This window comes from Bos javanicus, chromosome 1 (genome assembly GCF_032452875.1).
Source record: "Bos javanicus breed banteng chromosome 1, ARS-OSU_banteng_1.0, whole genome shotgun sequence".
NCBI classification, from domain to species: domain Eukaryota; kingdom Metazoa; phylum Chordata; class Mammalia; order Artiodactyla; family Bovidae; genus Bos; species Bos javanicus.
Genome location: NC_083868.1, coordinates 118,998,429 through 119,256,088, shown reverse-complemented (window position 1 = coordinate 119,256,088; position 257,660 = coordinate 118,998,429). Strand labels below are relative to the sequence as shown.

Sequence of the window (257,660 nt, the reverse complement as noted above, 5' to 3'; positions counted from 1 at the left end):
GGCAGAAGAATGAAACAGACATTTCTCCAAAGTGGAAATGCAGACAGCCAAGAGAAACATGAAAAGATGCTCAACATCGCTAATCATCAGGGAAATGCAAATGAAAACAATGAGATACACCTCACGCATATCAGAATGGCTAACATCAGAAAGAACACAAATAACAAATGCTGGCCAGAATGTGGAGACTAGGGAACACTCCTACACTGCTGGTGGGAAAGTACACTGGTGCAGACACTGTGGAAAACAGTATGGAGGTTTCTCAAAAAACTGAAAATTGAACTACCATGTGACCCAGCAATTCCATCCCTGGATATATATCCAAACAAATATAAATGTGAAATGATACATGCTACCTCCGTGTTCACAGCAATACAATTTACACTTGCCAATATACTGTAGCGACCTAAGTGTCCACCAACAGATGGAAAAATAAAGAAGATGTGGTACATATACACAATGGAATAGAGCTCATTCATAAACATTAATGAAATTTTGCCATTTGCACCAACATGGTAGATATTGAGGGCATTATGCTAAGTGAAATAAGTCAGACAGAGAAAGACAAATACTGTCCAATATCACTTATATAAAAAATAAATGAAAAAATACAACAAACTAGTGCATAAAACAAAAAACTCATGAATAAAATAATAAAAAATACAACAAACTAGTGAATAAAACAAAAAATAAATGAAAAAATACAACAAGCTAGTGAATAAAACAAAAAACTCACAACAGACTCACAATAGAGAACAAACCAGTGGTTACTAGTGGGGAGAGGGGAGCAGGGAGGGGTAATATAAATGTAGGAGGAAAAGGCGGTTATTACGGGATGATATGAAATCATGTGTGTGAAACTTCTGAAACCTGTAAAACAGTATAGAACTTAAAGAATTTTTCATTCAATTAATAAAGAGCAATAAGTGACTATCCTGGTGGCCCAGTGGTTGAATCCATGCTTCCAATGCAGGTACATGGGTTCAATCCCTGGTTGGAGCACTAAGAACCCACATGTCACAGAGCATGGCCAAAAATTAAAATATAAATAAAAATTTTAAGAGAACAATGAGCAGCCACTGAAGATGTTAAATTGTAAATGACATGATCAGAGTTTTGGGTTTAAAAAAAAAAAAAACACCAATCAGGCTACAGTGTGGAAAGTAAATTGGAAGTGAAATAAGAAGGTGCCAGGGACCCTGACTGAACCATTTGGGCCTAAAATAAAAGAGGCAAAAATAATTCTTTGACTTGTACAACAAATATGACTTGAAATTTTCCAGGATTAAAACTGAACATGCTAATAATGGAGAGTATTGTTGTCGTTCTTCAGTCACTCAGTCGTGTCTGACTATTTGCAACCCCATGGACTGCAGCACACCAGGCTTCCCTGTCCTTCACTATATCTCAGAGTTTGCCCAAACTCACGTCCATTGAGTCGGTGATGCTATTCAACCATCTCATACTCTGCTGCCCGCTTCTCTTGCCCTCAATCTTTCCTAGCAGCAAAATCTTTTCCAGTGAATCAGCTCTTCTCATCAGGTGACCAAAATATTGGAGCTTCAGCATCAGTCCTTCCAATGAATATTCAGAGTTTATTTCTTTTAAGATTAACTGGTTTGACCTCCTTGCTGCCCAACAGACTCTCAAGAGTTTTCTCCAACACCACAGTTCAAAAGTATCAATCCTTCATCACTCAGCCTTCTTTATAGTCTAATTCTCACATCCATACATGACTACTGGAAAAACCATAACTTGGACTATATGGACTTTTGTCAGCAAAGTGATATCTCTACTTTTTAATACTCTGTCTAGGTTTTTCATAGGTTTTCGTCCAAGGAGCAAGCATACTGTGCAAAGTTCAAATTTTAAAATATAATAATATGTATTTAGATTTTAATGGGGGAGGGGGGCATTGGTTACTTTAAAATCATAAAGCAAAACATGACCTCATTGTTTTCCATGTGGAGTCAAGGAAAACAGGATTCCATATCTAGCATAATACATTAAAGTAGCTGTGGCAGTGTTCTATTCAAAAACAAAATCCACTAGTCACTTGTTCGAAAGTTGTCAAGCCAAAGAATGATTAATTGCATTAATTGTCCACTAGATGGTAGCAGTCAGCTGCTATAATTTGTGAGGCAATCCTCTTCAAAATAATTTAGTAATGTCAATATATCATTCATTTTTTTTTAAATAAATCATTTAAGTAGGCATAGCAAAGGAGAGACTCTTAAGTGCAAAAATAGAAGTTCCCACAAAGTTTTAAGCAGTATTGATGCTAACTTTAAAAATAGATGTAATTTAGCTAAATTATCTTTCCCCCATTCTATTTAAGTTCCATCCATGTGAACTGCAAGGATAACTCAACCACAGTTACTGGAGTGAAGTTACCTTGATGGAGGTGTATCATTCAATTCATAGACAGCTCCACAGAACACTCCCTCACCCTACCTATAGCAGATAGCATCTACCTCTAAGGGATGCTGTGGCTCAAAGTTCAGTGCTTTAAAGCAGAAATTAGGAATCTATATGGGCTTTTCTAAAATTCCAAGGAGTTTTTAAGAAGAATAAAGCATAGGAAAGCAAATAAAATCCATGCATCTGAAATTTCCTGCACTTGAGACACTTTGGCTCTGTCTCTTGCAACTGAAAGTTAACAGCTGGCAGGTTAGCAGTTTCATTTGCCTGAGCCTTGTAAAGAATAGTAAAGACTGAGAGAAAAAGAGAAAGAGAAGTTTCTGCATTAAGCCTTCCCAGTGCAATGGTGCTGTATACCCTCCTGCCTGGCTGACCACAGGCTACTGCTTTGGCAGACCTGATGCTGCCCAGCCTTGCCTACACAGGAGCCCCTGACTGTGACTTACTCCCATCTGTGACTTACTCCCACCTCGGGACCTAGGACAGGCTCCAAGCTCTTTCTTCAGTCCCCAGCTCTTACCTCTCCAAAGCAGCAATTAATCAACAGCATAGGAACAGCTCCCTGGCTCTTTCCTATCTCCGATGGTGTTGCCACAAGACTAGCAAGACTGGTTTTCCAGCCTGTAGAATGGGAGTTCTGCTAGAATCACATCTCATGTATTCATCTGCTTTGCCAGATAACCTATATGGATTGATCAAAGAGAGAATTTCAGGTGTAGAAGGAAGACAGGAGGAACCGTGACAATTAATAAGGTTACTTAGGTCATCTCATTTGAGCAGGTAGTTACCCCCGTCTAGCCCGATCTGCCACTGCCTGAATCTCACATCCATGTATCTGTCCAGAAACACCGCCTTTTGTGCAACTGGTAAAGACATGTTTCTCTGCAGCACTCTACAGGGCAGTTTCAGTTCCATGTTAAATATACAATATCCATAACTAAAGGTAGCAATTTGTCCTTTCTGACATTTCCTTTATGAGATATTTAAAGGTATTCCATCAGTTTACTATATTTGATTTACAGACAGAAAATTATTTGAAGAATTCTAGTAAATCACATGAGAATGTTCACTTCCATTTTCTAGGACATTTCCTTTATGGTGATAATGTTTGAAAAATATGAAGAAAAGCATACTTTAAGAAATAAAGTGATATTTTTAACTGTGTCTAGACACACAAAAATCCTAGGAGTACAAAGACCAAGAAAGATGGAAAATTACTGTTGTGTGAAGCATTCAACTTTAGATATCTTTTTAAAGAGGTTAATTTAACCTGTGAAACACCACATCACCTTATACAGTTAATCCTAAAATGATACAGTGTCCAACAACTACTCATCCTACTCCATAAATATGCCAGTTCAGTTCAGTCGCTCAGTCATGTCCGACTCTCTGTGACCCCATGAATCGCAGCACGCCAGGCCTCCCTGTCCATGACCAACTCCCGGAGTTCACTCAGACTCACATCCATCGAGTCAGTGATGCCATCCAGCCATCTCATCCTCTGTCGTCCCCTTCTCCTCCCACCGCCAATCCCTCCCAGCATCAGAGTCTTTTCCAATGAGTCAACTCTTCGCATGAGGTGGCCAAAGTACTGGAGTTTCAGCCTCAGCATCAGTCCTTCCAAAGAAATCCCAGGGCTGATCTTCTTCAGAATGGACTGGTTGGATCTCCTTGCAGTCCAAGGGACTCTCAAGAGTATTCTCCAACACCGCAGTTCAAAAGCATCAATTCTTCAGCGCTCAGATTTCTTCACAGTCCAACTCTCACATCCATACACGACCACTGGAAAAACCATAGCCTTGACTAGACGGACCTTTGTTGGCAAAGTAATGTCTCTGCTTTTCAACATGCTATATAGGTTGGTCATAACTTTCCTTCCAAGGAATAAGTGTCTTTTAATTTCACGGCTGCAATCACCACCTGCAGTGATTTTGGAGCCCAAAAAATAAAGTCTGACACTGTTTCCACTGTTTCCCCATCTAAATATGCCAAGACCTCTCATAAATCTTGATGTAGCAATATAAGATTGTACTGAACTATGCCTGCCATGAAATGAAACTGGTTCTGATAAAGAGCTCCAAAATATTCTTAAAATCCATAGATTGGGGAGGAATGGGAGGTATTAAAGCATCACATACCTATGTCCTACTCCAGAAACAAGGAATTGTCAATACGCAGCAGACGTTAAGAAGTCAAAGATTGTTTATCACCAAAGTCTTAAGAAAAACCAGGATTCTTCCAACCTTTACTTAGATCCCCAAATAAAAGTGTCCTTCCTAGTTGACCTGAAAAACAGACATAGAAGCCTTTTTTCTATAGTTTTGAAATGAATCAAACAGAAAAAGTTTTTAACATAGAAAATATATCAGAATGCTAGAATTAAGAGTGACTTCTATTTTCTTCTTTCAACTTCTCTGTATTTTGATAAATTATTTTTCCATGTGTATTTATTAATTTTAGAATCCAAATAAAATTCCAAAAAGCAAAAGCATTCCAAATAATTCCAAAATAACAAAAAGCAAAGCTAAAACATAAATATTTTTTACTTGAAGCAATACACACTAAAACAAATACAGAGATTTTTTTGCCTTATTGGACATGGCCACCACTTTAACCTTCCACCTGATATATGCTGATACTCATCAGTTCTGCAGCCTGATAATGGCCAGTATGTCTGTTTATAGAACTTGACAATTGTGTTAATACTTAGAGGATGGGCTTCCCAAGTGGCAATAGTTGTAAAGAATCCACCTGCTGATGCAGGAAATGTGAGAGATGTGAGTTTGATCTCTGGGTCAAGAAAATCCCCTGGCGGAGGGCATGGCAACCCACCCCAGCATTCTTGCCTGAAGAATCCCATGGACAGAGGAGCCTGGCGGGCTACAGTCCATGTGATCACAAAGAGTCAGACATGACTGAAGTGACTTAGCAGGCATGCACTTGGAGGACACAGGCATTTTTTTGTCCCTACCATCTACCAAATCCCTTACATATATATTCATCTCATTTGACCCTCATAACCACTTGTTAGGGTCCCTTTGCATGCCCAGGAAACTAAGGTCTGGAAGGCAGCATGCTCAAGGTAAAGTAGCTAGTGTTTGGGAACCACTCTGAGGTTACATTTGTCTAACTTCAAAGTCAAGTTCTTCCTTTTCCTCTGTTTTCTTGCTAAACACATCCTTAGAATCAATGGAGCAAGAATCTGCTCTGGAATTTTCTAGTGCTGATACACTTCTCCAATATCAACAACATGAAGGCATTTGTAATCCCCTCTTCTTCTTTACCTGCAGGATCATGGCAAGGGGACCCTCCTGAGTGACAAGTCATACTGTACATCTCTCAGATGGAGAGGAATGAAGCTGTTGCTGCTGTACGTGTAACAGGAGTACCTCCCCAACAGAATTATTTTTATAATAAAAATATAAAACTATGAGAAGTTTCATTTATGATTGTCTATACATCTGTCAATGTGAAGAGGGAGTTTTAAAAGGAAATTCTAATAAGCTATCTGATCAAACAAATTCATTCACTATATTACCTTACCTATAATTGTGGGTAAAGCTGCTGCCTTCTCCAATCCATAATTAATTGAGTTGTGTTCAAGATTAAAGATCACCTGCCAGACACTTTAAAAATGACTTATAAATGACTTTCATAAACTCAACTTTCAAAAAGCACTTATTTGGCATGTATAGCATTTAGACCCTAACCAGAATAGCCAATGAACAAACATTTGAGCACCCATGTTATCTTGCCCTTTACATGTCTTCAAGTTGCTTTATGAATAGGGGTTCTCTCTGAGGATGAAGGCATAAAAAAGGGGAAAGGAGCAGGGAAGTAATTCAGCAATTTCTGTAATGTTTACTTCTTTACCAAGAGTAATCTAGCAATTTTGGTCAGGTTCACTTCATTATACTTTTGCCATCATTTATATAATCATCATTTATATAATGATGGCAAAAGTATAAAATTTAGACAGTGGGAGAAGGCAATGGCACCCCACTCCAGTACTCTTGCCTGGAAAATCCCATGGACGAAGGAGCCTGGTGGGCTTCAATCCATGGGGTCGCTAAGAGTCGGATACGACTGAGCGACTTCATTTTCACTTTTCACTTTCATGCATTGGAGAAGGAAATGGCAACCCACTCCAATGTTCTTGCCTGGAGAATCCCAGGGACAGGGGAGCCTGGTGGGCTGCGTCTATGGGGTCACACAGAGTCGGACACGACTGAAGCGACTTAGCAGCAGCAGCAAAATGTAAATATAATTATTAATGGGCCATTTAGTACACTGCAAGTTACAAGTGAATATAATTAGAATATTTTCTTTGAATCTTTAAGATCCAGATTCAATTGTCTGACTCCATCACCTGCAACGATAGTTGCTGTTCAGTCGCTAAGTTGTGTCCTACTCTTTGTGATCTCGTGGACTGTAGTGTTCCAGAATTCACTGTCCTTCATTATCTCCTGGAGTTTGCTCAGATTCATGTCCATGAAGTCACTGATGCTATCTAACTCTCTCATCCTCTGCTGCCCTCTTCTATTTACCTTCACTCTTTCCCAGCATCAAGGTCTTTTCCAATGAGTCAGTTCTTCGCATCACGTGGCCAAATTATTGGAGTTTCAGCTTCAGCATCCGTCCTTCCAGTGAATATTCAAGGCTGATTTCTTTAGGACAGGCTGGTTTGATCCCCTTGCAGTCCAAGGGACCCTCAAGAGTCTTCTCCAACACAGCAATTCGAAAGCATCAATTCTTCAGCGCTCAGCATTCTTTACAGTCCAGCTCTCATATCTGTACATTAAATAGTTCACACATTTAATATTTAATATGTCTCTATAGTGTTATATTATCCCCTAAGCAAAATGATACAATTGTTTGATTCCCTAGATTATTTTAAAAAATGTAAATATAAAAAGAAGACTATCAATTGCTTTGAAACATTAAAGTTAAGTCATAAACCTAAAAATAAATAAATAAAAATAAAATTTAGACAGTGAACATAACAACGTTTTCCAGATTACTCCTAATATTTTAGTATATTCAAAATAATTTGTAATATAAACATTTTTAATTTAACAACTTACAATGGGGCCTCAAAAGCATAGTTTTTGCCATCAAGGTTCTGTGGCCAGATACCCTAATTCCTCCACGTTTCCAAGTGCAAATTTAAACCGATTTCTTCCATCATTTACATCAAGCACAGGATAGAGCAGTATTTTAGAACAAAGAATTGGATTCAAAGGTCAACTCTGTGAACTTACTAACTCTGCTCCCTTGGGCAAAAGTGAAAGTGTGAGTCACTCAGTCGTGCCAGACTCTTTGTGACCTCGTGGACTATAGCCCACCTGGCTCCTTTGTCCAAGGAATTCTCTAGGCAATCATCCTGGAGTGGGTAGCCATTCTCTTCTCCAGGGGATCTTTCCAACCCAGGGATCAACACCAGATCGCCTGCACTGTATGCGGGCTCTTTACCATCTGAGACACCAGCCAAGTTATTTGCTAAACAAGGAAATTTGCCTCCCATTCCATCTGTACAATAGGAATCCTTAATTGTAAAAGGTATACGAGTAGCACGGAATTCACCTGTCACAAAGAGGGCAATTAGTGTTAACATTGCCACCCTACTCCCCTCCCCAACTAGAAAATGGTGGGGCAAAGGGGTGGGGGGCACATTCTACCCACCAGAACCCAAAGAGGAAATTAGCTGTTCATCCAGATAAGAGTTGAGACATAAAACCAGCAGAGTGTCTTTGGGCAGGCAAAGAAGAACCATGAGGTTCCTCCTGCCTGTGGGTTTGATCGCCACCACCCTTGCAATTGCTCCTGTCCGCTTTGACGGGTAAATCTCACGGCCCTGTGCTCCAGACTGTGTTTGGGAAGCCAGAGAGGAAATGCTTCTTTCCAGTTCACGTGTTCCACCTTTTGTGTTCTTACAGGGACAAGGTGCTCCGTGTGAAGCTCCAGGATGAAAAACAAGCAAACATCATCAAGGACTTAGCCAAAACCAGCCAGGTAAAGCAAGGCTATCTTATCTTTTCTATTTCCTAAAACCTTCTCCTTTTGTCTTTTATTTTTAACACCCACAGAGCTACCAAAGACAAAGATTGGGGGAAATGGTGATAATTGGATAACTCAACTCACTGCTAATCCTTTCGTTGTTTCTGTTTATTTTTCTCCAAATTACCACTTCTTTTTCCCATCCAAAAACTTTGCAAACAACAGCATTTTCTAGGTGGAATTGTGAAATAGCGAGACATTCCTGACCTTTATCATGGCCTCTTCTTCAACCTTGACAGTTCCTGCCTACTCCATTCTCCTTACTACCATCTGGATCTATACCAGTGGTCTACTTTCTGTGGCATAATCATAATTATGATTACATCAAGGTACTGCTTAACTGATAACATCAATGTACTGTTTGATAATACCAAGAAGTGTCCCTTTCTAAGAGCAGATCCATTTTGAAAGAAAACTCTTAAAGTTAGCTCTATCTTTTAAAATCCAATGGACTAAAGTAATCATTTTATCGTTTGTTCAACTGCTCCTCTGTACAAGACACACTGTTCTAGCCACCTTGCTGATATTCAGTCACTAAGTCGTGTCCAACTCTTTGCAACTCCATGAACTGCAGCACGCTAGGTTTTCCCTGTCCTTCACTGTCTCCCAGAGTTTGCTCAAATACATCATTTCAAATTCATTAGATTTTCAATGTCTGTGTCCCAATTTAATGTGTTTAAAACAGCAGAATTGAAGTTCAAAGACAGTAAATTAAACGACCAAGATGACATGTCAAATTTAAACCCAGAATGGAATCCAAGATCTGTCTAGTCAGACACTCCCTTATTTCCACATCAAATCAATCTGCCTATACTAATTCCCAGATCTTTCTCAAATCCATACTTTCCTCTTCATTCCCCTGTCACTGCCAAATTCATGTCTGCTCTATCTTTTTCAGGGACAACTTCAATAGACAATTACAATTTCTCTTATGTTCAGGGTTCTAGTCTTGCCTCCCATGAAGTCAAGTCCATACTGCAACCTGATTGCTCTAAAATTGGACACCTACATTCCTTTGTTTGAAGGTTTTCAGTGAGAGGTGGCCTAGTATGGAAAGAGCATGGTCTTCAGAGGTTCAAATCCTAGTTTTACACTAGCTCTGTGTCCTTAGGCAAGTTACTTAACCTCTCTGGGCTTCAATTTCCTCCTCTGTGAAGTGGGGACATAATAATTATACCTACTTCCTAAAGTTATTATAAAGACTAAATGAGCTAATATTGGGGTAATGCTCAGCGCCTGGTCATAATAAGTACTGTAGAAGCATCTTCTATTGATATCGATGTGGTATTCCAAGAACTTCATAATCTCCAACCTCTGTACTCCACCCTCTTTCTTACCCTTCAAGCACTATTAATACCAAACACTCACCCACATTGGCCCTATACACCTTTTCTCGGGAGGAATGTATTTTCCTCTTTACTTGGCTAAATGCCACTTATTCTTCAAGATCCAGCTCAGGCAGTATCTCCTGGAGAAAGTCCCTCTCTGTTCATCAACTCTCATGACCCAGATGGGTTGCTTCTTGTGCTCCTAGAAACAACCTTGTGCTTGCCCCTGGCATGGGTAAGCATGTTGGAAATGCATAGATGGCTCTGTCTTCCACATTAAGCTCCTTGCTTCTCTTTTATTAACCGCCACAGCCCTGGCATCCAGCTCTGCACCTGATGCTTATTTAGTTCATGCAAGTCCACTGAGCCCTAAACTCTTGCCCTGTGCTTCCCTCGTGGCTCAGCTGTAAAGAATCCACCTGCCAATGCAGGAGACTCATTTTTGATTCCTGGGTCAGGAAGATCCCCTGGAGAAGGGCATGGCAACCCACTTCCGTATTCTTGCCTGGAGAATCCCTTGGACAGAGGAGCCTGGCAGCCTAGAGTCCATGGGGTTGCAAAAGAGTCGGACGTGACTTCGCAACTAAACAACAACAACAAATTCATGCACCACATAACCCTGTTAGGATAGAGAAATTGCTATTGTGATGGCCTAACTCGCCTTTATATCATTCTTATACCTCACAGATGTCTACTTTATACTGTAGCCTTTTGATCAAAACAAACCAACAAATATTGGTTGGTTCCCAGCAGCCTTTTACTGGAACAGGACTGACCTAGAAGTAGAGTGGGATTCATCTACAGAACAGCCAGGCAGACTCAGCTATGCCCACAAGCTTGGCACGATGGATGGAAAGTGAGCATTTTCTCCACATTTCCAAGGCTGGGAACTGATAACGTCATCTGGTTTCACAATTGAGTATGATTTTCAAGAATAAGAACTGGGAACTTCTAAAATGATTTTACTCTGAATTCTGTTCACCAAATTTCTGAAATTCTCAGCTAGCAGAAAATAAAGAGCAGGGAACCAGCAGTTGCTAAATATTGTGTGGCCCAGTTGTCATAGCTGTCTCATAACTTCCACAAGACTCCCAATGGAGGGCTGTTAGCTCCATTTCTTAGGAGGAGGACTGAAACTCAAAGAGTTTTAGTAATATGCCCAAGGACATACTGCTGGGAAAATGACAGGGCTAGAGAATATGTCTTCACTGGACACAATCTTTCCAGGAATTCCAGAGTTTACAGGGACATCTGGTTCTGAGGGAGGCCTGACTCAAGAGCAGGGGCAGGGGAGGAAGAAGCCACATATGAATCCATATTCCCAACCAGAGGCAGATGCTGTGGCTAAATCAGTTATGAAACAACTCCAACTGGTGGTAGAAGAAAACAGATTAACCAAAAGCTGATCATTCTTTTTGCATTTGAATATATTATGTCCAAAAAAATATGATCATTACAATAGCTTTTTTCCCACTGCCTAATAGTCAACAGTTTTTAAATATATTTGCAAAAATCTCATAGGTTTATTAAGAGAAGAGCTCATACTTCAGACACGTTGAACCCTAAATTCCTTTCATTGCATATGACACGTGGTCATTTATTAATAAATATGTGTTGCTTGAGCAAATAAACAACTGTGACTAACACTGAACTCATCTGCACAGCTTGACTTCTGGTACCCAGACGCCACCCACCATGTAGCTGCTAACATGACGGTGGATTTCCAAATCAGTGCAAAGGAATCCCAGTTTGTTGAGTCTGCATTGGATCAAAATCAAATGCACTATGAGTAAGTCCTATGAAAATATTCAAATGTGTTAGATACTCAAAGTCTGCTGCTGCTGCTGCTAAGTCACTTCAGTCATGTCCGACTCTGTGAGACCCCATAGACGGCAGCCCACCAGGCTTCCCCGTCCCTGGGATTCTCCTGGCAAGAACACTGGAGTGGGTTGCCATTTCCTTCTCCAATGCATGAAAGTGAAAAGTGAAAGTGAAGTCGCTCAGTCATGTCTGACTCCTAGCGACCCCATGGACTGCAGCCTACCAGGCTCCTCTGTCCATGGGATTTTCCAGGCAAGAGTACTGGAGTGGGGTGACATTGCCTTCTCCGACTCAAAGTCTGAGGAGTCTTGAAATTGAAAGGAGAGTATAATTTTATATTGGGGCCCCTCAAAATGAATGCTCTATCTAAGAAATAACACTTACTGTTGCCTCCAAACAGAGTATGGAGGCCTGCTTATAAAAATGATGAGCTCAAACCAGGTACTCAAGTTCTATCTTATGTTTATTATGATCTGCAAGAATGACAGTTATGGTATCTGCCATCCCTAAAACTCAACCCCTGGTGAGGACAAAGAGCATGTGAGCATGCATGGATGGTCTGGTCACACTCATTACTCCTGACAGGTAATCAGCCCGGAACTCAGCACTACTGATGACTACCAGCATTGCATTTTTTTTTTCATTATTTAAACTTTTTATTTTATACTGGAGTATAGCCAAGTAACAATGTTGTGATAGTTTCAGGTACACAGCAAAGCAACCCAGCCATATATATATATGTATCCATTCTCCCCCAAACTCCCCTCCTATCCAGGCTGCCACATGACATTGAACAGAGTTCCTTGTGCCTGCACCAGATTCTTATATTCAAATTCTCCTGATACATAAAAAGAGACCCAAAGTACATTGTTTATCTTTGAGTCAGAGATGTTGGAATATAAAATTTATAATAAATAATTCTTTATGAAAGAAATTCTTCCTCAGAGAAAGCAAAACAACACAGTAAAATAAGACTTAAATCTAAGAGGAGAGAATTCTCAAATGGCCTAAGATGCAGAAATGAGTCACTGTGGTCCCATAGAGAAATAAGAGGAAATTAGAAATTATCTAGCACTAGCCATGGGTCATGCACACACAGTCTGGGCCCTAGGGCAACAAATAAGAAGGGAGCTCAGAGATGAATATCACAAATCAACATATACTAGAGAAAATAAAGTGTGTTTTTATACTTTAAAATATTTAGCAGTTTGATGTATTGAGCAGTCCTGTTTGAACTCCCCCAGCCCTTGTCATTCCAGCAGCACCCTTTACAGGAACCCCATCACTCAAAATTGCTACACCTTAGTTCTTTCTTTTTGATTTAATATTTCATGCCTCTGCTACCTAACAGTGCTGTTAGCTCAAAAAACCTTCTACTTCTGGTTCAAAGATCCTACAGTGTCATATCAGAGAGAGGGATTTATTGCTGCTTATCATGACTTGATTGTATTTATTAAACTGCTACAATATCCCTAACAAATTTAAATACTATTAAAGGAAATACATACATAGACAAGTAAACAAAAAACATTCTTGCCTATGGCTTAGAGTCACAGGTTATTATGTGTGATTATTGTTGGTCACTATCTTTGTTTTTGCCATTGTTTCAAGAAGGCTGTGAAACAAACGTGTAAGTGCATGTATGGTGAGAATATATTCAAAAGTAAGTTATTCCTTGGGGTTTAATCACTGTCATATCTGACTCTTTTGCAACTCCATGGACTATAGCTTGCCAGGCTCCGCTGTCCATGGGATTTTTCAGGCAAGAATACTGGAGTGGGCTGCCATTTCCTTTTCCAGGGGATCTTTCGGACCCAGGGATTGAACCCATGTCTCCTTCATTGGCAGGAGGATTCTTTCCCACTGAACCACCAGGGAAGTTAATATATTGGGAGAACATATTCAAAATTATTAATCTAAACATTTTTAATTAATACATTGATAAGTTTTTCTATAATTTTATAAACTGTACCATTAAAATTAGAAGCAGACACTTTATAAACATAAGATCACAGAAATTAGTAGGACATTACGGACTCTGGGCTTATGCTGAGGTTGATATGCTGTCTTGAATATTTCTAAAAGAAATCACCCCTCTACACTATATACTTCCTGGTGACCATCTCGTGAATCACTTGAAAGCCAGACTTCTAAAATATGTGCCTCGATTTATACAATTTTCACTTTACTTCATTAATACAAACCTGACCCAGATTCCTTATGATCAACTAATTCTTACAAAGTATCTAGCCCAAGCTAAAATAAATTTTAGCTAACTACATTTTCCTCAATATCCTGATACTGTAGACAAGAAGCTGACTGCTTGACACTGAGTGTGGTTAGTAGAATAGATCACTGTGACAGGAGACGCCAAGGCAGGAGGCTGCCAGCCATCCATTTTATCAGCCCTTATTCCTCTTTGGCCTTCTCCAAGCTTGGAACAAGTCTGACTCAAACAGAGGTCTAAATCCAGATCCTCATAAACAGTGTGCTTTTCGTTTTGTCATATGCCAAGTACTTTCTTTCTATTTACATCAAGAAGCAAAGTGTTAAACTACCTATAAAAATTAGTTTTATCTAATTAGGATATGATTTCTAGAAATTGGTCCAAATTAGCCACAGTTGTGGGAAAGCCACATAATCAGATAGTTACCTTCCTCAGAAATATAAATATGTAAAGTGATCTGTGCAGACAAGAACTATTTAAAATCTTGTCTCCAAGTACTAATTATATAGATAATTTTATTTGCATATTAATTACATGTGTTACTTGGTGTCAGTCAGTAACAGAAGTGGATTCTAAGCACAGAAACATCTGGTTGGGCCAGACACCAGTTTGAATAAAACCACATTAAGAGGCTGGTTTGACACAATGATTTACTTAGACACCCCTCATTAGACAGTGCATAGAAACCACTATTTAGTTTAAAGCATCTGTGTGATATATTTTTTTTAATTTCCAGAAAATTAAATTACCAAGACAGATTTTACCTTAAAAGTAGCACGTTTGCTCCCTTTCCCACAGAAAAAGAGCAACAGGATAACTAGAGACTGTCATCAGTGGCACACACGTCAGCGGTGGCACCCTTTCCCTCCTGCTGAATAAAAATTAGTGCCTTAAAGTTTCTTATCTAACATAGAAATATGCCTCCAATGTTGGGGGAAACCCATGTCCATAAGTGCCGAGTAGGATACAAGGTAATTCAACTAGGGAGTTCCTGGAGAGAATTGAGATCGTGCAGAAACCTGGAATCATGCTTTTTGAGTAGACCCGCTGTCTATGGAGTCCCACAGAGTCGGACATGACTGAAGAGACTTAGCAGCAGCAGCAGCACCCTGCAGGAATGTGGGTATCAGGGAGAGGTAGTCCAAACCAATTTATCAGGCAGCATAACATGACTCTGCCTCCCTAAAACATCCTTCCCCACTGCACTTACACACACACACACAAACACACATACGCACACTCCAAAACTCATGGTAACACATACACTGGCCCACAGTTCTCTATTCCTTTTTTTTTTTTTTAATTGAAGTACTTTGAGTACAATATTAGTTTCAGGTGTATAGCACAGTGTTTCCGTATTTTCATAGATTATACTCCTTTAAAATTTATACCAATGGTTGGTTCATGTTGTGGTTTCACAGAAAACAAAATTCTGTAAAGCAATTATCCTTCAATTAAAAAATAAATTTTTAAAAACTTATTATAAAATAATGGTTATAATTCCATTTTATACAGTATATTCTTATCTGTTCTTATAAAAGCAGTTTGTATCTCTTAATTCCATACCCCTATCTTTTCCCTCTCCCCACTACTTTGCTTTCTAAATCTGTGAATCTTTCTATTTTGTGATGTACATGTTCATTAGTTTTATTTTTTTAGATTCCATAAATAAGTGATATCATACCGTATTTGTCTTTTTCTGTTTGACTTATTTCACGAAGCATATTATTATCTAGATCCATCCACTTTGCTGCAAAAAGATAATCTCATTCTTTTTATGGCTGAGTAATACTCTAATTATATGTATACCACATGTTCTTTATCCATTTGTCTATTGATGAACACTTGGTTTGCTTCTATATCCTGGGTGTATCTTTTCAAATTAGTGTTTTGTTTTTTTTTTTCTGGATATGCACCCAGGAGCGGAATTGCTGAATCACATGGTAGTTCTAGTTTCAGTTTTTGGGGGAAGCTCCATACTGTTTTCCATAGTGTCTGTACCAATTTGCATTGCTACCAACAGTGGGAATGGACTCTATGGACTCTCTATTATGTTCCATTGATCTATGTGTCTTTTTTGGTACCAGTACTCTACTGTTTTGATGACCTAGCTTAGTAGTATAGTCTGAAGTCAGAAAGAGTGATATCTCCAGCTAACCAAATCCAACAATATATAAAAAGGGTCGTACATCATGATTAAATGGGATTTATTTAGGGTTGCAAAGATGGTTCAATATTTGCAAATTACTCAATGTGATATACCACATTGACAAAAGGAAAGATTAAAAAATCACTTGATCATCTTAATAGAGATGACTAGGTACCTGCGGTCACCTAATCTATGACAAAGGAGACAAGAATATACAGTGGAGAAAAGACAGTTTCCTCAGTACATGGGGCTACAAAAACTGAACTGCTACATGTGAAAGAATGAAATTAAAACATTGCCTAGTACCATACACAAAAAGTAACTCAAAATGGATCAAAAACCTAAATGTAAGGCCAGACACTCTAAAACTTTTAGAGGAAAACATAGAACATTCTTTGACATAAATTGCAGCAAAATCTTTTTTGACTCACTTCCTAAAATAATGAAAATAAAAACAAAAGTAAATAAATGAGATCTAATACAACTTAAAAGCTTTTGCACAGCAAAGGAAACCATAAACAAAACAAAAAAATAACCCTCAGAATGGGAGAAAATATTTGCAAACAAAGCAACCAGCAAGGAATTAATCTTCAAAATATACACATAGCTCATCCAGCTCAATATCAAAAAAACAAATAACCCAGTCCAAAAAATGGGCAGAAGATCTAAACAGACATTTCCCCGAAGAAGACATACAAATGGCCAAAAAGCACATGAAAAGATGCTCAACATCACTAATTATTAGAGAAATGCAGTCAAAACTACAATGAGGTATCACCTCACACTGGTCAGAATGGCCAGCATCAAAAAATCTATAAACAATAAATGCTGGAGAGGGTATGGAGAAAAGTTACCCTCTGACACTATTGGTGGGAAAGTAAACTGGTACAGACACTATGGAAAATATTCATGGAGGTTCCCTAAAAAACTAAAAATAGAACTACCATATGACCCAGTAATCCCACTCATGGGCATATACCCAGAGAAAACCATAATTCGAAAAGATATATGCACCTCAAGACTCATTGCAGCACTGTTTACAAAAACGAGGACTTGGGGAAGTAACCTAAATGTCCATCAACAGAGGAACAGATTAAGAAAAAGTGATACATCTATACAATGGAATACTATTCAACCTTAAAAAAGAACAAAATAATGCCATTTGTAGCAACATGGATCTACAGATCATTATACTGAGTGAAGTCAGACACAGAAAGACGAGTATCATATGATATCACATGCATGCAGAATCTAAGAGAAAGGGTACAAATGAATATATTTACAAAACATGAGTCACAGATATACAAAACAAACTTATGGTTACCAGGGGATAAGGGGCAGGAGGGATAAACTGGGAGACTGGGATTGCCATATGCACACTACTGTATATAAAGTAGGTAACTAACAAGAACCTGCTGCATAATGCAGGGAACTCTACTAAGTACTCATAATGGCCTAATTGGGAAAATAATCTTTAAAAAACAGTGGGCATATGTATTAATATATGTATAACTGATTCACTCTGCTGTATTCCTGAAATTAACACAACATTGCAAATCAACTATACTCCAATAAAAAAAGTTTTTTAATTAAATTGGAAGGAGACAGGTAAAATTATCACTATTTGCAGAAGATAAGATACTTTACATAGATAATCCTAAAGTCTCTATCCAAAAACTATTAGAATAAATGAACGCAGCAGTTGCAGGATACAAGATTAATAAGCATTATCTGTTGCTTTTCTATATGCTAACATGAACTATCAGAAAGAGAGTAAAAAAAAAAATTCTGCTTTAAATTGTATCAAAAAGAATAAAATACCTGAGAATAAACTTAACCAAGGTTGTGAAAGACCTATACTCTGAAATACTGATGAAGGAAACTACAGATCCCATGCCCTTGGATTGGAAAAACTAATATTATTAAGATGCCCATACTACTCAGAGCAATCTACAGATTTAATGCAATCCCTATTAGAATACCCAGGATGTTTTTCACAGAACTAAAACAAATAATCCTAAAATTTTTATGCACCCACAAAAAAAAAAAAAAAATACACACACACAAATTGCCAAAGCAATCTCCATTCCTACTAAAAGCAGCAGATGGAAGGAGCCATGAAATCGTTAAAATAAGATTCGTTTTGCCTCTGCTCTGAACTAACCTGCTCCCTGATCTTGAGACTCAGGCTTTGTGGAGAGCTGATCAACTGAGCAAACTTCGTAGAAGCCTCGGTAGACTAAGAAGAGTTTAGATCTGACAGCAATACCCTGGGCTTTCCCTCCTTGTGATGGATAACTGTTGTATAATGGTTCACAGCTAGAGTATTGAAGTCAGATATTTCTAGGCTCAATTTCAACTTCTGTATTTTAGTTATATCAATGTTGGAAATCTACCTAACATCTATGAAAATGGGAGTTATAATGGTACCAGATTAATAGTGTTGATGTAAAGATTAAGTGATAAAATGTAAATATCATGCTGAACAGAATGTCTGGCGCATAAGAAAGACTCAATAAACACTGGCCATTTACATCATTAAATCCTCAGGGGTGATTATCCTTTCACCTATATTTAGGAATATTTTTTAACAAATTAAGTAAATCTTGGAGTGCTAAAATAATATTTAAGAGAAAGTATTTTGGTTTCATCTACTTAAACCTGGCTGCTGGTTAGTGGAAGGCCTCAGGAAAATAACATCTGGACATGGATCTTAATTTCCAGCCTTAGGCTTAATTTCTAGTTCCCATCAGCAGCAATCTGGCACCATTCTGATGTCCTCATGCAGCTGCATATGTGGGAAGGTCGTATTTCAGCTCACACGATTTTCTTTTGCCGCTGTTATCACAAGAGCTAAATTGATATGTGTAAGTCTAAAAATATTCTTAGATACGAGCTTCCTGTGACTAATTAATACTGCCATATGTTACCAATCAACCTCTGAGACCATAAAAAATCTCTCTTTTGCCTGGTTCCTCTGCTTTTAATGCAGGTGGAGCAAAAGCCACAAGCCCTCTTTAGAGTTTAAGACAATTAAATATGGCTGCAGGGACAACCCAAAATATAATCTCCAAACTTCTCAGACTTCATGTGAGTTTTAGTGCACAACAGGCGCCCCTTGATTCCAAATGTGTTGTCAAATTTTTCTTTCTCAAAAATCCCAGATTCATCCTAAGTCAAAAGCCAAGCATACAGTGAGTTAACTATAATAGGCATAATAAAGTGCTTGTCAGTGATGTTAATGGGAATCAATATTCATGAGCAGTACATGGTCTCATGTCCTAAATAAACTCTAATTAGGAGTATACCTCACTTCTGTTCTTCCTCTAAACTCAGATCAGTCAATCAGCAAGAACAGCACAGCTCTAGATAAATGGGAAGACAGGAAGCCAGACACATGACATCATGACATATCTAAAAGACACGGTTAGAGAATCATGAAGAAACAGTATAAACTTGATCAAAGACAGAGATGAAGGAAGAGAAGATTTCTGCAAATGAAAGATAACTGTTTTTCTTTCCCCTGTAAGCGTGTATTTTATCATTTCCCCCTGTCAAACAGAATCTTGATTCACGATGTACAAGAAGAGGTTGAAAAACAGTTTGATGTTAAAGAAGATAACCCAGGCAGGCACAGCTATGCAAAATATAATAACTGGAACAAGGTATCGTATAAAATGCCTGTACTTCCAAAGAGAAAAATGTCACCCTCAACATTTGTTGTCACTTAGTTGTCTTTTATTCTAATCTCTCAAAACTGATTTTGTTCCTAAGATTGTTGCTTGGACTGAAAAAATGGTGCATAAGCATCCTAAAATGGTCTCTCGTATCAAAATTGGAACTACTGTTGAAGATAATCCACTGTATGTTCTCAAGGTAAAAGTAATTCAAGAACTACTGATTCTTACTATTGCCCAAAAATAGGAATCTAAGAGTTACTTTGTGGCACAACTAGCTAGTTTTTATTTATTTGTTGTTTATTTTTGGCTGTGCTGGGTCTTCATTGCTGCTCTGGCTTTTTCTCCAGTTGGGGTGAGCAGGGGCCACTTTTGCGGGTTTTTCATTGCAGAGGCTTCCCTTATTGTGGAGCACAGGCTGTAGGGCACACAGGCTTCAGTAGCTGGGGCTCCTGGGCTCTAGAGCATAGGCTCAATAGTTGTGGCACAGGGGCTTCGTTGCTCCTTGGCACGTGGGATCTTCCTAGACCGGGGATCAAACCCATGTCTCCTACACTGGCTGGCAGATTCTTATCTACTATGCCACCAGGGATGGCCCTAGCTAATTTTTAGACAATAAAAAGTCTTATTTCTTTGAAGAACATGTAAGCTTTAGACAACCATTCAAGAATAGAAGTGACAAATGGTTTTAGGTGGGACCAAGAAAGTCTATGAATAAACCACTTGACAGACACAGAGGACAAAACCAGACAAGTTTCTTATCCTGTATCTTTATTACAAGAGCATATGATGTCCTGGTGTATAAAACAGTTTTTCATCCATTAAAATTCAGGGAAATGGACAACTAAATGTCAAGCAGAAAAGAAATTTAAGAATCATATAATTGTAGGAGTCCAGTACAGTAAATGAGGCATTTTAACTGTGTTGATAGGGATTTCTGTCTATGACTGAGTTGACAACTGCCATTCAGCTGCTGCTGGATTTCTGTACATCTGAAGACATTGCTCCCTAAAGCATTCTCTCAATAACTGAGAAGCCCTTCCCTACTCTGAATTCCCATCCATTCATGCTCTCCAACCACTCAAAACAAATATAAATTCTCCAAATGACAGCCCTTCAAATATCCAGCCCTATTCCTCCTCCCCACCGCAACACAACCACAGAGTCTTTCCCACGTCTTGTTTATGAAGTAAGAAAAACAAAAGAAAATGGCAGAAACAGAAGCAACTTTATAATCTATATCGCAGACCAAAGGATGTTAGCAATAAAACAAGAAAAACAATAGATTGTGATTTTTAAATTAATTTATTTAATTTAATTGGAGGCTACTTTACAATATTGTGGTGGTTTTTGCCATCCATCAACATGATTTTTTAAAACTCTAAAAGCCACTCTGACATGAAGAAAAATTTTTGAAAAATATACTGTGAAATAGATGATGCATTATATATTTTAAAGATACGTACCATGGTCCTCCCTGAGAGAAATAAGTGCACATGCAGTGACTCACGCAACAGGAGACAGGTGAAATAATTGCTTTGAGACTATGATTGAGTTCTTGAACAACAAGAGATCAGGGTGTGAGTTCATGTAAAATAACATCTCAAATTTATTTTTTAAAAGATTGCGGGAAAGGATAAAAGAAGAAAGGCTATTTTTATGGACTGTGGCATTCATGCACGAGAATGGATCTCCCCAGCCTTCTGCCAGTGGTTTGTCTATCAGGTAAATCAAGTGGAACATTCACACAATTCTCCTTTGACTGTCAAGTCTCCAGAACTTCACTGGGTGGCAACACCCCTTTACAAATGAGTGCAGTTCCACTTAACTAGAAGAGCCCACATTTGGTGCTGTCAGGGAATAAAACACTCTGGATTTTACTCATCGTTGAGGTTTTTTATAAAATTGACACCTTCCTTCAAACTTATTGAAATCCAGATGATGACTTATAAATTTTTTTTAAAAATTGGCTATTTTAATATGGTTTATCCTATAGTTAAGTATGGAAAATCTGAAATTATCTTTATACTTAAAATCTACAAAATTGGCCTTACTTCGGTCAATTCAAAGCACAGAACACTAGTTCCCACTTAGATATTTAGTTGGCTACACACACTTTTGGAAGTTTCATACTTAAATTTCCTTTCCAAGTGAAAAATAACTCACTTTTTAAAAAGTAAATCCAGTTTATGGGCTTCCCAGGTGGCATAGCAATTAAGAATCCACCTGCCAAGCAATGCAGGTTCCATCCCTGGGTTGGGAAGATCCCCTGGAGAAGAAAATGGCAACCCACTCCAGTATTCTTGCCTGAAGAATTCCATGGACAAGAGGAGCCTGGCAGGTTACAGTCCATGGATAGCAGAAGAGTCAGATACAATCTAGTGACTAAACAACAACAAATCCTGTTTATAAGTTTGTTGTTCCTCTCACTCTGTTTCTATTGTATTCTGATTCCCACGATCTTTTAACTCTCTCTTTTCTGCCAACTTTTGCATATAACATGCTGCTGGAATACGACATCACAACCACTTTCAGGGCAAGTTTATTTCCACTAGGAATGAATCTGCCAATCGAACTGATTTATCCCTGCAGTTGTTTTAGTTCTTCAGCTGAGGGCTCTGCTTACTTAAGCCATAAAGGAACACACAAGATAGGCCTATAAGAAACATCTTTACTTGGGACTTCCCTGCGGCCTAGTGGCTAAGAGTCTCAGCTCCCAGTGCGGGGGGCCCAGGTGCAAACCCTGCTCAGGGAACTAGGTCCCACATACCACAACTTAAGATCCCACTTGCTGCAATTTAAACCTGACACAAATAAATAAACTTATTTTTTAATGAAAAGAAACATCTTGGCTCTAGTGCAGATAAACGTGGAAGAGATTGTCCAAGAATAATGAGAGAATTTAGTTAGCCAAAAAAGCCAAATAATCAGAGAAATTTCCATCTGATGTGAGAAAAGTTGACTGGTCAATCTAAATATTCTAATTTTTTTATTAACAGAGTGTTTTTCTCTTTAATCTTACTTATAATTAATTCATGAATCTTCTCCAATATTTACATGTTCCTATGCTTACACACTCCAGAGAAGGCAATGGCACCCCACTCCAGTACTCTTGCCTGGAAAATCCCATGAACAGAGGAGCCTGGAAGGCTGCAGTCCATGGGGTCGCAAAGAGTCGGACACGACTAAGCGACTTCACTTTCACTTTTCACTTTCATACACTGGAGAAGGAAATGGCAACCCACTCCAGTATTCTTGACTAGAGAATCCCAGGGATGGCGGAGCCTGGTGGGCTGCCGTCAATTGGGTCGCACAGAGTCGGACACGACTGAAGCAACTTAGCAGCATGCTTACACACTCAATCTCTATTTACCTAAAGATGTGAGGGTAAGAATCTACTTAAATTGTACTGCTAGTTTTTCAATTGGCGTTCATTCTTTCTATGAAATGTTATCTTGCATTCTACGTGTGGAATCATACTAGTCTTGGTAATTAAATGATCCTTTAAAGAATATCCGGGCTTCCCTTTGTGGCTCAGCTGGTAAAGAATCTGCCTGCAAAGTGGGAGACCTGAGTTCTATCCTTGGGTTGGGAAGATCCCCTGGAGAAGGGAAAGGCTACCCACTTCAGTATTCTGGCCTGGAGAATTCGATGGACTGTATAGTCCATGGGGTCGCAAAGAGTAGGACATGACTGAGTGACTTTCACTTTAAAGAATATTCGGTCAAATTCATTTCACTAGTCTGAATAAGTGTAATTTTTTCTGTCATCTATATGGGTCATTTATCTTTATGCAGTTTAGGTGAAATATGTTTGAAATAATGTGACCTTGGGCAAATGACTTAAGGAGTTGTCGTCATTACAATTATAACCACAGCTCTCCATATGGTAACTAAACTTTATACCAATAGCTTAATTTTTTCCTACTCCTACAGGCAACCAAAACTTATGGTAAAAACAAGATTATGACCAAACTCCTGGACCGGATGAATTTTTATGTTCTTCCTGTATTCAATGTTGATGGATATATTTGGTCATGGACACAGGTACTGATCTGTAATCTCCTGTTTGAATTTAGATAATATATTATTTACTGACTTTCATGCACATTGGGGCTTCCTAGGTAGCACTAGTCGTAAAGAATACATCTGTTAATGCAGAAGACAGAGCCGATGCAGGTTTGATCCCTGGGTCGGGAAGATTCCCTAGAGAAGGGCATGGCAACCCACTCCAGTATTCTTGCCTGGAGAATCCCATGGACAGAGGAGCCTACAGAGACAGGCTACAGTTCATAGGGTCACAAAGAGAAGGACATGGCTAAAGTGACTTAGTACGCATGTACGTTGATTGTTAGGCATTAAGTTTAAGGTTTAGCTAACCCATTAATTCCCAATTCAAAAACTCAATTTAGACTAAGGACAGCATGATTTCCTGGTTACACAGGAGTCCTTGAAATAATATGAAATTTCTGCTCCTGAAGCTAATAATGGAGAAAAATGAAATAAAGCAGTAATTATAAAGGAAATGTATGTTACACAATATGGTGAAAGTATTTATAGCTAAGAATAAAAGTCACTTAGAGACATTATGAACATACTGACTTCAGAACCAAAGTCACTGTATTCAATCAATTTGGGACAGAATCTGAGGTGAAATAATTATATCAAAAAATCAATAAAAGAGTGACACAGGTATCTGTCTTTTATGAGAATTCTTTATGCCCTGCTGTTGCTAAGATTAATTTTGAGATTTCGGACTGATACTATCACAAAAAGTTCTTTTCTGAAAATTATGCTCCAACAATCACAATTTGACCTGTATTATATCTGAATCTGTAAATGGTAAAAGGTGTAATGAAGTTAAAATTCAAACTACAGATAATTTCAGAACATCAGGGATTACTTTTTAATACTCAGAACTAAACAACAGTTTAAAATAGTAATATAAAAACAATGTTTCTGAAAATATTATAAGAAAAATGTATATTTTCTTTAATGAGTCTCAGGTTAACTAGATAAATTTCAAATAAAGCTATAGACACCTGCAGAGAGAATCTGAAATAATCAAACTGAAAAACGTAAACTTGTGTAAACACTTCCATCATTCAATCCTGTAGAACCGCATGTGGAGAAAAAATCGTTCTAGGAACCAAAATTCCAAATGCATTGGAACTGACCTCAACAGGAACTTTAATGTCTCATGGAACTGTAAGTAGCAGACAAGATCTCAAGGGAAATAGCTATAAAGAGTGTTTAGACACCAAATTTAGTTAAACTATCTACTTATTTTAGGAAAGATAGGTATTCACTAAGCATTAATTTTCTAATCTAAAAAATGAAAGATACATGTCCATCCCAAACTTCATAACTATCCCATCTCCCCCACTTTGCCCCCAGCAACCATAAGTTCACACTGCTATATTCAAAATGGATAACCAACAAGGACCTACTGTACAACACAGGGAACTCTGTTCAATGTTATGTGCCAGCCTGGATGGGAGGGGAGTTTGGAAGAGAATGAATACATGTATATATATATGGTTGAGTACCTTTGCTGTCCACCTGAAATTATCACAACATTGTTAATCACTATCCCAATACAAAGTAAAAAGTTTAAAAATAATAATAATAATTGTAAAAGAAAGCTATAACTAAAAATAAATGAAAGATAATCACCACTACTTTAGAAGTATTATGAATGTTTTGTTGAATGGGAGGAAGTAGGGGGTAGGATTGTTTATAAAACTATCTCTTACTTAATATATCTAGTTTGCTAAAAATCAGGTGCAACCCAGAAATTCATCTGAACAGAGGTCTCAACTCCCTTCCTGCCCTGGTCTGATAAAATTTGACAAATACCAGTGGTCAGAACCGACAAATAGGCAGTTCCTCGAATGTTTAGTGAAAAGAAACATCTGGGGCAAAGAAAGTGGAAAGGTTTCATAGAAAAGCAGAGGCCTGCTACACCAGATGATATACAGCTGCTACACAAATATGATTTTATCTACACAAATATGATTTTATGATTTTACACTCATTCAAGGAGAAACTACCAATACCCCAATTCATAAATTTCTTCTTTATCTAATACTGTTGAAAATACCACCTCAGCATCTAATTATATTCTACCTATTTTCATCTTCATCTAATTATATTTCACTTAGGGAATATGATAAAAACATATATCCCTAAGTGAAAGCTGCCTGATGAAACAGATTAAAGAAACTCAGACTCAAAGAAGGTAATGTATACCAGCCTCCAACAAGTCAAATCTGAGGCTGAACTGGAACTGACTCCAGGCCCATAGCTACTTCTGATGCATTATTCCCATGACCCTTAGAAATGGAAGAGAAATAAACAAGGCTAAGAATAAGAATAACAAGTGGGCTAAGTCTGTCATACTCTGTGTCATGTGTGCAAAGTACTGTATAGTGTCTGTAGCACCAGGGACACTGGGGAAGCCCATAAACCTGGAAGACTAAAATGTTAAAAAAAAAAATGTGAATCTATATCAGAAGAGGTAGAGGCTGTACTGGGGGGTAGGGGAAGAAAGAGACAGATTTTGATCTCAATCCTCCATGTTCTCTGCAGCTTTCCCTAACACCAATGATCCGTGTCAGGAGATCTATCGGGGTCCTGCACCAGAGTCCGAGAAAGAGACCAAAGCAGTCAGTGACTTCATTCGAAGCCACCTAAAATCAATCAAGGCCTACATTACCTTCCATTCCTACTCCCAGATGCTGTTGTTTCCCTATGGGTATACATCAGAACTGCCACCGAACCACAAGAACCTGGTATGTAGGAAAAAGCCTGTGGTTTATGCATTGGTACCACCACTGCCTTCCAGTCTGTTCATCATTAACAACTTGGGTTATTTTGAAAAAAATTCACATTTTAATACCAAAGAAGAAAACTAGTGAAGTCTACCTTAGAGTTAAAATCAGTCTTACGTTAGTTTTTCATATGATAAACATATATAGATAATAAAACCTTTTGATGTGATTTTAAGATAAAGCCACTATGAAGAAAGGTCTAACCTACCAAAGTAGAATTCCATTACTATCCAGATGACTGGATTGTAGTTAAATGTCATAACATAAAACATAAAGAGCAAGAGCCTAAGACAACAACAAATACATCTTGCTATTCCTATCCCAAGACATCAGATTTAAGGAGAGTCATTGTATTTTTATCTTCTTGATCAACTTGGAAATTATATTAATTTTAAGCTTCTGAACCAAAAAAATATACTCTCTCCAAAATTTTGATCCACTTGGACTGCAAGGAGATCCAACCAGTCCATCCTAAAGGAGATCAGTCCTGAGTATTCATTGGAAGGACTAATGTTGAAGCTGAAACTCCAATACTTTGGTCACCTGATACGAAGAGCTGACTCATTTGAAAAGACCCTGATGATGGAAAAGATTAAAGGCAGGAGGAGAAGGGGATGACAGAGGATGAGATGGTTGGATGGCATCACCGACTCAATGGACATGAGTTTGGGTGGACTCCAAGAGTTAGTGATGGACAGGGAGGCCTGGCATGCTGCAGTCCATGGGATCGCAAAGAGTCAGACACGACTGAGCGACTGAACTGAACTGAACTGAAGCATTCTTTTCCTTTCTATGAAAACTAGTTTGACCATGTTAGCTTAAAAAAAAAAAAAAAAACTTCTGCATATGAGTGATATTAAATATGTCTAACTGCTACAGAAGAAATAAAGCAGAAAACATTCAATGTCCCAGATCCCATGGGGCTAGCAAATATAATATCCAGTAAAAGCTGTAATTCTATCCTGCCTCAAAAAAAAAATTTTTTTTAGAGGTTACAGTTGTCCTTCTGACTTCAGTCAACTGTTTTCAACATTTCATTTTGAGTAGGAGCAGAGATTTGAACCAGTAATTAAAACTTTCTGTGTATATACAATAAATCTACAGGTAATATGTGGTCCATATGTGATCTGACTTTGGGAAAGATAAATATCTGATGCCAAAAACACCTCAGAGGAAAAAGAAAGAATATATTTTTTTAGAAGGAAGGCCAGAAGGCAGAAAGGAAAGAGGAAGGGAGAGAGGAAAGAGAAGTGAGTATAAAAGAAAGACAGAAACACAAAATGAGAAATGACTTTACTGTATATAACTAATTTCACATTTAGAAGGCCTCACATTAACAACTGGAGAAGGAAATGGCAACCCACTCCCATATTCTTGCCTGAAGAACTCCATGGACAGAGAAGCCTGGTGGGCTACAGTTCATGGGGTCACAAACAGTTGGACACAATTGAGCAACTTTAACTCACTCACATTAACAATATTTGTACCTTACTGTAAACAAATTTCTTAATCATTTGTTTTATTTTGATCTTCAAATGGCAAATAGCCAGTAAAACTGACCTTTTGTAATCTGCAGTAAATTAACTGCTTTTACTTAGTATCCAGTTCCTCCACTCTAACTTCCCTTTCTCTCCAGGCCAAAGTTGCAAAGATCGCCACTGATGTTCTCTCAACTCCATATGAAACCCACTACACCTATGGCCCAATAGCATCAACAATTTGTAAGTTTTTCCTGTGTCATTTCCCCTAATTCTCTTTTACAGATATTAAGGAAAGCTAAAGAATTCATAATATAGAATTAGAACATATGGAATTGCTAATTTAAACTTCAGTTTTAACAGGAGATTCTGAATTATATGTGAACTCAGAAGATAGATTCTACCTTTTGGGAGGATAAGATTTTTCTAGAACCAAATTATACTGAACCTTTACAAGGTGACAAGGTCAACAGGAATAATTACATCAAGACAAATTTACAGTTTAATTCTTCCATCTTCCTATTCTCTACCACCACCACCACCACCACCAAAGCTGTGGCAGAGTCCACTTTATTTTTTTTTTTAATCATTTAGCTTTGACTGGACTCTTTCTTCCTTGGCCTTGTCCCTATGCAAGCACAGTCTTTCCCCTAGCTCCTGGTGAGTAAATAGGTAAGCCAACAGTTTCGGCCACTTTGATCATGTAAAAACAGTCTCCTGTGGCTCTCAGCAGTTTCCTACTGTGTTCAACTGAAATCTACATGGTGAATTAAGAAAGGAGGTCCCAAGGTCCTAGTTCTGCTGCTTTTTTTTTTTTTTTAATGTCTCAGAACCACTTCTTATTCTTCACTATTTTTAAACTTTCATTGTCTTTCCATTTTGTTAATTATTGATTTAAATTTCTTACAAGTCAGGCACTGTGCTTAGCCCTTGATTTTCACAATCTCAGTTACTCCTCACAATATTCTATGAGGTATGTAGTACTTGTAGCCAGCTTAATGGGGATACAAGCCTAGGTTTAAAAAAAAAAAAACAAAGTCCATGATCTTAACCACTGTGCATATAATCATTTCCCATTTGGTTTTACAGCTAAAATAACTAGGCTTTTCCATTTCCAAGCAATAAAAAGAAATTCATTTGGTTTTCACCAAAAACCCTTAATTCAGACCTTGGGAAGTGAGAACATTTCTTCTCCGATCCCACCGAACTTAGTTTGGAAATTCTTTAATAAAAACCACCTTTTCTCCAAACTATTCCCAAGCTTCAGTCCTTATGCCCAAACTTTACAAGAAATTTCAATGAAACTTCTTATACAGTCTTAACTTCCTAACAAAATTTAATTCCTCAAAAGCAAGGATTATACTTCAGAGGTCCTCTCAGATCATATAATCTCTAGTACAGGGCATGGAACAAAAGTAGAATTGATTCTCATAAACTTACTCAATGAAATGGTGTCATAACTTGTCCAAAAGAAGTGAACATGGATTGAAACCACAGCAAAACTAGACTTGATATAGAGTGACCTATATTACTCTCTAGAGCCATGATAGCCAACATTTTTAGCACAAAGACTATTGCTTAACTTTTAAACATTTCATGGATCAACTCACCAGCACTAAATACAAATGATTATTTCCAATATACATTTGGAATGTGCGGATTGAAAAAATAAACATGTGCATTCTGTGGGTTCCATGTAATAACTCTACTTGGCCATACATTATAAACCACTTCCCTAGCCCAAGCTGAAAGAATAAACTGTAACTAAAAGTCTATATCCTCAACAATTGCTGTGGAATTTGAAAATGCTGCAGTCATCACAGCATTTCTAGAGCCCATTTACTGGAGGTTCCCTTGGTGGATTGGAAAAATGACTTTAAAAGCCAGACAAGTTCCATTCTTAGAGAACATGCATCAGCAATTACATATCAACCAGCTGTGAGCTTAAAAGGGCTGAAGAGAAAATACAGTGACACAGCCAATCGCCAGCATCCAAATAGATCTTGCTGCAACATAACCAGGCCAGGGATTCATTACACATACAAGTGGATAACCAGATTTCAAACCAGGTGATATACCCAGCTATATGAGTGGACAAAAATAAGCAAAGAACCGAAGGACAGAATGTCAGCCTACTTAGTGGATACTGGGAGATAGCAGGGCCAGATAAACCAGCCAGGTATGATGTAAGAGTAATTTCTACATCATAATGAGGGAAAACACACAAATATTCTTGGCAGCAAAGAACAAAGGGTTGTGAGCAGGAACAAACTTTGCAAATGGCAGCTAGGGCATCAAAGGATTATTACTCTCACACTTTCAATATACATATATATATACACACACACATACATACAAACATGTATATACATGTATGTATATGCAAACATACAGGTATGTGTATGTGATATGTATTTGCATCTATGAAAATTATGAGCATACTAGAGCTATGCATTTGCATTGCATCACAATCATAATAAGCAAGAATTTACAGAGCACCTGCCTAATAGCCCAACACTTGGACCTTTGAGAGATAGATGAAAGACACAACAACTGCATTCAATGAGTTACCTTCTAACTGGGAGGAGGAGATGCCTAAAGATAACACAGCTCCATGCTATCATATGTCACTTTAAAAATGGGAGGATAAAGAGGAATTATTATCCTATACAACTGTGTTGTATTTTAAACTTTTTATTATATATTATAAAGATTTTTTAAGCAATTCAGGTTTAGAAAGAATTGCCTCTTCCATATATGGGCATCAGCAACTTGATAGATGTATAAAACTCTAAGGAGTCACTCCTTTAATAAAGCATTTGATTAAATGTTAATCAAATATTCATGAGAAGCAGGGGTAGCCAAGCAGTTGCCTTGGTAAGAATAGAGAAGAGATGCACCCCACGATTAAAGTTTAGTCATTCCAGTATTCTAATTGTCATTTAACATGTTCCAGGATTTGGGGGAAGCAACTAGCATTTACCAGTATTTTTCTCTTTGATTTGATGGAGACAGAAAAAGAAGACTGAGAGAGCATTTTTAAAACCCAAACTGTGGAAAGATCCCTGGCCTCCAGAAGAACATAAATATATCTGCAATTGTAACCTAATAAGCAAATAAGTTCAAACTGTAAAATCTAAAACCAGGAGGATACCTAGATGATCTAATTTGTGGTTCTCAAGCCTGACTTCTAATTAACATTATCTGAGGAGCTTTTACAACATGCAGATGATCAGGTCCTGTCCCCAGAGATTCAGATTTCATTAGTCCATGATGAGGTCCAGGAGTCTGAATTTTCTTAAAGTGGTTGAAGCAATTCTAAGATGAAACTAGGGTGGAGAACCACTGATATAAGCTAAACCCCTCATTCATAAACTATGAAATTGAGATATAGAAAGATTTGATCCCTTAGGGGCAAAATAGGATAAAAAATAAGCATTCCAGATCACAAACTGTAAACCATGAAGCACACAAAAATTGATATTAAAACATCATGAAATGCTTATATGTGCATACTGACAGCATAGCCAATCCTTTACCATCTTAGAAATAACTGAATATAGTGCCTGGTTAGCAAGAATACCTCACTGAATTGATGGGAACCAAGAAGTTTGCATCAATAATATCATCTGTCTATGGGTCACATCATGATTAAAAAGTTAATTTCAAAGTGCCATTCTTGTTGCCTTCCTACACATCAAAATCACTAGCTCTGCTCTTGTTTCTCAACTCTAGAGTACTGTTCTCTATACTCTTTCAGTTCAGTTCAGTCATGTCCGACTCTTTGCGACCCCATGAACAGCAGCACTCCAGGCCTCCCTGTCCATCACCAACCCCGCAGTCTACAAAAACCCATGTCCATTGAGTCCGTATTGCCATCCAACCATTTCATCCTCTGTTGTCCCCTTCTCCTCCTGCCCTCAATCTTTCCCAGCATCAGGGTCTTTTCAAATGAGTCAGCTCTTTGCATCAGGTGGCCAAAGTATTGGAGTTTCAGCTTCAACATCATTCCTACCAATGAACACCCAAGACTGATCTCCTTTAGGATGGACTGGTTGGATCTCCTTGCAGTCCAAGAGACTCTCAAGAGTCTTCTCCAACACCACAGTTCAAAAGCAACAATTCTTTGGTGCTCAGCTTTCTTTATAGTCCAACTCTCACATCCACATATGACCACTGGAAAAACCATAGCCTTGACTAGACAGAACTTTACTTGACAAAGTAATGTCTCTGCTTTTTAATATGCTGTCTAGGTTGGCATAACTTTCCTCCCAAGGAGTAAGCATCTTTTAATTTCATGGCTGCAATCATCATCTGTGATTTTACAGCCCAGAAAAATAAACTCAGCCACTGTTTCCACTGTTTCCCCATCTATTTGCCATGAAGTGATAGGACCGGATGCCATGATCTTAGCTATCTGAATGTTGAGCTTTAAGCCAACTTTTTCACTTTCCTCTTTTACTTTCATCAGGAAGCTTTTTAGTTCCTCTTCACTTTCTGCCATAAGGGTGGTGTCATCTGCATATCTGAGGTTATTGAGATTTCTCCGGGCAATCTTGATTCCAGCTTGTGCTTCTTCCAGCCCAGCGTTTCTCATGATGTATTCTGCATATAAGTTAAATAAGTACAGTGACAATATACAGCCTTGATGTATTCCTTTTCCTATTTGGAACCAGTCTGTTGTTCCATGTCCAGTTCTACCTGTTGCTTCCCGACCTGCATACAGGTTTCTCAAGAGGCAGGTCAGGTGGTCTGGTATGGCCATCTCTTGAAGAATTTTCCACAGTTTATTGTGATCCATACAGTCAAAGGCTTTGGCATAGTCAATTAAAGCAGAAATAGATGTTTTTCTGGAACTCTCTTGCTTTTTCCATGATCCAGAAGAGGTTGGCAATTTGATCTCTTGTTCCTCTGCCTTTTCTAAAACCAGCTTGAACATCTGGAAGTTCATGGTTCACATATTGCTGAAGCCTTGCTTGGAGAATTTTGAGCATTACTTTACTAGTGTGAGAGATGAGTGCAATTGTGCATTAGTCTGAGCATTCTTTGGCATTGCCTTTCTTTGGGATTAGAATGAAAACTGACCTTTTCCAGTCCTGTGGCCACTGCTGAGTTTTCCAAATTTGCTGGCATATTGAGTGTAGCACTTTCACAGCATCATCTTCCAGGATTTGAAATAGCTCAGCTGGAATTCCATCAGTGATGCTTTCTAAGGCCCACTTGACTTCACATTCCAGGATGTCTTTACCACTCTACACTTTGAAAAGAAGAAAATCAAGACCCCTGAATTTATAGCTCAACATCCAATATCTATCCACTAAGACATTTGAACTGAAATACAAGAGGCAATAGATGTGGGGAAAAAAGAATTTCAGTCCATGCCCATGCATCTAGAGCTTCAGCTCTTGCTGAAAAAAGAATTTTGACTCTTGTTGACATAAAAGTGCATGTTATCAGTTTAAAGCATATTGATATGTTTTTAAAAACATACAAGTTAAGCCACCAGTGTCACTTTATGTGGATTTCTTTGGAATGAAACCAGATTGTTAGTTCAGTTCAATTTTATTTTGACTTGTTTTGAGTGTATTACAGTGAGTTCCTTGTGCTTAACATGCCTTGAAAAGAGTAGGAAATTTTCTTCTTATTGTCAATATTTTAAGACAATGTTGTGAGCAGAACAAAAGATTACCTTGCAGAACTTGATTAAGACTTTTTGTTAAGAGGACTACAGATTGACATATGGTGGGTAGGACAGTACAATGGTTAGTCATACAAACCCTGAAGACATGCAGCTTGGGTCTGATTCCTCATTCAACCACTTACTAGCTATGGGTCCTTTTTTGTAACTGAAGTATTTTTTTTACTTACACTATTAGCATTAGGCTTAAAGTATATTAATTCAGTATTTTTGCAGATTAATGGTTATTACAGGTTATTATAAGATAATAGCTATAATTCCCTGTTACACAGTATATCCTCATCACCTATCTATTTTCTACATCTATGTTGTCTTTGAGTAAACTGCTTAATTTCTCTGTGCCAAAATTTCCTCTTCTATAAAACAGCAATTGGTGCCAAATCATAAGGTTTTGCTAGGAGTTAACAAAATGAGTTACCACACATAAAGCACTTAGAAGGGTTCCTGGTATTTAGCAAGTGTTTGTTATTATATTTTATAAATATATCCACATATTCTAGTGGGTACAGATGGAGATAAATAAAAGGCTAAGCAACATGTTCTACTAAGTTGTATAATAATATATTCTTAACAAGTAAAAAGCTTTCAATGTTGTATTTATTTTATGTCTTAATATAGTTTTTGTTTGCAAATTTAAGGTTTCAAAGATACAAAAAGTGGTATCATAAAAGAAAATGTATTACACTCAATAACATCACACAATTATAAAAAATCACAAATTACATAAACTCTCAATCACCACCATTAATCTTAATGAGAGATGTCACATAAAGTAAATTTGTAAAAATGGAATATCCATATTCTTTAACTCTTTGAAATCACAGCAGTTTACTTAACTGCAAATGGAAGGCTGGTACAGCTAGAAATTGGCCACGTTTATTGAAATGTCTAGCACACATTGGAGAAGGAAATGGCAACCCACTCCAGTGTTCTTGCCTGGAGAATCCCAGAGATGGGGGAGCCTGGTGGGCTACCATCTGTGGGGTCGCACAGAGTCAGACACGACTAAAGCGACTTAGCAGTAGCAGTAGTAGCACACTCTAAATCATCATGCAAGACACAACCCCTATTTTCCCTACCTCCATTGCTATCGAACTCTTACCTTTATGTTCTTTTTTTTCTAATAAACTTAAACTCAACTCTAGCTGAAAATGGCAGCCTTCTTGATCACTAAAGCTAGTGTATTTATCCCAGCTAACATGCCCCAAAAATTCCCTGCAACACTGGACCTTGTTGATATACCATTCTTGACACTCCCTTGGCATCCTTGACACCAAACTCACCTGGTTTGCCTCTTCCTTCTTCTTTTCTACTCTGTCTCTGCTGACTGCCTCCAAAGCAGCTATTTTCCCCAAAATAGATATTACTCAGGTATTTCACTAGGTTCTGTCTTCAGGCACCCCCTCTTCCTTATTCTTTTCTAGAGAGGGAAGTGCTCTCTACCCTCACAGGCTGAAGCCTGCATTTGCCATCTAGAGGCTTCAGATGCCCAGCCAGGAGATCACCTTTCACTCATGCAGCAGTTACCTATGGGGATCAGTGGGAGCCCAGCAGCATCAGAGGAACCAACGAGGTGAAAACAGCAAGTCAAAGGCTCTGAAAACTATGTTAACACTGGAACCAGAAGTCACCAAAGAAGAATAGAGCCTGTATGCGAAACCTAAACAGGGTGACTGCCTGCTAAAATAGATTTCCATTAAGATTTGACATAGTAGCCAAAGTGTCTAAGATACAGTCAAAAATCACTTACCCTGACAAAAATGAAAAAAAATCACAGCTCGAATGAAAAAAGACAATCAACAAATGTCATTCAGAGATGATTTCACTGTTAGAATTATCTGACAAGAATTTCAAAATCATTATCATAAAAATGCTCCAATGAGCAGTTATAGATAGCCATGATACAAATGATAACTTAGAAAATCTCATCAAAGAAATGCAAGCTATAAAAAAGAAGCAAATAGAAATTACAGAACTGAAAAACACAACAACTTAAATTTTAACAACTCACTGGAGAGGATCAATAGCAGAATGAATATGATGTAGAGAAGAATCAGTTAACTTGAAGACAGAACAATAGAACTTAACAAATCTGAAGAGAGAAAATAAGTTGAAAAAAAAATAAACAAAGCCTAAGGGACCTGTGGCATAATAACAAATGATCAAGCATTCATGTCATCAATTATCAGGAGAAGAAAAAGAAAAGGTTGGAAAAAATTATTTGAAGAAATAAAGACTGAAATTTCCCAAATTTCCTAAACACATATACCAACATACTTAAGAAACAACTGAACCACAAACAGTATAAGTTCAAAGAAACTCACATCAAGCCACACCATAAGGAAAGTACTGAAAACTAAAGACAAAGTAAAAACTCTTGAAAGCAGTGAAACAGAAATAATCTAAGGGGGAGAAATAATTCAAATGACAGCAGATTTCTCATTTGAAACCTAGAAGGTCAAAAGGAACGGATAACATTTTTCAAGTGCTAAAAGAACTATCGATCATAAATTCTATATTCAGCAAAGACATCCTTCAGAAATGAAGAAGAAATAAAAACATTCTCAAAGGAAAACTAAGAGAATGTGTTACCTGCAGACCTACGCTTTAAAGATGGGTAGGGAAAGCTCTTCAAACAAGAAATAAATAATAACAAAAGGCCTGAAACTGTGGAAAGGAAAGAAAAACAACAGATTAGGGAATGAATGAAGGATAAATAGACTATCTTTCTCCTTATGATAGTTGAATCAATATAACTCCATCTGATGTGAAGTTTAATATATGTAGAGAAGTAATTGAGACAATTATATTTTAAAAGTGGGAAGGGGGAAAGAATCTAAAGGCAAATAGGATTTCTATATATTATCTGACATGCTAAAACACTGATACCAGTAGATTGTGATAAATTATGTGTATATATTGTAATACATAGGACAACCACTGAGAAAATTATGCAAATTGATACACTCAAAAACAATATTATAAATACATCAAAATGGAACCCTAAAAATATTCATGTAACCAAGAATAAGGCAATAAAAGAAATAGAGGAATGAAAAAGGGAGGGATCAAACAAAAATCAAATAGTAAGATGGTAGATTTAAGGGATAGCAATAATTTACCTACATATATTAATTAAAAGGCTGAAATTGGCAGGGTGGGTTCAGAAAAATATGACAATACATTGGCTACAAGAAACCCCCGTCATATATAACATAGGTTGAAACCAAAAGGCTGAAAAAAGAAATATCATGCAAACATTACCCAAAGGAGTGCTATACTATACATCAGATAAAGTAAATTTCAGAACAAAGAAATTTGATAGAAACAAAGAAGAACATTAGTGATAAAAGGATCAATCCACCGAGAAGACATAATGACCCTGAACAAGTGTGTGTAAGCCAATTTCACTTAGGATGCTTCTGCTAGTTAATTTCCAAATCCATTTTCCCAGACACCTTCCTTTAAGACACAGTAAGTAAGAGAAAGGTGGCAGCAACCCCTGGCTTTCATCAACCTCCCAAACTTTCCAATTCACATGTCAATGCATAAGCAAGGCTTCACATATCCTTCTGCATCAAACACTGTGTATTTGGCAGGTGCTGTGCACAGAACTGAGGGGGAAAAGCACACAAAGCCAACTATGGCCTCAGAGATCCTGCACAAGCCCCGCCCAGGAGTTCCCCCTACCTTCTACCCCAGGGCTAGACAGGGTTCTTGCATTTTGTCAAGGCTGGACATCCCGATGGTATTTCTCTGGCTGTTACAGGCCACACAGCTCCCCAGTGTTCTGCCACCGGTTCCCAGATCCCTAGTAGGAGGAACCTATCCCCTAACTGATGCTAAACATATCCTTTTGTCTTCCTTGCTTTACCCTTTCTTTTCCCCATCACTGCTCTCTCTGAATTTCTGTTCCTGTTAATAGCATGTGGATTTTTTCCAGCTACCCAGATTGAAATATCTATCATTTTCTTCAAATTCTGTGACTCTTCCATTCCGGCTTTTCTTACAAGCCCGACCAATTCTGTTCCCTGTGTGGTGACGCTATGCTAGTTCAGGCTTTCACTCCACAATACCTCCTAACTGGTCTCTTTCCAGTGCCGTTGGAAGTACAGCACTGAAATGGCTATAATTCGTTTCCAAACAAAACATTTTTACTGACTTAACAAGCTTTCTGAACTTTGCCCACAAATTCTTGCTGTTCCGTTTTCTAGTGCAGCTGGATCTCACTGGTCCCTAAACCCTTCCATGCTTTCCATCCTTGTGGTTCACTGGCTAGAATGCCTTTCTTCAATTCCCATCTGGAAAAATACTAGACTTTCTTCAAGGCTCTCTCCAAATACAATCTCCATCATGAAAGTGGTATTTCAGCACGTATTGAGCATGAAATGTCATCCCCTTCACCAGGCCTAATAGCTTTCTTCCTCTGAATCTTCACAAGATACTATACCTTTCCTATGATTCTTTAATAGTCTGCCACATCTCTGCTGCTGCTGCTGCTGATGCTGCTAAGTTGCCTCAGTCGTGTCCAACTCTGTGAGACCCCATAGATGGCAGCCCACCAGGCTCCCCCATCCCTGGGATTCTCCAGGCAAGAACACTGGAGTGGGTTGCCATTTCCTTCTCCAATGTATGAAAGTGAAAAGTGAAAGTGAAGTCGTTCAATTGTGTCTAACTCTTAGCAACCCCATGGACTGCAGCCCACCAGGCTCCTCCATCTATGGGATTTTCCTACTGATTTGCATATTTGACTTCTTTCCCCACCAACTCGAAGTTCCAAACACACCAATAGTATCTTCTTCATCTCCGTACCCTGTACCACCCACCCTCTACAGTTCCCAGTAAAGTGCATTGCACATATTAAAGGTTTGGTAAATACATATTGAATAACTTTAAAGCCAACCCTATCTCTCTAACAAAATATTCTTTCTCTACTTCTTCATCACAACTTTGAATTCTTATCTTTCAAATCTAAAATGTTAGTATCAGTTAAACTCATTACTTTTTCTAAAACGTAAGTAATTTTATATACAAAAATATATATTTTTCTATTATGTAAGTCAAAATGTACAAAAATGTATTTATAGCATTTATATACACTTATATCAGAGAAGGCGATGGCACCCCACTCCAGTACTCTTGTCTGGCAAATCCCATGGACAGAGGATCCTGGTGGGCTGCAGTCTATGGGGTCTCGAAGAGTCAGACACAACTGAGTGACTTCACTTTCACTTTTCTCTCTCATGCATTGGAGAAGGAAATGGCAACCCACTCCAGTGTTCTTGCCTGGAGAATCCCAGGGACAGGGGAGCCTGGTGGGCTGCCGTCTATGGGATCGCACAGAGTCGGACACGACTGAAGTGACTTAGCAGCTTAGCATACACTTATATAAAGCTTATATATAACCTCTAGATGTTTATATTTTTGGTCTTTTTAACAAATAATATTCTTAGTAAAATTTCACAAAAACTGACATGGAAATGTTGGATTAGGGGGATTAAACACATCCTTAAAATAACTGATTTAAACTTTCTCCTAACTATGAAATATTTTATCCTAGCAACATAAATGGAAACAGACCTGAACTATTAGAAGGAATCTAATTTCTCGAATCTTGTATGTATTGTCCTCCCTGGTGGGTTTTCAGTGACCCATCCACTCCTGAGTTAGTCTCCTCAACTGCTTGCATTTGCTCAGACCACCTCCATCTATGACAACATGCACCCAGAAGACGAACTCAATTTAGACTCAAAATGATCCAAGCAAAATGTAATCCTGAATATACAGCACATATTTAAAACATGTGGTGGATTCTAAAGCCGTGATTATTTTTTACTCAGCACTGCAACCTCCTGCACAGAGCAACCTGGCGGGCTATAGTCCACAGGGTCGCAAAGAGTTGGACACAACTGAACACACAGGCATGCACTACACTGCAGACTACTGCTCTCATTCATTACTGCAATTAATTGTATATATAATTATTTTTCATTGCTAATTTTACACCGGTGAATTTCTTTTTCAAAAAAATGTTAACATTTGTTTCTAATTAAATATTTACTGCTTATGTTTTACAGACCCAACATCAGGTTCTTCTTTAGACTGGGCTTACAACCTGGGCATCAAACACACATTTGCCTTTGAGCTCCGAGATAAAGGAAGATTTGGTTTTCTCCTTCCAGAATCTCAGATAAAGCCAACATGTAAAGAGACCATGCTAGCTGTCAAATTTATTATCAAGTATATCCTCAAGCATACTTCATAAAGAATTGCCCTCTGTTTGGAATAAGCCAGTTAATTCTTCCCATGCCTTTCACTAGAAAGTCACGTCTTTGCTTGTACCTAGATTGGTTTCCATACCACCTGAACAGATCCTTTCTTGCTCACTTAAGTCCTATGTTATTTCTTTTTGCTTTTATTTACTCTCCATAACATCCTAACAAATAGCTTTAGGTGAAAGTTTAACCAAGTTAAGTTGTAACACAGCATAAAGTATTGTTTTGAGTATTTTGAAAGGTAGTAGACTCTGGGTCATGAGACGAAAATGAGAACCTTCACGTTCTTCAGAACCACTTTCACCATGTGGCTTCATCATTTCATGTGCCAATATAATAAAAATAAAACATATTCTAAAACTTACCTTCTGTTTTTTATAAATTATGTTCTCTACATTCCTCTATTAGTACTAATAATCATGCATTAATTCTTTCTATGCATTCTGTAAACACAGAAGTATATCTTCAATTTTTAAAAAACATTTTGCCTACATATATTTAATACAAGTAGACCACGTTTATATCTGCACAATAGCAAAAGGATGTTCTAGAAGGAAATAAAGTAGTTTATTTAGAAATGAATCTCAATGCCTTAAACAACCAATCCAGTTCTCATCAACATCAGATCAGATCAGATCAGTCGCTCAGTCGTGTCCGACTCTTTGCAACCCCATGAATCGCAGCATGCCAGGCCTCCCTGCTCATCAACATAATGTACATTAAATTCAAAACAGTTTAAAGTGTCATAATCAGAGGAATTACCTACCAAAACACCTCTTGGCAGTTACAGACACAGTCAGAACGTCTGATCAGCTGTAATCCCTGTCTAACAATGGACAGAAAAGAAGCCTGGAAATATACTACAAATTGGAAAGAGAAAGTCATGTGGACTAAGGTCAATCGGAATAATTTATTACCTTTATACGTCTATAACCATATTGCTTAAGATAGTGCTACAAAATACCTTTTCTCTAACTTTATTCTTCTATATCTCATCATATGATAACACTGGTATCCACATACTGGAAATTCAGAAATAGATGGTCAACGAGAATTTAAGGGAGATGTAAGTAGAGAGTTCCTTGACTTTCTATAAACTTCTCAAAACAATCTGTATAAAAATTTAGAGGATCTTAAAAGATTCCGAGAAACCAGGTTAACAAATAAACTGGGACATTCCTTATGGCTCCTTTAAGGCCCCACAAAAGAAAGAGTGTCATTAAATCTATAAGGTGATGGTATATCTGATAGTTAGAAGGTAGGTAAAAGTTTCCCATGGAAAACTGTCTAAAACCTATATGCTGCTGCTGCTGCTAAGTCGCTTCAGTTGTGTCCGACTCTGTGCGACCCCAGAGACGGTAGCCCACCAGGCTCCCCGTCCCTGGGACTCTCCAGGCAAGAACACTGGAGTCCCTGGGACTCTCCAGGCAAGAACACTTGCCATTTCCTTCTCCAATGCATGAAAGTGAAAAGTCAAAGTGAAGTCGCTCAGTCGTGTCTGACTCTTAGCGACCCCATGGACTGCGGCCCACCAGGGTCCTCCGTCCATGGGATTTTCCAGGCAAGAGTACTGGAGTAGGGTGCCATTGCTTTCTCCGCTAAAACCTATATAGGGAAACCTATATAAAACTAATAAAATTGCTCTACAGATAGAGGAGGAAAATGCGACAGAGACAAAAAAAGATAAAATATAAAGCCCTGATTATAAGACTAAACTGTCCTTTATAAAAAATATAATATCTATACCTAAATATTTAGCATTCACAACTGGCTCAGAACACAGGAATGTAAATGTGTTCCATTAAATTTGCCATATGAGAATTACACACTCATTCACACTTACTCAGCTGATAAAGAACTGAAAGAAATCATAATCTTAAAATGTACATAAAATATTTCTAATTCTATTAGGCCTTAAGGTAGTAGAGATGGAGAAGGCGATGGCACCCCACTCCAAGTACTCTTGCCTGGAAAATCCCATGGACGGAGGAGCCTGGTAGGCTGCAGTCCATGGGGTCGAGAAGAGTCAGACACGACTGATCGACTTCACTTTCACTTTTCACTTTTATGCATTGGAGAAGGAAATGGCAACCCACTCCAGTGTTCTTGCCTGGAGAGTCCCGGGGACGGCGGAACCTGGTAGGCTGCCGTCTATGGGGTCGCACAGAGTCAGACACAACTGAAGCGACTTAGCAGCAGGTAATAGAGATAAGAGAGATAATCCCAATTGTTGAATATCATCCAGTGTTCACCCAGTTTATAAAAGGCACAAAAGTTTTACTCACCATTTTATTTGAACCTTAATATAGCTTAATATTTCTTTTCTCAATTAGACAGAAAGCATTTGAGTGACAAAAAATAAAAAAATCCTTACAAGATCATTCATTTCTTAATTAAATACCTTTTGCATGATATCTTAGATATTTGCTTGACTTCATGTGAATTGTGAAAATAAATATGTGAAGAAAATACCTACATTAAATTTTAAAAACTAAAATTTCATTGTACTTATGGAAAATTTGAGTAGTCAGTAGTTGATTCTTCCCTTGTCATTTCTCATTTATCAGTAAAATGACTGTGTATCCAAGTTACAAGTAGAGCTGTCTCTTAAAGTATTCTTGACAATGTCTCACAAAAAAAATCTAAATTATCGTTCCTATTCTAGTGTTCATACCACCAAATTCACTCAAGAAACATTGTTTCCTATTTTGAACATTTTTATGGCAATGATCTAGTAGCTGAGACATATGTCTTCATTACAAGAGAAAATGAAATATCTTACTGATTATTTTTAGCAGTGCAAGTAAATTTTAGTTTCCAATGGGCATTATGACTTCAAACTGATTTTAAAATGCCACATCAGGGACTGCCCTGGTAGTTCAATGGTTAAGAATCCACCTGCCTATGCAGGGGACTCAAGTTCGATCCCTGGTCCAGGAAGATCCCACAAGCTTCTGGGCAACTAAGCCCAAGAACTGCAACTACTGAGCTCCTGTGCCCCAGAGCCCATGCTCTGCAACAAGAGAAGCCTCTGCGATGAGAAGCCTTCACCAAGAGAGTAGCCCCGACTCACTGCAACTAGCGAAAGCCTGTGTGTAATCAAAAATAAATAAATAAACTTTTTTTTTTAAAAAAAGAGCCATAACAGAAGTATCTTCCCCACCCCCAACACACTGGATACATTCTATAGCTACCTAAGTACTCACTGGCTAAATAAATAGACTTACTGACAGGAGTTTGTTTCTCACTTAAAACAAACATTTATGCTTGATTTTCTTTAGATGAAATTCCCAAAGAAACTTGCAGGAGATCACTGAAAATGTACAAGTTCTCTTTATTCTCAGGTTCTGCTGACTTGCTCTTACTAAGTGTTTAAATTATGCTGGTCATTCAAATGGATGAATGTTGGGTTTCTGCAGACATGGGAAAAGATCAAAGACAGAGAACTTGTTGATTTCACCACCTGGTTCTCAGTACTATAAACTAACTTTTTGCCTTTAACATAGAAAATATAAATGAAAGTTTTTCTAAAAGAGAACATGCCAAAAACCTATAATGAAATATGGTAGTATTAAATTGATGCTAATTTCCCAGGACACAAATAATAAAAAGCAGTAGCAGTAAATAATCTCAGTTGAATACTCATTTATACAAATGTCTATAAGAAGTAATAACACCTAGAAACTGTGCCCAAGTTTATAAACTGCTACGTGTGAGTTTGTGTGCCCAGTTGCTCAGTCATGTCCAACTCTTTTCAACTCCATGAACTGTAGCATGCCAGGTCCCTCTGTCCATGGGATTTCCCAAACAAGAATACTAGAGCAGGTTGCCATTTCCTCCTCCAGGGGGTCTTCCGAACCCAAGGACAGAACTCGTGTCTCCTGCATTGCAGGAGGATTCTTTACCGCTGTGCCACCAACGAAGCCCAATTTAAGGGTTATTGATCCTCAAAAGTTTATAAGCACAACTGAAAACAAAATCCAACATAATTTGAAAAATACATGCACACATAAAAGTAAAACTTAACTCCAATCCAGGGATCTCAGAGTTTGCATAGCAACTTCATCTCTTTTGTAGTTGTTTGTTACTATTGATTTTCTCCTTTGCTTTTTTAAACAATATTCAGAAAAAATACATAAATGTATATTAGATAGCTGGAAAATATAAAACATTTCCAATTATCAAAAACAAGTAAATTAGATGTCCTGAAATTTTACAAAATAATTATAGCATGCCAATGCATTTGTTATAATTAGGTGGCCTGAATGTCTCCCTGCTCTGAAGTGCCACCTACAGCTTCCCTAGTTGTTCTGACCCTAAGCTGGTGCTTGTTCAAATGTAATATATGGAGACTGACATTACCAAGATGGCCAAATAAGATGTCTCTCACTAACATGTCCCCCTCAACAACAATAATTTGGCATCCATCCAGGGACAAAGGTGCCTCTGTAGGAGCAGCAGAATCCAGCTCCATATGCCAAGGGGAATGGACATACAGACCCCAGTACCAGCTATGGACCCTGAATGGCCCATGAACTGGCTCTAGCCCTTCTTGGCCACAAACCAGGAGTCCCTATACAATACTCACTTGAACAATGAGCTACTTACTTTATGGAAGCCCAGGAGTTCAGTGGAGAAGCCCCAATATACCACCAGAGCAAAAAAAAAAAAAAAAATCCAAGATTGGACACATTGGACAGGAGAAGAGGAATAGTTTGACTTCACCCTCATCACATTTCCCCGAAGGTGCCACAACTCAGTCTAAGAGAACTCTTCTTGGCCTGTGATTTATCCCACAGAGGAAAGGGAGGGTATGTGAGTGAGCACCTGGCTCCCTCACCTATGTGGGACACTATCCTGGAGGCCCATTTCTCTCTGGTCTCATCCAGCATACTGAGTCATGAGCTGCATGGCTGGGAGCAGTGAGCAGCTGGGAGAACAGCATCTGGGAGTAGAACGCATCAAAGAGACATGAATGATTCCAACCGCATCACAGATTCCATTCTGGAGGCTTACCTACGAGTCACTGGGATATCTTGCCCACAGATTTCCCCAACCAGCACAGCTACTCCAAGCACTTCACAAACACACACACAGAAACACAAATATACACACTTCATGGCCAGCTCCCTGTGTATGCTTCCAATCGTAGTGAAAACACACTTTAGCAGATAATGAGCACATACCCAAAACAAAGCAGGTCTGACTCTGTGGGCTATATGATGGGCTTCGTTAATGGCTCGGACAGCAAAGAATCTGCCTGCAGTACAGGAAACCTGGGTTCAGTCCTTGTATTGGAAAGATCCCTTGGAGAAGGGAATGGCTACCCACTCCAGTATTCTTGCTGAGAGAATCCCATGGACAGAGGAACCTGGTGGGCTAAGGTTCATGGGGTTGCAAATAGTTGGACACAAATGAGCAACTAAAACTTTCACTTTCACTTTCAACTATATGATGCCTACAAGAAACTCACTTCAGCTTTAAGTTTGCCCACAGGTTCAAAGGGAAGGAATAGAAAAAGATATTCCATTCAGATGGAAACCATTTTACTCAAAATGGATTAAAGACTGAAACATAAAACATAAAACCATAAAACTAGAAGAAAATTTAAGTAAAAGTCTTCATGAGATTGTTCTTGGTGACAATTTGGGAATGTGATATTTAAAACATAAACAAAAAAAGCAAAAATAAATAAGTGGGGCTACATCAAACTAAAAGGATTCTGTGCAGCAAAAGAAACAATCAACAAAATGAAAAGGCAACCTGTGGAAATAGAGAAGATATTTGCAAACCATCTATCTGATAATAAGTTAATATCCAAAATATACAAAGAATTATATAACTCAAGAGCCAAAAAAAAAAAAAGCCCAATTGAATAAAAAAATGGGCAGAGGACCCGAATAGACCTTTCCAAATAAGACATTTCCATTAGTGATTAGCAACACTAACCATGAAGGAAATGCAAATCAAAATCACAGTGAGATATCACTTCACACCTGTTAGGATGGCCATTATAAAAAAGACAAGAGAAAACAAAGTGTTGGCAAGGATGCAAATAAAAGGGAACTCTTGGACACTATTGTAGGAATGTAAATTGGTGCAGCAACTATGGAAAGCATATGGAGGTTCCTCAAAATACTAAAAAGAGAACGACCATATGATTCCCCTTCTCTGTACATATCCAACATGTGGTGAACCAAGGACCAAAGAGCAGATAAAACCAAGGAGAGTCTTGGAATGCAGGAACAGAAAAAAACAGACACTTATCATCTTTCCCTCCCCCATGTTGTAACTATTAATGGATTTCAGATCCTCCTGGAGAAATACCAATAACCTCAGATACACAGATGACACCACCCTTAGGGCAGAAAGCGAGGAAGAACTAAAGAGCCTCTTGATGAAAGTGAAAGAGGAGAGTGAAAAAGTTGACTTAAAGCTCAACATTCAGAAAATTAAGATCATGGCATCTGGTCCCATCACTTAATCACTGCAGATGGTGACTGAAGTCATGAAATTAAAATACTCTTGCTCCTTGGAAGAAAAGCTATGACCAACCTAGACAGCATATTAAAAAGCAGAGACATCATTTTGCCAACAAAGTTCTGTCTAGTCAAAGTTATGGTTTTTCCAGTAGTCATGTATGGATGTGAGAGTTGGACTATAAAGAAAGCTGAGCGCCAACGAATTGAAGCTTTTGAACTGTGGTGTTGGAGAAGACTCCTGAGAGTCCCTTGGACTGCAAGGAGATCTAACCAATCCATCCTAAAGGAAATCAGTCCTGAATATTCACTGGAAGGACTGATGCTGAAGCTGAAACTCCAATACTTTGGTCACCTGATGGGAAGAACTGACTCATTGGAAGAGACCCTGATGCTGGGAAAGATTGAAGGCAAGAGAAGAGGACAACAGAGGATGAGATGGTTGGATGGCATCACTGACTTGATGGACATGAGTTTGAACAAGCTCCAAGAGTTGGCGATGGACATGGAAGCCTGGCATGCTGCAGTCCATGGGCTCACAAAGAGTTGGACACGACTGAGCGACTGAAATGAACTGAACTGAACTGAACAGTATAACCTATCTCCCCTCTTATCCCACAGAGAGAACGTAATTGGCTTACTCTTCCCCCGACCCAGTTTATGTGCCTCATCCAATCAGCAAATGACCTGTAAGACCCCTATCCCACTCCTTGTACCCTGGGTATAAAAGTGGACTAAGGACCCCTTCTTAACATCAGTTCTCCCTTGAGTTGGCTCGCTACTTTAACAGCATCTCCCACTCTCCATGAAAGTTTATTTCCCTCTCATTCTGTCTCACGTCAGGAAACTTTTCCAACCTGCACCCAGGCCACGACACAAAGAAAAAGAAATCAGGATCTCAAAGAGATATTTGCACCCCCATGTCCATAGCAGCATTATTCACAATAGCCAAGAAACTGAAACAACCTAAGAGTCGAGCTATAGATGAATGGATAAAGAATAGTATTATTCAGCCATAAGAAAAAAGGAAATTCTGCCATTTGTAACAACATGTATGGTCTTGAAAGCACTATGGTAAGTGAAATAAGTCAGATAGAGAAAGGCAAATAATATATATCACTTATATGTGAAATACAAAAAGCCAAACTCAGAAACAGAGTAGAATAATGAATGGTTGCTAGCCATGGGAGATTGGAGAATGGGGAAATACTGGTCAAAGAGTACAAGCTTTCAGCTTTAATATGAATAATTTCTAGAAATCTAACATATAGTATGGTGACAACAGTTAATGAAATTATATTGTATACTTCCAAGCTAAGAGAGTAAACCTTAAACGTTCTCATCACAAAAAAAGCAATTATGTGAGTGATGAAGGTGTTAACTAACCTATTGTGGTAATCATTTCACAATATATGTATATATCAAATCAACAGGCTGCACACCTTAAACTAACACAGTGTTAGGTCAATTATATCTCAGTAAAACCAGAGAGAGAAAAAGAAAAAGTATTTGGTCCTTATAGATGCTGTGATATTTTTAATTGCACATGTTACCATATTATGAGATAACTTTACATACTTTCCCTAAAGGAAAAAAAAAAAAAAAAACACTGAAAAGAGAGAAGAAGCAGTATTCTACCACTCCAGGAAGAAAGAACTTAGATAATTTAAGTTCAGATTACCTCTTGTTGCAAAGAATGCCTTCTTTTCATTCCACTAGTGACAAATAGAAAATTATTAGTGAAACTCAAATTAGGAGAAACAAATATATTCAACCTTCTAAATTAGAAGGTTTTATTATGTAAAACCATTTCAAAAGCAATAAAATTTACCAAATAGTACAGCTAATGAATACATGGCAATTTTTCAGACTATCCTTTATGCTTCTTTCTCCTTTTTTCAACACAATTGTATCTCATGATTAAAATACCAAGTCACTTTTCTATAATGAGTAAAAATGAGTCATAATAGCATCTTGAAAATTTCGGCAGCATATAGGCTACTGACAGAAATTCCTTAGGCAAAGCTTTTGGGAGACTTTCTTGCATTTCATTGTCACAAAATCCATTATACCAGGACAGATCTCACCCTGCCTGAGTAACATCTATTTGAGGGTTATAATTTTGTCATAAAAATGTACTCTCACATGAACTTAGCATAAAAGGTCTCCATCCAGAAAATAGGAATTGAAATGGATATATTATCACTTGAACTGCTTTTCTGCTCACTTATCCTTCAATTACAAGCCTTAAGTTCACTGGTGTCAAGAGAGGTTAAACCAGAAAAATGTAAAACAATTTTTGAAATATGTGAGGGGAATTTGACACTTAACGTTCCAAATGCATTATTATTGCCATGGTATCACCTAAGTGTGCTACTGATTCATTTTACATTGTGGATTAAAGGCTTAAAAGACTGTTCATGAAACAAAGAAAAAAATCCTTATGTATCATTTCATATATAAAAGAAACTGCAAGAACGCTGGTTTCTTTTCTAATTTGAAAAGTCTCCCATTTCTTTTTTTTAATCTCTGCTTTGCAAAACAGATTTCAAGAGCAATCAAATTTAATGGGGCAAAGAGGGGGAAGGTGAGAAGGAAAAATCTGGGGTATTGTAATCATACTGGCAGTAATGATCATATGAGAAGTAACATTTGCATAGCATTGGATAATTTAAAAATTGCCCTCACTTGCATGTCTGCATTTGATCACAACTCCTCTATGAGACTGAGTTGGGGACAAGCTAGGATTATCCCATTTTATGTATTAGAAACAATGGCTCAAGTATTTAAGTGACTTGCATACAAAAAGTTGTCACTTAAAACTAGACCTTCATACTTAAAATTCAAATTCTTTTTCTTAGACCACACTGTCCTATGGTTATCACGTTCTTAGAAGGCAGAGAGAGAAAGAGGTTGTCAAATTTGTGAGTCATCAATTTAGGTTCTAATTCTTGAACCTTGCCAAAGGTGTATCATCTTAATGACCCATCAGACACTCTTCTAAATGGTTTAGACTTGAACCTGTACTGAAATCACCTAAGAAGTTTAAAGGACAGACTGCTGGGCCCCTTCTCCACAGTTTCTGAAACTAGATCTGGATAGAACACAATAATGCTCACTTTTAAGAAATTTCTAGATAATGCTGATGCTGCTGGCCCAGGAATCACACTTTGAAAAACACTCTGCCGCTGCTAAGTCACTTCAGTCGTGTCTGACTCTGTGTGACCCCATAGACGGCAGCCCACCAGGCTCCCCCGTCCCTGGGATTCTCCAGGCAAGAACACTGGAGTAGGTTGCCATTTCCTTCTCCAATGCATGAAAGTGAAAAGTGAAAGTGAAGATGCTCAGTCATGTCCGACTCCTAGCGACCCCATGGACTGCAGCCTACCAGGCTTCTCTGTCCATGGAATTTTCCAGGCAAGAGTACTGGAGTGGGGTGCCATTGCCTTCATATAGGGTAATTATAAACGTTCTACAATAAAATAACTCATCTTTCAATTACTGTTTTTCTCAATAATTATAGTGATCTTTATTGACATGGGCAGTTTATTTACAAAAAGTAATTTACTCACATGTCTTATCACCAATTAAAATTGTAAAGAAATCAAATAGTTGAAATGGGGGAAATAGTCTCATTTCATTTTCTATCTTTCCAAAAAATGTTAGTAAATAAGTGTTTGAACAAAGATTTACACGTTTCAAATCCATTATACATTAAAACAGTTTAAAATATACATAAATAAAATGTATAATAGAGTCCTTCCTTTGAAATTTCATTGATTCTACAGATTTTAAGATAAGTGGCATCAATATATTTTTATTATTTATATCATATTTTTATTTATTAATGTATTCAATTTTTAAATGTTTAAATGCTTTTATGTTAAAGTCGTGTCCAAATCCATTTTTAGAACATAAAAATAAGACTTCTGCCAAGGCCCAGATTCACTGTGGCTACATCCAACTGAGGAAAACTGGTTTGGTTTGGAGTTAAAAATTCCTTCAGCAATAACAGTAGCTTTCTTAACAGTAAAACTGAGCAAATTCTATGCTCAGTATTTGCAAAAGTCTTTTTGGAGTTAACAGCATTTGTTTCAGGGAAGACTAAGGGGAGGACTCCAGCTGACATGGTTCTTTGGCTGTCACATAAAAAGCTCAGACAGGACGATGGGATAATCTGAGGACTTTCTTATGCCCGGGCATCTCTTGATGTTGCCACCGGACAAAGCTCAATTGAATCTGCTCCAATTAATCTTTTACAAAGACAGAGAAATGAAGAAAGATAAGGAACATGTCTGGTCATTTTTACAGAAGACTAGGAAAAAAGGGTCAGGAAGAAGAAAAGGAATAAAATCAGATTTTCCCCAGCTACTTCCTCAAACACCCACCCTCTCACGGGATTATTTAAATATTCCGCCTCTAAGTTTCATCTTAACCCAACTGTCCATTTCATTCGGTCTACAAAAAGCAAGACTCTGAGATGAGTCACCTTTCCGCAGACTGGGGATCAGGGTAGCCTCAGGATTCTGGTGTGTCCAGCGTATTTCTATTCACTACTTACTGGTTTTTTATTAAAATAACCTCACGGAAGTTAACGATCTTTTATTCCTTTATCTTATTCTAAACCAAATAGCCTTCTTATATATATTTTGAAAGACTAATAATACAGGAACATTTGGGCATACAACAGATGTAATAGAACTTAGAAGGACTCTGAAGAAGGACTCAAAGGCAGGTCTGAAGAGAGGTTTCACCATTTACTAGCATGGCTCATCTGAAATTCAGGTAATGCTACCTGTTATAAAGTTACTGTGAAGATTTCAAAAGAAGTATATAAAGGATGTGAAAGTGTTAGTTGCTCAGTCTCGTCCGGCTCTTTGTGGCACCATGGACTACAGCCTGCCAGGCTCCTCTGTCCATGGCATTCTCCAGGCAATAATACTGGGGTGGGTAGCCATTCTCTTCTCCAGGGGGTCTTCCCGACCCAGGGATCAAACCCAGGTTTCCCATACTACAGGCAGATTCTTTACCGTCTGAGCCATGGGTGACCAATTGCTCTTATTTGCTCAGAAGAAAGACATCTCCTGGGATGTGAGCCTTGCATTGCTAAAACCAGGACTGTTCTGGGAAAACTGCGACAGTTGGCCACTGAAACACTTCTCAGGCAAAAGTAAATAAATATTAGGATACCTTCCTCTGCCTCTCCAATTCTTGAGAAACATTTCACCAGATAAAATCTCTATCAATATTTATCAGTAGTTATCATTTTGCTATTAGGTGTTAACTACTTTACATGAACTGCAACAGTTGTTCTTTAAGTGAACCCTTAGAGCTAAATATCATTTTAATAACCATTTTGACACATGCCAAAATTGAGAGACAGAGCAACTGAATGCCCTGCTCAAAGTCACAGAACTAAGAAATGGAACAACAGGCATTCAAGTCCTAGCAGGCACATTTTAAAATGTGCAGGCTACATACTTCCTACTCAGTGTAGTCCTCAGACCAGGAGCCTTAGCATCACCTAGGAGCTTGTTAAAAATGCAGACTCTCAGCACCACACCCACCCTGGACTAACTGATCCACAATCCTTACTGAAACACTAATGCCTGAGACATTTACAGCTTAAATCATGAGCTTTAGATAACATGAGCAAATTTCTTCATTCCGTGCCCCTAATTTGTGAGGTCACAAATCTGAAGTCTAGAATCTATAAAAGCCACACAGAGACTTAGCCAAGGAAAGTAAAGTTGAACTAAAGTAGAACTTGCATCTCCGGAAGTAGACAAATACACTAGGCCCTCTTGAAACTGAAATAAAGCCAAATAGTGCTTTGTTAAAGCATGGGTTTAGGGAGATTCCCCCCAAAAACACATCTATTTAGAATAGGACCAAAACTAGACCTTTCTTCTGGTATAAGTGCATCAGGAATTGAAGAGAGCAAAGACCAAAATATCAAAGCACTTTGCAAAGGAACTTTGAGCTGATCTACTCTTTGTGCTGTGCAAGTTCTTGGCTTTCACGTAAAACTGAAAATAGAAAGAAAATTCATAATTAGGAGTCTAGCTTATGTTTAGCACAGATTTAGACTTTTGAATATAAATATAAATTAACCAGTATTTAATGTTCTTTTCAAAAACAGGAACTCAGCAGAGATAGTCTATCAAGCACTCTTACAGAAAGCTGAAAGCACAGCAATAAAATCTCATTCCAGGCTGAAACCAGACACACAAAGTCAGAAGTGATGAAGTCATTATCATTTGCTAGATTAAAAACATTCAGTCTCAATAACAACTCAGACCCAGTTCAGAGCAACAGCTTCAGTCTATCAGAGTAAATATTTTATGTGCCGGAATATGTTGGGTACACAGTCCGTACCAAATTATGTGTTTAATTAGCTGCACTTCATCAGATGCCTTTATACCAAGGCCATCTCTTCTGTATGACATATTTCTTCCATATAAAAATGAATAAAATAGTCACTGAAAATAACTGCATTTAGGAAATAAGGCTATAGTTCCACCTTCAAAATTCCTTGGCTTAAATCTAAATATTTTTCTCACAGTGTTTCTTTTTAAAATAATTCATTAAATATCTTAGTTTTTCATTAATTTTAAACTGGACTTTTAAGGCTTTAGCTTCAGGTATCACATATTAGTCTGTATGAGAAAGGAATTGACATTTCTGGAGCTCCATGCCAGGCACTTTATATCATTTGATTTAATCTACCAACAGTGTTATGAGACAGGTATAATTAACCACCATATAAAGAGGAAATCAAGACTCAGAGAATCTAAGAGAATTACCCATGGTTCATGGTTTTCACTGGAGGGGCAGCATTAATATTTGAACCCAAGCCTGAGCCTCAAACACAATGCTTTCCAAAAGTGACCCTAAGTTCTTGTGGTACATCATTCAAGGCCTTTGGAGCTTGCAAATGAACTGTTTCCTAACAAGTGAGAGTTTACAGACACCACAGGCTCACAAGGAATGAGCAAAGGGAAGGTTTAATGCTCCTCCCAGCCCCCTTAGATCCTCTGCTTCATCCCATGATAGCCATGGAAAAGCAAATGGTTACAGTTTTTTCCTGGAGATGAAGAGCGGGAAGTTTGGCTCCAGAAGGTACAGGTCCACCCAGGAGCTGGTCAGTGTCATCACTGGGCCAGGGACAGCAATTTCCCCAGGAATCTGGCTGTCTCAAAGAGCAGGCTGCCAGGTTCTCGCTCAGATGGGTCCCACTGAATCTACGACCCTTATTCAGACTTTCCATACACAAGTAAGCCACCAAGCCTCTCCAAGGACACTGCTAAATAGGTCAGTCACCAACCTCTTTGGCAAACACACATTCAGACCTACATTCAAACCTCAATCCCACAACCAAGTTGCCTGCTCGTAAGGTCTATAGACTTCAACTAACTTACCAGACAATGTGGTGACCAGAGGGGAATAAGATCGAATTTTAAAATGGCATTTGCTTAAAAGGCCCAGATTCCAAAAGAATGTGTCCTAGGAGTCTTTATCAACATCACTGCCCCAATTCAAAACCACTGCTCAGACCTGGGCCCCTTATGGAAATTTTCTTAAAGGTTCCAGTCTGTATGAGCATCCTCCTTCTCAACTGCTCCCAGAGTTTGACTACCCCTTGTGTGGGGTTACTCCTGAGCATACAGCTATACTCCTGGAAATCAGCTGCTATTGCAGACTTCTTTTTTCTTCCCTGTAGGACCTAACACATCTACGCCATAGTAAAGGAGAAGACCAATGCTGGCAGGCTGCTTCAGCAGGGTCTCCAGGGATGGCAATGCCTATGTGGAGGGACCAGAGTTTAGAATCCGACGTGCAGAAGTGTGATGAGGAGTGAAGAGGCTCTGCTAAATGAACGCATGTCAACCAGGCTCACTAGGGTCTGACTTCTACAGTGAGATTGCCAAATTATTAATTGACGGTGGGCCGATAGGGGTCTGGAGTGAACTAGAGAATGCAGAGTAGACACACTTCGGAGAGACAGGCAGTATCCATCCCAACCAGGTGATGAAAAGGAAGAAATGCGAACAAAAGCTGGGGGAATACATGTCACAAGATTATGCTAAGTCTCAACCTTATGCATTTTGGCCTAGCAAGTATCACGAAAAAAACAAAAGCAGCAGAGCACCTCCCAGCAGCTAGCGCTCTGTCTTCGTCATCATTCTTTCCCTTTCTTTAAAACAATAAGTGTGCTTCTGCTTTTCTCCCTAGAAAAGCCTGGAAATTGGGGTGCAAGGGACAGTAAATGTCCCCAGGGGCGACATTAATGCCCCTAGACCACCTGCCTTCAGAGACCACTTTCTAAATATGTTCTCTATGCACCCATGTCCTTGTCTCAGGCTCTGCTTTTAGGGGAACCCAAACTCAAAGGGAAATAAAGGCAGGAGAAATGGCCAAATCAGCCAGAAGAGATGAAAGAGCTTATGCAAATAATCCATGCACCACCCAGGATTACCCTTAAGGCCCTAAGAATCAATTTGTCAGAAACTTTGCTGACTGGGAACAGAAGTTGCTTAATTTCTAGCAACATGTGATTCAATTGAGGAAATTAATAAAACTAGTTGTTTATTAGTCAGACAGAAAATGCTAAAGAAACTCCAGTGATGACACTATCACTGATAAAGGTGCTAAAGAGGTTAAGCAGCCTACCATCCAGGCTGCCACGTAACACTGAGCAGAGTTCCAAGTGCTTTACAGTAGGTCCTTGTTGGTTATCCATTTTAAATATAACAGTGTACATGTCCATCCCAAACTCCCTATCGATAAGGTTGGGGGAGAATGGATACATGTATATATATGGCTGAGTCCCTTTGCTGTTCACCTGAAACTATCACAACATTATTAATCAGCTGTACCCCAAAACAAAATAAAAAGTTTAAAACAAAAAAAGGAACCTAAACCTATAAAGCTATGCATAGTTGCCAATAACTGTATTTGTTATGGGAAGGCAAAGCTGTTGTTATACTTAACTTTTAATAGACTTTATTCTTTAGAGCAAATTTAGATTCACACCAAAATTGTGCAGAAAACACAGAACATTCCTATATAACTCCTGCCCCCACACATGCAGAGCCTCCCTCATCAATACCCTGCACCAAGGTTACATTATGACCACCAGCGAACCAACACTGATACTCTCTGCCACTCAAAGTCCTCGTTTACATTAAGGCTCATTCTTGTTGTTGTACATTCCATGGGTTTCATATTTAATTGCAAACTGCAAAATTATAAAGACAAAAATAAGCTCTTCCCCCAAAATGTTATGGTATGTGCTCAAGAAACATGAATGGTTTGCCACTGAGCTAGCTCAAAGTCCTCCAAACAGATTTATCCAGAAAATCTACCCAACCCATCAATTAGGTTAGTTCTTGAGACATTGCAGAAATGTGTATTAAGATGGGTAAAGAATAAGGTCATTGAGGACAGAATCTCAGTTATTCCCAGTGGCCTACCTGAACCACTGCGAATCCTCCCAGCCCATTCAAGTACTCTTTGAGGATATAATAGAAGATGAGTTGACATAAAATCCAGATTAACTCCAACCAGAATGGCAGAGCAGTTGTTAGCAGCTTGGAAGGAAAAAGACACGAGATAATGACGGAGCACTCTTTTAAGAAATGATCTGTCACCAATGCTGATGGGTGGAAAAACACAGATACTGGGGCCTCTAAATGGAGAAAAATGATTCACAAGAGCAAAATTCTGAATATAAGGTTATTTCAGGAAAAACAGCACATTGACAGTGCTCATATTTGCATCTTTATGTATGTACAACTGCAATATATGTTTTTTAGCACACATGTTTTTGAGAGCTGTCCAATAATCTTTTAATAATAATCTTTTTTTATAGTCTTATTTATAATCTTATTTTAAAGTCTAATAATCTTTTTTCCAAAGTGTGGAATAAAAATCCTCAGAATTAAAAAATTTTAGCTTTTTAATGGTAGCTTTTTTCTTTCTTAGTGACACCATGGATGGCATCTTAACATCAGTAAAACATAATAAGTGCTTACAAAATCAGGGAAACCACTGCTTTCAGAAGTGAGAAGACAAGCATCATGGAAAAACCTCTGCTAATGGCCCATCTCAGCTGCCCCCCGCACCAAAGCAAGTGATTGGAAAAAGTAGCCAGAATTCAAAGTAAATTCATGCTCTTTGCCTTTTACCTGCCCACCTGCTGACAGACAATGTCCTCTAATTTTCAACATTGCATATCCCAATTAAGTGTTTCTCATTAACAGAATCTGACCCAGTAGGCTAAGGGTTTCAGAAAATATTGCTCTTGGGTACTATGGTCTGAAATGTGTCCCCCCACAATTCACATGTTGACAGCCTAACCCCCAAATGTGATGATATTTAGAGACAGTCCCTTTAGGAAATAATTAGATTTAATAAACAAGGTCATTAGGGTGGGCCCCCCATAATGGAATTGGTGCTCCTATAAAAAGATACCAGAAAGCTTGCTCCCTCTCTCTACCCACCACATAAGGTCACTGTGAAAAGGCAGCAAGCCAAGCAGAGAGCTCTTACCAGAACCCAACCATGCTGGCACCCTGATCTCAGGTTCCCAGCCTCCAGAACTGTGAGAAATAAATGTCTGTTGTTTAAGCTGGCCGGTCTATAGTGTTTTGTTATGGCAGCCAAAGCCAATTAATATGCGAAGCTTCACCCCTGAAATGCAGTGCAATCGGTACATTTAATATAAGGGCCAGGGATGAAGGTGAGTTAACAATAGACAATCCACACAGCTGCTTTGAGGTTTATGATATACAAGATTATTACTCTCAATTCTTCACTCACTTCCTAATAAAGTTGCACATCCTCACTCTTTGCCATGTGACTTTTCACTGCCTCCCACTGCAGGCAGAGTATGTATCCCAGCCCACTACAGTTGGGCTTGGCCAAGTGATTTGTATAGGACAACAGAATGTGAGCAAATGTGATGCAAGCAGAAGTTTTAAATAAGTCTGTGTGGTTTGGCCTGCTGACTTACATTTCTGTGGTCTCCAATGAGAATAGCATGCCCCAGACAGCCACTGGTACTGGTGAAGCAGACGAGACCCCAATCCACAGACTTGAGCCAACCTAAGCAACAGAAAACCTAGGGAGAAAAGGAATGTTTATTATTGTAAATCCCCAAATCTTTGACATTTTATGCAGCAAAAAGTAATGCAGGGGTTAACACAGAGTATCTAAAATAGTGCTTTCCACATATTAACAATAATTATTTCAGGAATCCTATAAATTATACTGAACAATAAAAATGTAAGCAAGATATTCAAAGTCTCTGTTTAAAGAAAATAGCAGGTGTGAGTAGCAGGCCTTCATCGTGTAAAAATGGTACCTTTTTGCATTTTTCTAGATCAAATTAAATCTAGTTTGAGTACCAGGCTTCAGAGTTGGAAAGAAGCCTAACAGCTGTTCTTTTCAATTCCCAACCCTTTCTTACATGACACAAAACCCCAGGACTTATATGGTTCTAAACAGAGGGGGAGAGTCATAATTTCAGACAACTTCTGGAAGTAACACTGACTGCAAAAAATATTTTCTACATTTCTGGGAGATCTAAGACTTCAAACTATATGAGTAATACGTGCTGTCCATATTGGTAGAATCTGAGGGAGTAAACATCACCCATTGTCTTAATTTATATTTATATTCCTAATTACTTAAATTAGAATTAGAATTAAGAGGATTTTACAGGGCTATTTGGAAGTAATAGTGGTTTAAAAAAAAGAGAGAAGATGGTCTATCACCATTTTAATTTAATGTATCCTTAAAAATGTAATCAGAATAGTGTAAAAAAGACAGAAGAGGATTTGTCTTAAGTGATATACACAAGTCTGTGCATATGCAATTAAGTATACATCAGAATAAGTATATAGAAAACCATTCAAAGAATAGCATCATTCTTTGAAGGGCAATTTGGCAATACTTATCAAGAGCCATAAAGCTTTTACATCCATGGACCTTGTAATCTCATTCTAAAAATAAATCTAAACCAATAAATCAAAAGAAAAAGATATATTTTTAAAGATGTTATACTTATCTCTAGTAGTAAGAAGTAAAAATAACATAAATACACTCAAAAAATAATCTAATCATAACACAGCTTTAATAAATTTTAGTATATAATTTTTAGAATATTATGCACCATATTAAGAATAAACAGTAGAAGCATTAAAATAAAAAGAACAAAGCAAAAGAAGTACACTCAATTTAATAATATGAAAAGTTTGCAGGATAAAAAAATGTTATTGTATATGGTTAAAGATGGGGGATGGAACACAGATAAAGAGCTTTGATATAGTATTTGATATTCTATGTTTATATTCTAAACACTTTGTAAAAATAAAATCATGAGACAAAATTATATGTTACTTTGTGCTGGGGGGAAAAAAAAAAATGTTGGCCCCTAAAAACAAAAGCAAAGGGTGGTGGATCCATTTCCAGGTCCTACTAGGAAAGTGAACAGGCAGTTATTGGATCTCACACCCAAGATCAACCAAAGACACCAAAACAAATATAAGAAATCCTTGAAATAAAAGACAGAAGGCTGTTCTGAATTACTGCAAGATAGAAGGAGTGGCTTCAGCCAGCACAAGGAGCAGCCCAGTATAATGTAGAAAAATGTACTCCTGGGACAAGGAATGCCTACCCTACTTCTACAGCAACTCAGACTTGGTCCAAGTGTTCCTCCCCACCAAGGCAAAATCAAAGGCAGAAGCCACTTTGACATGGTGTTAAAAAAAAAAGAATAAGGTAATGACTTTTGGAAGTTGTTACATTTAAGAAAGATCCCCACCTAAAACTGAGAGGCAAAGAGCAAAACCCTGCTTTCTTTTTTTAGAGTGAGGAGTGACTGACTCAGTTTTTCACTGCCTGGACCTCTACACACTAGGACTCATGCATATACACTACTTTATCACCCTGAGCTGGCTGTAGTGATAAAGACAGGGGTCTGGCCTTCCCATACATGCATGGCTTGATAAAGTGAAAAATACCTCCAGGAAATACAAGCCCACTAACCAAGAAGATAAGATATTTAAGGAGTACAGTTATCTGTATTCCAGATTCCATTAAAAGCAAAAGGATTTAAACTTAATAATTTTAAATCACATAATGAAATATATTTTTAAAAGAGAAGAATGTATCAATATGCTAAAAGAAAAATGCATTATAAAAATAGTCAAGCAAATACTTTAAAGAAAAGATTACTGTAGAAACAAAGAACAGAAAGATAAATACATTTTAAAAAGGACTATGCTGAGAAAAGAAAGAAAATGTAGAGAAATTAGAAATAAAAAGAAGTTAATAGGTATAAAGAATAGACATAGAAGTGCTAAAATCCAAATAATATAAATCACAGAAAGAAAAGAAAATTTTTAAAGAGGGGTAAATATTTGAGGAAATAATGTAGATAAATATCCCAGATTTTTTAAAAGATAACAAGACTAAGATTGAAAACCCCTACAGAGTGCCAAAGAGGAGAAAGAAAAATTTACACATTATACTAAAATTTAAGAATAAGAAAGAGAAAATTCTAAAAGCTAATAACAACAACAACAACAAAAAATGTATGTGTTAGTCGCTCAGTCCGTGTCCAATTCTTTGTGATCCCATGGACTGTAGCCTGCCACGGTCCTCTGTCCATGGGGCGTCTACAGGCAAGAATACTGGAGTGGGTTGCCATTTCTTTCTCCAGGGTATCTTCCCGACCCAAGAATTGATTCAGGTCTCCTATACTGCAGGCAGATTCTTTACCATCTGAGCCAGCAGGTATTCTTCAAGAAAAGCAACATTGACTGCAAGAAGACTATAGGAGTAAAATTTCCAAAATATTGAAGGAAAATAACTTAGAAATTTGCATTTTGTATCCAGCCCAATATAAGTCAAATGTAAAGGCTTGATAAACATGCTATGTTTGTTCTCTCAAAAAAGAGAGCAAACAAATACAAGAGATGCTGTGAAGTGTGAATAAAAGAGGCCCAATATCGGCTATTACCTTAAAGTTGGTTGCTATTTTAAAGAGAGGGCAAGAAAGAATTTTATTTTCAAAGTAAAAAAGAAACATATTCATAACAACCCATATTTAAAAGCTTAGATACTATCAGGATGTTGAAGGTTGGGCTCTCACAAAGGATGTGAATACACACTAAATGTTCTTTCTCAAAATGTAGTCCACCAAGCTGGTCTGTGAACTGTTCAGCAGTTCTTAACAAGAGAAACAAAGAAGGCAATGGCAACCCACTCCAGTACTCAAGCATGGAGAATCCCACGGACGGAGGAGCCTGGCGGGCTGCAGTTCATGGGGTCACACGGAGTCGGACACGACTGAAGCAGCAGCAACAAGAGAAAGATTTTGCATCAGACTATACACGAACCACGTCACCAACCACACTGCTCTGTTCAGCTGACGTGATTTTCACATACTTTCTCAATGAAGGGAACAGTGCTTTAATTTACATTCAGATATGAGGTCCTTACCTTGCTGAATTAGTAACAAACAATTCCTGGATCAGCATTTTGAGTAGATAGAGCTATCAGTTTAAAGATGGGAGAGAAATGAAACGGGTGAAAAGAAATAGAAATGAAAGAGAAAACAGAAATAATAAGCCGAGATATTTAAAATTGGTGCAAGTATATTGGTAATTAGCATAAATAAATACCAACTAAAACTTTAATAGAAAAAAAAAAAAGAGAGAAAAAAAAAACTTTAATAGATAAAAATCACAATTTGGATTTTATAAAATTTAAAATAGGCTATTTATAAAAGATATACCTAAACCATAGGAAAACACAAAGGGTAAAAGTAAAATGATATAAAATGAAATATGAAGCAAATACCACTAAACAAAGTTGCTGGAACTGTATTAATAACAGATAAAATAAATAAAGTATATTACTAGGGACAGATAATTCAATTCACTATTTAATTCTCCAAAAAGATGAAGTAATTCTAAATATATAGTTACTAATAAAATTGCCTTAAAGCATATAAAGTTAATTTTATTGGAACTGCAGGGATAGAGTAATAAATCTACCATCATAGTAAGAGATTTCAGCATACTTCTCTCAACTTTTGAGAAGTCAAATAGACGAAAAAAAAATCAGCAAGGATATACAAGATCTGAAGGACAGAACTAAAAATCTTAATGAACATACAGTGAATTCTGCATCCACAAAATAGAATCATAATGTTGTTTTCAAGTACACATGACTATTAATAAAATTTATCATGAATTCAGTTCAGTTCAGTCGCTCAGTTGTGTCTGACTCTTTGTGACCCCATGAACCCCAGTGCTCCAGGCCTCCCTGTCCATCACCAACTCCCAGAGTTCACCCAAACCCATGTTCATTGAATCGGTGATGCCATCCAACCATCTCATCCTCTGTTGTCCCCTTCTCCTTCTGTCCCCAATCCCTCCCAGCATCAGGGTCTTTTTCAATGAGTCAACTCTTCGAATCAGGTGGCCAAAGTACTGGAGTTTCAACTTTAGCATCATTCCTTCCAATGAACACCCAGGACTGATCTCCTTTAGAATGGACTGGTTGTGTCTCCTTGCAGTCCAAGGGACTCTCAAGAGTCTTCTCCAACACCACAGTTCAAAAGCATCAATTCTTCGGCGCTCAGCCTTCTTCACAGTCCAACTCTCACGTCCATACATGACCACTGGAAAAACCATAGCCTTAACTAGATGGACCTTTGTTAACAAAGTGATGTCTCTGCTTTTCAATATGCTATCTAGGTTGGTCTTAACTTTCCTTCCCAGGAGTAAGCGTCTTTGAATTTCATGGCTGCAATCACCATCTACAGTGATTTTGGAGCCCAGAAAAATAAAGTCAGCCACCGTTTCCACTGTTTCCCCATTTATTTGCCATGAAGTGATGGGACCGAATGCCATGATCTTCATTTTCTGAATGTTGAGCTTTAAGCCAACTTTTTCACTCTCCACTTTCACTTTCATCAAGAGGCTTTTTAATTCCTCTTCACTTTCTGCCATAAGGGTGGTGTCATCTGCATATCTGAGGTTATTGAGATTTCTCCCGGCAGTCTTGATTCCAGCTTGTGCTTCTTCCAGCCTAGGGTTTCTCATGATGTACTCTGCATAGAAGTTAAATAAGCAGGGTGACAATATACAGCCTTGACGTACTCCTTTTCCTATTTGGAACCAGTCTGTTGTTCTATGTCCAGTTCTAACTGTTGCTTCCTGACCTGCATACAGGTTTCTGAAGAGGCAGGTCGGGTGGTCTGGTATTCCCTCTCTTTCAGAATTTTCCACAGTTTATTGTGATCCACACAGTCAAAAGCTTTGGCACAGTCAATAAAGAAAGCCTCAATGATTTTATAAAGATAAGTATGCAACTAGGTTAGACATTAATAATACAAATTTTTGATCCCCACTTATTTGAAACTTTATTTTAAACCCTGATCAATAACTCAAGGTTATAAGAGGTCATAATGAGAATTTTTAAATATCTGGAATTGATTTAAAAGCTTTTAAACTATATAGCAAAATTCATGTGTTACAGTAAGAGAAGTAAACTGAGGGAAATTTATAGCCTCAAATATGAACATTAAAGGAAAAGATGAAAGCCCCCTAAGTAACAAATTAATTGCCCAAATTAAGAGGTTGGAAAAATAACAGGATAAAAACTAGAGAAAACACAAGATAAGGGATAAAAGAAAACAAAGATAAAATAGAGAAGACTAACAAGGCAAAAAAAAAAAAAAAAGATGGCTATTTAGAAAAACTAACAAAATTAAGCTTTAGCAAAATTAAGTAGAGAGACAACACACACAAATGATTTTATAATAAAAGCTAAGACAATTACTACAGAAAAAGAGGGGCTAGAATGATTTTATTTTATTTTATTTTATTTTTAAACTGTACATAATACTTTCAAACAAGATGGAGAGTCAGGAACCAGACTGACTCACTTGCCAAAAACAACCAAAAAAAAAAAAAAATAAAAGCCAAAAATAAAGAACAGTAACTTTTATATATTGGTTATCAGGCAACAATTGACAGTGAGTGATGCCTGAGAGGGGAAAATTTGAAGGAGCCCCATAATTACCCCAGCTTACTGCCTGGAGAAAGTTTTCAAGGTACTGCTCAGTAAGGATCTGTAGTATCACTAACACATTACTAGTAGTAACATTAAATTAGTGAGACCACTATAAAAAAGAATTTAGCATTATTTTCTATCGTTTAAGATTTACATAATCTGTAGCCTAACAATTCCACTCCTAGATCTATTTCAAGAGAAACTTTAGCACATATAAGACAGGATGCATGTAAAAGCTTGCTCACACCATCAGTACTCACACTGGAAACATCACAAATACCCATCCACAGGCTACTGGATGAATAAAACAGTATATATACACAGCAGGCAGATCTAATAAACTACACTGGGATATGCTGCCTTCTGGATGACTCCCAACAGTGTGATATTAACATGAAAAAAAGTCCCTGAAGAATAAGTTCAGCATGAGACTCTTTCTGTAAAGTTAAAAATAAGTAAAATAAATTCTAAGTAAATAGAGATACAAATAATCTATATAAAAAGAAAAGCAGCTTCCACTTCCAGGAAGATAGACTAGATGTATTTTTACCAAATCTTCCTATTAAGTACAACTATAAACTTTGTATATAATACATAAGACTAATATCATGCTGTAAGTTACATGCCCACAACCTTTAATTTATGACTGGAGGCTTTTTACCTTTTGACCCCTCACCCATTTCAGCCACGTCCTCCCCCATCCAGAATATGTCTGGTGTGTTGGTGACCCCTGCCAATAAAGCGGCACCCAATGGTATCCATCTGCTCACCCCCAAAGACGTATAGAATTTTCACTGCTCAATCATTTCTACTTACACAAGCTGTCTGGCAGTCAATAATGAAGACTGGTTTGCTAGTGTATCCACATTTTGTTGGATGGTGGGCAAGTTGGCCATCCCTTCACTTCTGCTGGCTTTCAGGTACAGGGTGGGTATCCAAATGCAGATGGGGCCGCAGTGGAGGCAGAAGCCTGGAACAGGGTGGTGGAGCCTGCAGGGGGCAAAAGGGGAGGGGAACAGGAATGGAGGGGGCCTATGGCCCAGCCACCTGTCACCCCAGTCCACAAAGTATGCTAAAGCAGAGAAGTCCACAAGAAGGCATAGCATCAGGAAAAGGCAGGCCCGGTGGTGGTCTCAAGTAGTTTGGCCACACATGCCCGCCAGTGGCCAGAGATCAAAAAGTTACCAGTTTCAGCCTAACAGAGCCTGAATGCAGCTCAGGGGCAAAGGCACACTGGGTAGGCAGCCAGGAAGGGATTCACGTCTTCAGTGCTGACTCCAAATTCAGTGATGGCCAAGGCCACCTGTGCGGGGCACTGCTCCCCTCCAGCTCTCAGTTCACCTCTACGTGTTTGGAGATTAGGGGCAGCTCTACCAGATGGCCCCAGGCAGGGCCAATCCATGGCTGGTCGCTGGCTGGTGCTGGGCTCAGGTGTGGCTGCAGCTGGAATAGGTAGACAGCCAGGTCGATCAGGGCTGGGGTCCCCTGGGGCAGAGACACAACCAGGCACGCCTGGCAGCTGGAACTGACGCGGACAGAAACGAGGCCCTCGGAGCTTTCCCAGGCTCACCAAGACCACACACAGCCGTGCCTTCCTTGCTCCGCGCACTGTGCACATGCTTGCCCAGGGATCCTGCTCCTCTCCCTGGTTGCTTGTCACAGGGCAGGGCGGTGAGGACCACGTGGCATGGTCCTGGTTTGTGTCTGCGATTCCTGGAGGGCAGTACTTCCTCTGCCTCCTCCCGCGTCTGCTCAGAAGAGTCTGAGCGCTCCAACTTCTTCCACAGAGTAGTACTCCCCACTCACGCCATGGACCACTTATATACCTTGTTGCCCTTGATTGTATGGAAGCACTGGGGATTCACAGAAGCCATGTTCAAGTTAAGCCTACAAGGGACCTCAAGCATTGAAACTGCAATTCACCAGCACATCCCGCGCCTGTTTGCTCTCTTTCACTTTTTCTTCCTCTGGGAACTGAGACACAGCCTTCTCATTTCATCACCGGTTCGCCGCCAGGTGCAGTAACTTCCCTCTTGGGGAAGATATTTGGGTCCCAGAGCAGCTGAGACCGTTCTCAGAGATCGTCTCACTTTAACGGTTCAAGTACAGATCAACGAGGTCTACTTGTACAGCGTGATGTATAGCATACTGAATATAGCTAATAATGCTTTATTGCATATTTGAAAGTTGCTTAAGAGTAGATCTTAAAAATCATCAGAAGAAAAAAAATTGTATGACTATGTGTGTTGATGTGTTAATTAGACTTATTATGGTCATCCTTTCACAATATATCCAAATATGGAATCGTTATGTTGTACACCTGAAGCAAATGTCAACTATTCCTCGGTTTTAAATACATATGCACATAGACATACATGCAAACATAAGAAGACCCAAAGTGTGGAGAGAAGAAGGCGGATCATATGCAGATGTTGAGACACAAGGAAGGATATGCTGATGAGTTCCCTAGGTTTTCATTTTTGCTTTATGTGTACCAGACTTCAAGCTGTGGAAACCAACAACATAGAAATACCAATAGACACAGAGTAAAAAAGCCCCAACAAAAGCCTACTCTCCCTAATGAAGGAACCAGGAAAGAGGCAGCTTAACAAGACAGAAAATTTTTAATCACTCAGTCATGTCCTACTCTTTGCCCTGCAGTCTCCTCTGTCCATGGAATTCTCCAGGCAAGAATGCTGGAGTGGGTCACCTTTCTCTTCTCCAGTGGATGTTCCCAATGCAGGGATCAAACCCAGGTCTCCTGCATTGCAGGCTGATTCTTTACCATCTGAGCCATCAGGGAGACAGAAAACTTTTAGGCAATTAACACTCTATTTCAGCAAAACACTACATAAAAACTGAGGCCCGACCCATGCCAGCAAAGACTGAGAGGGGAGTCTAGGCTTCTATCCCCCATGCTCCCACACCCCACACCCAACCCCACCCACCCCCATCAGGCTATAACAAAGAACTCTAAAATACCCACAAATATGGTGTCAAAGACAGTGCAGTAGGGATCCAGAACTTTCATCTCCACATGAGTTAATGAGGTCTCCCAGTGGGTTCAGTGGGAGACAACATGGGAACCAGGATTCCCCCTGGAGCCAGGTGCTCACAGAAGGTTCCTTCCTCTCCCCACAGTGGTGGGTCAAGCCTTAGAGAGATTTAGGACTTTATCCGCCACCCAGCAGTGAGGAGGCCACTCCTGCCACCATGGAGTCAGTGGAGGCCACATGAGGAGCAGTAGGGAGGCATTCATGCTCCTCTCTGCCTGGGAAGTATCAGTGAGGGGCTAGGAAAGAGCCAGAATTCCCAGTTTCTGCAGAACCCCAGCCGTGGGTATCAACAAAGGTGAGGTGAGGAACCTGGACTTCTGCATCTACCTGGCAGTAATGAGACAGTGCCCTCCTTTACCCTGTCAAAGAGATGTCAGGGGAAGCCAAATAAAACAGAAGATTTAAACAAGAGCCAGAATCTCATAATACCCCAAATGTCCAGGTTTCATTTGAAAGTTACTCAGCATATCAAAAACTGAGATGTAGAACTAAATGAAAGAAGACAATAGTTGAAAAGACAGAGACAAAAGAAATGTATTATCTGATAAAAAGAGTAAATCAACCATGATTTTTTTTTTAATGTTTCAGTGAGTGATTAGGAGCACACTTGAAACAGATGAAAAATAGAAAATCTCAGCAAAAAAAAAAAAACAACAGAAAATATCATCAAAGAAGCAGAAGATTAAAAAGAAGAACCATGTATACTATCATGTATGAAACGAGTCACCAGTCTAGGTTCGATGCACGATACTGGATGCTTGGGGCTGGTGACTGGGACGACCCAGAGGGATGGTATGGGGAGGGGGGAGGGAGGAGGGTTCAGGATGGGGAACACATGTATACCTGTGGCAGATTCATTTTGATATTTGGCAAAACCAATACAATATTGTAAAGTTTAAAAATTAAATTAAATTAAAAAAAAATAAAAAGAAGAACCAGTGGAAATTTTAGAATTCAAAAAAAAAAAATGTTTGACTAAATAAAAACCTCAGTGGATAGGATCAATAGCAGAATAGATAGACAAGTAAACAATAGAATAGAGCAAGTAAAAATTACCCAATCTAAACAATGGGAAAAGCTGACTGAAAAAATTAACCAAATTTAATACCAATTCTAAAAGTCTCTTCCAACAAAAGGCATAGACTAGAAGAGGAGCAGATACTTCCCAATTCACTGATGAAGCCAGTAAGGCCTCCCTGGTGGCTCAGTGGTGAAGAATCCGGCTGCCAATGCAGGAGATGCAAGAGACGCAGGTTCAATCCCTGGCTCAGGAAGATGCCCTGGAGTAGGAAATGGCAACCCGCTCCAGTATTATTGCTTAAGAAATCCCATGGACAGAGGAGCCTTGCAGCTACAGTCTACGGAGTCTCAAAGAATCAGACCCAACTTAATGACTAAACAACAACAAAGGTTATCTGTTCTCACCATGCTTATTCCAGATAGTACGTGAAGGTCTAGCCTGAAATAATGCAAGAAAATGAAATAAAAGCATACAGATAAGAAAGGAAGATATAAAAGTGTTCCTACTGCAGAGGACATGATTGTCTATATAGAGGATCCCAAGGAATTTCAAAATCTCCTATAAATAAGCAAATTCAGTTAAGTTTACAAAATATAAGATAAACACAGAAATACCAATTATATTTCTATATACTTACACCATGAATATATGTGGACACTTAAATTTAAAATATATCATTAAAGTTGCATAAAATAAAGTGTAAATCTAACAAAATATGTACTGGACTTGTATGCTGAAAACTATAAAACTAATGAAATAAATAAGATCTAAATAAGAGTTATACCAAGTTCTTGGATTGGAAGATTCAGCCTTCTCCCCACATTGATATACAGGTTGAATGAAATTTCTACCAAAGTCCTAGACAAGTTTATTCTAAAGTTTATTTGGAAAGGTAAGAGAACTAGAGTAGTTAGTCTAAGTAAACTAGTATACACTGCTTGGAGAAAAGCTACCCTAGAAAGCCTCCTGACCAAGAATGTCTGCATTGCCACTGCAGGAGCTAGAAAAGCCTTCACTGAATTGAGCCAGTAAGGATTTGGGTGTTAAGTACTACAGAATCATCAGTCTAGCCTACTCAGACTAAATACTTTAAGAGGCCCCCAGAAGATGATGGAAACTCATAGCAGCAAAAACTAAAACTGACAATTAACTGCTGAAATCTGAGAGAAATGGCCACTATTTGCAAAGCGCTTAGAACTGGACTGAGAAATAGAATCGGTGACCCATGAATGTGTTGGCAGTGGACGGTAGAAAACCCGATGGCTGAAAAGAAGGTAGAAAGATGCTCTGCTCCTCCCCACTGTCTGCCCTGGCTCCAAAATGCAAAGACGCTGCCAAAAAAAAAAATGGAGCAGCCATTCTACTACAGCAATGTTTTCAACAAAGGCAGTTCTCCCATCTCACACTCTATCCCACCTTCAGCGGATTTAAGTAAAAGAACATTAGAGTCATATTTGAAAGTCCCTTTGTAATCTTCCCAAATCTCTCATCCTTCCTTATTCCTCTGCTCTGAATATTGTTTCTCTCTATATTTTTATACTTTCACTACATGTGTATTTGTCCCAAAGTGAAAATAATAATGTGGGGTGTTTTTTAAAATTTTCATAAACACTAGCTTATGCTGTGAATCTGCAACTTATTTTTTCACTTAACATTATGTTTTCTGTATATATTCACATTGATACTTATAATAGTATATTCATTTTAACCGTTCTATATATTCAATATACCATGATTTTTACTTCTCTATTGATATGTTGGAGAAGGAAATGGCACCCCACTCCAGTACTCTTGCCTGGAAAATCCCATGGATGGAGGAGTCTGGTAGGCTGCAGTCCATGGGGTCGCTAAGAGTCGGACACGAATGAGCAACTTCACTTTCACTTTTCACTTTCATGCATTAGAGAAGGAAATGGCAACCCACTCCAGTGTTCTTGCCTGGAGAATCCCAGGGACGGGGGAGCCTGGTGGGCTGCCGTCTATGGGGTCACACAGAGTCGGACACAACTGAAGTGACTTAGCATAGCATAGCATATTGATATGTTTTATATACGTTTTGCTGTTACAAGTAATTGTTATATGTCTATGTATATTTTATGCATTCTCTAAGACATACATCTAAGTATATAGAGATCTTTGATTATACTAGATATAGTCAAATTGCTCTCACATGGTATACCAATTTATATTGCCATCAGCAGTGTATGAGTTTCTACTTCTCATTTTCCATAATACTTAATATTTTCAGACTTTTGATGAGCATGAATTGCTCATTTTAAATAATCTCATTTTTCAATTTTCAGTTTGGCAATCATAGCTGGGCTATTTTCTTGCTGGCATATTCTCTAAGTACTTCTTCTTTAAAAGAAAATAATTTGAAAAAAATGTATTGAGTTGCTCCCTGCTTTTCCTGCCAGTATTCTAATTGACTATAACTAGGCTCTTTTGGCTTGATGCATAATGTGCCAAGTTTTCAGACAAACTAGTAAAGAACTGGATCTGTCATGCATGTGGTGGTGGAGGGAGATGAGTGACATTAACTTTTCAAGTTTCCCAAGGATGAGAAGGCTGGTATTTTTCCTGTTTTGCCATGTGTCATTATGAAGCAGACAAACCCTGTGTATATTTACAGTGTATGGGCTTTCTGCCTTCCTGGCTGTTTGCCCCACTGAATGACATCCCATCAACAGAATTTTTTCAATCACCGCCTTGACCTTTGTGTGGATTCTCACTAATTTACTTTGAACTTTTTTTTTCCTATCACTCGCTCTAATCTTTAAGGTTTTTGTTTCTGTTTTCTCTTTTTTAAAAAATCTTTCTTCATAACCATTTTTATTCTTCTGAGGTTTTTAATCTTAAGTTTTATCTCGTTTCCAATTCCTTTTCTCAGTCCTTTATCCCCTCTATTTTAATATTCTAAGCTTTTATATCATGGGTTTTAGTCTTTTATTTGGGCTTCCCTCATAGCTCAGTTGGTAAAGAATTTGCCTGCTATGCAGAAGACCCTGGTTTGATTCCTGGGTCGGGAAGATCGCCTGTAGAAGGGATAGGCTACCCACTCCAGTATTCTGGCTTGGAGAATTCCATGGACTATATAATCCATGGGGTCACAAAGAGTCGGACACAACTGAGCGCCTTTCACTTTTGCTTTTATGTATGTCTCTTCTTCTGTTATATTTTTAATCTCTAATTATTTGTATCTTTATTTTAAATCACCTATTTATGCATAATTTTAGCTCCCAATCATTTGTCTTTATGGAAATGTAATTGTCATGTTTCGTTTCTGTTTTTCCTTTTAATTTCTTCTTACATCTCACATTTCTTTTTGTAATTTCATAATACTTTACAGTAATAGGTAGCGATCCTTCTATTGCATATGACAGAAGCTCTTGCTTGAAATGACTGGAGCAAAATAAAAGTTTGGATAAAGAAAGTGGAATATATTAACTCACATTACTGAAAATATCAATTTGGAGTCTTGGATTCAGGCATAACTAAAACTTCAAAAGCTTTCATCAGGACCCAGCTCCCTCCAGGCTTCCACTGTGCTGCTATATTCTAGACACGCTCCACCATCTCTGCTCACTGGGTGGACGTCTAAAACTGTTGCAGGACTTCCATCGTGGCACAGTGGATAGGAATCCACCTGCCAATGCAGGGGACACCAGTGCGACCCTGGCCCCTGGAAGATTCTACATGCCATTGAGCAACTAAGTCCGTGCACCACAACTGTTGAGCTTGAGCTCTAGAGCCCCTGAGCTGCACCTACCGAGCCTGCAGGCTACAACTACTGAAGCCCCTGTGACTGGAGTCTGTGCTGGGAAACAAGAGAAACCACCACAGTCAGAAAAATAAGACAGTTTCAGCCTAAGCATCCTTTCTTATTCAGATCCCCCAGAAGAGAGAGAGCACCACTCCTTACTAGTCAGCCCCATTGCACAATCAGGACTTCACTCTAACTGGTTCCACTTGAGCACCGTGCCTCTTCCTGACATCTAAAGCAATCACTGTGACCCCGGGGAGTTTATTAACTGACTTAGACCTACATCAAGTGCCTATTCCTGGAGCTGAAGAGGGCCCAGTCAAAGCACCTTAACTGACAGTAGAAGAGGAAGATTCCCCAGAAGGAAATTGGGAATGTATTACCCATAAATGAGAAAAAGGATGGCGGGTAGGCAAAAGATAATCAATATCTGCCTCAGCTCCCCTCTATTGTCTTATATTGTTTTTAAAATGCTCAAAACAATGCTTGACCTCAGAATGGGCAAATGCGCCTACATCACATCTAGGCATGCTGGAGACCCTGTTTCTTCCATCTTTCCTGGAAGCTTCTTCTCCAGCTCTCTATAATGGATACTCTAGCTTTTTTATTGATTCTCCAAAACCAAATATTTTTGTTGGATAAAAATCTACCTGCTAATGCAGGGGATGTGGGTTCAATCTCTAGTTCAGAAAGATCCCACATGCCTCGGGGCAACCAAGCCTGTGCCCCACAACTCCTGAAGCTCACGTGTCCTTGAGCTTGTGCTCCACAACATGAGAAGCACCGCAATGAGAGGTCCGTGCCGTGCGACTAGAGAGTAGCCCCTGTTCACTGCATCTAGAGAAAGCCTGAGCACAGCGATGAAGACCCCACTCAGCCAAATAAGTAAATAAGTAAATTTCTTTCATTTAAAAAATAAAATCCAATGGAAATAGTGTGTATACTGAGCCAAGAGGAGTTGGTATACAGTCCTTCCTTGGGGAGACACTCTGTATGCAACATAACTGGCCTGACACCATCAGAGGCAGTGGCCTGAATGAGTAGCAAGCATCAAGATAAGCCAATAACTGCACTTTTTTAAGCTCCAATAGCCTCCTAGGAGTGTGCTCCGTAGTGGCAAAGACTCCATATAAAACAAGGCAGAAACCCACATTTTTAACTATTGATCTTACGGTTTTCTAGTTTGTTTATCCCCCCTTTCATCTCTTTGAATACAGAGGGAAAAGAACTGTGCCAGGCACTTGTGTGGACTAGTTGCATTGGTTGTACCCACTCTGATGTCCCATTTTGCACTCAAGTCATCAGAACTCCTTCTGTCCAGGCTTAACTCAGTTCCAGGAAGATGACGGGGTTATCAATCCACTCCTAAGCCACCATCTGTACACACAGAATGGGGAAGATTTCACAATTTTTGTGATTTCACTTTTATTTACTCAACACTTCGAGAATAGAATTAATCATGTGAGAGGAAATGAATGACCCATGCATAAACTTATCACATGTGTTAACATAAACAACCCCTCTCTCTTCCCTTCCCGTTTTGCAGGAACCCTTTCCTGGTATTTTGGCAGTGATGTCTATTGCTTGAACATATGTGTGAGGAATTCTATCAAATGTCACTGGCCAAATCATTGTGCACTGCCTCTTGACTTAATGCTTTCCACAGTATATAAATCCCAAGCCCCAAGGTTCTGCACTGAGCCAAAAATATGCCACATCTACATGACACAAAAGGGCTTAACCTTGAAATGCATGATACCAAATGGAAGCCCATTCCTTGCCAAATTCTTTGCAGGCATCTGTCACAACATTTATCTCCCTTCAAGCAACAGCATCAGCGGTTCACATTGTTTTCTAACATCGGTGCGCTGGGCCAAGTCTCTCTTATTCCATCTTCCACAGATCTTTCTCCAAATGCTTAGAAAAGATTTTCTCTGCACACCAGCAAACCTCACCTTCTTTCCATCACAATTTCCCTGTATTAACTTACAATAATTTTTTCCCCCTGGTGATAAACTACTTTAATGTATTTGGAATTAACATGCACCTTTATGGGCAATTTCTTAATTCAGCCCTTGCTCTATGAGTATCATGTGATTCTAATTAGTTTTAATTGTTTGTTTTTTAAGTAATACATACACATGGTATTTTTTTTTAAGTTCAAAAGGGTATGGAGGGAACAGTACATTTTCTTCCCACACTGACTCCCATCTTGAATTTCCCTTTCCCAGAGATAATTGTGAAAACAGTTTACTGTGTTTTCCAAGACATGCTCCTTTATTTATATAAAGAGATAGATAGCCAGTTTGTTGAGAAATATCAACTTGTTGGAGTTTAAATTGAGAGAGCTTTATTTTTTTCAAGCACTACATTCAACTGAGAACTTTCCTTTCTCCTCCTATACAACTGCTTAGGCAGATCCTAGAACTTTCTTGCCTCTTTTAGTTACATTTCATTTTAATTTGTTTAAAATCCCCACCTCATTTTCAATTATAATCTCTTCTTCTCTCTCCTCCCCAGTGAAGACCTAGCATTGGCTCAAGGGACTTAGAATTGGGAAGAAGCTCTTTCAGTGGATGGAGGAAGCAGGAGTCCAGTTCCTTTTCCAGATGAGGCATTTTGGGTTAAGGGTCAGGGGGTAGGAGGAATAAGAAAAGCAACTTTCTTACATTACCAGCAATGTATGGTTGTTTAGGAGGCCTCTCTCTTTAGGAGGTCTTACTTTTCCTGACTCGACTTAGTTCCACTTGCTACTGGTAGCCTCTGCTGATGGGGAAGTCTCCCTGTGAGGGGGATGATTTTCTTGGAATGGTACTCAGCTTCCCCATGCTTTCCTCCATTGTTGAGCCACCTCAACGTGGCAGCCCTTCAGCCAGCCCCATAAAAGACTTGGTTTCTGCTGAGTGGAACTATGTCCCCTGCAAAATGTATGTATGGAAGCCCCAAAACTCCTATACCTCAGAATGTGACTGTATTTGTAAATAGGGTATTTTTAAAGATATTAAGCTAAAATGAAGCTCTTAGGGTGGACCCGCATCCAGTATGAAGTGGTGCTCCTTTAAAAAGAGGAAATTTAGACACATGGAAAAACATCAAGGCTGCACACACACTGTAAGGACACAGCGAGAAGGGGGCCATCTGAAAGCCAAAGAGAAACCTCGGAGCAAGCCAACCTGCCAACACCTTGATCTTGGACTTCTAAACTTCATAATTGTGAGAAAATAATTTCTTTTGTTTAAGCCTCCTGATCTGTTTTGTTATGGCAGCCCTAACACACTAATACAGTCCCCAAACCTTCCGTACTCACTTGGACCAGAGGCTTCCGGACAACGCCATAGCCCACACTCTTAACTCTCTCCTTCATGCTCTTTTACATGAAGACCCAAATCTCTGTGAATTCATCTTCCATTTTTCCGGAGGGCATGGAGAGCTACAGGTGGGGCAGCTGCCTTCCTCTTCCCAGGCAAATGACCCCCATTCCTTCTCACCTCTCTGCAGCGGATGACATTGCAGGCCTCCTGCTTGCAGAATCTCCCAGCTAAGCAGTAATCCCTGGGTTCCGATTACCTCCAAACCCCGGGAGGAACTGTCAAGCTCTCCCAAGAAGGAAACTTCACTCCAGTGGCAACACCACAGTGAGCCCTGGATGGAACTACATCCAACCAGGAGAGGGAATGCCACTTCTCACAGGAGCTCCTACCCCTAAGACGGAGTCTTCGGGAGCCCCACCATATCTTGGGAGACAGAACCGTGACCACTGGACTTATTCTGTAATCTGTTCATCTACGCATGTGGGGGTAGAGGAGATGATCAAGGGGACAGCCCTAGTTTGGCACCTCTTGGGAAGTGCATGCATGCTAAGTTGCTTCAGCTGTGTCCAACTCTTTACAACCCCATGGACCGCCGCCCGCCAGGTTCCTCTGTCCATGGGATTCTCCAAGCAAGAATACTGGAGTGGGTTGCTATTACCTCCTCCAAGGGATCTTCCTGACCCAGGAATCAAGCCCGCAACTCATATGTCTCCTGCACTGGCAGGCAGGTTCTTTACCACTAGCGCCATCTGGGAAATGTCTGATCTTATTTGTTGACAGCTTTCTTCAGCATGTGAACACTTCTTTTTTCTCCACTTTGAAGCTTATTCATTAATTTGGGAGAAATAAGAAAAGTTCAACTGCACACAGGTGTGTGTTCCAAGTTTTTACTCAGAGGTGCCAAGAAAATGTAGTTTTGACTATAACCAATGTGGTCTTCACATCAGCCCCCACTTTCTAGGAGGTGGTAAGAACATGGGGCAATTTCTATTCCTGTCCAGTTTGAGACTTTGTACAATTCCTTAAAGAGAGCTTTCAAGTAATTCTCAGTCTCTTGGGAGACCGGCTCAGACTTCACACAATGAACAATGTTCAGTGGCTCTCAGTGTTTATGGCACTTTGTACACTTGGGTGTCATAGAACTAATTCCTAGAAGTAGAACTGCTGAATCCAATACTATTCAGTAAATTCAAAAGAATATCCAATGCGTATTTTTAAAGTGTATTTATAAATACATATTTATTTGACAGCTTGCCAAGCACTGTCAATAAACAAAACAGAAAAATTCATTTCTTCCCTTATGGAGCTTACATCCTTATGGAAAGAAACAGACACAGCCAAAACAAATGAGTCAGCCATTGAGTATGTTAGATGCTAAAATAGCTGTAGAAATAAGTAGAGAAAAGTTAAAGGGAACAGAATCAAGAGTTTGCTGTTTTAAACTGAGTGATTAGTGAAGGCCCCATTGAGACAGTAATATTTCATCAAAGGCCACAAGGATGTGAGGATTTGGCCCTGCAGATATTTAGGGAAGACTGTTCTAAGCAAAAGGAACATCCATATAAAGATTCTACAACAAAAGGATGTCTGGAATGTTCAAGGTAAGCAAGTTAGGCCTGTGTGGCTAGAGCAGAGGGAGCAAGAAGGACAGAATAAGACATAAGATCAAAAAGGTGCTGGGCCCAAGTTATGTAGGGCCTCACTAGCCCATTATGGGAATTTGGGGTTCTGGTCTTAATTAAATGAGAGCAAATGGAAGGAAGCCAACAGAAGGCTTTGAGAAAGACATGTGACATAATCTGGCTTCTGTTCTAAAATATTTACTCTGAACATATTGAGAACAGAGAATGTGTTGAGGATAGAGTTTGGGAGGCAAGAGTGGAAGCAGGGAGACGGAACAGGGGGCTCCTGCACAACCCAGATGAGAGACACGGTGACTCAGAGCTGAGCAGCAGAAGCGGAGGTTCTAAGATGTGGTCGGAGTCTAACTAAAATTTGAATGGACGTGGTACTACTACTACTAAGTCACTTCAGTCGTGTCCGACTCTGTGCAACCCCATAGACAGAAGTCCACCAAGCTCTCCCGTCCCTGGGATTCTCCAGGCAAGAATACTGGAGTGGGTTGCCATTTCCTTCTCCATGCATGAAAGTGAAAAGTGAAAGTGAAGTCGCTCAGTCGTGTCCAACCCTATGGACGTGGTAGAGGTTGCCAAACTGCCCTCCAGAGTAGTTGCATCAACTTATCTTCCCATGAGCAAAGGAGACTTCCTGTTTCCCCACACCCTGGTCCTGCCAACACAGCACAACACATGGCAAACTCCTGGGGCTTTGCCACACTAGGAGTTAAAAACAAATAGGAGCCACACAGCCCCCAGTAGCAGTTGCCCCCGGCCATCCTCATCCATCACAAGTCAGGTGGGGTCTGCAAAAGTTGTTGCTGAGACTTCAGCTATGACAGCATAGAGAATGCCAGAAAATTGGAACTGGAGGGAACCAAGGCTAAGGGAATGGATCCAAATTAGGCTGGTCCTCAAAGAGGTGTACTGAGACACTGAATGACAGTGCCCAGAGGAGATCTAATAGAGTGGCACGGTGAAGGCGGGGCAATTCTACCTCGGGGCCAAGGATGGCCAGCGTTGTTTAAAATAGGGCTTCAGACAGGAGCACAGGCATCAGGGAAAAGAGACCAACTCAGATGGTAAAGAATCTGCCTGCAATGTAGGAGACCAGGGTTTGATCCCTGGGTCTGGAAGATCCCCTGGAGAAGCAAATGGCAACCCACTCCAGTATGCTTGCCTTGAGAATACCACGGACAGAGGAGCATGGCAGGCTACAGTCCATGGGATCACAAAGAGTCAGATCCAACTGAGCGACTGACACTTCACTTCAGAAAAGATAGATAAGCTAAGTGGTTAAAACCAAGAGCTTTGATGCCTCCTTGTCTGGGTTCAAATCCTGGTTTCACCACCAACTGCCTGTGTGACCACAGGCAAATTTCTTATCCTCTCTGGGCCTTAGATTCCTCATTCCTAAAAAGGGATTAAGATGGACTTCCCTGGCGATCTAGTGGTTAAGAATCCATGCTTCCACTGCAATGGGCATGGGTTTGATATCTGTTCAGGGAACTAAGGTCTCTCATGCCATGCAACGCTGCCCCAAAAAAGGGCGGGGGGGGAGAGAATAATAGTATAAGACTCAATGAGCTAGCATCCATCAAAAGCTTAGACCAGCACCTGGCATAAAGTAGAGACTAAGGAGAAGCAGTTCAGGCTCAGGAGAAAGCAGATACCCCGTGTTTTCTTTTTTGATTTTTTTGTTTGTTTTGGAATGACCCGAAAGTGGGGAGAAAGGTCCTAAGTTTAAGCACAGCAGGATACAACAGATCCAAATTAATCATTTCAGTTCAGCTAGATGCCTACAATCAAAGGACCAAAAATAAACCTTTTAAATACTAACTCAGCATCAAGACCACTGCTTTCCCAGATGGTATCTTTTCTGCAAATTGGAGGGTGAAGGGGAAGCCCCTTCTCAAAACATTTCCAGGCTATTTGTTAGGGAATTGTTGTAATAAATATATAAATGTACAATGGCTCTGATGTGAATGCAGTCCCCAGCATTGTGTGGTGTGCATTCTATACAACAGCACACCCCAGCCTTCTGGCTTCAGCTCAAAGTTTGTTTTATTGTCTTAATGTAATATGTTGCATATTCTTTATCATGAAAAGTTTTAAATAACAAGAAAAAGAAGAGTGACCTAAGCCATGTTAATCCTTTTTCCTGTTGGGGTAGACTGGAATATTTTCATCCTTATCAGATTTTAAAATAAATCCTGCAAATCCATTTGACACAAGATAAGACTACTTCCAGATGCAATTTTGAAAAGAAAAGCAAGAGAGAGATTTGGTTCCATAAAGTTCAAGTGGTTTAAAAGTAGAGAGTGTTGAATATGATCTAATGTTAGGAAAGCTATGTTAGTAACTCCTTCATCTCTAAATAAACTTCTGGGGAGGTTTAACAAAACCTGAAAGGCTTTAAAAACATTTCTACAACAATCAAGGTCCATAGACGTATATGACAGGGCTGGAAGCAGTTTGACTGAAACAAATACAAACTCAACTTCTGGTCTGGGTAGGGTTTTTCCCCCCAAATTATTTTTCCTTTCATCACAAAATAGAAAACCTCTTTGTTTCATGTATCCAGCTGAGCACCCATGGGCATTCATTCTGGTTTGGTCTCGGCTAAATGCAGAAAAACACAGTGGGTCTGTTTCAAGTCGACGCTCTGGAGGCGTCATGAATTCATCATTATACTGTCGCAAATGTTGTCCTACAGAGCTTTTCATTGCCCAGTGGTACCAGAAAAAAGGAGCCAGTATTGTTTATGAAATGGCTGTGAAACAGATATTTGATAGTTTTTTTTTCCCCCCTCTGAATCTTATAAGCAAGGAAGCAAAGGAAGAAGGAAGAAAAAAATAGAAGGGCAATCATTTCAGTAGCGTCACACAGAGCAAAAGGAAAGGGGGAGAAAGGAATGGAGGGGGCGAGTTGAAAGAGAAAAGAAGAAAGGTAAAAAGAAGGCGGGAAAAATCTCAGTTCTCCAACCTAATACCTGGATTATAAATGGACCTTCATGTGGAGGAAGTTTTTTGTATTTTTTGCTTAAATGACAAATGTTTATATCTGGTTTAAAACCTGACCATATACTTCTGTGGACCTTGATTGTTGTGGAAATGTTTTTAAAGCCTTTCAGGTTTTGCTAAACTTCCCCCAGAAGTTTATTTCAAGATGAAGGAGTTACTAACAAAGCTTTCCCAACATTAGATCATATTCAACATTCTTTACTTTTAAACAACTTGAACTTGTGGAACCAAGTCTCTTTTTATAAAAAAAAAAAAAGAAAGAAAGAAAAAAAAATGCATTTGGAAGTAGTTTCATCTTGTGTGAAACGAATTTTCACGAATTTATTTTAAAATCTGATAAGGATGACCATATTCCAGGCCAACACAACAGGAAAAAGAATTAACAGAGCTTAGACCATTCATCTTTTTCTTGTTATTTAAAACTTTTCATGATAAAGAATATGCAACATATTGCATAAAGACGAGAAAACAAACTTTTCAGCTGGAACCCGAGGCTAGGATGTGCTGTTGTTTACACTGCACACCACAAAATGCTGAGGACTGCATTCACATCAGAGCCATTGTACATTTACAAATGTATTACAATTCCCTAGTGAATATCTTGGATATGCCTGAGAGAAAATATTCTTCCCTCACCCTCCAAATTTACCAAAAGGTGCATCATTATTGTTTACTATATTATAAACCCAGTATTCATCTGAGACTTTCCTTCCCAGAGTTTAGCTATTTCGATTTTTATCAGAACCTCTGGGTAACCAAAATAGGAGGTAAGCTTGAAACTGTCTTGGAGAAACCAGAATCTCTCTTCACTTTACTCTGCCCCCAAGACCTGGACTAGGATGTACAAGCCAAGCACCCGAGATGCAAAATTTAAGGAGGCACGCTCTCTCAGATGCCCACCCTGCGTCCACATGAACCTGACAGTGAGCGCCTTCTTAAATTTAGCGCCCAGGGGCCTCCTGCCTCCCATACAGGCCCCCACTGCCAGCAGCCCAGAGCCCATCACCCTAGGAGTAACTTCAGTACTCTTTTTCTTATTTCCACCTAAAAGCCAGTTGCTTTAGCACCTTTCACTTCCAAATCTCCACCCTATGGCTTCCCATAACACCCAACCAAGCCTCAGTCTCACCTTTCTCATCCAACTTCTTCTGTCCTTAGACATCTATGGCTGAGTTTTAAACAAGCCACCAAGAATTTTAGAGGTTAATAAGTAGTTCTGGGCCTCATTTCAAAAATTTAAAAAAAAAAAAAAGAGAGAGAAAATTTTTCTTTGTTATGCTATAAAACTATGAAACCACATCTAGCTACATCATGCCTTACCTAACATCCACAGTTCTATTCAAAACATATTTTTATCTAAGGATGAAGTAGTCTAACAAGATGGACCTTTCTAGTTAGTTATGGAGTATATGTGCTAATTTGCTTCAGTTGTGTCCAACTCTTTGCAACCCTATGGATTGTAGCTTTCCAGGCCCCACTATCCATGGGGTTCTTCAGGCAAGAATAATGGAGTGAGTTGCATGCCCTCTTCCAGGGGATCTTCCCGACCCAGGGATTGAACCCATGTCTCTTAAGTCTCCTGCGTTGCAGGAGAATTCTTTACCCTACTAAGCCATAGGGGAAGCCTGACATTGAGTATGCTGCTGCTGCTAAGTCGCTTCAGTCGTGTCCGACTCTGTGCGACCCCATAGATGGCAGCTCACCAGACTCCCCTTCCCTGGGATTCTCCAGGCAAGAACACTGGAGTGGGTTGCCATTTCCTTCTCCAATGCATGAAAGTGAAAAGTGAAAGTGAAGTCGCTCAGTCGTGTCCGACTCTTAGCTACCCCATGGACTGCAGCCCACCAGGCTCCTCCATCCATGGTATTTTCCAGACAAGAGTACCAGAGTGGGGTGCCATTGCCTTGAGTATATTACTGTGTAATTAATTTGCTTAGATTCCTGACTAGGATTTTCTGGAGGAAATTGTGATGTAACAGAGGCACCTGCTGGGGGCTTGCTTCAATCATCTGGAGCCTTCAGGTCTCCCCATTCCTTCTTCCTTCCCCAGAAAATTGCACTGTTACGCAGAGAGGTGCATCGTATCCCTCATGTGTGTTGAAAAGCACGATTTTTGCTGGAGAGAGCCAAATGACTCCGGAGAGAACAAGATGACATAGCTGAAAGCAACAGGGCTTCAGGGAAGTCCTGCAGGCTAGCTGGCAGGGAGGCAGAGTCCTTCCTTGGTGAGAGGCGCTCCTTCCCACCAAGTGATCACCATGGGCAGCTGGGGCTCTCCTCACTCCCTCTAGAAGCAGTCTCTGATCCTAAAACACCATTCTTCTTTGGATGACAGATTCTTCTTTGGATGCAAAATGCTGTGGCAATCAAAACTGTCTGAAAACACCATATTAACTGTTCAGAGTTTTAATTGAGTTAATCAAGGAGACGTCAGTGCAGCTGCTCTCCACAGCCTTCTCATAGAGATGAAATCTTCATGCTGTGTTTTTGAAACCTTGCGCCTTCTCACTCAGGACTCCCTCTGGCAGACAGGTCTGGGGATTCAGGGGAATGACTTCCACTCGGGATGAGGGCAAGAATGAAGACATGCAAGACATTTGCAGACACTCTCTCATTTAATTTTCTGAAGAACCCTGCCAGACACAAGCCTGTGTCACCATTTTGCCAACAAAACTGATGCTCAGAGGAGTTCAATGGCTTTCCTAAGGTTACTCAGTTAGAAAAGGTTAGCATTAGAGTTGGGTTTCCCAGGTGCTAGTGGTAAAGAACCCACCTGCCAACGCAGGAGACAAAAGAGACTCGGGTTTGATCCCTGATCAGGAAGATCCAGAGGAGGAAATGGCAACCCACTCCAGTATTCATGCCTGAGAATCCCATGGACAGAGGAGCCTGGTGGGCCCATAGGGTGGCGAAGAGCCAGACATCACTGAAGCGACTTAGCAGGCTCACAAGGCACTTAACCTTGTTGGACTTCACACTCTTTGTTTCTCTTCATCCCTCCTCCCACCACTGTTTCCTCCCATAATGCAAAGCGACCAATACTCTTCTCAGGAGTTCAAAAACTTGATTGGCAGCTTGGTCTATTTGTAAATACTGGATATTGGCCTTTCATTTCTGAGCTCTAATCATTGGACTAATGCCGAGTGAATCTTTTAACACTGTATTATGCAATCCCTTTAAATTAGGATGAGAAAATTTGTGCAGTGAAGTACTATGGCCCCAGTGAGCCATTGAGTCAGGACCAGCAGGAGCTCCAGGGCAGTATTTCAACACCACGTGGTACTACCAAGATCATTTAAGGAGAGTCCTCTGTCCTAGATGTGGGGTGCTGATTCTCTCAGCCCCCAACTTTTCTGGGGACACGGGTGAGTGGTGAGGTCTGGAGTGACCCCTTGGTCCAAGTCAACCCAGTTTATCTATAGCAGCCTCCACACTTGACTTACCTACTCCCAGTTCTGGCCCAAGTCTCACGTTCTGCCTCCTGGGTCACTGCCTCCGCCTCCCTTCTAGGCCCCCTCCCCCAGTTCCTCTAAGCCAGGATTGCAGTCACAAATGTCTTGATTCCTCTGTAATTTTTCCTGATTTATTATAGGTACTCCAACTCTACACAGCAGAGGAATGGATAATTTTTCTGTGACTGGGACCGGGAAGGTATGAGAAATCTGCCACATGCTGGATGCACAATGATAGGGGACGTTGGGAAATGCAGCAAACTAAAAAGTACACAAGCCCTACTTAAAGAAATTCAAATTTAAAAATTTGAACCATTCTGCTGATCAAAGTACTTCTGCAGTGGGATTCAGGGGCACCAGTTTTCAACCCCTGTAAAGCCTCCTCTCTAATCTGTAGGCATGACTTTCTTCAAATCCTGAGTCAAGCTTAAATTTACTATCCTAGAATTTTCTTTACTAATCACTACTCCTTTACATCCCATGAAATACAGTGTGAATCATATTGGCTTTTGATTTCATACCTTGAGGGCAAGAACAGTTTACCTAGGTTTTGTATCTCAACTTCATATTAGACCCTGCCTCAAATTTACTTAATCAGAACTTCCAAGGATATATAGTACATAATGTGCCAGTTTTATGGGAAAAAAATAATAAAAGTGTTTGGTGCAAGTCCTATTCCTAAGTGTGTAAATTTGTGTCATGAGCATCCTCAGAAACTCCTAATAATGGGGCAGAAGTTAATTTTCTGCTTCCCCATAGTTTGGAGAAAAGGGAAACATTCTGTTTTTAATTTGCGCTAATACAAATAAACCATATGGCTTTCTGAATGACAGAATCACTGTGACACCCAGCCAGCTCTGCTCAGACCATTTCTCATCCCAAAAGCTGTCAACACAGGAAGTTAACCTTAATGGCCCGTGAATCCTTCTATCATCTGCTGCCCTCTAGTGGAGAGAAGGGATAGAGCAAACAGTGTCCTGCTGAATCCAGAGTACCCTGAGCCTAACTCCGGAAGAGAGTAAACAGTCACAGAAAAACCGTTCCTTCCTCTGTGGTGTACAGCTAGAGTAATTATAATAGTAAAAAAAAAAAATACAAAAGAATCAAGCTAATTTTTTCCACTGTGGAAGGCAAAGTGTGAGTTGAAGTAAAATAATTATGAGTCAAATACAGATACCAACAAAATATCTGAAAAAATGCTCAACATCGCTCATTATTAGAAAAATGCAAATCAAAACTGTAACGAGGTATCACCTCACACGGGTCAGAGTGGCCATCATTAAAAAATCTACAAACAATAAATGCTGGAGAGGGTGTGGAGAAAAGGGAACCTCCTTGCACTGTTAATGGGAATGTCGGTTGATACAGCCACTATAGAGAACAGTATGGAAATGTCTTTAAAAACTAGGGTATGGGGAGGGAGGAGGGAGGAGGGTTCAGGATGGGGAACACATGTATACCTGTGGTGGATTCTTTTTTAAAATTATTAAAAATTAAAAAAATAAATAAATAAATAAAAATAAAAACTAGGAATAAACCTACCATATGACCCAAAAACCCACTACCGGGCATATACCCTGAGAAAACGAAGATTGAAAAAGACACATGTACCCCAGTGTTCTTTGCAGCACTATTTACAATAGGTAGGACATGGAAACAACTAGATGTCCATTGACAGATGAATGGATAAAGAAGTTGTGATACATATATACAATGGAATATTACTCAGCCACAAAAAGGAATGAATTTGAGTCAGTTCTAGTGAGGTGATGAACATATAACCTGTTATATAGACTGAAGTAGTCAGAAAGAGGAAAATAAATATAATAATACGAATATATGGAATCTAGAAAAATGGTACCGATGAACCTATTTGCAGGGCAGGAATAGAGACGCAGACATAGAGAACAGACTTGTGGGCACAGTGAGGGAAGGAGAGGGTGGGACAAATTGAGAGAGTAGCATTGAAACATATACACTACCATATGGAAAACAGATAACTAAGGGGAAGTTGCTGTATGACACAGGGAGCTCAACCCCGTGCTCTGTGACAACACAGAGGAGTAGGGGGGTGTGGGGGGTGGGAGGGAGGTTCAAGAGGAAGAGGATATATGCATACCTGTGACTGATTCACGGGTTGTATAGCAGAAACCAACATAATATTGCAAAGCAATTATCCTCCAATTAAAATGTTTTTAGAAGTATGAGTCAACAATTCAACAACATGTCATTTTTAAAAAACCACCTTTAGTGGGTTTTCTACAATAGAAAATATATAAGCTTTATTTTACACATTTATTATACAAATATGTGTTCATCTTAGGAAGTATAAACAAGCAACATAAATAAAAAAATTTAAAAAAGCAGCAAAATAAAAATGAAATCACCCAGAAACCACCCTCCATTAAAAGAATACCTTTACCATGAGGTATCATTGTGAATATATCATTCTAGACATTACTGGATGCACATGTAGACAAATGATTTTGACTTAACAAATATGGATCACATTTTGCATCCTATTTCACAATCTGCTTCTTTACTGACATATTCCAAGGTCACGAAAGTGTTCATGCTTTCTGAAGTCATCCCTAATGTGTGTTTCAGCCACCAGACAGCAGGCTCGTAAGGGTGCCATAACAAGCAGAGGCACAATTTTCCTCTGGAACCATCTCTCACCTGACTTTTCCAGCTGGCTTAAGCAAGTGACCAATCAAAAAACATATTATTTTATTTTTTAGATGGTAGTTAAAATAATATATCTGAGCATATGGAAAATAAGTTGACATTAATATATTGAATATAACTATTCAACATAGTGAGTTGTTTAATTGTTTAAGATCTACTACAATATTGGATTTAAACTTTGTGGATATGGCAGTTTATCCCTGCTTTAATACATATATATTTTTTATATTTTTTAATATTTATTTTTAATTATATCTATGTGAAAGATTTTTCCCCAAAATTATGGGAGATATTTAACTTCCATGAGAGAGATTTTCAAATGTCACCAATCTGCACTTCTCTCAGAAGGAAAACATCATCACTTCTCCAGGCATGTATAGCTTGTCCCCATGTTATAAACACAAGGAAAAGAACAGCATCTACTTAAGAGAAAGCCCTGATGATAGGAATGAAAGACAGCATGACCAGATTTAATGGTAAAGGAAAACTTAAAACTCCAGGATGGTACTTAAGTGAGCGTGATGGGAACGTACTGTTTCCTTATAATGATTTTAAATGGAAATTACAATTCAATCACAAATAGAAGTAAATTGTAGACAGTGAGGCGAACAAATCTGTTTCACTCGGATTCACGGTGATTATCAAATTAGCAGCTACTCATTCACCACTAACCATTTTCAGTCCTCTTGTTCCCCCTAACAACGCTGAACTGCAGCTTCATGGTGATTGCAATGGTGGCGGCTCATCAGGGCTGTGTTTTCGCTGTGCTTTTACCTTCCCTGTTTTTCATTCTCATTGCTTGGCAAGGTAAGGGGCAAAGGAGAGAGCATGAGAGGAATGAGAATGCATGTGTGCACTTGTTTGAAAAGTTGTGCAACACCAATTCAAGGCCCAACATCTGGCTGCCAGCCACCTCCTGATCCATCTCCCCTCATCACCACCACCCCAGCCACACTCATTTTCTTGCCGGTTCTCCATACCAGGCACACGGCTGCCTCAGGGCCTTTGCACCTGCTCATTCCTTTGGTAGAACATACTTCCCATGTACATCTGCAAAGTTTACTGCTTGGCTTCAACAGGGTCTAAGTTCAGATACCTGCTCCTTGGGGCGGCTGGTCTTCCCTAACTGCCCCTCTCTAAAATAGCCCTTCCTGTCAATCTCTACTCCCTCATTTTGCTTTTTTTTTCCTTCCCCAAACATTCATCACTACCTGACACAGCATTACATACCCATTTTATGTTTCTTTATTGAATGAACCCAGTATCAGACAGGGAATTCTGATGGAGAAAGTCCAGCATGAGTCTGGGAGGACATATATTGAGAAGCTCACCAGGAGATTAAAATGCATAGCCTGGTTAAGAACCGCTGGTTTAATGGATATTATAGTTTTTGGAGTCAGATGGTCTGGGTTAACATTCCAGCTTGGCAAGCAGGGCATTACAACTGTAGTCCCCATAAGAAGTGAGAAACATGGAAGCAATGATCCCCAACACCAAGGGTTGTATCAAGATCATACCAGGAGCAGATTTAGGACAACCTCTTGAACTAGAAAGTGTAATTAAATATGTTCTTATAACTTATTCTCCGAAGGTGAACTACTTATATTTTAGAGAAAGAACATTTTTTTAAATAATAATGAAATTATGTTTAATTAGAAGTACAATCTAACTGAATCAGATTGTTCCTTTCTTGTAAACTCCAAATTGTACATCCATTTTTATCCCCGGAGGCAGTGCAAAAGACAAACGGATGGAATTTGGCCAATCTTCATAACTAATGCAAATAATTCCAAATTCTGAAATTCAAAATTGCTAGCAGTGACTTTACCTGCATTAGGCCATAGCGACTGCCATGAAGAGGGGATCTCCCCAACCCCAACCCCTACCCCAACTCCCCTGGGCTGAGCGGTCTCTGAACGTCCCCATTTGGGGGCTCACTCCGTAGGGGAAAGTGGCTCAGGGCGCGCGGGGTGCCCGGAGCGCACGGAAATGACGGTCGCATGGAGTAGGTCAAAGTGCTGTCTGCAAAGACTGGGAGACAGCACTTCAGGAAGCAGCAAGCGGAAGTGGGGCCTGTTAGAAACATTTGGCTCTCATAGTCCACTGTGATCTCCAAAGGAGCTGGGTCCAGCGTCATGAAAAGCGATGGATGAATTCAGGAAGCTCCAACTCAAGCGGCCAGGCTGCAGCTCCCAAGAGGTCTCAGAACAAACCTCTGTGATTGGAATGAGTTCTCTGGAGAACTGATACACGGTCCCCTTTTATGACAGAAGTCGCCAGCAAAACACTTAAGAACACACAGGTGGGGACATTTTGTTATTCATTTTTATGTAACCAAGGAAATAAATACCTTAAACGTACTTGTTTTTATGAACAGCGTTAGCCAGGTTTAGTTGGATCAAGAGTGACACCTAGTGGACAAGCTCTGGTAGCCTCTATTTTCTGTTCCTCTCAAGCAATTTCGTTTCTGAAATTATTTCACAGTAGAAGGAATGATGCTAAAGCCACCTCACGCGAAGTACTTTGGCCACCTCATGCGAAAAGTTGACTCATTGGAAAAGACTCTGATGCTGGGAGGGATTGGGGGCAGGAGGAGAAGGGGACGACAGAGGATGAGATGGCTGGATGGCATCACTGACTCGATGGACGTGAGTCTGAGTGAACTCTGGGAGTTGGTGATGGACAGGGAGGCCTGGGGTGCTGCGATTCATGGGGTCGCAAAGAGTCCGACACAACTGACCGACTGAACTGAACTGATAACCAAACTGTCATAAAGCCAACGCCTTTGAAAACCTTACCCCAAATTCTATAACTTCTGTTCCTGTAAGAACAACAGCAAAAGGACACTGGCAGACTAAAAATAGTTTTGAAGCATTTGTGAGTGAAGAAACAGATAAGAAAAGGACATAGTAAAAGATGTAAAGACATATCTTTGTCTCAAGTTTCTTTAACATAGTATGAAAATTTCCCATCAGATGGAAAGAGGAAAATTTGAGTTTTACTAGGAATCTGTGAGTAGGACTTTTTGGACTGGAAGCAGGTGAAAAACAGTAGCTACTGCCTCTGGAAGCCTGGCCTGGGGATGTTGGCCCCTTTACCTTGTGGGATCCAAATATCCACTCCTGCAGAATCTGAAAGGTTCAGCAATTCACATGTTCCAGCTTACACAGAGCAGGGTCATCTGGTGGGCACCTTGGGCTTCTGTCCTCAGGCACTTTCACCATTTTTTTTTTCTCAAATGTTTACCCTAAAATCAAGTAACACTAGGATCTCTCTGACCATCCAGTGGTTAAGACTCCAACTTTCCACTGCATGGGGCACAGGTTCAATTCCTGGTTAGGGAACTTAAGATTCCACATGATGCGAGATATGGCCAAAAAAAAAAAAAAAAACCTAAAGCAAAATAAAATCTGGGAACATTACCTAACCGTCAGTCACACTATAAGACAAAGCCATTGAACTAAAGGCTGCCCCTGGGAAATTCAAAATATGCGCTTGCTGTAACACATAGATTCGCCCATTTTGATCATAAAAAATTTATTCTGCTTCCTAAATATCCTCTGGGGGTAATATCTTGCTCCCCTTCGCCTCAGGAAGAACCATTTGCTACTATTCAGACAGATTTTACCAGCCCCTCTGTAAAGTCACTGTGCCTCTCAACTGCTACCAGCTTCCTGTCAGTTCTCATCCTTGCCTAGCACAACTGCAGCTTCCTGGTTTCTCACCCCTCCTCACACGCACGCCTCCCAGTTACCTTCTCACAAGACTCAGGTGGCCCCAGCCCAGGGTTTCCCTCCCAGAGTGCTTCCACCCAGGACCTCTCTCCCAGTTGCATCACAGTGATTCCTCTGAAATTCCCCAAAAAGTGTTAGTCGCTCAGTAGTGTCCAACTCTTTGCAACCCCATGGACTGTAGCCCACCAGGCTCCTCTGTCCACAGAATTCTCCAGGCAAGAAAACTGGAGTGGGGAGCCATTTCCCTTCTCCAGGGGAATCTTCCGAACCCAGGGATCAAACCCAGGTCTCCCACATTGCAGGTAGATTCTTTACCATCTGAGCCACCAGGGAAGCCCCAAAGCTCCCTGAGTAAACATAAATTTGCAGGGAAATAGCTCCCACCTGAGCACCTCCTCCCCACCAGAAACACACACTTTATTACTCCCATGCCTGGGCAGCACTGAGCCGTTGGTTTGCTCTAGCAGCTCCATTGAGCCTAATGGTGTAACTCACTCCTGTTTGTTTAATTGGTTAAATCAGATAATGTGTTTGGGGCTGGGATACAGTGTGCTCACTTGTGTGTGTTTAATTGACACTCACCCCCGATGCTGAGACCCAGAAGCACTGTTTAAAAATTAAAAGTTTTCAAAGCCACGTTGATGTCAACAACGGTTCATAGACTTCACAGCCAGCAAATACTTCAAATAGGTTTAATTATTGAAAACAACTGATCTTCAGGCACAAGGAGGTATCACTTCCTTCAAGTTTCCCAAACCTGGCTGCACCCGAGTCATCAGAAAACCATCATGAAAAGACAAAGCCCAGGGCCCCATCTCAAATCTCCTGCACTAAAATGTCTAGGTAGGGACCTAGAATGTGTTTTCACAAGCCCTCAGCCAGCCCCACATCACTTCAGTCTAGTGTTTGGAAGCCCTGCTTTGAATCACAGCTCAAACCTCACCTCATTTCAGAGAAGTCTAATTAAGCAAATTCTGCTAGTGTTTCCTGGTATAAAGTCGTGTATGTCATCTTGATTTTTGCCATATCCGTGGACCACCGGTACTGCAATTTACATAAGATGTCTATATCAATTGGCCTGCATTTTTGCGTAAATAGGTTTCAGGTTTTTTTAAGTTATATCACTACTAGGTAATCATGGCTTTGATGGATGTTAGTATATTTTTTCTAATACACAATACTTGTACACCATTAAAAACTGTTTTAAAAATGCATTTGCCTGTAGGACTAAACTAAGTTTGTATTCCAGTGGGTACACTTCATTAACAGAGAAGGCAATGGCAACCCACTCCAGTACTCTTGCCTGGAAACTCCTGTGGATGGAGGAGCCTGGTGGGCTGCAGTCCATGGGGTCGCTAAGAGTCGGGCACGACTGAGTGACTTCACTTTCACTTTTCATTTTCATGCATTGGAGAAGGAAATGGCAACCCACTCCAGTGTTCTTGCCTGGAGCATCCGGTGGACAGGGGAACCTGGTGGGCTGCCGTCTCTGGGGTCGCACAGAGCTGGACACGAGCAGCAGCAGCAGCAGCAACACTTCATACTGGAGAAAACACTGATAAAAAGAAATAATTTCTGATTCTGCCCTTTCCTTCCAGGAGACTTTATTGTGGTCCCTGCTGCAAAAGGGGGGATGTTAGAACAAACAACAGATTCCCTGACTTGCTAGCTCCCCAAGGAGCTAGCAAAGTGGTTCTTTCTATGGGGTGGGGGTAGAGGTGTGTCCAAGGGTCAGGTGGAGGGGTGGCTTAGGTGTTTTGTCCACCCCTTAGTGGTGGGGGGATGGGGCATGCCCAGTACCCTGCTTTTGCTCCAGGCTCTTCAAAAGTGGCAGTTGGGGTTTCTTTGGTCTCTTTCTCTCTTGTGTCCAAAATGTATCTCAACTCTTGCATGTCTGCAGGTATTTTTAATCTCATAAACTTTCTTTGTATTTTGTTGCTCAAGGAGAGGTGCGTCCAGGTGCAAGCATTGCAGCACTGCAGCTAAGAGTCCCAGCCGGTCTCACCTTGACTCCAGAATTCCAGAGAATGCCAACCTCCAGGGATACCATAAACGCATACTACACCAACACAGCTAAACATCCGCTGCAGAAGGCCCTGGTTTCTTCTTTCATGTTTTCTTCCTTCTTATCCTCTGTTTTTTATTTTATTGGCTAAAACTAAATAACATACTTTTTTTCTTATTTTGAAAGCAAATGTAAAAGTAAGAAAAATTAGAGGCAGACTGTTATCCATCTCGCTTCACCCTGCGATGCAACTGGTCAAATACAGGGTGTGGGGGATGGGACAGGAGGTGTCACGAGCTGGGCAACACTGACACTCACCCAGGTTGAGGTTAAGAACCAGCCCACGAGCACTGCAGGGGGCAGAGTTGATCCAGATAAATGCTGCATGTTGTTCTTGACAGAACTGAATGCTCCCAGCTATTAAGGCACCATTTCCGAGTGGTCAACATGAAGGGAAGGAACATCAGCAATGACACAGTCCTCTCGGATTATGTGGTCCTGGGACCCCCAGGAGAATGGGTCTTCACTGCTGTGTCTGTCTGGTTTACAAGCAGGACTGGCTGCTGAATGAGGCAAGCCCATTATCAGCAGCAGTTATGGAGACCATTGTGGCAAATTCACACTGGAGTCTTTCCTCAAAAGGTAAAGAGTTTGGGACCCCATGGCTGGCATGTGTCACCAGGCTGAATGGGATGGCTGTGTGCCCAAACTCTGCGGGCAGCTGTCTGGCAAGTAGAGGAGGAGATGGAAGCCTTCTGGGAATTTCCCGAGCAGAGTTTCAGATCAGAGATGCATGTAAATTTCGCCCCTTCCAGTTCCAAAGCCCTGAGCTCTGAGATTTAGGTTTAGGGTGACTTTTCCTTCTACCTGTCCTCTATAATTCTAGGGGGTTTATGTTTTGATCAAATTTGAACCCCATTTGGGAAACTATTTTTGGTGCTATGAGAGGGCCATCAAAATTTTAATATAAGGATAGCAAACTGAGAATTTAATGAAGACAAAAAATCTGGTAAAATGACCAAGTTTACAGTATTAGAATAGAGTATCAGAGAATCTTTAAGTGAGGTTGAAAAAGAAAAGAAAAAAATAAAATGGATTGCCTCCACCTATTTGAACCCAAGCCCAGATTTGTGTGGGGTGGCATCATCATGGCTTGTGTTTGCACGGCTCCATCTCTCACCAAGACAACCAGAGGCTGGCATATCCATTAACCCCCCCACGTGGTACATGTCAAGCTGGTTACTGGGTGCCAGTGTCCTGCTCTGGCTCCTTAAAGGGCAATAGTGGAAAAAAGCAATAGGGAGAGAGTCACTTCTCTGTTAAAATGTGGCCATCTAGATGAGCTGCAGGGCTGGGTGTGAGGTTATCAGAAATCTGAAAATCTGTGCTTGTTAAAGTCATCACTCCTCTCTAGTATGAGAAAAGCCCATCTGGAGTTGCTGAATGTTGTGCTCATTCTGCTGTTTGCTTACAATTGGATAAAAATAAAAACAACGTGTGGATGGGAAAAATAAAAATAAGCAATATATATAAACTTTTTTTTTTTTAGTTGCATAGTGTGGCATGTGAAACTTCCGCAACCAGGGATTGAACCTGTACCCCCAGCAGTGAATGCATAGAGTCTTAACCACTGAACTGCCAGGGTTAAGGTAAACATTTTTAATGATCCATAATATCACCATGGCAAGACATCCACTTTTAACATTTTAGGATACACATTCAGCTCTTTCTAGAATGTGTGCCAGCATGCAATTCACAGATTGATGTGTCCTGAACTCACTGCTGTAAAGGAATGAGTGGTGATTTTTCCTCCTTCATTCCCAAGCCAAGTCTATGTTTGACAACTGAGCGTCCCAGGCTCAGCAGGTTATTACATTCTAGTAGCAGAGCTAGAAATAGAAGCTAGGAGTGATAGAAAGCTAACATCTCACCCATCCTGAATGAGGCTGGTGCTGAGACGGGAAGCCTGAAGCAGGATAGAAGGCTCACTAGGGAGGAGGCCAGTGGCAGTGGGTCCCACAGACAGGGAAGACCCATGCCGCAGTCCCAGAGAGCCCTCGAGGAGTGATCTGGCTTCTGAGAAACAGGGACTGAACCCAAAATCTTTGGCCTTATCCTGCAACCTAAGGTCCTTGTAACCAGCTTGGCACAGAGCAAATGAAGCTGCCCTCTTCAATAATAAGCAGCTCAGTGGCTCCCACAGGGGCCCTAATAGATGGGGCCCCGTGGTTTGCTACACACCATGTAAAACTCAAATGGGATTTCCGGCCAGTCCTGGTGGATGGGAGGGGAACAATTTTATCTCCTTTGGAATCGAAGAATTGATGCTTTTGAACTGTGGTGTTGGAGAAGACTCTTGAGAGTCCCTTGGACTGCAAGGAGATCCAACCAGTCCATTCTGAAGGAGATCAGCCCTGGGAGTTCTTTGGAAGGAATGATGCTAAAGCTGAAACTCCAGTACTTTGGCCACCTCATGAGAAGAGTTGACTCATTGGAAAAGTCTCTGATGCTGGGAGGGATTGGGGGCAGGAGGAGAAGGGGACGACAGAGGATGAGATGGCTGGATGGCATCACTGACTCGATGGAGGTGAGCCTGGGTGAACTCCGGGAGTTGGTGATGGACAGGGAGGCCTAGGGTGCTGCAGTTCATGGGGTCACAAAGAGTTGGACACAACTGAGCGACTGAACTGAACTGAACTGATTGACTGAAAGCATCAGGAATACACGTGGAACCTCTCAGTAAAGAGGAATTTGGAGAAGTTTCTTATAGGATTTGGTCTTTTTATAGGTACAATAGTCCCACCTTATCCACAGGGAATACAATCCAAGACCCCTGGTGGATGCCTGAAACCTCAGATAATATGAAGCCCTATATATACTATATTTTTTCTTATACTTACATAGCTATGATAAAGTTTAATTTATAAATCAGGCACAGTGAGAGAATATCTGAATTGCCAGCATCAATAACTGCTTTTGAGCTTTGGGGCCATTATTAAGTAAAATGCTTGAACACAAGCATGGTTACTAAGTGACTAATGGACCGGATACGCTGGACGAAAAGATGGTTCACATGATCTGCAGGGCCGAGCGGGGATGGGGAGACATTGCATCATGCTACTCAGGAGGCTGTGCAATTTAAAAGTTATGAATTGTTTATGTCTGGAGCTACTCTTATTTAATCTTTTTGGACATAGATCTACCTTGGTTAACTGAAACCACAGAAAGCAAAACCACAGATAAGGGGGACTACTGTACTTTCAAGGAGAAATCAAGGAAGCAGAGATAAAATCTGGCTAGAATTCCATCAAGAAGAAGAGGCAAGCTGGTGATAAATATCTTAATTTTTATCTTGCAAGGGGAAAAACTAAAGAGGGTGACAGTTGTCATTAGTTTAAAAAGAAAGTAGCGGTCACTTGTGTTGGGAGATACTGAGAAGTTAAGGTCAGTTTTCATTCCAATCCCAAAGAAAGGCAATGTGAAAGAGTGTTCAAACTACCACACAATTGCACTCATCTCAAACACTAGAAAGTAATGCTCAAAATTCTCCAAGCCAGGCTTCAATAGTACATGAACGGTGAACTTCCAGATGTTCAAGCTGGATTTAGAAAAGGCAGAGGAACCAGAGATCAATTGCCAACATCTGTTGGATCATCAAAAAAGCAAGAGAGTTCCAAAAAAACATCTATTTCTGCTCTACTGACTATGCCAAAGCCTTTGACTATATGAATCACAACAAACTGTGGGGAATTCTTCAAGAGATGGGAATAGCAAATCATCCTACCTGCCGCCTGAGCAGTCTGTATGCAGATCAAGAAGAAAGAGTTAGACTGGGACATGGAACAACAGACTGGTTCCAAATTGGGAAAGGAGTACATCAAAGCTGTATATTATCACCCTGCTTACTTAACTTATATGCAGAGTACATCATGAGAAATGCTGGACTTGATGAAGCACAAGCTGGAATCAAGATTGTCAGGAGAAATATCAATAACCTCAGATATACAGATGACACTACCCTCATGGCAGAAAGTGAAGAACCAAAGAGCCTCTTGACGAAAGGAAAAGAGGAGAGTGAAAATGTTGGCTTAAAGCTCAACATTCAGACAACTAAGATCGTGGAATCCAGTCCCATCATTCAGTTCAGTTCAGTTCAGTCACTCAGTCGTGTCTGACTCTGCGACCCCATGAACCACAGCACGCCAGGCCTCCCTGTCCATCACCAACTCCCACAGTCCACCCAAGACCCATGTCCATTGAGTCGGTGATACCATGCAACCATCTCATCCTCTCTTGTCCCCTTCTCCTCCTGCCCTCAATCTTTCCCAGCATCAGGGTCTTTTCCAATGAGTCAGCTCTTCACATCAGGTGACCAAAGTATTGGAGTTTCAGCTTCAACATCAGTCCTTCCAATGAACACCCAGGACTGATCTCCTTTAGGATGGACTGGTTGGATATCCTTGCAGTCCAAGGGACTCTCAAGAGTCTTCTCCAACACCACAGTTCAAAAGTATCAATTCTGTGCTCAGCTTTCTTTATAGTCCAACTCTCACATCCACATATGACCACTGGAAAAACCATAGCCTTGACTAGATGGACCTTTGTTGGCAAAGTAATGTCTCTGCTTTTTAATATGTTGTCTAGGTTGGTCATAACTTTCTTTCCAAGGAATAAGCATCTTTTAATATCATGGCTGCAATCACCATCTGCAGTGATTTTGGAGCCCAGAAAAATAAAGTCAGCCACTGTTTCCACTGTTTCCCCATCTATTTGCCATGAAGTGATGGGACTGGATGCCATGATCTTAGTTTTCTGAATGTTGAGCTTTAAGCAAACTTTTTCACTCTCCTCTTTCACTTTCATCAAGAGGCTCTTTAGTTCTTCTTCACATTCTGCCATAAGGGTGGTGTCATCTGCATATCTGAGGTTATTGATATTTCTCCCAGCAATCTTGATTTCAGCTTGTGCTTCTTCAAGCCCAGCGTTTCTCATGATACACTCTGCATATAAGTTAAATAAGCAGGTTGACAATATACAGCCTTGACATACTCCTTTTCCTATTTGGAACTGGTCTGTTGTTCCATGTCCAGTTCTAACTGTTGCTTCCTGACCTACATACAGATTTCTTAGGAGGCAGATCAGGTGGTCTGATATGGCCATCTCTTTCAGAATTTTCCACAGTTTATTGTGATCCACACAGTCAAAGGCTTTGGCATAGTCAATAAAACAAAAATAGATGTTTTTCTGGAACTCTCTTGCTTTTTCCATGATCCAGAGGATGTTGGCAATTTGATCTCTGGTTCCTCTGCCTTTTCTAAAACCAGCTTGAACATCTGGAAGTTCACAGTTCACATATTGCTGAAGCCTGGCTTGGAGAATTTTGAGTATTACTTTATTAGCATGTGAGATGAGTGCAATTGTGCACTAGATGGCAGCCCACTCCAGTATTCTTGCCTGGAAAATCCGATGGACCGCGGAGCCTCGTAGGCTACTGTCCATGGGGTCGCAAAGAGTCGGACACGACTGAGCGACTTCACTTTCACTTTGAGCATTCTTTGGCATTGCCTTTCTTTGGGATTGGAATGAAAACTGAACTTTTCCAGTCCTGTGGTCACTGCTGAGTTTTCCAAATTTGGTGGCATATTGAGTGCAGCACTTTCACAGCATCATCTTTCAAGATTTGAAAGAGCTCAACTGGAATTCCATCACCTCCACTAGCTTTGTTCGTAGTGATGCTTCCTAAGGCCCACTTGACTTCATGTTTCAGGATGTCTGGCTCTAGGTGAATGATCACACCATCGTAATTATCTGGGTCATGAAGATCTTTTTTGTACAGTTCTTCTATGTATTCTTGCTGCCTCTTCTTAATATCTTCTGCTTCTGTTAGGTCCCTACCATTTCTGTCTTTTATTGAGCCCATCTTTGCATGAAATGTTCCCTTGGTATCTCTAATTTTCTTGAAGAGATCTCTAGTCTTTCCCATTCTATTGTTTTCCTCTATTTCTTTGCATTGATTGCAGAGGAAGGCTTTCTTATCTCTCCTTGTTATTCTTTGGAACTCTGCATTCAAATAGGTATATCTTTCCTTTTCCCCTTTGTTTTTTGCTTCCCTTCTTTTCACAGCTATTTGTAAGGCCTCCTCAGACAGCCATTTTGCTTTTTTGCATTGCTTTTTCTTGGGGATGGTCTTGATCCCTGACTCCTGTACAATGTCACGAACCTCTGTCCATAGTTCATAAGGCATTCTGTCTATCAGATCTAGTCCCTTAAATCTATTTCTCACTTCCCGTCCCATCACTTAATGGCAAATAGATGGGGAAACAATGAAAATAGTGAGAGACTTTATTTTTTTTGGACTCCAAAATCACTGCAGATGGTGACTGCAGCCATGAAATTAAAAGATGCTTGCTCCTTAAAAGAAAAAACTATGACCAACCCAGACAGCATATTAAAAAGCAGAGACAGTACCTTGCCAACAAAGGTTCATCTAATCAAAACTATAGTTTTCCCAGTAGTCCTGAATGGATGTGAGAGTTAGACTATAAAGAAAGCTGAGCACCAAAGAATTGATGCTTTTTAACTGTGGTATTGAAGAAGACTCTTGAGAGTCCCTTGGACTGCAAGGATATCCAACCAGTCCATCCTAAAGGAAATCAGTCCTGAATATTCATTGGAAGGACTGATGTTGAAGCTGAAACTCCAATACTTTGGCCACCTGATGTGAAGAACTGACTCCTTTGAAAAGCCCCTAATGCTGGGAAAGATTGAAGGCGGGAGGAGAAGGGGTCAACAGAGGATGAGATGGTTGGATGGCATCACCAACTCGATGGACATGAGTTTGAACAAGCTCTGGGAGTTGGTGATGGACAGGGAAGCCTGGCATGCTGCAGTCCATGGGGTCACAAAGAGTCAGAAGTGGCTGAACTGAACTGAGAGTAACTTTGTCTTTATCTTCCAAACTTGATCAGACTGGCCTTGTCTGAACATTGTTTATATTCTGTGAATATCATTAATATTCACTTGGGAACTTCATGATCAGCTGCCAGCATAGCCAATTTCTTTCTTTCCTGAACAAAAGCATGTATCATCTCTTAGGCCAAATTAATATTTGTTATGTATGTATGTGTATGTGTATATATATATATGTATAACAAATATAGGATTATACTACACACACTGTTTGATCATTTATATTACCTAATGATATATCTACAACAGTCTTCCCTGACAGTATTCATCTGTATCACTTCAAATGGATGAATGGAGTTCCATTGTACAAATGAACCACACATATTTAACTAATATCCTATTGCTGACATTTAGAAGGTTTTCCTTTGTGTGTGTGTGTGTGTGTGTGTGTGTGTATGTGTGGTGTGTGTGTCTCTGTGTGTCTGTGTGTGTGTGTGTGTATGTGTGGTGTGTGTGTCTCTGTGTGTCTGTGTGTGTGTGTGTATGTGTGGTGTGTGTGTCTCTGTGTGTCTGTGTGTGTGTGTGGTGTGTGTGTGTCTGTGTGTGTGCGTGTATGGATGTATGCACTAGGTCTGCTATGACAAAGTACCACAGACTTAAACAACAAAGTTTATTTTCTCACTGTTCCTGAGGCCAGAAGCTCTAGACCAAGGTATCCACAGGGTTGGTTTCATTCTGAAACCTCTCCCCTTGGTTTACAGATGGCTGTCTTCCTCCAGCATCTTTATACAGTCTTCCCTCTGTGTTTGTCTGTAACTGAATCTTCTCTTCTTATAAGAACCATTCATATTGGATTAGGGCCCACTCATGTAACCTCATTTTGCTTTGATTTTCACTCTAAAGGCTCTATCTTCAAATATAATTACAATCTGAGTTACTGGGCACCAGGACTTCAACAGATGCATTTGTGAGTTGGTGGGGGGAAATTAAGGAGGAGACATAGTTCTACCCAGAATAGTGTGTGTGTGTGTGTGTGTGTGCACGCACACACTTATAAACAGAGCTTAAATGAACATCTCTGTATCTAAGATTTTGTTTACATCCGTAGTTATTTCCTTAGGATAAGTTTCCAGAGATGGGATTGCTATATCAAAGTAAGATCACAGTTCTAAGGCCCTTGGTAATATTATCAAATTGCCCTTTAAAATTTATTACAGGGACTTCCCTGGCAGTTCAGAGGTTAAGACTCTGCACTTCCACTACAAGGGGGCCTGGGTTTGATCCCTGGTAAGGGCACTGAGCGGAGAAGGCAATGACACCCCACTCCAGTACTCTTGCCTGGAAAATCCCATGGACAGAGGAGCCTGGTAGGCTGCAGTCCATGGGGTCGCTAAGAGTCAAACACGACTGAGAGACTTCACTTTCACTTTTCACTTTTATGCATTGGAGAAGGAAATGGCAACCCACTCCAGTGTTCTTGCCTGGAGAATCCCAGGGATGGGGTCGCACAGAGTCAGACACGACTGAAGCGACTTAGCAGCAGCAGCAGCTGCTCCAGTACTTTGGCCACCTCATGAGAAGAGTTGACTCATTGGAAAAGATTCTGATGCTGGGAGGGATTGGGAGCAAGAGGAGAAGGGGTCAACAGAGGATGAGATGGTTGGATGGCATCACCCACTCAATGGACATGAGTTTGAGTAAGCTCTGGGAGTTGGTGATGGACAGGGAAGCCTGGCATGCTGCAGTCCATGAGGTAGCAAAGAGTTGGACACAACTGAGTGACTGAACTGAACTGAACTGATGGGACAGAATGCCATGATCTTAGTTTTCTTAATGCTGAGCTTTAAGCCAACTTTTTCACTCTCCTCTTTCACTTTCATCAAGAGGCTCTTTAGTTCTTCTTCGCTTTCTGCCATAAGGGTGGTGTCATCTGCGTTATCTGATAATCATCTGAGGTTATTAATATTTCTCCCAGCAATCTTGATTCCAGCTTGTGCTTCATTCAGCCCAGCATTTCGCATGATGTACTCTGCATATAAATAAATTATTTAATTTAATTTAAATAAGCAGGGTGAAAATATTCAGCCTTGACGTACTCCTTTCCCGATTTGGCACCAGTCTGTTGTTCCAAGTCCAGTTCTAAGGGAACAAGTCAGCACAACAGTGCCTAAACCAGTGTTTATCAGGTATAATCAATCTAAGGACTTTGTGGGTCTCTCTCCAAACTCCTCTTAGGAATTCTTGTGTTTAGAAGATATTTCTGGACAAAGCATAGACAGAGCAATAGAGATAAAGTGAACCAAGGCTGGAGTCCTAGCGATATCTGTCCTGTGAGAGAGAAAGGTTATTGGTTCCACTTGAAGGGATAGAAATGGTGTCTTTAGTGTACAGTTGAGAGTTTAAAAAAAAATGAAAGAGAAATTTTTTAAAATTACCAAATTTATGCAAATGCCAAATACCTCCTAACTATTCTAAACTAAAATAAATAATTTAAATAAAATAGTAACACCAATTGTGTCTGCTGAAAAGAGGGATACCCTCCAAATCCCACCACCGTCTTTTATCTGGATTTATAGCCAAGAGAGCTCACCAGAATGGTCTCTCTCCACACCAATCCCCAATCTCTTTCTCCCAGTTTTATTTAAAGCTTTACTCATGTAGAAGGCTTGGGGCATAGAGAAAGGAAACAAAAATAACACTCTGAAAAATGCATTAATAAATTTTCCAAATAGAACAAAATAAAAGGTTAAGGGTCCCTGGGGCCCTGTGTATGTCAGAACCACATATGCACAAGGCCTTGGGTTAGAGCCAGTGAGTAAATGTCACAAGAGAACGGGGGAAGGGGCAAGCCTCTCCCTGTGAAGAACCATTTTTGGAAGCACTCATTAAGTACAACTCTCCTTTTCTGTGGAGGAAAATAATTTCTACCAAAATTATGACTTCTAGCAAAACCCACACATAACTTTTTTCATTGTACAGTGGTGTTCTGCGAGAGGGAAAGCATCTGCTTGCAATGCAAGAGACCTGGGTTTGGTCCCTAGGTCAGGAAGATCCCCTGGAGAAGGGAATGGCAACCCACTCCAGTATTCTTGCCTGGAGAATCCCATGGATGGAGAAGCCTGGTAGGCTACAGTCCACTGGGTTTCAAAGAGTCAGACATGACTGAGCAACTTCACTTTCTTTGTTAATTAGTTAAAACTAGAGACACTGAGTCTCTCCAAGTGTTCGGGTTATAAAAAAAAAAAAAAATTTTCCCTGGGACATTTGAATTATAGTGATACCAGACTACATGTTAATGTAACCCTTTCAGATCTGAAATCATTCCTTGGATTAGTTATACAGAAATATATTAAATCCATCATAACTTGTTCATAGAATCTTGAGTTCTAGTGCATAGGAGAGATGCTACTGTCATGAGAAAAAATTCAGGTCAGGGAAGCTTTCATTCTTTTCACCTTTGAGTTTGAATAACCAAAAAAGTTCATTCCCTGCTGACTACCCACTTCACTGTTCACACCTCAGTATTTGTCTCCCAGTGTCTTTCCCATCACCCTCCGAGCTCAGCAAAGACAAGGACTGTACCTTTTACATTTAAGATTCTTAAAAAAAAATTATTTATTTGGCTGTGTCAGGTCTTAGTTGTGGCAAGTGGGATCTGGTTCCCTGACCAGAGATTCAACTCTGGCCCCCTGCATTGGGAGTGTGGGGTCTTAGTAGCCACTGGCCCACCGGGAAATTCCCTCATTTAAGATTCTGAGAGGCCTCAAGCATTCCAAAACTGAGTAGACAATAGATGTAATAGAAGTGAGGGGCAGAAATTGATCCAATGAATTTTATCAATACTCCCTCCAAGCCTTGAATTGCCGTCCTTTTTACCTTTATTTATTTATTTATTTTTCATGAATTAGTAAAAGCTTAAGTGTAAATCCCAAAGAAAGGCAGGGCCAGAAGATTCAGAAACCATGGCCAAGTAAGGATGAGGACTGTTCATGAAGGCTCTAGAAACATTGGGTGAAATTAATTTATCCCAACAACAATACCTTTTGCTTTTCTCCACCAATTTATTTAATGAAATGATAAGGAAGCAATTGCCAAGGCAAGGCAGCCAACGACAAATAGAGCATACCAACAGAGGGCACTCTTTCCACAGATGCTTACCGTGGACGCCTTCTTTTTTTTGAACGTTTGCCCACAGTGGGGGCAACAGAGAAAGCCCAGCATTCTTTCCTAAGGAGCTCATCGTAATTCTCACAGCCAAGCAAGAAGGAAAAGGGAAAATACCAAGGGTAAAATATTAGTAGAGAAGAATGTCAAAGGTGACTGCTCCACTGCACTCCGGAGGCAGAGCTTTATATGGCTCTCAAAGAACTACCCCTCCTCCTCACTGAAGCTTAATCAACAAAGGAAAAGGTGCCAAGCAGCAGCTGTACCAAGCCAACCCACATTCTGGACTGTATTAACCCTCCCCCTGCAATGCCTTTCACGTCTTTTTATTTCCACTTGTTAGAACAAGTCATTTCATTCGAGACTTAGACCAAACCAGGATGTCTGGGACATTTGCCAGGCCTGTAGTGATAAGAAATAGAGTTGCTGTATCTTTCAGGGGGAGAACATTTGTGCTCTCTCCCCATGGAGACTACCCAGGCTTCTGAGCTGTGGCAGCAAATGAACTCTGTCTCTCCCTTCATCCTCCTCTGGGACATTCACAGACTGATGTGCTGAACTTTGGGAGAGAGAGAGAGAGCTGTGGTTCTCCTCCTTCTTTGACGACTGCCAGCACACATTATCGATCCAGAGATTGGGAAGTAAGTACCCCATCTCATTCTGTCTCAAAGCCCTTTATTCCCCCAAGGCCAGCTCTGTTTGGGGACTTCATTTGTGTCCTGGTCCAAAATACCCCTATCTCCTCAGTATGACTCTACAATTCCAACTCCATTGCTCCTGTGATGGCTCAGACCCCCATCATAGGCATACAGCAGTCTCCCCCTTCCAGTCTTCATCCCCAATCCATCCTTCACACTACACTGGAGTTCCCTTCCTGGAAAAGATCTGACCCCTGACTCCCTCAGCCTCACTGCCCGCCATTCTTCCAGTTGCTGACTCCTGCCAGGTTGGCCTGTGTTGTTCTTTGAATAGAACTGTGTTCCTGCCTCAGGACCTTTGCACATGTGTTCCCTCTGTAGAGCAGATGACCCATGATTCATTCTCTGACTTCATCCAGGATTCTGCCCAAATACCAGGCCTTTCCTGACCTGCATCTATACCAGCACCTGCCGTATCCACTCTGCACCTTACACTGCTTTACCTTTTACTGTAGCGCTCAGCACTCTCTGACACTGTGTCTATTGACACTGTGTTCTGTATCTGAGTATTTATTTCTGTCAGTTCCATGGAGGGCAGAGACTTAGTTCCATCCTGTCCTCAACTGTATTTGCAGCACTTGGCACATTAGATGTTCCTAATAATTAATTAATTAGTGAAAACATACCCTCCATCCCCTGGTGCTCCTCATTTACTCCAGAATTAAACCAAATCCTATGGTGGGGCATTCCAGAATCATGATCCAACTCTTCCCCCCTTTTCTGGTCTTATCTCCTATCATACAATTCTCACATGCAATGTACCCTGAACTCTAGCCAAACTTTGTAACACACCATCCACTTTCACCTCTGCCTACCTTAGCTTCTGCCTTCTGTTCCATCGCTGTTCATTGAAATCTTCTGAATCTCTTAAAACCCTTCAACATGCTCTTCGCAGAGTGAAAACTTCTCTTCTCCCTTCCATGCCCCCCACTGACAGTTCTGTCCTTTGATATCTGTTTGTACACCTCTTACATTGCATCCTGTCACAAATGATGTCTCCATCTAACTTTTTCCCCACCAGTAGACAAAGCATAGGACATGGATAGTCACTTTTAACTCTCAAGGACATAAAGCAGGAATCTCAAGCTTGAACGCCCACAGAAGCGAGGCACAAAGTAAACGAGGCACATGGGTGTGTCAGTCTGCTCAGGCTGCCAAAATAGAACAGCACAGACTCAAGGGCTTAAACAAAAGATTCAGTTTCTTACAGTTCTGGAGACTAGAAGTCCAAGTTCAAGGTGCCTCCAAGTTGGTTGCTGGTGAAGCCCCTTTTCCTGGCTTATAGATGTTGCCTTCTTCCTTTGCCCACATGGAGAGAGGAGACAGCTCCCTGGTGTTTCTTCCTCTTCTTAGAAAAGAGTGCTAGTCCCTTGGGATTAGGGCCCCACCCTTATTTTTTAACTTTATGTATTTGGCTGCAATGGCTCCTAGTTGCAGCACTCAGGATCTTCCATCCTCATTGTGGTATGTGGGACCTTTAGGTACAGCATGAGAACTCTTAGCTGCTGCATGTAGGATCTAGTTCCCTGACCAGGGATCAAACCTGGGGCCGCTGCATTAGGAGTGTGAAGTCTTAGCCACAGGTTCCACCCTTATGATCTCGTTTAACCTCATTGCCTTCTTAAAGGTCCCATTTCCAAATACAGTCACATTGGGCATATGAAATGAAAATATCTCCTGCCATACCAATAAACAAGAAACGTCACAGCCATCAGCGATTTCTCCAAATTTGAATGAGGGCTCCCAAAACTGATTCAGCGGATGCCGCTGGTGATTGCAAAGGACTGGGGGAATGCAAGAAGCAGGATGAACAAGGGAACAGGATTGGCCCCAGATCGCTGAGGTGCATATGAAAGGAATGAATTCAGTAAATCCAGAGGCTTGCATCTTCCCATAGGTAGAATGCTAAATTCTTTAACTTGATACCTGATCTTTGATATTAAGACTGCATCCCTTTGTTGCAAACTTGTATATAGCCTGATTTCCCTTCCTGCCTCCTTGGAGCAATTTTCTCAGAGCTCCTGAGATGCTGTTTCCCTGGCTCAGAGTCCTAAACATTCCCACCAAATAAAATAACTCTACTTTCTGGTTGTGATTACATTTCTTAGTCAACAGGGGTTAGGCCTTCAATATATGAATCTGGGGGACACAATGAAGTCCATCACAGTGGGTGAGGTGGGACTTAGGAGAACTAGAAAGCAGTTCCCATTCACATGGCGGGAGGGGACGTGGAGGGGCAGGCAGGCAGGTAGGAGAGCCGCTACTCAGCTTTAGCACATGATTCCAGGCCTGACATGCCAGTCTAATATTCCCAACCTATAGAATGTGAAAGAAGTGGGGTTCCCTGGTGGCCTGGTGGTTAGGATTCTGTACTTTTACTGTTGGGGCCCAGGTTCAGTCCCTAGTCGGAGAACTGAGATCCCATAAGCTACATGGCCAAAAAAAAAAAAAAAAAAAGTAAAAGAAGCTACAAATCGGGATAATTCTTAAGTGAACTATCCTAATTTTAAAATGTCAGCAGCTAAATAAAACATCGTAAACTAGGTGAAAAATACAAACACTGCCCACAGGCAGCTTTCAACCTGAGGACCAAAGTCTGGCAGTTTTCTGAATTCCCACAGAAGTACTGAGCCCACAGCTAAGCCTTGTTAAATGCTTTGTAAGGAAATAGTTCACCGACATTGTTTGGAAAACTCTTAAGTGTAAATGATAGGGTGGGTAAAACGTCTGACTTCTAACTCTCACACAAAGATGCCTACTCCTCTCCTCTTTCCCACCTTGTTTGTCCACTAACAAGCCGTTTGCAGTCACTGCCTGCCAGTCCACTCCCATATCCCCTGCTCAGCCTCGAAAACCTGGGCAGACCTTTCCTGAACACAGAATCTGGTTCTGGTGCCTGCGATTAACGGGGAAGTGAGAGAAACTGCAGTCAGTTCAGAAGCCACGGGAGCGATTAGAGAGCTGAAAACTAAAGAACAGGAAAAGTCAAAGGAACCAAGGTAATTCTGTTTGGAGGCAAGAGGGTTACAGGGTTAGCTAACAGCAATTTTCAAGTGTATAAAAGGCTTATAGTACCTAGGACAGTATGAGATCTTCTCCCTGCTGAGAACAGAACAAACAGAAAACAGACTCCAAAGGCAGCATGGGGACTTGGAAGTGCCTTTCCTTACCTTTGTAAGGCCTTTTGTATTTGAATAGCCATTTACAGTGGAAACGTTCTTTTTTCCATTCCTTATCTCCCTTCTGGCTGTAACAGTTTGTGATTCTAGGAAAATTCTGTTAGAAAAGGTTGTTAATAATGAAAGAAAGAGCCATAAGGTAAAAGAAAAATTTTCATCTAAGAAGCTGGCAATGTGATAGTGCTTAATGAAGAACAATATTTCTGTGTTTACCCACGCGATCCACTTCAGACAGGAAGCAACCAAAACCCAGATGACTTTGAAAACAGGTTCAAGGTCACAGGGGGCGATAACAGACACATTTTCCCCTTCACATTCTTCCCAAGTTACATACTAAGATAGCTGGATTTTCTCCAGTAAATGAGGACAGTGAGGAAGCTATAATAAGTAAACAGATGTACAGAACAACCAGAGAGCCTGTTCCTTTAAAAGTGCATTGTCATGGCCTCTCAGGGCAGAGAGGAGCTGCCCTCACAGGACAGCTGGACCTTCCCCAGGGCCTCTGGGATGACTTGCATTTTATTAATTTTCTAAGTGGAAGAAAGAACAAGGGTGAGCTTTTGTCTCTGCAAACTTTGGCAGGGCTAGTGCTCAGTCAACTGGCCTCCGAGGAAGTTCTCGGCAGGATGGCAACATTGATAAAGTCTTAGATGTTTCCTGTGGATCTCCTTTCCCCCTGGGACCCAGAGCCCTCCTCATCTTGGACATATCCACCAGCATCGATTCCTTTCTGTCAGTTGCCCCCCAACCTCCGCAGAGAATGCTAATCAGACCCAGAGACCAGCCTAAGTTATCTGATTTCCTCACAGCCTTTCTCAGTATAGAAATTCCAACCAAAGCAATATGGTCTTATTCCTCTTTTGAATAATGCCAGGTGGTGCAGTAGTAAAGAATCCACCTGCTAATGTAGGGTCTACAGGTTTGGCTTAGGGAGATTCCCTGGAGAAGGAAATGGCAACCCAATCCAGTATTCTCGCCTGGGAAATTGCATGGACACAGGAGCCTTCCAGGGGTCCATGGGGTCGCAGAGTCAGACACAAACTGAGCACAAACACACACACACACACACACACACACACACTGTCCATAATTCACAGACATGAATTTGTAGGGTTTCCACCCAGCAGGTAAATACATGCCCTTGCATCCCCTCTTCACTGCAGGTTTTATCTGCCTGGTTAGATTATGGTCCTCTCTCCTCTTTCCACCACTTCCCAAGATTTACTTCTATACCCTGATATTACCTAGTTATATATGTCCTCTTGTTGGACATGTAAAGGCCTTCAGTATCATATTTTGATATGCTATTCATGAATAAGAATAAGAATGATTGTCAACATTCAATGGAAAAGAAGTGTTTTCTTTTGCTCTGTTTCACGTGGTAGGACTATATCTAAAGGGTCTGATAAGGGTAGAGTATCTGACAAACGTCCATCTAGCCAAAGCTATGGTTTTTCCAGTAGTCATGTATGGATGTGAGAGTTGGACCATAAAGATAGCTGAATGCAGAATTGATGCTTTTGAACTGTGGTGTTGGAGAAGACTCTTGAGAGTTCCTTGGACTGCAAAGAGATCCAACCAGTTCATCCTAAAGGAAATTAGTCCTAAACATTCATTGGAAGGACTGATGTTGAAGCTGAAACTCCAATACTTTGGCCATCTGATGCGAAGAACTGACTCATCTGAAAAGACCCTGATGCTAGGAAAGATTGAAGGTGGGAGGAGAAAGGGGCAACAGAAGATGAGATGGTTGGATGGCATCACCAACTCGAAGGACATGAGTTTGAGAAAGCTCTGGGATTTGGTGATGGACAGGGAAGCCTAGGGTGCTGCAGTCCATGGGGTCGCAGAGAGTCAGACATGACTGAGCAACTGAACTGAACTGATCCGATTTAATTTTAGGTGGTAAATTGTTCCTGGACATTTGGAATCAGGAGCAAGTATCCCAGGAACTGGCAAGCTGACACACGTGAAGAAGGTTTTCTTGAGACTGTGAATTTGGGAATAGCTAAAGGGGCAGCTTTTTATAAATATTTATTTGGCTGCACCTGGTCTTAGTTATGGCATGTAGGATCTAGTTCCCTGACCAGTGATTGAACCCGAGGCTCCTATGTTGGGAGTTTGAAGTCTTAGCCACTGGACGACCAGGGAAGTCCCTAAGGGGGCAGCTTATCTTATTGCTATTACTTCTTATCATGCCATTAAGTGCAGTGCTATAATGTTCTCAACTTACTTAAAGTATAAAAATTGGGGGATGAGGGCATTGAAACTATTTGTGAGTAAATATCAAATTACTTATTTGGGATTCTGTCACATAAATTTGGAGCCAAATAAACCTCAAATCCCACATCTGCCATTTGCTGTGAGAATCTGGTCAAGAAATGTCTTCTCTAAAAAATTAAAATATCAACCTCCAAGTTTTTTTTGTAAAAATTAATTTCTATAAGATACATCATAGAGCAGTTTTTAGCACATGTTAAACTTGTGATGAGTGGTGGCTGGTACTTTGAAAGGAGAGATCTGGACAAGATTACTTCTAAAATCCTCAGATTACACAGAAATTCATGGCCAAGTGTGAACCCAAGGTTTACTGGCCTTCTGGCAGGAGAGTTTTTTCAATGACCCCCATCCCCACTTAATTTAATCCCCACTAATTTAATCTTTGTTGGTAGACTATGGGATATTTAGATCTATCTGGAGAAACTGGGTCACCCTCAGCCCAAACACAAAGGCAAACAGTATTAACCTCCTCACCACCCCACTTTGGAAAGGTAGCTGGCCCCTGTCCCACACACAAATATGGCTAGAAGATTAAAATTAATGTTACTACCTGTTAAGGATATTTATAGACAGTCAAAGGAAGCAGGGGGCCACTTGATTCTGGAGGGAGTCTTTGATCAGAAGCTGTGACCTCAGGTTATCAGAAGAATGACAGCCTTGTTAAGCAGACTGTTAAGAACAGCCCAGGCAGCTGAGGCTTCTGATAACATCTGCCAGGTTCAGGCTAGGGTGAACTGACCTGAAGAGTGCCATTTAGGCAAGTTTGGGATTTGATGGCTGGTTTGTCAAGCACAGGACCATTCATGGGACTGATGGCTCCATAAGAGCCCAGTAATGGAATTACGGGCCTAAGGTACACAGCTGGCAATTATACTCTTTACAGATTACTTCAGGCAGCAATAAAGATAAAGTGCTTTATAATGTATTCATTCATTTCAATACAGTCAATGGTAACATTCGAAAGCGGTTCATGGCAAGAAAAGGCTGAGCTGCATTTGAAAAGGAGAAATGTGTTTTCTTAAAGGGATTATTTCAGAGAACCAAATGAATGTGCATGAACTACTTCATTAAATCAGAAGTCAGTTTGGGAGATGATCTAATCTGCTCCTGGCAAAAGTTTGAATTGAAGCAATTGAAACAGTGGAAACAAATGAGCTACAGGTGTGCCTTGTTTTTGTTTGTGGTCTCATGTGGATTATTACAGGGTGCATCAGGTATATTTCCAATAGTTTGCAGTAAATCATTGTGATAAATTGATTTAGAGTTCCTAGAAACATCACATGTGTATTTGATGGACAGTTTAAGAGAGAACACTTGGTTTCAGGGTTATCTTCACAGGAAGTCAACAGCATCCAGGTCCACCCTCTATTCCAAAGCTCTTCTCCTCTCCTCTCTCCCAGGAAGAAGGTGAGTTACAAGGGAAGTGGGAGGGTGGACTCCCAAAGAAAGTTGAAAACTACTGAGACAGCCACCCAGAGAACAGGACTGTCCTAAGGGGGCTGTCCTGATGCTTCAAAAGGAAATGACCTTTGAAGGGCACAGAGCTGAATCCCCCACCCTTGAGATCCTGCCGATTGCCATGTAAAGTATCATTTCTTCTAGGACGATCCCTGCTTAAAACTAACTCATCAGGAACTAACAGTGTTTTGTGTGTTCAGTCGCTAAGTCGTGTCCAACTCTTTGTAACCCCAGGGACTGTGCAGCCTGCCAGGCTCCTCTGTCCGTGGAATTTTCCAGGCAAGGCTACTGGAGTGGGCCGTTCCTGTCTCCAGGGGATCTTCCCGACCCAGGGATGGAACCCGTGTCTCCTGCACTGGCAAGCAGATGGATTCTTTACCACTGAGCCACCAGGGTAGCCCAACACAGTGTTGTAGGACAATCATATTTCAAAAACAAGCAAACTCATAGAAAATTAGGTCGGATTTGTGGTTAGGGGTATTATGGGATGGAGAGGCACGGAATTGAATGTAGGTGGTCCCAAGGGACAAAGTTCCAGTTTTAAGATAAATAAGTACTAGGAATGTAAGGTACAACATAAAACACATAATTAACACTGTGGTATGTTATATATGAAAGTTAAGAGACTAATCCTAAGAATTCTCAAAATAAGAAAAAAAAATTTATTTCTTTAACTTTATACCTATATGAAATGATGGATATTTACTGAGCATAACGTAATAATCACTTCATGATGTAAGTCAAACCATTAAGCTGTACAACTTGTACAGTGCTGCATGAGTATATCTCAGTATTATATCTCAATAAAACCAGAATTAAAAAAGGAAAAAAACTAACTCATTATCTTCCACCTCCTCTTCTCCCCAAATTAGCTCCTTGTTTCATTTATTTAATTAAAATATATTTATTCAGAACCTACTATGTGCCAGGCACTGAATTTACCTGGTATTTTACTGCATTAAAAAAATAAAAATAGAAACATAGTCTCTGCTCATATGCCCTTACATACTGAAAAGAAAAAACATAAACTAACTGAACAAAGGACTAAGTACTTAACATATACACTCAGCTGAGGAAACATGCTACAAGGAAAAATCAAGCAGGATAAAGGGAAAATTTGAGGTTGAGCAATCAAGAAAGGCACCTCTAATGAGGGCATATTTTAGCGGTCTCTGTAACTTAAGCCCTCCATCTCTGCACCTGCAAGAACTTGCAGAAAGAGGAATATTTCATAATTAGAGGGCTGGTTAAAAATTCCAGTGTTTTCGAAGACAAATGAGTGGAGAGGGCCAGGTAAAGACTGAAAATGAAGAAACAAATCAGGTAGAGACCTGGGAGAAGAGTGTTGAGGATGGAGGAATTGGCAAGCGTCAAGACCCTGAGACGGGATTATGCTTACCCTGTTTCAAGGAACAGCATGGAGATCTGTATGGCTAGGGAAAGGGAGCAAGGTGAGACGAGGAGCAAGGCACAGACTCTTAGTTCTTAGTCCCTTCCACGTTGGAAACTGCAGGTGAACTACACTTACCTTTTATACCTCCCGCCCTCTCCTTGATCCAGCTGTATTTAGTTATCTTATCTTTATAGTATATATAAAGAATTCCAGTTGAGCTATTTCAAATCCTGAAAGATGATGCTGTGAAAGTGCTGCACTCAATATGCCACCAAATTTGGAAAACTCAGCAGTGGCCACAGGACTGGAAAAGGTCAGTTTTCATTTGAACCCCAAAGAAAGGCAATGCCAAAGAATGTCCAAACTACCACACAATTGTACTCATCTCACACACAAGAAAGTAATGCTCAAAATTCTCCAAGTCAGGCTTTAATAGTACATAAACTGTGAACTTCCAGATGTTCAAGCTAGATTTAGAAAAGGCAGGGGAACTGGAGATCAAATTGCCAACATCCGTTGGACCATCAAAAAAGCAAGAGAGTTCCAGAAAAACATCTACTTCTGCTTTATTGAGTACACCAAAGCCTTTGACTGTGTGACTCACAATCAACTGCGGGAAATTCTTCAAGAGATGGGAATACCAAACCACCTTATCTGCCTCCTGAGAAATCTGTATGCAGGTCAAGAAGGAACAGTTAGAATGGGACATAGAACAACAGACTGGTTCCAAATTGGAAAAAGAGTACGTCAAGGCTGTATATTGTCACCCTGCTTATTTAACTTATATGCAGAGTACATCATGTGAAATGCTAGACTGGATGAAGCACAAGCTGGAATCAAGATTGCCAGGAGAAATATCAATAACCTCAGATATACAGATGACACCACCCTCATGGTAGAAAGGGAAGAACTAAAGCGCCTCTTGATGAAAGTGAAAGAGGAGAGTGAAAAAGTTGGCTTAAAACTCAACATTCAGAAAACTAAGATCATGGCATCTGGTCCCATCACTTCATAGCAAATAGATAGGGAAACAATGGAAACAGTGAGAAACTTTATTTTGGGGGGTTTCAAAATCACTGCAGATGGTGACTGCAGCCATGAAATTAAAAGACGCTTCCTCCTTAGAAGAAAAGCTATGACCAACCTAGACAGCATATTAAAAAGCAGAAACATTACTTTGCCAACAAAGGTCCGTCTAGTTAAGGCTATGGTTTTTCCAGTAGTCCTGTATAGATGTGAGAGTTGGACAATAAAGAAAGCTGAGCACCGAAGAATTTATACTTTTGAACTGTGGTATTGGAGAAGGCTCTTAAGGGTCCCTTGGACAGCAAGGAGATCCAACCAATCCATCCTAAGGAAATCAGTCCTGAATATTCATTGGAAGGACTGATGCTGAAGCTGAAACTCCAATACTTTGGCCACCTGATGTGAATAACTGACTCATTGGAAAAGACCTTGATGCTGGGAAAGACTGAAGGCGAGAGGAGAAGGGGATGACAGAGGATGAGATGGTTGGATGGCATCTCCGACTCAATGGACATGAGTTTGAGTAAGCTCTGGGAGTTGGTGATGGACAGGGAAGCCTGGTGTGCTGCAGTTCATGGGGTCGCAAAGAGTCAGACACAACTGAGTGACTGAACTGAACTGACATATATATATAGTCCGATTGCTTTACAATGTTGTGTTAGTTTCTGCTGGTGCAACAAAGTGAATCACTATATGTGTACATGTATCTCTTCCCTCCTGTATGTAGAACCTAGAAAAATAGTACAGATGAACCTAGTTCCAGAGCAGGAATGGAGATGCAAACATGAGAACACAGGTTGGGGGGCGGGGGGAGGGGAAGCAGAAGGGGGAAAGTAGGCTGAATTGGAAGATTAGACTCATTTATCTGTTCTAAAGAATAAGTCTCTAAAAGCACCCCTCCCTGCTTCTCCCTCCCCTCTCAGCTAAATTTAGACTCCACTTACTTTCTGCCTGGATTATTCAAGAGCCTCCTAACCAGCCTTCCAGCCTCTTGCAGCTTCTATTGCTCTAATCGCTTTAAGCTTCCAGATTAATCTTCCTAGAGCATTACTTTTGTCACGTCTTTTCCTTTCTTTCATAATAATGGCTTAGCATTACCTGGAGAATAAAGCAGAAGCTCTTCCACCTGCTCCTCCCCACCCCTGCCTAGAAACTCCATCACTCTGTAACTCTGTTCCCAACTTCCCAACTCCAGTGATCTCCACCCATCATGTCATACGCTGTGTCCTCACTCTTGACTCTTTTTGAAACCCAGTCTAAGACCCAATTTTGTCTGCCCTGAATGGCCCAACCCAAAACTGCTACCTCCACTCTCAAACAGCTGGGGCACTGTCCACTGATCTGCAAACCTCAGGACAAACTTCCTCCCCAGTGTGAGGTCCCAGGGACCTGGCAGTATCCTGGGAGACAGCTCTAAACTGATGCACCGAGGTCCTGCCCCACCCATCCACAGGCAAGCATAAATGGATGCCACTTTTCCAGGCACCTTCAGATTCGGAGATGACATGGATGGTTCCTGCCACAGTTAGAATCTCTCTCTAAACCAGCTAAATAGGGTCAAGGTTAAAGCAAATAGGGTCAAGGGTATGGGCCCTCCCCTGACAGCTTGGCCCTGAGGAACCCTTTACTTCTCTAGAAAACACTGCATCCCTCACACCTCAGCCAGACACCTTATAAATGTCAATAAAAGCATGTCCAAATTAGAACTATAGTTAGATCCACTTTTTCACATATCAGATGGCAAAATTTTTTAAATATATTTTATATATCCCTCCAATTTAGTGCTTAATATACAACAGTACATAAGGCCCATCGCCTCCTTCTTTGGTCCTGGCTCACTGACTGAATTCACTGAGGATAGGAACTACATCTTCTACATCCCATGCATCATTTGAATCCCATATACATACAAACCACAATCTATATACTATGCGGACAATCAATATTAACAAAGAAAGATTTCTGGGATGTCAGGCATTGAATTGGGTAGGAAAAATGAAATGCAATGACTATATTTTGTCCTCAAAGCCCTTCTTTTTCTGCAGGCAGAGGGGGCTTTTCAGGACACAGTCTTCTTCCTCTTACTAGGAAGGATGGTAAACTCACCAGCATGGTCACAAAATCTTATTTTGTTCACCTCCTATATTCACTAACTAGCTACCTAAGTAATCATATTCCTCATACATTTATATTAAGTACTAAATATATGTAATTATAAACTGTCTAGGGAAACACTACCAACATGGTGAAACCAAATGTGAAAAATGTACACACCTACTTGGACTTCTAGCAGTTAAGCTAATAGATCTGAAGAGCTTTATAAAAGTGAGAATGAGGGATGAGGGACTTTATAAAAAAGAATGAAAATGAGGGACTCTTCTGGTGATCCAGTGGTTAAGACTCTATGCTTCCAAAGCTAGGGGCATGGGTTCAGTCCCTGGTCAGGAAACTAAGATCCCACATGCCCCATGCCACGAAAAAAAAGTAAGAATGAGAAGTTGCATTTCTTCAATTTTCAGCACCAACATCAAAAGCTGGGCCACAGCAATATTTTGCCCACACAGAAAGCTCCCATGGGTGCCAATAAAAACAAAGACAAAGTTTAGAAAGCCTTCATTGTTATGGAGAAAATATAAAACTTCATTCTTAAGCAGAACAGCTTTCACAAGAAGCTAAAATAAAAATCCTTTTCACATTTGGATGTCTGTTGGGCTTGCACAGAGTCACCCAATGGAACTCAACTGTCAGGACAGTATTATATGTTCGTTCTTTGAAGTTAGCACTTGCCAGCTTCCTTGAAGTTCTGTCTTTTAAAATAATAATAGTCACAATACAGTTAAAAAGAAGAGATGCATATAATCTGTATTCAATTCATATTCATATTTCACCTGGTTTTGGCAGAATGAAGCATGGACAGTAGGGCAGGTGAGATTAGGTGGCAAATCGCCAACTTCCATGACCTCTCCTGATTCGCATTCTACCTACCTTTATCCCTGCAAAGTCAGGCTGTCCTGGCCACACCATTCATGTGAAGCTTGGGACAAACCTTGCTCACAGTGAAATGTAAGCAAAGGCCTCACCCGACGTAAAAAGCTGAAGCCCTGATGTTCTTCATGCCTTCCCAATGGCTGAAGCCTGTAATTCCATTGTTGTTGTTCAGTCACTAAGTCGTGTCTGACTCTTTGCAACCCCATGGCCTGCAGGACACCAGGCCTCCCTGTCCCTCACCATCTTCCGAAGTTTGCCCAAGTTCATGTTCATTGCATTGGTGAGGCCATCCAGCCATTGCTGCTGTTGCTGCTAAGTCACTTCAGTCGTGTCCAACTCTGTGTGACCCCATAGACGGCAGCCCACCAGGCTCCCCGTCCCTGGGATCCTCCAGGCAAGAACACTGGAGTGGACTGCCATTTCCTTCTCCAATGCATGAAAGTGAAAAGTGAAAGTGAAGTCACTCAGTCGTGTCGGACTCTTAGCGACCCTACGGACTCCAGTCTACCAGGCTCCTCTGTTCATGGGATTTTCCAGGCAAGAGTACTGGAGTGGGGTGTCATTGCCATCTCCGATCCAGCCATTATCACTGTGTAATTACTAAAGCTTTCTTCCTTCTCAGTAAACCTGCAAGAATTTTGAGGAAAGATAATGTTTTAAGCTATCATGTATATCTTAGCACAAAGATTTGAAATTCTCCCATATTTACAGGGCCAGGCAGGGCTGGGAGGGGCTGAAGCAATGGCTCCACTCACCTCCAGCCAAATGGAGCTGTGTAATACTGGCCCGGTGCTACTAACCCTTCTGATTTTTCAAGAGAAGACAGAAATCCAGATTTTTATGTGAAACCTCCCATTTATAAAAAAAAAAAAACGTTGGCAACTACAATAATTTCCCTATATATGAACTTTCAAGTTGCAAACTTTAAAAAACAGGAATGTACATTCTATCAACGTCAGGCATGAGTGAAACTGCAGCTTGTCCTCCTCTCCTATTGCTGACGAAGCTTCAGCTCTACCATCTCCCACCTCCTCTCCCTCCTCCAGTCAGTAACTCTTCTTGCCTGTTCATTCAGTGCCAGCCCCTGTTTTCCAGCTGTGCTTTTCAAGGTTCTGTACTGTAGGATTGAAAAGGTTTTCCTTATTTTTTTGTGCTTGTTTTTTATATATTATTTATGTGCTGTGCTGTGCTGTACTCAGTCACTTTAGTTGTATCCGACTTTTTGCGACCCCATGGACTATAGCCCGCCAGGCTCCTCTGTCCATGGAATTTCCTGGGCAAGAATACTGGAGTGGGTTGCCATGCGCTCCTCCAGGGGATCTTCCCAACCCAGGGATCGAATCCTCATCTCCAGTGTCTCCTGCATTGCAGGCAGATTCTTTGCTGCTGAGCCACCAAGGAAGCATATTATTTGTGTGAAAAGTATTATAAACCTATTACAGTACAGTATCATATAGCCGATTGCTTTACTTGGGTCCCTAGGCTAACTTTGTTAGAACCTACAAACAAACTGGAGTTATGAACACACTCTCGGAGCAGAACTCATTCTGATGTAGAGGGCTTACTGTATTCTGATTTGTTCAAACATTGTACAGACCAGACCAGACCCACCTGCAGGCCAGCAGTGAAACAGGCTTGCCTCAGTACAGGGCAGGAGAGAAGAGAAAAGTTCCATGTACCCAGTGACCAAGGCAGAGGCCAGGGGCAGGGGGAGTGGCACTTCCAGGAGAAACCAGAGGTTTTGATGCTGTGTTGAGCCAAAGATGGGCTATATGGCAGCTTTCCTGGGTACCACCCTGCAGAGAGGAGGAAGAGACCAGATGGGAAGAGCAGCTTTGTCCACGCCTATCAACTTCTACTCCAGTCAGGCCCACACTATAATGTTCCTGGGCACCTTTTAAAATATATAAAGTATAGATTATGGCAATGCTGATATAAACAAATATGATCCAGGCTAAATTATATTTGGGGTTTTTCCTTCTGATTTTGAAAGAAACTAAAACATTTTCTTGGGCCCCTGAATGTATCATGGGTCTTAGACCCTGGCCTCCTATGCCTGACAGATAGAGCTGAGCTGCCTCCAGCTCAGCAGTGCTTGGGTTAAACACTGGTTACTCTTGGTTACTAAGTGTGTGTCACTGTGAATATGACAAATGGGTAGTCATGTTAGAAGGTAGATATGTTATTGCGGACATAAGCATGGGCGTTAAACATAGACCATACAGGTTTGAATGCCAGCTCTGTCATTTACAATTTAAGTGAAATTAAGCAAGTCATTTATTTTCTCTATGACTTAATCTCCTCATCCATGCCATAGGAGTAATAACAGTACCAACCTGAGGATTGCTGCAAAGATTAAATGAGTTAATATATGTAAGAGGTTTAGAAAAGTACCTGACAAAGGAAAGAAACAAATGCTAGATATGTCCTGTTGTACCCTGGTGGCTCAGACGGTAAAGAATCTACCTGCAATGCAGGAAACTGGGTTTGATCCCTGGATTGGGAAGATCCCCTGGAGAATGGAATGGCAACCCACTCCAGTATTCTTAACCTGGAGAATCCCATGGCAGGCTACAGTCCAGAGAGTTGCAAAGAGTCAAACAGCATGGCTGAGCAACTAACACTTTCACTTTTTTTCCCTCATGACTATAACTGACTGGCTTTGAGTTTCTGATATTAACAAAATTATTGAGTTACCATAGAAAAGCTCTTGAAGAACCAAACATTCTCAGGTCATTAAGGCAATAGCTTTATCATGATTTCCTAAAGGTAGCTTAATGATATAAAATTCAAGAGATAGAGGAATGACCATGCAAGCTTGATTAATGTTTTTTTTGGGGGGAGGGGCCACGTTTCATGGCATGCAGGATATTAAGTTCCCTGACCAGGGATCTAACTCACATCCCTTGCGGTGGAAGTACACAGTCTTAATCACTGGACTACCAGGGGAGTCCTAGGCTTGGCTAATTTTTAATATTTTATCTACCTTCTATCAGCTTCCCTTATTTATCTATGAAAGAAATTCAAAGTGGAGACTTAGGCTTAGAAACTTACCCATGAATTTGTCTTACAAACTGAAGATTTGTGATCTTGCAAGAAATATGCTTTGCATTCAAGTGCCTAGCAGCTTTCAAAGCACTTGAATATTAGACAACGGTAAAATGTCCATTCAAAGCATCTGAAAACCAGAGAATTTTGAAAACTTCATGCCCTTGGGAAGACTCAGAGTATCAATCTCTCCTATTGTGCTGGTATTATTATTATTATTAGTGATTCAACAGTGATTTATGTTGTGATTCAGACTTGTTGAGTGAGAAGGAACCTCTCAAGTTACCAATCAATTCCTCATTTGGCTGAGGACACTAATGCAGAGAGAATTCAGTTGTTTCTTTGAGGACCCATTGGTTAGTCTCAGGCTCTTTCTCTGTCCCTTCTACTTCTGTCATCATTTTGCATGTATAGTTTATTCTGAATTCTTTTGGACAAATTCCTATCTCTAGAATTGCTGTAACTAAAGACAGTTGTAGACTTTTGTGCAAATTTTACATTTCTCTCTGGGTGGAAAACAAAAACAGTCAGTGCACAAAAATACTTGTTGAATGAATGAATGAAAATTCTTAAAGCTTTTGTTTCATATCATCTTACAATCTCTTTGTTGAATTCCTAACCTTTTATAAAGTAGGAGGAGGAAATGGAGACCCTGGTGTATGATCATATCAGCCTATATATAGTCCATATGGTTGAAACTACATGTGGTTCATGTATTGTGAAACCATGCAGGATTTCTATTTCCCAATGTTTAAAGATTATATTAAAATGAGTGTTGTTTGATTTCAAAAGAGCTGACAAAGATGTATCCAAAGCCACATGATGTTGTGATTCCTGAAGACAAGAATAAGGGTGGTCTTGTGAACTTGTGGGCTAAGCTGAGCCTGCATTCCTATACTTAACATAATGTACCCTTAACTGCTCAAAATTACCAACAAATTATTATTCTCATCTAATCTGGAGGAAATGGCCTTTTAACTCTCTTCATCAGCCAAGGACAAACTCATTTTTAAAGATATATCTTTTATGGCATAAGTTTCCATTCCCAAAAAAAAAACAATCAGCAAGATATCTCTTGCAAATTTGCAAAATACCTTAAAATTGGTAATTCCCTCCCATAGCACTGTTAGCTTATTTGATAGTAAAGGTGCCAAAGAAAGTTAGAGGCATATTATGGGATTTTAGGTAACTCACATTCTATTTGCTTGTCAAGTCCAGTGAGCCATACTGTGTTCCTAATGTACAAGTAGATGTCCGAATCTTTCTTTGGGCCAAAATAAACCAATGAATTGCATCTAAAATAGCTGCTTTGTTAAAAATCAGAGTCATTTGTAAACAGAATGGTTATTTCCTTATGGCAGAAGAACAAAACCCATTCCTAACCTATGCTCACATCTGATGTTCAGCTCTATGGGCCCAAATGCAATTCTGGAACATAAGCCATGTCAGCATTAAGTGCTGAATATAGGCTAATATATTAGGTCTTTATAACTGGACTATTAAGTCCATTAACATTTAATGAAACAATTTTAACTTTACCCACAAAAACACTCACAATGAATTTCCATCAACTCCCTAAAGGCAAAACAATGTAAATTTGAAAGAAAAATAACTGTGAGGCTTTGCTAAGCATGGATGATTTCCATTGGACAGGTTAAGTCCTGGATTTCTGTTTCAATGCAGTCCACATTTGATTTTTACTGCAAAGATAAACCCAAACTGGCAATTACCCTTGGGTTACCCTACCAAGTAATCTCAGCATGAAAACTGGTGTTTTTCTTAATACAGTGTCACATATAGTGAATCAACTAATGTAATTTCACTAAAAGTCTTAGTAATCCATTTCAAAATTGTGCTGTGAAACATTATCTTTTAAAATATCACGTTAATTCCTTTCCCTTCATAACCGTCTCCGAGTAAAATTACATTCACTTTGGTTTGAATGATTAATATCTAGAAACCCAAGTCCTTTATAGAGATCCAACTGTCACTCTGCCACAGAGAGATATATATGGAACACAAATAAAGTATTCATTCAGTTGTTCTTTACTCTGCTACCTTTAATGCATGTATACACTAAATTTAGGTTCATTCTGAACCTCTACTCTGAACCTTTTTATAAATATATGTTTTTCCCAAGGCCTATTTGGAAACTTCTAAGGTAGACAGAAGTGAATTTAGTCCTTTTATCAAGCTTTTAAAAAATAATAATAAACAAATCTAGTCTTCTTTTCCTAGTGTGATGCTACTACCTGGACTGTTCTATAGATTTAACAATCTGATATCCATGCGTGCCAAACTTGATCCTTTTGAAAACAGCTCTCCATCAGTTAAAAATAAAGAAAAAGCTGCAAACATCCATGACTTATAGTCATGTTTTTGGCAAACTTATTTAATAATCTAGTGATTAAAAAATAAGTCACTTTTTTAGAACATCTGTCTTGAAAAAACCTCACATGGCAGCTTCAGTGATTTGAATACCTTTGAGAAACCTGAACATCTAAAGGAGTTAGTGGAACTGACGCGGTCGAGGCACTGAACATTTGACGAGGCAATTGTAGAAGTTGTAAATGCACCGCAGTAGGAAGCAGCTTTCCCTGGACTTCAAAGCAAACGGCAGTTAATTATCTAGCTTTCAGGAGCAGTGTGGACCTACCGTGACAGCTGTTAGGCGAGGATACACGGGCATCTCCACCACTGAACATCAGTTCGTGTCATTGTTCAGCTTGGATCTCATTGGGAAGAAATGCTTAAGGTCTCAGCTTGGCTCAATTCAAATTAGTTGAAGAGTTTTCCCGGACGGTTTCTCAGCACAAGCTTATTTCTCAGCCCAGAGCCTATGCTTCACCATCATCTCAGAGCTGCCATCGACTTGCTGTTTGCATATGCTTAAGCTTCATTTTTAATGCCATGCATGGGATACATCTATTTGAACTTTCTCCACCCCATCATTATTGTGAATTCAACCTGGAGGTCTTAAAACTTCGGTTAAAGAAAAAAATACTGCTTCTTTTTAATCTCTCTCTCTCTTCCACTCCTTCCCACACACTCTCCTCATTTTTTAACTGACAGACAAGATTGACTGTTTCTGCCTGGTGCCTAACAGGTGGGGTGCCTTGGGGTGTTCTCCATGGCTGGCCAAGTATAGTGGATCCAACCATTATTTGCTTTGCAGGACTCCTGACGGTCTGGCTTGGCCGTGCATTCCCGAAACATGCACTTCTGTCTACGGCTACATCAGGCTCCAGGTCAGCCATGAGAAATGCTTAGAGCCACTGATTTCACTCTTGGCCTTTCCTAATGCCACCTCCCAATCAGGGATTGTGGTCACAGTTGTGTACTTTGCTGCATCTGGCATCTTTTTTAGATCCCAAACTCATCCTTCTTCAATAATATCGAGTGGTCCATAAGCACAAGAAGGCGATGGCACCCCACTCCAGTCCTCTTGCCTGGAAAATCCCATGGACGGAGGAGCCTGGTGGGCTGCAGTCCAGGGGGTCGCTAAGAGTCGGACACGACTGAGCAACTTCACTTTCACTTTTCACTTTCATGCATTGGAGAAGGCAATGGCAACCCACTCCAGTGTTCTTGCCTGGAGAATCCCAGGGACGGGGGAGCCTGGTGGGCTGCCGTCTATGGGGTCGCACAGAGTTGGACACGACTGAAGCGACTTAGCAGCAGCAGCAGCATAAGCACAAGGGATCTACCCTTGAGGAGAGAAAACAAAAAGGAAGTAAAAAATATATTCCTTTGATTAGACCCTCTCAGAGATAGGAGAGCACAGAATTTAAAGGTGGAGGGGGGCAATGAGAGGCAGAGTTATGAGGATCAAACAGCTAATTAGGAGAGTTGAGAGAAGGAAAACTTTTCTTAAAAAAAAAAAGAAAAAAAATGAGGAAAATTGAAGTTCCAAACTTTTCGATATGACCTAACCTTATTATTTCATTCCTTTTAGAAAAGTTCTGTGTTTAATCATTCTAAGTTAGGGAAGTCTTGCTCTTAAACTTGAAAAAAAAAAACTTGAACAAAAATCCTTCAGCAACTGCTGACGTCACATTGGCATTTGCTTCATTCGGCCCCATACTGTTTCTTGACACGTCCAAAATCCCAATGAGGCCTCGCTGATTTCCCATGGTTGGTAGCTATGTGAGTATACACTGAATCATCTGGGGACTTCAGAAACCCAGGATTCTTCTTCCACCTCCAGGAAATAAATATCGAATGCTTTCATCTTTCTAGCGTGCAAAATGTTTTCAAGCTGCCTGTAAGATGTGTGGTACAAGTATTTCGACAAAACTATCATACAAACATATTATCTTTAAACATGTTTCTTTGCAGTTTTCAGTTCATCTTACAGGAGTGCTGAGTAGAAATTGGCTTTGTATCTTAACAGCCAAATTACACAAGAGGCATGAATCTTTAATGTTCTTGGTTTCCTTTCATGACTTTGCTTTCTTCATAAAAGGGTCTAAATACCTCTGTAAAGCATGCTGGATAAATTCCCAAAGTGCCAGGCTGCTGGCCAAAAATACTCAAAGGTGAGAGGCCACAGCTGCTTCCTCCTTTCTAGGGGAAAGGGTACAAAGGTGCAGGCCGCTGGATACTGGACAAGTACGTGCTTCCCAAGTGTTCTGGCTTTGTCTTCTGAGGAGATGCTGGGTAGACTGTGTTTCAAGCAAACTGCTTTATATGGAGAATGCAGAGTTAGCCTGACCTAGGTTTTCTAGGTTAGGTAGAAAGTGAAGTCGCTCAGCCATGTCCAACTCTTTACAACCCCATGGACTGTAGCCTAGCAGGCTCTTCCGTCCATGGGATTTTCCAGGCAAGAATACTGGAGTGGATTGCCATTTCCTTCATCAATAAAGTATAAAAGCTGAAATTGGAAATATACTTTAAAAGTCATATGGTCCACAGATTTGATCCAAGAATATCTGATATAAAATTCTTATCAAGGGATCTTATGTTTGAACACCACTGGGGCAGAGCATCTACTCTTTGTTAAAATAGTCTGTACATATATACACTCAATTGAAATTCATATCAGATAAATGGATAATCTTCATAATATGTGAAAAGCTACTATACCTCACAAGAAAAATACCAATAGTCCAATAGAAAAATGGGCAGAGGATGTAGAAAGAAAAAGAAACATAAGTGATTCAAATATAAAAAGAGAAGATACACTCAACCTTGCTTATAGTAAGAGAAATACAAATCAAAACTAGACTGAGATACAACTTTTCAAATATTTCATATATGGTGTGAGTATAAATTGGTACAATTGCCTTGTGAAAGACACTGTCAAGAGAATGGAAACATAGGCCCCAGACTGGGAGTATGAGTATAAATTGGTAGAATCCCAGTAGAGAGTAATTTAAAATAAATTAAATTAAATAAAGTAAAATAACAAATTATTGTGTTATTCAGTTCTGTTTGATTCTTCTTTTAACTCTATTAAACTCGCTGTGTTCATCCATTCTTTTCCTGAGTTCTTTGAGCATCTTTACAATCATTTCCTTGAACTCTTTATCAGGTAAGTTGCCTATCTCCACTTAGTTCTTCTGGGGTTTTTATCTTGTTTGTTCATTTGAAATATATTCTTCTGTCCTCTCATTTTGCCTAATTTGCTGTTTTTATTTCTATATATTCAGCAGGTTGGATACATTTCCCAACCTTGGAGAAGCTGCCTTTTATAAAAGTCATGCCATGCATCCCAGAAGCATACTCCCCTCTGTCACTAGAACTATCGACTCTAGGCGTGTCCCTTATTTAGGCTGTGAGGGTACTTCTGTTGTGGCAAGCTGACGACTATGGGCAGTCTGGAAGTTGTGGCAGGTCCTCAGTCCAGTGGTTGCCAAGCTCTACCCTATATGGAGGCTGTCGGTTGCTGGTGGGTGGGGCTGGATCCTGGGACAAACGTAAGCCCACTGGAGAGTGGAGCTAGGTCCAGGGTCTCTAACTGCAGGGCCCTGAGGTAGGTTTTGGCCCACTGGTGGGTGGGGCTGTGGCCCAGGTGGGCCTAGAACTGGTGACCACCCCCTTGTGGGTAGAGCTGAGTCCCAGGGCTTCTGACTTCAGGGTCCTGGGGGTTAGGGACTACTTCCATGTAAGTTTGCAGACCAGGTGCTGGCCCCCTTGTGGACAGGGCCGGGTCCCAGGGCGGCTGTAGGCTCAGGGATCTTACAGTAGCAGGCCTCGTGGTAGATGGGGGTGGGTGGTTCCTCAGCTTTACTAGTCGCCTGGTCTAAAGTGTCCCAGCGCAGGTGCTGACAAGCTGGTGGGTGGGGCTGGGTCCCAGTGCTAATAAACCAGAGAGAAGGTTCCAAAGTGATGCTTGCCAGCACCAGTGTCCTCATGGTATAACACGCTCCCCAAAATGGCTGCTTCTAGCATCTATGTCCCCAGGATGAGCCCCAGCTTTTTGGTACCTCTCCAAGAGGCTCTCTAATATCAGCACAGGGGTCTGACCAGGCTCCTTTTAAATTGCTTCTTTCTACCTGGGTCCAAGTGTGATGTGTTCACTCTTTAAGTGTGCAATCTATTTCCCACAGTACTCTGGTTCTCCTGAAAATAAGTCTTGCTGGCCTTCAAAGTCAAACATTCTGGGGGCTTGTCTTCCTGGTGCAGGACCCTCAGGCTATGGGACCCAATGTGGGGCTCAGACCACTTCATCCTTGGGGAAAAACTTGGCAATTTCAATTATCCTCCCATTTGTAGGTTACCTACCAGTGGTATGGGTCTTGACAGAATCAAGGCTCCACCCTCTCATACCTGTCTCATTGAGGTTCCTTCTTTATATATATATATTTTTTTCAACTGAGACAATTACACAGTGGTGTATTTATTTTTAGGGCTTCCCAGGTGCCATAGTAGTAAAGAATCTACTTGCCAATGAAGGAGACTCAAGACACTCAGGTTCTAGCCCTGGGTTAGGAAGACCTCCTGGAGTAGGAAATGACAACCCACTCTGGTATTGATGCCTGGAAAATTCCATGGATAGAGGAGCCTGGTGGGCTACAGTCCACAGAGTAGCAAAGAAACACAACTGAGCACACACACACACACACACACACACACACACACTATTTATTTTAACCTTGAAAGCGTGGACTCAATTTTCAATCTTCTTGAAACCAAAAAAAGTATAAAGAAAATCCTATAAAGTCTCCAAAAGAGAAAAATCAAATCTTAAATCAATGGGGATTCCTGTATTAACCTCTGCCTTCCATTTTTTTCCTTATGTAAACTTCACCTTTAACATCAGCTATGTCTTGATTACTTGGCTTCCATTTAAGGCCTTAAACTTTTAAGCCTCCAATCCAAAAAGATTCTGTGAGCAGGGAATACATGGTGCTGTGTCCCAGGTCTGTCAGAAACACCCAGCTGTCCTTATCAGCTGAGCATATTTCTTGGGAACTGCAGGGCTTTCTGTGCTGTGAAACATTTTTCTCCTGACCTCGAAAAGTATCTAAACACCTTTTCTAGGTAAATACTTGGAGAAGGCAATGGCACCCCACTGCAATACTCTTGCCTGGAAAATCCCATGGACAGAGGAGCCTGGTAGGTTGCAGTCCATGGGGTTGCTAGGAGTCAGATACAACTGAGTGACTTCACTTTCACTTTTCACTTTCATGCATTGGAGAAGGAAATGGCAACCCACTCCAGTGTTCTTGCCTGGAGAATCCCAGGGACGGTGGAGCCTGGTGGGCTGCCGTCTATGGGGTAGCACAGAGTCGGACACAACTGAAGCAACTTAGCAGCGGCAACAGCAGCAGGTAAATACTATTTCTTTCAAAGTCTATTTGTCTAGGTCTGTTGGTCAAATTTCGAGAACCAGTATCTTTGATACAAGCCATTCTTCTGCTTGCCCCTGGGGTGGGTACTGCCTTTCTTACAGACATCGCCTTGTGAGTTTCACTTAACAGTGGTCACACACTTTTTTCATGAATTTGATTCTAGCCTAACACACCAGAATCCTAAGCAGTATCACTTCAGGGCAGGTGCTGGGCATCTTTGCCTCATCTCCCTTTGGGAGAACCCACTGGCTTCCAGAAAGGGCTGCCCTCAGTTGACACCAACTGAACATGCCAAGCAGCTCACATGCTGATTTTCTGATATGCCCGGGGAGGTTAGATACCATCACCCCTCCTAAACTTTTGGCCAGGCCAGAAGCCGGGTGAGTCCTAATGATGTACCATGACAGAACAGGTTTTGGCTATGGGATCCTGTTTGGCACGGAGAGGTGTAGTATCAAATTCTGACGACAGCTTTTGGCTCTGTAACAGTCAAGGAAGATCCTGGGCTGCAGGAGGGATTTTCCTAATGTAAACTGGCCGAGAAAAATCTTCAGTTCAAGGTCAGTCTGTGCTGCACGGAGCCAGTTCACCCACACACCCTTCAACTACTGATTGCAAGTCTTTCTGAAATACAGATGTTAGGAGACTGTGAGTCCTAAATCCTTTCCAATGAAGGTTAACATGGTGGGTACTTGAGTAAATTTTTACAGCTGTTTAATTCCAAATCAAAAATTATCTCAATCATCCAACAGAACAAAATCTGAAATGTTTGGGGAAATGTTTGCTGCTGCTGCTAAGTCACATCAGTCGTGTCCGACTCTGTGTGACCCCATAGATGGCAGCCCACAAGGCTCCTCTGTCCCTGGGATTCTCCAGGCAAGAACACTGGAGTGGGTTGCCATTTCCTTCTCCAGTGCATGAAAGTGAAAAGTGAAAGTGAAGTCGTTTAGTCGTGTCCGACTCTTAGCGACCTCATGGACTGTAGCCTACCAGGCTCCTCCATCTATGGGATTTCCCAGGCAAGAGTGCTGGAGTGGGGTGCCATTGCCTTCTCTGAGGGGGAAATGTTTATCTGGTCACAAAGAACTTGAAAGTTCATCAGAAGCAAAAGTGAAAGCAGCCAGCTGCATAACTTTAAGAGCCATGGCAAACAAACCACTACCATATTGTAAAGTAATTAGCCTCCAGTTAAAATAAATTAACTTTTTAAAAATAGAAATGAGTTAGTATTTTCTAGCTCAAGGACCTTATTTTTCTGTACAAAATAATAGTAAGTCACTTTTTCTTGCCTTACTGGGAAAAAATTGTTTAAAATAGATATTTGGGGGGAAAAAAACCTTAAATAGTCCTTAAAAAGTTTTAGTACCAGGACTGAGGAGATGTCTGCTTGTACATAAACACCTTTTCAATTTGCAAATGACAACAATAGCACTAGGTATTCATGTTTCTAACAATCATGTTACTATAATTGCTCTATGTGCAAAATAGTGATACCTCAATCAATGTATCCTCTGAAAACGTGTTGCTTTACTAGGCACTTCGTTTTAAAAAATCTTCAGCAGTCATTTCAAGCCAAACCAAACGTACTCATATATGACAAAAATACCTCTGGACACAGAGTCTTCTTTACTGGCTCACAAAAGACAAAGACACACATTGAAAGTTATCAGTCTCTTAACCTCTCGGTTTCATCATTTTTGTTTACCAGATGGAGCTACTAGTCTTTTGCACAGGCTGCTAAAAAATGAAATGAGATCATATATGTAGGACTTCTTCTTTACTGTGCCTGATATTAATTAGCACTCAATATAAGTGTCTCTCCTCCATCAATCAGAATTTACTTTTCTAACTGTAGGTGACATATTTGTCATCAAAAAGAATTTCAGACTCGTGGAGGTACTTCAGGATTTTAGGACACTCCAAGAAATCATTAAGCCTTCATTTAAATGACCCCTCCCTGGAACCAGAAATATGCAACAGGATCTATTCTAGCAGCTGCTTGGGAATCATAGGGAGGGAAATCATGTATGTCCTTTAACAGCAGCTTTTCCAGCACCTTGGAGCTTTCTTTACTCTTAACTCACCCCTTCTCCTTCTCTGCCTGCCCATGGCCTGGGAGCCTCTCTCAAGCTCCTTCTTGCATTCATCCATCTTCTTTTACTTTCTACCTTTATTTTTATTCTTAGAGAGCTTCTTCAAAAATCCAGTGCCCATTCATTCCTCCACTTCCCTTACGTCAAAAGCAGCAGCAGATGGTGGGGTACTGTTGATGTATTGATTGTCTTCATTGGAAATGAGTATCTCTGAGGTCCTAAATTCTGAGGAATGCTTTGCTTCCCACTTACATGGCAGTGAAGCAGCACAGCTTAAGGAGACCCAGATTTGCTACTCTCTACTAAAATAACCCTGAACAATTTCTTCTTTTCTCCATATCTGTTACATCACTGGTCATATACATTCCACATGAGCTAAAGAAAATCATTTTCCTAATGGAAAAGAAAAAGACAGGACAGAAACCAAAAAATGAAACTTTGTTTTCAAACATTGTGCTTGATAATACATCCCTCACCCTCATCCTCACCTTAGAGGTTCAAGGTTGAGACTGAATCAGAGATACAAAGAGTCTGAGGGATGAAGTATAGTTCAGTGATGTGAAGATGGCTCTGAGTTAGGTGGGGGTGCTTGTTACAGCCTTTAATATTTTTAAAACTAGAAGCTTAGTTTTTAAAAAAGAAGACTAAAACTGTTCTAGATTCCCAGAGTGGCCTTGTGAAAATGTCATGTATCCAGCTGGATTAACGATTGGCTATTTTGAGGATCAAAAGACACAATCCATGGGAGAAAACTTTCTATAATATATATTGTGACCTTGAGGTTTGGTAATGTTTTCTCTGTCTATGTTTTCTGCTCTTTGGGCAAAATCCCTGCAGTTGACAGAGCACTAAGACTTTGGATTGTAATGAACCTTGGGGTCATCTTTTCCAGTCCTTCTCAAATGAGTTCCCATGTGTACACATGCTGGACAAGTAGAAGTGAATGACACTGCCATGCTTATAAAAAAGAAATTCTGCAGTGATACACATGGGGATTTATGTCCCCTTTTCTCTCAGTGAACTATGAATGGACATATGATCATCTTAAGACATAATTGATTTGTATAAAAACAATAACTTCTGTTCTTCATGATTGTATCTAAATTTGGCAATGACCTTTGAAAGTTAACTGCCATTCCTATAAAGCTAAATGTTTCTTTATAAAATTAAATATACCATACTATACAACCCAGTAATCCCACTCCTTTGAATATTCCTGGCAGCTTTATTAATAAAACCCAAGTAGAAGCAGCTCCAATGTCCACCGGCTGAAATAATTACATTGTGGTATATGCAGGCAAAAGAATCCTACTCAGCAATAGAAAGGAATGAATCACTGATATTCAACCACATGAATAAATCTCAGAAGCATCATGCTAAGTAAAAGAAGCCATATACAAGAGCCTACATACTGTATGATTGCATTCTATGAAATTCTAGAAAAAGTAAATCTATACAGATGGAAATCAGAGCTGCGTTTGGCAGGGGAGGAGAATGGAATTGACCACAAGATGCAATAAGAAAGTTTTGGAGATAATTGTGGTGATAGTTATATGATTGTATATTTGTTAAAACTCATTGAATTGTATCCTTTTAAAAAGTGAAATCAGATCAGATCAGATCAGTCGCTCAGTCGTGTCCGACTCTTTGCGACCCCATGAATCACAGCACGCCAGGCCTCCCTGTCTATCACCAACTCCCAGAGTTCACCCAGTCTCACATCCATCGAGTCAGTGATGCCATCCAGCCATCTCATCCTCTGTCGTCCCCTTCTCCTCTTGCCCACAATCCCTCCCAGCATAAGATTCTTTTCCAATGAGTCAACTCTTCGCATGAGGTGGCCAAAGTACTGGAGTTTCAGCTTTAGCATCATTCCTTCCAAAGAAATCCCAGGGCTGATCTCCTTCAGAATGGACTGGTTGGATCTCCTTGCAGTCCAAGGGACTCTCAAGAGTCTTCTCCAACACCACAGTTCAAAAGCATCAATTCTTCAGCGCTCAGCCTTCTTCACAGTCCAACTCTCACATCCATACATGACCACAGGAAAAACCATAGCCTTGACTAGACAAACCTTTGTTGGCAAAGTAATGTCTCTGCTTTTGAATATGCTATCTAGGTTGGTCATAACTTTTCTTCCAAGGAGTAAGCGTCTTTTAATTTCATGGCTGCAGTCACCATCTGCAGTGATTTTGGAGCCCAGAAAAATAAAGTCTGATACTGTTTCCACTGTTTCCCCATCTATTTCCCATGAAGTGATGGGACCGGATGCCATGATCTTCGTTTTCTGAATGTTGAGCTTTAAGCCAACTTTTTCACTCTCCACTTTCACTTTCATCAAGAGGCTTTTTAGTTCCTCTTCACTTTCTGCCATAAGGGTGGTTATTGATATTTCTCCCGGCAGTCTTGATTCCAGCTTGTGTTTCTTCCAGTCCAGCGTTTCTCATGATGTACTCTGCGTATAAGTTAAATAAACAGGGTGATAATATACAGCCTTGACAAACTCCTTTTCCTATTTGGAACTAGTATGTTATTCCATGTCCAGTTCTAACTGTTGCTTCCTGACCTGCATACAAATTTCTCAAGAGGCAGGTCAGGTGGTCTGGTATTCCCATCTCTTTCAGAATTTTCCACAGTTTATTGTGATCCACACAGTCAAAGGCTTTGGCATAGTCAATAAAGCAGAAATAGATGCTTTTCTGGAACTCTCTTGCTTTTTCCATGATCCAGCAGATGTTGGCAATTTGATCTCTGGTTCCTCTGCCTTTTCTAAAACCAGCTTGAACATCAGGAAGTTCATGGTTCACATACTGCTGAAGCCTGGCTTGGAGAATTTTGAGCATTACTAGCGTGTGAAAAAGTGAAATAACTGTATATAAATTATGCCATCATAAAGCATTTTAAAGAAAAGGTAACTGCCAAAGAGATTCTCCTAATTTCAGCCTGATAATTAGCTAATTTAAATGGCAATCCATCAACTAAAAGATCACAAATATGATAACTAGAACTTGAAAGGTGAAAAATATTTGAAATACATTTGAGAAACTGGACAACCTTATCCCTCCCTTTTGACCATTATCATGTTGTTATTATATTACTGGTTAGAATAGATAATAAAACTAAGGCTGACAAATCAAGCCATTACTGTGTCTTTTTAAGATTTTAAACTAATTACAGGTTATTCCCATGTCTGGATCAGTTAAGCCTGTCTATGAAATTTTCATTTTACTGACAGATCACTGCAAAAAACTCCAGTCACCCAAATTGAGCTGAAATGTCATCTTCCCTTCTCTACTCCCACAAAAACTCTGATCACTTAATTATTTACTAATTAATTCCACATTCTTTCCCCACTTCCAAAGGATCTCAGCAACTTCAGAAATAAATCAGGCAGGGTAATAATGGAGAAAAAAGGTTAAAGCATAAATAAATGCAGGGTGAAGAGCCAAGTAACTAATGGAAAGTTACAAATTTTGCTCTAAGCCTCTTGCTGCTGCTGCTGCCAAGTCGTTTCAGTCGTGTCTGACTCTGTGTGACCCCATAGACGGCAGCCCACCAGGCTCTCCCGTCCCCGGGATTCTCCAAGCAAGAACACTGGAGTGGGTTGCCATTTCCTTCTCCAATGCATGAAAGTGAAAAGTGAAAAGTGAAGTCACTCAGTCGTGTCCGACTCCTAACGACCCCATGGACTGCAGCCAGTGGCCTAAAAAAAGAAAAAAAGAATTAATATAACTCAAAATGTCTATTAGATAATGAAAAAAAACTAAGTATTAAGGCGTACAACACTCTTTCTGATACCAAGACCAAGGTGAAAATTTTCCCATGGAGCCTCTAAAAGAGGAAATTCTGTGACACCAAGAAACATCTACAAGAGCCCATAGGAGGGACCTATTAACCCTAGTGGTCCAGTGGTTAATATTAATAATCTGCCTTCCAAAGCAGGGGTCACAGGTTTGATCCCTGGTCTGGGAACTAAGATCCTACAAGCCTCAGGGCATCAAAGCCCACATGCAGCAACTATTGAGCACGTGTGCCCTAGGGCCCATGATTAGAAACCAGATGAAGTCACAGCAGTGAGAAGCCTGCGCACTGCAACTAGAAAAAGGCCATGTGTAGCATCAAAAATAAATAAAATTTAAAAAAATAGAATCCATAGAATTAATGCTTTCAAACCGTGGTATTGGAGAAGATTTTTGAGAGTCCCTTGGACAGTAAGGAAATCAATCCAGTCAATCCTATAAGAAATCAACCCTGAATATTCATTGGAAGGACTGACGCTGAAGCTGAAGCTCCAATACTTTGGCCTCCTGATGTGAAGAGTCGGACGTGACTAAGCAACTGAACAGCAACATAGGAAAAGTCACAACAGTGAGTTTTTTGTGACATCCTTAAAACCATGGGAAAAGTCAAGAAGATAATGCCATTCTAGGAGGGGAACATGGTAGCTGGGCTGGGGGGAAGGTAGCAGGCAAGACTTACTTTTCACGTACACATATGTTTTTTAGTAGTGCACACCTACACACATTGCCAAACAGAGGTTAGTACACAGACTGGAGAGGCAAGCCACCTGATTCAAATCCTAGCTGTACAAATTACTAGCTGCAAAATGTTGGGCAAGCTCTGAGCCTCACCTCTAAAGTAGGGAGTAGAGACTACCTCATCAGATTGCTGGGAAGGTTAAATGATTTAATATGTATAAGAAGCTTAGCATCAAGTATGTGTCAGTCATTACTAACAAAAAGCCAAAGTGAAGATTTGTCAAGGTTGTCCTATGATGAGGAGAAGGCAATGGCACCCCACTCCAGTATTCCTGCCGGGAAAATCCCATGGACGGAGGAGCCTGGTAGGCTGAAGTCCATGGGGTCGTTGAGGGTCGGACACGACTAAGCGACTTCACTTTCACTTTTCACTTTCATGCATTGGAGAAGGAAATGGCAACCCACTCCAGTGTTCTTGCCTGGAGAATCCCAGGGACGGGGGAGCCTGGTGGGCTGCCATCTATGGGGTCACACAGAGTCGGACACGACTGAAGTGACTTAGCAGCAGCAGCAGTCCTATGATAGGCCAAGATATTGTTGCTTGTATGAAGTTAAATAATAATCAGATTTTAGCCAGGAATATAAATTTAGAGTATCTAGCAGATATGAAAATCAGCTGCCATGCCTGTGGGATTTATATAGCTAACAAGCCTGAATTGTTTGAGTTTTGTTATATGTTTTAAAAGGCAATAGAATAGTAAGCATTGCTGAAAGAAATTAAAGAAGATTTAAGTAAATGAAAAGACATCCTACGTTCATAGATCAGAAGGCTTAATTGTTGTCAATACTCCCCAAATTGAGCCACAAATTCAGTGCAAGCTTATCAATATTCCAGCTTCCTTTACTGTAGGAATTAATAAATTGATCCTAAAATTTATATGAAAATGCAAAGGATTCAGAATAACCAAAACAATCTGAAAACAGAATAAAAACAGAGAACTCACCCTTCCCAATTCTAAATGTACTACAAAGCTGCAGAAATCAAGAAACCATGGAACTAGCATTAGGATAGACATATATGTCAATGGAATAGAATTGAGTCCAGAAATAGAGCTCTCACATTTACAGTCAAATGATTTTTCAAAAGGTGCCAAGACAACTCCAAAGAGAAACAATAGTATTTTCCACAGATGGTGCTGGGACAACTCAGTGTTCACACTGAGAAGAAAGAGGTTGGACCTCTACTTCAGATCACACACACAAAATAACTCAGAATGGATTACAGACCGAAATTTAAGAATTAAAACTATAAAACTCTTAGAAGAAAACTTAGGGGTAAATCTTCATGACTTTGGATTAGGCAATGGTTTCTTAGATATGACACCAAAAGCAAAAACAAACAAACAAAAAAAGAAAGAAGTTTGATTATGTAGAAATGTCAAACTATTTGCTACAAAATATACTAGCAAGAAAAGTCAACCCATAGAATGGGAAGATATATTTGCAAATTATATACATGTAATATATATCTGAAAAGAACTTGTATCTAGTAAAGACCTCTTTTTTCCCAGATTTTTTAATTGAAATATAGCTAGTTTACAATACTGTGTTAGTTTCCAGTGTAGAGCAAAGTGATCCGGTTATTTATATATATATAGTATATATGTATACACATATGTGTGATTCAGTTTCCTTTTCAGATTCTTTTTCACTATAGATAATTGTAAAGCATTCAGTATAGTTCCCTTTGCGATACAGTAGCTGCTGTTGTTTACCTATTTTATATACAGTAGTGTGTATAAATTGGGCTTCCCTGGTGGCTCAGCTGGTAAAGAATCCTCCTGCAAGTAGGAGACCTGGGTTCGATTCCTGGGTTGGGAAGATCCCCTGGAGAAGGGAAAGGCTACCCATGCCAGTATTCTGGCCTGGAGAATTCCATGGACTGAACAGTGCATGGGGTTGCAGAGTTGGACACGACTGAGTGACTTTCACAGTAGATATAAGTTAATCTCAAACTCCTATCTTACAAAGAACTCTTACAACTCAAAAGGGTTTCCCTGGTGGCTAAGTAGTAAAGAATCTGCCTGCAAATTCAGGAGACTCAGGTTTGATCCCTGGGTCAGGAAGATCCCCTGGAGAAGTAAATAGCAACTGACTCCAGTATTCTTTCCTGGGAAATCCCTTGGACAGAGGAGCCTGGGGGGCTACAGTCCACAGGGTCACCAAAGAGTCAGACGTGATTTAGTAACTAAACAAAAACAGTAACTTACAACTCAAAAATAAAAAAACCACCTCCGTTAAAGGATGGGTAAAGGGTTTGAATGGACCTTTCTCCAAAGAAGATTCTCAAATGGCCAATACCACTCCAAACCCATTAGAATAGCCATAAAAAAAAAAAAAAAAAAAAAAACAATAACGTGTATTGGCTAAAAAGTAAAGAAATTAGAACTCTCCTACTAGTGGGAATGCAAAATGATGCCTATACTTTTGAAAAGTCTAGCCGTTCTTGAAATGTTAAACACAGAGTTACTAACTGATCTAGCAATTCTACTCTTGGTATATATCCAGGAGAAAGAAAAACATATATTCACACAAAAGCTGGGAAACAAATATTCATAGGAGCATTACTCATATAGCTAAAAAACAGAAATTACTGAAATGCCCATCAACATGTTTATCCATGATATGAATAATTAAAACTGGTATATCCATATAATGAAATATTATTTGGCAATGAAAAGAAATGAAATACTAATAATGCATGCCACAAGATTGAAGAATCACAAAAACATTTTGCTAAGTGAAAGAACCCAGTTATAAAAGACTACACATAGGCAAATCTCTATAGACAAGTCTATAGAGACAAAAAATAGATTAGTAGTTGACTGAGTGCTGAGGAAAGGGGAAAGAAAAAGGAATGATTGCAACTGGTTATAGGTTTCTTTGGGGTGATGAAAATATTCTCTACTTAAATTGTGGTGATGTTTACACAACTCTGTGAATATACTAAAAACTAATTGTGTGCCTTTTTTTTTTTTTTCGGTCACACCTCATAGCACGTGGGATCTTAGTTCCCAACCAGGGATGGAACCCATGCCGCCTACAGAGTCATAACCACCAAATGCCAGGGAAGCCCCTAATTGTATACTTTAAATAGCTTGATTTCACAGTATGTGAATTATATCTCCATAAAGATATAATGATACTTCTTTAATGGCAAAAGCAAGAGGAACTAAAGAGCCTCTTAATGAGGGTAAGAGAGGAGAGTGAAAAAGTCAGCTTAAAACCCAATATCTTTAAGGGGAAATGGTGGAAGTAGTGACAGATTTCCTGTCTTAGGGCTCTAAAATCACTGCGGAGGTGACTGCAGCAATGAAATTAGAAGACAACTGCTTCTTGGCAGGAAAGCTACGACAAACCTAGACAGTGTGCTCAAAAGTGAAGACATCACTTTGCTGACAAAGGTCCGTATAATCAAAGCTATGGTCTTTCCAGTAGTCATGTACGGATGTGAGAGCATAAAGAAGGCTGAGAACCAAAGAATTGATGCTTTTGAACTGTGGTCCTGGAGAAGACTGAGTCCCTTGGACAGCAAGGAGATCAAACCAGTCAATCTTAAAGGAACTCAACCCTGAATATTCATCGGAAGGACTGATTCTGAAGCTCCAATATTTTGGCCACTTGATGTGAACAGCTGATTCATTAGAAAAGACCTTGATGCTGGAAAAGATTGAAGGCAGAAGAGGGTGACAGAGGATGAGATGGTTGGATGTCATCATTGACTCAATGGACATAAATTTGGGCAAACTCCAAGAGATGGTGAAGGACAAGGAAGCCTGGCATGCTGCAATCCATGGGGTCACAGAGTCGGACATGACTTGGCGATCGAACAACAACAAAACTTTCTTTTAAGGTAATGTAGCTGGTCACCAAGCTCTTGCAACTTGTGGAGTTGGAACTCCAACTCTTGAGTAAAGAATGGACTCCTTTAGGCCTCGAAGGATAATATATCTTGAAACTAAGCTTCCAGTTAGATATGAACAGGGTTGTGGTCACTGGCAACAATTCCAGGTATGGATTTTATGTATTATCAATTAAGGGAAAACTTTTAGGCTGTCAGTTACCTAGTTAGTTCCTGTGTTTGGCCAGATGCGGTGTATTTATTCCATGGACTGTCTGTGGGAACTGTTTGTGTCTTAGGGCCGCACATTGCCCTCTGCTCTTGATTATATTTCCAGGTCAGTTGTTCCCACCATCAATTAGCATGTGTGCTCAAGGGAATGCAAACTGATTTCAGCATTATCTTAAACAAAACATAATCAGGAAGGTACGTATCCTGCCAAAAAAAAATTACATAATGCATTCCAAGGCCAACTAAAAATTAATTTGGACCAACCATGCTGAGTATATGGATTTAGCAAAAGTTTAAATGGTTAATAGTTCTGGGTACTCTTGTAGAATACCAATTTTTTTTTTAACCTTAAATCTTCTTTTAGGAATCAGAAATTCTACAAGTTTAAATTTCACAGAAAAACAATAAACAAATGAAAGTCTCAAACATCTGTCTCGGTACATGTATTAAGGTAGTATTTGCAGGTAGTATCTATCTACCACCTGCAAAGCCTTATAAGCCAGAACATTTGAATACCTACTTGGTCCATAGCCTGGGACATCACCTGAGAGATCCACCCCAAACCACTGAGTCAGAATCTGCATTTCAGCAAAATCCCCAGGCAATTTGTGGTCACATTAAAATTTGAGACGCTTTGATCTCATAATTCACGAAGCTCAATGTGGAATAGCGTCAGGAAAACTGGTCAGTGGGTCACTATTAGTAATCTCAATTAAGACAACATCTAAGAATAGATTGTAGCAACCTCAAAATGCCCCTATTTGACTCAATGTGGTAAAAGCTGCAAAGTCTCTGTTTCTGTAACTCTGTTTCATGTAAATGTTTTTCTCATATGAAACACAGGAAAGGAGGCTATGGTGACTGCTTTTACTGAAACACTGCGGGTTGGTGGGGTGTGGGGTGGGAAGGGGGTTGGGGGGAGTGTGGAGCCGAGAGGAGCTGTTCCTAAGGAAAGCCTGCTAGTTCTAGTTGTCCACAGCTCTTCCTCTAGGCTTTGCCCTTCTGGCCCCAGAACCACATCCTGTGGGAGCCCAGTATGAATACTTAGACTTCAAGCAGCAGGTGGTTAAGTGTCATAAGGGTAGGAGGGTTCCTGGGTGAAAGAGGAAAACCTCACTCTCTCGAGTCCACTTATCAGTATGGAAAAGAGCAATTCAAACCTGAAAGCACCACTCTGTTTTCCCTTTCCCGGTGCATATGTGTGCTAAGTCATTTCAGTCGTGTCCAACTCTTGGCAACACCGTGGACTGTAGGGTGCGAGACTCCTCTGTCCATGGGCTATTCCAAGCAAGAATACTGGGTTGCCATTTCCTCCTCCAGGGGATCTTCCTGGCCCAGGGATTGAACCTGCGTCTCTTACATGTCCTGCTTGGCTGGCGGGTTCTTTACCACTAGCGCCCCTTTCCTCTCCTCAGGTAGGTGCAACTCAGCTATAGCCTTTTATCTTCCTTGCGTGTTTGCTAAGTTGCTTCAGTTATCTCCAACTCTTTGGGATCCTATGGACAGTAGCCCACCAGGCTCGTCTGTCCATGGGATTCTCCAGGTAAGAATGCTGGAATGGATTGCCATTTCCTCCTCTAGGGGATCTTCCTGACCCAGGGATTGAATCCTCATCTTTTTTATCTCCTGCATTGGCAGGCGGGTTCTTTACAACTAGCACCACCTGGGAAGCCTTATCGTCCTTAAAGAGCTCCAACTCTTCTAAACTTGTAGGCTTTGAGTAAGTGGTAATCCACTTACTGCACCTTCTCCCCACATTTCCACTTCCTTCAAAGGAAGTTTAGAATGCCAAGTAATCAGGCAGCGTTCCGAAGCAAATGAGTGGTGTCAATTGCTATGGTCAGGATGGGGGAAAGGAGTCAAGAGTCTCCCAGAGATGACATTTAAAATGCTGATTCCTGGGTTCTATTATTAAGATTCTGATTCAGGGGTCTGGGCTTAGAACCAAAAATCTGCCTTTTTAACAAGTGCCCCCAAGTGATTCTGATGTAGGAGGTCCAGGCCTACACTTGAATAAACAGTGATATAATTAGTTTGGGCTTCCCTGGTGGCACTAGTGGTAAAGGATCTGCCTGCCAAAGCAGGAGACACCAGAGACTGGGGTTCAAATACTGTGTCAGGAAGATTCCCCAGTGCGGGAAATGGCAACCTGCTCCAGTATTCTTGCTTGGAAAATTCCATGGTCAGAAATTCCAGGGTGGGCTACAGCCTACAGCGCTGCAGAGTTGGAAGGAGTTGTGTGAGTGACTAAGCACACATACAGGATTGGTTTGAGAATAGCAATACCACCTTGACAAATAAATCACTTATCTAAAGCATCTGTTTGGTTGTTTCAACTGATGTTGTCAACTTCCTGTTTGGTTTCCATTCAGCAGACACTGAGCAACTATTGTTTGCAGAGAATTGTTTCAATACTAGCTGCTGCTTTCCTGTGTGATTGGACTGGATGGAAGAGATGGGAGAGAAGGGTATGATCACATCAGAGAACTATTTCTCAACTTCCTAGAAAAATGACAAACTCACCTTTTCATGATTTGTGAAACAGATTAACCTAAAAGACTGTACTACCCATAGTTTACTAACCTTTTGGGCACCAGAGTACCAGAGATGCCATGGTCTTGCTTGCAAGGTCAGTTCTGTAACAAAACTGCTGCTGCTGCTGCTAAGTCGCTTCAGTGTGTCCGACTCTGTGCGACCCCATAGACGGCAGCCCACCAGGCTCCCCTGTCCCTAGGATTCTCCAGGCAAGAACACTGGAATGGGTTGCCATTTCCTTCTCCAATGCATGAAAGTGAAAAGTGAAAGTGAAGTCGCTCAGTCGTGTCCGACTCTTAGCGACACCATGGCCTACCAAGCTCCTCCGTCCATGGGATTCTCCAGGCAAGAGTACTGGAGTGGGGTGCCTTTGCCTTCTCCGGATGTAACAAAACTGCTATGGTTCAAACCCTACTTTCTCCACTTACATGATACGACCATAGACAAGTGACTTTTCTGTGACTCAGCTTCTTCATCTGTAAAGATTATAGAACCTACTTCATTGAGTTAACGTTTGACAATTCAATGAAACACTGAAATATCTAATTGATGCAGAGGACTTCGAGAATCTAACGTACTGAAAATGTATTCTGTTTTTAGGTTAAGGCCACAAAACCGCTGTGAGTACACTGAGAAATGCTTCCGGAGGGTGATTTGGAATTCCAGGTGAAGAAAGTGCAGTTAAACTTTACGTTCAGATGAATTATTCTAACTGGAGTGATCTGGGGTTTTTGTTTTGTAAAGTTCCCTAATCCTTGGCTTCTTTGGGAGTTTGTCCCTGGGATGCCACACTCTGCCGCTAAAATCCCCCTCCAAAGTCCCAGCTCACGGTTTCAGGCAGGTGCCCCGCAGGAGCCGGACCAGGACTGGAGCGGCCACGGACGTGGACGCGGAGCCCAGCCCCCCAGTGGAAAGGCTGGGTGAGGACCGGGGTCCCGCAGTCCCGGGGCCGCCTCCCCACGAGGATGCCGGCGGGCGCGGGGAGCGTGCGCGGCCACGTGACGGCCGCTATAAGAGCGCTCCGGGCGGACGCTCGGCTCCCGCCGCGCCTCCTCGCCGGCCGCGCTCGCTCCCCGCGCCCGGCGTCTCCGAGTCACGAACTTGCGGCTGCGGCTGTGGCGGCCGCCCGCGCCCCCGGCTGCACCATGACAGGTACGCGCCGCCCGCCGCTGCCGCAGCGCTTCTCCCCCCGCAGCCGGCCCTCTGCCCCGGGGGAGCTCCCGGCAGGACGAAGACCGCCGCAAAGTTGCAGGCTGGCCGCAGCCGGGCGTGTCGCTTCCTGCGTCAGCCGCTGCCCCGCCGCCCCGGGGGCCCGAGCTGCCGTCCCGACCCGGAGCGCAGCCGAGGGGCCCCCGCCGGGCAGCGCCTGGGCCCTCCGCCGAAGCCCCCGTTCCTGCTTCCGTCTCCTTGCCCTTCCTCCTGCGCGCACCGTGAAGGGCGGGCGGGCGGGCGGAGCAGCTGCGGCGGGCTGCGTAGGGGCGGGGAGCCGGCTCCTCCGGGGCGCCCGGCCCGAAGCCGGAGAGCGGCGGGGTCGCGGGGCGCCGCCTCCACAGCCCACGGGTTGGAACCTCTGGAAAGGGGCGGCCGCGAGACGGGCACACCGGCGGCCCCGGCCCGGCTCCTCGGCCGTCAGTCCCGGCGCTGGCCGCCTCGCCGAGCCTATTTTTAGGCCTTTGGGGCTGGGTTGCGGGAAGCCGGAGCCCGGCGAGCGCCCCCGGGGAGCGGGACCCGCGCGGTGGGAAGGCGCCGGCCCACTTGTTGCAGGGTGTCCGGGCCGCTCGGCGAGTCTGCCCCCGAGGACCGCAGACCGTGCTGTTGAGTCTAATAGTGGGGTTATTACAGCCACTGAACTGCGGAAAGATTGCAGAAGTCACCCGGAGCTCGGCCATCTCTGGGAGGGTTTAGCCTCCTCCCCAGCTGTCATTGGTCTTTCCTTTGCTAGGTTTGCCTTGCAAACCTCAGTTCCTAAGGTTGTCCTGCTTCCCTCTTCCTTTGGGAAATCATCCATATCCTTGCTTCCTGAAAGCCTTGAATCCTACTTACCTGTAAACTTTTCTCTTTGATCCCCCGGTGTGTGTATGTGTGCTAAGTGGCTTCAGGCATGTCCTGCTCTTTGGGACCCCATAGACTGTAGCCCCTCTTGTCCAGCGATTCTCCAGGCAAGAGTACTGGGGTGGGTTGCCATGCCCTCCTGCATGGTCCTGGAATCAGGACCATCTTTGAGTTGAAACATCATTCATCATGCCCCAGGTTAAGCGCCCCTGTGGTGGGCTGACTAAAATATTGCTATCTTATGACGGGTTGAAGAAACGAGAACAGGCAGAGGTTGATGGGTATGTCAAGGGATGGGGGCCCTGTTCCGAGCTTTCCTAGAAGCAGATGACCCTGGAGGAGGGCGAGGTGCAGGTAGAAACTCTAGACCTTCTAATGCTTAACAGAGAATCCAAGGCTATATGTGAAGGTTGCCCTCAAATCTTCGGATGGGGACTGTGCTGGCTCACTGGACAGCCTACAATTTCCTCTTACTTCTCAATGGAATTTGCCTCCAGGCTCCACTGGAAAATGGGCAAAGGGAGGAAGAGGAAACCTAAGACAGAATCAGAGTGACTTCGTTACAGTGTCCCAACTGCCCAGTTGGGCAACAGTGACCCACGTGAGCCCCAGCAGCACTGGATCCTTTGTGTTTGTATGCCCACCAACCTGTTTTAACGTTAAAATCCCTTTCGAGAGGGAATGTGTCCCAGAATCATCCTGGGAAGGACTAAAGAAATCCTAAAGGCTTGGCTGGTGGCCTTGGAAGGGTAAGGCCTGTTCAGGAGGAAGAATAATTCATGTATTTGCAACTAAGTGATTATTGGAGATTGATATTTGAATGTGGGTGTGTGTGTGAGAGAGAGGGGATTCCCTGGTGGCCAGGTGGTAAAGAATCCACCTGCCAAGCAGATGTGCGTTTGATCCCTGGGTCGGGACAGTCCCTGGAGGAGAAAATGGCAACCCACTCCAGTGTTGTTGCCTAAAAAATTCCATGAACAGAGGAGCCTGGCGGGCTACAGTCCAGGGGGTCACAAAGAGTCAGACAGGACTGAGCGACTGAGAACAAGCATGGGTGTGAAAGAGAGGGTTGAGGGGCCCCAGGGTACTGGGTAGGATGTAGTGCTTGCTTCTCCAAGGAAAAGGACGCAGGTTTGCTGGAGCTTGTGAGGTAGTCCCTAAATCCATTCAACAGTGATGGGCCACTATTTAGCTGGAAGCATCAAGGAGGGAAGGCTTCTTGGGGGAAGTGATGTTTAAGAGAGACTCAAAGTGTCTCTGGAGAGATGGTTGGGTGACTGTGGAGTCTTTGCTCCAGGTTGAGGAAAGAGTTGAAAAAGCCGGAGGCTTGGCACATGTGAGCACCAGGATGAAGAATATGGGCTCTGCTTCAGATGCTCTCAGTTGAGGTTGTTGGCTGGGTTTGTTCTTGACTGAGAATACTGTCTATGATACCTTGTAGGACAAACAGAAAATGCACTTCTTGATCTCTTCTCTACTACCTGGTAATTGCCCTCTGGGTGTTAAGCTACTTTGTCGTCTGAGAATTTAGTGTGTCTGGACTCTAAGTTAGATTTAATTTTTATAGCCTCTTGAAGGTTGCCAATGATCTCCTACTAAAGAATGGTATTGAGACACTCTGAAAGTGGGCACTGGGTTCTCTCTCCCACCCCCCATCCCCCAAGAGGTTCTTCCTTTATTAATCGAGCAGGTTGATCACAGAGGAGTTGATTTTGCCCAATTATTGGTTGACTAGGGTCCTGGGGTCATGTTTTCTAGTTAGAATGATGTAATGAATACCTTCTGTTTTCCTTGTTTTAAGATCAGGCCTTTGTGACACTGACCACAAACGATTCCTACGCCAAAGGAGCCCTGGTCCTGGGCTTGTCTCTGAAACAGCACAGGACCACCAGGAGGCTGGTTGTGCTCATCACCCCACAGGTCTCGGACTCTATGAGGTGAGGACCTTGCTGCCAGGCTGTTGGTTGGGCTCTGACATCACCTCCCCTGTTTCTAGCATCAGTGGACCTTAAGGCCAGACCCTTTCCAGAGATTCAGTGCTGGTGGAGAACGATGAGAGCTGCTGAGTGAAGGATTCCTGGGTCTGAAACCTCTTCCTGGCTCTTGGGAGATGTTCCACCCAAGCTCCATCTGGGAGGTGGAGTTCTGGCCCTTGTGCTTACTGATCACAACCAGGAGTTGGGCTCTCTCATAGGCAGGTCCTCTCCGGGTGATCCAAGTGAGTGATTCAGTCCAGCCGTTCCCTCTGTGTCCTCCTCCTTCACCTGCATACCTTTCCCCCAAAGGGAACAGGGGCTATTGTTTCTGTTTCCAGCCAAGCAAACCTCCCTTGCCTTTGAAAGAAAGTAGCAGTTCTTGCCTGGAGAATCCCAGGGACGGGTGAGCCTGGTGGGCTGCCGTCCATGGGGTCGCACAGAGTCGGACACGACTGAAGTGACTTAGCAGCAGCAGCAGCAGTTTTCTCCACCACATCTGACACCATCTGACCTAATGATCTTTATTTACAATTCAGCAGACTAGATATTTTCCAAAGGGCTCTCTGAATTAGGGGTCCTGCTAGGAGAGACCCTGAGGGGTACAAGCTGCTTGTTGATTGGGTTAGTGCATATTACTTTTTTGGAATTAAATTTTGAAGTATCTCAATCAACTGCCTTGATCCTCATACTAACTTATTTAAGAGTATCTTGCCACACTAGCACCTCTGTATTGCTTTATTTTTGCGTTCTTTTATCCCTTTTAGAAGTTGAAAATGCCCCTTTTGTGACTCTTTTCAAAAAATATAAGCACATGCCAAGGACCCCTGAAAAAGAGGCATTATATATGCATACGTATATCTCACACGCTAACAATCTTGTTCCTAAAGGGTAATTTAGGAAAACCAAATTACCCCCAAACTGTCTCCTATGTGTATGTCCTAATCTGTAATCACTTTAGTGAGGATACTGTAAGAAAGTGGATGTAGTCTTAGAAACCAAGAAACCAAGCCCCCTTTCCTGTGGTAAGTGGTACACCAATCATTTCTTTCCAAGAAATCAAGTTTACAGTGTGAACTGGAACATATTTTTGTACAGCTTTGGAGATTACTAGCACAATACCAGTTTTGTTCTCCATGCTTGATATTGTTATAAACTTTCAGTGATGGTCTGTCTTTATCCTGTGTTTTTTCTTGTGCTGAGTTTAGTGTCTCACCTAAGAAGTACACCCCGACTTCTCTCACCTCTGGCTTGCTTTCTAAAGTAAGTCTTTAGTTAATTTTGGGCAGAGATAGGTGTTATACCTCACAAACCAAAGTGAGTCTCTCATGCCAGGGGTGCTAAGCATATAATACATGCTGGTTATATTTGATGCAAAAGAATGGAAACCGAGTAATTGAGTCACTCAACTTCTTTTACGACACACAGTTTCAGGCAGTTGTCAGCTGCTTTAGCAAAAATTATTAGTTATAGGCGTCAGTGCAGATATTGTATGCCTTAACTCAGCATCACTTGGAAAAGTATTCAGCGGTCAGCAAGAAGCAGTTCTAATAAAATATCGTTAAAGACAGAGGCTGTTGAAAAGACATCTGACCAAACATGAGTTACATTTTTACAGGCTGTTTCACAATTTGACTGGTAGTCAGTGGTACGGAACTTCTTCTATGATAGTGTTTAAGACAAGTAGTTCATCCTCACCATAAGTCTTGGCATTTTAGTGAAGTTAACTGCACATGCAAATTAAAAGTTTGTGCTGAAGTCAGAACATACTTAAGAGACTAACATACCAAAGTAATAGATTGCTGTAGTTGTCAATAAGCTAATAAGAATGCAGTCTTATGTTGTCTGGGTCATTTGTTCTGAAGAGATGCTAAGAGCTGTTTTCTGGATTTTATTTTGACAGGAAAGCTCTAGAGACAGTCTTCGATGAAGTCATTATGGTAGATGTCCTGGACAGCGGTGATTCAGCACATCTAACCTTAATGAAGAGGCCTGAGTTGGGTGTCACGTTGACTAAACTCCACTGCTGGTCACTTACACAGTACTCAAAATGTGTATTCATGGATGCAGATACTCTGGTGAGTATGACTTTGATGGCTGGAGAGATGGATATAGTAACTGAAAGCGGTTAGGCATGTGAAGAATGCTGTCAGGACTTGACAGTAAAGTTCAGATAAAACTGCTGTTGTGAAAAGTGTCAGGTGTTGAAGGAGAGTAGGAGCAGTCTGCCTCACAGGTGTCATCTGAAGAGTTAAAGACCAGCAACAGATTGCATCTTGTGTGTTGGAGAACTTAGGAAGGGTTATGCTATAGAAGAACAGTTCTGAAATGCTTTCCCTTCTCCCCACCCCCTTACCCTTGAATCAGGTCCTAGCCAATATTGACGATCTTTTTGAGAGAGAAGAATTGTCGGCGGCACCAGACCCAGGGTGGCCTGACTGCTTCAATTCTGGAGTCTTTGTTTATCAGCCTTCAGTCGAAACATACAATCAGCTGTTGCATCTTGCTTCCGAGCAAGGTAGTTTTGATGGTACGTATCTGTTTTCCTTGTATCAGATAAGCTGTGAATAACTTCTAGGGGCTGCTCTTCTCAGGGAGTTGCTACGTTTCCTTGTGTCTACAAGATAGTGATACATGTGATAAGACAAGCGTTTTAAGTCATGTTGTTCTGGGAAATAGTGTGTTTTGTGTGTGTGTATGCATCTTTTTCCTATAGGTACCTAGGCTGTTTTACAGACTTGCCATTCATTGATCTTCCTGTGCCTAAATTGGAGTATGATTAAAGCAACCATGGTTATTCAGGAATTCAAAAGATCACTAAACAGATGAAAGAGTTTAACAGCTGTCTTAAGCCTGAGTAAACTGAAGTGCAAGAACAGGAGGACCCAGAATTGTTTCTGTGGAAATTTGAGGAATAAATTTAGGCTCTCATTCTCAGAACACAGGCTCTGTGAGTAATCTTTGTCTCCAAATTTTCACTGTCTATAAGGAAGTGCATCAGATAGAGTTTTATCTGCAAAGCTAAAGCATAGAACCTTGGCAGTCACCATCCATTTTCCGTAAGGCGTATGTGTATCTATCTATAGCTGTCAATATATGTTTATATAGAAAGGTTATAACTGTGATTTAGGGCTTCAGATCCTTTGGAGAATTTTGGTTAAATTAATTAGTTAGGTATACTTCTATTTTGGCAACCCACTCCGGTACTCTTGCCTGGCAAATCCCATGGACGGAGGAGCCTGTTGGGCTGAAATTCAGGGGGTCGCTTTTCACTTTCATGCATTGGAGAAGGCAGTGGCAACCCACTCCAGTGTTCTTGCCTGGAGAATCCCAGGGACAGGGGAGCCTGGTGGGCTGCTGTCTCTGGGGTCGCACAGAGTCGGACACGACTGAAGCAACTTAGCAGCAGCAACTTCTATTTTAGGCCAGTCTCTAAAATAATAAATAATAAGTCACTTTTGTTTTTAACAGCACAAACCACAACACTAGCAGTTAGTATGCAAAAGCAGCTTTTTTGAAAATAAACGTTGATGGATCCTTTGAATTAAGAAAAGACCCAGTTGTATCTAGGAAGAAGGATTTGTACAAGGAGACCCCCTTCTCAGCAGTGACTGTCTGTCAGATACTTGACACTGTGGCAGAAGCCAGGGCCAGGAGCATGGGGGTAGTCCAGAGCCCTGAGCAGACCCCAGGCCCTACTTTCCACTCCAAGAGCAGGTATGAGATTTGCAGTGAGTAGATCTTTTGACACCAGCAGGAATGACCATCCTCAACTGACATAAAGTTTAGCCCTGGATGCAGATATGGGGGTTCATCTCCATTAACTAGTTGTAAAGTTAAAAATCACAATTTCACATTTAAAGTTTTTGAATTAAAAATACATCTAGACGTTCATGGGATTGCTGAAATTAAGAAATTGGAATTTAAAACATTTTTGTGTGTTAGTCACTCAGTCATGTCCAACTCTTTGTGACCCCAGGAACCTTACCCTGCCAGGCTCCTCTGTCTGTGGAATTCTCTAAGCAAGAACACTGGAGTGGGTAGCCATTCCTTTTTTTCAGAGATCTTCCTGATCCAGAGATTGAACCCAGGTCTCCTGCATTGCAGTCAGATTCTTTACCTTCCCCACTAGGGAAGCCCAAAACAGTTTTAGTTAAATATTAAATTGAAATTGGGTTTTTGTTGTTGCTGTTCACAGAAATTGAATTCTGTTTAGTCATTTGAGGATTTGGAACAGCAGCTATTTGAAATGTCATTGAAAAGGAAGGAGAAATTTAAATCTCAGTCTTGTTTCACTGTTTGACTAGTTTATATTCTATACCAGTAGTGCTAAACCTGGGGCGATTTGGCCCCACCCCCTGGGGACTTTTGGCAATGTCTGGAGACATTTTTAGCTGTCACAAGTGAATGGGAAGACAGGACTGGCATCTAGTGAGTAGAAGCCAGGGATGCTGCTAAACATCCTCCAACGCACGCCCCCACACCAAAGAATCATCCGGCTCAAGAGGTCAGTAGCACCAAGGTTGAGAAATTCTGCTCAGTGCCAAGTCATTATGTGCCCTTAAAACAGTGAGCAAAAGTATCTGAGCCGTAATAAGTGGCAGCCTCTGACAGGAAGTGCATTTTTACTTTAAGCAACCTTAAGTGAGAAATAATGCGCTGAGTGCTCACTGTGGTTATGGCCAAATGTAACTTCTTCACTTCACTGACTTATTTTGTAGCTCCTGCTATTTTCCTTTCATATAAGGAATGAAAGTTATATTGGCATTTGAGTTCAAAACATGTATTTCTCTTGCTCACACAAAAATAGTTACCTTTGCACAGAAGGAAGATAAGAGTATTTTTAGCAGAAGTCTACTGTTTGTCTTAACCTTTGCGTCAGATTGTGGCTTTCTTCACCTCCTCTCATTAAATTTAAAGGAAGTAGCATAATCCTGCCAGAAATTTCATATAAATTATCAGATCTAATAAGTGAGTCGCATGCTACAGTAGATCTAGCTGCCTAAAATGCACGTGATTATAATTGCGTAAAGAGAATCCACTTTCTAATTTTGAAGAATACTAGATTCTTTTGTCGCAAGATGAAAGTTTGGATGCCAGTGTGCCGTGATAAATTACTGGGTTACAATTTCAGAATATAAAATGGTTTAATTAGCTGGTAGAAACCAACCTGGATCATGTATTTTTTTCTGGAACCAAGAGGTACTAAAGGAATTGATGCTCCGTTGTTAAGAAGCAAGAACGTGTAAAGAGGGCTCAACTAGAAAGCGCTTTCTGCTCTTTCAGCTAGAATCTGAAACCGCAGGCGATTCTCTCTGTGCCTGGGAGCACATTCATTATTCAGCAGCAGGGTTTCCAGGAGCTGGCCTTTCTGGAGGGTGCTCCACTTACTGGCTTGCTGGTGGCAAAGGATTTGAATTTTTTCTGTGACTCATGGAAATACCTAGTTGAAAGAGGTGAAAATTCAACTATGTAGATAGGAGCTTATGCTTATTCTTTTTTAAATGTTATTTATTTATTTATATTTTTGACTGTGTTAGGTCTTCACTGCTGCATGGGCTTTTCTCTAGTTGTGAAGAGAGGGGGCTACTCCCTGGTTGTCGGGAGAGGACTTCTCGTTGTGGTGGGTTGCAGTGGCTTTTCCTATTACTGAGCACAGGTTTCAGTAGTTATGGTCCCTCGGTTTCTGGGCTTAGTTGAACCAAGGAACTGACGTCAAGCTCTCAATGCAAATGTCACGCCACAGGCTCTGAGATGAGCACTTTCAGGCATTTCCTTTCACTTTACCATACATTTTCTAATACCCACAGATACCTCCCCCCACCCCCAGCCCCCAGGTGTACTGAACAGGGGTCTTCAGTCCTAGCATTTTTAGACTGATATTAAAGAAAACCTGTTTGCAGATACCTATAGCTCTGTCTGAATGTCTTGCAAGTTCTGCTTAATCTCCTCATACGTTCAACAAAAATTGATGGGGCCTGATGTCCACTGACAAGCCACGTGGGCTGCTGATGGCTGAGTATTTGCAGCTGCTTCTGCAGCCCTTCTCATGTGAAAGAATGTGGCTGTCAAGGCTTCTAATCACCAGTCCTCTAATCACACCACACCCTTGCTTCTGACCAAGAGGATATTCCTAATATGGCAAATCATGCTAGGGACCTTGACATCTTTTTTCTTCCCCAATATCTATAGAGTGTTAGAAATTTCGAACTAGTGACTTCATACCTAACTCATGGCTGGCGTTTAATTTCCCACAATGAGGTGTCTAACTTCCTATGCTGTTAATATTTGTGGACTGTCTTGCACTTACTTCATAACCAACATTACATGTTTTCTGAAGAGTTGTATGATAACTATTGCAAAACACATATACAGTAATATTTTATAGACTCTGACAAGATAAGGTCGACTTCAGGACTTAACAGTGAGAAGGAAAAGAGGTGATGATTTTGTAGATACTAGTCAGCAGTTTTATCTCCACACATGAGAGAGTACAGTAAGGCTGATTCACTTGACTCTTCATTTGATTAAGTTAATCTGGATGCAAGTTGAGATTTTTATTTCCTTTTCTCCCATGACTCCAGAGTATCCTAAATTAAGGATGCCTATACAGTTGAAATCATTGTATGGCATCACTGACTTGATGGACACTAGTTTGAGTAAGCTCCGGGAGTTGGTGATGGACAGGGAATCCTGGTGTGCTGCAGTCCATGGGGTCGCAAAGAGTTGGACACAACTGAGCAACTGAACTGAACTGATACAGTCGAAAAGTTTAGTGCTTGACAGTTGCTGTATATTAAATTTTGTTTCCATGTGTTACCTTCAAAAACCTAAGTGAAAAATTAGAATTGATATTTTCCAATTTCAAGTATCCATCTTTAAAAAAAAATGGAATTCTTAGTGTAATCTAAATATCCTAAGCTTTTTTTGAAGTCATGACATTTTGGTGTGTAGCTGAATTTTCAAAAAAAAAAAAAATGAACAGAGTAAATTGGTGTAGAATGTTAGGTATGGTTTTCCTTCAGCAGAATCTAAAATCTGCTGTGAGGTCATTAAACTGTGTGTTCCCTATTCTGATTTTTAAGGGGTCACTGAGACCCTTAAACTGAATTTTTTTCTGTGCTTGGAAATGTAAACTGGGAGAGTACAATGAAGTTTTTAAATAATTTTAAAAGAGTTTGTTCTAAATTCTAAGTTTTAAAGTGTAAAAGTGACCCCAGTGTTCTCTAACCTTTGCGATTAGTTTGGATTCAAGCTGTCCAAAAAAGTAGTGAAGGAGAGAGAGATTCCCAGATAGTACTTGTCTTGTTCAAACCAGAGATGCTCAGAAATTCAGATGTGCCTCACCTGGTCCCCTGACTTGAAAGGTTCCACTTTGACAGGTGCTCATGGTAGGCTTTCCCCAGTGGCCCACAGACTAGGCTACTTGTGGCTATATAGGCCTTAAGCTGTGTTGTCAGTTGCTTTGAAAATTACTCTGTTCTCTTGTGTTTATATCATTCAGTAAGTAAATTTTAATTGATAGTTTGGGTAGTATATTGAATAAAGATGAAAAGCAAAAGTCATATCATGTAGCAAAATAAATGAGTACACACAATTTTTAAGGGCTATTTTTATCTCACTGTACCTACCCATGAGTATTTTTTTTTAACTTAGCCATCTGTTTCTAGCCTCGTAACCAGCAGAGATCATGAACTCGAATAGAGACGGAAGGAAGAACTAACGTGTTCATGTGTACAGGCTCTTAGGGAGGTCATTTTACTTCTTCATTTATTCCTTAACAGTTTTGTGAAGTAGTCATTTATTTATTCATTAGTATATTAATTCAATAGATGTTTATTGAAGGCCTGCTATATGGCTGTACTGGGCACCGGCATCGATACAGTTTGGACAGCCTCTTGCCAGACAGTCTGGCAAGGTGTGAAGCAGACAGTCTATCTTGAAGCTATGGCTGGGTTGTATGAGTGTAGTTTTATGTCTTCTCTTCCAATGGATCACCACATGCTGCAACATTCATGAAAATATATCCTGGAAATGATACAGGATGGAGGAAAATATTATACTGGCTTTATTACAGATTAATTACTTAAAATGCATTGCCCTGACTAGAGAAAGCAGTAGATATATTCCTCATTTTAGAGATGAGGACACTTAAGTCTTCTATCTCTGCAGCTACTGTTTCTCCCCTCTAAACCATAATGTCTAGAAATATTTTGTCTTTTTATTGTTAAAATAGTGGATGTGTTTTATTTGATGAATGAGATATGGTTGATTTATAATATATGTAAGTTTCAGGTGTACAATGTAGTGAGTCACCATTTTTAAAGGTTACACTCCTCTCATGGTTATTACAAAATATTGGCCATATCCCTTGTGCCGGACAGTCTATCCATGTGGCTTATTTTATACATAGTAGTCGGTACCTCTTAACACCCTGACCCCTATCTTGTCCCCACTTTCCTTTCCCCACTGGCAACCCTTAGTTTTCTGTGTCTATAAGTTACTTTGTGTTTTTTAATCAGCAGCACAGTTGATAGTCTCAAATTGTTTTGTGGGTTCAGAAGTATTTTTGCAAATGATTAATTTTGTCTTTGTTTCTGTAATCCATTCCTATGGTATTGAAAAAAAACCATTTGAGCTCCTCATCTGGGGAAGATACTAAGTTTAAGGGCTAGGAATATATAAGTAAATAATACAGTTTTTTTTTTTTATCCCTACCTGTATAAACCTTGTACACTGTATATTTTATGAGACCTTACATTTAACACCTAATTACACAATTATGTAATCGTGAATCTGATAAATTCAGCGTGCTAAAAGAATCTAGACTTAGGAGGAGCTGCCTTAAATTGAGAAAGTGAAATTTAAACCACAAATAAGTGTTCCCTTGCATCTATGTAATTATTTAATAGCTTGATTATTTAAAATATTTTTTAAAGTGAGAAACAAAAGCTGAACATGAAATGGTAAAATAAATCAATCGTTCTTCGTTTAAATGGATTGAGGCCAGTGAGATGCAGTGATGCTAAGACCAGGGCTCAAAGTACCTGGATTCCCATGAGCCACCTGGGTTAATCCGATGATCCTTAGTAAACCTAATGGAAATATCCCCAAGAGATGGAACACTCACAAACAATAACTTAGTATCCTTGGCATGCTCTCTGTCGACAAGAGTGGTAACACCTGCCGAGCATGTTATAGGAATTCAGTGTTAAGGACTGAGTCACATTTTCATTTCAGCATTTGCCTATCTCTTGCTTATGTTGTTCAGTCACTAAGTCATGTCCAGCTCTTTGTGACCCCATGGACTGTTGCCTGCCAGGATCCCCTGTCCATGAGATTTTCCATGCAAGAATACTGGAGTGGGTTTCATTTCCTTCTCCAGGGAATCTTCCTGACCCAGGGATCAAACCTGCATCTCACGTGGATTCTTTACCACTGAGCTACCTGGGAAGCCCATCCCTCTCTTATAATATTAACCGTATTTTGCTTTAAATTGTTTGCTTGGTTTATGCTCTTCTACTCCCTGATTAGGTTGAAAACCATTTGAAAGCTGGAGCCTATTTTAGTCATCATCCTATAGTACCTATATGTAATTTATATAACCTCAGACATTTTCTATAGAAATGACATTTCTAAGAGTTACGTTCTCTAATATAATAAAATTTAAAAAGGGTCATTCTCTAAAAGACCCTAGACCAGTGCTTCTCAGATTTTAATATGCAAACAAAGCATCTAAGGATTCAAATGAGCATTCTGATTCTGTGGGTCTGGTGGGATTGGGCACTTACTATTCTGCAGTTCTGTCAAACTCGCATGTGATGCCCCTACTTCTGGATCCGTGTGTTGAGCAACATGGTTTTAGGGGAACATTTCCTTGGGGCTGAGAAATTCAGGTTCATGTTTAAACCAAAATTCATCCCCCTACTCCTGCCCTGCTATTCACAGTAGGCAAGCCGGCTGCCAACAAACTATGGGAAAACACACAAAATGCTTAAGCACTGAATGCTGCTGCTGCTGCTAAGTCGCTTCAGTCATATCAGACTCTGTGCGACCCCATAGAAGGCGGCCCACCAGGCTCCCCCGTCCCTGGGATTCTCCGGGCAAGAATATTGGAGTGGGTTGCTATTTCCTTCTCCAATGTATGAAAGTGAAAAGTGAAAGTGAAGTTGCTCAGTCGTGTCCAACCCCATGGACTGCAGCCTACCAGGCTCCTCCGTCCATGGAATTTTCCAGGCAAGAGTACTGGAGTGGGGTGCCATTGTCTTCTCTGTAAGCATTGAATAGTGCACACATTAAAAAACATAACAGCACTCAATTCCATTTCTGTCTCATAAAATAATGGACACAGTTCTGATAAGTGCTGTGATATGTTCATGTTTATCAGGTTCATGACTCTGGTCAAAAGACCTGGAAATACTGAGTGGTTGTAACGTTATCACTAGCACTTGGCCAGCCTGGGGGAAGGAAGATACAGAATTCTGATGTTTGCTTTTGTTGCAGAACAGGTGCCATGCGTCTCTCGTTCCATTTCCTTTCTCTCTGTCTCTCACCTGTGTCACCACACCCACGCTTGCTGGATCACAGCTGCTGGCGTGTCTGCTAATCACGCTTGTTGGTTCTGAGCTGATTGAGATGAACAGTGTCTTAACCTGTCAAAATAAATAAAGTTGCCTCTGGAAGCCTGACTAGAATGTACTGGACAAAAGTCCTGGGGTTTTCATTGGGAAAATTCAGCAGCCTTCATTACATCCTTGTATGTCTTATAGCAAAGACCTGCTTAGATTTGTATTCTGCTTTAAAGTGTGCTCGAGTTTAGGGACTTCTAATGAAAGGATATTGATAGCACCAAACACAGATTTTTCTAGTGAAACTAAAACATAGTTAGTATGATCTTGAAATGTGCAGTTGTATATTTGGGAGAAGATGGTTAGATGGCTGAATTTAAAAATTATATAAGAAGCCATGGACTTCTAGGTGGTATTTAAGTCTATTTTGAATCCACAACTTTTGACTAAAGGGTCACTCTTCATAGTCACATAATGAAGTCAGTGGCCATGGAAGTTTCATGGTCTATATGTTCTGTGCCCTGAGAGGTAGGGTCCTTGTTAAGGGTGTAAGGACGAACCATTTGAATGCGTACCATTGATACACACGTCTGCTGCCCTGTCTCTTCCACTTGTTGCTTGTTTCCTGGTCTAGCAGTGCTTCTCAGCCCTGCCATGGCACACAGCTGAGGGACTGATGGTATTCGGAGAGTACCTGAGAGTGAACGGAAGCGGCCGTTTGTGGCTGGAGGCAGCTGGCCAGGGACTCTGAGGGATCAACAAAACTCTTGACTCCTGTTTCCCAGGCTCACCCTGTCAGACTGGGGAGTCCTGCTTTATACTTACTCTTCTGACCTTCGTGGAATCGAATTTCTTCTCTGCGTTACAATGTCGTCAGTAGTCATTTTAAGTGGAATTGCTTAATTTGAAAAGAAAAGTCTTTAAATATGGCAGGAAAAAACAAGTAGTAGAAAAAGATATGTAGTCTGATGCCAGTTTTATGAAGTTCAAAAACAAGTGAAAATGCATGTATTGTCTGGAGATACACACACACGTGCTAAAGGAAATCACGATAATTACAAACAAATTTCATAATAAATAGTTCCTTTTGGGGTCGGGGGCAGTGAAATTGGGTAAGGGAACCCCCACAGAGAATTTAAACAGTGTTGGTAATGTATGAGTTTTTCAGTTGGATATTGGGTATATTTAGTGTTGTTGTTGGAGAAGGCAATGGCACCCCACTCCAGTAGTCTTGCCTGGAAAATCCTATGGATGGAGGAGCCTGGTAGGCTGCAGTCCATGGGATCGCTAAGAGTTGGGAGCGACTGAGCGACTTCACTTTCACTTTCCACTTTCATGCATTGGAGAAGGAAATGGCAACCCACTCCAGTGTTCTTGCCTGGAGAATCCCAGGGACAGAGGAGCCTAGTGGGCTGCTGTCTCTGGGGTCGCACAGAGTCAGACACGACTGAAGCGACTTAGCAGCAGCAGCAGTGGTGTTGTACGCTTTATAACCTACACATATATTTTTCTTTTGATAATATACTTCATACTGAAAATAAATAAGTGAAAAATGGAAAGAAAAGGTCTTGGCACAATTCTCATTCTTCCCCAATTGTATTATTAATATGCTAGAATTACAAAAATAATGTAACAATATTAAGGAAAAGTTGGAGTGAGGGAACATCGGTAACACCAATCCCCTCACACTGCTACTGTTGTTGGATTTATGATCTTCTGGTAGGAATGTGTATGTTCTTGGGGCTTCCTCAGTGGTAAAGAATCTGCTTGCCAATACAGGAGACCCAGGAGATGAGGGTTCGATCCCTGGATTGGGAAAATCCCCCAGAAAAGGAAATGGCAACCCACTCCAGTATTCTTGCCTGGAGAATTCCACGGACAGAGGAGCCTGACGGGCTACAGTCCATGGGGTCACAGAGAGTCATACACGACTGAGCACGCGCGCGCGCACACACACACACACACACACACACACACACACACACTTATGTTCTTAGTTATAATCATAATGTGTCGTTGTTTATATTACACAGTATATTGATGGTCTTTATAACCACTGGTTTTAATGGCTGAATAATGTTCAGGGAGTGGTTCAGTTCAGTTCAGTCGCTCAGTCGTGTCCGACTCTTTTCGACCCCATGAATTGCAGCACGCCAGGCCTCCCTGTCCATCACCAACTCCCAGAGTTCACCCAAACTAATGTCCATGGAGTCAGTCATACCATCCAGCCATCTCATCCTCTGTCGTCCCCTTCTCCTCCTGCCCCCAATCCTTCCCAGCATCAGAGTATACTAACCACTCTTCTATGGTAGAAAACTCAAGTTGTTTCAGCTTTTCTGCCATTAATGTCCTTCTTCATGGTTCTTTTTTTCATTCTACAAATAACTTACCCATGTGTAAGGCATTCTGCTAGCTGCTAGAATTATAATGATAAGCAGAAAGAGCCATAATCTCTGTCCTTGTGGAATCTAGAATCTAATGACTAACAGTTCTTGATGGCGTTTTGCATTTTAGTCACATTAATCTTTGAACTTTAAAAAAAAGTTTTTTGAGTGAATTGTAGATTTACATGCAGCTTTAAAAAATGTATAGAGAAACCCCATATATACTTCATTCACGCAGTTTCCCCCAATGGTAACATCTTATAGAATTGTAATTCTGCAACAGGAATTGATGCATTGACACAGTCCACCAACCTTGATTCTCTGGAGGCCTATCAGAACTTTCTGATACAGAGAGATCACTTCATGTGAGGTCACTCCAGACAGTTGCTCAATGATGCCTTTGATCCATAGAGTTGATCGAAGGCATTTGGAAAGGATGGGACACACAGAGGATAGGTAAGGTACGTTTGGACTTTAAGCCTAATGCCCTGATCTTACTACTTAGCTCTCAATATTAAATACATCTCCAGATCTTTAAAGTCTTTTTCAGAACCAAGAAAAATCAAATAATAATGACAGCCAATTCGGGTATGTTTAGAAAGGAAACTAGGTCTTAGTGCAAAGCGAACCAGGGAGGGAAGTATCTATGCGGTTTACCAGCCTTGCACTTTGAAAGAGCAGGATTCTGCTTGCCTGTCGCACTCCCTCCCTCCTAAGCACACATACACACACCTGCACACACCTATGAACACCTGTACACCTGAGCTGCTGTTCTGATTCACGGGAGACTCTGGTTCTGGGTGTTTCTTAGGCTCATGAGCCTAAGGTGAGAAGCACGTGGGCTCTGTAGTTGAATGTGTTTTGAAGTGATGGAGAAGGCAATGGCACCCCACTCCAGTACTCCTGCTTGGAAAATCCCATGGACGGAGGAACCTGTTAGGCTGCAATCCATGGGGTCGATAAGAGTCAGACACAACTGAGCAACTTCACTTTCATGCATTGGAGAAGGAAATGGCAGCCCACTCCAGTGTTCTTGCCTGGAGAATCCCAGGGACGGGGCAGCCTGGTGGGCTGCTGTCTATGGGGTCGCACAGAGTTGGACACGACTGAAGTGACTTAGCATAGCAATGACTTTTTGGTTACTTGTGTGTTTATGACTTAGGTCTTGCTCTTAGCTGTTGAGATTTTTATTGCTTTATTTCTTTTAAATGAATGGCATGGTCCTCACTATCTAAGCGAAGTGTGAGGTCCAGGAACCCCCAGGGTCTGAGCAGTCATCGTGCTAGGTGTCTATGGCTGCTGTTGACGTTAGCCCAGTGAGGACTGACCTGCCTGGAGGTGTGTTTCGTGGCGGAAGGGTGCACCAGGGTGCCACGGCCTGCTGTCCATCAGCCTTCCATCAATGCTGGGGCCTTCAGAAGCAATTCTACTAAGTTTGCTCTCTTTTGCTTTTGACTTTTTCTGTACCATTTCTCTTTCTTTAAAAAAAAATGTGCCATCTGACCTTTTAAAATATTTTTATTTATTTGTTCATTTGTTTATTTTTGGCTGCGCTGGGTCCTTTTGCTGTGTGGGCTGCTCTCCAGTTGTGGTGTGTGGGCTTCCCATTGTGGTGGCTTCTCTTGTTGCAGGGCATGGGCTCTGGGGTGTTCAGACTTCCGTAGTTGTGGCTCCCAGATTCTAGAGCACAGGCGTAGTAGTTGGGGTGCACGAGCTTAGTCGCTCCCCAGCATATGGGATCTTCCTGGATCAGGGTTCGAACCCGTGTCCCCAGCATTGGCAGGCGGATTTTTTTTTTTTAATCACTGAGCAACCAGGGACACCCTGTCCCATTGCTCTTTAACCTAAAGTCCAAAATCTTTAACTGAGAACAGTCTAAAATCGAAGCCTGGGGTGGTCTAGTTGTGGCCTACCCCTTGGAGGCCCACCTGGTGCCAGGTGACCCCGCCCTACTCTGCAGTCCACTTACCCAGGCCGCCTTCCAGGTCTTCTTTCCATAGCTGCACGTTTTGCCCTCCTCAGGTCTGTGGTGCTATGTAAGTGTTCTGCCTGGATCGCCATCTGCCCACCTTCTCTCCAGCTGCAGTTGTCAGCCCGCCTGTGCATCCCTCGGACACCCTGTGTATGTAGGCAGTTCTGGCTTACATACAGCATCCACAGCCTGTCAGACCAAGTCTCAGGCCACTGCCACGTGCCTCATAGCACTCAGAACTTTGCCTCACTGCCCTCATCCCCATTTGCGATGGTGTTGTGGATTCTTGATTTGCTGATAGTGGTGCCTCCCACCCTACCCAGACTGTCCTAGAGATGATGGCTCTGTCTCTGCCCACAGCTGATTCTCTAGTGCCTGGGCTGGTGTCTGGCACATAGTAGCTTCTCAGTGAATATTTTCTCAATTAATTAACTCAGGGAGATGGCTGCCCTCTAAAATGTCCTTTGGGAGCATGACATAGAATTTATTATTTTAAAAATGGAATTAGTGGGAATTTCCTGGCAGTCCAGGGGTTAGGACTCTGGGCTCTCACTTCCGAGGGCCTGGGTTCAATCCCTGGTTAGGGAACTAAAATCCCACCAGCCTTGAGGCACGGCCAGAAAAAAAAGCCAAAACAAAAAAAAAAATAGAATTAGCCTATTTATAAAGGCCCAGTTATATATTCCTGTAAAATTACTGACCTGTCCTTGAAGTCCGTGACTGTAATTTGTTTGTTTCTTTCAGGTGGGGACCAGGGTTTACTGAACACGTTTTTTAGCAGCTGGGCAACAACAGATATCAGAAAACACCTGCCATTTATTTATAACCTAAGCAGCATTTCTATATACTCCTACCTCCCAGCATTTAAAGCGTAAGTGCAAGGGGTTTAACTGTGGTGTGGGATGGTGAGGGCAGGGGGTGCGGTTCATATTTGGGGAGGGGAGGTGCCTCAGTGTCATTCTTGGGGCAAAAACAGGTGGAGACTTTGAGGAAAGTCCTTTCTCTCATAAGAAACTTGGCTGTGATGGGGAGGGGCCTTGCTGGTATTCATCACTTTACGTTTGGAGGAACCCAGAGGGTACTTTGCTGCCTGTGGGAAAAGGTTCCCATTGGTTCCTGGAAGCCAGGCCCTCTGATGAATCATCTCTCTGACACGGTCAAGAATACTTCTGCCTTGTACAAGCTGTTGAGCCTCAGCTCTCTAAAATGAGAGTGTGAACAGCTCCCTCTGAGGTTGCGGTGGGGGTGATATAAGATGAGTGGTGTCATGGTCAAGCTCAAGGCCTGTGGAGCTGGCCTCCTTCACTTCACATCTTGGAGAAGCCACTTCCTGGATGGTTACTAGTTACTGAAGTCGCAGCTTAGTAGAAGTTGTGCTTGTTACTGAACGCTCATCCTCGGTGTCCTCCAAAGGTTATTGTGAGCACTAAGGGAGGTGACTCGGTCAGTCAAGAGTCTGCCAGCACTGTTTATAATAGCCAGGACATGGAAGCAACCTAGATGCCCATCAGCAGATGAATGGATAAGAAAGCTATGGTACATATACACAATGGAGTATTACTCAGCCATTAAAAAGAATACATTTGAATCAGTTCTAATGAGGTGGATGAAACTGGAGCCTATTATACAGAGTGAAGTAAGCCAGAAGGAAAAACATAAATACAGTATACTAACGCATATATATGGAATTTAGAAAGATGGTAACAATAACCTGGTGTACGAGATAGCAAAAGAGACACTGATGTATAGAACAGTCTTATGGACTCTGTGGGAGAGGGTGGGAAGATTTGGGAGAATGACATTGAAACATGTAGAATATCATGTAAGAAACGAGTTGCCAGTCCAGGTTCGATGCGCGATACTGGATGCTTGGGGCTGGTGCACTGGGACGACCCAGAGGGATGATGTGGGGAGGGAGGAGGGAGGAGGGTTCAGGATGGGGAACACATGTATGCCTGTGGCGGATTCATTTTGATATTTGGCAAAACTAATACAATTATGTAAAGTTTAAAAATAAAATAAAATTTAAAAGAAAAAAAAAAAAAGAGTCTGCCTGCAATGCAGGAGACCAGGGTTTGATCCCTGGGTTGGGAGGATTCCCTGGAGAAGGAAATGGCAACCCACTACAGTATTCTTTGCCTGGGAAATCCCATGGACAGAAGAGCATGGAAGGCTGCACAGTCCATGGGGTCACAAAGAGTCAGACATGACTGAGCCACTCAGCCTACCCAAGGGAGGCAATCATGTGAAGAGCTAAGAGAGGCTGGCCTCCCTTTGTTGTTACGGTTCAGTCACCAAGTCGTGTCTGACTCTTTGTGACCCCGTGTACTGCAGCACACCAGAATTCCCTGTCCCTCATCAACTCCAAGAGTTTACCCAAGTTCATGTCCAGTGAATCAGTGATACCATCCAACCATCTCATCCTCTGTCGACCCTTCTCCTCTTGCCCTCAATCTTTCCCAGCATCAGGGTATTTTCCAGTGAGTCAGTTCTTCGCATCAGGTGGCCAAGGTATTGGAGTTTCAGCTTCAGCATCCGTCCTTCCAATAAATATTCAGGGCTGATCTCCTTTAGGATGGACTGGTTGGATCTCCTTGCAGTCCAAGGGACCCTCAAGTCTTCTGCAACTCAGTTCCAAAGCATCGATTCTTCGGCCTCCCTTAGCATTTAGTAATAGCAGGCGATGCGTCCTCTCTGGGAGGTGATCCAGCAATGCAGGCAATCTCCCAGCCCGAGGAGCAGCGTGTGTGTTCTCATTCTGCCATTTCCGTGCAGCGTCGGGAAGGCTCTTGGCTTCAGTCCACCATATGTAAAAGGAGGAGGGAAGTAAAAACCTCCCTCGTCAGGCTGTTGGGATAAAGCAGTTCATATACATAAAGTGCTCAGCGGACATTTGCTGTTTTTGCAACGTGCTCATTTCACACTGTTCCCTGTGTATTTCTAACTCAGCAGCTAATACAGCCCAGTTAACAGTGCTTGTCTCCCAGTGAGGGCCGGGGCGCTGTCCTTTAGGCTCTGACTCATTCGTGTGCAACCAAGATGATGATTCAGGCTTCTTGAGCAGAGGCCAAGCTGTCAGGTTGATCCCGAGACGTAGCCGTGAGCAGCGACACTCTGCTGAGTTGGGCTAGGCTCGTGATCTCTGTATCCCGCATGGGCGTTCCTGAGTGAGCAGAAAACAAAGGGTCTTTCACGCCTTGTGTTTCATTATCCAAAGTCCCCTCTAGATATCTTGCCCCGCGGTAATGAGCATGCCTGGGTTTTTGAGGCCGAAATGTTTCCTTTTGTGTTCTTTTCTGGGCAAACTCTGTCAACTTTACCCAGCTAAAGATTACAAGTATTTTGTGTTCTTTCCTCCCTAACTGTTCTCTTGGAGTGTGTGTCTCTGACATATTGCAGCCTCTTCCTTTCTAGAACAAAACAGACAGCCTCTCAAACCTACCAACTGTGGTCTGAGTAAGCAAACAGAACACAATTCACTGTCAAAGGATGAAATAAGAGATGCATTATCTTTGCCTCTAGTCCTTGGCCTTGTGAGGTACAAGCCTGTCTTGCTTGGAAGTGTGGACTTGATTTTCTCTAGTTTTGCTTTTAGTTTCAGATATACAGCAAAGTGATTATTTTTTTCAGATTATATTCCAATAAAGGTTATTACAAGATATTGAGTATAATTCCCTGTGCTTTACACTATATCCTTGTTGATTTTTTTGATGTATAGTAGTTTGTTAATCGTAAATTCCTAACTTGTTCCTTCCCCTCCCTGTTCCCCTTCGGTAACCATAAGTTTGTTTTCCATGTCTGTGAGTCTGTTTCTGTTTTGGATATAAATTCATTTGTATTATTTTTTAGATTCTATATATGAGTGATAACATAGAATATTCGTTTTTGTCTGACTTACTTCACTAAGTATAATATTTTCTCTGTGCCTGATTCTTTATAACCCTTATTGCCTCATAACTAAAAGTGTTCCTACAAACCGTGGTCACTTTGTTGGTCACTCAGTCATGTCCGACTCTGCAACCCCATGGACTGCAGCACACTGGGCTTCCCTATCCTTCATTGTCTCTCAGAGTTTGCTAAAACGCATGTCCACTGAGTCGGTGATGCCATCCAACCATGTCATCCTCTGTCGTCCCCTTCTCCTCCTGCCTTCTATGTTTCCCAGCATTAGGGTCTTTTCCAGTGAGCCAGCTCTTCAAATCAGGTGGCCAAAGTATTAGAGCTTCAGCTTCAGCATCAGTCCTTCCAATGAGTATTCAGGGTTGATTTTCTTTGGGAGTGACTGGTTTGATCTTGCTGGCCAAGGGGCTCTCAAGAGTCTTCTTCAGCACTACAGTTTGAAAGCCCTCTAGAACTGAATTGCTCTATAAGAGGGCAGTTGCTTAATTTAATTGACTAGCTTCAGCTGGGCAAGCAAAGGTGCGCGTGCAAAAGAGAAAGAATCATTAGTGGTGTGAGCAATTCTGCGCCTCCTTCCACTCAAGTCTGCTCATCGAGCTTGTATCCTGAGATGACTGTACTGGGGAAACATGAATTTGACATCCTCCCAATTGGACTTGGTTCCCAAACCATGTTGATGCAGAGTTTAAAGATTCATATTTTTCATGTAACATGGCCTTATTTCCACTCTGGTTCATTCAGAGATTCCCTCTGATTTTCATTTTCCTACCAACGTTGAACTTACTGTCCTTTTAGTGATAAGCCTGGTTTGCACAGACATTGCTTGTGTTCATTTTATTTTGACAAAGAACAAGAAGCAGGTAGAGCCGAGTTAAATTATTTAGGGAGAAGACAGACTGACTTGCTGGAATCTTGGCCGCCTCTCTCAGAATCCCAGTGGTTTTTATATCCTCTAAATGAATTTCCCAGCACAACAGTTTGGGATCTAAATTACCAAAATGGTTAGGATGGTTTCTTCTTCCTGACTCTAGAAATGAGTGCTAATTTTGGACATCTGCTTGGGGTATTGCCATAACCGTAGTGTAGATGACGCACTGGGAGGTTAGGAGCAGCCCCATCACTAGCTCGACGTCAGCTGGCGTGTGACCTGACGGGAGTTAACACTGCCTCCGTGCTGCTCTCCCTGGGGGGTGTCGGCTCCACAGTTTGGTAATGAGGCTTCTCAGAGAGATGCCTTCCTTTCCCCATTGCTAGTTATTTAGGGAAGTGGAAACCAGATCACAGAACTCATTTTCCCTTCCCTTTGCCAGAAAATTCTTTTGTTTTATTTTGCAGATATCCGTCTCCAGAGAAATTTTTCCTTACATTTTTGTTACAACTGGGAATGGCTAAAAAGTCAGGCAGTTACATTTTCTTTTTTGTTTTAAGTTAATATAAAATTGTGGCCCAAATCTTTGAAGCTTCCCTGGTAGCTCAGTGGTAAAGAATCCGCCTGCCAATCCAGGAGATGTGGGTTTGATCCCTGAGTCAGGAAGATCCCCTGGAGAAGGAAACAGCAACCTACTCTAGTATTCTTGCCTGGAAAATCCCATGGAGCTTGGAGGGCTGTGAGTCCGTGGGATTGCAAAGAGTCTGATACAGTTTAGCAACTAAACAGCAACACAGACAGTCATGAACTCTTGGGCTGCCATCACTACCTGACCAAGAACCCTGTGCACCGCTGAGAACTCAGCTGGGCTCAGGATAGCCTTGCTGGCCTCCAGGACCGAGTGGCTCTATGGTGTGCTGGCCTTCCCCAGGGCAGCACAGGTGGTGGCAGGTGGGATGAAACTAAGGAGTGGTTTAGAGGCTTCATGGAAGAAGTCAAGAATTTGGCCCCCCACTCCTAGCAACCGTGTGCCTTGAGAATGCCGAGACAGTATTTAGATGCCCCAGAGTCTCACCACCTTGGATGTCTTACAGCAATGTAGCCTTTGCTCTTCCATGAAGTTTCTGCAAAAGGACAGCCTGACATGAATCAAAATTAACATGAATTTGAGCCACAGGGGTAGCATATCTAAAGCCTTTCTCTGCAGACTGTTTGGGCAGAACAGAGCACAAAGGAAGCAGATGTACTAGTTTTACCACTTTGAATGGATTCTCAAACATAGCTTCTGAAAAACCAAATTAATAATATTTTCTGTAACAAAAGATCCTGTTTAATACTGCATAACTTGAGAACCAAAATGCTTGGCTTAGAACTTTTCAATTAATTTGTAATATATGTGTTGAAAAACAAGCTCATAAATGTATTTCTTAATGAAATAATATTTCTGAAAGTGCCTCGCATAATGTTTGGGAAATAGCAGGCTCCTAGTTAATATTCGTTTCTTTATGTTTTCTCCATCTGGAGGGCCTGTTTTATCCATATAGCATAGATTTTGGCTTGTACATAATGCTGGGTAAAATCTCATTAGTCTTTTTAAAATCAGCCATTTAGTTCCATTTTTACTTTCTATTAAATCCATTGACTAAAAGCTGTTTCTGTTATATTATGCTATATAAAATTGACCTAAAGCAAAGATAAAGAATTCTATGGTATTGTTTCAAACCGCCATACATTTTAATTGGTCGAATTGATTGAATAAAAAAACTTGATTTGTCAAATAATTTCCAAATAAATATTTTTAACTTACCCTTTTTCAGTTCAGTTCAGTCAGTCAGTCATCTCCGACTCTTTGCGACCCTATGAATTGCAGCACACCAGGCCTCCCTGTCCATCACCAACTCCCGGAGTTCACTCAAACTCACGTCCATCGAGTCGGTGATGCCATCCAGCCATCTCATCCTCTGTCATCCCCTTCTTCTCCTGCCCCCAATCCCTCCCAGCATCAGTCTTTTCCAGTGAGTCAGCTCTTCGCATGAGGTGGCCAAAGTACTGGAGTTTCAGCTTTAGCATCATTCCTTCCAAAGAAATCCCAGGGCTGATCTCCTTCAGAATGGACTGGTTGGATCTCCTTGCAGTCCAAGGGACTCGCAAGAGTCTCCTCCAACACCACAGTTCAAAAGCATCAATTCTTCAGCGCTCAGCCTTCTTCAGAGTCCAACTCTCACATCCATACATGACCACTGGAAAAACCATAGCCTTGACTAGACGGACCTTTGTTGGCAAAGTAATGTCTCTGCTTTTGAATATGCTGTCTAGGATGGTCATAACTTTCCTCCCAAGGAGTAAGTGTCTTTTAATTTCATGGCTGCAGTCACATCACTTCATGGCAAATAGATGGGGAAACAGTGTCAGACTTTATTTTTGGGGGCTCCAAACTTACCCTTTAACTTGAGTTTAAATATGATCTAAGACCTGGCCTAGTGATCTAATCTCAGAAACTATATCTACAGACCCAAAATATTTCTTTCCATTTGTTTGCTGCTTTAGATGTTTCGGAGGATGTTCATATCCATTATTTCTTTCCCAGAAATGTAGCTTATTCACTAAAACCTTTTCTAGCCTCTTTAAAGTCAGTATTTTCTGAAAGTGAAATTGAACCTTTGGTGTCCTCATTTCGGTTGTGTACACATATTTCTGATGTGGTTGTTTTTCCTTGATCCCTAAGAGACCCCTGGCTCCAGTTCTGCCTGGAACTGCTGTCATTGAAGATATAGACCATCTGTGTTCATTTCTTTCCACACTCCTCCATCTTCACCTAAAACCCTGAGGAGCTGTACTTGGTATGGCTCTTATTTTTTCATCCATTTGTTGTCTTCTTACTGATTATCCAGCATGGAGCATATGGAGGGTGCCTGCCTTCTGCTCACAGAGGACCGGAAGAATGAATGAGGGTACTGTAATCTAATCAATGTGGCAAATGCTTAAGCATGCAGAGCTTCCTGTACATCCCATGGTACAGTCCAGCATGGTTTGAGTGTCGAAGAATCAAGTCTGTGGTTCCACGGATGTCTTCTTTCTCCTTTCTGGGTGTCAGGGGTGCCTGCCGGGCCCCAGGTGCCCCATGTCTCAGCATAGCCATCGGGTTGTTCTGACTTCACCTCTAAGCACCTGTCGGGTGGTCTGTCCTCAGATCTTACTGCTGCAGCCCATTCTGCTACCCGGGTCCTCATCATGAAGCGGGAAGCTTCCACGACAGTTCCATTGCAGCCTTCAGAGGCTGCTCTGACAGTAGGCACAAAAGGGTCTGAGGACATGGGCAGGACTCTGACTGAGAAATGCTGTCTCACAGGAGAGGGAGCTCGTGGGAGGGGAAGAATGTGGGGATTGAGTGGAAGATTCGGGCTCTTCAGAGGTCTCAAGCTGGTGGGCTACAGACTGTATTTGTCCCACGGATATGTTTTGTCTTCCTAACATAATCTTTTTTTTAATTTTCTCAGTTATTAATGATTAAAATTAGGGAATTTCACATGAAATGCAAATTTCCAAGTCCTTAAAAAAAAAGATCTTTAGCAGGATGTGGAAGAAGAATGTCAAAGATATTGTTACCAGCATGGGACCTAAGCAGCTGGAGCAGAGGAGCTGCCATTTCCCAAGATGGGGAAGACTGTGAGCAAAGCTGGTTATTAGGAGCAGGGACTGACCAGAGGTGTATCCAGTGTGTGAAGTTGTGGGGCAAATATTAAGTTCAGGAGAGAGGTCGGGTAAGACATTGCCACAGGAGTGTCAGCATATAAGTGATATTTATAGCTGGGAGACAAGATGATATCAGCAAGAGAGTGGTTATGATACAGAAGAGTCCTGGAGACTGAGCCCTGAGACGGGAAAATGTGGAGCAATAAGAACAAGAGACCAAGACCAGCAAGGCAGGAGGAAACCCTGCAAAGTGAGGTTTTGCACAAGCCAAACAAAGAAAACATTTCAGGAGAGGGGGCAGTGATCCATCCATGTCAGTGCTATGGTAAGCCAGGTAAGAGGACCGCTGAGAAGTGGTCCTGGGCCTAGAACGTGGGGTCACCAGTGACTTTGGCAGGGACACGTCTGGTGGAGGGTGGAGGAGAAAACCTTACCACAGCAGATCCTAGGGAAGGGAGAATTGGAACCCTTCTGAAGCATTTAATTAAAAGAGAGAAGAGAAAGGGACTCCTAACTGGATGGGAATGATGGACCAAGAGACAGTGGTGGTGGTGGTTTTTTAAGATGGAAGCAGTTACACCGTGTTTGTGTGTTGATGGAAATGATCCAGGAGGGAGAGAGAGCCCTGAAAAACCTGGAGGGAGACTTGCTGAGTGATGCCCTTGAGAAGGTGAAAAGGAATGTGTCTGAGTGCACAGGTGGAGAGGTTGGCTTCAGACAAGGGGAGGACGGTTGTGTGGGACGGATGCAGGTAGGTGGCTGTGGTTTTTTGATCGAGTGAATGAATGAGCAGTCAGCCAGAAGAGACTGAGAGTGACACGCTACCCCCAGGAGAGTCTCCCTAGTGACCTTACCTCATGGGGCTCCCTCTGCTACTTTGTGAAGAGTAGCCAACCAGGTAGGTGGTGGAGTTGACAAGGTCCAAGTTGAGGTTTTCTTTTTTTTTAATATTTGTTTGTTTATTTATGGCTGCACTGGGTCTTCATTGCTGCGTGTGGTCTTTCTCTAGATTCAGTGAGCGGGAGCTATTCTTCATTGCAGTGTGTGGGCTTCTCATTGCAGCGGCTTCTGTTGTTGTGGAGCACAGACTCTAGGGTGCAACAGGCTCAGTAGCTGCAGTGCTTGGGCTCAGTTGCCCCGAAGCATGCGGGGTCTTCAGGTGTGGAACCTGTGTCCCCTGCACTGGCAGGTAGATTCTTAGCCCCTAAACCACCAGGAAGTCCCAAGTTGAGCTTATTTAAGTCTGGGTTTGAGTACTGATGTTGTTGGCATTTCCAGGGCACAGTTGGAAGGGTTATTTAATTTAGCTTGAAAGCCAAAGAAAGATTGGGTGGGTCCCTGGAGGCTGCAGTTGGTTGTTGCTGGGTAGCAGCTGTCTTCTGGTGATGGGAAAAGCACTCACCCCATGACCCCCCCTCACCAGCTCCACTCTCTACATGACCAGCCCACCCCATGGGCACTTGGCTTTATAACTCTTGATCTAGATTGTGAGTGGGTAAGAGGAGGAAATTTTTGGTGAGAGAGGAGAGGTGGCTGGCTGATCGACTGTGGGAATCGGTTTGGGTTTGTGTGTGAGAGGGAATCCGAGAAGATACGAAAGTGAGTAGCCACAGATCAGAGAGCATGAGTCACTGAAATGGTCCGAGGATGATTGGCACGGCGGCCACATTTCCTAGGGAAGGATTGGGCTGGCAGTGCTGCGTGTCTCTTCCTGGAACCTGCGTGAACAGTGCACGCAAAGAGCTTCGTGAGAATTGAAATTGCTCCTGTGTGCACCGTCATGGGTTAGTTCCCATTCTGCTCTGGCCAGTCCTGTCGTCTCATCCACACCTTACCGGCTGCATTTCTCAACTGCTAAACTGGTCGTGAAAATTCTATCTGATCTTTTGGTAACACCAGGTCACAGGGATTATTTTAACGGCTAACCTAAGCAGTATTATTGCTGGCTTGGGTTCAAACTATGTCTTGTGATCTGGACGTCACTTTTGAGATTCTATCAAGTTAAAATTAGAACACTTATTTTAAGAGATGTGTGCAAGCTGAGACAAATCCCCAGTAGTGGGTCAGAATGAATGGCTCTCAGTAATTTAGAGACAATTGTGATATGTACCCATTTTTTTTTTTCCTGGCTGGTAAAATTTGGTGGATAAATCGGGCAGTGAGTCAGTGATTCTTCTGGTTATCCTTGCACTGAATCGAGGTCAGTTGAATTTGATCTGATATTAGCATGTCCCCTTCTTGTTCACTGCCTACTTTGCTTTTGACTAAAAAAGCGACCTAAATTTTGACTGTCGTACCTGTTTGGCCTTTGGTAAGGGAGAGAGATACCACCAGAAAAATACTCTGTGTTTCTCTTCTCTAAGAAACACCCCTCCCCCAAATTTGCTTTTAAGCTAAATTGTTCTTTTAAGCAGAAGTAATTTTCCCTTTTCTTATGACCTGTGCCCACTGTTATTTCATTTCACATGGTTATTTTGGACGTTTTATAAATGGCTGAAGAGTAAGTTGGTTAAAATGATAGAAAATGATTTTTAAAAACAGTCCTCAGGGAACATGATTGTGACAAACATAATTACATGAAATCCATATCTTGATGAATGGAAATTCCAGATACAAAAACTGAGACCTTTTGCTCATCTCTTTTGCCAACAGACTGTTTTATCATGAAAGCTAATAGAGCAGGCCGTTCAGGCTACTGTGTTTTGTAATTAAATACCATTCTGTTTGTGCAGTGAGACCATGGTTACATAAACTGTGTAACTGACAAACCTTCATATGTGGTGTTCAGGGTTAGGCCTAATGAGGCCGCCCCTTTCGTGGAGCCCAGGGCAGCCTCCGGTGATCTCCAGGAACATCCTTTGGGTGACTACCTTTTGCACAACTGCTGAGTCTGTCTTCACTTCCTCCCACCTTTCTGTCTGAGCCCCATGATTCCCACTCAGCAGCTGCCTCTCTCCCCACCCTCGAAGAGCCCAGGGCAGAACTTTCAGTGACTCACCAGGCCTGTTCTTCTGTTCATCCTTGCTCTGAAACTTGTTTTTCTCCCACCCCTGTTCATTCCCACAGATCTGTCAGGTAGGTGGCACTGAGGTTAAAGTAATACCTCAGCACCTAAAAAACAAGTTCTGATTCCTGACTGTGCAGAAATAGGGCTGACTGTAGAATGAACCTGTGACATCGGAAGCCTCCGCACCATGGGCTATAAGCCCAGCATCTTCCTGTCTCGAGTATCTCTCTGCTGTCACCTCCTGGATCCTCGTGAACTCTTCCAAGTCTGCCCCCCAGTACCCTGGACCCAGTCATTTTTTTCCCAAGAAACACCTCACGTTGGGCATTTTGTGACTTGTTTTGTTGCTGGAATTTGAGTAGCTGTTGGGGGAGTACATCACACTGGGCAGGCTTCCACAGTTCTGCTCACCTCTTGACCCCCACCACTGCTTACCAGCAGCCAAGGGATTCCTCTCCTTTGAGCAGAAAGAGCAGTTCACCCCACATTTAGGACCCTTTTGGAGAAGGAAACGGCAGCCCACTCCAGTATTCATGCCTGGAAAATCCCATGGACCAAGGAGCCTGGTGGGCTACAATCCATGGGGTCGCAAAGAGTCGGACACAACTGAGTGACTTCTGTGTGTGTTAGGACCCTTTAAGATCTCAGTTTCTACCTCTAACAGACTTATCAAAGAACTCTCTTAAAACCAACACTGCTCTATCTAGGCAAGGACCCTCCAGTGAATAGAATTTTTCACATTGTTAGGGTGGAATGTGAAGTCCTAGAGAAAAGAAGTCCTTCCCCTGGCCACAGAAGGTAACGGTGACTTAGCATTAAAGAAACACTCAGGCACCGTGGATTCATGAAGGAAGAGCCCAGGCCTGAACCACAGTGAAATGCAGGGTATGGACTGTCCCCAGTGGCATTCCTGTTGACTAGGAGAAGGCCATGGGCCACGTGGGCAGGAATCCAACGGGCGTGAGCCGGGTGTCCAGGGAGGTGGCAGAGGGCTCTGAGCCACCTCGGGGCACAGGCAGAACCAATGTATGCTTCTGCCTCCCACAGACAGTGGGCAGTCCTGCAGGTAGGTGGGTTTGCTGCTTTGCGGTGGCATTCTGCTGTAGAATAGACCATTGTGCCTTCCTCTGCATGTGCTCTGATGGCCCAGTTCATGGAGTGAGGTGCTGGGAAGGCCCCTAGACCCTGTCAAGCACAGTCCACTTGAGAGTCCCTAAGAAGCACCATCCGTTTCTTGCTCTTGTTTTCCCCTTTCCCCCTAAACTTCATGCAGACTGCATCCTTCTGAGAACAGTTTTCAGACAGTGCTAAGTTGCTTGCTCTCTAGCTTCATTTCCTGTTAATTACTTCCTGCTGCTATGTCCTTGACTATATTGGGGATATTTCCAGGGTTCGTTTCCAGCTTTGATATTGACTGTCTGTTTTATTAGTTGCTCAGTAATGTCTGACTCTTTGCGATCCCACGGACTGTAGCCCGCCAGGCTTCTTTGTCCACGGAATTCTCCAGGCAAGAATACTGGAGTGGGTAGCCATTCCCTTCTCCAGGGGATGTTCCTGACCCTGGGATCAGTCATGGGTCTTCTGCATTGCCGGCAGATTCTTTACTATCTGTGCCACCAGGGAAGCCCGACTGTCTGTAGGCAAGGGGTTAATCTGTGGAGTGATACTCTGAGATTATGTCCTTAATAATTCTGGGAATGTCTTACAGCCTGGCTGTGGTGGAGAACCTTAGCTCTAGAGCCAGACTACTTTGCTGAAATCCTAGTCCTGTTATTCACCAACCACATGATCCTAGACAAGTTAATTTCTTCCTACCTTGGTAGGAATCACAAAGTTGTTTTGGAAATGAACTGAGGTAAACCAGGCAAATGTTAACCAGTGCCTGGCACACGTGAGTACTCAGTGCATGCTCAGTCACTTAGCTATGTCCGACTCTTTACGACCCCATGGTCTGTAGCCTGCCAGGCTCCTCTGCCCATGGAATTTTCCAGGTAATACTCAAGGGAGTTGCCATTTCCTCCTCCAGGGGATCTTCCTGACCCAGGGATTGAACCTGCATCTCCTGAATTGGCAGGTGGATTCTTTACCACTGAGCCACCTAGGAAGCCCTGATAGAGGTTAACTCTTCCAATTACTATTGCCTAAGCATGTGTGAACTATGAGGAGAGTGGGCTGGAAAGGAATAAAGTTCATGCTGTATTCATGTTTTAATATTATTTTTCTTAGTGTTGCTGTCTCTCATGTAATGACTGTACATGACATTTAAATTAGGCTCAGCAGGTCATGGGTTGAGACATTGGTTAGTTAATAAAGGAGAAGCCTTTAAGTGCTATTGCTTCAGGCAGGGAAGTCGGGGCAAGAGGGGTGGATATCAGAGGAGGTGGGAGGGGGCCCCCCTCTCACAGGTGCTCTATTCTGGTTTTAGGCTTAAGTGTACCACTAGGCTGAGGCAGTGCCTGTTGTCCCTGCCTGGCCCCCGCTGCCCCAGAACACATGTATCAGGTCTCTGGGATGGGTTGCCCCCTCATCATTAGAACATTTGTTGAAGGCACTTCTCTTAATCCTGCTCATCTTTCTCAGGCCTTGACTGAGCCTCTTCCGAAAATCCCTACCTGCAGTAATTGCTTTGGAATGTCCATAGCACTTAATGTCAGCACTGCCCTGCTGGCTCTGATGTGTTGCCTGCTTGTTCTATTGTTTCTTATTTTTATGTGGATGACTCATCTCCATGTTTGGATAAAGGCTCTTGGGGCTGCACACTGACCATAGTAGTGGTGCCTTACATGGAAGTGTTGGTTATTTAATTGATTGCCCTGGTGGTGGTTTAGTTGCTAAATCATGTCCGACTCTTGTGACCCCATGGACTGTAGCCTGCCAGGTTCCTCTGTCCATAGGATTCTACAGGCAAGAATACTGGAGTGAGTTGCCATTTCCTTCTCCGGGGGATCTTCCCAACCCAGGGATTGAACCCAGGTCTCCTGCATTGCAGGCAGATTCATTACCTGCTGAGCTACAAGGGAAGCCTGTCTATGCACAAATTTGAGCATTATGATTTATCCCTTCAAGAATAACATTCAGAGTTCTTGTGTGTGATGTGCCCAAGTATGTGAATGCATGTAAAATATACCACATGTATAAAATAAAGAGTATGCTTGGGAATCTCAAGTATCTACTCCATCATCAGAAGAAATGCCTTGAGGGGAGATAGTTATCCTTAGGAGGAATTAGACAGTAGGCTCTCTTTTTGTGCTTGGTTTTGGAGTAGCAGCGTGGCAGGATGGTAAGAACTTAGGCTTAAGAGAGGGACAAGACCCCATCGCTGCCACTAAATAGCCCTATGACTCTAGACAACTCAGCTCTAGGACCTTCCATTTAACACATTAGTAAAAATCTACCTGGCAGGACTATTATTATTCCCAAATGTGTCCTGAAAGAATTTGGACCCCAGATGTTGTTGTTCAGTTGCTCAGTTGTGTCCAAGTCTTTGTGACCCCATGGACTGCAGCACCCCAGGCATCCCTGTCCTTCACCATCTCCCGGCATTTGCTTAAATTCATGTCCATTGAGTCATTGATGCCATCCACCCGTCTCATCGTCTGTCATCCCCTTCTCCTGCCTTCAGTCTTTCCCAGCATCAGGGTCTTTTCTAATGAGTCAGCTGTTCGCATCAGGTGGTCAAAGTATTGGAGCTCTAGCATCAGTCCTAATGAATATTCAAGACTGTTTTCCTTTAGGATTGACTGGTTGGATCTCCTTGCAGTAGAAGGGACTCTCAAGAGTCTCCAACACCACAGCTCAGAAGCATCAATTCTTTGGCGCTCAGCCTTCTTTATGATCCAACTCTCACATCATTACATGACTACTGGGAAAACAATAGCTTTGATTAGATGGACCTTTGTCAACAAAATGTCAGATAATGATAGCTATATAGCAGGTCTCTGACATTAAAAACAAAACAAAAAACCTTTAGGAGATAAGAAAGGTTACATGAATAGAGTTTGCATTGTTTTGATCTGCCCATCATGCTCAAGTACTTCCATTGCCTACAGGATACCTCCACTAAAATCTGACACTTGAACCCAACACCCAAGGATCTGTCCCATGTTACCTTTCCCTATCAGAGCTTTCTGAAAGTGACAGTCACTCAATCATGTCCAACTCTTTGCGACCCCATGGACTATACAGTCCATGGAATTCTCCAGGCCAGAATACCGGCTTGAGTAGCCTTTCCCTTCTCCAGGGGATCTTCCCAACCCAGGAATTGAACCCAGGTCTCCCACATTGCAGGTGGACTCTTTACCAGCAGAGACATGAGGGAAGCCCTCAGATCTTCCTCAGTTCAGTTCAGTCGCTCAGTTGTGTCCGACTCTTTGCGACCCCATGAATTCCAGCACACCAGGCCTCCCTGTCCATCACCAACTCCCGGAGTTCACTCAAACTCATGTCCATCGAGTCAGTGATGCCATCCAGCCATCTCATCCTCTGTCGTCCCCTTCTCTTCCTGCCCCCAATCCCTCCCAGCATCAGAGTCTTTTCCAATGAGTCAACTCTTCACATGAGGTGGCCAAAGTATTAGAGTTTCAGCTTTAGCATCAGTCCTTCCAAAGAACACCCAGGACTGATCTCCTTTAGAATGGACTGGTTGGATCTCCTTGCAGTCCAAGACACTCTCAAGAGTCTTCTCCAACACCACAGTTCAAAAGCATCAGTTCTTCAGCGCTCAGCCTTCTTCACAGTCCAACTCTCACATCCATACATGACCACAGGAAAAACCATAGCCTTGACTAGATGGACCTTTGTTGGCAAAGTAATATCTCTGCTTTTGAATATGCTATCTAGGTTGGTCATAACTTTCCTTCCAAGGTATAAGCGTCTTTTAATTTCATGGCTGCAGTCACCATCAACAGTGACTTTGGAGCCCAAATAAATAAAGTCTGACACTGTTTCCACTGTTTGCCCATCTATTTCCCATGAAGTGATGGGACCAGATGCCATGATCTTAGTTTCCTGAATGTTGAGCTTTAAGCCAGCTTTTTCACTCTCCTCTTTCAGTTTCATCAAGAGGTTTTTTAGTTCCTCTTCACTTTCTGCCATAAGGGTGGTGTCATCTGCATATCTGAGGTTACTGATATTTCTCCTGGCAATCTTGATTCCAGCTTGTGCTTCTTCCAACCCAGGGTTTCTCATGATGTACTCTGCATAGTAGTTAAATAAGCAGGGTGACAATATACAGCCTTGATGTACTCCTTTTCCTATTTGGGACCAGTCTGTTGTTCCATGTCCAGTTCTAACTGTTGCTTCCTGACCTGCATACAGGTTTCCTGCTTGTCTCTAATTGGAGGACACTCAGTCTGGCATATACATGCTCTGCAGCCCCTGCCTAGAAGACCCTGTATTACCACCTGGACCCAATGCCCGTCTGCTGTACAAGTTTTTAAGTCACATCCTCTCTCTCACCACCACCTGCCCCACTGACCTTAGCTGTCAGTGACCTCTTTGCCTCTGAACTCCTAGGGCACTTGCTGTTCCCATCTTCCTTTTGGCACTTGTATTCACCTTTATCATTATTTCGTTTTCCATGTATAGAGTCGGACACGACTGAGCGACTTCCCTTTCACTTTTCACTTTCCTGCATTGGAGAAGGAAATGGCAACCCACTCCAATGTTCCTGCCTGGAGAATCCCAGGGATGGGGGAGCCTGGTGGGCTGCCGTCTGTGGGGTCACACAGAGTCGGACACGACTGAAGTGACTTAGCAGCAGCAGCAGCAGATTATATACATAGGACAAACAGAATAGGACCATTCTTAACTCTTCCTTTTCTTATCTTATATAGTGTGTGTGTATTGTGAAATATAGTATATACACAAGAGGATATCAGAAATGTTCAGTTTTAAGAAACATCCACCACTCAAGTTCAGAAGTGGACTATAACCAGCATCTTAGAAGCCTCTTTTTGTCTCTTTCCTATCACAGCTTCCCCTCTCTTCTCAAGATAACCAGTATCATGAAATTTATATTGATTACGGTTTTCTGCTCTTTAAACAGTACTTTTTTTTGTTTGTCCTTATGTAAGTAGATTCATATGTATGTATCCATATTTACATACATATGAATACATACCTGTATTCATATTTCTATTTGAATTTGTATAGTTCATATTTTAAAAATCAGTCATCTGTTGGCTACAAGATGTTGGCTACAGTTCATTTATTTTGGTTGCTGTATTGTATTCTATGATATCAGTATACCAGAAGTTGTCCTTAAGAAAACAGAATGGATAAGTAACCATCAGATTTCAGTGACATTCAACAGTCAGCAATGTATTTCTTGCTCATATGTTAGTGACTAGATTGGGACAGCTCTGATTGTCTCAGCTGAGTTAGGAGCCAGGCCACAGGTTTTGATCCACATCTGTTGTGATCATCTCATTCTTCTGGAACATTCTTTTGCTGGCAGAAGTTGTAGCTTCTCAGGGAGGCTGAACAGAAACAACAGTGCTTTTAGAAGGCACACTTTCCCTTCTGCGCATTTCATCAGTGAAAGCAAATCATGCAACCACACCAATATCAGGGAGGCAGGAAAGAGATTGGGCAAGAAAGTGAACGTTCGCAGAACAGTGAACTAACCTGATGTGTGGCCATTCTGGTTGTTTCCAGTTAATGACTATTTCAGACAGTGCTGTGCCTGTGAACGTTTTATGTCTCCTATTGTGCACGTGTAGGAGTTTCTCTGGGGTTCATGCCTAGGAGGTGAGCTTGCTTCTGGGTTGTAAAGCGTGAGCATTTTCAGCTTTCCTGGGTGATATCAAATGGCTCTCCAGGTGGTTGTATCTTCTCTGTCCTTGCATGTGTGCTCAGTCGTTTCAGTCGTGCTGACTCTGTGCAACCCCGTGGACCGTAGCCCACCAGGCTTCTCTGTCCATGGGATTCTCCAGGCAGGAATACTGGGGTGGGTTGCCACGCCCTCCTCCAGGGGATTTTCCCAACCCAGGTATCAAACCCACGTCTCCTGAGTCTCCGGCATTGCAGGCAGATTCTTTACCACTGAGCCACCTGCTCTGTCCTTGGTGGATCAGTATTTGGTTGTTGCACTGATCCACTGTTACTTTGGGATTTTTGTGTGTATTTAACATACAATTGAGGACTTCTCTGGTGGCTCAGTAGCAGAGAATCTACCTAGTGTAAGAGCTGCGGGAGACTTGGGTTCAGTCTCTGGGTCAGGAAGATCCCCTGGAGGAGCACTTGGCAACCCACTCCAGTATACCTGCCTGGAGAATCCCATGAACAGAGGAGCCTGGCTGGCTTCAGTCTGTAGGGTTGCAAAGAGCTGGACAAGACTGAGGCAACTTAGCACTCAGGCACAATGTACAATTGAATAATTTTAGAGGTAGGTCTAAAGTTTTTTCAGTGAGCTCAACTTTTCTAACCACGACTGAAGGATGGAAGGTGCACTGTCAGTGCTCAGAGTTCACTAACTGTTTCAACTTGTGTTCACTTGGCAGATTTGGTGCAAATGCCAAAGTTGTGCATTTCCTAGGACGAACCAAACCATGGAATTATACTTACGATCCTCAAACAAAAAGTATTCAGAGTGAGTCCCACGATCCCAATATGACTCACCCAGAGTTTCTCAGCCTGTGGTGGAACATCTTCACTACCAGCGTGTTACCTGTGCTTCAGCAGTTTGGCCTTGTCAAAGACACCCGCTCATGTGTACATGTGGTAGGTTCTCTTTTTTTCCTTCAGGTAATTTGGTGTTTTGTTTTTAAAAACTTGGTATACGAGTAGAGACAGACTTTTTAGTGGTATTTTGAACAGAGACATAAGCAAGACTTTGTGGAAAGAAAACTGTTCATCGTAGAGGGGGAGAAATATTACCAGCAAAGATTAAAGCAGAAGTAGCTTTTGTGGCAGATTTCATTAGACTTGGGAGCACAAGAAAGGTTTTTAGAGGTTTAGACTGATAGATGTATCGGTATATATATCCATATGTTATAACTATAAAATCCTTAGTCCATTGTCCTAAGACTGTAAGATTATTCCTAAAGTAGTGGTTTACAAAAACAAAGAATGCCCCAGTTCATGTTTTAGAAGCCGCAAAAATTTTAAATACACCTATTTTAGTTTTGCCATTTGTGTAGAAGAATATTTTTCAAGTGAAAATTACAATAACAGGAACATACAATAAATACTTTTCTGGGATTATTTTGAGTTGCTGTGTTTTATTCCTCTGGTTATATGGGATTTTAGAAAAATCCCTTTGTAAGAAGAAGATTACATAGTAACATTTACAGTTACATCCTGCTTAGCATCTTTTCTGACTTTAAAGGTCTTCCTCTGAGGTTGGTTCTTTTGGAAGAGTTGGAGGACGATTGGAAATTAAACTTTTATGTTACGTATTAAGATATAAAGAATAAAACTAAATGGGTGAATTATAATCAAGTCTAAAAGATCAGTTAATTACCTTGCTATAATATAAGAGACTATAAAGTTAGATTTTAGTCATTTCACTTATGAGCACTGGTACTGAAATATAAAAAGGAGAAAGTGAAAAACAACACATTCTTAGACTATTTGCTTTATATGGACCATGAACTAATATTTATACAGTACTTGGAATATTGCCTTGTACGTAGGAAGTGCTTACAAAAAGTTATCTATTCTTATTTAACCCTTATAACCACTCTGGCAAGTAAGTATTATTTTTGTTAATATCCCCTTCTTATATATTAAAATTAACTGAGACTTGGGAGAAGGCAATGGCACCCCACTCCAGTACTCTTGCCTGGAAAACCCCATGGATGGAGGAGCCTGGTAGGCTGCAGTCCAGGGGGTCGTGAAGAGTCGGACACGACTGAGCGACTTCACTTTCACTTTCCACTTTCATGCATTGGAGAAGGAAATGGCAACCCACTCCAGTGTTCTTGCCTGGAGAATCCCAGGGACGGAGGAGCCTGGTGGGCTGCAGTCCATGGGGTCGCACAGAGTCGTACACGACTGAGGTGACTTAGCAGCAGCAGCAGCAGCAGCAAAGAAGTCCCACAGCTTCTCCTAGTTATGTAACAGACCAGGCAGTAGCAGAGCTGGGACTCACACCCAGGCCTGAGAGACTGTGGTCCTTGTGAAGAGCCTTGTGAGAGGGGGACTCTCTGAGAGGCTGCCTGTATCATTCCTGTGGCAAGTGGAAGGCAGAGGCAGGACTAATCCAGGGGAAGGACAGGTGTTGCCGCAGCTATAATAGAATCCCGTGGAATCTACCCAAATACCTTGGAATTCTAGAATATTTAAATTCGTACATATATACTCATACTTACATATAGCAACAGAAATAGGTAATAACATGTTCTGCTCTCCCATTTTCTCTGTTAAAAGCAATACCTGTATGTATTCATTTGCCTTCCTTTTTCTCTACTAATGGCTCTAGTCCTGTCACACCTGAGAGCTTTATGAAGGCTAACCTTAAATGTTCTCTTATGCTACCACTGAAGTTAATTGCCCGTGTGGTGTGTGCTCAGTCGTGTCCACCTCTTTGTGACCCCACGGACTGTAGCCCACCAGGCTCCTCTGCCTTTGGAATTTTCCAGGCAAGAGTACTGGAGTGGGGTGCCATTTCCTACCCCAGGGGATCTTCCTGACCCAGGGATTGAACCCACGTCTCTTGTGTCTGCTTCATTGGCAGGCGGATACTTTACCGCTAGTGCCATCTGGGAAGCCTGAAGTTAATTCCCCACCTATATGTAATGAGATTTGAGCTTAATACCGAGGAGGCTTGCTCCATTCCCTGCACAGTTACCTTGTTCCTTCCACACAAGCCAGGGGCTGAGGGTTATGAACCAAGGGAAGTAAAGATGGGAAATGAAGATTCATTCAAAACTAAGCAGATTAACAGAAGCTACAGGAATAGATCTGACTTGGCAATAAACTTGAACAGGAAGATAAGTTTGGTGTATAGTCTCAAACCATTTAGCTCGCTTTTATAATGTGACGGCTGTATATATGGTGCGGCTCTCTGCTTAGGTTCTTAGCTTCTGAAGTACCATTTTGTTTAAGTTCTCAACCTTTCTGAGCCCACACAGATCAGGAACTTATCATGAGACTTCTGTTCCCTTGTTCATCCATCTTACGCTTTCTAATGAACTGTTGCAGCTTTCAGACTTGGTCTATACACTGGCTTTCTCTTGTGGCTTCTGTAGAAAGGTATGCAGAACTTAAACATTAACCCTACCCAGTTAATTTGTTCCCCCAATGTTTTCACCAAGTCAAGAAGTCTTCATTTTGTTAGGAAAAAAAAATCACATGATCCTTGTATTTCCGTGTCTTTGTTTGTTTTGTTTCATGTAATACTTTTTGGTTTTTGCTACTTTGCATGATAATTCATCCTGGTTTTACTCACCTTCCTCAATTTATTGCGTTCTTTAAAATGGTCCGACTTTAACCTCTAAAGGAGCCTCTACTTATTCTCTCCTTTCTAGGAAAATGTCTCAGGAGCCGTATCACAGCTGTCCCTTGGGGAGATCCCAGCTCCGGCACAGCCTTTTGTATCCTCAGAAGAACGGAAGGAGCGGTGGGAACAAGGCCAGGCTGACTACATGGGAGCAGATTCCTTTGACAACATCAAGAGGAAACTTGACACTTACCTCCAGTAGAAACACTGCCGTTTTCTGTGGACACATCCACGTCACAGGCACTTGTTTCTGATACTTAGTACCTAGAGCTGGGTTAAGAAAGGTCTGTTACAGTTGCTAGAGGCTTTCACTAAAATTCATCAGATGTGGGGTTTTTTGCAAGACAACTGGTGAGAACTGGGCAAAAGTTGTTTAAGTAGCAATTCTGTTATATGAACAACAGTTCTGCTTTTTAACCCTGAGCTTATATTTCAGAAATTCTCAATTAAGCTGACTGCCAATGTATATGGTAAGGGAAATTCAATCTTAAGTTGTTAAGATAGCTGTATCAACTCTTAAAATGTGCCAAGCCAGGCTTCAGATCAGTCTCCTTTCAGAATGGGACACGCATGGTACATGTCTCTTGCTTGCTTGCTGTACCCCTCACTAGACCTGCATTTTAGAGTCTCCCAGAGGCTGCCAGAGTGATTGTAATTCTGCTTTCAGATAAAGACAGCCTGTAATAGCACTGCTGAGTGATTCATAAGCGTATCAACAAATGGTGTTAACCCATTTCCTAGTCTTAGCGTCTGAAGGTGTTCACCAGTTTTCTGTGTACAGTAAGGCGGCATGCTAAAATGCTTTGTTCCGTTCTGTATATCTGAAAACAGCAGTGTGATGGTTCCCTGCAATGGCACCCTGTATGAAAAATAAACACTTACTGCCATATCTTGGTTGTTTCATTAAGGACACCCACTACTCATGGGGAAAAAAAGTATCAGGGAATTTTTCATAATTTGTAGAATTTGTATTTTTTTTTAATTTGATTTTATTTTTAAACTTTACAATATTGTATTAGTTTTGCCAAATATCAAAATGAATCCGCCACAGGTATACCCATGTTCCCCATCCTGAACCCTCCTCCCTCTTCCCTCCCCTACCCTCCCTCTGGGTCATCCCAGTGCACCAGCCCCAAGCATCCAGTACCGTGCATCGAACCTGGACTGGCGACTCGTTTCATACATGATATTATACATGTTTCAATGCTATTCTCCCAAATCTCCCCGCCCTCTCCCTCTCCCACAGAGTCCATAAGACTGATCTATACATCGGTGTCTCTTTTGCAGTCTTGTACACAGGGTTATTGTTACCATCTTTCTAAATTCCATATATATGCGTTAGTATACTGTATTGGTGTTTTTCTTTCTGGCTTACTTCACTCTGTATAATAGGCTCCAGAAAAATAAATGACCCAATCAAAAAGTGGGCCAAAGAACTAAATAGACATTTCTCCAAAGAAGACATACAGATGGCTAACAAACACATGAAAAGATGCTCAACATCACTCATTATCAGAGAAATGCAAATCAAAACCACTATGAGGTACCATCTCACACCAGTCAGAATGGCTGCAATCCAAAAGTCTACAAGCAATAAATGCTGGAGAGGGTGTGGAGAAAAGGGAACTCTCTTACACTGTTGGTGGGAATGCAAACTAGTACAGCCACTATGGAGAACAGTGTGGAGATTCCTTAAAAAACTGGAAATAGAACTGCCTTATGATCCAGCAATCCCACTGCTGGGCATACACACTGAGGAAACCAGAAGGGAAAGAGACACGTGTACCCCAATGTTCATTGCAGCACTGTTTATAATAGCCAGGACATGGAAGCAACCTAGATGCCCATCAGCAGATGAATGGATAAGAAAGCAGTGGTACATATACACAATGGAGTATTACTCAGCCATTAAAAAGAATACATTTGAATCAGTTCTAATGAGATAGAATTTGTATTTTAAAAACCAGTGTAAAACTTGACACTGAAATATATGCTTTAGAAGTTTTTTTCTAGATACCTAGGGAAATCTACATCTAGTGCTTTCCAGTGATGGTGATGTATCTGATATGATAGATAGAGGAAAGGAAGATCAAGTTTATCTCATCTGTCACTCACATTTCATCTCTATATTAAGTGGGTACTCAAATTTTAGAATATTGTAACCTTAATGAACCTAGGTTCATTGTCAGTCTCTAAACATACTCAATAATCTTTCAGGACTATTAGAATCAGTATCAGACTCAGTGTCTTCTAGCATTTTTATCCGTGGCTTAAAATGATAGAAGTACCAATATAAAACATACTCATTAAATGTGCAGGTCATTCCAGGTTGCACGGATGGCAAGCTAGTAAAGGGCATGATTTAAATGACCTTTTAAATCTGAAGTGAGTAATCACAAATTATTCTGTTGAAGAAAACAAGAGGGAAAACCATGACGAGAAGAAACTTTAGAAGCTGCAGTGGCTTTTAACCTTCAAGATCAGAAATAAAGATTCCTTTATTTCCACAGTAAGGGTGTGAATGAATGTTGGAATATGGAAACTTGGAGGCAAGACTGGATTGGGGGACCACCTTGGATGTTGGCTACCAGAAGAGCTTAAGAAGAGCCTGAGGACTTACCTCAGAGTGTAAACTGTTAAATAACAAATTATTTCTGAAGGTGAAATAGGCTGGTTAGTTGGACTGGTGGAAAGTGAGTTGCTGTGGTCTTCAAATACGTGAAGCACTACCAAAGATTTAAGTGCCTCTGCGTGTCAGGTCGGAGAAGGCAATGGCACCCCACTCCAGTACTCTTGCCTGGAAAATCCCACAGACAGAGGAGCCTGGTGAGCTGGAGTCCATGGGGTCGCTAAGAGTCGGATACGACTGAGCGACTTCACTTTCACTTTTCACTTCCATGCAAATATACAAATATACAACATTTGTTTTTCTGACTTACTTCACTCTGTATAATAGACTCTAGGTTCATCCACCTCATTAGAATTGAGTCAAATGTGTTCCTTTTTATGGCTAAGTAATATTCTATGTACCACTGCTTCTTTATTTATTAATATGTTGATGGACATCTAGGTTGCTTCCATGTCCTAGCTATTGTAAGTAGTGCTGCAGTGGACATTGGACTATATGTGTCTTTTTCAGTTATGGTTTCCTCAGGGTAATGCCCAGTAGTGGGATTGCTGGGTCATATGGTAGTTTCATTTCCATTTTTCTTAAGGAATCTGTGCCTAATTTTAAAGTTGGTTTCAGCCCTACGTTGCTTTCACAGTCTCAATGGTTATAAAAATGTCTGATTTCAAGGAAAAACTTGAGCTTATTCCAGAAAAACATCTACCAAAGCATTTATTCAGTCATCTTATTTTCACATCAAACACAATTTGGGTTGACATATACATTTATACAACACAACTCTGAATAATTCATTCAATAAGCACTTATTAAGTACTGACCATATCACACATGTGATGGACAGTAGATACATAGGAATGTATTAAGACAGACGTATTTCCTTATATTCTAGTAGCAAACAGACTGAAAGAAACTAACATATATAATTGCAAATTATGTTAAATAAAATACACCGACAAATACACTTGCCCCTGAGCAAGTCCAGCCCTAGGGTCTTCAAGAAAAGCCTACAAGATGCTGATTAAGCCAGAAAGAGAGGCTCTCCAGAAGCCAAAAGGGAGTGAGGAGAAGAAGACGATTCCATTCAGAGGAAATTGTGGGAATGGGAGAACTGGGTGGAAATAAAGGCTTTCAAGACAGGATGGAGAGGAACGTATTGCCTTCATAGATGAACGTTTGGGCTTTGGATTTTAAATTCAATAATGACTGAAGTTTTATTAATGTTAACTTATATGTAATGTTTTATTAATGGGAACTTACATACCAAGGTAAGCAGAATAGTATAAAGAACTCCCATCACCTACTTTCAACAGTTGTTTCATCTATGTCCCTATATCCCCATGAACTCCTCCCCTACCAAACTATTTGGAAGCAAATCCTAGATAAAAAAAAAACTCACATGATATACACCCGCTATCTTTAAAACATAGGGACTTCATAAAATGCTCACACCAAGAAACTTAATTCTAAATGTCCTCCATTATGTTGTGTTTTACTTCCACTTGATCTTATCAGGATCCAAGTGATAGCTTAAGGTGAAGGATGTCAGATTCTTGATCTCTGAAGAAGATTGAGCTTCAGGACCAGGGGACCAGATTTGATCACTCAAGAGCTTTTGTGTGGCAGAGTTTTATTAAAGTATAAAAAGGGACAGAGGAAGCTTCTGACATAGACATCAGAAAGGGGACAGAGAGCCCCCCACTCGCTAGTCTTATCAAGGCCTTATATACTTTTACCAGACCCATTCCCACAACATACATCTTAAATTAAGATTAGAACTAACAATAGAAAGGTCTCACCAGACCCACTCCCACAATATACCTAAGATAACAAAACTAGTCAGAAGGTTCTTCTTAAGGAGAAACATGTCCTTCAGTTCAGTTCAGTTCAGTTCAGTCGCTCAGTCATGTCCGACTCTACAACCCCATGAATTGCAGCACGCCAGGCCTCCCTGTCCATCACAAACTCCCGGAGTTCACTCAGATTCACGTCCATCGAGTCAGTGATGCCATCCACCCATCTCATCCTCTGTCATCCCCTTCTCCTCCTGCCCACAATCCCTCCCAGCATCAGAGTCTTTTGCAGTGAGTCAACTCTTCGCATGAGGTGGCCAAAGTACTGGAGTTTCAGCTTTAGCATCATTCCTTCCAAAGAAATCCCAGGGCTGATCTCCTTCAGAATGGACTGGTTGGATCTCCTTGCAGTCCAAGGGACTCTCAAGAGTCTTCTCCAACACCACAGTTCAAAAGCATCAATTCTTCAGACCACCTGACCTGCCTCTTGAGAAATTTGTATGCAGGTCAGGAAGCAACAGTTAGAACTGGACATGGAACAACAGACTGGTCCCAAATAGGAAAAGGAGTACATCAAGGCTGTATATTGTCACCCTGCTTATTTAACTACTATGCAGAGTACATCATGAGAAACCCTAGGCTGGAAGAAGCACAAGCTGGAATCAAGATTGCCGGGAGAAATATCAATAACCTCAGATATGCAGATGACACCACCCTTATGGCAGAAAGTGAAGAGGAACTAAAAAGCCTCTTGATGAAGGTGAAAGAGGAGAGTGAAAAAGTTTGCTTAAAATTCAACATTCAGAAAACTAAGATCATGGCATCTGGTCCCATCACTTCACGGGAATAGATGGGGAAACAGTGGAAACAGTGTCAGACTTTATTTTGGGGGGCTACAAAATCACTGCAGATGGTGACTACAGCCATGAAATTAAAAGACGTTTACTCCTTGGAAGAAAAGTTATGACCAACCTAGATAGCATATTGAAAAGCAGAAACATGTCCTTACATTGTTTACATTGACTAAGACAAAGCAATGTAGAATAAAAAGTTTGTCCTTTTCTCCTCCTTGAGAACTCCAGACCCCTATCTCCTCCTCGAGAGCCCCAGACCCCTTTATCCTCCTCGGGGACCCCAGACTTCCTATCAACCTGCCTAGGAATTGACTCTATCACAAGTAAGGCCCTTACAGTGCAACTGGTTGATATCTCTGATTCAGCTGTGTTTCCTTACACTCCCTTGTTTTGTTGTTGCCTTGCAATTTACTGAAGAAACCAGATTAGTTGTCCTTTAGTCTCTCCCACATTCTACACTTTACTGATGGCAGTTTGTTTCCTTGTATTCTGTATTTCTTATAAACTGATTCAGAGGACCAGATTAAGGTGTGATTTAATCTCATTATGATATTAACTGCCATTAATGATCATTGCCTAGATACATTATCTCACTGGGGTTACAAAATGGTAATACTCTCACTAGCTGAAATATTTCTATATACTTCCATTCATCAACAATCTGGTTATCCTGAGTTTTTCCTATTAAAGAGGCAGGATAAATGCTTTATTCCTTCCCTTTACTCACTAGTCAGTATATAAAATATGCAACTGGTTTCATAGCATCCTCCAAAGGTGGTTTTGAGGGGGTTGGTTCTAGTATCATTATGAATGAATTAATTTTAATATAGTTTGTTTCAGTCCAATGCCAGTCATCTTAAAGAAGGTCTAATTGTCTTACCTTTGTGATTTACATTTTAAGAACACTGCTTCTGAAGCTGGTGGAAAACAGCTTAAATGAGAACAAGAGTTGATTAGAAGGCAAATTAGTTTACTGTGGTGATCCTGGAGAGAGACAGTGGTATTCCAACACACCTTGCACCAGGCTGAAGGCATAAAGCTGCTGATGGATTGGATATGAAGAGAGAGGAAGGAGTAAATAAAAACTAGAGGCTTAAGCAACAGTCTCCAACCTGGCTGCTCCTGAAAGACACTGGAGTTGTAAGTACAGTCTCTCAGGCTTATCACTATAGATTATGATTCAGTAGACCTTGGTTGAGGTTGAGGCCATAGTATTTCTATTCCAAGTACTATCAAGCAGTGACTGTGACCCAAGGGACATTTGAGAACCATTTGATACATTAAGAAGGTATTTACACTAAATAGGGAGTCAGAGCTTTCAGAAGATGCATGGTGCAATGTTATTATATAGCAGGGGATTCAACTTGTATTTAGTAAAGGCTTTCCAGAAGACAAACTTGGCCCCTTGAGTGAATAGGCAATATTATCATAAATAACATCTATAAATGAATTGTAATATTTACCTCTTTAATGTCACTGAAATGTATGGAATTAAGCTAAGGAAGCGGAGAAGGCAATGGCACCCCACTCCAGTACTCTTGCTGGAAAATCCCATGGATGGAGGAGCCTGATAGGCTACACAGTCCATGGGGTCGCTAAGAGTTGGACACGACTGAGCGACTTCACTTTCATTTTTCACTCTCATGCATTGGAGAAGGAAATGGCAACCCACTCCAGTGTTCTTGTCTGGAGAATCCCAGGGATGGGGGAGCCTGGTGGGCTGCCGTCTATGGGGTCGCACAGAGTAGGACACGACTGAAGTGACTTAGCAGCAGTAGCAGCTGCAAGCTAAGGAAGACTTGGTTTCCCCTTAAATAAAAGTCTGCCACAGTCTGCTTTTTTTCTACTACAAATGGATTATTAACTATTTTTACACTTGGGTATGTTATGTGATGGGCTTCCCTGCTGGCTCAGCCTTTGATAATTTATTTCTCTGAGTTTCTGATGCTGAAATTTAATCTTCTTTAAGTGAAAACAATCTGTAAGAAAGCAATGAGGAAAGACAATATTAACTAGGTACTTATAGCTCAATTCTCATATCAGCCCTATAATGTATATATAGATTTCTCATTTCTCTGGTAATCAGAGAATAAGAAAGGTTAAAAACTTTGATTCAGATCTGTGTATGTTCTAAATCTAAAGCTATGCTCTGCATTAAACAAATGAATGATGAATACAGACAATGAGATCAGGGAAATGGGCCAAGAGATCAAGAGTATTCTCTGTATATACCCATAAATGCCAGAAACAAATAATGGAAAAGCTTTCATTTTGCTTGCTATGAAGATAAGGACAATGGCCTTGAAATAGGACTTGGAAAATACTTTTTACAAAAAGGCATTCCTAAATAGGCTGCCTGAAATTTTATAAAAATGAGTGGGTAAGAAAATTCAAGGATAGGGTTAAGTCATAAATTTTGGCTTGGACACAATTCAGCTTCACAATGTATAGACTTTGTATCTTAAAAGCCTATATAGAATTATCCTGTTTTCACAGTTGTTTTATTGGCCCAGAAGAGAGAAAACTTCTATGATATGACTATATAATACTGTGGTGTATTCAGGGTCGGCATCCTTTTAGAGATAAGGGCTGCGCAGAAGGAACCCTGGGGCCCGGTGTCACCCCTTCCGACCCCCCTGGCAGGATCCCGACGCTAGACCATCCAACACTTGCTAAAAGGTCATCCTTGTGTCTCCTTTGCCTCCTCCAAGGTAATTCCCAGCCATCCCTGCCCTTTCCCATTCACAACATGGACGCTCAGCCCCGTCTTGGTGCAGGGAGTCAGTTATTGCCCTCAGGCTTATCTTTTCTCTGTCTCCTGCCCACCTACCCTCAACACTTATCCTCCGCATTCCTTTCAGGCCAGTTGGTTCCTTCTTTTGTCCATACCCCCCACCTAGGCTCCCTTTCAGACTGTCCTCTACCTCAGCTCCCCCCACCCCACCATCAGTCATGCAGGTCTGCCAGAAATAGGAAGATCTGTAATCCATTGCTCAAAGAGATGGGCCTTCCTAGCCATCCCCTCCCGGTGTGCAGGACCCTCCCAGCCCAAGTGGTTGTGCGTCTTTCCTGTGCTGCAGAAACCCCTCCTTTACCCACCTCCGTTCATCCACAGCAGGACATTACACCTGGAGTTGAGCTTTTCCTGGTGCTTAGGAGACTGAATCAAGAGCCAGAGAAGGCACGGGACCTTGATCTTGAGAGTTACCAGAGAATGAAGACATGCAGGCTTTTTTTTTTTTCTTCCTCAAAGTTCAGAGGCTTTTTTTTTTCCTTCCAGATTTATTGGGATATGAATGACATGTAACACTGGGTAAGCGTAAGGCGTACAGCATAGTGATTTGCCTGGAAAATCCCGTGGATGGAGGAGCCTGGTAGGCTGCAGTCCATGGGGTCGCTAAGAGTCGGATACAACTGAGCGGCTTCACTTTCACTTCTCACTTTCATGCATTGGAGAAGGAAATGGCAACCCACTCCAGTGTTCTTGCCTGGAGAATCCCAGGGGCAGGAGAGCCTGGTGGGCTGCCGTCTATGGGGTCACACAGAGTCAGACACAACTGAAGTTACTTAGCAGCTGCAGCAGCAGTGAACATTATCTCCTACAGATACAAAACTGAAGAAATAGAAAAAAATACATCCTGCTTTCCTTGTGATGAGAACTCTTAGGATTTACTCTTGTAACAGCTTTCATATATAACATATGGTGGTATTAATTAGGTTTATTGTATATTGCATCCCTAATACAGGCTACTCTTGCGTACAGGAAGTCCTTCTTGGGATCCGACCACATTCCCTTAGAGTACTTTATCCACTCTGCCAGTATTTGAGCTCTTGCCCTATAGGGGCCATGTTTTTTACTGAGGCAACAGAATAATGGTTAAGAGCATGGACTCTGGAGCCAAGTCGTTAGATTCAACCCCTGACTACACCCCACTTAACTAGCTTACTGGCAATTTCCCTTCCATGTGTCTTGCTTTCCATTAATAGTTCCAGAATCAAATATGGAGTTAATAGAAATGTGCTGATGGCCAACGTATGTGGCCATCGACAGTACCTATTTCTTAGTATTGTTTTGAGGATTAAATGAATTCAGGTCAGGTGCCCTTGGACTAGTGCCTGGCACAGAGTAAGGTGTTACATAAGGGATTCATTGTTATTATTAAGGTGGATATGTTTTATCTCCAGTGCCCAGCAGTAGTGCTTCTAAAGGTCTTTTAAGTAAGGACTGACTTCCACTCCTCAGTGATGAGTACTAGCAGGTGGGGTTAGGGGAGACCACTGGACAGGCTGCTGGCAGGGAAGAAGCACAATCACCCCCCAGTCTTCTCTTCTAGATTATAACTGGTGGATTAGGTGGAGTATTTTTCTTTAAATAAACTTTTTATTGTGGAATAACTGTAGATTGACCACAAAGCTGCAAAGACAGTAGAGTTCCTGAGGAACCCCTCAGTCTCCCCCCTCCCTGTGGGCATCTTGTGTTATACTGGTGTTTGTCACAACTCGGGGGCAGTGTCAGTCTGTTTCTGTAACCTCCCCCTCGCCCACCCTATCTTCTGATTTCACCTGTTGTTCCCTAACCCCTTCCTCTGTTTCAGGATCCCCCCAGGATGCCGAGTTACACTTAGTTTTCACGTCTCCTCAGCAACCTCTGGTCTGTGGAGGCTTTTCAGACTTTTCTTGTCTCCTGTGACTTTGATGTTTTGAAGAGTGCAGGTTGGATATTCTGTGAACTGTTTCTGTTTGGTTTTGTCTCATAGACTGAAACTTGGAGAAGGAAATGGCAACCCACTCCAGTATTCGTGGCTAGAGAATCCTGTGGATGGAGGAGCCTGGTGGGCTGCTATCCATAGGGTTGCACAGAGTCGGACACGACTGAAGAGACTTAGCATGCATAGCACTTAGCATACACCTATACTAAGCCACTCAACTCTTGTGATTTACTTATTCTGTGTTCACTTTGAAGTTTCCTTCTATAATGTCCAGTCTTCCAGCTACCACTTCTCACTACTGTTTGCCTAGAACAAAAATAGGAAGAGTTAAATGTTCAATAACAGAGCCTTTGAACACTAGGTCCTTTTCTATTAAGTATATGGATTTATTGAACTTTATTTTAGGTGGTTAGAAGCCTTTTTTGGTTTCTGTGCTCCTAGTTGGGATGAACAGAAACCTAGTCTTCAGATAACTAATACTGCCTTATTGTTGTGACCATGTAATATGCAATCCAAATAATTTGGAGCTCTCCACCTGTATCACGAGATCACAAGACTCAAGTCCTTTTTTTATAAAATTGAGGATATCAAAGCATCTTAACTAGGGAGTGAGGAGAATGAAATATATCATCTAGTATAGACTTTCTGTGTTTACTTATTCCCTTTGGTACCCAATTTTTTTACACTGCATAAGACAAGAGCTCTAAACGTAAAAGGCTGACGTAACTTTTCTTTGGCTGTGCTGGGTCCTTGTTGCTGCACACGGGCTTTCTCTACTTGCAGAGAGTGGGGGCTGCTCTCTAGTTGTGGCGTGCAGGCTCCTCACTGCAGTGGTTTTAAAATCCTATGATGTACTATTAGGGAATAGCCCTTCCCTACCCTAACAAAAAGGGTAAAATAGTTTAAACATTCAGGAAACTGTAGCCTAGTTAATTTTATCTGCCTTTCTAAGACACTATTGACAGAATGCTGAAAAGATGGCAAACTTACTGAAAACATTTCAAAACATTAGTCCTGTCTCTGCTTTAGCAAATGGCCCACATATTTTAATAATATATAATCTCTCTGATGACCTTTAATATCACATTTATCACATTAAATACCCTCTTGGAATACTAGACTGGGTTTCAACTGTTCAAAGACATGCCCTAGAATTTATCTACCAATTTAAGAAATCATTTTGACATTTGCTGTTCTTCTAAGTGAAGTCCCAGTGTAGCCTAGTTATTATATCTTGGTTCAGATTAATAGAGGTGTCCTGTTTGATGTACATTTGAATCATATGCATTATTAAAATTATATTTTCATGTAAAAATTAATTTTCATATTTAAAAGTAGAAGCAGGTTTAAATCTGTCAGAAAATTCTTGATCAAGAAGGTTCAACACGGAGCTGGAAAAGAGATTTTTTAAAATCCCATCTTAACCTTTGAAAGATCTGACTGGAAATAAGAAATCATCTGCCCTTTCAAAAGCAGCATATTATTATGGCTTCATCTAGAAGACTGTTCTCCCTTATTACCACACAGTAAGTGTAAATACATTAACATGGAAGAAAACATTATGTCTGCTAACAGGGTTTCTAATCAACAGAGTTTCTCCCTCTGAAGTAGACATTACTGCAGGGAAGCCTCCCAACCATTATTCACAGCTATCAGTATCTTAAGATCTTTTTATTTAGAAGTAACATAAAAATGAGGTACTGAATTCCAGAATGTAGAACTTGTAAGGAAGGTTATACATACTTATTGGTGAATTAAATGAAGGAAAGCTGTTGTATTTCACCTTTTGAAAATATTTTCAAGTTTAATATGCTGCTGCTGCTAAGTCACTTCAGTCATTTCCGACTCTATGTGACCCCACAGACTGCAGCCTACCAGGCTCTTCCACCCATGGGATTTTCCAGGCAAGCGTACTGGAGTGGGTTGCCATTGCCTTCTCCACAAGTTTAATATAGTTGAAAACCTAAGGTTAAGCATTTGAATTCTTATTAATAAGCCAAACATATCATTGTCCTCATGTTTTTGATGAATCTTCTTTCCAAATACTAATGAACAGACCTTTGTTAAGGAATAAAAAACACACCAGTGAGTGGGAATACAAACTACTACAGCCACTATGGAGAACAGTGTGCTGCTGCTGCTAAGTCACTTCAGTCGTGTCCAACTCTGTGTGACCCCATAGACGGCAGCCCACCAGGCTGCCCCGTCACTGGGATTCTTCAGGCAATAACACTGGAGTGGGTTGCCATTTCCTTCTCCAGTGCATGAAAGTGAAAAGTGAAAGGGAAGTCGCTCAGTCGTGTCCGACTCTTCGCGACCCCATGGACTGCAGCCTTCCAGGCTCCTCTGTCCATGGGATTTTCCAGGCAAGAGTACTGAAGTGGGGTGCCATCACCTTCTCTGTGAGAAAAGCTGCTGCTGCTGCTAAGTCACTTCAGTCGTGTCCGACTCAGTGTGGAGATGCCTTAAAAAACTGGAAACAGAACTGCCATACAACCCAGCAATCCCACTGCTGGGCATACACACCAAGGAAACCAGAACTGAAAGAGACACGTGTACCCCAATGTTCATCGCAGCACTGTTTACAATAGCTAGGGCCTGGAAGCAACCCAGATGTCCATCGGCAGATGAATGGATAAGAAAGCTATGGTAAACATATACACAATGGAGTATTACTCAGCTATTAAAAGGAATGCATTTGAATCAGTTCTAATGAGGTGGATGAAACTGGAGCCTATTATACAGAGTGAAGTAAGTCAGAAAGAAAAACACCGATGCATATTAATTAACGCATATATATGGAATTTAGAAAGATGGTAATGATGACACTATATGCGAGACAGCAAAAGAAACACAGATGTAAAGAACAGACTTTTGGACTCTGTGGGAGAAGGCAAGAGGGTGGGATGATTTAAGAGGAGAGCATTGAAACATGTATATTACCATATGTAAAATAGATCGCCAGTCCAGGTTTGATGCATGAGACAGGGTGTTCAGGGCCGGTGCACTGGGATGACCCTGAGGGATAGGATGGGAGTGTAGTTGGGGGGGCGGAGGGTTCAGGATGGGGAACACATGTACACCCATGGCTGATTCATGTCAATGTATGACAAAAACCACTACAATATTGTAATTAGCCTCCAATTAAAATTAATTTAAAAAACCACACCAGTGAATGCCTTTGATATCCCCCAAAAGAAAATATGCATTACCTGAGTATAATTTTATTGGTACTTAACTGGTTTTAAACATAAGACGATTATTTTCTTGATATTCCCAATCGTGGAGCTGTAAAAAGGGCAAAGTCTATAATCCATAGTGGTATCTAGTATACCACTATACATAGCTGTTATCACAGCTCCTTTTTTTCTGCCTGATGGGAAAATAAAAATAACTGAAACCAATGTTTAAGATCAAGATACTTAAAATTTTAAAATATATACACTGAGTTCTAAACAAGAAAGTCAGTTAAACTGAAATTTAGTAAAATTAAAAAAGGGCAGGAATATGAGTCAATTTTTCTCAGCTACTTGTACTTTTTATGTACTGTCAGTAAAAAATAATTATATAAAATAGACATCTTAACAGAAATATGAGATTTATAAAGATTAAACATTCTTTAAAGAAAAGGTACTCATTAAAATATGGCACTGAGAAAGTAATAATTTTTGAAACTTTTATTAATTTTAAATTTAAAACAAAATCCAGTTTGAACCACAAATGGAAACACAGTATTTTCAAGATATTTCTAAAGCTATTACTCTACATAATAATGAAACAGAGTTAACAGCATAAACATAATGTGAACTTTTCATTCCAGTAGTTTATATATTCTCATAGGACGAATTTGTTTTTTATTTAACACCACTTAATGGAACTATATAAAACCAAAAAGGTATTTTTTAAATGACTTGTCACATGAATGTGTTTAAAAACACAAGTCTGTAAATGCTTGGGTAAAGAAGCAGTCTTCACTTTACAGTGAGTTTGTAAGGTTTCGCCTTTGTAAGCAAGGAGAGTAGAGTGTGTTTTTTGCTGCAAACTCTTTTTATACTTAGTCTTACAAGAGTACTGGTATACTGAGAGCCCGTACATCTATCATGTTTTATGAGATCCTGATCAACTCGACTCTTTGTGCTGGTTCCTCTCTATCACTCCTTATGCTAGTGGACCAACCTCAAATTGTAATTCCATCTCATCGTCGCAGCAAGGTCTATTGGTCCTTTTCATCACCTGCTGCTGAAGAGAAAAAGGCCTGGGGAGATTCTTGCTGTCTAATCCACTGTTCCCTTAGAGCAAAGGATAGGGCTCAGAGAAGGGAAGGATTTAGCTGGTGATAAAATATGTGTTAAATCTAAGATGTGTGCCCTAGAAGACAACCCTGCCTCCAATCTCCTCTTATCTTTCAGTCAAGTCACTTCCAACACTGTAAGTAAAATATAAGGTGTTCTTAAATTTGTGTCATCAAACATGAAGCTTCTCCTGTTACAGTTATCAATTTCTTCCTTCTTTGGATTAAAAATAAAGTTTCCCTTAAGGAAAAAACACCACTTACTACCTAACCTGATTGATAAAGTTATAGATTGTTTTAAATATGACTAAAAGAGTTATCAAGAATTCTGTGGCAGCTACTGTTTGATTATTAACAAAAAAGTAGGAAAATGATGACTGATTCTATAAGTAGGTGTAAGGGTGAATTACTCAAGTTCCAAAATCAAACTCTGATTCTAAACATAATACCAAAGAGAATTCTCCATTTAGGGATTAAGATGTCTTTAAAAGTCGAAATAATTTTGGAGGTCATCCAACCCAACTTCCATCCAGATATCATGCCTCTCACATATAGTAGTCTTCTGAATTATAAAAATTTATAAAGTTTTTTTTTAAAGCACATAAATAATATTATCTATATATAGAAATATCTATTCAGCAACTCCATAATTTAAATAGTCAAATCAAACTGGGCAGAACTGGTTCCTTCTCATCCCCACAGACTGTATTTACACACTAACACATCAAGTTACATTTAAATAAAAAGAATAGTACCACCTGACTAAATGGAGAGAATTCTGCTCTAACACAAACCCTAATTTTTTTTCATGAACATAAAATTGTAAGTCTTATTTGAATTTTTGAATTTTCTTATTTGAATTTCTCTCAATGATACTGTGAAAGAAAAATAAACCAAAACACACACACATATATGAACAAAACCAAACAAAAACCAGGTAACTTGCTAACCTGGACTTTGGTCTCTCATGTAATGTTCTGGAATGCATATATGGTTTTCAAAGGTCCAATAAAATCAATCTCTTGTCTAGTCTGTGTACATATTAATCGTTTACAAGGATTGTGAATCCACAGCATCACAAATGGGAGGCTTTGGTGACTAACCAAATGTGTCAACATAGAAAATAACTCTCTATTTGGTCAAAGTATAAAAGGTTTGACTTTTTTGGAAATATGAAAAAGCTGAGTACTTGGGAGATACATGAAAATACTCAGCATAGATAATATGAAAAGTTGAATAAAAGTAACTTTTTCTCCCAAAAAAATTATTTTAGGCCACGGCATATAACAGAACTTATTGCTATTTGAAATATCATTAAAAATAGGTTCATATATAGAAGGCGATTAGTAATACCTCTTCACTAATATAAAATATGCCCCTTTTAGCAGACATACTCTAGATATAATTTCTAGAACTGCATTTTTCTCATTTCTAAAACTTGTGTATGTATCTAATTAAACTGAGCTTACCAAATTCCACCAATTTATAAATCAATTAAAGTTCTGATTTCATTGATTTTAGCTTGTTTCATTTCACTCGCATTTGTTTTCTTAGTTCCAAAGGCTCCAGCTGCAAGTTCTCTCTTCGTGTTTTGTATTTTCAGCATGTTTTCTTCAACAGAATCCTTCACAATGAACTGTAAAAAGAAAAACAAAGTTAAATTGGTTAGGTACTTTATAGGTCACAATACTTAAATTCTTTAATTAAAAAACTGAGACCTAATGAAAATAATGCCCTACTCTAAAGGAATCTGCTTCCTTATAGTATTATGTAGCTGTCAAAAATGATCAACAGTAATCTATTACAAACTGTTTCACTATCCCTCTTTTCCTCAATATACAGTGGTAATATTAGAATATGGTATGATAGCTAGAGATGAGTGCCATTTTCCCCTATTACTCAGTGTATTTCTCCTGTATAAAGAATATAGCTGTAAGGACATGTTATAACTCTATCATCAGATAAGAGCAACATATAAAAAAAGCAAACTTTATGGACAACACTGTAGCTGGAATATTAGCAAAATAAATTCAGCATATTTAAAAAGCCAAGTAAGATTTTCCCAGAAAGAATATACCTTCATCTGGTATAATTCAGAAAATTAAAAGAGAAAAAATGTGATCATCTCAATAAATACCAAAGAAGAATGTGATAAAGTTCAACATTTATTCCTGATTAAAAACTTTGATTTTAAAAAGAATCCTCACTAACCTAGAAATAAATGTCCTCAATATTATTAAGGACATCTACTAGAAACTTACCAAGAATACCATACTTAATGTAAAACAATAAAAGTATTTCCAACAAAGATAGGAACAAGTCAAGAATGATTACTATCACTACTACTATTTAACACTGTACAAGAGGTCCCAGTTACTGTAATGACAAATTGTGTCATAAAATGTTACTAAGTTCTTATATGGGAACACTCCTTATTTATAAAGAATACAGTTTTCAAATTAATCATAAATTTAGTAAATCCCAAACAAGATTTTTTAAATGGGATTCGGTAATCCAAATCCAAAGTTCAATTCATGACTAAATCATAAAAACCAACACAATTTTCAAAAAGAAGGGTAGTGAGAGCACTATGCTCTATTAGATATCAGGGCATACTTTATAAAACCATAGAAATTATTAAAGTAACATTGTCCTTGGAACAGGAAAATAGATCAATGAAATGAACAGAGTCCAGAAAGAGACCCATGTAATATATATGAATTTATGAAGACGTGACATTTCAAATTGGTAGGAAAAAAAAGATGGACTTAAAAATGGTAATGTAACAAATGATTCTTCATTTGAAAACAAGAAAGTTAGATCCATATCATGAATCATAAACAAAAAGTAAAATAGTTCAAAAGAATCAGAACTACATGAGATTTTGGGGGGTAACATTTTCCAAATTTTGAATATGACAATTTTTATTGATATTTTTATAAAACACTACTTCCAGTGGTAGATCAGATGATAAAGAATCCACCTGCAATGCAGGAGACCTGGGTTCGATCCCTGGGTTGGGAAGATCCCCTGTAGGAGGGCATGGCAACCCACTCCAGTATTCTTGCCTGGAATATCCCCATGGACAGAGGAGCCTGGCAGACTACAGTCCATGGGGTTGCACAGAGTCAGACACAACTGAGAGACTAAGCACAGCACCCCTCCAGTTCATATAACTTACAGAAGATTCATTTTTAAAATTTGAAGATAAAAGTCTTCTGTTCTAAGCAAGACCTCAAAAATCCAAGAGATATAAAGAAAAAGGCTGCCATATTTTAAATCATAAAAATTTCTAAACTTTCATGACAAAAAAACACAAAGTTCAAAGATAAACAAGAGCCTGGGATAAAAAATTTTCAATACATACAACAAAACATTTACAACCAGAATTTATAAAGTCCTTTATACTATAAAACTGTATTTGTCTTTATGAAAACTTGGCAAAAGATATAAGCAAGCAATTCACATAAAAACAAAATGAACAAGACCAAAATAAAGATGTCCCTCATAGTTTGCTCTGCATAATTCTATTTCAATATTTTATAACAATAAACTCACACACTATTTATGTAGTTTTTAAAATCTTACAACCTAATTTTAAAATAGGTATCTTAAAAACTCACTTTTGTGATAATAACTTCTTGCTTCTGGCCAAGTCTATGGCATCTGTCAAAGCACTGATCTTCAGCAGCTGGATTCCAGGCCTAGTAAGAACATGAATTGCATCACTACCACCTAGTCTGTATGTGTTCTATACAAGTCCTTCTGTTGCAGTATTATTCATTCACCTTTTACTGACTGAAATCTTTCTGAATGAATTCAGATAATGACAATACTAATAAATGTTCTGGGAACAAAACAATCCACACACACCCCTGACTGCCTTCCCCAATCACTACTATGATAGGCAGGTGTTCTCTCCCCTGTCATTTCACTCCACTGCCTCCAGTACCTAAGTAAGGGTCTGAAAAATAGAAATCACACAGTATAAATGATTGTTGAGTAGTCAACTAATATCTTTCCAGTTTCTTATCAACCCACTTTCAAGTCAAACTATATTTGCTTAACAGAGGAAGGTTATACACGCTCCGAAATAATTTACATCAGAAAAGACAGGTGAGTCCATTTAATGAAAAAGTTTTCTCCCTTTTTGCTGGTCTTTGTTCTTTTTCTTTCATTTTCCTCCACTCATTATGTAAAAAGTACAAAAAAAGATTTCAGGAGTAGTCAAAAGTCCTAAAAATTATTTAAGACTTTGCAATATAATTTTCAGTATATATATTTGAAATCAGTTTGACTTCAAAACTGATCTAAGAAAGTAACATTAGCTAATTAACATAAGCATTATCATAGGGACTCTCTTATGGTAAAGAATAAAACAATGAAGCACTGAAAAGGGAAGAATAAGCAAGAAGGATATCGAAGAGCTTTTCAGTCTAGAAGACAGGAGTCAAGTGGTTTTGAAATAATATGAATTGTCAGGGTGGGATCATTAAATTTTAAACTAAACTATGGAATGATTCTTGAAGCTGAAAATAGGGTTTTTGGAGAAAAGGAAAATTTATACAACAAAGTACCAACGGAAAACAGAAACAGAATCATAAATGAGTAAGTAGATGACAAGTTCACAGTACAATTTATACTTAGGAAGTTATTTTCTTCTTTTTAAAGTTCCCTTGAGATCACGGAGTGGGGTGCCATTGCCTTCTCTTGAGATCACAGTAATCCAAGTCTATGCCCCAACCAGTAAAGGTGAAGAAGCTGAAGTTGAATGGTTCTATGAAGACCTGCAAGACCTTTTAGAACTAACACCCAAAAAAGATGTCCTTCTCATTATAGGGAACTGGAATGCAAAAGTAGGAAGTCAAGAAACACCTGGAGTAACAGGCAAATTTCGCCTTGAAATACGGAATGAAGCAGGGCAAAGACTAATAGAGTTTCGCAAAGAAAATGCACTGGTCATAGCAAACACCCTCTTCCAACAACACAAGAGAAGACTCTACACATGGACATCACCAGATGGTCAACACCGAAATCATACTGATTATATTCTTTGCAGCCAAAGATGGAGAAGCTCTATACAGTCAACAAAAACAAGACAAGGAGCTGACTGTGGCTCAGATCATGAACTTATTGCCAAATTCAGACTTAAATTGAAGAAAGTAGGGAAAAACCACTAGACCATTCAGGTATGACCTAAATCAAATCCTTTATGATTATACAGTGGAAGTGAGAAATAGATTTAAGGGACTAGATCTGATAGATAGAGTGCCTGATGAACTATGGACTGAGGTTCATGACATTGTACAGGAGACAGGAATCAAGACCATCCCCATGGAAAAGAAATGCAAAAAAGCAAAATGGCTGTCTGGGGAGGCCTTACAAATAGCTGTGAAAAGAAGAGAAGTGAAAAGCAAAGGAGAAAAGGAAAGATATAAGCATCTGAATGCAGAGTTTTAAAGAATAGCAGGAAGAGATAAGAGAGCCTTCCTCAGCAATCAATGCAAAGAAATAGAGGAAAACAACAGAATGGGAAAGACTAGAGATCTCTTCAAGAAAATTATAGAGATACCAAGGGAACATTTCATGCAAAGATGGGCTCAATAGAGGACAGAAATGGTAGGGACCTAACAGAAGCAGAAGATATTAAGAAGAGGTGGCAGGAATACACAGAAGAACTATACAAAAAAGATTTTCATGACCAAGATAATCATGATGGTGTGATCACTCACCTAGAGCCAGACATCCTGGAATGTGAAGTCAAGTGGGCCTTAGAAAGCATCACTATGAACAAAGCTAGTGGAGGGGATGGAATTCCAGTTGAGCTATTTCAAATCCTGAAACATGATGCTGTGAAAGTGCTGCACTCAATATGCCAGCAAATTTGGAAAACTCAGCAGTGGCCACAGGACTGGAAAAGGTCAGTTTTAATTCCAATCCCAAAGAAAGGCAATGCCAAAGAAGGCTCAAACTACCGCACAATTGCACTCATCTCACACACTAGTAAAGTAATGCTCAAAATTCTCCAAGCCAGGCTTCAACAATACGTGAACCGTGAACTTCCAGATGCTCAAGCTGGTTTTAGAAACAGCAGAGGAACCAGAGATAAAATTGCCAACATCCGCTGGATCATCGAAAAAGCAAGAGAGTTCCAGAAAAACATCTAATTCTGCTTTATTGACTATGCCAAAGCCTCTGACTGTGTGGATCACAATAAACTGTGGAAAATTCTGAAAGAGATGGGAATACCAGACCACCTGACCTGCCTCTTGAGAAACCTATATGCAGGTCAGGAAGCAACAGTTAGAACTGGACATGGAACAACAGACTGGTTCCAAATAGGGAAAGGAGGATGTCAAGGCTGTATATTGTCACCCTGCTTATTTAACTTATATGCAGAGTACATGAGAAACGCTGTACTGGAAGAAGCACAAGCTGCGATCAAGATTGCCGGGAGAAATATTAATAACCTCAGATATGCAGATGACACCACCCTTAATGGCAGAAAAGTGAAGAGGAACTAAAAAGTCTCTTGATGAAAGTGAAAGTGGAGAGTGAAAAAGTTGGCTTAAAGCTCAACATTCAGAAAACGAAGATCATGGCATCTGGTCCCATCACTTTATGGGAAATAGATGAGGAATCAGTGGAAACGGTGTCAGACTTTATTTTTGGGGCTCCAAAATCACTGCAGATGGTGACTGCAGCCATGAAATTAAAAGACGCTTACTCCTTGGAAGAAAAGTTATGACCAACCTAGATAGCATATTCAAAAGCAGAGACATTACTTTGCCAACAAAGGTCCGTCTAGTCAAGGCTATGGTTTTTCCTGTGGTCATGTATGGATGTGAGAGTTGGACTGTGAAGAAGGCTGAGCGCCGAAGAATTGATGCTTTTGAACTGTGGTGTTGGAGAAGACTCTTGAGAGTCCCTTGGACTGCAAGGAGATCCAACCAATCCATTCTGAAGGAGATCAGCCCTGGGAGTTCTTTGGAAGGAATGATGCTAAAGCTGAAACTCCAGTACTTTGGCCACCTCATGCGAAGAGTTGACTCATTGGAAAAGACTCTGATGCTGGGAGGGATTGAGGGCAGGAGAAGAAGGGGACGATAGAGGATTTGATGGCTGGATGGCATCACTGACTCGATGGACATCTCAGTGAACTCCGGAAGTTGGTGATGGACAGGGAGGCCTGGCGTGCTGCGATTCATGGGGTCGCAAAGAGTCAGACACGACTGAGCGATTGAACTGAACTGAACTGAACTGAGATCTAAAGAAAAGGAGATTTTTTTAACTATTAACTTGCTATAATTTGATTTTGGGATTGTTTTTTGGTATAGAAGTTAGATTTAAAGGACTTATGTAGCTTATGATTTTCTAAAACTGAGAGTCATATTCTGTGAATATTTTGTAGTTTGCAACTGGACACACTTTAAAATCATTATACTAAAGGCCAGATAAAATGTTCCTTTCTGCTGTCTGTATTTTGTCTAGAAACCTCATGGTGAAATGGCAGTATATAACAAGTATGACTAAGATGTATAATAAAATTTACCTCATGGTAATAGAAAACTGACAGCTCCCATTCTCATAGGCAGTGATGAAGGAAGCAATTAACTTTATCAAAAGTTCATAATGAAATATCAAAATTTATCTTATCTTTTATATAATACTCCATAAAGATGTAAAACATTTTCATGAGCAATTTTTTTCCCACTGAATCTTATTTTTGGGGGACCTGGCTTTTGTTTTAAAGTTAGAAACAATATTTGAAACTTAAAATGTTCAATGAAAAACAATCAACTTACTATGAAACTATTAACATTCTGTAAGTTTTCTAAAAGTATAACAGTTCAAAGAGTTTAGTCTCTGGTCAACTTTATAATAATAATTAAATTACTGTATTTGGTATTAACAACCTCTTTCTTATCAAGTACTAAGATTATAACCAAAGAAAAAAAAATTGGGAATTTGTTCCAAAAATCAGCTTCTAGAATTATTATCTATAGTTACAATGCATAGTTTATATAATAACCATAATACCAGAACTCCAGCAGATATTTAAAACTTCATCCACAGAACTAAGGCAAGAAAATACAATACACTGCCATCCCCATGGCATTAACATGAAATCCATGAATGCCTGAGTATGGCTTATGGCTGTGATATTACTGGAAAGGTTACCCTCAGGTGAGAAAAAAAAAAAAACCTTGGTAACAGGTATATGCTTCAACTAGATTGTGTATCCAGAATAATTCAAAATTTGGATCTTAGTAAAATTTCTTTATGTTATGAATTTTCTGAGTTTCAGGCAGCAAGTTAAAACTACAAACCTTAATTAAGTCTGTGGTTACACAGAAATAGAACAGGGTTTCCTCTAGGCAAAACAGAACACAATACAAATTAGAAACTGAATTAGTTCAGAGGGTTTCCAGTCCAAAAAAGCCCTTTGTACAATCAAGAAAAAGTGCTCCTATGGGGATGCAACTCTAAGTCACACAGTTTGATGAGTCAAGTTCAGAGTGAATTTTAGCTCCCACTCTATCCCTAGGCCTGTTTCACACACAGTGACTGAACTGTATCAGACATTAAAATTTACCCAAAACATTCCATTAATGTTATTTGTTTCTAAATTGTGATGCTGGACCACCTGCACCCATATAAAAATGCAGTTTCCTGGGTCTCATCTAGGAACTCCTAAATTTGAAGACAGAGGTCAAGCTGTATTTCTTAATTCTTATGCACATTAAAGCTTGAGACTATTAGTACCATGATGGTGGCTACTTTGTCTATTCTGTTTATAGTCAGATTCCACATCTGGAAGATTCCCTGATACAAAATAGGATCTCATTATTCATGGGCCAAATCAATGAAAACACTTCCCTAAAGCATTAGACATAACAGAACATATTCTGTATATAGAAGAACAGTAGAAAAGCACAGCACAGTATTTATGAACATGGACTCAGATCCTGATTTGTGTATTACTAGCTGTGTGATAGGGCAAGTTATTTCACATCTCGGTTTCAGTTTCCTCACCTGTAAAATAGGGATAAGTAACAAGATCTACTCACAGAGATGTTGTGAGAATTTCAGTTGATTTATGTGAAGCACTTAAAGAGAAAGCCCTCAAAACACATTTCCTAGTTGTTATCTATTTCTAAAGTTTGCCTAAGCATTTTCACAATCAGTTACAACTATAAAGGTCTTTTAAAAAAATAAACAAAAAACTATTTGGTAAAGAGGTAGTAACAGATCAAAAAGTCTATAAAATTACTTACTGGATCCATTAAAAAAACTCGAGAAGCTGCAGAAAGATTCAAACCAACTCCACCTGCTTTTAAGGACAGAAGCATTATAGTTGGAGACCCTGCTTCAGTGTTTTGAAAACACTGAATTGATTCAACTCTTTTTTTTTGGGCCATGGAACCATCCAAACGAGTAAATATAAATCCAGAGGCTCTAATGGAGGGGACAAAAGAGACAAGTAAGTTACTACACTATAAAAACATGTTAAGTAATTGTAATCTTTTCATTAAACCAATTTTTTCATTCATTTCTTCTGACAAATATGTACTAATCATCTACTAATATGTCAGGCTCTACAGTCAACGTTTTTTCCTATAAATTCAAGACTTAAACTTTAAAATTCTAAGTTCTCAGGAATATTCTTTATTGTTACTGTTATTTTAGATGGATGAATAAAACTGCTAAAACAGAAATAATGTGTTTTTTTTTTTGCGATTCAAATTAAAACATTTATATAAAATCCTTTTGCTCAAAGTGAAAAACACTGTTTAACTTACCTGAGGGGTGTTTCTATTAAAGACAGAAATGTTGTAAACTGAGAAACAACTAAACTTTTTATGTTGGGGTTCTTCTTTCTTAAATCGATCAATGCATGCATTAGAGCATTAATCTGAAAAAAATTAGGACACCCATTAGGTTCCATTTTAAATGGGAAGAGAAAGGTTCTGACATATTATAACCTCCCCAAAATGCAAATGTAAAAGATCACTAATTTTTAAAAAACATTGAGACTATCATATTTTTCATAATCTGAACCCTTTCTCTCTCCCCTTAAATTCACCACTAGATATAAACAAAAAGCCAGTAACCACCAACAAAGTATAATGCTCAAGTGACAAGATTAAAAGCAGAATTATTATTTTTAAATATGATTATTTATATAAACATAAAACAAATATTGAAATATTTGCACATGTATATTTACCTTCGAACTGGATGTCCATTCCATATTAGACTTTTTCTCAGTGTTGCATGCCAATTCTTCTGGAGGACATTCTATTAAACTGTCTCCATGTATATCATTTCTGCATAAAGGGCATTTAGCATGAGGCTATATAAGAAAGAACAAAGTACGAGTGACACTTAACAAAGGAACAGAAATGTAAATTTGCCTAAAACGTTTAAAAGGCAAGGTAACTTCCATATCCCTAATAGTCAGCATTTTATTAAACCTTTTATTAGATTCATCCATTTGAGATAAATCTGTACATGCTGAACTGCAGGCAGATATAATGTTCTAATGTAGGAAGTGGGATTGGTCAGAGAGCAAAAGTAGGTAATCCTGACAAGCAGCAAGAGCTTGAAAAAATAAATATTATTTTCAGCCAAATAAAGAAACTATGAGTAACAGTTTCTTGAGCTAATTAAAATTCAGCATACTAATTGAAACTATTCTTTAGAAGAAAAACAATTCCTTCTTAATAGCTTATAAAGTAGTTCAGATGTGTTAAGTCCTAGCAGGTTCATTCAAAGCAGTTGTCTGGCATACTAATAGGATTATCTCTAAAAGAACTACATACCAAATACCATTACAATACAAAAGATTCTGAAAATATGTACAATCAAGAGGTGCATTTTCCCCTGTATGTATATTACCTCTCCATAAAAATGTTTAAAAAAATTATACTTTAAAAGGATTGCTTAAAGGATTATTCCACTTCATATAAATTTAGACCTACCTAGACATAACAGTCCAATAGCCATGGCATGGCAACTAAGCTGTTTGAATATGGCAAAGACAAATTGAGATGTGCTTTAAGTGCACAATACCACTGAATTTTGAACTCCTAAGTTTAAAAAAAATCATATAAGGCATCTCATTAATAATTTTTATATTTTAGATATACTGGATAAATAAAAATGCATTATAAAAATTGATCTGTTTTACTAGAAAATTTTAAATTACCTTTGTGTCTCACATTATAAGTCTATTTCTTAGAAATGATCTGAAGAGTCAGAAGAATTAAAACACTGACTGTGAAATATACCTCCAAAGCTATGTCTTTTTATATGACAAGAGTTTAGTTACATGAAATATAAACACTGATAAAATTAACTATAAAAGGTGCACTAGCAAACCCAAATGAAAAACTCCTTATAGTCTTTGTTGGGCTTGGGTTTTCATTATACTCATCACTGGAATTCCACACCATCAAACACGGAATTTGTACTAGGCATAAAACTCACCTGCTCATTCTGAATGACTTGGCAAATACAAGGTTTACAGAAGACATGTGCACAATGTGTTATGACAGGGGCCATTAAAGAATCCAAGCAAATTGCACATTCTTCATCAGAACCTGAGCTCAGAATTAACTTCATCTTCTTTATTAACTTCTTTCGTAGTTCTTCAGGTGTATCATTCCCTAGAGAAAAGGCTGAATAATTAATTTCAGAGGAAGACTTGTAATACGACTAGACAATCTTAATCCTCCTTATATAGGGTAAAGTTTTGCTTGGGTAGTTCTTAGTCTTTTATTTTTTTATCATAAGTAAAAAGCATGACTTAAATTTGAATTTTTAAGAAAAATTCAGAAGTTCCACATAACATACCTTACACAGAAACAATATTATAACACAATCTGCAGGTACTACCATAGAATAAAAGGCAATTTGATCCTTTCTTCTAAGACTATCATTGGGAAACCTGGAAAACCTCATTAATATTCCATTTCATTGTTAAAGAGGTTTTTGAGTATATTTCCAGTTCAGTCCTATACTAAAAATCAATGTTCATTTGACAAACCAAATTTAGGCCACATGAACAATTTCTTATTTTGACCTAAATCTCTCTAATAAATATAATGTGTAAACCAATCACATTTACCTACCTGAAGGACCACTGGAAGACACTGCATTTGCAAGAAGGTGTGTATGACAACAAATCTGCCGCAATCTAAGCAAAAGACCCAGGACATCTGCATAGTGTGCAAGGACAGTCCCTTCATTAAAATACCTAGAGGTAAAAATGTTAAATACTATGAAGGCCTCTAAAAACAGTATTTCCTATTCTAAAACAGCACACACACACACACAAATAGCATTGTTCTCTTCTTCCCTAGAAATCACTTCAAAACAAGAATGGAAAACAGAAAAGTAAACTCTTACCTTTAATGAAACCATGAGATTTACACCAATAAAGCAAAGTATATGAGAAATGGCTGCAAACTACAGGTAATGTCAAATAGGAAGATAATGAGAGAGATGACTGCAGATCTCAAGCAGACCTGCCAGAGCACAATTCTTCAAAATAGGCAGCATGCCCTAAGGAGAAAACCACCATCTCTTACATGCAGAAACAAAAACAGGGTGCATGGCTCATGGCTTGAACATCCCAGGACAAGTTTATACCAGGACAGAGGGAAGACAAACTGAATAAGGAAACACACTGACCTAGTGTGTGTGTTTGTTTTTTTTCCAGAAAATACTACAAGCACAGCATTCCATATCATAGGGAACCCTAAAGCTTCTGATCTCTGTTGAAAGAACTCACATGTAACACCCTGAGTCATAATTAAATAGGATATATTTCCTACCAAAGATACAGCTATGATTCCTATCCCTTTGTATGATGAATCTCTTGCAAAAAGCTAGTCCAAAAAGAACTCAGGACATTCATATAAGAGTAATAATCAGCACAGATCAAGGGAGAAAGAAAACTCACCAGAAAAAAGTTTCCATAGAACAAATTAAAAATTATGACCAAGAATTCTGCCATGATAATACCACTCGATAAAACAGTTCCTCCTAAAAAAACACCAATAGCTTAAGGCAGAGACAAAACTTTGAAAAGGTATGGCAAAACAAAACAGAGATCAAAAATGAGCCTGGTACAGCTAAAGAGTGAGAAAGAGAAAAGTGAACTATCAGAGAAAGCCACAGCAAAGCCAGCATAAAAGAGACTGTGTGGGTATGTGCTCAGTCGCTTCAGTTATGTCTGACTCTTCGTGACCATATGGACAGTAGCCCACCAGGCTCCTCTGTCCATGGGATTCTCCAGGCAAGAATACTGGAGTGGGTTACCATGGCCCCCTCCAGGGATTCTTCCCCATACAGGTATCAAACCCCTGTCTCCTGCATTGCAGGTGGATTCTTTACCACTGAGCCACTGGACTAGCCATTGATAAAAACACAGGAAAGAATGTGGGAAACAGGATTGAAAAAAAGCAAAATTAAACAGAAAGATATGAAAGATTAGAGTAAAATGATACCTATGAAAAAACAAAGACTATCCAACCTACACAGAGAGAAATAAAATGATGGAGCAGAAAGCAATATTTAAGAAAACTTTCCCAAAGTGGGGTACAGGGGTACCTGGACTCTACAGATTTAAATGGTACCATCTGTTCCAGGGGAAAAAAAAAAATCAACAGAGAGAGGTCCTCGTGAAATTGCTGGACTTTTCTTAAAAATAAAATCAAGGTTTTCAAGGGAAAGATTCAATATAAAATATAGAAAAAAGACAATAAAGTTTCTGAAGGAAGAATGAGTGATCCAAAAATTATATACCATTATATAACAAGGCAATCTGATATTTAAGTATTAAGGCAATAGAAGAAATATAGCCTAAGGGTTAAGAGGACAGACTTCAGAGCTAAACTATCTGAATTCAAAACCTGACTCTCAGTTTAACTGTGAAACCTTGGGCAGGTTTCTCAACCTGTGCCTTGAGCTTCCTCAGTTGTAACAGTGGCATAATACATACCTAATAGGACTGCTATATTAAAAAAGTTACCACATGCAAAGCATTTACAATGGTGCGGAACTACAATGAACGATATATATGTGCTAATATTATTTGTAAGGGTAGTATTATGGCAACAAATGCTTCTCAGTATTCAGGAATACAGGCTTCCCAGGTGGCACAGTAGTAAAGAATCCACCCGCCAATGCAGGAGACGCAGGAAACTTGGGTTTGATCTCTGGGTCGGGAAGAACCCCTGGAGCAGGAGATGGCTACCCACTCCAGTATTCTTGCCCGGGCGTTCTACACAGTCCATGGAGTCACAAAGAGTCAAATGCAACTGAGCACGCACACAACAACAACAATGCAAGAGCAGGCAATATAAAGATTAAACTTACAAATTCTAGAATCAAACTGCCTGAGTTTAAGCACCAGCTCTGTCATTAGCTGTGTGACACAAGGTAAGTCAACTAACTGCCTCCATGCCTCAGATTCTTCCTCAGTACAATGTAGGTAATCTTTGTACTGACTTAATAGAACTGCTGTGAATTAATACACATAAAGCACTCTCAGATGCATTAACACCTAGTAACTGCTCAATGTTTGTAAATGTATTACCTATTAAGATATTTTTAAAATACTTATTTAAGAACAGTTTCAATAAAGTTATTTTTTTTTTCTATCTTTCAAACACAATAACATTTACCAATAGTCTAACTACTTCCTGGCATCACTTCTTACACTGAAAATCATTATTTCAGTTTAAGAAATTCCTTTTGAGTGCCAGATACTGAAGTAGAAGCCTCCTCCTACCTCACCAGCTACTTCTGTCTTGTTAGAACTCTTCTCTAACTTCACTCAGTCTCTTGGTGACCTTATCCAGTCCTGTGGCTTTAATTATCATTTACACACAGGTGACTTTCAAATGTGTATCAAACCAAGATAATTCCTATGAACTCTAACCTCATATTCAACTGAGTATGTGACATCTCCACTTGGAAAGCACACAGGGATCACAGAATCAATGTGTCCAAAGTGGAGTTTCTCATTTTCCCTGAAAAAATTCTGCTCCTCCCATAGATATATTCTGCAAATGGCAATTTCATCCTTCTAGTCACTCACGTGAAAAACCTTGCAGTAATCTTCCACTTCTCTCACACCCCACACTATATAAATCAGCAAGTTCTGTTGGCTCTCCCTTCAAAATATAACAAAACCTAGGCATTTCTCACCCTCCTCATCACTACTACTGCAGTAAAAAAACACCATCATCTCTTACTTTGATTACTGCCACTGTTCTCCCTGTGCTCACTCGCTTCAGTCATGTCTGACTCTTTGCAACCCTATGGACGGTAGCCCACCAGGCTCCTCTGTTCATGGGGATTCTTCAGGCAAGAATACTGGAGTGAGTTGCCGTGCCCTCCTCCAGGGGATCTTCCCAACCCAGGGACCGAACCTGCAGTTCTTATGTCTCCTGCACTGGCAGGCAGTTTCTTTACCACTAGCGCCACCTGAGACCTGAGAAGTCCCAACTGTTCTATTTATGCCTTATTACTAAATAACACAACAGCCAGTGACACTTTAAAATAAAATTAAAATTAAGTCACTCTTGCAGTTCAAAACACTTCAGAGGTTCCTAAATCTCATAAACAGTAAAAGCCAAAGTTCCTGAAATACGCCACAATGCCTTACCTAACTGTCACCCGCCCCTACTCCAACAGCTCTCTAGCATCATTACTATTTTCCACCTTGCTCATAGTCTCCAGCCACAGTTGCCTCTTTGTTGCTCAAGTTTCTCTAGTTTGCTCCCAATTCAGGACCTTTACACTTGCTGTTCCCCTCTGCCAGAAATGTCCCCTAGCCCCAATCTTCTCTAAATCCTTTGCCACATATTACCTTCTTGGTGAAATGATCTTCCCTGAGCACTATAAAAATTTCAAGTTTTAGTCTTTAATAGGTTTATTTTCCCTATGTATACTTTTTTCAATGCTTTTAATCTTCTTCCATGTCACAAAAACAGGAATAGAAGCAAGCAAGGTCTTCTGACTAGCAATTCAAAACTTGCCATTTCACATAAACTTTTTTGCCTAACTGTAGGAGTTACTTACCTGGTGAATTATAATACTATTTCACTCCAACTATTAATTTGTAAAAAAGTAGTTTGAATACTTAAAAACAAATTATACTTCAGTGTACTGAAGGCTTTTATAACTTACATTTTTAAAAAGGCTCTTCAATTAAAGTTAACAAAGAAAAAAACTAATTTCTAAAATGACTTTCTTTCTCCATACCTTCCAATAGTAGCTTTGCCTTCATTTTTCACAGACTGGTAAATCTTTCTCTCTTCATCTGAAAGTGTAATGTGCTGAATAAATACTTTACGTTCTGGTAACTCCAAAACAGGTTTTCCTTTAATTTTGCTTGTCTTTGTTCTTCTAAGTGTAATATTTTTAATTAGGGACTGCAAACGCCTAGTCAAAATAAAACAAATAATTATATAACTTTTTATTCCTACATAAGTTGATTCAATGAGAACAAAAATAAATATATTAATCTGTTAGTTTTATAAACTTAGTAAAGATTTGGGAAAAAAAAATGTTTAGGGATTTTTATCCAATCTGATAATGACAAACATATTCTACAGGGAAAATGAGAGCAACAAAACGCATCTAAATTTGCTCTCAATTCAGTACCTGTCACAGTTTAATCTTTTATTCTGTCCTTATTTTTCTTATACTCGTCTCCCCATTTTTCTAATCACTAACCCTTTTTACTTAAGTCTCAATTCTGTCAGCTATATCATCCAATGTTTGACACTCAAATTCTTAATAAGCACCTATTACGCACAAGGCGTTATAGTAAGTATCGTAAGTTCATAAATATGAGTAAGATCTTATCTTCAAAAAGGCTCTCCAGTAATATGAAAATCAAGGTACGTAAATAATTTTTATAAAATAATGAATACCAAAAATAAAAACATGATGTGACAATTCAGAAGAGGGATAAATGCCTTTTTAGATTCTACAACCTTTACACTCTCTTTTCTCAGTATCAGGGAAAAAAGGAAGCATATCAACTCTTTAAAAAAAGATATTTTCCTAACACTGAAATATAAATACAATTTCTTAAATTAGAATTCAAACAGTTGATTCTAAGGAATCAAGTAGATAATACTGCAAGCTACGTTAGTGGCTTTTGAACCTTTTTCACTGTAACTCACAGTAAGAAGTTTATTTTACTCTATCCAACAAACACATACACAAACACACACATGAGAGAAATGAATACTTCACAAAATGATACTGTGTGATACACTCTGCTGTTTTATTAAATCTTCTACTCTATTTCATTTTATGTAATGAACAGCTATAATGCTAGTTGCCATCTTTATGATTTTACAAACTGCTAATGAATCCTAAACCCTGTCTGAAACCCACCACTGTAGCAAAATATCTGAACCACGTTAGCCGAATACCTTGCTTTTAAAATGGCTATCACCAAGTTGACTTTTATGTTCTCAACTTTTATCTATCTCCACCAGAAACAACTTTCTCTTTTGTAGAAACTCTTGGTGATGCCACTGTATTATCACATCATTCAATTATCACTATCTAAAACTATCTAAAGCTTATCACTCAGTTATGAAAATTTAGTGCATATTGGATTCTCTGAGCATATAATGTTTTTCCTATTACTGTTTATTAATGGTGGTTTTGAGGGTAAGAGCAACACACAAAGACCATATAGCTCTGCTCTTTCTTCACAGTTTTGACTAAAATCAGTGGAAAGTCTGGTTAACCTTTTAGTGATAGTTAGAAATTTTCATCTCCATAAACAAGAATACTTAGATTTTGAGAGTCAAATGCATTAAGCTGTGAACATGTTTTGGAGAGGAAAGCCACAACAGTCAGGTTAAAGGGGTAATGAAAGTGGCAACTGGTTCAAGCTGCTAACAATTACTTACAGCTATCAGTTGTGAAGTTACTTACCTAAGTCCAGCTTCATCTCCCATTGTGACAGGACGCTGTATTGTTCTATGCCACCATTCTCTATCAACAAATGGTTTAAGTTTTAAAAAGGAAAGAAGAGACCACAAGTCCTTTAAAGAATTCTGAATTGGAGTGCCTAAAGAGAACAGAAAACTCTTATAATTCTACAGCAAGAGTACACAGTCAAAATATCCACATGGCCCAATTAACTGAGACAACACTTGACAATGGGCACTTAGTTCTAAGCATACCCACGATTAAGCTGTGACTATAATGCTTTGTTAAACATACAGACAATCTCAAAATCCAGTCTGGCTCTAACTTTTAGCTCTCACTTGCCATACTAACAAAAAGAACACAGATCCCGTAAACTTAACTTTCCCCTTATCAAGAACATTTGCTTATCAGATTTTTAAATCAGCAGCACTAGAAAGAAGAAAAAAAATAATTTTTGAGTTTATATTCTTGTCCCCATCTTCCAGTACAGTTCACATGTAACAAACAAGCTCCAAGATGGGAAACAGAGAAATCAAGATTCTGATTGGAGAATTAAAGTGTCAAATCCAATGTTGAAAAATTATGCTGGTGACTGTTCTATAAATAAACTATAATTCAAATGTTGCTGTATCATGGGCAGTTATGAAAAAAAGTCAGTTTTATAAAATTATTTCTATAATTAATTTTTGGAAAGACTTTATATCCACTTCAAATTTACAAGTTACCTCATAACTTACTTAACAATATGTATTTTGGAATTAACTTTTCTAAAGTAAATGCTATCTCAAAATCCAGTGAGATAGTATATGTTATCTCAAAATCCATATCATTACCTGTCAAAACCCATCTTCTTTCTGCTTCTAAATCAAGTACAGCTTTTGTTTGCTGAGCATTTGGATTCCGTATGGCATGGCCTTCATCCAGGATCACTCTTAGCCACCTTATGCTATGTAATGGACTGTCACCCTTAGTCTAAAATGAATATTTCATATGAATTAAAAACATGGGAAATTAAAATAATATTTTATGTAATTTGATACTAATATGAGTTCTTATCTTTTAATACCATCACTTACTATGTGGTAGGTACTTCTTTAAGCATTACATACATTAAATTATTGAATGTTCACCAACTTATAAAGTATTATTATTCCTATTTTACAAATGAGAAAACTGAAGCACCAAGGTATGGTATATGTTGCTCAAAGTACCACAGCTAGGAAGTGCTGAGCTAGCATTCAAATCCAGGTTGTCTAGCTTTCTGCTTAGATCATGGTTCAAAACACTAAGTTATCATGCCTCAGAGTCAAACATATGACATATGATGTCAGCTATAAGAATTACTTGAATATAACACAATGACTTTTTTATGTAAAAATCAACGTTCTTACCTGAAGACTAAAATTTTTATAATAAAGTATTTTGGAGAACATTTTCACTTAACAACTGGAACTAGACAATTGAAATACTAAATGAATTGGGAAACTCCTAAGTTTCAGATATTAAAAAAGCTTATTTTTAAATAGAGATAAACAATTATTAAATCACTGTGACAGAAAACAATATTCCAAATTAGAAAAAGAATTCATTGACCAATTGCTGGATACACGTAAATTCAAATTTAAAAATTTAAGTGGTCTAAATATAAAATATTCCTAAATTATCTAAAGGAAGTTGAACCTTCTTTTTTTTGGCAAAATATTAAAAAAACAATTTTCTCTTGTGGCAACTAGAGAGGCAGAACAGCAGCATCACCCTCTAAGAGGTGACACCCAGGGCCTGCCCTCCACACCTGTTCATGAGGGCAAGGCAGCCCCACACCCCAGAAGATCAGAGGACGGGGTCCCCACACTAGCTGTGATCACAGCTGGAAGGACAGCTTGATGCTCAAGTTTCTCCATCTGTGCAGTGATGATGTGGCAAATTCCACATCTAAAGAAACCCAACAACTCCTGAAACAGAGATCCTTAATTTGGAAGTAGAGCCCACAGAGGGATTCAGGGCACTCCCACCAGTTCCTGAAATTATATGCTAAATTATGTGGATAGGTATGCACATAAATGGTTCTGAAAAAAGGGTCTAGAGCAGCACTGTCCAACAGGAATGTTGTGCAAGCACATATGTCATATTCAATTTTCTAGTAGCCACACTTAAGTAACAAGATATAGGTGAAATTAATTTTAATAAAATATTTTACTAAAAAATTTCCTATTTATTTCTTATATATTCAGAAAGAAAAAAGGGAAGAATATAAAGCCTAAATTTTAGAACACTTTAGAAACCTGAAGCAATTTCTTAAATTCAACTTCTGAAAATCTCTTGAGTATCAACACACTTACACCATAGTCATGAGTTAAAATATTGTATGTAGTCAAAACAATATCCTGTTTTGAAAGCAATGTTGGGTCTCTAACACGATCAGGACCATAATAAACATAAAAATTCAAGTGCACATCTGATTTTATGTGTTGTCCAAACTGGTCCTAAAAGAAAATTAGAAATATTTTAATAATGAGAAGATTAGTATCAGGTTTAATATGTATATAAAATATACTGTCTTGGCAGTTTCACAAGTCAAACTACTAAAATCCAAACTACTAAAAACAAGTTTCACGAAATCTAAACTAAAACAACAATAACAATACTAATATTTTATTGCCAGAGAAACTGACATATTTACAGTCATAATAAGTTATATAAATTTTGCCTGGCCCTATCAGTGAGCAGCTGCTTCATCTTTAGAAGTTAAAAGCAACCAAGCTCTTTTAACATAGTAATTAGGTTTTTTTTAATTTAGTATTCTACAAAAAGGATCTTTAATGATTCCAGTTTAATCTTTAAAAATTAAACAATAAAAGAACAGTAAGGAATATTTTCATGAATGTAGGTAGAGTTTCAAGCACAGTATCCACTTTCATTCATTTATTATAAGACTACTATTTGTCAGGTATAAACTAGAAAGATGGTACAGCTAAAGAAAAAAATAAGACCAGGTTGCTGCTCTCCTGGTTGATGTGAGAGTTGGACTGTGAAGAAAGCTGAGTGCCGAAGAACTGTTGCTCTTGAACTGTGGTGTTGGAGAAGACACTTGAGAGTCCCTTGGACTGCAAGGAGATCCAACCAGTCCATTCTGAAGGAGATCAGCCCTGGGATTTCTTTGGAAGGAATGATGCTAAAGCTGAAACTCCAGTACTTTGGCCACCTCATGCCAAGAGTTGACTCACTGGAAAAGACTCTGATGCTGGGAGGGATTGGGGGCAGGAGGAAAAGGGGATGACAGAGGATGAGATGGCTGGATGGCATCACTGACTCGATGGACGTGAGTTTGAGTGAACTCCGGGAGTTGGTGATAGACAGGGAGGCCTGGCGTGCTGCGATTCATGAGGTCGCAAAGAGTCGGACACGACTGACTGACTGAACTGAACTGCTGCTCTCCTTAACAATACGATCAGTTTTTAAAACTTAAGAGTTTTTTGTTTGGGTTTTTTTAACTTATGAAAACAACAAAGCTGAGAGATTCTGAGCAGGAAAAAAAAAAAAGATGAGAAAGAGAAGACACTAAGGAGACATAGCTGGGAAACTATTAGGTGAAAAATGATGAAAGATGAAGACCTAAACCAGAATGGCAAAAGTAAGTCCAGAATTGCAAGGACTGTTATGTACATGGACTGATGGGGACTTGAGAACTAAGTAAATAAGGAATATAAAGAAAAGGGAGAAAACAAAAGAAGACTCTGAAACTTAAAAAACTACTAGAAGAACTGTGTGATAATGACACAGAGAAGTTTCAAAAAATAAGGAAAAACAGGCATAAAGATGAGAAAGAGGTAATGAGTACTACTATTTTAGACATTTTAAAATTTTGGTCACCTTAAAATATCTAACTGAAGAAATATACCACAAAAATTTAAATATTGACCTATAATGCAAGTGTAGATATAGACTTCAAAGATATCAGTATCAGTACATGAAACCACTGGAATAAATAAGATTCTCTAAGGAAAACAAACACAATGATAAAGGTAGGATTAGGGAAAGAGAGCAGTATTTAAAGAGCAAAGCTTATGCTTCTATTGGGAGATAAGGTCATGAGGTCTGAGGTACAATTTAAAATATTTTAGTAAAGAAAAATATAAAGCAAATGTGGCGAACTTTTGGTTCTTAAATCTAGAGGATTAATACGAAAGAGAATGAAAAAGTTGGCTTAAAGCTCAACATTCAAAAACTAAGATCACGGCATCCAATCCCATCACTTCATGGCAAATAGATGGGGAAACAGTCACAGACTTTATTTTTTGGGGCTCCAAAATCACTGCAGATGGTGACTGAAGCCAAGAAATTAAAAGACGCTTACACCTGGGAAGGAAAGTTATGACCAACCTAGACAGCATATTAAAAAGCAGAGACATTACTTTGCCAACAAAGGTCCATCTAGTCAAGGCTATGGTTTTTCCAGTAGTCATGGATGGATGTGAGAGTTGGACTATAAAGAAAGCTGAGCACCAAAGAATTGATGCTTTTGAACTGTGGTGCTGGAGAAGACTCTTGAGAGTCCCTTGGACTGCAAGGAGATCTAACCATTCCATACTAAAGGAGATCAGTCCTGGGTGTTCATTGGAAGGACTGACATTGAAGCTGAAACTCCAATACTTTGGCCACCTGATGCGAAGAACTGACTCATTTGAAAAGACCCTGATGCTGGGAAAGACTGAAGGCAGGAAGAGAAGGGGACGACAGAGGATGAGATGGTTGGATGGCATCACCAACTCAATGGACATGAGTTTGGGTAAACTCCGGGAGTTGGTGATGGACAGGGCAGCCTGGCGTGCTGCAGTCCATGGAGTCACAAAGAGTCAGACATGACTAAGCGCCTGAACTGAACTGAACATGGATCTCATTACAAATTTTTATAATACTAAAAAAAAAAAGCTTAGGAGAAAAAAGGCAGACTACATATGATGTATGGAAGAGGTGGAGAAAAACAATGGTCACTAGGACAGCAAACAAAATCTTGAGTGAAGGACCAAAGAATACCAAAGTTTCAAGAACAAATACAAGATTAATTTTTAATTTGTAATTTATGTTCATTCCCTCTATTTACCAAAACGGTTAAAGACGATTTACAAAATAACACATACCAAAAAGTAATAAAAGGAAAACAAAGTCAGCGCAGGGGAAAAGATAAAGGGAATTCATTGGACATGGCAACAATGAAGTCTTTGACGAGACTAAGGAAGACGGGAGCAAAACCCAGACTTACTGTGGGCTAAAGAGAGAATGAAATCTGAAACAGCAAAGGCAAAAATATAAAGAAGATAAAACATGAAACATTAAAGGCGAAAATGCAGAAATTTTATCAGAAACCTTTATCAATTATCACAAGAGTTTTATCAAGAATTTTATCAAGTGGAAAAGGAAAGGAGAAAGAGAACAGTATGAGAAAAGTCAATCAGTGTGTTAGCCTTGAAATGGAACAGATAATATTTGTGGAAAGATTAGACTTGACATAAAAGAAAATTAACTCTTTTGGTGAAAGAGAACCTATAGTATTGAGTTTGTAGTCACTGTGGTAGGTTGTATGTGTGTGTCTGTCTACATGAATGAAATAGGAGTTACTACTTAATTTTCCACTGGGAGGATAGGTAACCTAAATACCCAAAAAAATTATGTGGTGTATGTGGGATTGGTATGTTACTCCTTTAACTGGATTCTTTCCCACATCTGAAGACCAAGAAGGGAACGAAAGGTTACTTCTAGCCTGCTTATTACAGTACTGTACAGTTATATCACTGGGGGTCTTGGAAGAGAGCCACTTGCAGAGATTGCAAAATTCTAATTCTTATATCCCTATATGCTCAACCATCACTCCTTTAAAATGAGACATAATCATTAAATGTGAGACATAATCAAGAGAAAGCATTTGAAAATCAAAAGGATCTGAGTATGTTTCATGAAAGAGCCAGTGGAGAGAGACTGGATAACCAGGTAAGAGGAAGAATAACAAAATGCAAAAGCAGAAAGAGATGGAACCTAATGTAGAGACTAATGTACTGATCTTACAAAGAGTAACTCTTCCACGTCTGAGATAAAAGGAGGCAAGTTGAGGACAGATGCAGATAACCTTGCAGGTGGCAAGAATGGAAGTTCAAATCCAGTGGTCTTTATGTTCACAATGCTTCCAACAGTCATTATTTCATTATAGCAGGCAGCTTGAAGGTCAAACTAGAAAGGAAATAGAACCAAGCTGCTCCTACACAAAAAAAGGCTCCATTCCAATGTAATGTTTTACAACAGAAAAGCAATCTCGAAGGAAAAAAAAAAAGACTATATTTTTCTGGCGAGTCAAAAGTATAGGCTCTATACCATCTCACACCAGTCAGAATGGCTGCAATCCAAAAGTCTACAAATAATAAATGCTGGAGAGGTTGTGGAGAAAAGGGAACCCTCTTACACTGTTGGTGGGAATGCAAACTAGTACAGCCACTATGGAGAACAGTGTGGAGATTCCTTAAAAAACTGGAAATAGAACTGCCTTATGATCCAGCAATCCCACTGCTGGGCATACACACTGAGGAAACCAGAAGGGAAAGAGACACGTGTACCCCAATGTTCATCGCAGCACTTTTTATAATAGCCAGGACATGGAAGCAACCTAGATGTCCATCAGCAGATGAATGGATAAGAAAGCTGTGGTACATATACACAATGGAGTATTACTCAGCCATTAAAAAGAATACATTTGAATCAGTTCTAATGAGGTGGATGAAACTGGAGCCTATTATACAGAGTAAAGTAAGCCAGAAAGAAAAACACCAATACAGTATACTAACGCATATATATGGAATTTAGAAAGATGGTAACAATAACCCTGTGTATGAGATAGCAAAAGAGACACTGATGTATAGAACAATCTTATGGACTCTGTGGGAGAGGGAGAGGGTGGGAAGATTTGGGAGAATGGCATTGAAACATGTAAAATATCATGTATGAAACGAGTTGCCAGTCCAGGTTTGATGCACGATACTGGATGCTTCGGGCTAGCGCACTGGGACGACCCAGAGGGATGGTATGGCGAGGGAGGAGGGAGGAGGGTTCAGGATGGGGAACACATGTATACCTGTGGTGGATTCATTTTGATATTTGGCAAAACTAATACAATTATGTAAAGTTTAAAAATAAAATAAAATTAAAAAAAAAAAAAAAGTATAGGCTCTAGAGTCAGAATGTTGGATACTATCTCCTTGCTCCGTCATTTATTGGCTGGATGACCTCAGGCAAGTTATTTAATTTCTCTGTGTTTTAATTCAGTCACTTGGAAAATGAGAATACTAGTTGTGAGGATTCATTGAGAAAATCTATGAAAAGAGTTTAGGAAAAACTGAGCACATAAGAGCTCATTAAATGTTTGTAATAAGGGTTAAAATAAACAAGTTATCATTAGTGGTGTGCTTAAGAAAGAGATTTCAACAGTTCATAAATATGATGTGGTATTAAATTATACACCTTTCCTACTTCAGGAGACAGAAAGAAAAGAGGCGGAAGTACAAGTCAAATCTTACAATAGCAACTGACAATGTTTCTTTCTCTACTATACATTTTCAGAGAAAAATTACTTCAATTCAGTAAAAATAACCCCAAGTCAATTAAAAATTATTTGAATTTAACTATAAAGTGCTGACCAACCATATTTTTCCCAATGAATGACTCTCTTATAGTGTAAGACAAATATAAATTATATTTTTAAAGGGCTGTAAACACTTACCATCCAGTTGCTTAATACAGAAAGTGGACAGATGATCAGTGTCGTTCTTGGTTTATCTTCAACATCAGTTTTCTTTGAACTCTCCACTGCAGACGCTCCTGAAAGAATGAATCAGTGACACATCCTTCAGCAGTTTTTTCTCAAACATACACGAAGTCAATAAAGATATGTCAAAAATGTGCCTCTATGAAGAGAAATTAGGAGTAATTAAAAAGAAACAAAAAAACTTCTGTTTCTAACCATAATGAAGTATCAGGAACTAGATTTTATCTTGCCACTTTATACAACTAAAAATCTGAATAGTGATTGTTTATGGGGAATGTAGAGAATGATGACTGAGAAAGGGTATAGGGAGGAAGTATGGAATATCTCCTAATACTTGTTAGGTTATTCATAGTTATTAAATTTTGTTTTATGCAGTTTTCTGAATTTGTACTATAGTTAATGTGGTATCAGACTCCAAGATGGGCCCAAATGGTATCTATTTCCCCAAAGTCACAATCTTGTATAGCCCCCTTCCACATTCAACTAGACTTGGTGTATATGATCCCCTGGAGAAGGAAATGCCAACCCACTCTAGTATTCTTGCCCGGAGAATCCCATGGACAGAGGAGCCTGGTGCGCCACAGTCCACAGGGTTGCGAAGAGTCAGACACAACTTAGCGACTAAACAACAACAATATGACCAACAGGATATGGTAGAAATGATAGCGTATCACTTCTGAGATTGTTATAAAAGACACAACTTCTGACTCAGATGCCCTCTCCCTCTGTCTAGTCAGCTTCTCTCTCTGATCACTCTCTCTGGGAGAGGCCAGCTGCCACATAAGGACATTTAAGACACCCTATGGGAGGACACACTATAATTTTATTTTCCACTTCCCTACTGGACAGTACTGACATTTTTTCTAATATGTTGCTAAAATAATGTGACAAAACTATTTTTTCATATCTCCCAGTAGATATCAAGAGTTCTAAGTCATGTATCTTTGGGTTCACTGTATGGCTTACTTGTTCTCCAAGGTAATTTACACTTCCATACACTGTGTGTTCCTGTTCCTTGCCTATAAACTGAGATTTGGTGGGGGGAGGGGCGCGGGGTAGGCTGTGCCCCACAGCTTCTGGGGATCTTGGTTTCCAGGGATCTAATCCTTGCTACCTGCATTAGGAGCAGAGTCTTAACCACTGAAGTGCCAGAGAAGTCCCACATTTCTTAAAATTTCTAAAGTTAGGGTCAACAGTAATCTAAAAAGAATTTTCTATTTCTAATTTTAGACAAAACTTAACTCTTTCTCATCATTCTTTGCTAGTTCAAATATCACCTTCTTAAACAGGTTGTTGTTGTTTAGTTGCTCAATTGTATCCGACTCTTTGTGACCCCATGGACGACAGCACACCAGGCTTCCCTGTCCTTTACCATCTCCCAGAGTTTGCTCAAATTCATGTCCTTTGAACCAGTGATGCCATCCAACCATCTTGTCCTCGCTCATTCCCTTTCCCTCCTGCCTTCAATCTTTCCCAGCATCAGAGTCTTTTCCAATAAGTCAGCTCTTCCCATCAGGTGGCCAAAGTACTGGAGTTTCAACTTCAGCATCAGTCCTTCCAATGAATATTCAGGACTGATTTCCTTTAGGATTAACTGGTTGGATCTCTTTGCAGTCCAAGGGACTCTCAAGAGTCTTCTCCAACACCACAATTCGAAAGCATCAATTCTTCAGTGCTCCATCTTCCTTATGGACCAACTCTCACATCTTGTACATGACTACTGGAAAAACCATAGCTTTGACTAGATGGACCTTCATTGGCAAAGTAGTATCTCTAATTTTTAATATATTGTCTAGGTCTGTCACAGCTTTTCATCCAAGGAGCAAGTATCTTAATTTCATGGCTGCAGTCACCATGCACAATAATTTTGGAGCCAAGAAAATAGTCTGTCACTGTTTCCATTGTTTCCTCATCTATTTCCAATGAAGTGATGGGACCAGATGCCAAGATCTTTGTTTTCTGAATGCTGAGTTTTAAGCCAGCTTTTTCACCCTCCTCTTTCACCTTCATCAAAAGGGTCTTTAGTTCCTCTTTGCTTTCTGCCATAAGGGTGGTGTCATCTGTGTATCTGAGCTTATTGACACTTCTCCAGAAATCTTGATTCCAGTTTGTGCTTCACCCAGCCTGGCATTTCACAGGATGTAATCTGAATATAAGTTAAATGAGCAGGGTGATAATACACAGCCTTGATGTACTCCTTTCATAATTTTTAACCAGGAACCTTAGGTCAGTATTTATTTCACTATTTTCCTTTATTTTCTTAATGTTTGCTGCTTGCTAAGTCATTTCAGTTGTGTCTGATTCTTTGCCACCCTATGGACTATAGCCCACCAGGTTCCTCTGTCCATGGGATTCTCTAAGTAAGAATAATGGAGTGGATGGCCATGCATCCCTCCAGGGGATCTTCCTGACCAAGGGATCAAACCAGAGTCTCTTGTGTCTCTTGCATTGTAGGTGGACTCTTTACCAACTGAGCTACCAGGGAAGCTCCATTTTTAAAGTCCTTATTGAATTTGTTAAAATAATGATTATGCTTTACATTTTGGGTTTTTTGGCCCCTAAATATGTAGGATCTTAGCTCCCTGACCAGGGATTGACCTGAACCCCCTGAATTGGAAGGCAAAGTCTTAACCACTGCCCATAAGGAAAAGTCCCATTCTATGTCTTTTGACTGGAACATTTGGTCCATAATTATTGATATATATCTATCTTATCTATCTTCGTATTGCCATTTTGGTAGTTATTTTGGATTTCCTTTTGTAGGTCTTTTTTCCCCTTCTCTTATTATTTGATGACTATCTTTAGTGTTAAACTGGCACTCCTTTTTCTTTTTTGTATGCAAATTTTTTATAGATTTTGGTTTGCAGTTACCATGAGGTTTTGTAAATCCCAAAGGAAATCAGTCCTGAATATTCTTCGGAAGGACTCATGCTGAAGCTGAAGCCCCAATACTCTGGCCACCTGATGCAAAGGACTAATGCACTGGAAAACACCCTGACGCTGAGAAAGACTGAAGGGAGGAGGAGAAAGGGACGACTGAGGATGAGATCGCATCACCATCATTGGATGGCTTCACTGACTCACTGCACGAGTTTGAATAAGCTCTGGGAGTTGGTGATGGACAGAGAAGCCTGGCATGCTGCAGTTCATGGGTCACAAAGAGTCAGACACGAATGAATGACTGAACTAATTAGGTTTTTGTACAACAGTCTCTATACATACATAATTATTTTAAGTTGCTGATCTCTTAATTTCAAATGTATTTTAAAACTCCCTTATGATAACTACTTTTGAGATATTTTACATCTAATTGTTTTGTGTATTCCTTAACTGTTTATTGTGGACATAGATGATTTTACTACTTTTGTCTTTTAACCTCCATAACTAGCTTTGTATGAGGATGATTTCTACTTTAACTGTACGTTTGCCCTTTACTGGTGAGTTTTTTCTTTCCGTAATTTTGTTCCTAGTTGTGGCCTTTCCTTCTTTGCCTAGAGAAGTTCCTTTAACAACTGTCGTAAACCTGGTTTTGTAGTGCTGAACTCTTTCATCTTTTGCTTGTCTGTAAAGCTTTTATTTCTCCATCAAATCTTTAGAAGACTCTTGCTGGGTATAGTATTCTTGGTTGTAGGTTGTTCTCTTTCATTACTTTAAATTTATCAAGCCACTCCTTTCTGGGCTGCAGAGTTTCTGCTGAAAAATCAACTGATATCCTTAAGGGAGTTCCCTTGTATGTTATTTGCTGCTTTTTCCTTGCTGCATTAAATATTTACTATTTAATTTTTGCCATTTTAATTACAATGTGTCTTAGCATGTTCCTCCCTGGATTCATCCTGTATGGAACTCAGTTGTTCCTCAATTTGGGTGACTGTTTTCCAAGTTAGTGAAGTTTTCAGCTATTACATCTCAGGCTTTTTCTTTTCCTCTTCTCCTTCTGGGACTACTATAATGCAAATATTACTGAGCTTGCTGCTTTCCCAGAAGTCTCTTAAAGTGTCCTCATTTCTTTTCATTCATTTTTTATTTTTCTTTTAATTATTTTTAATTGGAGGATAACTGCTTTACATTAGTAGGCTGGTTTCTGCCATGGATCAACATGAACCAACCACAGGTATCAATATGTCCCCTCCCTCTTGAACCTCCCTCCCACCCCACCCCTAGGTTGTCTCAGCACACCAGAATTGAGCTCCCTGTGTCATACAGCAAACTCCCACTGGCTATCTAATTTTACATAAGGTAATGTATATGTTTCGATGCTACTCTCTCAATTTGTCCCACCCTCTCCTCCTCGCACTGTGTCCACAAATCTGTTTTCTATGTCTGCATCTACACTGCTGTCCTGTAAATAGGTTCACTTTTTTTTTTCTTTTTTCTGTTTAGTAGCAGTGATTTTTACAGAGCTGGAGGAATCATGCTCTCTGACTTCAAACTATACCATAAAGCTACAGTAATCAAAACAGTATGGCTGTGGCAAACAGATCAATGGAACAGTACAGAGAGCTCAGAAATAAACCTACACATTTATCAACAATTAACCTACAACAAAAAAGACAAGAATATACAATGGAAAACAGCCTCTTCAATAAGCGGTGATGGGAAATCTGGACAGCTACATGTAAAAAAATGAAAGCAGAACATTCTCTACCACCACATATGAAAATAAACTCAAAATAGACTAAAGACCTAAATGTAAGACCAGATACTATAAAACTCCTATGGGAAAACAGAACACTCTTTGATATTAATCACTGCAATATTTTTTGGATCCATCTCCTAAAGAAAATAAAAGCAAAGATAAACAAATGGGACCTGATTAAACTTAAAAGCTTTTGCACAGCAAAGGAAACCACTGATAAAACAAATAAGCTAAATGGGAGGCATACTAAATGGGAGGATATATTTGCAAATGATATGACTAATAAGGGATTAATATCCAACATATGCAATCAGCTCATATAACTCAACATCAAAAACACAACCCAATTAAAAAATGGGCAGAAGACCTGAACAGACATTGATTCAAAGAGGAAATATAGATGGCCAACAGGCACATGAAAATATGCTCAACATCACTAACCATTGGGGAAATGCAAATCAAAACCACAATGAGGTATCAAATACCTCATACCTGTCAGAATGGCTGTCATCAAAAAGAATGCAAATAACAAATGTTAGTGAGGCTGTAGAGAAAATGGAACCCTCATATACTATTAGTGGAAATAAAAATTGGTACAGCAACTGAAAAAAACAGTAAGGTAGTTTCTCAAAGAACCATATGACCCAGCAGGTCTACACTTGGATATACACAAAAAGATAAAAACACTAATTCTAAAAAAACACGCTCACCCCAATGTTCACAACAGCGTTATTTACAACTGCCAAGATACAGAGCAACCTAAGTGTCCATCAGCAGATGAATGGAAAAAAAAAATGTCTCACATACACACACAATGGAATATTATTCAGCCATTAAAAAAGAATGAAATTTGGGGAATTCACTGGTAGTCCAGTGGTTAGAACTCAGCACTTTCACTGCTAAGGCCCATGTTCAACCCCTGGTCTGGGAACAAAGATTTCACAAGCCATGTGGTACAGCCAAAAGAAAAAGTTAAAAACAAATAATGGCAGAAAGTGAAGAGGAACTAAAGAGCCTCTTGATAAAGGTTAAAGAGAAGAGTGAAAAAGTTGGCTTAAAAACTCAACAATCAAAAAACGAAGATCATGGTATCCGTTTCCATCACTTCATGGCAAACAGATAGGGAAACAACAAAAATAGTGACAGACTATTTTCTTGGGCTCCAAAATCACTGCAGATGGCGACCGCAGCCACAAAATTAAAAGACTCCTGCTCCTTGGAAGAAAACCTATGAAAAACCTAGATAGCGCAGTAAAAAGCAAAGACATTACTTTGCTGACAAAGGTCCATCTAGTCAAAGCTATGGTTTTTCCAGTAGTCATGGACATCTGTGAGAGTTGGACCATAAAGAAGGCTGAACACTGAAGATGGATGCTTTCGAACTGTGGTGTTCAAGAAGACTCTTGAGAGTTCCTTGGACAGCAAGGAGATCAAACAAGTTAATCCTAAAGGAAAGTAACTCTGAATATTCATTGGAAGGACAGATGCTGAAGTTCCAATACTTTGGCCACTTGAGAAAAGCCGACTCACTGGAAAAGACCCTGATGCTGGGAAAGACTGAGGGCATGAGAAGAAGGGAACAACAGAGGATGAGATGGTTGGATTGCATCACCAACTCAATGGACATGAGTTTGAGCAAACTCCAGGAGATAATGAAGGACAAGGAAGCCTAGCATCCTGTGGTCCATGGGGTCTCAAAGAATCGGACACAACTGAGTGACTGAACAACAACAAAAATAAATAAAACAAGTAATATTTTCAAAAAGAAAAATAAAATTTCACTATTTGAAACAACATGACTGGACTTGAAGAGCATTATGCTAAATGAAATAAGTCAGACAGAGAAGACAAATATTGTATGATATCACTTATAAGGAGAATCTAACAAATACTACCAACTAGTGAATATAACAAAAAAGTAGACTCACAGATATGGAGAACTAGTGGTCAACAGTAGGGAGAAGGAATAGGGGAGCCACAAAGGAGAGATAGGGGAGTAAGTACAAAATATTAGGTATGAGCTACAAGGATATATTGTACAACATGGGGAATATAGCCAATATTTTATAATAACTATAAGTGGAATAGTACCTTTAAAAACTGTACACCTGTAACATATAATACTGCAAAGCAACTACACTTAAGTAAAAAATAAATTAAAAACATTTTAAATTATGTTTACATGTTTATGTTTCCACCTCATCATTAGACATAAGCCCCATGAAAATAGACTTGTCTGCTGCATCTTCAATATGTAAAATGGAAGATACTAAGGTACAGAGATAAAATAATTTGTTAGATCTCCTTAACCACAGTCCAATCTCTTTCCATTTCAAATATTTAGACTCTTTTTTCTTACGAATTACAAATTATAAAGTAATAATAAATATCACTCACATTTTTAATTGAAAAACAAATTCTTCTCATACCAATAATAAATATTTACAATTCTAATTAATCCAAATTAAGTTTTAAAACAGCCATAAATTGCTCTGTGCCTTTACTGGAAACAATATCTCTGCTACTCAGATGAGTAAGAGACCTCTGCCCATCATATTTTTAGCCTAACTAAAACAAATAGAATAGGAAAATACATAAAATTGTACTTTTAAAAATGAGATTATCTTTTTTTCTCTACTTTTTTCTTATAATATGGTTTTATACTTTTGTCATCTAAAATTTTTTTATTTGAGAAACAGAAAAAATAAACCAAACAAAAGCAGATTTACTTACCCCTTTTCAACATTTTCTTTTTTGTTACAGGGGTAGATGAAGTAAGTGCACATGCAAATTCTGCATCCTCTTGAACCTTAGAAGATCCTGCTAAAGTACAAACCATAGAATCATTAAGATATTTGAAAACTAATTCTCTCCTGTACTTAAGTACAGATAACTTTCTAAGGATAGGAAACATAATACCACTTACACACTTCAAGAGTTTGTATTATTTAATAAATATAAAATAATTTCTAGTAACCAAAACTGCCTCTTTTGACACTAAGCATCTTTCTAGCTCAGAGAAGAAACAGTCATTCATGATAAATTGAAGCTTCTCCTAAGGAAGAAATGTGAAAGTAGAAGCAGTCAAATGCAAAGTGATTCAGCTCCTAGGTGGAAGGAGAATATGTTCAATGAAACAGGTGTTTAACGTTTAATGAAGATGCTGCCAAATTTTCAGATCAGTCAAATGGTGATAAGTTATTATCCAAATGCAACACAATTTCTTAACCTAGGAATATGATACAATTAGATTAGGAGATAAACAAAGTAAATTATGTTTTAAAGACACAGGAAAAAGTAAAGATACTCAACATTTATAAATTTGTATAATGCTAAATATAATAGCTGAGCTATATTGACGAAAAGGCAGTCTCACCCTACTTCTGTAACTACAATTTATACATATACAAAACAGGTTTTATTGAAGTCATTTTATAAGTAGCAGAAAGATTTTCATTTTGTCTAAAGTCGGTTTAAATATTTTCTCTTAGATATTAATTTGAAACTATTCTTTCAATTTGCTTCATTCATTTAACACCCTTGGTAAGCTCCATAAATAGTTTAAATGTAAAAAGTAGTCAAGTTTAAGAACTATTACTAAAGAATTCCAAGCTTGATAGATACAAATCAATGAGATACAAATCAATGATTACTTTAATAATCTTTAAGTATAGATAGTGGATATTGATATGTATATACATACCTTTTACTCTGATTTTAGTCTCTGATTGTGTTCTTTTCAGTTTGCCTAAAAATAAAACCAAATATAACATGGTCACACTAGGAAATTAAAATATAGGACACATTATCAAATCAAACTCATTTCATATTACCTTTCATTTTCTGCGGCAATTCACTTGGTTCAACTTCCTCTGAATCACTACTTTCAGTGTACTGTACAGCAGCAGGTTTTCTCCTAAAATTAAGTATACACAATTTTTTAATCAACCCAAAATAAAATGGGATATAAAATCTATGCTTAATAAATTTAATACAAATGCTTTTTTCTTACCCTGGTTTATTTTTTGAGAAAATTTCAAGGGAAAAAAATTTTTATTTGACAAATGAAAGCCAAATTTGCTAAAAGCATTTTGTTTTCACAGCCAGATGCATTTAACTGTACAAAATACAGTATCATGATTATTAAAATAAATTTGAGAAAGTAAACCTTCTAGAATACTAATCTCTTCAACACTTAATAATTCAGTATTTGGTAATTCAATTAAAATACTTGTATAAAACTAGAACAAAAAAGAAGTGATTCTGATTATCAAAGAGAACCCTCCAATACAAAGTAAGCAGCTAAGAGGCAAAAATATAATTCTTTCATAATGGAAACTTTTATAAATTCCGTGTAGAAGTAGTACAGTACTATGTTTAAGTGCCTAGAAACAACAGACTGTGGAATGAGACTGCCTAGATTCAAATCTCCATTCCACCATTTATTTGCTATGTGACTTTTGGCAAATTACCTAATATTCTTCTAAATTTCAGTTTCCTCACTCGGAAAATAGGAACAAAGATACAATTCACTCTGTACGATAAAATGTGTTACCACATGTAAAGCCTCTAAAATAGCACCTGCTATACACTAAGTATATATCTACTTTTTAATTAATAGTTTAATTAATAGTTTGTGTGTTGGTTGTTGTTTTTCCCATGTCATCATTATTTCCGCACCCTTGAACCTAATCTTGTCCAGCTGATAGTGCTCTGTTACCCAGACTCATGGTCAGTTCAGAGTTATATAGATTTGAGATCTAGATAAAAGGGAAACTGATGAGTCCTGGTTTTATACTCAGTTTAGACAGGTATTAAAGACAGAACAATTAACAAAGCCCCAGATTTGAAATCTCTATTCCAAATAGAATAGCTAAGAGGGACTCAGATTTGGGGTCATACCTGCAGGTATTGATAGTGAACAACGAAACACAAAAGCCAAGTATTTAGATCTACCTCAGAGAATAAATAAAATTTATAAACTTAACAATTCAAGTGGAAATCAGAGGGGCATTATGGGTTTTACTCAAATTCTCCTTCCAGTCTACATGAATATAATACTGTCCATAAATAACTTTATCATGTTTTATTTCTACTAAAGGTGAATTGAGAAACAACTCAGATAAGCAAACAATGCTTTTGTCAAGTCATCCAATAAATATACATCAGTTCTCAACTCCTTAAATTCACAAAGAAAACTCTTCTAAAGTCTCAATTGAAAACAAAAAACCCAAGAGATCTCAGTTCCTATGTGAAACAAATAGGAAAATAATAGAAAGATAGTGATATTAAAAATTACCAATTACTTCTTTTATATATTAATGTTACTTTTAACCTATAAAATAAGAACAGTCTACCTCCCTAAGTCACAATGATTTTAGCAGTTTCAAATTAAAGAATGTATTTGAAAGAACTATGCTGTGGAGATAATGGTCATATCTTTCTTGTATATGTAAGAAAATAGAGAAAGAATTTAAACATATTACATAAAATCAAACCATAAAAGAGTTTACCTTTTGGAGCGGGAGCTAGAGAATTCTGACTTGGGATATTTATTCTTTGTCTTGACATCTGAAATACTGGGTTCTCCACTACATCTAGATCCTTCCATTTCAAAGAAAAGGATAAAGAGTATTAGTAAACTGTCTCAGACAAGAAGCATCTTTCTTAAAACACTGGTTTTATAACTCAATAGCTACAATTTCCTAATCTAGTATTTTCTCACAAAAGTAACTTCAACTTTTTTGTAACCTAGTCGTTTCCCCTAAAGCCATCCAGTCAGTCCCCATACTGACTGTATTTCCTGCTATACCAAGGCAGCTGAGAGCTGCTGCAGAAAAAAATGGACAACAAACAAGTGGGATAATAAATGTACACTTCCCAATCTCAGTTGTCAACCTTGCATCACTTAGCAACTCTTCTACCTATCACAGCGCCTCCCTACCCACTACTATCATACACTGGATCCTCTGCCCAGATTTTAAACTCCTTTTACTCCCAGCAGATGACCTACTTCACTTTGTAAAGAAAATCAGATGTCATCTTCTATAAATTAATCAATTTTCCTTTTTTTAAATTTTTTAATTCTCTCAATTAACTATATTTTTCCTCAGCATTACTTCCTTTCCTTCTAATGCTAACTCATCTACCTATTTTCTTGATCACATTTCCTCATAAAGGCCAACAAATTATTCTTTCCATTACATACAAAATTTTTTCCTAAACCCTGCCCCCACAACGAAGCCCTCAATTCTGCCTCTCTCTCCATTTTGCCCCTGTCTTAAACATGGCAAAATTCGTAACAGAACACAGATGTTATTTCTTTCTTCATCTACTAGTCTTCTTTTAAAATATTTCAGTCTTGCTCTACTCTAACCAATCTTCAGAAATTAATTTTATGAAAGTCACTAACTGCTAAATGCAACCTATTATAACTGCATCCCTTTTCATTTCTCCTCTAATTTGGCTCTAATCTATCTATCTTAATCTGCTGCTATTCATGCCTATTTATTCATATACAGTTATTTATTTACATTATAAATAGCACAAATTATTCTGAGGTCCCATAGCAAGACACTCTGTTTTGTTTTGCTTTTAGCTGCCCTTTCCTGGGGCTTTTTTTCTCAACCAAAAATGTTCTTCCTCAGGTTCTTTAATGTGCTACCACACAATTTCATCATGGCCTCCTTCATGAAATTTTTCTTGACTACTAGTTTTCATGAGATTCTTTAGAAAAAAATACCTGAAATTTTTCTACAGTACTAAAGCCAGAGGTGGAATTACATCATTATACTAGAAAAATCTATGGGGTCATGTTCAAAATTAAGGTTTACCTTTGATTAGTCCAGCTGCCTTTTCACTGGTATTGTTTCCTCCAAGTTCCATAGATTCATCGTAAACATTACATTCCTAGATGAAAAGGCATATTTCTTACATAGTACTGCTATCAGTTTTAAGTAAACTTAGAAATATATCCTATTTTACACTGCTTTACTTTACACAATAAAGACTACTAAAATGGCTACCCTATTCTGGAGCAATGTAAGGAGGTACATTAAGAGGAAAAATGTACAAATTGAAAAAAAATTTTAACAGGGATCTAAAAAAAGAAAACTAGTCTGTCTCAATCTTTTCAAAAGAAATAACAAAAGAGCAAACTTCAATTATAAATGGCATATTACTGTGAGAAACAGTCACGAATGAAATTTACTTCAAAATTAAAAGGAATTCTAACACTAGAAACTTTCAAACCAAGAGTCCCTTCTCAATAGTTAATAGATCTATAATGAAGCTAAGCTGCCATTGACATCCTTATTTTCTCTGTAATTCCTAGAGTGGGTAGATCCAATAGTCAGGTATCAGAGTACCTCCTCCCTTGCTCTATCAGGGATTTTCCTGCCAACTCTTTGTTCTCTTCCCTTCCTGTTTCTTTGTTTCAAAAATGCATCTATGTGAGCACAAGAACTTCTATAAAAGCAAGCTTTTATTCTTCTCTATGAAAGTATTTTCAACTGAGTCTACTAGAGCAGGGTTCCTCCAATCTTAATTCTAGACTTGATTCTGTATGAAGGAATGACAAATAAAATTGGATTTAATTAAATGAATTCTTTCAGTTTAAAAAGAAAGGTAGGTATATTGTGAAAGGAAGATCATTATTTTGAATCAAAACCTCAGAGTGGGTTCAAGATTGGACAGCAGGAGTACAATGTAATTTTTACCTAGAATTAAGGCCAATAAAAGATTTTATTTTATTTTTTAAAAGACAATTTTCAACATTTTATAAAATCCCACTAGAGTTTACATTTTTCCAAAAATGTGGCTGAAAAGAAAATCCATCCCCTTCCAATAGTATGAGTCTAAATAAATTAAAAATCCAAGATATACCATATTTAGAAATATGTGACTAGAAATTAGATAATTAATTTTTAAAAGCATTAGCTCCAAGAAGCAGATGTTAAAAATGCCTTTAGTCAAGACATCCTACCCAGTCTTCCTCAGTAATCAGCACAATCACTTATATTAAATAGCATGCAGAAATAATTTAAAAATTTATCTATAAAATAAAGGATGTCCTTTACATTATTCTTTTCACATTCAATGACTTTGCTGAGCAAGCCTTTTCTTCATGAAGTTCAAAAAAATGTACATATAAAGTCTAACCTATCAAATACGATGTTCCAATCTCATGGAATTTAACATTTCACTCTGTAAGTATGCAATATCCAAATCTATCTGACATAATGAAATTTCTGTTGCAGTAAATGCCTTGCTGGAAATCACATTCTTCGTCTCAATTTCAACTAATGTACCAAACAAAATATCCTAAAGCCTTTCTACCACATAACACGTTAAATGCATGGCTGATCGTAAAGGGAAAAAATAATGCCTTACTGTTAAAAAGGTAATTAACAATGAAGTTCTAAGTAGTCTTAGGTACTACTTTTCAGTTTTAATAACTAAAATGTAGGGGGGGAATAAAAGGTAAAAAGCACTGGAATATTCAGGGTAGGGGACTGAATCTTACATATTATTACCATAGTTAAACTCCCAATAAAAGTATAAAGAGGAAATGCAACTAAGCTTAGAAATTAGGAAAATGGAAAATTAATAAACAGCGGTAGGAAACTGATATGCAGCATCTTTGAAAGCTAAAAAATCAGAACAGCAGCAATAGAAAAGTCGAAAAGAAAAAATATTTTGCATATACATTGTACTTAAATTATTACCTATTTTAAGTTTTTTGGACTTTCAGCTGAGAATGAAGAACAACCATTTCATTCTAATAGCACTTATTTGCTTTATAAACTAATTATTTATTAATTCTTCAGTTCAGTTCAGTCACTCAGTCGTGTCCGACTCTTGCAACCCCATGGGCCGCAGCACGCCAGGCCTCCCTGTCCAACACCAACTACCAGGGTTTACCCAAACTCATGTCCATTGAGTTGGTGATGCCATCCAACCATCTCATCCTCTGTCGTCCCCTTCTCCTGCCCTCAATCTTTCCCAGCATCAGGGTCTTTTCAAATGAGTCAGCTTTTTGCATCAGGTGGCCAAAGTATTGGAGTTTCAGCTTCAACATCAGTCCTTCCAATGAACACCCAGGACTGATCTCCTTTAATAAGGACTGGTGGGATCTTCTTGCAGTCCAAGGGACTCTCAAGAGTCTTCTCCAACACCACATTTCAAAAGCATCAATTCTTCAGCACTCAGCTTTCTTCACAGTCCAACTCTCATATCCATACATGACTACTGGAAAAACCATAGCCTTGACTAGATGGAACTTTGTTGGCAAAGTAATGTCTCTGCTTTTTAATATGCTGTCTAGGTTGGTCATAACTTTCTTTCCAAGAAGTTAAGCGTCTTTTAATTTCATAGCTGCAATCACCATCTGCAGTGATTTTGGAGCCCAAGAAAATAAAGTCAGCCACTGTCTCCACTGTTTCCCCACTGATTTGCTATGAAGTGATAGGACTGGATGCCATGATCTTAGTTCTCTGAATGTTGAGATTTAAGCCAACTTTTTCACTCTCCTCTTTCACTTTCATCAAGAGGCTCTTTAGTTCTTCACTTTCTGCCATAAGAGTTGTATCATCTGCATATCTGAGGTTATTGATATTTCTCCTGGCAATCTTGATTCCAGCTTGTGCTTCATTCAGCCCAGCATTTCGCATGATGTACTCTGCATGTAAGTTAAATAAACAGGGTGACAATATACAGCCTTGACGTACTCCTTTTCCAATTTGGAACCAGTCTGTTGTTCCATGTTCAGTTCTAACTGTTGCTTCCTGACCTGCATACAGATTTCTCAAGAGGCAGGTCAGGTGGTCTGGTATTCCCATCTCTTTCAGAATTTTCCACGGTTTATTGTGATCCACAGTCAAAGGCTTTGGCATAGTCAATAAAGCAGAAATAGATGTTTTTCTGGAACTCTTGCTTTTTCAATGATTCAGCGGATGTTGGTAATTTTATCTCTGGTTCCTCTGCCTTTTCTAAAACCAGCTTGAACATCTGCAAGTTCACAGTTCACGTATTGCTGAAGTCTGGCCTGCAGAATTTTAAGCATTACTTTACTAGTGTGTGAGATGAGTGAAATTGTGCAGTAGTTTGAGCATTCTTTGGCATTGCCTTTCTTTGGGATTGGAATGAAAACTGACCTTTTCCAGTCCTGTGGCCACTGCTGAGTTTTCCAAATTTGCTGGCATACTGAGTGCAGCACTTCCACAGCATCATATTTCAGAATTTGAACTAGCTCAACTGGAATTCCATCACCTCCACTAGCTTTGTTTGTAGTGATGTTTCCTAAGGATCACTTGACTTCACGTTCCACGATGTCTGGCTCTAGGTGAGTGATCACACCATTGTGATTATCTGGGTTGTGAAGATCTTTTTTGTACAGTTCTTCTGTGTATTCTTGCCATCTCTTCTTAATATCTTCTGCTTCTGTTAGGTCCATACCATTTCTGTCCTTTATTGAGCCCATCTTTCATGAAATGTTCCCTTGGTATCTCTAATTTTTTTGAAGAGATCTCTAGTCTTTCCCATTCTATTGTTTTCTTATATTTCTTTGCATTGATTGCAGAGGAAGGCTTTCTTATCTCTTCTTGCTATTCTTTGAAACTCTGCATTCAGATGGGTATATCTTTCCTTTTCTTTTCCTTTGCTTTTTGCTTCTCTTCTTTTCACAGCTATTTGTAAGGCCTCCTCAGACAGCCATTTTGCTTTTTTGCATTTCTTTTTCTTGGGGATGTTCTTGCTCCTATAGAATGTCATGAACCTCCATCCATAGTTCATCAGGCACTCTGTCTATCAGATCTAGTCCCTTAAATCTATTTCTCACTTCCCCTGTATAATCATAAAGGATTTGATTTAGGCCATACCTGAATGGTCTAGTGGTTTTCCCCCACTGTCTTCAGTTTTAGTCTGAATTTGGCAATAAGGAGTTCATGATGTGAGCCACAGTCAGCTCTCAGTCTTGTTTTTGCTGACTGTATAGAGCTTCTCCATCTTTGGTTGCAAAGAATATAATCAATATGATATTGGTGTCGACCATCTGGTGATGTCCATGTGTCGAGTCTTCTCTTGTGTTGTTGGCAGTGTGCTCTCTTAGCAGAATGTATTAGCCTTTGCCCTGCTTCATTCTGTACTCCAAGGCCAAATCTGCCTGTTATTCCAGGTGTTTCTTGACTTCCTACTTTTGCATTCCAGTCTCCTATAATGAAAAGGACATCTTTTTTGGGTGTTAGTTCTAAAAGGTCTTGTAGGTCTTCATAGAACCATTCAGCTTCAGCTTCTTCAGCGTTACTGGTTGGGGCATAGACTTGGATTACCGTGATATTGAATGGTTTGCCTTGGAAACGAACAAGATCATTCTGTCGTTTTTTAGATTGCATCCAAGCACTGCAATGGCACCCCACTCCAGTACTCTTGCCTGGAAAATCCCATGGACGGAGGAGCCTGGTAGGTTGCAGTCCATGGGGTCGCTAAGAGTCAGACACGACTGAGCGACTTCACTTTCACTTTTCACTTTCATGCACTGGAGGAGGAAATGGCAACCCACTCCAGTGTTCTTGCCTGGAGAATCCCAGGGACAGCGGGGCCTGGTGGGCTGCCGTCTATGGGGTCGCACAGAGTCGGACACGACTGAAGCAACTTAGCAGCAGCAGCAAGTACTGCATTTCGGACTCTTTTGTTGACTTTGATGGGTACTCCATTTCTTCTAAGGGATTCCTTCCCACAGTAGTAGATATAATGGTCATCTGAGTTAAATTCACCCATTCCAGTCCATCTTAGTTCGCTGATTCCTAGAACGTTGACATTCACTCTTGCCATCTCCTGTTTGACCACTTCCAATTTGCCTTGGTTCATGGACCTAACATTCCAGGTTCCTATGCAATATTGCACTTTACAGCAACAGACCTTGCTTCTATCACCAGTCACATCCACAAACAGGTTTTGTTTTTGCTTTGGCTCCATCTCTTCATTGTTTCTGGAGTTATTTCTCCACTGATATCCAGTAGCATATTGGGCACCTACCGACCTGGGGAGTTCATCTTTCAGTGTCCTATCTTTTTGGCTTTTCATACTGTTCATGGGTTCTAAAGGCAAGAATACTGAAGTGGTTCTGAATATAAATATATTATGTGTAAACACACTATATATAAAAACATACATAAGTTAAGTATCAAGAATAGTCACCCATATGCTCATCAATAGGACAGAATTATCACTATTAACATTTTGGCACATACAGTATGTGTGACTACACTTAAGACATATACAAATATGTATTTACAAATGAAGATTCAAATTCTATAGAAGATGTACCTGGCCTCTTTTTTTTAACTAAAAAAGACCATGAAAGTATTCTTCAAAAATAGGATTTTATAGTTGGATAATAAGTTAATTCTCATCTTATTGAAAGGTATTGCTTTTCTGTGTTTAAAATAATGCTGTGGCAATAAAGCTGTATTTTTCTCTTTGGAATAAATACATTTCTGATAACTTCTTCAGACAGTTTTTTTGAAATGGCATTACTGAGTCAAAGATTATAAATGCTTTTAATGCTTCTGATACATATTACAAACTGACTTCAAAATGTAGTATCAACTTTCACTCTCATCAGCAATATACAAGGCCATTTCATCATACCTCTAAAAACTGGGTATTATCAACTTTTTACCAATAATTTTTTTATGACAAAATTTAAGTTTTACAACAAACCAGAGAGTTTAGAAAAAAAAACACTAATACTTTACCTTCTTCAGTTGATTTTTCTTAATTCTTTCAACAGGAAGAGACTTGCCATCATGGAAGTTGGTAAGAATCACAGCAATGGCTGTCAGAGTTTTGCCCTATAAAATGTTTTACAAAGAAAACAGGTAAGATTCTGAAACCCAGATGACCAGAAAACATTTCAAAACCAATTTTTAAATAAAGTAAGAAAATATCAAACAGCATTCAGGGCCAAAGAAGTGTGCTGATTATTATGCTAAATAATATACATATTAATGAAGTTATTTCACTGATTACATTAGCAAATGTCTTACCATTCTGTATTACTGGGAGTTATTAAATAATTTACTCTAAAACACTATAAGCATCTTTGAGAAATGTTATTTTATTGAACAACTGCCATTTAAAATTTCACATTTAACCCTGAACTAATAACTTTATCATGACACCACAACTATTTGCCTGCCATATAATTCAAAGCTAACTTAAAATGATTAGTAATTCCAGTATGAACATAAGGTCATTATTTTATTAAACTTAATTTAATTTCAAAAGTTAAAGGCTACATCTTACCAATAGAGCATAAAGGACAAGATACTTCTTTTGTATTTTTTAAAAGTAGAAATATAAAAATTTTCATTATTTTCCACTATTTAGCTGAATTTATAGTGAGCAACACAGAAATAAATCTCTTTCAAGTTGGAAGCAGTGTAAAGCAGCCATTTTCAAAGTGTGGTCCATAACTCCTAGAAGTTCCCCCTAGGACTCTTTCAGGAGTGTGTACAGTCAAAAATATTTTGATATTACTCAAACTTTGTGTTGGATATTTGTAGTAATACCACAAAATACAATGGTGGGCAAAGCTGCTGCTGCTGCCTTAGCATAAAACAAAGCAGTTGACACTGTACTATACCAGGAGTCAACGTATTTCTAACTAACACATACAGTAAAAAGAAAAAAAATGTTTTACTTGAAGAATGCTCTTGATAAAGCAGTACACATTCATTTTACCAAATCTCACCTCTTAAGTATGGATCTTTTAACTATTCTTGTAATAAGATGGGAAGAACACAAAATACTTCTTTTCCATACCAAAACATGAATGTTATCTAGAGAAAAATCACTTGAGACTGAATTGCAACTCAGCTAATTACCGTACATCATCATTTTCAAGCATCACCATTTTAACTTGAAAGAATGACTGACAACTAGTTATTTATGATTGAGCGCAGACATTTTCTTGAAAAATGAATAAAGTGAGCCTACGAACAAAGTGAGCCTATCAATTCCAAAGGAAAAAACTGACAATGTTTGTGGTTAATGATAAAATTTGAGCTTTTAAGCAAAATTTATATTAGAAAACTTGTATCAACACCATAAGCACAGAAGCTTCCCAAATGTAAATGCCTTTCTAATAAGATCAGAAGTAATACCCACGAACATAAAATTTTTTATATTATATAGTGAAATGTATCAACATTTGGCAGATCTGTGTAACTCAGTGAACCAATATATTCCAAATGAGCAATACCTAATGTTACAAAATCATGCATGGGTAAAATATCCATGCAATGTGCAAGCTACACCAATGAATTTTAACAGAACAGACTATAAAAAGTTCACTGACATGATATTTAATTTTTACATTATCGGAATTTCCCTGGCAGTCTAGGGGTTAAGACTCTGCACTCCCAGTGTAGTGAGCACAGGTTCAATCCCTGGGTGGGGAACTAAGATCCTGCATGTCACATGGCACAGCCAAAAAGAAAAGTTCCACATTCTAACTGTTAACCTTTAATAGGGATTTCACTGGTGGTCTGGTGGTTAAGAATCCACTTTCCAATGCAGTGGATGTGGATTCGAGCCCTGGCTGAGGAACTAAGATCCCAAATGCTCAGGGGGATCTAGGCCCATGCCCCACAACTACAGAGCCCATATATATATAGAAATTATATATATGCCACAGCTACCACTTGTGGCATATATATAATGCCACAACTACCACTACTAGACAGAAGCCCACAAGCTGTAACACTGGAGTGGGTAGCCTATCCCTTCTCCAGTGGATCTTCCCGACACAAGAATCAAACCGGAGTCTCCTGCATTGCACGTGGATTCTTTACCTGCTGAGCTACCAGGGAGGCCCTTTAATAAACTAACACTTGCTTAATTTTGATGTTCTGGCAAAGAAGATCTAGTTATCCAAAAAAACTGCGTAAGTATACCTCTTTCAAATACATATCTATGTGAGGACTAATCTTCTCTGTATATCTCAATGAAAACAACAGAATGAATGAAAAAACAGGTATAAGAAATCAGCTATCGACTATTAAGCTACACATTAAAGAGACTTGCAAAAATGTAAAACAATGCCAGTTTTCTCATCAAAACTGTTTTTGTTTTGGAGTGCACTTTTCACTGAAAAATATGGTAGTTCTATTAGCAAGTAATGAGTTAAAATTAAAAATTTATTATCAAAACCAAAAAGTATAAAAACTGCTGATGTAACAAATCATGTCTTTCCTTTAATAAAACCTATAAAAGATAAGCAATCTTAAATTTCAAAAGAAAATGAGAAACATGTTTATATCATTACTGCCAATTATTTTAATTGTACCTTGGGCAAACAAGCCAAAAGAAAGAAAAAGAAGAAAAATTCAGCATTATTTTAAGTGAAAAGAAAAACTACATTCTACACTTATAGTGATATCTATTCCCATACTGGCACCAATATATTCCCATCTCTATCTACTTTAAGATTACTTCATATAAATCTTAAGTTACTGAACTTCCCTTATGCCCAGAGGAGAAGAGCCTGCCTGGAAATGCAGGGGACACAGGTTCAATCCCTGGACCAGAAAGATGGCACATGCAGCAGGCTTAGCTAAGCACTACTAAGTCTGTGCTCTGAAGTCCACAAGCTGCAACTACGTAGCCTGTGTGCTGCAATTACTGAAGCCTGTGAGCTCTGGAGCCTGGGTTCCACAAGAGAAGCCACTACACTGAGAAGCCTGCTCACTTCAACTGGAGAGTAGCCCTTGCTCGCCACAAGAGAAAGCCTGTGTGCAGCAATAAAGAACCAGTGAAGTCAAATAAATAAAGTTAAAAAAAATCTTAGTTAAAAAATAAAATGTTAAAAAAAAAATAAAAAATAAAAAATAAAATGTTATTAACTTAATAAAAAATGTAATTACCAAACCCATATCATCAGCTAAAATTCCTCCATGAACATTTTCTGGTCGGTCCTTTTCAGAAAAATTTGTTATTGTGTTATAGTATAAGTCACTTCGCTGTTCCCAGAATGGCGGAAGTTCTTCACTGTTTTCCCGTGAAACCATCCAAGCTAAAGCTTGTTTTTGATGTGGAAGCAATGGTGTTTCAACAGCCTATAAGAAATGTCATAAACAGAAATATAGTAAGTCCTTTCTTATAATAAACCCCACAAAGAATCTGGAAAACAGTTGATCTGATAAAAAAAAAAGTATATATTAATGCTACATTTTAAAATTTCGAATAGTTTTAGATAGAAAATACTGGCTCATACCTCAGCTGGTTCCATTTCCTGAGTTTTATCATCTTCTTTTAAATCTTCAAACAATTTGTCAAACTCGGTCTTAAGCTACCATAAACAGCAACAAGAAACATAGTGAAACAAACCAATTAATAACTGCACTTAATTCAGAGACTTCTAGTCATTTAACTAAAAGAGTTGCATACCAAAAGGTACATAAAATATATTAATTCTCTGAGATACTACACTGCTCTATTACAGTTGAAAAAATATAGGCTGTAGTTTGAAGTCCTGGGTTTCAGTCACAGCTCTGTCACAAATAAACCTTTATATAACTTTGGGCAAGACATTTAACTTATATGGCCCTGTATCTTATTACAGCAAAACAAACAGAATGAACTAGATTTAGAGTGTATCTAAGGTTCCTTCTGCCATTGAAATTCTATGATTCTACTAGCTGTATTCAAACCATTTTAGCAGATCCTATCAGGTATATTTGACTTTTTCAAGTAAATGACATTACGTTGATTAATACTATGATCAGAAACTTGCTATGTGCAACAAAATATTACAATAATTTCAATCTTAATGCTAATTTAGTTGGTTCTTTAAACTGATCCTGTCCCAATTTTATAGTAACATATATGTGTTATAATTACTTTTGTAAATTAGCAAATAAATACAGAGCATCAGTCCAGAAGAAACCATGCCAAGTCTAAAAGTAAGGAGAAGTAATCTGGGGTTTACCCACCAGACACAGGCTCAAGCCCTTCTAACAATGAACAGAGAAAACACACTAACTACCTTAGAATATAAAAAGGCTAACACTGGTGAGTAGAGACAAAAATTTTTTTTAATGTAATTGTGTAATTGGAAGATTGATTTCACTATTTTATATCCATTTTCCCCCAAACTGCTGCTGCTGCTGCTAAGTCACTTCAGTCGTGTCCGACTCTGTGCGACCCCAGAGACTGCAGCCCACCAGGTTCCGCCGTCCCTGGGATTCTCCAGGCAAGAACACTGGAGTGGGTTGCCATTGCCTTCTCCAGTTCCCCCCAACTAAACCAATGTAATTCCCTGGTGGCTTAGACAGTAAAGCGTCTGCCTGCAATGTGGGAGATCCAGGTTCGATCCCTGGGTTGGGAAGATCCCCTGGAGAAGGAAATGGCAACCCACTCCAAGTACTCTTGCCTAGAAAATTCCATGGATGGAGGAGCCTGCTGGGCTACAGTCCATAGGGTCACAAAGAGTTAGACTGAGTGACTTCACATACTTCACATAACCCAATGTAATAGTATCCTGGATCACAAAGTAGACAAAAGTAAGAAAAAGACTAAGGCCTAAGATTTGGAACTAGTTTTTTGTAGCATTGAATTTGCAATCTTACTGAAGGAATAAGTTTCAAGCTTCAATTTTTTAAAAATTATGGACACTTAAAATTTTTCAGGTAATACAAAAACATCAAGACTAGCACATGCATACTTATCTCATTTTTAAACATCAATCTTCAACATTTAAAATTCACTTTCAGGTTACAAAATTTTAAAAAAGAACACCTGTTCAGTTGTCATCTGTACTGCAGCATGAACTGGCATACTGTAGCTTGGTCCAGCTCTTCCGGAGCCCCAACCACTTTCCAAACTGAACCCTAAAGCTGTAATTTACAAAATGAAAAGAATACAAAATTATATTTTAGTAAATTGTTTTTAAAGCTTGTCTAATAAGCTAAATTAAAACTTTCCTTAATACACGTTTTAAACATTTTAAAGGTAAATTTCCTAGGTCATTCAAAAAATACATTAAAAGAATTGCACATGATTTGAACTTCTGAAACACAAATAATACTTTTTCATTCTCTATTAGGAAATTCTTTTTGTCTATTACTTATTCAAAAGAATGTTTAAAATCGGGGATTTCCAGGTATTACACTGGGGGAAATCTGGGGAGGGCCCTCCCTGTACATTCTTCTGTGTATGTGTGCAACCTCCTATGAATCTATTGTTACTTCAAAATAAAGAAAAAAAATTCAGGGATGTCCTTAAAAATAGTCCTAAAAAAGAACTTGGAGGCTTCAGCAATAATTAATTTAGTCAACCAAACTCAAAACTATTACTTAAGAGAATAAATGTTTTATAATTCTGGCATCTTACAGTATCAAAATAATAGTATATTAAACCCTAAACTTACATTTTGGTGCAGGTCCCAATTTAAATCCATGTTTCTTTAACTCATCTAAAACTGCTTTTCTATTTTCTTCTTTTCCCCAAAATGTCATTTGCAGAGGCATGGTAAAAGTATTGTTTGCACCAAAAGGAACTACCCTATTATAATTAAGGGAAAAAAACGAGAAGTTAGTAGAGTTATTTTTTTACATTTAATTTTAAGTCCTATTAAGAATCATGTTAAATAACTGTCACATGCAAATTTTACATGGAAGTAAAACAGAAAGAGATTGTGAAGGACAGAGAAGCCTGGAGTGCTACAGTCCACGGGGTTGCAGAGTCGGACATGATAGCAACTGATCAACCACAACAAAAAGGAACTAACTGGGCAGACTAGCAAGAAAAAGAACATGGAGGAGGACCAACAATGAGAAGGAAAGGGCAGTTTTTAGGATCAGAATGCCAGAAGAAACTAAGATGGGATAAAAGTGTTTAAATACATAAGATAACCTATTACCAAGGTTGTAAGATAAGTAAAATAGTAAGTTTACTTGAGAAGGTAGAGCTTTCACTAACAGAACCACTGTGTGTAGCAACTCAATCTGAGAAAATGGGGAATGATTTCAAAGAATTATTTCTGATTCAGGATTCACTGAAAGTTTACTCTCAACATCTGAAAAACTTGAGAAAGGAAATGAATTGAAAAAGGAGAAAACAAGTAAACAAGTGAGAAGATACTGCTAAGTATTTATCTTCCAAACTCACCTTTAAATATTCTGAACAATCTACACTAAAATTTAGATCACAAATACAAATGCATATAAAATATAACCAAGGACACTGAATTTTAAAAAAGGAACAGGTGGTAAAACTAAGAAGGGATATGCCTAATTAATGCAACAGCTACTACCTGCTGCTGCGAAGTCACTTCAGTCGTGTCCGACTCTGTGCGACCCCATAGACGGCATCTCACCAGCTCCCCCGCCCCTGGGATTCTCCAGGCAAGGACACTGGAGTGGGTTGCTGTTTCTTTCTCCAATGCATGAAAGTGAAAGGTGAAAGTGAAGTCGCTCAGTCGTATCCGACTCTTAGCGACCCCATGGACTGCAGCCTACCGGGCTCCTCTGTCCATGGGATTTTCCAGGCAAGAGTACTGGAGTGGGGTGCCATTGCCTTCTCCGACTACCTAGCCCAGTCAAATGATGTCAAGTGGAAATGAGTATCCTGCATTACCAGATCTTCCATTTATCAAGAGAAAATTTTGTAAAAAATGTTTTATAATTAGGGAAAAAATAATATGCATAAAATGCAGAATGTCCAGATATTTTAATACTGGAAATAACTGAAAAAATTTAAACACTGTGCAGGCAAAATCAAACTCATCTGGAACTGATCACAGCCTATCAGCTTACAACCAGATTTAAACAAACATTCCCAAACTTCCAAAACCAATACACTAAAAGGCTTTTTTTTCTCCTCAAAAAAATTAGAGATACCAAGGGAACATTTCATGCAAAGATGGGCACAATAAAGAACAGAAATGGTACGGACCTAACAGAAGCAGAAGATATTAAGAAGAGGTGGCAAGAATACACAAAAGAACTATACAAAGAAGATAACCACCAAAGATAACAAAGAAGATAAACCCAGATAACCACAATGGTGTGATCACTCACCTAGAGCAAGACATTGTGGGCAAAGTCAGGTGGGCCTTAGGAAGCATCACTACGAACAAAGCTAGTAGAAGTGATGGAATTCCAGCTGAGCTATTTCAAAGACTAAAAGATGATGCTGTGAAAGTGCTGCACTCAATATGCCAGCAAATTTGGAAAACTCAGCAGTGGCCACAAGACTGGAAAAGGTCAGTTTTCATTCCAATCCCAAAGAAGGGCAATGCCAAATAATGTTCAAACTACTGCACAATTAAACTCATTTCACACATTAGCAAGGTCATGCTCAAAATGTTCCAAGCTAAGCTTCAACAGTATGTGAACCAAAAACTTCTGGATATACAAGCTGGATTTAGAAAAGGCAGAGGAACCAGAGATCAAATTGCCAAGATCCACTGGATCATAGAAAAAGCAAGAGAACTGCAGAAAAACATCTGCTTCATTGACTATGCTAAAGCCTGTATGGATCACAACAAACTAGAAAATTCTTCAAGAGATGGGAATACCAGACCACCTTACCTGCCTCCTGAGAAATATGTACACAGGTCAAGAACCAACACTCAGAACAGGACATGAAACAATCGACTGGTTCCAAACTGGGAAAGGAGTACATCAAGGCTGTATATTGTCACCCTGTTTATTTAACTTATATGCAGAGTACATCATGCAAAATGCCAGGCTGGATGAAGCACAAGCTGGAATCAAGATTGCTGGGAGAAATATGAATAACCTTACACATGCAGATAATACCATCCTTATGGCAGAAAGCAAAGAGAAACAAAAGAGCCTCTTGATGAAAGTGAAAGAGGAGTGAAAAAGCTGGCTTAAAACTCAACATTCAAAAAACTAAAATCATGGCAGACAAAAGTCCATCTAGTTAAAGCTATGGGTTTTTCCAGTAGTCACATATGGATGTGAAAGTTGGACCATAAAGAAGGCTGAGTGCTGAAGAACTGATGCTTTTGCACTGTGGTGTTGGAGAAGACAAGAGAGTCCCTTGGAGAGCAAGAAGATCAAACCAGTCAATCGTAAAGAAAATCAACCCTGAATATTCACACTGGATGAACTCATGCCAAAGCTGAAGCTCCAATACTTTGGCCAACTGATACGAAGAGCCCACTCATTGGAAAAGACCCTGATGCTGGGAAACATAGAAGCCAGGAGGAGAAGGAAACAGCAGAGGATGAGATGGTTGGATGGCATCACTGACTCAATGGACATGAGTTTGAGCAAGCTCTGGGAGGTGGTAAAGGACAGCGAAGCCTGGCGTGCTGCAGTCCATGGGGTCGCAAAGAGTCAGACATGACTGAGTGACTGAACAACAACAAAAAGGCTTTTTTCTTAAAAGATTGTGTGGACTTTCTAATATTTGAGCCAAAGTCTCTTTTTCTCCATGGTAATAATTTACCAGGAAAGTGAGGGAATAGCTATTTGATGGCTAGGGTACTGCAGGCAGATGATAAAATTAAAATATTTACTGAACATATACTAAAGGTATGGTGACAGAAGTTGTCAGAGCAACTATACATATCCTTAAATTCCAAGATCACCACAATTCACAATTATTAAAACTAAACTCCAAAAGTGCATTACCCTTCAATTTGTGCCAATTTGTTGTCCATGATATAGGCCAAGGCAGCTGCAAGATCTTTCTTTATATGACCAACCTGATTTCCATTCACATTGTTTACTTTAATTGCATTCTTATCATAGGGGTTAGTCGGCTCTCGTTGTAATGCAACCATTTCATTATTATTAACCTAATAAAAATAAACAGATATGTTATAAATAATATATGATAGATTTCTTCATTGTACTTTATCTGGGATTTCCATTCATTTTTTTTAATGCTTGCTGAATAACACCACACATAAGAAATGTACATTTTCTTAGACTCATATTTCTATAGAAATATTAGAGAATATATTTTAAAATAACTCTTTTGCAGTATTTTCCTAATTTACATTAATTGGAAAGTTAACAAATCCTTGATATATAAAAGGTATAATCAAAACTAACAGATACACATTATATAAAATTCCCAACATAACTTCAAAAACAGATAATCTCTTGAATGCTTATTACATACCAAACACTGTTCTAAGTACCTTATATGGATTGGCTTTCAAAATTGTCACAACCCTACTGATAGGTCTTATCATTATCTCCATCTTGCAGATGAAGACACTAAAACACAGGAAAGTTAAGTAACTTGTCCAAGGTCATAAAGCTAATAAGTAGCAGAGCTTAGAATTTGAATCCAGCAGGCTGGTTCCTAAGCCTAAGTTCTCCAGAATCTGAAAGGGGAAAAAGGTATTAATTGTAAGTCCAATTGGAAGTGGATCAAGAAAACACATCCAGCCTTCAACTCCTACCATTATCTGATCCCACTTAATTAAAAACTACTAATTTTCTAATTGAAAGATTTCCAAAAATTGTCTCTTCCATAAAAGCAATAAAAAATCTGGCAAAAACTGAATCAACTTTTTCAGAACTCTGAAAACTAACCTAAGTGTCACAGAAACCTGGGGAGTCTTAATTCAAGAAAACAGCTAAATATGAATGCCCTAGTCTCATCTCCAGCTCTCAGTTCATGAGAGCCTTTTAAAATAGAACAACCTGCCAGAATTCTCAGTACAGCCTGGTAGTTACCAGAGTAAGCATACTGAAGCAGAATCTTTCAAAGACTCATTTCTATAGAATTGTCATTTGACCGGTATGGTGGTTCTCTAGAAGACTTTCACTTACAAAGCTGTTTCTGCTTGACCTCTGAACTCATCCAATACATAAAACCTTCTTCCTTGGGTGGGTGTTTATAAAAAACAATTTTACAGGGACCTCCCTGGTGGTCCAGTGGTTAAGACTCCACACTCCCAACACAGGGGCCCAAGTTCAATCCCTGGTTAGGGAACTACATCCAACATGCCACAACTAAGAACTAGTACAGCCACGTAAATAAATAAAAATATATTTTTTTAAAATTTATAAGCAATGATTAATAGCTGAGGCAAACAAAACAATAACCAAAGAGTTTAAAAGGAAAAAGCGGAAAATAAGATGTCCATAGGGGCTTTGAAAAGCTCCAGCATATTCCTGGAAATCTAGAAGGGCAAAAGCAAGCACATGGCTATTTGCATGCCCAGCATTGTGCACATGTTCAAGAAAGACCTGAGAGGCCCTAAACTCTTACCTCTGGCTAAACTTGAAGATCTGAACAGGCAGAAAATAAAGGCTAAGGCACAGTTGTCGACTATCAGTCTGAGTGTCGAAGGAGTGCCCCAAATGCACACAGGTCCTCTCAGTAAAGACTGGGAAATTTACTGGTTCTAATTCAATCATTAGCTGACCACTAAGCTAACCAAATACAGCTATCAGTCGCCACAGACAGCAAAAACTTTTAAAAGGTTAATTTAGAAAAGTTACTAAACAAACAACAATTACTAAAATCAATAACCACCAGCAACTATGGGGAGAAGGAAGAATGTGATTTTGAAAGTTGCCACATTATTTTTGTTGTTGTTCACATTCTTTATCTCACGTAGATTATTCTTTTAACTGAAGTATAGTTGATTTACACTGCTGTGGTAGTTTCAGGTGTAGAGCAGTGATTCAGTTATACATATATATGTGTGTGTATATATATATACATACCGGAAAAGGCAATGGCACCCCACTCCAGTACTGTTGCCTGGAAAATCCCATGGACAGAGGAGCCTGGTAGGCTGCAGTCCATGGAGTCGCTAGGAGTCAGACACAACTAAGCGACTTCACTTTCACTTTTCACTTTCATGCATTGGAGAAGGAAATGGCAGCCCACTCCAGTGTTCTTGCCTGGAGAATACCAGGGACGAGGGAGCCTGATGGGCTGCCGTCAATGGGGTCGCACAGAGTCGGACACGACTGAAGTGACTTACCATAGCATAGCATAGCATATATACATACACACATATTTATATGTATAAAATCTATTATTTTTCATATTCTTTTCACTTAAAAGTCATTACAAAATATTGTGTACCGTTCCCTGTGCTATATGGTAGGTCCTTCTTGGTTCTATAGTAGTGTGTACACTTTAATCCCAAACTCCTAATTTCTCTCTCCCCAAACTTCCCCTTTGGTAACTATGTCTTTGGACCTATTTCTGTTTTGTAAATAAGTTCATTTTTATCTTTTTTTTTTAGATTCCATGTATAAGTGATATCATATGATACTTGTCTTTCTCTGTCAGGTTTACTTCACTTAGTATGATAATCTTTAGGTCCATCCATGTTGCTGCAAATGGCCTTATTTCATTCTTTCTTATGGCTGCGTAATATTGCATTGTACAGATATACTACATTTTCTTTATCCATCCATTTGTTGATTGACATTTAGGTTGCTTCCATGTCCTGGCTATTGAAAATACCGCTGCGATGAACATTAGGTTGCACAAATCTTTTCAAATTATAGTTTTCCTCAGATATATGCCCAGGAGTGGGACTGCAGGATATGATTTACAGTTGTCACATTATGCAAAGTGTCTCATTTTCAACAACCAAAAAAAACATGAGACATGCAAAGAAATGAGAAAGTATATCCACACATAGGAAAAATGCTATCAATTACCTATCCCCCAGGAAGTACAGATAACAACTAGAAAAAACTTAAAGTTTTAATTTTAAATATGTTCAAAGACCTAAAGCAAACCATTTCTAAATAACTAAAGGAAAGCATGAGAAATTTCCTGACATACAGAAATCTGGAGTCAAAAAAGTACATAGTTAACGAAGTTTAAAATTCACTAGAGAGGACCAAACAGCAGATATAAGCAGGCAGAAGAAAGAATCAGTAAAGCTGATGATAGGTCAATTGAGACTATAATGTCTGAGGAAAAGTTAGAGGAACAGAAAGAAAAAAGAATGAAGAAACATGAACAGATCCTATGGGACAATAGCAGCATACCAACACACACAGAATCTCAGAAGGAGAGAAGAAAAAAAGGTAGAGAATACATGTGAAGAAGTCATAGCCAAAAACTTCCCAAATTTGATGAGAAAAACATTAATCTACATATTTAAGAAACTGAACAAATTCCAGGTAGAAAACACTTAGACTTCAAACCCAGACACATCATAATCAAACTGTGGAAAGAACACTGAAAACAACAGAAAGAAGCAACTCGTCACATACAGGGGCTCCTCAAGAAGATTAGCAATTGATTTCTCACCAGAAACCATAGAGGCCAGAATACAGTGGGATAACTTCCCAAAGTGCTAAAAGGAAAAAACTCAACCAAGAATTCTTTATCTGGCAAAACTATCCTTCAAAAATAAAGAAGAAATTAAGACTTCCCAGACAAACAAAAACTGAGAGAATCTATCACTTGCTGACTGCTCCACAAGAAATATTAAAAGACCTTCAGGCTGAAATCAAAGCCACTAGACAGTAACATTTGTGAATATATGAAGAAATAAAAAGCACAAGTAAAGGTAAATGTAAACACAGGTAAATGTAAAAGACAGTATGAAATTTCTGGTTGTAACTTTTTTCTCCTCACTGATTTAAAAGGACATATAACAATCATTTTAAACCTGTACTGATGAATATACAATGTATATAAAGATTTAATTTGTATGATAACAGCACAGAAGAGTGGGGAAGAAGACAATGGAACTATTTTAAAGCAAAGTTTTTATAAACAATTAAAAGTAAGCTGGCACAAATCCAAACTTATGAATTAAGATAACTACAATTCCCATGGGCATTAGTAGTTAGTAGTAGTTTCTTAGTAGTATGAAACAACTCAAAATATAGAACAAAAGAAACAAGAAGGGAACTATTATATATTTAACACAAAAGAAGACAGTAATGGAGGCCAGACCCAAGGGTTATATATTGCATGATTCTTTTTATATGAAATGTCTAAAGTAAGTAAATCCACAGAAACAGAACATAAATTAATGGATGCCATGGGCTAAGAGAAGAGAGAAATAAGGAGTGATTATTTATAATAGTAATGCTGCTGCTGCTAAGTCACTTCAGTAGTGTCTGACTCTGTGCGACCCCATAGACAGCAGCCCACCAGGCTCCCCCGTCCCTGGGATTCTCCAGGCAAGAACACTGGAGTGGGTTGCCATTTCCTTCTCCAATGCATGAAAGTGAAAAGTGAAAGGGAAGTCGCTCAGTCGTGTTCGACTCTGTGTGACCCCATGGACTACCGCCTACCAGGCTCCTCCGTCCATGGGATTTTCCAGGTAAGAGTACTGGAGTGGGGTGCCATTGCCTTCTCTGTATAATAGTATACTATAAAAGTAATAGTATAAAGTTTTTTGGAATGATGAAAATATTTTGGAATCAGACAGTGGGGATTCAACCTTGTGAATATCTAAAAACCACTGAATTGTATACTTAAAAATGATAAATTTTATGGTATGTGAATTACCTCAATTCTTTAAATTGCCTGAAAAATATGCAGGAAAGCTGCTTAAATCTCCCAGTATCTGTCTACTGACTTAAGAGACTACAGTCTGACTATCCAGATTATCAGACAAATATTACTCCTTCAAGATATTCTGTGAGGCATAACTCTGTTTTCTACCACCCCACCTTCCCCATGCCACTATTAAAGCATGATCTTCTTTAAACCATATTAATGCAAATTACAGGAAATATATAACCAAAAAGTAGGGCAAAATGTGGAGACTATAAAAACAAAGAAAATATGATCCAAGCACAAGACAAAAAAGGCTATATTAAAACAAGATTAAGACAACAAAAAGAATAAGGACTAATTATAACAGTATTTTTAGACAAGAAATAATCTACTTTATTATAAAGACTTTGAAGGGTCAAGAAATTAAAAATGTAAACATAAGCAAATAGAAAACATTTTTGAAGTTAAAAATGTATAATGTCAATATTAAATAACAAAACCTAGGAGATAAAGCCAATGCAGCACTTTGAAGAAAATTTAAAAGCTTTTATTATTAAAATTAAGCATTCAAATCAAGAATCCAAAAATAAAATAAAATGAACCTAAGGAAAATAGGATAACAGAATATATAAATCAATGAAGAAAGATGATAATCATTAAAAAAAAATTCAAGAAAGATTACATGAAAAGATGAAACAGATAAATCTCTATTGAGGCTAATCAATAAAAAATAAGAATAGACACAAATACATAACACAAACAATGAAAACAGGAATACAACCATAAACATAGTCAAAATATTTTTAAGTATAAATGACTATTATGCAAATTTTGTGACAATAAATTTGAAAATATAAATGGACGCTTTTCGATAAAAATATAAATTGCTGAAACTGACTCAAGAAGTATCTTAATTATGTTGTTTGAATGAAACCAGACTTAAAAAGTACCTATTGTATGATTCAACGCATATGAAGCTCTTGAGAATTCCCTGGCAGTCTAGTGGTTAGGACTCCATGCTTCCACTGCAGGGGTCACAGGTTTGACCCCTGGGCATGGAACTAAGATCCCACATGACTCAGGGAACACCAAAAAAAAACAAAAAATAAAATAATGTATATGAAGTTCTAGAACAGGCTAAACCATCTACAGTGATAGAAATCAGACTGGTGGTTCTTAGGGCAAAGGCAGGGATGAATGACTGCAACAGAATACAAGGGAACTTTCAGAGGTAATGGAAATGATCTATATGTTGATGGGGTAATGATTATTAGGTATATTTATTTGTTTAAAACTCAGAATCATGTATTTACAATGTTTGCATTTAAAAAATATATATAAATCACATCTCAATAAAGCATAAAAAAGTTGAAAATAATAAATAATAAAAAGTATACAAAGATAAATACCTCAATTTTTAAATATATTTTTATCAGTGATCAACTCCAAAATGTCCATCAAGAAAATAAAAGATACAATAAATATTTGTATTGAAAAGACATTATTCCTAATATTTTACTTTTAAAAAGGTGATAATATATATAATACGACCCTCATTTTTGTTAATATATAATAAGATTGCAATTTATATGCATATGCTCTCAAATTAAAGTGTGGAAGACATAACAAAGTAAGTTGTGGTTCTGGACTGAGGGAGACTTACTACTTTTTCTTTTAGCCATTTTAAAATAATAAATGTGTAGTACTTATAAAATAATACACACTTTATAAAATTAAAAAATTAAGCAATAATAAATTTTAGTCAGTCCAAATCAGCCCATCACATTTTTAATAGCTTACCAGTGTCATAGAAATTATTCTAAGATCAACAAATAGTGATTGTTCTATAATAAAAAACAACCATGATTTAATGGTTGTTTAAATTTAAAAACAATATTTAGTTTGGAAAAATTTCACAAATCTAAAATAGGAAAGTTCTGAAATGAGTATGAGAGCTGGAGAACAGATGGGATACATGAACTGAGAACTGATAGACTTCAGGAAAAAAACAGAAAAGAAAAACTACTTCAGAATTAAAGAATAGGGACTCCCCTGGTGGTCCAATGGTTATGACTCTGTGCTTCCATTGAAGGAGCACAAGTTCAAAGCCTGGTTGGGGAACTAAGATTCTGCCTGTCACACAGTGTAGTCAAAAAAAAAAAAAAAAGTAGTATACAGAATTAAAGAATAAAGTAGAAAGAACACAAAAGTGAACACATCTTGTTAAAAAAAAAAATGGTAAGGGAAATAAATGATGAAAAGAGCAAAGTGAAAAAACATGATAAAAATGACCTCAGAGGAAGTAATTGGCATATGTATATGCACAGAAGATCTAATACAGAAAGAGTAGAATGGAGTACTCTGAAGAAAAAAACAAGCTTTGAAACAAAAACCATTTAAAACTATAATTAGGACTTTCCTAGTGGTCCAGTGGTTAAGAATCTGCCAATGCAAGGAACACGGGTTTGATTTCTGGTCTGCGAAGATCCCACTTGTTGAGGGGCAACTAGGCCTGTATGCCACAATTACTGAGATTGCACTCTAGAGACTGTGCTCCGAAACAAGAAAAGTCACCGCAGTGAGAAGCCCAGGTACCACAACTACATAAAGTCCATGCACAGCAACGAAGATCCAGGGCAGCCAAAAAAAGAAAAACTATAACTAAAGTTTTCTGAAATAGAAGAAAACAGTTACAGAACAATCAACACTAAGACATTCCCTAATGAAAATTACGGGACTTCTAAGTCACTTATATAGGAGAGAAATTATATTGGCATTTCACCAACAATATCTTATACAACGTCAAGATAGCATGGGCTTCCCTGGTGGCTCAGTAGTGAAGAGTCCACCTCCAATGCAGGAGACATAAGTTCAGTCCTTGATATCAGAGCCCAGGAACCACAACTCCTGAGCCCACTTGCCCCAGCAATTGAAGCTCATGCATCCCAGAGCACATGCTCTGCAATAAGAGAAGCCACCACAATGAGAAACCTGTGCACCACAACTAAAAAGTTGCCCCCACTCTCTGCAACTAGAGAAAAGTCCATGCAGCAACAAAGATACTTCACAGGCAAAAATAAATACAATTTTTTTAAAAAAGATATCATGGATAGAAAATATGAGTCAAGGATTTTATATTCAACCAAACTGTCCTTGAAGCGTATCACAATTACAAATATACAAAATCTCAGGAAATATTGTTGCTTCTTAAGGAATCTCCTAGACAACACACTTCAACACATTTCAGACAACCACAAAATGATTTGAGAAGCTCTAATATTATAAAGAAAATACGAGAGGACAAAACACTAGACAAATGGAATTCTTCCCCAAGGAATCTCCTGCAGAACATACTTTACACAACCAAAAAATGATTTGAGAAGCTTCAACATAAGAAAAATATGGGAGAATGAAAGAACTGGTAAATCAAATTTCCATAGAACAATATAAGCAGCTTATGCAATAAATCAATGACATAAAACAGAGTAGGGAGGTGATTTACATAACAACCAAAGATACTATTATTAACTTGTTTTGATCCTAATTCAAAAAAAATTAATTATAAAAAGACATTTTAACCAATTAAGAAAACTGGTCATGTATTAGCTATTGGATATAACAGGGAATTATTATTAATTTTGCTAAGTACAACAATGATGTAAGAAAATGTCTGACATTTTTTAGAGATACACACTTAAATGTGTAAAGTGATACAGTTGGAATTTTTAGTACCAAAGGAAAAAAGTGATGAAGCAAATGTGCAAAAAAATTGTTAACTACTGAATCTGGATCATGGGTACATGGAAGTTTACTGTATTATTCTACTTTTATGCCTATCTGAAATTTTTCAAAATTAAAAAAACTAGAGATATACCATGCAGATAACACAGAGGCATACTAGGCAACCATAACAAAGACAACTGTTTTCTCTGTCTTTGTCTCTGTTCTCTCACTCACACACACACACAAAGCAGAGAATAGAGACACAAAAAGAGAAACACAGGAAGAAAGAAAAGGACCTAAAAAAGACAAGTCCCATATGTAGCATGAAATGATCTTCCTAACTTAAAAAAAAAAAGTGTAGAAATGGGCTCAGGGACAGGAGAAGAGAAAACAATTAACTGATTTAGAAGTCACTTTGCAAACAGTTATCTATGCTTTTTGGGCAAATCATTTAACCTTCCTGAGCTTTAGTTCTTCAGTTCCTGAAATGGGATAATAAGTGTCCCATCCACCACAGAGACAGTGTAGTGATCAAATGAGACTACACAGGAAACAGTGCTTTGTATACTGTAACCATGATATAAAAGAAATAGAACATTAATAATTATTTGTTATCTCTTGCACAGATATATTTCAATTATTTAAATATTTACTGCACATATCACCTAATTCTTATTTTCTAGGTTAATAACATCACATCACATCAACTTAATATCTAATACTATACTCACTACTCCTGTGTAGTAGCGTAGTCCAACAACATGGCCTCTCAAAGTTCCAAATAAAACTGAATCTAACTCTTCATCACTTGTTAGGAAGTCATCTGGAGGAATAATATCTTGAAATTCAAAACGAGGAAAGAAAGTTGGATATGAGAGGCGTGGAAAATTTCCATGGACTCCATACTGGACAGTCTGCAAGTACTTCCAAACAGGATCTCTATTTAAAAAAAAAAGGGGGGGCACAAAAATATAATATTTAACCAAACAGTCCTCAAAGACCATATTTAAAAGCCAATTGCTTTCTCACACTTTATTTCAACAAAAAAAATCTAATATGGGAAGTGCTGTACAGAGATGAATCTGCTCTGGCTAAAGCAAGGATTGGAGTGAGTGGGGGAGGTTTCTAGAAACCCTACCTGTTCAATAATGCGTCTTCTACCCACAGGTATTCAAAGTGAAAACACCAATAAGGGTTCACAAACCTTTCTTAGTCACAATCACTTACTTAAACTGAAAAATTATGTGATGTCTGTAATTAATTTTACACCAAAATTTCAATATTGAGCTAGAAGAAACTCGAAAATATAGAACTATTTTTTACATGAAGCCACTTACAGCTTTACAAATAATACATTCAGCATCCATTACTCGAATTCCCTTCGAAGAGAACCCTTCTTTTATTCAGGTATCTAAACCGTGCCATCATGGGAAGCTTACCCCAAGCCTCCCACTCCCGTTGGTTAAAGGGTAACCTCAACCCTTAGATCGAGAACTGTTTCCGGAACGAATATGTAAACCGAATCGGACAATGAAAACTAACAAGCAGTTGGCTGGGGCCTTCCAGAAAGCTTCCACTTTTCTGGAATGGATAGAAGCTATTTCCCCTGCGTTTTCCTCGAACGTCGCGAACACCGCTTTTGGCTCCTCTGCAGATAGATATTTGCACGTCTGTGCATACACATCAACTGCGAGGTGCTTGGGGAGAAGCTGTCTTACCCAGCCCTTTCTGCCGAGCACAATGCCCAGCGCACAGTGGGTACCTGATAGGTGTTTCGTGGAATAAAGCACAGGTTGAGACCCCGGGTAAGGAGTGAGCTTAGAGCCCCAGGTTCCCCAAATCCCTTGACAGATATTTCCCCAAGGCTCTAGCAGGAGACTCGCCCGAGGATCCTCCCCTCTGCATTTATTTCTCCCGCGGCTATACGAGCCGCCAGCAGGACGAACAGCAGTTGCACAGCTCGCACCCCGAAGGAAAAGGAAACGCTGGGAAGGTCAGGTTCATTTCAGAACTCCGCTAGACGGTTACCGCCGGCGCCCCACCCCCCCTCCGCCCTCTTCACCTCTTGAACATCCAGGACATGGCGCTGAGTGCGTGACGAGCGGAACACTCAGACGCCCAGGATCGTTCTCAAGCCGCCTAAATAAGCCTCCTTCCAGGCCTCGCGGCCGAAAAGCCGGTGACAAGTTCCGAGCGCCGGAGCGACAGCCTACTCCACGAGAGTAAGACGCCCCGAAATCTGGTCAGACGTCTACAGTACCGTCTGCTTCCAGCAACAATTTGAGTGACTAGCGACGCATTGTGACTGGCATCCGGAAAGTCCAATCCCAAGGAGGGACCTACGGAGGTAAACCAATCAAAGCAAAGGAGGGAGGGTAACTCCGCCCCGCGCAGCGATTCAAAGACTGGGGGGTGGTCCCAGCTGCAAGGGTGGTTCCATCCGGGTTCTTCCCCGCCTGCAAGACAGGGCGCGGGAAAGGCACGCGGGCCCAGTAGCACGAGTGTGGTGTTCAAGGCA

General features: G+C 39.9%; 3 protein-coding genes across 6 annotated transcripts; 2 read left to right on the top strand and 1 right to left on the bottom strand.

The window, feature by feature from the left end:
- The first annotated feature begins 8,153 nt into the window (after window positions 1–8,153).
- CPA3 (carboxypeptidase A3) lies at window positions 8,154–40,327 on the top strand. 2 transcript variants are annotated; one of them, XM_061419132.1, is made up of 11 exons: window positions 8,158–8,260; window positions 8,358–8,433; window positions 11,471–11,595; window positions 19,566–19,668; window positions 19,778–19,879; window positions 21,304–21,405; window positions 23,616–23,726; window positions 24,797–24,887; window positions 26,271–26,473; window positions 28,149–28,233; window positions 39,766–40,327. In XM_061419132.1, the coding sequence occupies exons 1-11, from the start codon at window positions 8,193–8,195 to the stop codon at window positions 39,951–39,953; spliced, it is 1,254 nt and encodes a 417-aa protein (XP_061275116.1). In that variant the 5' UTR covers window positions 8,158–8,192; the 3' UTR covers window positions 39,954–40,327. The 2 variants fall into 2 exon arrangements, with proteins under 2 accessions (XP_061275120.1, XP_061275116.1); XM_061419136.1 differs by lacking the exon at window positions 28,149–28,233 and having other exon boundaries at window positions 8,154–8,260; window positions 39,766–39,888.
- Window positions 40,328–140,232: 99,905 nt separating this feature from the next.
- GYG1 (glycogenin 1) lies at window positions 140,233–181,129 on the top strand. 2 transcript variants are annotated; one of them, XM_061419168.1, is made up of 8 exons: window positions 140,330–140,531; window positions 143,233–143,368; window positions 145,308–145,482; window positions 145,772–145,934; window positions 159,073–159,199; window positions 177,299–177,518; window positions 179,943–179,993; window positions 180,269–181,129. In XM_061419168.1, the coding sequence occupies exons 1-8, from the start codon at window positions 140,345–140,347 to the stop codon at window positions 180,440–180,442; spliced, it is 1,233 nt and encodes a 410-aa protein (XP_061275152.1). In that variant the 5' UTR covers window positions 140,330–140,344; the 3' UTR covers window positions 180,443–181,129. The 2 variants fall into 2 exon arrangements, with proteins under 2 accessions (XP_061275159.1, XP_061275152.1); XM_061419175.1 differs by lacking the exon at window positions 179,943–179,993 and having other exon boundaries at window positions 140,233–140,531.
- A 12,755-nt stretch (window positions 181,130–193,884) lies between these two features.
- Window positions 193,885–257,456, bottom strand: HLTF (helicase like transcription factor). Of its 2 annotated transcripts, none has more exons than XM_061419154.1 (25): window positions 257,205–257,456; window positions 255,874–256,081; window positions 246,601–246,767; window positions 243,363–243,496; window positions 242,732–242,829; window positions 241,209–241,283; window positions 240,859–241,050; window positions 237,688–237,783; window positions 231,766–231,841; window positions 230,446–230,536; window positions 228,766–228,848; window positions 228,636–228,680; window positions 227,666–227,755; window positions 220,252–220,349; window positions 214,829–214,972; window positions 213,323–213,461; window positions 212,493–212,628; window positions 210,795–210,974; window positions 206,651–206,775; window positions 206,007–206,185; window positions 204,745–204,870; window positions 204,317–204,429; window positions 203,792–203,972; window positions 198,137–198,217; window positions 193,885–196,149 (listed from the first exon to the last, which is right to left on the bottom strand). In XM_061419154.1, the coding sequence occupies exons 1-25, from the start codon at window positions 257,222–257,224 to the stop codon at window positions 195,997–195,999; spliced, it is 3,030 nt and encodes a 1,009-aa protein (XP_061275138.1). In that variant the 5' UTR covers window positions 257,225–257,456; the 3' UTR covers window positions 193,885–195,996. The 2 variants fall into 2 exon arrangements, with proteins under 2 accessions (XP_061275138.1, XP_061275144.1); XM_061419160.1 differs by having other exon boundaries at window positions 227,666–227,752.
- Between the last annotated feature and the right edge of the window lie 204 nt (window positions 257,457–257,660).

What these genes read in the sequence shown, in the direction of transcription:
- CPA3 (XM_061419132.1), top strand. Translation starts at nt 8,193, where the DNA reads ATGAGGTTCCTCCTGCCTGTGGGTTTGATCGCCACCACCCTTGCAATT. An exon ending in ACTTAGCCAAAACCAGCCAG is followed by an intron (nt 8,434 to 11,470) that starts GTAAAGCAAGGC and finishes TCATCTGCACAG; the next exon opens with CTTGACTTCTGGTACCCAGA. An exon ending in CAAAATCAAATGCACTATGA is followed by an intron (nt 11,596 to 19,565) that starts GTAAGTCCTATG and finishes CCTGTCAAACAG; the next exon opens with AATCTTGATTCACGATGTAC.
- GYG1 (XM_061419168.1), top strand. Translation starts at nt 140,345, where the DNA reads ATGCCGGCGGGCGCGGGGAGCGTGCGCGGCCACGTGACGGCCGCTATA. An exon ending in TCATGGATGCAGATACTCTG is followed by an intron (nt 145,483 to 145,771) that starts GTGAGTATGACT and finishes CCCTTGAATCAG; the next exon opens with GTCCTAGCCAATATTGACGA. An exon ending in CGAGCAAGGTAGTTTTGATG is followed by an intron (nt 145,935 to 159,072) that starts GTACGTATCTGT and finishes TGTTTCTTTCAG; the next exon opens with GTGGGGACCAGGGTTTACTG.
- HLTF (XM_061419154.1), bottom strand. Translation starts at nt 257,224, where the DNA reads ATGTCCTGGATGTTCAAGAG. An exon ending in GACTAAAATCAGAGTAAAAG is followed by an intron (nt 227,756 to 228,635) that starts GTATGTATATAC and finishes TTTGTACTTTAG; the next exon opens with CAGGATCTTCTAAGGTTCAA. An exon ending in GGAGATGAAGCTGGACTTAG is followed by an intron (nt 210,975 to 212,492) that starts GTAAGTAACTTC and finishes TATTTTGACTAG; the next exon opens with GCGTTTGCAGTCCCTAATTA.